The 248,144-nt window shown below is 40.7% G+C and overlaps 11 protein-coding genes across 22 annotated transcripts; 6 read left to right on the top strand and 5 right to left on the bottom strand.

The window, feature by feature from the left end:
* Positions 1 to 2,214: 2,214 nt before the first annotated feature.
* Positions 2,215 to 4,944, bottom strand: LOC117246093 (RING finger protein 227). 2 transcript variants are annotated; one of them, XM_033609809.2, is made up of 2 exons: positions 4,358 to 4,944; positions 2,215 to 2,624 (listed from the first exon to the last, which is right to left on the bottom strand). In XM_033609809.2, exons 1-2 carry the CDS (start codon positions 4,836 to 4,838, stop codon positions 2,566 to 2,568), a joined length of 540 nt encoding a protein of 179 aa, XP_033465700.1. In that variant the 5' UTR covers positions 4,839 to 4,944; the 3' UTR covers positions 2,215 to 2,565. The 2 variants fall into 2 exon arrangements, with proteins under 2 accessions (XP_033465700.1, XP_033465699.1); XM_033609808.2 differs by having other exon boundaries at positions 2,215 to 2,627; positions 4,358 to 4,940.
* On the top strand, positions 4,505 to 15,100 carry LOC117246092 (RING finger protein 228). Of its 4 annotated transcripts, none has more exons than XM_078163752.1 (4): positions 4,897 to 4,978; positions 6,959 to 7,040; positions 10,703 to 10,783; positions 14,055 to 15,100. In XM_078163752.1, the coding sequence occupies exon 4, from the start codon at positions 14,153 to 14,155 to the stop codon at positions 14,801 to 14,803; it is 651 nt and encodes a 216-aa protein (XP_078019878.1). In that variant the 5' UTR covers positions 4,897 to 4,978; positions 6,959 to 7,040; positions 10,703 to 10,783; positions 14,055 to 14,152; the 3' UTR covers positions 14,804 to 15,100. The 4 variants fall into 4 exon arrangements, with proteins under 4 accessions (XP_078019876.1, XP_078019878.1, XP_078019877.1 ...); XM_078163751.1 differs by lacking the exon at positions 4,897 to 4,978 and adding an exon at positions 5,028 to 6,818; XM_078163750.1 differs by lacking the exons at positions 6,959 to 7,040; positions 10,703 to 10,783 and having other exon boundaries at positions 4,505 to 4,978.
* A 2,174-nt stretch (positions 15,101 to 17,274) lies between these two features.
* dvl2 (dishevelled segment polarity protein 2) lies at positions 17,275 to 54,109 on the top strand. Its single transcript, XM_033609805.2, has 15 exons — positions 17,275 to 17,795; positions 29,284 to 29,353; positions 35,630 to 35,784; positions 43,065 to 43,174; positions 43,403 to 43,532; positions 43,631 to 43,721; positions 43,893 to 43,962; positions 44,110 to 44,249; positions 44,435 to 44,511; positions 44,611 to 44,678; positions 44,763 to 44,897; positions 46,388 to 46,519; positions 49,269 to 49,445; positions 50,153 to 50,377; positions 52,475 to 54,109. The coding sequence occupies exons 1-15, from the start codon at positions 17,635 to 17,637 to the stop codon at positions 53,035 to 53,037; spliced, it is 2,304 nt and encodes a 767-aa protein (XP_033465696.1). The 5' UTR covers positions 17,275 to 17,634; the 3' UTR covers positions 53,038 to 54,109.
* A 3,222-nt stretch (positions 54,110 to 57,331) lies between these two features.
* Positions 57,332 to 80,570, top strand: acadvl (acyl-CoA dehydrogenase very long chain). 2 transcript variants are annotated; one of them, XM_033609836.2, is made up of 21 exons: positions 57,332 to 57,453; positions 57,694 to 57,779; positions 57,875 to 57,944; positions 60,152 to 60,223; positions 61,666 to 61,738; positions 61,840 to 61,904; positions 61,996 to 62,130; positions 62,349 to 62,493; positions 64,419 to 64,548; positions 64,696 to 64,821; positions 64,915 to 65,113; positions 67,872 to 67,976; positions 68,325 to 68,411; positions 68,697 to 68,759; positions 71,507 to 71,608; positions 76,222 to 76,319; positions 77,556 to 77,628; positions 77,735 to 77,807; positions 78,008 to 78,080; positions 78,280 to 78,355; positions 80,385 to 80,570. In XM_033609836.2, exons 2-21 carry the CDS (start codon positions 57,709 to 57,711, stop codon positions 80,520 to 80,522), a joined length of 1,974 nt encoding a protein of 657 aa, XP_033465727.1. In that variant the 5' UTR covers positions 57,332 to 57,453; positions 57,694 to 57,708; the 3' UTR covers positions 80,523 to 80,570. The 2 variants fall into 2 exon arrangements, with proteins under 2 accessions (XP_033465727.1, XP_033465726.1); XM_033609835.2 differs by having other exon boundaries at positions 57,362 to 57,496.
* Positions 80,571 to 85,894: 5,324 nt separating this feature from the next.
* LOC117272909 (putative G-protein coupled receptor 148) lies at positions 85,895 to 94,970 on the bottom strand. The gene is made up of 2 exons (XM_033652061.2): positions 93,918 to 94,970; positions 85,895 to 86,175 (listed from the first exon to the last, which is right to left on the bottom strand). Exons 1-2 carry the CDS (start codon positions 94,874 to 94,876, stop codon positions 86,037 to 86,039), a joined length of 1,098 nt encoding a protein of 365 aa, XP_033507952.1. The 5' UTR covers positions 94,877 to 94,970; the 3' UTR covers positions 85,895 to 86,036.
* A 4,228-nt stretch (positions 94,971 to 99,198) lies between these two features.
* Positions 99,199 to 110,418, top strand: ponzr1 (plac8 onzin related protein 1). The gene is made up of 4 exons (XM_033610218.2): positions 99,199 to 99,357; positions 101,703 to 101,813; positions 102,750 to 102,895; positions 109,939 to 110,418. Exons 2-4 carry the CDS (start codon positions 101,705 to 101,707, stop codon positions 110,074 to 110,076), a joined length of 393 nt encoding a protein of 130 aa, XP_033466109.1. The 5' UTR covers positions 99,199 to 99,357; positions 101,703 to 101,704; the 3' UTR covers positions 110,077 to 110,418.
* Positions 110,419 to 125,538: 15,120 nt separating this feature from the next.
* Positions 125,539 to 155,114, top strand: LOC117246356 (active breakpoint cluster region-related protein). 5 transcript variants are annotated; one of them, XM_078163763.1, is made up of 24 exons: positions 125,559 to 125,884; positions 126,257 to 126,336; positions 127,090 to 127,226; positions 127,428 to 127,534; positions 129,549 to 129,653; positions 132,576 to 132,809; positions 139,415 to 139,522; positions 139,612 to 139,660; positions 139,743 to 139,795; positions 139,891 to 140,028; positions 140,125 to 140,246; positions 140,343 to 140,487; positions 141,931 to 142,044; positions 142,317 to 142,392; positions 144,005 to 144,100; positions 144,291 to 144,365; positions 144,478 to 144,575; positions 144,911 to 145,012; positions 149,499 to 149,665; positions 149,949 to 150,088; positions 152,326 to 152,460; positions 153,386 to 153,491; positions 153,632 to 153,773; positions 154,914 to 155,114. In XM_078163763.1, exons 3-24 carry the CDS (start codon positions 127,175 to 127,177, stop codon positions 155,013 to 155,015), a joined length of 2,466 nt encoding a protein of 821 aa, XP_078019889.1. In that variant the 5' UTR covers positions 125,559 to 125,884; positions 126,257 to 126,336; positions 127,090 to 127,174; the 3' UTR covers positions 155,016 to 155,114. The 5 variants fall into 5 exon arrangements, with proteins under 5 accessions (XP_078019890.1, XP_078019889.1, XP_033466105.1 ...); XM_033610214.2 differs by having other exon boundaries at positions 125,713 to 125,884; positions 127,422 to 127,534; XM_033610213.2 differs by lacking the exon at positions 126,257 to 126,336 and having other exon boundaries at positions 125,713 to 125,884; positions 127,422 to 127,534.
* An 8,798-nt stretch (positions 155,115 to 163,912) lies between these two features.
* Positions 163,913 to 200,691, bottom strand: ntn5 (netrin 5). The gene is made up of 8 exons (XM_033651931.2): positions 200,526 to 200,691; positions 197,349 to 197,528; positions 185,017 to 186,470; positions 179,366 to 179,554; positions 174,371 to 174,520; positions 170,295 to 170,345; positions 167,452 to 167,532; positions 163,913 to 167,272 (listed from the first exon to the last, which is right to left on the bottom strand). The coding sequence occupies exons 3-8, from the start codon at positions 186,458 to 186,460 to the stop codon at positions 166,692 to 166,694; spliced, it is 2,496 nt and encodes an 831-aa protein (XP_033507822.1). The 5' UTR covers positions 186,461 to 186,470; positions 197,349 to 197,528; positions 200,526 to 200,691; the 3' UTR covers positions 163,913 to 166,691.
* Positions 200,692 to 208,047: 7,356 nt separating this feature from the next.
* Positions 208,048 to 213,925, bottom strand: LOC117250803 (zona pellucida sperm-binding protein 3-like). Its single transcript, XM_033616780.2, has 8 exons — positions 213,405 to 213,925; positions 213,109 to 213,242; positions 209,335 to 209,438; positions 208,923 to 209,097; positions 208,634 to 208,751; positions 208,470 to 208,552; positions 208,269 to 208,375; positions 208,048 to 208,152 (listed from the first exon to the last, which is right to left on the bottom strand). Exons 1-8 carry the CDS (start codon positions 213,786 to 213,788, stop codon positions 208,076 to 208,078), a joined length of 1,182 nt encoding a protein of 393 aa, XP_033472671.2. The 5' UTR covers positions 213,789 to 213,925; the 3' UTR covers positions 208,048 to 208,075.
* An 8-nt stretch (positions 213,926 to 213,933) lies between these two features.
* cnpy4 (canopy FGF signaling regulator 4) lies at positions 213,934 to 221,878 on the bottom strand. Of its 2 annotated transcripts, XM_078164432.1 has the most exons (7): positions 221,694 to 221,878; positions 221,401 to 221,527; positions 221,119 to 221,215; positions 220,248 to 220,370; positions 219,917 to 220,034; positions 215,383 to 215,411; positions 214,315 to 214,438 (listed from the first exon to the last, which is right to left on the bottom strand). In XM_078164432.1, the coding sequence occupies exons 1-6, from the start codon at positions 221,776 to 221,778 to the stop codon at positions 215,395 to 215,397; spliced, it is 567 nt and encodes a 188-aa protein (XP_078020558.1). In that variant the 5' UTR covers positions 221,779 to 221,878; the 3' UTR covers positions 214,315 to 214,438; positions 215,383 to 215,394. The 2 variants fall into 2 exon arrangements, with proteins under 2 accessions (XP_033507917.2, XP_078020558.1); XM_033652026.2 differs by lacking the exon at positions 215,383 to 215,411 and having other exon boundaries at positions 213,934 to 214,438; positions 221,694 to 221,877.
* A 3,463-nt stretch (positions 221,879 to 225,341) lies between these two features.
* On the top strand, positions 225,342 to 245,894 carry LOC117272898 (calpain-5). Of its 2 annotated transcripts, XM_033652047.2 has the most exons (14): positions 225,370 to 225,467; positions 225,899 to 226,152; positions 232,447 to 232,630; positions 236,916 to 237,047; positions 237,141 to 237,352; positions 238,322 to 238,514; positions 238,622 to 238,815; positions 239,184 to 239,261; positions 241,141 to 241,573; positions 241,649 to 241,771; positions 241,854 to 242,050; positions 242,621 to 242,739; positions 242,848 to 242,984; positions 245,242 to 245,894. In XM_033652047.2, exons 3-14 carry the CDS (start codon positions 232,466 to 232,468, stop codon positions 245,416 to 245,418), a joined length of 2,160 nt encoding a protein of 719 aa, XP_033507938.1. In that variant the 5' UTR covers positions 225,370 to 225,467; positions 225,899 to 226,152; positions 232,447 to 232,465; the 3' UTR covers positions 245,419 to 245,894. The 2 variants fall into 2 exon arrangements, with proteins under 2 accessions (XP_078020683.1, XP_033507938.1); XM_078164557.1 differs by having other exon boundaries at positions 225,342 to 226,152.
* Positions 245,895 to 248,144: the final 2,250 nt, after the last annotated feature.

Genomic DNA, 248,144 nt, shown 5'->3' on the forward strand with positions numbered 1-248,144 from the left:
GTAGGATTGCGGAATGGAGGTGACAGAGTTGTCTCACCTTTAAGTAACAGCACCAAATCGACGTCTGTGGGTGGGACGGGCGGGACGCTCTGACAACGTCTTATGTGTGCGACCCACCGCAGGGAAATTTAAAAGGCAGCTGATAGCAGTCAGCAGCTAACTCAAAGGAGAAGAGGAACAGTGGCTGAAAATTTCCGCAAACTGGAAAAAACAATGAGGTCCAGGAGCTCCTTACCTTCCAAGCAGAGGAGGAGATTAACCGCCATATAACAGCGATGCTAAATGATTGTTATTGCCGTGTCACGCAGTTGTTATTGTTTAGAAAGTGCTGCTCGACATATGTTGAATCAACCCGGGCTCACTCAGAAGTCATCGAAATCTGGTGCTTGGGCAGTGACTTGCTGTGTCAGACACGGACGAAAAAGCTGTCCTATAACATTCAGCGTAACAGGATAAGCGGTTACATTCGTCACTTTATAAAACAGATGAACAGCGTGAGATGTCTTCAGAAAAATAAGTGTTATTTCAACAGTATGTTTCAGTTTTTCGACATTCAGTCAGTCAACTTCTCACTGTCATTACATGTGCATTTATCCAGACATTCCCTGATACAGATTCTTCTGAACTGAAGCTGCTGATTGACGATATTTTGCACAACATTCAATATCTTTAAACGTGGTCACAGTAAGTATTCATTATGACATCAGAGAGCTGTATCCTGGTCAAAGTAGAAAACCCTCTGAAGCAGAATTTTACAAGAATAGGCAACGCATCGTGAAACCTGACACCTCTTAGTCTAGTCATCTAGTGGGCCGGATTGGACTCTTTGGCGGGCCGATTCTGGCCCAAGAGCTGCATGTTTGACACCCCTAGTTTAGGGGGGTGTTACCTATGCTAATCGGTGACTTATGACTGAGTGGTATTCATAATTCAGAGCACCTGGGTAACAGCAGGTTTGAGTGGTTAAGAATGTTTGCTGCATCTGGAGCTCACTGTACATTTATGATGTTGATCTGTTCTGTATGACATCTATCGCACGTCTGTCCGTCCTGGAAGAGGGATCCCTCCTCAGTTGCTCTTCTTTGGGTTTCTACCATTTTTCCCCCTATTAAAAGGTTTTTTTGGGGAGTTTTTCCTTATCCGCTGCGAGAGTTCGAGGACAGAGGGATGTCGTATGCTGTAAAGCCCTCTGAGGCAAATTGCGATTTGTGATATTGGGCTTTATAAATAAAATTGAATTGAAAATTAAGAGAAATTTAAGAGACTGTTACCACACTTTGAGCACCACAAGCCGAGTGCCATCTAGTTCCATTATATTAGAGAGAAGGCAGACATCTCTACAGCTGATATCTCCAACACTCTGCAGCTCACACCAAAACAACCTAGACTGATAAACAGCACCACAGGTAAGAGGAGAAATATGTATTTTTGATTCTGGGGTGAACTGTCCCTTTAATCTCTGCTCAGTCTACACATGCCTACACATGCCAACACATGCCTCATGACATTATTCAGAGAGCCATTAAGAAAACTGCAGACTCCTGTTGGTGCTCACCTCTCGCAGCATCTGAACACATGATTAACGGCATGACAGCTGCACAGACCAGCACAAAGACGAACAAGAGTCTGCAGAAGGGAAAGAACAAGAGTATTGCTGTGATTTAACTGCAATAATCACCAAATATGTTCAACTTGTATGCGCAAGAAGCTTGTGAAAACCATATTTACCTGTAGAGAGCAGAGTTTCCTAACATGATGGACTGCTTTCTGGCCTTTAAAATAAAAAGTAGTGCTGATAATCCATGTGTTTTACTTGTCAGACAGGTGACTCACTGATCTCTGTCTGCTCTGCTGCTGGGTGTGAGTCTGATTGGGTGCAATGCTATTCACCTGGCCTCATGAGCTCACTTCCTGGAGCTGTCTGTGAAGGTTAGTTTCCCATTATGGCTCATTTCATGTGAAAATAACCACAATTTCTTCACATGTTCAGCCTCTTTCCCCCAGTTTGGTGTATCTATCTGTGAATACAAGGATACTTTTGCCTCCTACTTGAGTTCTACTTTGTAAATCTCCTTTTAGTGTGGCTTAAACTTGATACAATGTGTTATTTTTAACTGTATTTTAGCCTACACACAGGCCAAAGATAGCTGTTGCTTTATATTTCCATCATCCACACACTCACTCAAACAAACTCCCAACAAAAACGCCTCAAAGTGACTTAAAATAATTTATTTTCTACATAAATATATTACAAATATGTCAAAAGTAAAATACATTAATGAAAACAATAAATAAATATCACATATATCAGTGCATTAAAGGGCTTTAACTGGTCCAGTTTGGCAATTCACAAGTACTCAAGTTGTTTTTCTCATTTGAGTGCAACAGCAGCTGCGTAGTGGTCATTGTATAAAACAAGCGATCAGAAAGATGAAGAGCAGTGTTGACTATGTGCCAGCAAGTTTTCATCATCATCATCATCATCATCATCAAGTCCATGTTGCGAAGAGGAGCCGTTGAAAATATATATCACATCATCCAGGGTATCCGTAGTTGTAGACTCCTTTAAAACATGTTGCAGGACATCATTGCGAAGTTCCTCAGGTCATCGCTGTTCATAAAGTCTGCTGAAAAAAAAACACGACACATTAGTAAAAATATTTATTCACGAATTTTAAGCCATAGTGTTTTGTTAAGTGTATTTCAGATACTAAAATTACACATAAGGGCCAGTTGTGTTCTGCTCTAGACTATCTTAGGACTACCTAAAACAAGAAGTATAAATACTTTACGCATAATTAAACCTGAGACTAAAATCCTAAACTTTGAGCGACATCACTGAGCTAGATGTGACCTTTTGTGTCATTTTTATAGCCTTACATTAAAACAAAAACATTAACAGTCAACTGTTACAAGAAATTGAATATAACTAAGTACATTTACTCAAGTACTATTTATTCTTCCCCACAAAATGAGTAACAAATCTTTAAAATATGTTGTTAACTTGTTTATTTTATTGGGAAAATTCTTTATTCATAAACAGATTTTTTTTAGATCCATAACCTTGTTTTTTTTTTTTTAATTAAATTAAATGCTTACCTCTTTTGGAAACAATAAAAAACAACAGGTTATTATGTTATATGACAGAAATGTAATGTACTTTTTTTATATTGTTATCACCTCTCCTGTATTGTGTTGTGTACTTGTTTGTAGCTGACATTCTATTAAGTACTTTTATTTGCTGAATCAAGTTTTGTGCATCAAAACACAGTCCCGAAAAAATATGTATTATTATTATTATTTAGTTTTTTTAAAAAACCTTGTTTAGAATATTATTTAGGTTATCATTATTATTTTTTGCTGATTGAAAGTCTTGTGGGGAAAAAAAGTTATGAAACAAAACAGAGTCCAGAAAAAAATATTAATTATTATTATTTGATTTTATTTTTTTTAAAATGTATTTAGAATATAATTTAGGCTATTATTTGTCTCTCACTGCTTTTTTTAAAAAATTATTATTATTATCACTTCTCCTGTATTCTGTTGCGTACTTGTTTGTAGCTGATATTCCATCAGGTTTTGTTGTTTTGTTTTTTTGGCTAAATAAAATTTTGTGCCAAAAAAAAAAGGTGTGCAACAAAACAGTGTACAGAACAGAGTACCGAAAATTATTTATCATTATTTTTATTTTAATTTTATTTCAACTTATTTTGAATGTTATGTAGGCTATAATTTATCTCTCACTGCATTGCCTTATATTATAATTTTTTTAAAAACAATTACGTCCTTTTTTTCATATTGTGATCAGCTCTTTTGTATTGTGTTGTGTACTTGTTTGTGCCTGAAAGTGCATTTATTTTTATTTTTACTAAACAAAGTTTTGTGTTGTTTTTTTCTAAAGAGGACAGCCCCTTAAGTTTTAGTAAAAAAAATAGTTTTGGTTTTTTTTAATGTCTGCACACAACAATAACTTTTGTTATCTTTTGTGCCTAAGATACAAATAAAAAAACAACATATTTCCGCACTTTGGAGGCTCCATACAACACTCTGAAATGAGCCGTATTACATAGCAGGCTAAGTACTTTTACTTCAGATACTTTAAGTTCACTTTGCTGGTAATATTTATGTACTTTTAATTAAGTATAATATAAATTGTAGTATTTTACAATGGGGTGTGGTTGTAGTGAAAGGTCTCGTTCCATTACACGCTGACAGTAAGCCTTCCACCAAACCCCGTTCACAAACTGGTCACTTTAAGAACTCACGGATGTTTTGCCCCACTGACACATTTTACTTCACTAACAGTGTTATAAGTTGAAAAGGTAACTACGAACACTACAGGTAACTGTCTACTTACTTTCTCTGTCCCTCCGCCGTGAGTTTTTCCCGATAATCAGCCTCCAAACTTTCCAACAGGACCGCCGGAGCCTCCCGCCTCTGGAGCCCGAGGAGAAGTCGCTCTCCTCGGCTATGAGATCATACAGCTCCTCGGTGTCGTCACAGCTGTTCTGAACGTGACTCTTCGCCTCCTCTATGTCCTCCTCCTCCTCTTCCTCTCTGTCGAGGACTCCTGAGAGCAACAGCCCCTCCAGGACGCCCTCGTCCACCCTCAGCTCGGCTCTCACCTTCCTCTCCCCGGAGATGGTGGTAGTGTGTCGGCACAGCGGGCAGACGATGACTCGCTCCGCTCCCAGACGCTCCTGGTCGGCTGCCTGGGGTCGGGACAGGGCCAGGAGGCAGCTCTCACAGAAGCTGTGGTGGCAGTGGAGCTTCCGGGGACACCGCAGACCTGCGTTATAGGTCTGGTAACAAATTCCGCACTCATGCTCTGAGTACATATTTCTGTCTGACCCAGCTGTCTGTCTGTTAGGTATTAAGGATTGAATGAGGTGAGACTGGTGAGCTGTCCAGACTTATACCTCAGGCTGTGAGGAAGTGCGTGGGAGGAGAGAAACTTGTGCTGCAGCCAAATAAACATGTGAGTCATCGTCAAGCTCAAAATACTTGTGACGCAATAACACCTGAAGGACCAACATATGATCCATACATAGCTCCTCCTGTGGAGGAGTAAAGGGGTTTTCACACACAATGACTAACTGTGAAATACAGGACACAATCACAACAGGTGCAAGTTGATGCAAGACAACATGCTTCTGGGATCATCACTACTTGTTGGACTGGGAGTGTTTTAGTCTCAAACAGCTTTAATTAAAGGTCCAGTGTGTCGAATTTTTGAGGCACAAATGGCAGAAATACAAGTTATATATCGTAATAAGTATGTTTTCTGTAGTTTATAATCACCTGAATTGTGTTTTTCTGTTGGCCGACTCGGACGTTAGCATCGCGCCGATTCCCTCGTCAAAAACCCTATGTGATTTTTCCATTGGATTATTGCCGAAAATAAGTTTTGTGTGAAACGTTTATGATGCTTACATGTTTTGTTCAGCAAGGTAGCGAACTTCACTTTCATGACTATTGAAGCCAAAATGAAATCGCCAGAAGTAAAATGCTAACGTTAGGCTATAAATGAACTACATTATGGTCACCGTAACCAGGCTGTACAACTGTGTTCGGCACGGTTTGGCATGATGTTGTTCTGTAGTCTCATTTAGCAAATTGCTAGCAACCGTCTTTTTTAAGACACATCAAAGCTTCAGAGTTCATAAGTGGGATATTTACTGGAATATTTTATGTCGTAGAACGTAACGCACTTGTCTAGCACCTTTTTAGTCATCTGACCACTTAAAGCGGTTTTTATACTATGGGTCACATTCACACGTTTACACACTGGTGGCCGAGGCTACCATACAAGGTGCCACCTGCTACTTTTTTACCACACTCATACACCGATCGGGAGCAATTTGGGTTTCAGTATGTTGCCCAAGGATACTTTGACATGCTGACTGGAGGAGCTGGGGGCCAAACCATCGATCTTCCGATTAGTGACCAACCTGTTCTACCTCTGAACCACAGCCACCATGTTCGTCAACAGACGAATACGCAAAGTTATCACTACTTTTACTGAAAGATCTGTACTTCCTCCACCTCTGCGTTAGCTTAAAATCATGTGTCGACAGCCCCTATTTAAACCTGATTTCTCACCTGAAGAGACTATCTACAGAGCTGCGACTCGCCAGGTGATATCTGTTCGGCCATTGTTTTTACAATGACGAGATTGTCAAACCCCGTTCAAAAAACCCTTTGACTTTGATACGAAGGAATCGTGAAGTGCTAAAATGCTAACTCATTCCTGGGGCACTCTATATTTGCAGTAGTGTTTCTCCCTCTGGCCCCACGCACGAGTTCCTGCTCAGCTCATAGACCTTACATTATGATGACGCCAAGGATTTTTATAGCACTTTTCTTAGTTTGAGGAAATTTTTACAAATATAAAACCAACATGGCTCAAACATTAACAGTAGAAAGAGTCATAATAAACCTTGTTCGCAGTTTGTGGCATCCTGTCAACAGTTTTACAGACATCTCTTTTACAGTCATGGTTGATGAGGAAAATGCTTTTTGGGCCGCAGGGGATTTTTTTCACTGCAGTGCCTGAATCCGCCATGTTGCACTGCCATGTTTCTACAGTAGACGGACAAACCAAACACTGGCTCTAGACATCGTAGTTAGCAGCCCCTTTGCGATATAAATCTTGGAAAAACACCAATTTCTTTAACGCAAAACTGCTTTATTGATGTTTTTTAGCAGTTTTAAGCGCCATTTCCATTTGTCTTGGACATGAAGAGACCTCTGCAGATAATTCTGCCCCCGCTAAAAACCTCTTGAATGTCTGGATCTGAAATGATCAGAGAAAGAAGGTGAGCAGACATTAGCAGGTGCTCGGCAAATGGCTCGTTTCCAACATGCCAAACAGCATTGGAAAAACAATCATTTTTAATGTGGAACTGCTTTATTAAGTGTTTATACAGGTTTTAATCACTGTGTCCATTTCCTTTAGAGAGGAAGAGACCTCTGTGGATAATTCAGCTCATGGTAAAAACATCCTGAACATCGGGATCTTAAGTTATCAGAGAAAAAAGGTGAGCACACATTAGTAGGTGCTAGGCTAGCTGCCCTTCTCTTACATGCCAAACAGCATTAGAAAAACGCAGATTTGGAATGTGAAACAGCTTTATTCAGTGTTTTTAGCAGTTTACAACACCATGTCCATTTGTCTTGGAGAGGAAGAGGCCGCTTTAGATATTTCTGGTAATGGTAAAAACCTCCTGGATATCTGGATCTTAGATTATCAGTGAAAGAAGGTGAGCACAGGTTAGCGAGAGCTAGGCGAGCAGCCTGTTTCCGACATGCCAAACAGCATTGGAAAAACACTGACTTTTAACGTGAAACATCTCCATTCGGTGTTTTTACCAGGTTTGCAGAGGGAGAGATCTCTGTGGATAATTCGGCTCCCAGTAAAAACCTCCTGAACAATGAGCCCTGAAGGAATCCTAACCAGGAGAAGTTTTAGTTTGTTGTAATCTATAATCCTCACTGATAGACTCCACTAAATCCCTCTAAATCTCACACACTGCTCCTCTAACGTTCGGTCAGAAACAGTGTGAGGTCTGTTTCTCAGATTTCCCCTATTTAATCTCACGTAAGTTGAAGTATTACCTCACCTCCACACCCTCACTGACACTCCTGTGTGTGTGTGTGTTTGTGTGTGAAGTGACGTCAGCTGTACCATGGTAATCCCCAAACAGTTCTCCTATCAGCTGTCACAGGATAAAGTCCTTTCATGGAGACTTCCGCTGAAATCTCAGCCAACAATCACAGGGCTGTACAAGCTCTGTGTGTGTGTGTGTGTGTGTGTGTGTGTGTGTGTGTGTCATAGGGGGCCTGGCCAGCAACTGTACAATGACTAACAGAAAACATTTCCCAAAAACTGAGAATATGCAAAAAAAAAAAAAAAAAAAAATGTCTCCAGCATCAAAGAAACTCTAACAAAATACTTACTCGACCCTTAAGCAAGATCATCCTATGTGTTTTTAAGGACATTACTGTATTCTTTCTGTAGCTACAGCAGGATATTTATTTCATTACTGACACCAGATGAGCTCAGTCAGCTCTTCCACATTGAAAAATTGTTTTGGCTCTGAGCTACAATTTATTTTTTACTTGGATTAAAGGCAGCATGAGTGACAAATCTAGACTTCGATATGGATCGTCAACATTAAAGCTGTAACTTTAAAGAAAATAACTTCTTGTCATATTTGCTGAAACTGTCACTAAATCCTTAAAAAATCAGTCACAAAGTTTCCACCTGTCGACAGTATCAAGCTCTGGTGTGAAAGGGACTCAAGCTAAGCAAATCTCCTTTCTAAAGTATCCCATGAATCAGTTTTGGACGCTGCAGCGAAAGTCAACTTAATAACTGCTTTTATCACACAGTTCAGTCAGACTAAAAATAGCAGAGTAGGCATCTAACGTGTCCGTACAGGACGAGCTGCTTACGAGGAAATCAATCAGGGAGCAGCAAATGCAGTGCAACAGGTTGATGACTCATGTGACTAAATGTATCTGTCAATAATTCATCTGTTTACACAGCACGCTGAGCATACGCACATTAAAGGAAAATTTCGGTTTATTTCAACCTGTCTCTTATCGTCCTAAATTTGTTTCAAGTGACTAGTGACATAAAAATAATAGTTAGCATGTTAGCCGTTAGCCTAGATATAGCCGGGGCGCATAGTAGCGTCAGACCTGTTAAAACGTAAGTGAACGGGCAACCTTCAAGTGCAAAGTTAGTCCACTAAACAAACTTTTTTCCCACAAAGACCGCCTCATATCGTTAGGATAAATGTCAGAGAACATATAGAAAACGACATGTAAACGTGTAGCATGCAGCGATCTCATACCGTGTCTGAAATCTCGCGAGAACAAGCAGCAACAGCTGGAAGGCAGAACCGGACAGTAGCCTGAAAAGTTCATTCATTTATTTTAAGAAAGATTTATAGAATAATGGCTGACTTTTTGCCAGACTTCGACTTTGTGGAGGAGGAATTTGGTTTTGCAGAGTTTTATGGCCGCCCTTATTTATTTGAGCCAGAATACACTGACGAAGAGCTTTGTGAAATTGAAGAATGGAGGAGGAGAGAGAGAGGCACAACAGGTAGAGGACGAGAGAGGAGGAATGGCTGCTGCAAGGCTGCATAGCTCTGGAGATTGGTGGTGTACCTGTGAATGCTGTGCCCCAGTGCCCACAGAAGAGGAATGTCTCTGTTGCAAGGAATGGGACCGGTTGCGGCCTTATTTTCAAGGTCTGGATGTGACCGAGGACGAGACACCTCCACCTGGAGTAGTATCCAGCTGGGCTTTATCTAGAGCTCGCGAGATATATTTCAGCCTCGCTTTGGAAAGCAGAGCTAAATGGTAAACACACATGGCAGCACACTGGTAAGGTAAGACAACACGTTTACATGTCGTTTTCTATATGTTCTCTGACATTTATCCTAACGATATAAGGCAGTCTTTGTGGAAAAAAGCTTGTTCAGTGGACTAACTTTGCACTTGAAGGTTGCCCGTTCAATTACGTTTTAACAGGTCTGACGCTACTATGCGCCCCGGCTGTATCTAGGCTAACGGCTAACATGCTAACTATTATTTTTATGTCACTAGTCACTTGAAACAAATTTAGGACGATAGGAGACAGGTTGAAATAAACCAAAATTTCCCTTTAAGTGTCCCGTCCCTGCAAACTGACACCTCTTTAGCTACTAGTCCACACTCTGTATTTAGTCCGTAAAGGGACTTGAACCGACAACCCTCCGGATCCCATGTCCCTATGGACTGAGCCACTGCTGCTTCAATATGTTAATATACCAGCATATCCCAATTTGATACCATGGAATTAGCAATATTACCAGTACTAGTGTTATTTCCACGTATGTATTCTAGACAGTTCCCATTACAGTACTTTGAAAACATCTCAGAAATGGTGAAAAAATAAATATGTATCCTTATTTATGTCCTAAAAATTGTACATTTATTATCTTAGCATCACTTGTTTTGCCATAAAGTAACAATTCAACCATTTGAGCATGGCTTGAGACAGTAAAAAAACCTCATCAAATTATTTCACCATATATAAAATAGATAACATTAAGTATATCATTTAACAACAATGAATGACAGCATTAGACAACATTAGGTCAGCTTCACTACCTTTACCATAAAAGGCCGACTCATTTTTTGACAGAGCACGTTTTTAAAAATGTGTTTTGCCTTTTTTTATACTTTTATTTTTTCGTATAAATTTAGAAAAATCTGTTCATTAAGACCTCTGAAACTATAACATGTCAATTAAATGTGCCTACCACACAGAGCAATGATGTCTGGGGGTGAACTGGAAAGGCGATCTGTTTAAAGACACAGTGACATCTAGTGGATTTTTTTTGGTATAACACGCCGAAACCGAATGGTAGAGATAGCTCAATCAGTTTGGGTTAAATTCAACATCTTTTTCTTTAAGATATAGTGACTCAAAATGTGCTCCACCATATGGTTGAGCAGAACATTAAAATTATGTTTTAAGTATCAACTAAAATGTCAGGATGTTAATAATCACACCCTGATCCACACTCTGCTATTTTAAAACAGTCATGCTGACTGTGTGGAAGCGTAATAACATAACATGTAAGCAGACTAGAGTGAGCAGACTCTGTCATTTTCTGTGTCCTGGTTACCTTCACATCACCAGGGGTTTAATCACTGCTGAGCAAACCGCACAGAGATGCCTCATGGGGGACGAGACGGAGAGACGAGGGACGAGCAAAATCAGGTGAGACGGAGCGAAAACAGAAGGTTGCCAGTAAGACCAGCTCCAGCTGCAGCTGCAGGGTACTCAGAGTGGGTTTTATGTGCACACACAAGACGGAGGATGAGATCTGTACCGACATGAGAAGGAGTATGAGCTGTGAGAGGGGAAGTACCGGGGTCGGAGGCGGGAATCAAAGCGTGCTCTGATCAAAGGGGTGTGCGGTGGGTAAGTGGCTCTCTTATCTTCTTCTGAGGTGTGAGGATGGATCGCTGCCAGTTTCCCTCTGAGTAATCTCTCTAAATCTGGTGGCCTACATAGATACAAGAGATACTTGTTTGTCATCACATGTACTGTGATTTTTGAATACAGTAAAACACTTATTGTTGGTGTAAATTATATTTTGCTCTATAAATGTGTGGCAGACTTATGAAAGCAAAGGTTTCATGTGTTGCCACGGACAAATTCAAAGGAGACCCCACCTGCTAAGCAACAGTCCCCCATGAGTGTACTTGGGTTGCCTTGTGAGCAACAAACGAGTGTCAGTAAAGAAAATCGAATGTTCTGTTTCATAAAAAGCCAGCAATAAGTTTCAAAATGGAGAAAGTTATTCAATTGAAGTCATTGGGGTCCACGTTTAAAAGCCGTTTGCAAACTCTCACACAAGTCATACAATATAATCCATGTCTCATTTATCCAGTCGTATACGTAAGACCGAAAGACAGACCTTTCAACTGGGGGACTGAATGGAAAGTAAAACTTAATCGATGCCCTCTTGAAAGCCAGACACCACTGACAAAAACCACCACCTGGTCTACTGCTGCCTTGATCAGTCAGTTTGTTTGTCATATGCTGGGTTCAGACTACGCAACATCTTCGTCTGTTCCGACAGTCACGATGTCAGATAAGGCGATTGTCGAGTCATATTCATTGAGTCTTATCAGGAAATATCACAAAGGCTGGATTGTTGTTTTCATTCACTTGTTTCCACAGCAGCAGATCGCTCTGTGTTCCTGTTGGTCAAAGTGACGGCTGTGACGGGAGCAGTCGTGAACGACAGAAAGAAAATCAAACATGCCAGACTTTCTGTTGGGACTTCTTGAGGCGTCCCAGACGTGGTGTCGGTTGTCTTCTACCATGACACACTACATGAGATGAAACAATGGATTATAGCATACAACACTCATTGTGGTCAACGACCTGAGCCGACACTGTACGGTGCTGCATTGTGCTACAATCAGGCTGATATTGTGTAGTCTGAACCAGGTATTATTGTTTGATTTTGGTGTTTTAGTGGTTAGCTCAGATTCAACAAGTCATTTGTTTGGCGTTTCTGTTTCTCAACACCCTGTATCGTATGACAAATTATCATTATTATTATTATTAAATTATTAAATGACATCCTAAAATATGTCTGGAACCAACCATGGTGGAGTTTCAGTTCCTGTATGAGGCAATGAAATCGCCTTCGCTGACCACCCCTGGATGCAGACTTCTCCTATGGTCCTATGCTACGTCACTTGATTCCCTCTTTTGCTTCTGTCAAATTTACTATGAACACTAGAGGTCGCTGCGTAACAATCAACATGGCCGTTTAATGGGCTGATAAAGGCTTTATGTGTAGCAGGTCCCTTCTTACCCAAATCTATAGGCCTTTCAAGAATGGAGGAACCTTTTCGAAGAACCTTGCCTCCCTTTTTGTTGTGTCCACACCGCACAAACTAGAAACAGTTGTAGTTCTTAAAACGCTTTTTTGAGGGACTTTTTTTAGCTCCAGCTTCATCGTAGACACTCCCCCAACTCAAGAGGAACCATGGGTGACATAAGTGTACAGTGATTGGTCAAACAAGCCAATGCAGCATCAGCAACTGGCATTCTTAAAAACCTGTTAGGTGTGTAAATTACACACAACACAAAACATAAACAACAGCTCGTCATTACAGTTTTTTTTTTTAAAAAGACACGGACAAATGGACTGACAATAAAGTCCAGGCTTAACTGAGCATATATGTGATGGTCTAAATGCATCACGATCTCATCATGATGACTTGTCAAAACAAAAGTGTTGTTGCGATGCCAACTGTTGAAAGGCTTACAGTACGCAACTTTAATGTTCCTATTGGCAGTGCGAATGCAATCAGAATAAAAGCCCCGAAAGGGAGCACCCCAGAACTGTTTGCTCTGAAAGTACCTAATGAGGCTGATAACCGGGTCCGGTCTTATTCCAAAGTCATCGAAATCCGGCGCTTGGGCAGTGACGTGGCATCAGACACTGTCGGAAAAAGCCGTCCTTTAACATCGGCATGATACGCAGACAGTTGCTGTTACAGTTTAACTGTGCTCGGCAGCATCAAGGGGGAAGTGCGCCGGGACAAGAACAAATGTTAAGGTGGCGAAAGTCTGAGTAGGGTGGGTGGGAAGGGCGATGGATGGGTCCAGCAAACCCGGACTTTCACCTGGGAGAGCGTTGGTTGTGTCCCATAAGATTCTAAAGACAAACCCTGTTCTTTTTTCCTAAACCTAACCACGTGCATTTGTTGGTGGAGAAGAAAAAAACAACGTCAATTTGCATTGTTGCACAACGTGTCGCATGACTGTATGGGTAAAAGAAGACAATGCATGTAACCTTGTCCCAGAACATCAACAACCAACACACCCAGGGTACCTTGCGCGTATCTGGACGTGGAAAGTCCATGACCAAACGTTGATATGTGACGAAGTCGGAGTGAGCAGATGCTTTTATCTTTCAAACTCCATGCCATCAGTTTGTAACCCAAGCTTACCTTTTAAACTTTTCGCAGGTCTAAGCCAAGATAACCGAGAGATTACATCATCAGGGTTATTTTCTCAGAGCCGCCGAAGATACAACTGTTTTCACAGGCTGAGTAAAATCAGTTGAGTGGCCCTTTGAAATGCCTGAAATGAAACAGATCTGAATGGAGAAAAGTAGACGTGCACACTCACACATGTCCTCATGCAGAAAGTACCGTTACAATGACTTATGACTTCCTTTCACAGCTCTTCTGTTGATTTGCTTGTTTTGATTTCCTCACTTCCTGTACATGCTCTGAGTGTGCAGGCCAGCACACACAACATGGAGTCAGGGGTGATCATGAGTAGGTGGGGGGGAATGGCTGAGTGGTTAAATGGATGAATGCTATGACTCATGTGCTGAGGAATCTGTTCATAAAACTTCGAAGAAACCGAGCGGCATCCCAGGGAGAGCAGATCCTGGCATTTAAAGGCCACAGAAGCCTCTGGGGTTCTCTCAGCTCAAGTTGTTTTCTCTCCACAGATTTTACCATCCTCTGTAAAAGATTCATCCAGAAGTTGCATCTCGCCATCGCTGACTGAGCACCCGAGCCAATCCACTCACCCTCCCACCCTCCCCCTATGACAGGGGATGTTGTCCCAGCTCCCCAGCAGGGGGACCCAGCTGCTGCAGCACCCAGCCTCAGCACCACCCCTGGGGAGCCCATGGATGTGGAGTGTCCCATCTGCTACCAAGAGTACAACCAGTACAACAAATGTCCCCGGATGCTGGAGTGCCTCCATGTTTTCTGCACCGAGTGCCTCCAGAGGATCCAGCTCTGCCCCTGCGAGCCCCCGGACCCCCACAGCCCACCAGCCATCCCCTGCCCCCTCTGCCGCCACCTCACCCCTCTGGAGAGCGGCGACGCCCTCTCCTTACCCTGCAACTCCCGCATTCTGGCCAGGCTGCCCCCCGTGGCCTTCCGACTGCCCATAACCATGGCGACGCGCCTGACCACAGTCACCCAGAGAGTGGTGCTCTCTCTGGAGGGCGACAGCAGCGACGCCCGCTTCATCATCCTGCCCACCGTCAGCCTGCGGGTGCAGCAGATGCACCCGGACAGGCCGTACGGCGCGGCGCCCGGCCTGGTGGGTGAGGAGCAGGTCATCGAGCAGAGCAAGAAGACGCTGTTCTTTGTGCAGCTGCTGGCTGTCACCTTCTGGGTGCTGTTTGTCATCACCTGCGTGGTCGGGGTGGTGTTTGGGCCACATTTCTTAAACAGGAAATTTTAACAGAAACTAGATTTGTCTTTTTTTTTTTAATAATCATTGACATAATTGTAACAGGAAAACACTGTAAAAAGTAGGTTGACACATTACATTTTTAGATATTATAAAGCACAAATTGTTTTTCAATTATATTTTTTTGGAAATATTTTAATTAAATTCTACTTTTATTTATATAATAACACCACTTACACCAGTCCTCACTCACTGTCCTGCCCATTTGTTGTGTCATTCATGATACACTGATAAAGAGCTCCCTCTAGTGGTTCATTTGGAAATAGAATTAAATAAAAGCATTAAAAACTAAAGGTTTCATGAAGTTTTCTCTCTGTGTCTGTTTGATAATGTTATTGTACAGCTGATAAATGTCCTGCAGATTATTACTTATAATAATTTCTGTCTTTTGCCCCTTTTTAAAAATTAAATATTCTGTTATTCCAACAGAAAATATGTCCTGAGCCTTGGGGGCCTAATTTTTGTGGGTCCCTATTGAACACTGATTTGTTGTAATTGGGTGAAATGAAATTATTTTTAAATATTTACAGTGCAAATTTTGATACAGGGCCCAAAACCAAGATATGTCATAATGAATGACATGTCTTAAGGCCTTTATTATTTGATATTATGGGACATACATTGTGATATAGTGGTGCATTGTCTTGTACTCTTTATTCAATTGTTGTTAGTAGTTGTAGTTATAGATGTTTTAAAGATCTTAATAAAGTATGCTTCATTGTCAGATTGAGTTTAAACACCTAGTGAATAGTCAGATTAATACTTATCAGAGGTTATTGCGTTAATAATGTCACAGCCTGACAGAGTATTGCACTTTATTTTACTTTTATTAAATAGAATTTGAAAGCAGGGTGTGAAATATTCGTAATCATTTGCATTGTTCTCATGATTATTTAATTTTTTTCCACCTCAGTATTATATCTCAATGTATGAATCTATAAAATCATGGAAACATAAATGTCTTAATTCAATAAAACCATAGATAAAAACAACATAAAACTAGATTTCTCAAGCCTGAGGGTTTGTTTTAAGCAGAGCATGAGGAGCAGTTGTTGTAAGGCAGTCTAAAGGTGATTTTATCCAAATAACAAGTGGCCAATGAGCTGTAGCATTGTGTTGTATGGAAGAAAATGTAACGAGAATACGATGAATACCTTAAAACTTCAGTTAATAGCCTGGGCTATCTGAAAACATCAGGCCTATATTTGGAACAGGCGTCTATATGTGACAAAAATGAATTAACTACAAGCACACCTGATGTTTAATTGAGACAGGTGTTTATTAAAATGTATAAAATGTGTAGCCACACCGGGCAAGTAAAAGGGACTAGGCTTTGAACTGAGGTTTTATGGTGTAGTTTGTAATTAATTAACCACATAAACTACACGACCCAAAGTAGTTAGCTACTGAAAAAGCTACTGAATGTGGTTAATAATTTAATTACATGTATTTAACTACTGTCACTAATCATTTATGCATCAGTAATAATAATCCTGTGATATATATGATTGTGCATAATGTGTTCTGATAAGTTAAGATAAGACTTTATTAATCCCAGACCTGGGAAATTCAGCCTTTACAGCAGCTCAAGAATCAGAAGAAAATAATGATTTACTGAGTGATAAATATGAATTAAAATACAACAAAATTACAGATTAGATTTAAAAAAAATCTTTCATCTTTCATTTTTACGGATACTGGATGTGCATTATTGATAGTTGCACAGGATTGTTATACACGTGAATTATTTATAATGGGGAAAAATATAGATAGACAGATAGATAGAGAGCAAGATGGAGATAGAAAAGTTCTTACACAGTACAAGTATGTGTATTTATAATACATACTATCATTATGTGGCACTAATTCTACTTACAACAAGGAAAACAATAAAAATAAGAATACAGATATATAATAATTTACTTGGTTATTTACATTTTGTATTAATAACTGTATCTGCACAGGAGCTTATTACAAGAGCTTTTAAATAAATAAAAAGGAGAAAAAAGTACAGTGCGTAACAATGATAGTCTGTGTAACATAATTATGTATTATAATGTATAAATAGGATGTAGGATAAACGGGAAATCTTGTTCTAACTGAGTGTAAATATTGTCCTGTATTTCTATTTCTAGCGATCATATATTGCTAGTATTGTTTGTTGTTTTGTATGATTTTTATTATTATTTTTATTTTTTTAATTATTATTTGTTTGCTCAACTGATTTCCCGAGTTTTAAATAAAGCTTTGGTTTAATGACAATTATATATTATTAATGACGTATATTTACACTGTAGTTTTACTACTTTTAATTGAGTAAAATGTCGTCTTTTATTGTCTTTAAGTGATATTAAATATGTTGGGTGGGGGGGTGGAGGGTTGCTGGAAGAGTACGTAACAAAAGTGGGGGTGCGTGATGACGTCACACGCCGCGTTGGCTCGCAAAAAGTGGAGAAAAGTTTCAGACCCCCCCCCCCCCCCCCTCCGCTGTATGTTTTTGTTGGGGGAAAAGTTGTCGGTAGGTAGGTCGTGTGAATGTAGCGTGTCCGTCGTCTTTCGGCCCCGTCGGTAACAATGCGGGGGAGCGCGAGGTGTTATCGGTTTTAAAACTCCGACGTTAGTCTCCTTCTTGAGCGGCGGTAACGGCGCTTTAACGTCCTCCGGCTCCGGACCGAAAAAAAATCTCAGTGGCCATCATCGTTTCACCTCTGCCGTCTCGTTAGCCACCTAGCTAGCTAACCAAGCTAAGCTAACTCCCCAACAAAGTTAACGCTACCTCGCCTCGCAGCCTGTGTGGGGCAAAAAAAAACCCAACCGTTGAGATGGCGGAAACCAAAATAATTTATCACATCGACGAAGAGGAGACGCCGTATCTGGTGAAGATACCTATCGCTGCCGAAAATATCACTTTGCTGGATTTTAAGCAGGTCCTGAACAAGCCAAACTACAAATTCTTCTTCAAGTCTATGGACCAGGACTTCGGGTGAGCTTTTTTTTTCTGTAGTAGAAGAAGAGCTTTGTGGTTTGCATGCAAAATAAGGAGTGTTTAAAAGCTGCTTGAAGTTGTTACCAATTAGGGTATAGTTAAACTTAAAGTTAAAAAACACTCCGTTTAATGTGCTTTTATTTTCTGATTAACTTCCCATAGGATAACACTTTGTTAATTAATGCAGCCTGTAATGAAATGCATGCCTCCCCCGTGTCAAAAAGCCATGCAATCCTATCTTGTGACCGGCTGTCGTGTATTTGTCACAGGAAATAACTTATGGCACAGGCATGATAAACTTGAATGAAGGTCTCCATTGAAGGCAGCACATCCCCAATCAGAATCTGCACAAGTTATAATGACTTGTGATGAATATCCAAGTGGTTGTATATTGTTAATACTGAGGGTTTGTAGGCTGGGACATTTCTCAGAAAACATCATCATTACAATGGGAGGCATTCCCTGTCCCTGCTGCTTTTCTTTGCCCTAATCCTCATCCCTCCCTCCCTCCTTCCCTCCTTCAGTCCATCATCTTGTGAAATCCTCGCCTTTTCTTTCTTTCGGGACTGCAGCCAGGGTTTTGTCTCCCCTCTTTAACACTTTGGCCTGCCAGCCATCCTTTCATTCCCCTGGCTTCCTCGCTTCCTCTCCCCCCCTTTTCTCCCAATCCACTCCTCCAGAAAAGTCTCCTCTCCTCTATCAATTAATCTTTTTTTTTCTCTGTGTAGCTGCTGTGCATTTTTCTTGCAGAGGAATGCATGTTTGTGGTTTATTCACCCAGTGAGACCCTTAGGGCTTCTGTTAAATGCATTGTAGTCTTGGATGAGTATTAAAGCTGGGCTATTTGCCTCTTTTCCTCTTTGGATGGCACCGTCGGAGTCCGTGCCAAGGGAGCTGCAATATCAGCTCAAACACTAAGATGGGATGGATGAGATGGCTTTTCATTGGGCCGTCACAGCGCTGGCAGGCTCGAGCTGCCCCTCCAATGCAAATCATTTGAATATTAATAGCAGCGACATCAATAACTTGTAGAGAAAATCTGTCGTGAGCGCCCCTTTGAAAACACTCTGGTATTTGCTTGTTGAAATGATTAGTTGAGTAACCAACCACAAAAATGTGTTGATCACCATTTTGATAAGTTCAGCTATTTAAAGAGCTCCAACTAACGATTATTTCCATGGCAGATTCATCTGTTGGTTCATTTCTTAATTTATTAATGAGTTGTTTGGTCTATAAAATGTCAGAAAGTGTTTCCCAAAGCCCAAGATGACATCCTCATACTTCTTGTTTTGTCAACAGCTCAAAGATATTCAGCTTTCTGTCATGTCGGAGTAAAGAAACCAGAAAATATTCACATTTAAGAAGGTGGAGTCAAATAGTTTTTTTGCTGATTTGTCTCCTACTCAGTCTGATTCATTGATTATCAAATAGGTTTGTGGTTAATTCTATTAAATAGATTAAAATAGTTGACAACAAATCAATTACTCGTCGCAGCTCTAGTTATTTGTAAAGTAAAAATGCACTTTCCCAGACAAGTCGAGCTTCTTACAGTTAATTCTTGGTAACAGTATGTAAGCAAAGTTATCATATGACATCACTTTGGGCTCTGGGAGCTTGTGTTTGCCTTCTGCCATATTCCTGACAGTTTGTAGACTCTGTTTTTAACCATTTCATAACAACAAATACGCAGTAAATAATGAATATAATCATTAGTAGCCCTAAAGAGGACATCTCTGTAGCAGAGGCTGGGTGATCTGGAGAAAATGGAATATCCCAGTATTTTTGCGACAAAATTGTAGGGTCGACTTTTGGTGCTTTTTACAAGATGTTTACACATTTCGATAAGACAAATAAAACATCGATTTACTGTAATGCAGCCGTCCACACTGCCTCCATTTTAGCCTTCACTACAATGCAAAAACAATCCCAAACGCTCGCCAACATTAACTGTCTTCTGCAGTCTCCCCACATTACAAAGGTAGTAAAGTGTACAGGCTAACGTTACCTTTTCCAGAACACCTACAGGACATCTTGTCGCCTTTGATTCCTCGTTAATATAAGGACAACGGAGCAAAGATACAAGTGATGCTCTAGTCTAGACAGGCAACGTTCTCTTTCTACTCCTCGACAACAGTCCCATTTTGGAAGGTGACCCACTGTCTGTTTGTTCGAAAGGGTCCGATTTTGCGGACACATAGGTCAACCAACATTGGGTACCGCACATGGCTCCATTCATCCATTTAGTGGTCTGGATAGTTGAGGTTTTTTGAAGGGGGGGTTTGTATGAGGTACTTCTTCATAGTCAGTGTATCACCTATAGTAGATGTCAGTCAGTACGCACTCAGTTTGGAAAGGTGGCAAGAGTGCCGAATTTATCCACTTAAAAAAAGTCCTACCTAAAACAATCTTTAACACATTAAACGTACGCTAGATTGAGAGTATTTTCACCGCTTTACCTTTCCGTCAGATAGCCTTTTCTGACGAAGCAGCCGTTAACGCCTTCAGTTCCCCATCTATGCTCTCGTCAAGGCCACCAGACTCCAGTGGCAGCAATTTCACCTCGCTGAACACAGGAGCTGCTGGTCCACCGCTGTTTCCATTAGTTAGTTTTTGTTATTGTGTGACTTTGGTGAATCCGATCTAACCCGTCTAAACACCAAAGTCACACAATAACACAAGAAAAATACCAAATCGAGGCAGCAGTAGACGAGTCAACTCCAGTGTTCAGCGATATTAAATCACTGTTTTTCTCAATGGAGTCTGGCATTAAAGAAAGCAATGTAACAGCTTCAGTTACCAATCAGATATTGCAGTGTGCCGGCAATGTAAAGCAGTGGCAATACTCTCAATATAGCGTAAACTTAAACTTGTGTTGATTTTTTTTTTAGGTGGCTGAAAATGTGTTTCACTGCTGCCCCCTTCCACAGCAGTACACTGCTTAGCTTCTGTGTAGTACTCCTGCCTGCTTCTCCAAACTGGAGGCGTGTGTAATTCGCTGACTATGGATGTGTACTCCAGTAAAACCCCACTTTAAAAAACTGGAACTATCCCTTTGTGTGTAAAGTAGACATTAGTCCAAGCAGTGCAAAGAAACAAACCTCCAATTTAGTGACCTAGAACTCATTTGCTTGAGGACGAGAGGCCAAAACATTGAGGAAAATATCCACGTTAGGTGTTCCTAATAAACTGGCAACTGTGTGTGTGTGCACCTAATAACTGTGAAAAGCTATTACCTGCACTATTTATGGGCACAGTAATGCTGTAGAGCTCTTCTTTTTGTTTCCATTAATATTTTAAGCTTAACTAACCTCACCACAATCACCAGTGTGATTTCCAAGTTAGCTTTCACATTAAGAGCTTGTCTCTGCGTAACTGGACAAGCCATGTTTGACTCCGTGTGCTTGCAAGCGAGTACACAATTTGGGTGTTTTTCCAAAGGCAAAAAAAAAATCATCTCAATAAAAACCCCCAAAAACTCAAGCCACCCACGCCAAACTTTCCCAGCCGAGCGAGGAAAACTTTAAAAGCGAGTATCGCATAAAAAAATCTTAATTCAAATTGTGCAACCTGGCATCACGCTCGCTCATTTGAATAACTCCAACTGAGTTCAGATGAAATATTTCAAACCTAGCTCGGAGTCAGCTGTCCAATCAAAGCAGGGACTTTTTTTTTCTCCCCCCCTCTCTTTGGCGACCCAGGAGAGGAGTGTGTAATAGTGTGTGTTTTCATTTGCCCTGGTACGAGGCCAGCTGTCGAGCAGAGCTGTGTGTGTGGCAGTGGGGGAGATCCACGCAGCAGAGCAGGCCAGGGCCGGTGCTGGAAACCTGGGGCTGGACGCGGGCCATTTGCTGGGTGTCTGGGGAGAAGAAAGGGGAGGAAGCGCAGCGTGGTGTTCGCTCGGAGTTATTAGATATTCTTCTGTGTGTGCCTGCTGGTAAGGGCGATCAGGCGGCTGTGTAAGGAAGATTAATTGTAAGAAAGGCGATGCTGTGCCGGGCGTGAGGAATTTGATGGCAGCAAGGGACTGTGGGGGTGAAGACCTTCAGGTTGCATTAAACCCAACAGGACGCCGCATATTTCAGGGTTGTTTGTGCATCATTCGAGGCATTTTAGAGTGTGTGTGAAATAACTCTCAACTGTGGTCACTTGTTTGTTTGGAGGGTCGAGGAATGAAGACAATTACACTTTCAGGAGAAGAATGTTGCATCTGTTCATTTGCTGTCGATATGCAGTTTCTCGCAGCGTGAGGGGGAAACGTTAAAAGGTAACCTCACTGTTTTTCAACCTGGGCCCTATTCTCACATGAGACAAGACGGGTTGAAATTAGTCCACTCGGGGCATTTGTGCAACGTCTGTTTACATCCATTAAAAGTGCTTGTTTTTGCCACTGACAGGATCATATTGTTTCATGTGTCTGACACCATTACGGAAAGGATCCCTACAGAGACAGACCTTTAAATTCTTTTTGTTGAACCAAAAACAGCCCCCAAACCGCTATTGCCAGACCCACCAGGCTCCATTTAAATAAACATTCATTTTGTTTCCGTCCACTTTGAATGAAGTGTGTTTTACGATGATAAAATAACTGTTTATTTAAAGATAAATGCATTAAAATGTGTCATTTAGTTCCCTCACCTGTCAGTTGCATCATACCTCTTTGTGTTGTCTGTCAAAAAGTGACTTTTTATTCAGTTTTAAGCCACGTTTTTAAAATGCCGTGCCAAACAGTGTCACTGAAACACTGATTTTTAAACATAACGCTGTTTTTTTATTGAGTGTTTTCACCAGTGTAAGTCACCGGGTCTGTTTGTTTTGGAGAGGAGGAGACCTCTGTGGATAATTCAGCCAGAGAAATCTGTAATTCAAATCAAGGACACAGTCTGTGTTATTTAATTCACTCTCCAGTCAGTTGCATCATATCCCCTTTGTGTTGTCTGCCCAAAAACTGTCATAAATTGTTTTTGTTCAGTTTTAGGCCGCATTTTTATCATGCAGTTTTTTAGATTTTGGTCATTCCTCATTAAATGTTTTAACCAGATGAAGGGTTTTAGTCATCGGGCATCTGGATCTGAAGTTATTAGAGAAACAAGCAGCAGCTTGGCCTCAGCCCCTGCTGTGCCAAACAGTGTCAGTGAAACACCAATTTGAAACATAACACTCAGTACGTTTACATGCAGCTTGAGAAAATCGAATTATTGGCTTAGTCCGACTGAAACCGGACTTTTAAATGCATGTAAACAGCTTAGTCCGACTGTAAACAGCTTAGTCCGACTGAGACCGGACTTTTAAATGCATGTAAACTGCTTAGTCCGACTGAAACCAGACTTCTAAATGCATGTAAACAGCTTAGTCCGACTGTAAGCAGCTTAGTCCGATTGAAACTGGACTTTTAAATGCATGTAAACAGCTTTGTCCAACTGAAACTGGACATTTAAATGCAAGTAAACAGCTTTGTCCGACTGAAACCAGACTTCTAAATGCATGTAAACAGCTTAGTCCGACTGTAAGCAGCTTAGTCCGATTGAAACTGGACTTTTAAATGCATGTAAACAGCTTTGTCCAACTGAAACGGGATTTTCAAATGCATGTAAACGGCTTAGTCCGACTGAAACCGGACTTTTAAATGCATGTAAATATATTAGTCCGACTGAAACCGGATTTTCAAATGCATGTAAACAGCTTAGTCTGACTGTAAGCAACTTAGTCCGATTGAAACTGGACTTTCAAATGCATGTAAACAGCTTAGTCCGACTGAAACCTGACCTTTAAATGCATGTAAACAGCTTAGTCCGACTGAAACCGGACTTTTAAATGCATGTAAACAGCTTAGTCCGACTGAAACCGGACCTTTAAATGCATGTAAACAGCTTAGTCCGACTGAAACCGGACCTTTAAATGCATGTAAATAGCTTAGTCCGACTGAAACCGGATTTTCAAATACATGTAAACAGCTTAGTCCGACTCTAAACAGGACTTTTAAATGCATGTAAATAGCTTAGTCCGACTGAAACCGGACTTTCAAATGCATGTAAACAGCCTAGTCTGACTGTGAACGGCTTAGTCCGACTGAAACCGGACTTGTAAATGCATGTAAACAGCTTAGTCCGACTGAAACCGGACTTTTAAATGCATGTAAACAGCTTAGTCTGACTGAAACCGGACTTGTAAATGCATGTAAACAGCTTAGTCCGACTGAAACCGGACTTGTAAATGCATGTAAACTGCTTAGTCCGAATGAAACCGGGCTTTTAAATGCATGTAAACAGCTTAGTCCGATTAAAATTGGACTATCCATAGCTCGACTAACGCACCTAGATAATTCGTATATAATCAAACAAGACGAGAAGTCCAACTTGACTGATTAGCCGAGCTATGCGCATGTCAACGCACCGATTGCTTTTTTCAGTGTTTTGACTGGTTTTAGTCACCAGGTATGCCTGCTGTGGAGAGGAGAAGACCTCTGTGGATAATTCAACACTTGGAAAAAAACTCCTGGATGTCTGGATCTGAAATTATCAGAGAAAAACATGATATAACATGAAACATAGCACAAAACTGCTTTATTCAGCATGTAAACTGGTTTTAATCATTATTAGGGCTGCCCGATGAACGTTGGAGATTGGAATCGTCAGGGACATTTTGTTCCCCAGATTTTTCTGCAGAGTAGCTTGCTTGACTCTCACGCTACTCTGTCATACAGACAGTTGCGGACATGATGCAGCGGCACAGAGGAGGAGAAACTTTGCACCGTAAAGCTCTGAGATAACATTAACTTCTCTCTTCTGCTCGGAAGTGGTGAATTTACAGCTCACAGCAAGTAAATACGACACAGTCTCTGGCTTTTGTTTGATGTGATTTTGATTGCACGTTTCTGATCTGTCGTTAGCGTAGTTAGGTTACTATATCACAGGAATGCTGCTGTCACACTGAACATTGGGTCGGGTACAGTCCCGGTTTTAATCACCTGGTCTGTTTGTTTTGGGGAGGAAGAGACCTTTGCGGATAATTCAGCCTCCAGTAAAAATACAATGGGATAAGCTGTTACGGAAAATGGATGGATGAATGAATGAACGTTTAAATTAAGTCTGGTGGGTTTGGTGATAGTCATTTCGGGGCTGTTTCTTGTTAAACAAAATGATCTTACTCTTAAACAGAAAGGTCTGTCTTTGCAGGGATCCTTTAAATAATGTTGTCAGACACTTAAAAAAACAATCTGAGCCTGTCCGTGGCAAAAAAACACTTTTAATACACAACAAATATACAACATGGCAAAATAGAGTCCCCACTGAAAAACACCGAAGTCACCCTTTAAATAAATCAGATGGAGGAAGTACTTGTTAACGAACATTCAGTAGCCACACACACACACACACACACACACACACGGCTCCCAAAAGTCCTCCTGCAGCAGCTCCCCACCAGCGCCCACAACAATCCGGCCGTACGCTTACACTCACCCACAAAACCAGCTCTCAACAGCTGCTTACGACAGCCCCAGTGGAGCCTAACCAAGCCTCGCACACTGGCACATGAAGCTGGAAAACTTTTTCTGGAGGAGCTGGAGCAGTCAAGTGTCCTCTCTGTGGCACTTGTGCCCGGCCCCTGTCCCGGTAAACTACTGTAATAACACAGACTGCTGGGGGGGAAATTACACAGCTGAAGCCGAGTGTTTGTCTTTCTGACTAACATGGAGGAAGACTATGGAGAAGGGAAGAATAACCAGACGGATGTGTTGCCTTTAAGGAGCTTTGGCCATGTGGACACTAGGCTGTTACTGAGAGGTTATTATGTGTATTGGATTTTCACGCACATTTAATTGACCGGGTTGTGTAATTTGTCGAGGAGACACAAAGGCAGTTAGTGTGTGTTTTAGCTCATTGCTACGACGGAAGAAATTCCATAGCGTCTGTCACTTAGTGGTGGAAGCAAATTAAGGTTGTTTGTTCTTGTCTTTGATATCTGCTGAGCTAATTTATAGCCTCATGGTGTGGGTGGTGTTTTGGTAATGCGATTAGACCACAGTATAATCCCAGTTATAGCACTGTACGTTCACTAGGAGTGGATTTTGTTTCTGTGATGCAAATTTTAAAGCTAGATGTGTGAATGGTTGATTTTAAATGGTCAGTTAAACCGCTTACAACACTGCAAATTACATTAAATGGACCTAATGTGCTTATTTTCTGTCTTATATATAATATTACAATGTTGGATGTTCATATTAAACATGGTCACACTTTTAAATACTCAGGTAAAAGTAATCCATGTGAGCAAAAACCTCAAACCGTTCTGAATACTGTTACCAAAGCTGACATCAGCTCATGACAGATTTATGTATTTAGTCATCCGCTCCAGGCACGTTACCACAAGTGTTTATATTACATACGCCGCTACATGTAGCTACATGCTAACGCCAGGGAAGCGTAATATTGGATGCCGATGTTGTTAATGTATCCCCCATTTCAGATCATATTCCTGCTGCTACATGTCTGGTTGTAAAGATTTTGATTTAGACATTTTTATTGATAGTTCGTCACAGGGGTTAAAAAGACAGGCGCTAAAACAAAGCCTCTCAGACTGAGGGTGACAGATAGTATGAGGAAGACGTTAAGGCTCTTGTAGAAACCCAAACTACAAGCATGGGCCTGAAAATGAACATAGCAGGTCCCCTTTAAGATGAACTCCATTAATCCAACACAAGGTAATTGATCATAAAGAATAAAATACTTTTAAGACAAAAACAGTTTCCTCAAGTTAATACAAAAGAAGATAATGTGGTAAAACTTGGCAGTTTGTGTGGGTGACATCATGATATACACTCACTGTGTTCACATGACATTAGAGAAAATGTATTTGTTGTGTAAGTCCGACTAAAATCAGACTTATAAAAACACTTGTGAACATATTAGTCTGATTGAAATTGTATTAGGCTAAATCGTCGGACTAACACACCCAGAAGAGCTGGTCGATATAATGACTGTACGATATAACAATATATTTTCTAGGGCTGTAGTCAACCAAAGAAAATCTTGGTCGACTAAAGTCGCACATAATCTTCAACTAATCGATTAGTCGTGGGGAAAAAAAATCTGCCAATATTTTTACTTCTGCGGTGGTGTGTCTGTGTCACTCTGCAGTTACACCTCCAAAACACTAGTCGGCGGTGGAGGACTGTGTTAAGTGCTGTAAAGTTTAGTTCAAATCAAACTTTATTTATATAGTTGATTCAAAACACACATTAAACACACATTAAACATGGCTTAATAGAGACAGTTTCAAACACAAGTACGCAAACTGGCTTCACTATAACTCGCAGAACTGACAGACAAACACTTGTCTTTATCTGGACACATTTCCCCCACCAATACAACATGCTAACATTATTAGCACAAGTCTATGGCATTTTACATTGTATAAACTAGCCTAGCATCTAGCTATCTTTTCCTCCACTCATATAAAACCAGGGACAACAGCAACATTTAACAAAGGTAACGCTACAAAATTCAGCTCCGTTACAACTCACAAGGTTCACTGACAAAACAACTATCTTATACTAAACATGTTTCCAAGCAAATACAATATGCTAACATTATTAGCGCCAGCCTATGGCATTTTACATGGTATAAATTAGCCTAGCGACGAGCAGAGGTTTCCTCTGCTCATATGAAGCCAGGATAAATCCCGAAGTATAAATCACACACACGATTTAAAATGCTATTAGCGATTATTCGACTAATGAGAATTTGGTCGGACGAGAGCATAGTGACCAAATAATCGACTAGTCAACCAGGAGACTACAGCCCTAATATTTTCAAGCAAGATATAAATTTAGACAACACCCGCCCCACTCATTCATTCATAAGAGCTCCTTGTCCACCGCAGGAACTTCTGTCATTTACCCGGGCTTTTGAAAAGCCTTGGTGCGTTTCCACAAATTACTCTGGGAAAAAAGCACGCTACTTTTGCTGATAATGAATTATTACTAATAAGCTCTAATGACAGCTGTCTGTATGTAGACTAACTTAGTTTGACACTTATCTTAAAATACTTTTAAACTTAGCTGCTGACTGAGACAAACAGTCCCAACTCTCTACACCAGCATGTAACCAGCCAAGCTGATGGAGCCAAATACAGGACACATGCCAAATCATCTACGTCATCACGGTAATTTGAATAAATTTTCCGGAACTTTGAGGTGTGGTGGAAATGCAAACCACACAGATTACCAGGAATTATTTTACCCAGGTAGATAAATTCCTGGTAATAAAAGTTCCTGGAAATGTTGGTGGAAAAGGGGCTTAGTTCTCCATCAACACTCGGACACACAGAGCTGCTCCTCTGTTTAATCTAGTCTATATGTTGCACGTGTTATGCTAAATCAGTCTGTGAGATGGATGAAGTTACCGCAGCACACGTGCAGTTTGTGTATGAGGTGGATCATAGCATGTCGCTGTTCTTCTTGGTAGTTTTATTCTACTATGTGACATGGAGACAGCGCCTGGATGCAGGCGACAGGCAACAACATACATTTCATGTATGAGACGTGTGTAACGTGTACGAATGTCTCTCACTCCTTCCCTCTCTCAGCCTCTCTGTTGATGCTCTGTGCATAAATAAGATTAAAATATTTAAATCATTTTCCAGCACAAGATTCGAGAGGCCAACAGATGGAAAACGTCTTTTTAACTCCGCCCACAAAGATTTTTAATTGTGTCAAACCTACTTGATTCTTGGTATATATCAATGTAGTCATTTGAAATTACAATCAGTGTAATCGGATGTTTTCCTTTCCATCCTCCCCTGGCAGGCAGAGTGGATTCACTTACATGCTTTCTTTGTCATGTGCACAGATGATAGAGATGTCCTGAGCCGCTCTTAAGGATTAGTACTGGGGCTCCTAGTATTCTCCAGTTGTTATTTAAACTTGTCAGATACATATTTGATAAAGTATTGGACTGGACTCTGAATCACTGGATACTCAGATCAGGATCTTGGCTTAAAAAACAGATGTCCTTATAATAAAAAAAATCCCTTTCTGGTGAATTAAAGTTGAAATATTGAAGGAAATTTACGGCTGCTGTGTTGATGTGATATAAAGTTAAGTATAGCTCAGCTGGAGCTACTTCAGTCAGTTGTGTTAGCCCCAGACTGATGCATAAAACACCTGGTAACACATGTAGAAGGAATATGGCAAGCGAACAAGAACAACTTGTCAAAACATATTCTGGTCATATTTTAGAACTAAGCCCGGCGTGTGGTTTAGTTCGGCCGTGTTGTTGTCATAGCCTGATATATTTTATGTAATGTGTCAGTAATGTAAACCGTTTAATTCCCCCGCAGTTTCACTTTTTTTCTCTTTATGACTCGACTTTAACCTCGGTGTTGTGTTCGGCCCTCGTTCCTCCAGAGTCCACACATCATGCCACGGTGTTATGAAGGTAGAACAATTTATACGTGCTGAAGCTCACCGTGTCTCTCTGTTTTTCAGGGTGGTGAAGGAAGAGATTTCCGATGACAGCGCCAAGTTGCCATGTTTCAACGGCAGAGTGGTTTCATGGGTGAGAAACTGTAAACCTGTAGCATGTGTAAATGTGTGTGAGTGGTGGGTATCCAGATTTCACTGGTGACCATTGCTCTAAATATGTTAATGACCTAATTTAAGTAGTTTGCCACTGAGGCTTCTGTAGGGTTTGACGTTAACTATTGAAGGTGCTTGTTACTCAGAAAGGTAAATTTACAAATGTATAAAAATGACAATAATGTACTTGGAGTTTTTTTAAGTATCTGAACTGTGTCAATATATAAATTATTTAGTTTATGAATGTTATTAAAGTGGCTTTATGTGATGTTTCCACCTTTGGACTTGCTTTCCACGGGGAGAGAAGTGTGCGTGGTTAGCTGTCATGACAGGTCAGCAACGTTAAATCTCATTTCAGCGGTCAGCGAAAAAATAAACCAAAAACAAAATTTCAAAACCTATATGACTGGACCATGTGGGAATCTAATTTGAAAGGACAGACACAGGAAGTGTCCACGCTCAGCAGTCAGACAGGAGTCAGGTTAATTTCCAGGGCTGGTACCTGCGGTTATTCCACAGGCTAGTTAATAACATGTCGGGCAGGAAATCCAAAGTGTGGGATCATTTTGAGAAGGTGAAGGACGGACCCAAGGTGATATGTAAACTCATCTTCATTGGTCGACTACAAACATGACGTATTATCTGAAACATGGAAGTAGCTACATGCCCATTAGCCCACAGCGTCATTAACAGGCGGCTCGCTCAGTGTGTGACGTGCACTTGTAGATAAAATATAGGCCTATATTAATGAAGATTCATTAGTCCGGTTTCTCTCTAATGTAGCACAGTGTTAACAATGTTACTGATACTATTCTTTCTCACACCTTCAGCTCAAAAATAAAATATATAATTTATGATTAAATTAATATCATAAACATGCAAGCGACTAGTCGACTAATGGACCTAAATGACGACTATTGGTCAACTAGGAAAATTCTTAGTTGGAGGCAGCCCTACTTTTTAATGCTAATTACTTTTATAGTCACTTATAACAATCACGGTTCGAAATTTAGCGCCAAATGCAGGTAGATTTTCTGTTTGGCGAGCAAGTCTCAGAAGCTGCCACGCTGGATGGTAAATGTTTGTACTAAAATAGTCACGTAATATAAAAAGTATGTCGCTGCTTCTGTCGTCTGTGTCAGAGACTAGCTTCATACTCGCACAGTGACAGGGACTTCATGGTGCATTCAGGTACACCTTGTAAATTCTATAATCTACATTGCATTGTATGGCAAAGCCTGTGGATGGCAACCATGGTGCATTCAAGTGCACCTTGTAAACTCAGTAATCTACACTCAAATGTCCACGAAGGTCGTTTAAAAGTGAAAGTTTCTATTTTTTATTTATTTGTCATTACTTTCTTGTTTTGCTGCAGCATTTTTAATAATTAGATGCTAAATTCTATTTAAAAATCAAATTAAGCTGCTAACCCCATAATATTCTTGTTCAACAGTTCCCCTGGTACCTCTGTGATCATTTTGAAGTTGTTCTACTGCAGCGTTTTTAAATAATTAAATACAAAAGTCATTACCCATGTGCATACAATTTGGCCAGTAAAACGTTTTCATGTTAGAAATAAACTATCACTTGCTGCTGGTCTGGTGCTCCTGCTCGCGACAGTTATTTTAGTTTGTAGAAAAAATGCTTGGCCAGTGGATTCTTATCTACCAGGCTTGGTCGGTGAATCAGAAAGTTAACTTTGGACATTGACTAATGCAAAACAAATCCCCTGTTTTATTATTCTTAAAAAGCGCACCATGCATAAATCTCTCCTTGCTGACAACGAGTCAAGCAAGGTGTCTCATCTGCTGCCACTGTGGTGCCACTCATCTTGGCAGCTAGGTCGGTAATCACACTCTGTGTTCTGTAGTAGTGTAGTTCTGATTCATTGGAAGCAGGTCACACTTCTCCAGGTTGGTGCTTAGCTAACGTTACCTAGTGTGCTAACACAGCTGCTAATGCTAGCTCCCTTACATCACTCACATGTTTGACAAGTTGGTTTTGCCCCCTGCAAAAGCTGCAGAAATTTCCAACTCATCTCTCCAGCTGTTGATGAATCTTTGTTTTCCTTTCAACTCGGTGCAGTTGTTGTAAGGTTAGTTTTTCTTGGTGCGTTCCCTGACACTTGGCCGGAGGGAACATCGCTGCCACGAACACATGCCCTGATTGGGCAATTAAAGCAGTCTGGGTTGGACGTATCATGGGGGGAAAAGGCATATTTCAAGTCGAATATGGAGGAGTACATAGGGGTGTCCAACAGGGGAAGTAAATTTCTCTTCCACCTTCCCTACAAGAGAGGGAACGTGACACAGGATGAGCTGAGAAGCCTTACAGTCGAGCCCTGCTTCTGTAAAATCATCAGGACCTGGCTTTTCTCTCAAAAGACAGCCAACATCAGCAGGAGCCAGAGGCTGTTTTCAGTAACCATGTTTCCTTTTCCTGTGCCTTCCCCCAGACCTCCCACTGACTAATGATCTTGTCTAACGAGCAGCAGTAAAACCAAGTAATTAACTTTAAATTTGAGCCATCAGAGTTACAGCACTGTATATCATTTTGCAACATCTACGTCTACATCTACTTTGGGCTCGTGCTTTAGTGAGCGTTTGGCAAAAATCTCCTGCAAAGAGTGGGAAAGCTGCACCAGACTAACTGTCCAGCCAGGTCAAACAGGAGGAAACAGACTCACAAGATCCATGAGAGAAATCATCTCGGAGCTTTGGCCACAGCCTGAGTCACCGTGGCCAAAAACATGTTCTGGTTGCTGAGCTAGACTTTAAAAATGTTCTCCTTTTGCATCCATTAAACGTGTTGTCTGCTCTTTTTTTAGTTTAAATGATTCTGTATTTAAAATATTTACTTTGTTTTAAATGGTCTTCATACTAGTCTAATTTCATGACATATTATTCTTGCTTTTTATTCATAAGATTTAAGGATATTTCACAAAAAAAGCACAAGAGCCAAGTTAAACCATTGGCTGTTGGCTGCATCTATTTCCCCTCAATTTTATCCCCGTCATGAATATTTCCGGTATTACGTCCATCCGTTTTTAGTCCTGACGGGTTCCTTTTCACCCAGGTTACCACTTCTTTAGGCCTTACATTTTTGCAGGCAGTCGGCCATAATATTCTTTCAGTAAGAATCCTAAAAGAAGTAACAATAACTGGAAGGAAAGGACATATTTTCCGGTCTTCATGACAAGTTTTGACAGTTTTTATAGCTGCTGTGAGTCCTAAAAGACTCAAGTCAGGCCTGGATGGTCTGTAATGCTGTTAAAGCCATTTGAATGTCACTAAGTCTGCAGATACATGACATAATTGAACAAATCTGCACATTACAGTGGTTATGTGACCATGCAACATGTGGAGCCAAAAGGGCTTTCACTGTCTTACTGTGTTAATGGACGCTCAAGCAACACAGCTCGTCACCAGTTACAGTACAGCCAGTTGCCAGGTACAGTTTTCATACTTTCCATCTCTCCAGTACAAAGCCCAGTTGTTCGACCCCACCCTGCGAGCTTCATTTGAATAGAGACAAAACCGTCGGGACGTGGGGCCCAGATAAGCAGGTTTGAGGCCGGAGCATCTGTTAAGTGCATAAGAAGGAGGGACGGCATTAAAGGAGGGAGAACAAAGCTCGGAGACCAGAGGGACTGATATGTGATCTGCGGGCCAAGACGGATGGAGAGATCCCAGAAGACGAGTGTTTCATAGTCACATAGCCATTAGTGGGGAGGGGAACAGGGAGTGACTCAGTCTGCTCAGGCTGATAGACTCCATTTGGCTGAGTTATTCTGACGGGGAATGCAAAGCCTTTTTATCTGAACTTGCTCGCTGTGTTTACATGCACACTAATATTCTGATACTCTTCCAAACATGACGGTATTAGGAATTTGATCTGGGTCATGTGAACAACACATTCTGTGTGGCCTTATTCTGAATGTAGTATTCTCTGATTAAAACATGTGGGATATGCTGGTATTGTTCAGATTTAGGAGCATTCTTGGGGCATGCATACAGCTCAGTCTCAACTTTCATGGCCTCTCGCCTGTTCATAGTCAGCTCTGTGCGTTGTACACAAGGCTGGGGTAGAGATGCATGCCCAAAAGAAAAGCCCACTTTTCTGTACACACTGTTTATGAGGGTGAAGTGTTGTGACAATACTGGAATTTCTAGCTTCAATACAGTACCTTGAAAAATACTGACATTCGATACCATTTTTGACACCACAGGAGAAAAAAAATTACATTGAGGGCACAGCATTGCAGAAAATAAGTATTGAAACTATTTCAAATAGTCAGAATCTGTGCATCGGTGAATTTATATTTTTGACAACAGTATTAGGGCATGGGGGAATTTTACGTTAATTGGAGTCTGCACGGCTGCATGTAAACGGCAATGTAAACAGCATGGTAGGATTATTGTAGAAATAGGGGCAAAAACCGGAATACAGGGCTCCAGAGTGCAACCATTTTGGCAACCAAAAATCTGTCAAGCACAACTGAACATATTTATTGGTTGCACCGGCTCACCTGACCGTAATGTTCTGTATTGAAGAACCAAAGTTCATAAATGCAAGTACCACCCAGAGAAGCGTCTGCGCAGTTAGCAACAGGCTCTAAAGTTAGCACAACAAGCTAGCTAGCAAGTTTGGGAGTCAGTCACATTATGGCGAGCATAAATGAAATACTGGAGCTGGAAGACCTGCCTGGTTTCAACCTGTTCCTGGTTAGCGACAACAAGACTTGAGCTGGGTTAAAATAATCGATTCATCTGATTTAAATTGATCATTTCAGTGACCCGATATTGATTCATAAAATCCAAGGTTGATCTTTTAATATTCGCTTTGTGTGAAGCCTTAGTAAACAGGCCATGGTGCTAAATTATCAACGACCGTCGTGTTGAGAAGCTCCGACGTCACCTGTTCCTTTATCTGTAACTGTTGGCTTACTTTTTTTACGTATTGGTGCAATTTATAATCACGTTGCAGCCTCTCCTCCTGCTGTCTGTGCGCCGAGGCTTCTCAAGGAGGGCGCGCAATTCCTTGTCTCCCCAGTTGCTCATCTTTACAGTGTCTGTCAGGTTTGTGTTTCCCTCTGCTCGCTAATTCCTGCTATCAGCTGTTTCCTGTTAATCTACCACCAGCGTCATCAACAGCTCCTCCCATGGCGGAGAGACGCCTTGTTCTTTTTAAACCAAAAAGGTTCCGCCAATATGACTACCCTACGAGGCGGAAAATTGGGCACCTCAGATCAACTCGCCAATCCGGCTCTGTGTGTCTAAACGCTCGCAGCTTGCCTGCAAAACGGCCCAACATTCGCAGAAAATCTGGCAGTGTAAAAGGGGCTAGTGTCTGATGTCTGTGTTCTTTATTCTTTCTAAACTATACTCAGTATTGTGACGTCAGGAATATGTTTATTTTATTGACATTTTAGATTTGTTTCCAGTGAGATACTGAGTTTATATTGTCTTTTTGCTGTCCTGCTCTAGAAACATTTAGTCATAAAATACTCAGTTTTATTCCTGCTCTAAATTTAGTTATTTATTTTAATTAATTCCTTGCAAAATTTACAGTATCACTTCTCTGAAAATCTTTTTTCACACACTAGTAAAAATTGGTATTGTAACTGAAATATCCCCAGTCAAATCCAATCAGGAAATCACTGAATGCATCAAACTGCCAACAGCTATGGATTGAAAATATGTGTGTAGTTATTTCTAAGTGCTCTGGTGTCAAAGTGCATGGATCTGGAACATTCCCAGCATTAAATAGACTATATCTTCCTTATATTTTATCTAAATACGCCCAGATTATTTTTGTCTCACTCCATCTTCTTCCCTTCCTGTGTGTTTTTAATGTTCAGGTAATTGGATGCTGTTTGGCATTCATCCTAATTGTTGATGTGTGTTCCCTCTGTGTGTGTGTGTGTGTGTGTGTGTGTGTGTGTGTGCTTGTAGGCACTGTTGTTGTATAATGAAGAGAGACAGGTTAAGTGTGGGATAGCGTTTCACTATGCCCTTGAGACGTCCATCTGAAAAGAGTACAGTGTTTGTGTGTCAAAGTAATTGACATCTTACCCGCTTCTCCTCCCTCCTCCCTACCTCCTCCTTTCATTCCTCTCCTTTTCTCACCCTCTCGTCTCTCTGCCCTGTTCTCAATTTGTACCTTTTTGTTTGGTGCCAGTTTCTCTCCCTCTCACTCCACATCCTGTCTCTGCTGTTTTTGTGTCTTCATGTTTTTTTGTGTCTCTTTGTTCCAGCTGGTATCTTCAGACACTCCAACAGCAGAGCCTCCAGTGGCAGTGGTGCCCCCTGTGGAAACCACTACCCAGCCTTCGCCCCCTCCTCCACCCCTCCCACCCCCACCTGCAGAGAGGACCGGGGGCATCGGGGACTCCAGACCGCCCTCCTTCCAGTAAGCAAAGCACACTCACTCATTTTCACTATTTAAATCATTTATACGTTACAGATATATATTCACCTGAGGAGCGGCGTCACACAGCCAAACGCTGCACATTTATTTCTCTGGTACGTTAAAGCTCATCGTACACTTGTGCTTCTCCCGTTGCTGTAAAGCAGATACTCTATGTTTTCCTGAATATCACAAACACTCCCAGTATCACCTTACTACAAGAATAGCAGGAATACTACAGCTCATTTGAACCTGATCTTAGCTGGAGCCTCCCTTGTTATTAACATGTCCAGTACCAGGAGAAGCTCTCAGAACATTTAACAACCGACCTGGATTTCTAATGTTCTTACACACAGTCTGAAGATGTTTTTGGCTTTTGTTCTATACTGTAAGGGATAGTTTGGATTTTTCAAAGTTGGGTTGTATGAGGTTCTTACCCATAGATAGTGTGTTAGCTAGTAGATGGCTGTCAGGCTGTCTCCAGTTTGGAGAAGCAGACAGGAGTACAGCCAGGGAAGCTAAGAAATGTTCTTGTGTGAACAAGGACAACAAGAAAACATATTTAAGCAACTTAAAAGCATCAGCATCAAAGGTCCAGTGTGTAGGATTCAAGTGGATATATTGGCAGAAATGGAATATAAGAAAATAAGAATTGTTGTTAGCTACAATAGGGAGTTGGTCCTCCAAGTTCACCACGTTGTTTCTACAGTAGCCCAGATTGGACAAACCAAACACTGGCTCTGGACCGGGCCCTTAGGGTTTTCGTGTCGGCACACACAGGAGAAGTTTCAAGTAGTTGCAATCTGCAACCCCACTGCTAGATGCCACTAAGTCCTCCATACTAGACCTTAAAGTGTGCGCAATATTTAGACTATTTGCGCAGCTTTACCTTGCCCTTTGCTGTTGGAACGGGCCGTCTGACAGCAAGGTAAAGTGTTGAAAATACTCTTAATATAGCATACACTTAGTAGGGATGCAGCTGTCCTTGGTAAAATGCTGAACTGTTCGGTGCGCCCTGCACGGATCTATACGCCCTTGTGGTTTTCAGTTTTGCAATTAATTTTGCATTGATGCTTTACAGGCCACTGTGTGTGTGTGTGTGTGTGTGCCTGTCCACAGGCTTAGTCCATGGATGTATGAAGACAATGGCCAATCAGCCTGCTGCACAAAAGCTCTCCCCGCGTTAATGTCCAATCACTGTTGTGGCTCTGCATTTCGGTTTAGCTGTTGAATAAAACGAAGAAGTAGTGAAAACAGTTAACAGAAATTTCTCTGCCTGTAAACGTTGCTTGAAACATACCTAGTGTAGCCGCATTTTCCTGACCGACAGTTATAACTGAGCCCGGCCAGGACCCGCAACACGGCACTTAACACTGTCTATGGAGTGGAGCCTGTGTTGCGTTCAGGCGTTGTCATGTAAATAACACAGCAGCATGTCAAGTGCAAAGTCAAGCAAAATAAAGAGATAATTTTGGGGGGGGGGGGGGGGGGTTGTTCTCTTTACGCACCGAAACCGTGGCCCAAAAACTAAGATACTGACCGTACCATGTGCTACCTGTATCGTTGCACCCTAACACTTAGAATGATATTTTGGATATTTGGACTTTTTGGTCGCTAAAATACGCTTTGCTGCTGCCACCCTCCACAACACTGTTTACCTTCTGTAGCGATACTCCAAAGTGGGGCTGTGTTGGCCACCATCTCCTATACACTGACTGGTTAGATACCTCGCACAACTTCCAGTCAAAAATGTGAACTTTCCCTTTAAGAAGGCTTTGATTTTGGGTTGGAGTTGTTTTTCAGGCAACCTAACTAATGCAAATCCAATATATATATATATATATCACTCTCTTTCAGCTCTGTTTTTGGTCTCCACCAACTCCTGAGATAAAATTCGGTCTCTAAAGCTGCTAAATGCTCCACTATGTTTACCAACTAGTTGCTAACATAAGCCCTTATTACCGTGAGATTGCATTATGGGGCCACTACGGAGTTCCTTCCCTGACGTCGCCTTTGCTCTTTTGACTCAGGTACAAACAACAGCGGCAACATGCCAGCATCGCAGAAGTAAAAGAGGCATGACGGGCATGACATGTAACACAAAAGCTTGGCTTTTAGTGTGGCATTCAACACATGCATTGGCAGCACTTTTGAAACAGCACCGATGGCATAACATGGTAATATGAATCATTTTCTGTCCCTGTTATGTGGCGGCTGATCTCGTCTTGTCAGAGACCTCATTGTTTACCCAGTTTGTGGACATTGATGGCTGCTGTTCTTCTCTGAGTTAGCAGCTACTTGCTGCCAGCTGCTTTTTAAATCTTCCACTGTGGGTCACACACGAAACATGTCTTCAAAACGTCACACACTTCCCACCCATAGTCTTGTCTTTCCGCGGTTTCACAGCTGTTACTACTTCTGCTGCCGTCTGCAAGGCGAGAACAAGACCGTCCCACCATTCAGCTTTTCGGCGAGGTGGCATAAAGGTGCAATATTCCCGCCTTGAACAGGCAGTGTTAAAGTGGCTTTTGTCTGTCTGTTGCTAACTGATGGGCAGGTAGCATATGGTGGGGTTAACAGAGCTTTGACGCTAATGAGAACGTTTAGACTGAAGCAAAACTGTAATGTTGTGGACTATAAACCAAAAGAATAAACTGAAAGAGGCTACAAACTCATTGTTGAGCTTAAGGTAGCATGGAGGCAGGCGATAATTCTCTGTGGGTTTGTTACTACAATCTATCTCTTTCACATCACACACAGACACTTGATCCATTGTTAAAATAAAAATAGTGACTATGACAGCTTTAAAGAGTGTGAAACCACAAGGCAGGCTCCTCACGGGCATTTTCAGAATTAAATTAAGATCTTCTAAATGAAAGACTTTCCTTCATCCTTTAACATCCATATTATCCTGCTGAAATGTGGGGAAACCATTACTGCAATATGAAGAGGGCCTGCAGTCTCCAAAACAAACTAAGTATCTGTAATTTTAATGGCTTCTTACCATCGCTCTGAGCTGCTCGAGAAGTATGTTGTCTGGAGCTCTTTAAGTTTGGTTTCGGGGTCACATGGAGTTCACACCCGTCACTGCAGCCTCCCATTACGGCTGCAGAGCTCTCGTTCATTTCTTGTGTTTGGACGTCGTCCTGTCGGTCTCCTCTGGCTGCAGGAAGGTGGTCTGATGGTTTTTGAATTTCAAATTAAACACATATTCTTTTTAACTTCGCTAACTGTGCGGTTCTTGTAGCCAGAGGAGGATTAACCACGTTAGCTATGTTTTTTCCATGCTGTATTTGGAGCAGGATCAGCACCGTTGCTCACACTGGAAAATTAAATGTAATTCAGATTGTAGGGTCTCTCTGACTGTCTGATAAAGAAGTCTGTTTTTAAACTGTGCTTTCATCATGAACCACAAGCCGCGCTCTGTCTGCCTATGTAATCAGCATATTTGTCGGTGTGTGCATGGTACTGAAGCCTGCGGCCTCGTGGAGGCTTACGGGGGCATTTGCTTGTTGCTACATGTTTATTGGCCTGTTACCAGCTGTGGATGTGACGGCATGGTTTCTGGTTTCTGCTTGCTCCTCTCTCTGTACGATGTTAGTGGCATGTGGCTGTGACAAAAGTGACTTTACAGTAGTAATTAGAGCTACACTGACATATTCACTGATACTAGATTATTACAACACAGATTCCAAATTAGTTGGGACACTGTTTAAAATGTTTATAAAAGCAGACTGCAATTATTTGCAAATAATTTTTAACATATATCCAGCTGAATACAGCCCAAAGAAAAGATATTTAATGTTCAAACTAATAAACTTTGTTTTTTGTAAATATACACTCATTCTGAATTCGATGTCTGCAACACTTCCCAATAAAGCTGGTACAAAAGCTTGTTTACCACTGTGTTACATCACCGTTTCTCTTAACAACAGTCAGTAAACATTTGGGAACTGAGGACACTAATTGTTGAAGTTTTCTAAGTGAAATTCCCTTTTCAAGATTCACAAGCGAGCCCCAAAAACTTTCAAGATATTAAGTCACTCCAGGAGCTTGCGGCAAAGATAAATAAATTTGAATTTGCGGCCTATTTAACAAAAATTGTGATATGAATTGCAGCATTTTTACATGATTTTCTGCAGGAAATTGCGGCTAATGACAAAAGGAGAAAAAATGTGATTTTCTACTACCTCCAAAAAAATAAGTCATGTAATCACTTGCTATAATAATCATACTGAATATTACAAAAATAGCTGCAAATGTTTTTTATCGTTCTTTTCTTTAGTTTTACTTAATTAGTTTCAAAACATGGACTCCAGTAATGTTGCAAAAAATCCTGAGTGAATATTGTAGCTCTCAAACCAGACAGTGTGACTGTAAAACAACATGTCAGCTACATCTCCTGTAAACATAACATTTTAATACATTCAACACATATTGTCTGCATTTAAACAGTGCAAATTCTTATGTCAATACAGAGCATTTCTCCATACTGCAATGCCATTAGTGCATTTGATGACACGTCTGATGACGTTTCAAATGATGTCACATGCGTGATGACTTCCGGTCGGCCGGAAAAGGAGGGACTGATAAAGACTGTCTATGAAAGACGGGGCCCCAATACCATCTGAACACTGTGAGATATTAGTTTCTTCATACAGGAAGCGTCTTGACGCTGGCATTGCAAACAAAGGCTCCTCCATAGTATTTACTCTTAAATTAATTTTTTCTTGTCATTCCACTGTATTGCATGTAATTTTATGGAGTGAAATATTATGATTTCTTTATCAGGGTAGTCTCATTGAGCTAACACCAACATCTGGTCTAAATTTCATGTGAAATATGCTTTTTTTTTTTTTTACCATATTTTCTTTAAAAAAAAAACAACTATAAAATCAATCATTCTTTGTCTCCTTTGTGCAGCACTTTGCATCGAGCGCTTTGATTGGCTGTTAAACACTACAGGAAATAAAAATGTCACCACTAAAATAAGACGACAAATTACTGTCTCTGTCGCAGCCACACGTATAAATAAAACCGACACCGGGCCGTTTGAAGTAATTTAGATTCTTCATGTGTGATGACATATAATGATGTGTTTAATAGGAACCGACCGATTTATCGGCCGATTATAGCCATTAGAGAATAATCGGGGGGCGTCGGTGGCGTAGTGGACAGTTGCGGGTTCGAGTCCGGCCTGCGACCCTTTGCTGCACGTCAGTCCCTGCTCTCTCTCTCTCTCTCTCTCTCTCTCCCTCTCTCTGTCTCCCATTACACACACTGTCCTATCCATTAAAGGCAAAAGCCCACAAAAATAATCTTTAAAAAAAAAAAGAGAATAATCGGCAATCAGCCAATTTGCCGATTGACGCCGATGTTAACACTTACATTTTCATCACTAATAAAATGCAGGGAATATGGTGTTTTACTTAGAAATGATGTCCTTGTGTTACTTTTAATTAATTCATATAGACTTTGCATGATTATTTTATTTCCCAGAGGTTTACTGCCTTTTTGCACGTCATATTTTTGATTTATTTTGTGTTCAAATTGTTCATATGCTGCTTGTTCCGCACAATTTCTGATAATAAAATTATTTGAAAATAGTAAAATGTTCTTCCTTCAATTTATATCTTTGTAACGAGTGTTTGAACTATATTTAAGCCATCAAAAGCAGGTATTTCGGGATTTTTTAAATTGAAAAACGTAAAAATTTAATCGGCCAATGTATCAGTTATCGGATTTTTTTATTCCATAATATTGGAATCGGCATCGGCCCCAAAAAATCCATATTGGTCGGGCCCTAGTGTTAAAAACGTTTTTTCCCGACTGTATGTCAAAAACTATTTGTAAATCATTGCATTCTGTATATGTACCTTTTTACACAGCATCACAACTTTTATGGAAGCTGGGTTGTAGTAATCTAGTTTCAGTAGATATGTTGGTTTAGCTCTAATTAACTGCAAAGCCACTTTTGTCACTATCAAGTGTCACGAAAATCAAAAAGCGAAAGAAGCAAGAAGAAACAATAAACCATCGGGGGTTGTGTAAGTACCAAACAAGTAGAGTTGTGCAGGAATGAGTCCTAAAGCCTGGAAATAAGTTAGCATTTTAGCACCTCCGGTTCACTCGTCTTGAAGTCAATGGGTTTGTTGAATGGGTTTATGATTAGATGCCTGAAATAAGGTTTGTAGTAGCTGAAGAGACTTTCATGTTTTGTTCGATGACAATGTGAATTTTGAAGCTTTTATGTGTCTTTAAAAAGGCGGCTTAATGAGAGTGTCATTATGCCGAACACGGCTTTACAACCTCGTTGTGGTGGTGACATTAGTGGTGATAGTACAGCAAATGGGACATTAATGACAGCAGCGTTGCAATAATCATAATTTCCAGCGTGTTCTTGTGTTCCAGGTGGGAAGAAGTTGTCTCTAACATAGGTCAGCATATCAGAAGTGTCACAGGAGGCTCTTAACTGATCGGCTGCAAGTATTCTCTGATGGCAATTTGACGCCAAAAGTTAAAACTATCCCCAGCTTTTCTTTGGCCACACTTTGCCGCAGTATCAAACAATGTGTTTTCAGTGTAAAGTTTCAGTTTCAGACAGTTTCTTGATGCAGTGAAATCTCATGACATCAGATCGTAATCTCACATCAGATTGTCATTAAGTGTACGTTATACTTTTTGGCATTCTAACTTTTTATTGTGTACTTTATCCTGTTTTTATTTTGATATCTACATTTGTGCTCTTTATTTTTTATTCTTTATTCAGGATCCTCATTAGTTGTTACCGCAGTGACGACTACACTACACTACAGTTTACCAGTTTTCCTTAAAGCTCTGCTGCACATACTTTTTAATTGACGCTCTGTGGAACTGTGTTCATTAGAGTTCACAGTTTGTTAAGGTTAAAACACTTCTTACAACCTATTCCAAAACTGTGGAGCTGCCAAATAATCATGACTACCTCAGGACAGAGTTTTACGACTCACATTGTCAAATTCTGGCATCACCGAATAATTTGAAGGCTGTAAAAGTCCAGCAAAAGCTTAATGTGGATCTGCTGCATCGATTTTTCTGTCCATCCTGAGTCGGACACTGTTACTGCACTACGATGATAAATCTGTGCAGCACTCTCTGTTTTTAAAAGTTATAAAACATGTTTATTGGTTATTATTGCGAGCACCACGTCTGGAAAACCAGATGTCACTCTGGTAAAGTTATTACATTAAAACAGTTATGCTCTATTTCTGACTCTGCTCCTGCTTCTTCTTCCTCTTTTACAGCCCCAATGCAACAGGCAGCGTGGAGACGCTGGACGACCAGACTGAGACAGAGTCTGTAGTTTCCTTCAGGAGGGAGAGGCCTCGGCACAGAGAGAGCATGGAGCCGCACGGTGAGAAACTGCAGATCACTCTGCCGATGAGAAATTCTCTTTTGTGATGCCATCAAGATTTGGCGCGCCCCCAACATCCAAACAATGAATATACGATACGTGATATAATCAAGGAATGTGGAGAAGTGAGGAATGTTTGTAGTCTATAGGGAAAACAGGCAAACACTGACTTGAGTGAACATGAAAATTCAAGGTGAATATCTTCCCTCTTCTTCTGTGGTGTCCCAGGGCCTCGAATGAACGGTCAGAGTCGACTGGAGCGCCACCTGGCAGGGTATGAGAGCTCCAGCACAGTGATGAGCAGTGAGCTGGAAACCACCAGCTTCTGCGACTCCGAGGACGACGACACCATGAGCAGGTGGGTGTTAACAGAGGAAGGTTTGGGTGTCTTTTTTGTCTAGTAAAGTTTTGTTCCTCCCGTGACCTCTCACCTCTTGTTGACTCTTGAACTTGTAGGTTCAGCAGCGCGACAGAGCAGAGCACGGCCTCCAGGCTTCTTAAACGGCACCGCAGACGCAGGAAACAACGCCCCCCACGTTTGGAGAGGGTATGTACTACTTAAGCCCTGTTTTCTCATGCTGTTTTTATTCCTAACTGCTCATGCTCGCTGAATCAAGAATCTCGAGAGCCTCTGAGATGGTTTACTCAGAGAAAGCATTTTTGTCAGCGTTTGCAGTGTCAGCAAATCTCATGGTAATCTTGTGGTTTCCGACTCCAGGCCTCATCCTTCAGCAGTGTGACAGACTCCACCATGTCTCTGAACATCATCACCGTCACTCTCAACATGGGTCTGTAAACTGATGTCTTTGATCCTCAGAGCCAAACGTATAAATCAGTGCTGCAGCCAAGACTTAGAATACAAACACCGACTTAACTTTTTGTCTGAACAATTGCATGTGTGGTGTTAACACTGCTCTGATTTCTCCACAATACAGAGAAGTATAATTTCCTGGGCATCAGCATTGTGGGCCAGAGCAACGAAAGAGGGGACGGAGGCATCTACATCGGCTCCATCATGAAGGGAGGAGCTGTGGCTGCAGACGGACGCATCGAACCTGGTGACATGCTGCTGCAGGTGAGGAAGAAAAAAGACCTAATCATTAAATCAAACTGTTTTTCCTTTAAATGACTGTCTATATAAATATTTGACTGAAAACTGGTGTGTCTGAAAGTGTATGAAATTGATCAGCTGATTGTTTCAGCTGTACTCACGTGCCAGTCTAACTAAGATGTTTTTCTTCCTCTTCTAAACCGTCTCAGGTGAACGACATCAACTTTGAGAACATGAGTAACGACGATGCAGTGCGAGTGCTGAGGGAGATTGTACACAAGCCAGGGTGAGTCGCTGCTTTTCTCATTTCAGATACCAAGTTATGTCTGTTTACAAGTGATGAGCAGTGATTATAACGACTCCTTATTCTGCTGGTGTCTGCCAGGCCCATCATCCTCACAGTGGCTAAGTGCTGGGACCCCTCTCCTCAGGGCTACTTCACTCTGCCTCGCAGTACGTACAGGACTTCCTTCTCTGTTCCTTGTTGTGTTTGATAGCTCACTAATGTCAGGCTGAGTAACACTTATCTCTGTGCAGATGAACCAATCCGACCCATTGACCCGGCAGCGTGGGTGAGCCACTCTGTGGCGATGACCGGGGCCTACCCCGCCTTCCCAGGCAGCTCCTCCCTCAGCACCATCACCTCTTCCTCCTCCGTCACTGAGACTGAACGTGAGAGCCTCTTCCAGTGTCTTCATAATCATTCTTTCTTGTCTGTGTGCTGGGGCTGCACAGTATCTGTTTTTTATTGTCTGTTATTGTAAAGACTGTATAAAAAAATGGAGGAAACAAAATGCAAATGAACAGAGAACCTAAATATCCGACTCCTTAAAGATGTTTTTTGGCAACTGGAACACTCTGAAATAGCGACAACTACGACTATACCTATACTCTGTGAAGTACACATATACTCTCTGTCAAGTACACAAATCAGCTTCACTATAACTCGCAGCATTCACAGACAAACACTTGTCTTTATCTGGACACACTTGCCCCACATATATAACATGCTAACGTTATTAGCAGAAGTCTATGGCATTTTACATTGTATAAGTTAGCCTAGCAGCTAGCGGACTTTTCCTCTACTCATATGAAACCAGGGACAACAGCAATATTTAACAGAGGAATGGTACAAAATTCAGCTCCATTACAGCTCACAAGGTTCACTGACAAAACAACTGTCTTATACTAAACACGTTTTCCAAGCAAATACAAAATGCTAACGTTATTAGCACAAGCCTATGGCATTTTACATTGTATAAATTAGCCTAGCAACTGGCACAGATTTCCTCTGCTCATATGAAGCCAGGATAAATCACACACAAGACTTAAAATGCTATTTTTGTGGAGGCTTTATTGTCTTCACAATTTATTGTTTCTTATCTGTGAAATTAAAGTAAATAAAAGCTTTGTTTCCACTGAGGGAAATGGTTTCAGCTTACAAAAGTAGACAGGAGGTCTGCATCGCTGTGACGTCCATTTACATTTCTAGGGAGGTGCATGTCAACACAGAGCCTATGCCGTAGCTACGACATCGATTCAACACAGAAGTATAAATATGCATCGGCTTCATTTTTCAACCTCAGAGGGAAAACCACACTCTAAAAAGTAGCTTTCATTTAGTTTGTTCAGTAAAAGAATGTAGGAAAGTAACTTTTTTTATTGAACAAGTGTATTTTAGCAGCAGAACTGAGTACACTTTAATATCTGTTTATTTATCTCCAGTAATATTGAGATATTCAATGACATTGCATATTTTCCTCATACTGTGCAGCCCTACTGTGAGCTGTAAGTCACCTCTCCTCTCTATTCTGTTTCATATCCACACAATCCTCTCATTAAACTTCCCCTTTTAAACCTCTGTCGATATTTAAGGCCCGAGTGATGTTAAAATATCTTTTTCCTGTTGCTGTCTCCGTCCGTTTGTCTCTATGAAGGACACTGGCGCAGGATTCATCTTTCACATCTGTCTTTCTGCTTTTGTCTCTGTTGTTATATGATGTGATAAATGACGTCTGCTGCTTTCCTGCCTTTAATCTCCTGCTCAAAGTTACACTCCTGGCCTTCTCATGTTGACCCAGTTCAGATTTCACCTCTCTGTCGTCTTTCATTTGTCCTCTCATGTCTACACTTTGCTAAAGTGCTCCTCTGTCTCTCTGCAGGTTTCGATGACTTCAACTTATCACTGCACTCTGACATGGCGTCGGTCGCAAAGGCCATGGCCTCACCAGAGTCGGGTCTGGAGGTCAGGGACCGCATGTGGCTGAAAATCACCATCCCCAACGCTTTCCTGGGTAAGACCGAACAGTGGAAAAACCAAGAGTACATCAGTTACATGAACTGTGTGTGCCTCGCAGGACTTTACAGGGCAGGCATTATGTTCTCAGAATTAAAACCGTGTGACTTGTGGGAGGAAAAGAAAAAACTGAAGTGCCTGTTTTGACTGGAAACATCTGTTAAATTGGAATCACCTGCAACTGAATCACAAGGAGCAATTACATAAACTACACGTTTGTCCAGTTGGTGCTGACTGGAATGGAAAGCTCACTTTCTGATTTCAGTGATTTCATCATAACACAGTCACGATCCAGCAGGTTACAGTTCATCAGGCGTTCACACATACTTCAAATCACAAGCTGCCAATATTCCCCTGTGCTTATTTTTTTGAGCATGTCAGAGGTGTTTAACGGCATTTGATGCATTTTAACTGTCTTTAAATGTAAATGCTGCTAAACTCCCTCAGTAAATGGTCTGCACAGACTTCACTCACTCTCTGTTGGTGCAACATAATTAAAGTATTTAGTTGAAATCCTGTTCTGGGAACAGTCGTCCTAACTGTCACTCACTGCAAAGGAAAAGCTGGTTTAGGTACTTAAAACACAGCTTCCATGATCAAGCCGTGTTTTAAATTTGTCTTGTGTGATCCCACAGTTTTACACGTAATACTGATTTGAACTGAAACGTCTTGATCTAAATATTCAGAGTTAAAACTTACCAAAAAAAACGTTGTTTTCCTCACATGCCTTCACAGTGAACGGAGAATTCAAAGCTGGAGAAAATTATTAATGAATTGAAGTCATGGTTGTCCACGTTGAACAACAGCAAAACTATGTCAAAACACCTGTTTACAAACTCTCACACAACTCGCGCTGTATAATTAAAGTCTCATTTATCCAGTCGTACAGCATTGTTTAGAGATTTAGTTTCAATTTTCAATTTTATTTATAAAGCCCAGCATCACAAATCACAGCATACAACATCCCTCTGTCCTTGGACCCTCACAGCAGATAAGCAACCTGAATGAATTACTATAAGGGACTACTAGTCCATACCCATTGGTAGCTTTGTCACCTTCTACCTATGCCAGTCCTCAATGCCTATGTGCAGTTTCACATAGATTGACCACGTCAGTGAGTAGAAAAACGTGGGACAGACAGAATGACTGACTGACAGTTTCTGTGATTATGTACAGCATACCATACCATGACTTAGTCACACCAAAAATTAATAAAAAAAACAACAACATTGGTCCACAGGGGGAGCCACAGCGATCGGTCGCATTTTAGCCATGTTTAAGCATTTTTCTGTTGTTATAGCGCCACCCAGTTGCCAATTAGAGTTAAATTTCTCCAGTCACCTTGAGGCGTCCTGTTCTACATATCTACCAAGTTTAGTAAAAATCCATATGGCGGTTAGGCCTAGATAAGAAATTAGCTCTCTAGCGCCCCCATTTTGTTTGATGGGGTCAATAATGGAGGGGTCCCCTCAGATAATGTGTGGTCATATGCCTACAAAATTGGTGATGGGTGAAACCCTTGAGATGTTATACACCTTTATGTGATGAGCCATGCCCTCCGCAATATTCATTGCCTTATAGAAGCTCAGTTTTAGTAAGTTTTCCAACTTTTGCCAAGAGGGAACTTTAGATATTGGTCCCTAGATTATGTTCACCCAGTTTCATGCAGATCGCTCAAACTTCCTAGGAAGAGATCCATTTGAAGTGTTTTTCAAAAAATTCAAAATGGCGGAAAATCTATATAACCGGAAGTTATGGGTTCTTGAGGCAGATTTGTTCCTCATGAGGAGAGGCATCTCTGTGCAAAGTTTCATGTCTCTATGACATACAGGGCATGAGATATGCCCATTCAAAGTTTGCAATTTCAATCAGTTGCTATAGCGCCCCCCTTTGGCCAATTGATGTAATATTGCTTCATTCACATCCTCCCATGACCCTCTACCACTGTGCCAAATTTCACATGGATTGACCAAGTCAGTGAGGAGAAAAACGTGGAACATTATATAGTAAGATAACATACCAGAGGTTGACGGGGTAACGGGAAGTAAACCAAGAGCTAGGCCAGGGGTGTCAAACATGCAGCCCGTGGGCCAGAATTGTCCCGCCAAATGGTCCGATCCGGCCCACTAGATGTCTAAACTAAGAGATGCCAGGTTTCAGGCTGCACGTTAAACAATGTGTTACCTAATTCATTTAAAATTCTGCTTCAGAGGCTTTTCCACTCTGACCAGAATACAGTTCTTGATGTTATAATGAACACTTGCTGTGACCACGTTTATATTGAACATGGTGCAAAATATTGTCAACAGCAGCTTCAGATCAAAAGAATCTGTGTCAGGAAACGTGTGGATAAATGCTCATGTAATGACAGTGAGAAGTAGACTGACTGAATGTGGAGATTATTTTTCTGAAGACATCTCATGCTGCTCATCTGTTTTGTAAAGGATGAAAGCTGCAGAATGTACTTGTAACTCTTTACACGCAAAAATTGGTACAACCCATCTGAGATCAAATTGGGTTGTATGTGGCCCATGAACTAAAATGAGTTTGACACCCGAATACTTCTCACTTCTGCTCATGCTTTTCATCCTCTTCCCTTTGTTTTAAATGTGTTTATGTATTGTTTCCATTTGTATTTTATTATACTGTATGTACAAATTACATTTATTTCACTTGAATTAACTAAGTATATTGGGAAGTTTTGTTCCTCTGCTTCATCTCTTCTTAAATCGCTCCTCTGCCTCCAGGCTCCGACGTCGTGGAGTGGCTCTTCCACCACATCGAGGGATTCCAGGACCGCCGCGAGGCCAGGAAGTACGCCAGCAACCTGCTGAAGGCCGGCTTCATCCGACACACCGTCAACAAGATCACCTTCTCCGAACAGTGTTACTACGTCTTCGGAGATTTAAGCGACTGTGAGAACTGTGAGTGACTCGAGAACATGGGCTCAGTGTGTGTGAATGTTACGCTTAATCACATTTGCACACATGCCTTCTGCAGGGACAGTGGTGGTTACAAACATGTGACATTTCAGTTATGGAAGCATTTCTTTAATGTCATGCAATCGCTAAAATTAGAGTCTCCAGAAAACACTCGACAACAAGCAGAAAAGAAACAAACTGTCCACAAGCTTTGCATTTCTTTGTGTGTATATCAATATAAATGTGTTATTTCCGCCTGTTGTATTTGAATATTTCTGCATACTGGGGTCCTTGGACAGTATTGGGATTGCATAAACTGGGTCTGACTGGAAAGCTGAGACTCTTGTGGATTCAGTCAGCCCAGTTTTATTCATGTGTGATGATGTCAGTCCCCATAGCAGCCATTTCATAGTAGTGAGACCATTTTTTGAATCGGACATCACTGTATAAAATGACCTATTGTGACCTCTAGGATGATCACAGCCTCGTGAAACTTTACAGCCACAAACTACAGACTGTGAGCATTCAGAGGATGTATGGCTTTCATGGGTATATTCACAAAAAGAGGGGTTTCTGAGCAATTTCCAGAACAGAAGTACTCACCATCCAGCAGTTCTTACAGAAATCTTTGAATATCGAAAAAAAATGAAAGTTTTTTTTTTATTTTTCTGTGGTGTTGTTCATCTCCTTCCCTCCCATCTTCTACCCAGACATGGCCAACCTGTCCCTGAACGACAATGATGGCTCCAGTGGGGCCTCCGACCAGGACACCTTGGCCCCACTGCCCCTCCCTGGTGCCTCCCCGTGGCCCATGATGCACACCTTCCCCTATCAGCCCTACCCTACACATGCCTTCTCCAGCCAGCCACCTCCGTACCACGAGCTCACCAGCTACAGCTATGGCCCCGGCAGCACCGGCAGCCAGCACAGCGAAGGTGAGCACACACAGCAGTCATGTGTCACCCACCAGTTTCTCTGATTAAAGGGGGATTTACACTCAAAACACACATTAAACACACATTAAACATGGCTTAATAGAGACAGTTTCAAACACAAGTACACAAATCAGCTTCACTATAACTCGCAGCATTCACAGACAAACACTTGTCTTTATCTGGACACATTTTCCCCACAAATACAACATGCTAATGTTTTTAGCACAAGCTTATGGCATTTTACATTGTATAAATTAGCCTAGCAGCTAGCAGACTTTTCTTCTACTCATATGAAACCAGGGACAACAGCAACATTTAACAAAGGTAACGTTATAAAATTCAGCTCCATTACAGCTCACAAGGTTCACTGACAAAACAACTGTCTTATACTAAACACGTTTTCCCCACAGATAGAACATGCTAACGTTACTAGCACAAGCCTATGGCATTTTACATTGTATAAATTAGCCTAGTGGCTAGCGGTCTTTTCCTCTACTCATATGAAGCCAGGGACAACAGCAACATTTAACAAAGGCAACATCACAAAATTTGGCTCTATTACAACTCACAAGGTTCACTGACAAAACAACTGTCTTATACTAAACACGTTTTCCCCACAGATAGAACATGCTAACGTTACTAGCACAAGCCTATGGCATTTTACATTGTATAAATTAGCCTAGTGGCTAGCGGTCTTTTCCTCTACTCATATGAAGCCAGGGACCACAGCAACATTTAACAAAGGCAACATCACAAAATTTGGCTCTATTACAACTCACAAGGTTCACTGACAAAACAACTGTCTTATACTAAACACATTTTCCAAAAAGAAATACTGACATCTTGGCTTCTGTTGCTTTAGATTTGACGGTAAAAAAAATAAAATCTCCTCAGTCCTCAAGCTTTATAGAAGTACAGCAGAGAGCTGAAGTCGTGACGTCGTGTCCTGGCCAGCCTCTGCTCCACAACCTTCTGTAACTCAGTAGTTTGGATCACTTTACAAATAATCTTACCCAGATATATGAGGTGAGAGCCACTTGACACACTGTTGTGAACGTCTCTGCTCCAGGCTGTATTTTTAGTTCTTGGCATTGTTAAAAATGTCAGTGGAATAACCCTTTAGGGAAACTCCAACGTCTGAGATTTGAGAGTCAACTGCCAAAAGCTGTGAGTTTGTGGAAAGGATTATGTTCAGTATTTGGTTTCTTGCCTTTTAAAAAGAATGCTGTTTAGCATCTGTCTTTAAAGTGAAGCACTCTGTTATAAAATGTGTCTACCAGTGCTGTCAAAATGATTGAACTCTAAGCTGAACGACTTGGGGACTTTGTTGAATTTGAACTGGCACATTAAAGGCTCATTTACTCTCCCTTTACGTACGAAAATGGATACGTCCATGTCAAACGTCACTGCCTTCATACTTCCATGCGTCTGTTATGATGTCACAGATACAGCCTGCAGATGGCACTAGAGGGCGGAGTCAAGAGTTTAATACAACGACAAACAAAGTGACAGTGGAGGAGGTCGTAATATTGCACTTGTAAACAGAGGCAGCGTTGTGGAAGGTGGTGGTCTGTGCGGCCATTGTATACATCCTGACATGGAGAATTCATTTTACCGATTTGTTCTGTTTAACCGTTATTTAAATTTATTCGTTATCTCCTACAGTCTTGTCTTGCTTTAACTATGCTACACTTCGTCCACAATCTCTGGTGGTACAGCTCTGTTTCATCCGTGTCAGGAAGCTTTCAGAAAACAAATATGGACGACAGACAGTACAGACAGAAAGCTCCTGAGTTTTGTTGGAGCAGGAGATGGATGAAAGGCTGACACTTGAGGATCAGAGCGTACGAGGAGTGCAGGAGGAGATCGGAAATATAACTGTCTCTTCATCCTCAGAAAAATGTGTTCATTAAAGTCATTAAAGAAACAGTCTAATAAACGTGCTGTACAGTAGGTGAGTGGCACTAACGTAGCGTACAGTCTCCTTCAGGTCTGCTTGATGTTTGACTTCCCAGGATACAGGCTGTGGACAGAAACTGGTTTAACTGGTCCCACCTGTGTACATGTTACCTAACAGCCTTCTCTCTGCGCCCTCAGGGAGCCGAAGCAGCGGGTCGACGAGGAGCGAGGGTGAGCGACGTCGCAGCACCAAAGGTCCAGGCAGCACCGTGGGCGGAGGGGAGAAATCCCCCTCCGGCGGTGGCGGAGAAGGCGGCGGGGCCGACTCACGCTCCGGTAGCGGCAGCGAATCAGAATACTCCACCCGCAGCAGCCTGAGGCGCGGCCACGGCTCGGCCGCCCCCAGCGAGCACAGCCACGCCTCCTCCCAGCGCTCACATCACCACCGCATGCCCCAGCCGCCCCACATGTCGCCCTACCCGCCAGGTATCCTGCCGTACAACCCCATGATGGTGATGATGGTACCCCAGCACGCACACCCGGCCATGGCGACCGCTCACGCTCTTCCTCACGCGCAGCAGCTGGCCACAGCGCCCATGCACCCAGCTCTACCCCCGCCCCCGTCCTCCACTCCAGGAGGGCCTCCCGGCGCCCCGCCCACCCGTGACCTGGGCGCTGTTCCCCCAGAGCTGACTGCGTCGCGCCAGTCGTTCCACCTGGCCATGGGGAACCCCAGCGAGTTCTTCGTGGATGTCATGTAGTTTTTATTCTTCCTGTCTTGATGTTGAGTGACCATTCATGTGAAGTTAGTGTACGGTTCCCACTTGTCTTGGCGAGGATCTGGTGAAAGCTTTTCGAGCTCACAAGGGCCCATTGGAGCGAGGGCACTTGGTACAAATTTGGTGAGAACAGGGTTGACAAAGAAAAAACTTAATCATGTCCGCAACGTCAAATTTCTCTTTTTAAAATCCACTACATAACATATTTTTCAAAATCCTAACTCCAGAAAGACCAGTTCTTCTTTCTTATCTCAGTAGTGAGCTTGTTTTTCCTCAGAAAGCAAACTCCCTACAGGATTTTATCGCCTCTCAGAGCTGCTCAGCACTCTGAAATATATTTTAGGAGGGGAATCACCTTCCAGAAACCAGCTATGAATGTCAGAGCTGTCCATCCAGGAAGCGCACAGACCACAGTTTAACACTAGAGGGCGCCAGGTACACTGTGTACTTGAAAAGGATACAATCCTGATGACATATCTGGATCATCAAGCCAGATCCGTCGGCGGCGCAGGAGTATATCGAGTGCCTTAACATTTATAGAGACATTTAAACACTCCGGGTACATCATGTTCCAGCATTGTTTGACAATGAACTCCTCTGTATATATCTACTACTCCTATGTAAATGCAACCACACAGAACGACAAGCTCTAATGTGAAAAGAAAATAGGTCCAAAAATGTCAGGTGAGTGTGTGTTTAGTCATCACTGTGTAGGCCTAGTCTTCAGTAACTCGGGATGGGACTGTAGAGGCTTAACGGTACTAATAGGTGAGAAGACGAGATGCTGAAAGCGGTACTTTCTGATTACATTAAGTTACTGTGATCCAAACACCCCATGCTTATTTTTTATGTTACTGACTCGCATTATACACCCATTTCATTTTTGTATGAGTGACTATATAAAATCATGTATAACCGAACTATTAAGGTGCTAAATGAAGATTCAACATTTCAAAAAAAGAAAAAAAAGAATGACATTGACTGTGTCACGTTGTTTGATTTCATATCACCACCTTTGTTTGTGTACTTGAGAATAAATTTGATACTTACTTTCTGTTCAGACGTCGTTATTTTAAGAGGGGATTCAACAGTATGTTAAAAACATAAACCTTCTCATGCAAGGTGTTTCAAGGAGTTTATGGAAACCCATTTTCACGAGTGTGATAAAAAACAAAAGATCCTGTTGAGTTAAAATGAGAAACGTCACAATAATGACTTAGTAACTCAAAATAATGAGAAGCTTTCTCCAATGTAATGACTTGTCTCAGAATAATGACTTAATATCTAAAAAAAATGACAAACTTTAAATGAAAATAATCAGTGTCGTTTCTCATTTTGACATTAACATTTTTGAGGTATTATTTGAGATTTCAAGTCATTTTGAGATATTAGGATTTGTAGTAATTATTTTTTTAAAATATTAGATTATTTTTTAGATTGTTATTTTTGAAATATTAAGTCATTTTGTGATTTAAAGTCATTATTTTGAGATTTCTAGTCATTTTGAGATTTTTAGGCATTTTGTGATTTCAAGTCATTTTGAGATTTCTAGTCATTTTTGAAATATTAAGACATTTTGAGATCTCTAGTCATTATTTTCAGATTTTAGGTCATTATCTTTGAAATATTAAGTCATTATTTTGAGGTATTTACTTATTTTGAGATTTCAAGTCATTTTCAAATATATAGTCATTTTGAGATACTAAGTGATTACTTTGAGGTTTCAAGTCATTATTTTGAAATATTAAGTCATTACTTTGAGATACTAAGTCATTATTTTGAGATCCCTAGTCATTATTTTCAGATTTCATGTCATTATTATTTTTGAAATATTAAGTCATTATTTTTGAAATAAGTCATTATTTTCAGATTTCAAGTCATTAATTTGAAATATTAAGTCATTATTTTGAGATTTCATGTAGTCATTTTGAAATATTAAGTCTATTTTGAGGCATTAAGTTATTTTGATATTTCAAGTCATTATTTTTGAAATATTAAGTCATTTTGAGATACTAAGTCATTACATTGAGGTTTCAAGTCATTATTTTGAGATACTAAGTCATTTTCAGATTTCAAATCAGTAGTTTGAGATATTAAGTAATTATTTAAAAAAAATCATTATTTTGAGATTTTAGTCATTATTTTGAAATTTTGAGTCATTATTCTGAGATACTAAGACATTGTTTTGAGATCCCTAGTCATAATTTTCAGATGTCTAGTCATGATTTTGAGATTTCTAGTCATTATTTTCAGATTTCTAGTTGTGATTTTTGAAAAACTAGTAATTATTTTGAGATTTCAAGTCATCATTTTGAAATATTAAGTCATTATTTTTGAAATATTAAGTCATTTTGAAATATTAAGTCTATTTTGAGGCATTAAGTTATTTTGATATTTCAAGTCATTTTGGTATTTCAAGCCATTATTTTTTAAATATTAAGTCATAATTTAAGATACTAAGTCATTTTGAGATTTCAAGTCATTATTTGGGGGTATTACGTCATTATTTTTGCGATACTAAGTCATAACTGAAATTTTAACATTATTTTGAAATATTAGGTCATTATTTTCAGATTTCTAGTCATGTTGAAATATTATGTCATTATTTTCAGATTTACATTTATTTTTGAAATACAAAGTCATTTTGAGATAGTTATATTTTTGAGATATTGAGTTGTCATTTTTTTAATATTCAGTCAATTTAAGATATTAATTCATTATTTTGAGATTTCTGTTCATTGTTTTGTAGTATTCAGTCATTTTAAGGTATTTTATCATTATTTGGAGATTTCTATTTATTATTTTGTAGTATTCAGTCATTTTGAGGTATTTAATCGTTATTTGGAGATTTCAAATCATTATTGTGAAATATTAAGTCATTAGTTTTAGATACAAAGTCATTCATTTTGAGATTAACTCATTTTGTGATACCAAGTCATTATTTTGAAAAAGATTCTCATTATTCTGATATTATAAGCCATTATTTAGAGATACTGAGTCATATCAAGAAAGACTCTCATGATAATGACATAAGAAGATGACATAAGACATTTTTCTTTACATCACAGTGGGGAAATTTACTTAGCCTACATAATATGTAGACTTAAGTAACGGCTTTTGGTTTGTGTTCACTGTTTGTTTGTCTTACTCAGTGTTTGGTTTTCTCTGAATTACACCCGTTTCACAAACACTGATATTATTGACTCAGTGTAGTCACTAAAAGTAACGAACAGTCCTTCACAAACCAACTGAATCAACTGGTGTTAGCTGACGTGGTGCACATACATAAAGTATGTGTTCTTAATGTGCTGTAGCTGGACTCTGGTCAGCATAACATCGTGACGGAGCTTAAAGTTGATCAATTCATTATCACTCTGTGTTTCAGTCTTGTGGTGCACGCTGGTTAGTTCGTGGGAACAGTTTATTTTGGCCAAATTTTAATTAAATGACACGTAGAATAAAGTGACTTTGATTAATCATCACTCTTTTAAGCTCCAGTATGGTTATGTTTTCCTGACAGAAGCATTGATAATCCAACAATAATTTATTTTTTTTACAGTTTCTGGTGGTAAAATAAATACAAACTACAATCATTTAAATTTGTACACCCCTCCCCTAACCCCCCCTCCATAAATAACAAACAGTCCCTAACGTATGAATTGTAAAAATAGGTGTAGTTCCCCTTTGATGCCAGGGTTTGGGTGAAAATTGATATTGTATAATGTTGTGATATTTTGCATGCCAGTATTGTATCAATACACTGACGGCAATCATTTATTTCTTTGTTATAAATATAAAATCTTTATAAATATTAGTTAGTAATATAGAAACTACAAATTAGACTTTTAGAAGAAGTTTAGAAGTAAAATAAATTGATTATTCTGCTCATTAGAGACATTTTCCTGCAATAAAAATGACTAAAGTGAGATTAACTGACTGAAAACTGCACCTCATTAAATAAAAACAGATGTTGACAAAGTTTGACATCATTTACAGTTGAAAAAAGGTAATTAATCACAATATATTGCAGTATATATTATCAAAATACTCAGTATATCGCAAAACATTCAATATAATATTGTATCATGGGGCTTCTGGTGATTCCCAACCCTATTTAATACGAACTACTAGTGTAATATACTAATTATAATCATGTATTTTGATTTTGTTTTATTTTATTGTTCATATTTTTAACATTTATTCAATAATTTCCTACTATTGTCTTCATTCATATACCTTCTACAAAGAACTACATATCCCATGACGCACCGCGAATAGACAACTTCCGGTGTGCCTGTCTCGAAGAGGAGAATTCAGGCTAAACACCAACGGGTCATTTAGAGGAATAGACGGCCACTGGGCGGACGCAGGGGACGTGTCTTGGCTTAACTTGTATCGGTGTGTAATATAATCGATATTTTTGATTTTTATCAGAAGGAATGTAAGTATTTTAACCGCTTTTAGCTGTTTTCAGTCAAAAATAAGTTACAAAACACACCGACGTCGTTACGTAGCTGCTAGCTAGCTACGCGCCGCAGCTAACGTCACGTAGCTGTTAGCTAACCTCCGATGTTTCTGTCTGTGTTTGGTGATTTATTTGTGTGTCATTTATCTAATTACGGCTTTTTTTTCTTTAAGAACAAAAGAAGAAGAATGCTGCTTCGTAAAGTGGGTCAGTCCGCTCTGTGCGGCTCTATTCTCAGGATTCCTCCGGTGCTGTCAGGGTAGGTATTAAAGCTGTTATTGAGCCTGGTGAAGATGACAAAACATATTTGGATGTAAAGGTAAAATCGTCTTCTGTTTCTTGTGTGGACGACAGAGGTCAGCGACATGCCGGGGCTGTGATTGCTGTGCAAAACGCTCGTCTCTACGCAAGCCAAGCTGCAGAGGTAACGCTAGCCTACATTATAATATATATATATATATATATATATATATATATATATATATATATATGATATTACTGTCACTTTGTCAGTGTTGTTTAGTGCATGTTGTGATGTGACGGTATCTCGCAGTCTGTTTATTGTCCTTGTTTTGCCTGACTCCGGGGCTGGCTGACATAACGCTGGCATCCCCTCCCGCTGGAAGTGGGTGAAAGTTGACTGGTCACATGACTCGGTTATAAAGGTGACACCATCTATGTGGGTGACACTGCTCTTGTGCAGCCCAGGGTTCAGCCCAGGCAGCTGCAGGAGAGGCGTCATTCATGTTGAGCCTGTCACTGCCACTTATACTGATATCATTGTCAGAAAAAATATATGTATAACCCAGTCTAGTCAAGCTAAAGCTTATTATAGCTCAGTGACAGCAGTGCACAAAACAGAAACGTGAGAAACTCCACACAAAGCATCTACACTTATAGTACTCACAGTAAATCAGTAATGAGCAGCGTTACAAAACACACACAAAAATCCTTCTTATTTCATCCTTTGTCTTACAGTTAGCTTGTTTAGATGCTCTCCGGCTGTAATATGCTAATAATATGAATAGCAATATGATTTTTTTGCTCGGAGGACTCACTTTCCTGACACCAACATTTTGCCTGACACTGTCATGATCATAGAATAGTTTTTATGTGAAGCTCAGTAACATGGTATTTATAAACCAAAAATCAGATTATGTTTGTTTTGTTACGACAGCAGAAATAGGAAAGTATTTAAAAAGGTAGGAAGTACGTAACGCTGTATAGGTCTAATTCGGTATTGATTCCTTATCATGGTACGCTGCTGGCCGATGCTACCATACAAGGTGCCACCTGCTACTCAGTTTTTAACACACTCACACACTGATGGAAGCATCATCGGGAGCAATTTGAGGTTCAGTATCTCGCTCAAGGATGCTTCCACACGCAGACTGGAGGAGCCAACAATCGTACCACTGATCTTTCAATTAGTGGATGACCTGCTCTGCCTCTGTGCCACACTTTCCTATACACTTTACAGAGGTGTTCAGCAGTATTATAACAGGACATTCACGTTTGGTAACAGACGTGTTTCTTGGTCTGATAACAGTGGCACTTGTGCGCTGAGTCAAATACGTGTTGTTCCTGGAATTTAAACCCACGTTGGGTTAAAAAGTTGCTGGTGTTTCCACTCGTACTTGAAGTTATATTTTCACAGACATTACAAGCAGCCCTGTTGTCATCTTTTAAAGTGAAATGAAGCCAGAATCCGCCATGACTCCTCCTTGTTTCAAGCTCTCAGCAGCAGAGACACAATTTCAATGTCATTGTCATGCAACTGTTAGAAAAACATGCCGGTGTTGATATAAGAAATTGATAAATTCAGAGCCATACGATTCTGATAGTTTGGACAGTTTGAAACTGGTTCTCAGTTCCCATCCTGGTTATGAAAACAGTTTTGTTGTAGATACAGGCATGTGTATACTTTTATTTGCCTCATTTGTGACTGAAGTGATTCTGAATACTTTCAAAGTAATGAATCGTTTCTCAGTGGGCTCCATTTCTGTAAAGAGCAGCAACAGGTAGAGCTCAGAAATGGATTTGCAGCACTGATATAGTGAGAGAATACATTACAGCTGTGATGCTTTTTTTCCCCTGAGCACACATTTAATTTTGTTTGTGTTGCCCAGCTCCACTCACTCATTCACTCAGGTGTACTGTACTTACATAAACACAGTTATATTACAGGCTCAGTCCAGTTTATTATCTGTCTAACCAAACACAGTGCAATACAGCAGCCGTGTAATAAAGCCTATCATTCTCCCATTGTAAGATATGTACTGTATGCACAGTTCTCCTGCTGCTTGGTTACTCAGCTGACTGGTTGTGCCCTTGGCATCACCTCTCACCCATTTGGAGCTTGAGATCAGTCCTTTTGGCGTCACACTAAGCTGGTGACCTGGATAAACTTTCCCTCGTGTTTACTTTGGCTTCTAACACTGGATTATGGGCAATGAATGTAATAACAACACTGAGCAGCACGCCGACTTCCTCTGTATTACAATCACATCTCCTCTCCTCCAGCTTCAGTTTCTTCCAGAGACAGTTTGTGATCAGTCTCCTCTTTTTACTGAATTGATGCACATTTTATAAGCTTGTTCTCATCCGTCTCTTTTTGCTTTTTCTCTTCAGGCGGTTCTGGAGAAGCCAGCAGCAGTCGGCAGTGACACCGCCACTAAATTGGAAAAGAAGGCAGTGGCAACAGTACGTTAATTCTCTTTTACTGTTATTATGTAATTATAATATTCGAGATAATGTAGTTATTCTCCTAGTCAACAAGCCGTGGAGTTTTGACCACCTGTAGCACTGTGGAGCAGCTTTTTATGAATGTGTGTGGATGCACATGCTCATTAATGACGTAACCACAGTTTCAAATGTATTAATCCAGTGGCAGGGCGCAGCAATGCACCAACAAAGGCAGGAAAGGAGAAGTCTGCAAACTCATTAATATGCATGCAAACAGTGCAGGTAATAAAGTGCTTTACAAATGTTTGCATTCAAGACGTTTGTTAGACCTCAGGGACAAACAGAAGTTACACAACTACAGTTAATATTAACATAGCATTGTTGTCAACGGGTAAACTCCACAGGGTGTCTTTGCCCTGTTTACACCTGGTATTAAGATGCGTCATGGATGATTGGCCCACAGGTGGACGGTTCTAAGTACAGGTGTGAACGCACCAAAGTGTCCTCAATGTGTCTTGAGAGCCAGTTGCTTGGACCACATTCAGAATCAGAAGGTTTATCACCAAGTAGGTTTTCACTTTACATTACAGAGAAATACAAAACTGTACTAATGAACCTTCATTAATATAGGTCTATATTTTATCTACAAGTGCACGTCACACACTGAGCGAGCCGCCTGTTAATGACGCTGTGGGCTAATGGGCATGTAGCTACTTCCATGTTTCAGATGATACGTCATGTTTGTAGTCGACCAATGAAGATGAATTTACATATCACCTTGGGTTCGTCCTTCACCTTCTCAAAATGATCCCACACTTTGGATTTCCTGCCCGACATGTTATTAACTAGCCTGTGGAATAACCGCAGGTACCAGCCCTGGAGATTAACCTGACTCCTGTCTGACTACTGAGCGTCCTTTCAAATTAAATTCCCACATGGTCCAGCCATATAGGTTTTGATTTATTTTGACAAGGCGCAGCTCCTAATAGAGTTTCACTTTTGTTTGTGCGAATAAGCAACCAATGAAATCTTGCAGACTAGTGACCTTTCAGGTCGACTATTAGGGGCAGCCCTAGTGTATGCTAATGTGTCCTGGGCCACAGTGAAGGACGGCCTACTCAGCTGATGTCCTTGCTCATCTGACTCTCGAGCGTCTGTTGCTGCTGCCCCAGAGCCGTTGTTCTGCTAGAGAACAGCTAGTTCATTGTCTGCCCCGTTAGCACAAGCTGACACAGTAGCAGCTGTAAAATCGTCTCAATAAACTCTAAACGCTAATTTACATTGAGAGCAGGGAAGAGCAATCTGATCACAAGTAGTCAATCGAGACGTGGAGATAGACTTAGAGTTGTCCCCTTGTGGTCCGATTACCCAGGACGCGTGTTAACACCAGGTGGAAACAGCTCTTTAACTTTTGAATACTCCTATGTTTGTATAAACTTCCCTGTGTTTGACTTCCACAGGAATCCAAATCATTCGCCGTCAACATTTTCAAGGGGCAGATTGCAACCGCCCAAGTGTTCCCCTACCCCTCAGGTAAATCACAGGAGATTATGTTAATCCATGTTTGAAACACTGGCAACATTTCACAAAGGAGAAAAAACATAGTAGGTAAATAACTTCTATGTGTGCCGTAGTGATGAACGAGGAGCAGGAGCAGTTTCTTCAAGAGCTTGTGGGGCCTGTGTGCAAATTCTTTGAGGTAACTTCATTGCACATTTTTGAGCTCTTGGATAATTTGACGTCACGCGCACAACTTTCCCACTCACCCTCCATGTTTTTCCTATGGACAGGAGGTAAACGACCCTGCCAAGAACGATGCGTTGGAGAAGGTAGAAGATCACACCATGGAGGGCCTGAAGGAGATGGGTGCCTTCGGTCTGCAGGTGCCTGCTGACCTCGGTGGCCTCGGCCTCTCAAACACACAGGTACGTCTACTTGTTTACTGTGCATGTATCTCGTTGTGAAAGGGTAGGTTTGATGGTTTTCAACCTGGACCCTATTCTCTTATGTTTTTGTGTCTAAGTGACTAATACAGACAACAATCGTTGAAACTGGATAAGAAATACCAAACATACCCTTTAACTGTGTCAGATTGTGATGCAAACACGCCAGTGTAATGACGGTGGTAACCTCTATCTAACAGTATGCCCGGCTGGTTGAGATTGTTGGCAGTCACGACCTCGGTGTTGGAATCACTCTGGGTGCCCACCAGTCCATCGGCTTCAAGGGCATCCTGCTCTTTGGGAATCCAGCCCAGAAGGAGAAGTACCTGCCGAAGCTTGCCACAGGTAAAAAGACTTGATTTACAAGCACCTTCAGATTTTAATTGTAGCTTTGTATACAAAAGGAAACTCATTATAGGTAAGTCTTCACAATTTTGATTAATGTCTGCAAATTCCATGAAAAGACCAAAACAAAGAATGTGTCAGTCAGGGCTGGGTTATTCTGGAAAACAAGTGGTTTGTACGATTGGACATTAGTGATGAGAAGATTGGACCTTTTCAGTTACCTAGTTTGTGTCAGTAGCCACTGGTGAACCGACTCATGAACGACTTTGGTTCACCTACAAGCCCAACCTTGCTCTATGTGCTCTATACAGAATCCTTTGGCTTGCACTACCTGCTCACGCTCTGTTCACATGCTTCGTTGGATGTGCTTTCTGCTACCAGAGAAGCTTGCTGAACAAGAGCCTTTTCGTTGAGCAGTCGCTTTGACTTGTTCTTCGGCTCAGTCAGTACGTTTACATGGACAGTTTAATTCCACTTTTAATCGGAATGAAAGGCCATTCCGATTAAAAGGGGTCATGTAAATTCCGATTGAAAATTAAATCCGATTAAAGGGGGTGGTTTATTCCGTTTGTCATTCCGAATGAAAGAATTTTGTGTGCATGTATACACTCATTCCTCTCTAAGTTCAGAGAGATAGAGCAGTCGGACTCGTGGCACTCACTGGTTTCCATACGCCACAGCACGGTCTTCTATCTCCCTTCTTCGACCTTCTGCCTCCCTTCTCCTCCTCAACAGACGAAGCATTAGCAGAACAAGGTTGTTGTCGTACTGCTGCTTCAAGAATATAAGCAAAACAAGCCGGAAAAAGGCACTAAGAACGGCGTCGTCAAGTATCTTGTTATCCGGAGCGAGGACTACAGTGTTTTCTTCTGGTAAACGTAAACACGTAACATCCGCCCCGCCCCCTATCCAATCAGAAACCTTCCCTGCCCCAAACCTTGTGCAGACCCAAATAAAGGCGATTAAACTGATCTCCTGTGTAAACCCTCATTCGGAATGAATATTTCCCATGTAAACTACCTGGAAAGACTTAAATTCCGAATGATTTCATTCAGATTTATTTCAGTCTGAATGAGAAGCCCTCATGTAACCGTAGCCAGTGTATGTGCTTGTGAATGACTCGGGGTGTGTATGTGCGCGCGCGTCTGCTCGTCTCTCTCGCTCTCCGTTTAGACACAACTGACAAATATGTTAAGTAGGTCATTTTAAAAAAACACAATCACAAACAGCCGTGATAATGGCTGTTTTTAAAGTAAAATATAAAGAAAATAGACCAGATAGACTGAAACTATCGCCGCAGAGTTGATAGACTTCAGGCGCCTTGCAGCACTTCTGCCTCCTTTCTAAACCTGGCAAATCTGCTGAGGCCTGTTGTCTCTACCGCAAAAAAGTACCGAAGAGCACACCTGGGTGAGAATGCTGGGTTCAGACAGGAGTTGGAAGCAACACAAGGCGCCCTGAAGTTGAGAAGCTGTCCAAGGAATTCTGTGACTGGCTTTGGGACACTTCACTGTGCTTTAGCCTCCTTTCCGAACTCGCCATTTACACCCAGGTGTGCTCTTAGGTACCGAATTTGGCATCATTTGACAGAACAGGAATACGAGGAATCAAGGAATCGAGTTAACGTGTTCCTCCTTAAAAGTTGTTCAAAGAGAACTATTTGTTCTTGAATCTTACATCACTACCAGACATCGAAAGTGTGCAGTAGTTGAGTGAAGAGCCGCCTGTCAAAGCGAGGGGGAGACATGATCTTATTACACACATCCTTTAATGTATGCCTGCATCTTTTGTCTCATATTTATTTAGTTAACACATTTTCCGTTGTATTAAGAAGGAGCTAATCTAATGAGGGAAGAATGTAGAGCTGCTAAATCGTTTTCGTTGTGTGTGTATGTGTTTGACACTGCGCACATTTGTCCCTCTAGGTGAGAATATAGCCGCCTTCTGTTTGACTGAACCAGCCAGTGGCTCTGATGCCGCCTCAATCAAAACCGTAGCTGTCCAGTCCCCCTGCGGACAGTACTTCACCCTCAATGGAAGCAAGATCTGGATCAGGTGAGGACGCAGCAGCAGTATACATCATCAGAGTTATTTCATTGTTTCACCACAAGGTGGCAGCATTGTGCAGTGTGTCCATTAGTACAGCGTGATGGCTGGAAGTTGTGTCTTTAATTAATCTGATGCTCTTTTTGTTTTTGTCAGTAATGGCGGTCTGGCTGAGATCTTCACAGTGTTCGCCAAAACCCCCATGAAGGACCCCAAGACTGGAGAGATGAAGGACAAGATCTCAGCCTTCATCGTGGAGAGGAGCTTCGGAGGAGTGACACAGTGAGCGCACCACGTTATTGACTGTTCATCTATAAAGGTCATGATGCAGCCCGCGTTGTTTTCTCATGACATGTCTTTGCTTCTTAATCACAGTGGGCCTCCTGAGAAGAAGATGGGCATCAAGGCGTCCAACACAGCTGAGGTCTACTTCGACAATGTTCGCGTGCCAGCCGACTGCTTGCTTGGCGAGCTGGGCGGAGGTTTCAAGGTGGCCATGAACATTCTGAATAACGGACGCTTCGGCATGGCAGCCGCTCTCTCCGGCACTATGAAGGGAGTCATCACCAAAGCTGTGAGTATCTATAGCACCATAAACATAGTTCAGAAGGGAAGTGGTCATGAAGTGTGACAGCAGAGAATGAGCTTCTTTCATCATTTAGACACTGTAGGTTCCACTTACAGCTTTATGGCTCTGTATGTGTTGTGTTTCCCATCTGCTGCAGAGCTCTTCACCTGTATTGTCTGTGTTACACCCCCCTACTTCAGTCGTGTATTTCCTACATCGTGGGTTTGTGGGAATTTCCCCTCGTTGTAGTTCACTATGGCCTGTGTCTGCTCTGCAACTTCCTGCTGAGGTTACAAGCGCTGAAGATTCAAACGTGCTCTGGCTGCTTCTGTTGTTTTGCTCAGAGATGTTCAAGACAGATTATGTAACTGTACATTAACTAATTCTCACCTCTTCGTATTCAACCGATGCTGCTAAACAAGCAGTAGTTGAATGTGCGACACAGCAGGGACAGACGCTGCATCATCAGAAAAATAACATGTGACGTTAGTGCTGTGATCGCTGTGGCATTTTAAAGATTTTAACACTTGTGACTGTTTAAAAATATGTGAAAATAAGTAACCAACTGAAATGCAAACTTGGAAAACAATCGGTACATAAAGTTAATTTATATATGATTATTGGTGCAAGGACATTGCTATAGTGACCCTTAATGTTGTCAGACACTTGAGCGTTGTTTCCACCGTGCAGTACAGTACAGTTCAGTTCGGTACGCTTTTTTCCCGTCTCCCACTGTGAAAAGTTGTGGATGGCACCAATGCAACCGTTCCGTACCGTCCCCATGTTTGGTCCCCCCTCTGTTGGGGTACCTAGCACACAGATCTGGTACCAAAAGGTGGAGCTGTGAACACTGCAGTCTGATTGGTCAGTAGAGGACGGTCACTCTGCTCAGGGCTGAGTTGTGTCTGATTTTGAGGCTCATGTAACCGCACGTGGAGAGTTTATATGACAGGCACTTTTAGCAATGAGTGGATCAAGCGTTTAAAAATATATATTAATTTCAACTAGATTATGTGAGCTGCATATATTCTAATCCTCACTCAGAGGGGAAAAAAGCGTTGTTCCTGTGGGCTACAGCAACACTAAACCCCTGAGCTTGCCTGAGAAGGACTAAATGCACAAACCTGCTCTTTTTAAATATCCCATGGAGAGACTCGGCGTGCACCCTCGTTCTGTGGACGATAAATGAGGTGCAGACTTCCATAATTTAAGAGTACTGTTTGTGGTGGAAACGCTAGGGTGTAGGTACCATGTCTGAAGGGTTATTTTGGTTCCAAAGGTACCATACCGAAAGTGCTTGGTGGACACGGGGCTTTAGAGAAACAATCTGCGCCTGTTGGTGCAGAAAAGAAGCAGTTTTAGTGGACGTACATTGACAGTGTGAACAATAGGGCTGCAAGTAATGATTATTTTTATTGACGACTAATCTGACGATTATTTCTTCGAATAGTCGACTCATCATTTTATCGAAAACCAAAGGGTTTTAGTTCACCGTCATGGGAGAGTGTGTAAAGCTGCCAGTATCTGAACGTAACAAGCTGCACTAAGAGTATTTTGGGGTACTTTATAGTACTTTTCTATGAAAAGTGACTCAAACCGATTAGTCGACTACTACAATAGTCACTTATTATTTTAATAGTTGATTAGTCGACTAATCGTTGCAGCCCTAGTGAACAATACAAGACCAATTTCTAAAACTGTCGCTCCCATTAGTCACTTAGACCCAGACATGAGGAAACAGGATCCAGGCTGAAAAATACTGAAATTTCCCTTTCAGTCATAAAATGAAACATGGTGCAAATCACTCATTAACATTTCCCCTCAGCTGTAGGTAACAGCTTGTCTTTTGTCTTCAACCAGCAGCATGAAACTTAAAAATATTCAATTCACAATCATGTAAAACATAGAAAAGCAGCAAATTCTTACAACTGAGAAGCTGCAACCTCCAAATATGTCACTTTTTGTCTTGTCTTTTTTCTCTTCTCTCAACGAAGGGGTGAATCAGCTTCAATGTTTCAGCACTAAAAATGCGTAACCTCACGACAGCATGCACATTTAACACCACAAACTCAGTTGCCTTGTTCGATGCTGCTCCACTCACAGGAAATGTACGATGTATAGCCTCACAATTCTTAAATTAGATAGCTTGTAATGGCTTGTATGAATTTGTACAGCTGCGCAGTAGACTGTGGGGATTTCCATCTAAATGAAATGTAAAACACATGCTAGAAACTGGAAGAAAGTGATATTTACATTTTCCATCTGTGCTTTAGTGCAGTGCCATTGAATGAGTGATTGTTTCATTAGGTTAGTGGGAGAAGCACGTGCACAGGAGACACAATCTGTGTGTTAACGTGCTTTAAGAGTAATGCCTTGCTTAGAAACACACAGCATGTTTTTGGTACTGAAGGCGCTTTCACCTGTGTTTTATTTTTTTCACAACATGCGGCTTTGTCTTTGCAACCAGAGCAACGGTGTGGTCACGCTGAGTTGTTTCCTTGGTGCCAACAGCTTTGCAGCTCACCACAAGACTGATACTTGTGTGCTCGCTGGCAACCTTAACCAAACTTCCTCTTTGTGCACATGAGCTAGACAGCAACAACATTTCAACAGGGACCTCAAAATAAGCTGCTAGAATTTCAGTTCCAGTCTCGAAGTACGAGGAAGTGCAGAGGATTAGTTGCCCATTCCTCTGTTGAGAATTTACAGCATGTGCCTATGAGCGAAGGTGTGACAGTGACCGCCATTTTCCTCTCTCCAACAGGTGGATCATGCAGCCAACAGAACCCAGTTTGGGAACAAGATCCACAACTACGGAACCATCCAGGAGAAGATTGCCCGCATGACCATGCTACAATATGTCACCGAGGTCGGACAACTAACCCGTGAATTTAATCCTGATTCTCAAATGCTGTCGTTACTGCACAATATCAGCCCTTGATTGTCTCCGTGCGACAGCATTATCAACACTTCTAGCTTGTTTATTGTCTGGATTACATGTTGCTCAAAGCCTGTGATGAAGGAGTAGATTTTCAGGTTGATTCCCCGCCTATAAAACCCCTGTTAACTTTCCAAGCAAAGATGTTTTGAGCAGAAAGTCCCAGCGAATTAAACCACTGTCGCCCTTTCCATCATCGTGTGCTGTCGCTGAAAACCTCTAAATGAACACATTGCGATAAACTCATGCTGACTCTATTACGTCTGCGTGTTTTTGCAGTCAATGGCCTACATGATCAGCGGCAACATGGACAGTGGCGCATCTGAATTCCAGATAGAAGCAGCCATCAGCAAGATCTTCGCCTCTGTAAGATTTTTAAATTCACTTAACATGCAATTGTTTCTGCTTTTGTTGTTTGTCTCTGTGGTAATAATGTATTTCTTACACACATTAAAGCTCTATGGAACACAACACCTCTTTCAAAATATTTCCCATGTTCCTCTTTCTGCGGAAGACCGGAGACTCGAGGTGGTACATAGAGGAAGTAGACGTCTCTCGGCGCGTTTGCTGAGTTGAGATGAAATGTAATCGTGTAATTGTCACAGCGAAAGCTCATGAGCATCTCTGTGTTGTTTGTTTTTATTGTGACAGGAGGCGGCGTGGAGTGTGACTGATGAGTGTATCCAGGTTATGGGCGGCATGGGTTTCATGAAGGTGAGCGCTCAGTCCACATCCTGTGTCACACAAACCCTGAGACCACCGGGAAGCTGCAGTCGGTTGTAGCAGTTTTTTAGCTGTGATCACACCACACACAAACTGAATTTTTTGGCTTGCGTCACTTGAGTATAGGACAACTCACAAATATTCTCCCTTAAAAGGATACGTTGCCAATATTCAACCTGCTCTGTGTCATAGCAATGTGGGTAGTATGTGTAATAAACTAAGATAAAGTTACCTCCATCTTATCTCACTGCTCATCGCCCAGCCGGATGACCAAACTCTATTTCTCACTTAAATTGTCTTTAGAAACATGTTTTAGTGCACTGTTTAGCTGTAATACGAGAATTTGTGACCAAGAAGTGGGCGCCAGGCTGTTTTTTTGTATTATAAAAATGGCTAAAAAAACAGATCAAACAGTAAAACTAAGCAGAGCTGATCAAATATAAACTAAATATAGTGGCGGTTTCAACATGCCAAAGTTCCTAGGCCACTTTGTTTGTGAGGTTTCTCGGTTTTGACTCGTGTTTCTGTTCCTTTTCTGGAGATCCTCAATACTCACATGAGGCAGGGAAAAAGTTTAGTGAGGTTTATTGAAAATAAAAAAAAAAAGGAACAAACGACAGGCCAAGTCCATCCAAAATTCTCCAAAGTTCTCAAAACCGTACTAATGAACCTTCATTAATATAGGCCTATATTTTATCTACAAGTGCACGTCACACACTGAGCGAGCCGCCTGTTAATGACGCTGTGGGCTAATGGGCATGTAGCTACTGTCATGTTTGTAGTTGACCAATGAAGATGAGTTTATGTATCACCTTGGGTTCGTCCTTCACCTTCTCGAAATGATCCCACAGTTTGGATTTCCTGCCCGACATGTTATTAACTAGCCTGTGGAATAACCGCAGATACCAGCCCTGGAAATTAACCTGACTCCTGTCTGACTACTGAGCGTGGTCACTTCCTGTGTCTGTCCTTTCAAATTAAATCCCCACATGGTCCAGTCATATAGGTTTTGATTTATTTTGACAAGGCGCAGCTCCTAATAGAGATTCACTTTTGTTTCTGTGACTAAGCGACCAATGAAATCTTGCTGACTAATGACCTTTCAGGTCAACTTACGTTTGGTCGACAATAAGGGACCACCCCTACCACTACCATACACTTTTCAAAATACATAAAAACAGTTGTGCAAACTTAAATAATTGCAGAACCTATATGTTACATCAACACGTGCTTGCCTCAGTTGTTTTCAGAGTCATATTCTAACTCACTGTTTAACTGTAATACGTAAAGTTTGTGACCAGTCGGCCTCCATCTTGTTTCCTGTGTCAAAACAGCCAACGTCACATTACATCATCCACCAGCAGGAGCCTTTATTGGTCCAGTGTGGCGCAGTGCATCCTGGCAGTTGTAGGTTTTCTCCCTCTTAAGTAAAAGCGACAGCCACAGCTCTTTTCCTCTATTTTCTCTGGTCACATAGCACCAATTTTAAAAGCATTTTTTGTCTTTGTACAGTATAGACAGTCCAGTTTCATAAAAAGAACATCCTTCCAACAGTGACATACTTCATCAGACTATTTCTACATTAGTCAGCATTTTTTTTTATCACTTTTTTCACTGACAAGATAATCAGTCAGCAGTAGCAGCACTATTATCTCCAACAACCGCTGCACTTTTACTTGTGTAGCTATAGTGCAAGTCAGGTACATGTTGTGGTCTTGAGTCATATAGATGCTACACGTCGGAGCTCACGCTCAGAAAACGCAGATACCACATTGACGCTCTCTTCAGAGAAAAAAAAAAAGTCAACCAAGATGTTCACAAGAATAGACCGGTTAGAGCCAGCTGAAGACAGGGGGGCGTAGTGAAAGTGTGTAAACAACAATGCACACACATATACACGAAACAAAAACAAGACTATGCAGTAGGCCCCCTCTCTAACAGATGTGCCGCTGTGCCAGGCTCTCAGTGGAACGTTTGCTCAGTCATGGAACAACACTTAAAAGCACAAACTGCAGAGGTGGAAACTTTGGTGCAAATTGTACTTAAGCGCCGACATGGGATGGAGAAAATAACAAAAGTACATCTTAATGTAATTTTATTTTTATTTAGAATTTCAACATTACGTTTCAAAAATATACCTACCTCATACATATGCAGATATTTGAGTAATTTTGTCCACACCCTTTTTGGTTTCTACAATTTCATTGTGAAATCAGTCGTAGGATATGAGCAAGAGGGGAAAACCATTGATCGCCAGAGCCGGATCGGTCCTGCTCACAGTGCATATTTTGACTCAGTGCACTTGACCGAGGAAGTAAAGTCAAAAGTGTGCCTGGGATATTTCCATCTCTGCTCTTCTGGACAGATGAAATCATGTGCAGCCTAAAATATGACCAGTAGCTCACACATGCAGATTTTGAAAGCGCAGAAATGAATATAGCCGGTCTCTGTTCCTCTTTGCAGCTGGCGTTTTCACTACCTAATTTAAACTTTTGCGAGAAGCGGGGATTAAAATGTCTTGTATGTGTAATATATGTTAAATTACAGCCTGTTGCATCATGTTGGTCACCTAAAATGAGAATACAAACATGTGACTGACCAAATCTCAGTGCAGATTATTCTCAGGAAAGTTAAATTCCGTTAATAATGAATTATGAGTAATATGTGATTGTTGCAGCTTAATTCTGGGTAGCATTTATCTGAAAAACAAAACAGCCTCTCCTCTTTGTTTTTGACAGGACACTGGATTGGAGAGAGTGATGAGGGATCTGAGAATCTTCCGAATCTTTGAAGGCACCAACGACATCCTGAGGCTCTTCGTGGCGCTCAATGGCTTCCAGGTAAAGTGAAACCTCAGTTGTATTTTGTTTTTTTATTATTATTATCTCTGACTCAGCTGTGGTGATCTGATAATGTCAGCGTGGAAAAGTACAGATGTTTCTGTAGAGAGGAAGTGATTTCTGCTTTCTGAAACTCCAACAGTACTTCCTTTTGCAGCGTCTTGTTTGGTTAAAAATGAGTGATCAAGAAGCAACTTCCTTCTGCTTATTTTAAAACCAAAGATCTGTGTTTCCTTGAGTTGCCTTGTCCGTCTCTTCCTCATCTTGTGGAATGTTCACATTAAATATGGCCAAAGTTTCAAATAATGAGGTGAATGTATGTAACAGTAATCTCTGTTAACAAAACCTCAGGTTTCAGACCTTTCTGAATACTCTGTATCCAACAGTGTTTTCTACTTTTGCTACAAACTTCAGCCCATGACAGATTTCTTTATATGAGCATGCTGCTGCAAGTGTTCACATCACAAACACTGCTACATGTAGCTACATGCTAGCGTGAGGAAAACGTGCAATCTTTGTTACAAATGTTGTAAATTTCTCCCTGATTTTGGATCGTATTCCTGCTGTAACGTGTCTGGCTGTGAAGATTGTGATGTTAAAGTTTTTATTAGTGATTATTAATGGGAGAAAGTAGGGATGTTCCTGGCGACATCCACAACTCCCGCCTCCCTCCAAAGTCCCATTCCCCTCCTCCTGCAACTCCACCTCCCTCCAAAGGCCTACCCCCCCCTCCTCCATTACGTCCTCATTACGTCTATAATAGATGTAGGCGTTGGCAAGGTAACGTTAGATACACTAAAGAGGAGAGCGAGTGTAACGTTACAACCAAGACAGTCAAACGCAACCCCAGAGTTTTACAACGCAACCAGAGTCAGTGATGACTGATGAGTTTTAGAATAAAGTTACAGTGCTAACGTTAGATAGTAGCGTTAACGTTACTAGTAAGTGGAAACGCACAAGGCTAGCCATTAGCAACTGGATGCTGTGTTGTCATATAACGTTATATGTTATATTGGAAGCAAGCTAAACATAACGTTACCTGTCCTGCACAGTCAAACGCAACCCCAGAGTTTTGAAACTTATCCAGGGTCAGTGATGACTGATGAGTTTTATAATATAACGTAAACGCTAACATTAGATATAGTACTGGTGACTGGCAACAACTGGAAGATAATAATGCGGCTCAGGCAACGTTAGGCTTCATTACGCTAACCGTTACCAACTGGATGCTGTGTTGGGGGGGAGGGATGTTACGCGAGCGGTTACGTCAGTCCAGTCGGAGGGCTTCACGTGGGGAAGACAGACAGGACACTCGGCCAATCGTTGCATTTGGTCGGAGTTTTCTTAGAACCATATGAGAATGGTATAATTATGAGTTTTTATCTCTGGTGGAATTCACTTACATTTTAGTGTGCCATCAGCTTATTAATAGCATTTTAACCTAAACAAAGAAAAGTGTAAAATTTCCAGAAAGGTAAGTTTTGCTTTAATGAAAATTTTAATTAAGACTTGTTGACTAGTCTAAAAAAAAAAGGATAACACTCAAAACAAGCACAGTTTATTGTTCAGTATGTAACACATTGTCCCAGAAAATACCGTGTGCATTAAGAGCCCTTTGAAGCCTTTAATCACAATCTTCAACAACCATCTTGGAATTTAAATGTCGCTAAAGTACGAGACACTTTGTGCGGTATGAATGTGAACATGGCGGCAACTCAGTGAAAAGTTAACCACAAAAATATCAGGGAGAAATTAACAACATCTCCAACCAAGATTTCATGTTTCCCTGACGTTAGCATGTAGCTACAGGATTACACAAAGCATGTTCACAGCAGGTATTAAACTTAAAGTATAGCCATGATGGAGAACAAAGCTTGAAATCACAATCCTTCTCATACCCTAATCTCTAATACCAGCCGGAATATCGTCAGTAGGACGGTCCCCCACTCCTCAATAGTGGGGAAAAAAAGGCAGATGAGCTGAAAATCAGGCTCAATATAAAAAGAGAGGAGGAGGGATGTCTATGTAAAAGGCAGGCTCAGAATGATGGGGTGATTCATCAGAGTGTACACTGACGTAAAGCACCAAGAACAAGGAACAAACACAAAATCTTCAGTTTAACTGCCAACTCTGAAAGTGCTTCAGAAAGGGTTTTATTTGAGTTACGAATTGAGTAGTGAATCTTTCAAGATTTAGGGCCTGTCCCAATACCCACACTTCCCCTAGAAATACCCACTTGCACTTGGTTGTGCGCGTTCACGTTTAGGCTAGTGGTGTCTCAAAACAGAATTAAGGTAGTGGAAGTGGTTTCTAACACTTAGGCCCAATCCCAATACCCCCCCCCTGTCCACTACCCCTTGGCCCTCGAAATTAAGCAACGAGGGGTTGGGGTTGAAATCTTTCCCTAGGAAATGGGACACCACTCATTACGTCACTGCGTCGGTTACGTTCACGCATTTGTAATTATTTTAAGCAGGAAGCTGCCAGCCATCTACATTTCCAACAGGCATCTACAATGGAGTCTCATTCATCCTACTGATCGCGTTTGCCGCATTCGTCATGCTTCGTTTGATGAGCGACAAACGACAGGGGACTTCTGCTAGCTAGCTAACCAGCTAACATTAGGAGGCAGCATAGTTATACTAGCTGGCGTGTTGTCGCAATGGCAAGAGTCAGACAGTTTTGCAGAACAGGACAGATGACAGACGCCAGAAAGTGCGAGAAAGCTAGCTAGCTAACAGGCAACCTGACGACGGTATCGTTAGCTATGTATGAACTTTTTTCCCCGTCTCTTGCTCTGTGGTAGCCATGGTGACGTCTACCCCCCGCTGGCAAGTCAGCATCTGAAATCCCTCGCTCCGAAGGGCTAGTTTCATACCCACCACCCCTCGTTATGCCCCCTACCCCTTCACGCAAAAAGGAATTGGGACACCACTACCCCTCGTGGGAACGCGCAAATGTAGGGGTAGGGCTAAGGGAGGGTATTGGGACTGGCCCTTAAAACCCGCCCTAGATTCCAAGGGAGCCCTGACCCACACTTACAACTAAGTCAGCAACTTCGGCAAGTTTTGGAAAACAGTTTGTTACTGTACGATCGTAATGTAGGCTATACAAACAACAGATGGTTGGACTAGCGTAAACTCATCAGCAACTCGGTTGAACACAGCGTCAGAATATTTAAACAAATCGACTTACCCGAACAAAATGAATCAGAACTAGAAGACGTCGTAGGCGCCTCCTGTTTTCAGCATTTCTTCTCTGTTGATTCATCAGACGGAGAAGAATAAACATAGCACATGCCACAACACAAGTGCTGGAGCTGGCATTTTCATTGCGTCGCTACTACGCGTGGCGTATCCCTGTACGTCGGCCACGCCAATTTGCATGAAGTGGTGTTCCACTTCTTAGGGGAAAGATCTCTACCCTAATATTACTCACTTCCTTTATCAAGGGTTATCTCGCAAATGAGGGCACTCAATACCAAGTGGAAGATTTAAGGGGTAGAAATGGGACAGGCCCTAAGGTTAAGGATTGGAAAACATCCTTCCAGTATTTTTTACAGCTTGAACATGTCTAGTACATGTGAACAAGTGAAGCCTCACCTCCTGAACATTTGTCACATCAGGGTAAATGTGTGAGAGTGACTACAGACGAATGGGCTCTGTGCACAACCTTAAACTGTAATAGAAAGTGACAGGCACAGAGAGACATTATAGTTATAATATATTTATAAGACATGAAAAAAGGGAAAGCATAACAGGTTGCTTCTATGGCATCAGATAAGACAAGGAAATTAGATAGAAGAGCAAAGCAGTCAAAACCTCAGTTAATCATCGATCAGTTTGTCAGGACTGTTTCGGTTTCATCAGATGTGGCAGTGTCCAAACATCCACCAGCTGTCGTCACAATCCGATCACATCTGTTTGCTCATGTCTAACTGATGCCGTCTCACGCACGTCAAACCCCTGATAAGAGCACAGAGAAGCAAAGGAATACGGAGATCTGTCATGTAAAATAACCAGCAGTCTTCTAACTCTGGCAGATGCTCGCGTAGGATCCCTTCGCTCATAAAACACAGATTGATAAAGTATGTCTTCCTATCGTCTGAGACGGTCCAAAAATATTGGTACATATAAACAACTGTCTCCCAAATTCAGAATCTAGAGTGCTAAAACTCAAATTTGTGACATCACAGGATAAAGTCAAGACCTACTTCACAGACAATGAGTGGTGAAAGATGTCCTAGATCAGTGGTTCCCAGCATGGCTCCATTCTGAATGAACTGCAAGTGACTCACACGTGTCAAGTTTGTAGAAAACACACTTTATTTTTAAGTACAGCTGCTGTAGAGTGAGTGAGTAACGGACGGCTACGTGACAGAGACATAAAACTAGCTCAACGACATGGCCAAACACGAGTATGATTCTGAATATAATAAACTGTGTGGACCTTGAACTAAAGACTGCGGAGAAATCTGGACCCTGTGGCTGGAGTAGCTCATGTTCACGAATATTGATACAGCTTTCCTCAACCGTGGAAACAACACAGTGGAATTTTGTTATTGTGGTGTTGTTAGCAATAGTCACGCATGTCCCTCTCTGCTTCCCCTCCAGAATGCTGGTAACCAGCTGAAGAGCTTACAGAAGGCCTTGAAGAACCCTATCGGCAACGCTGGGCTGCTCGCAGGAGAAATCACAAAGAGAGCCAAAAGGTTGTGTCTCATACACACTTCACACACTTTCTGTTTCCTGTCTGGGGGACATGAAGTGCTAAAGTGCTGTAAGTGAAGGTGGGAGATGGGGACTCCCCCCCGCAGTTCACAGCACATGATGCAGTTTGTTGTTTTAAGAGTTGCATCTGAGCAGAAACGACTGTATCATTGTCACCTTAGTGGTTATCTTCACTGAGTCAAATTAACAGATGTATTTCATATCTGTTTCTTCATTTAAAGAACTGTGAAGTGAACATAGATCCCTTGCTGTGGAGTGTTGGAAACACACACACACACACACACACACACAGAGCTGCTGCACAATCACAATTTCCTGCTCTCTTCACTTTAAATTGAAACCTTTCAACAGTTCAGTCGTTACCTTCAGACGGCCTCTCGAGGCTCATCTCATCGTCTCTGTAATGCAGCTAATGTGTCCTTATGTTTGTATGTTGTTTCGTCTGTGACGTAACAGTCCAACCGGAAAAAGGTCCGATGCTAACAAACTGAAAGGAGGCATATCGCCACCTATCGTAGCGGAGTCGGGCATACTTCGGTCAATCAGTCGATTCGTCCAATTAAATGGCCTAGTCGAGCTGTAACTGTAGCTCGACTTAACTGTGCATGTAAACGTTCTGCGTGTGTCGCTCAAAGGCTGACACCGCCAGCTACATGAGTTGATGTCGTGAATCATTCAGCACACCTTAAATGTGTTGTGGCGAGTGTTAAAAAAAAGTATTAGTTTTAACCTTAACATGCGAATGGCAAATATTCTATTTCCTTTCTTGAAGGTAAAAAAGTGGCAGCGGGACTACACCCCTGCTCTGTTCTATGACACACCAGTCTGTCCTTTTGTGTTCTGGAAATGTTGCATACCTGTTACTTGGACGATCAGTAAGGTTCAGACATCATCAGTGGAGAGGAAATAAAGCTGGATGAGGCAGTGACGTGGCTGCTACCATCTGGAAACAACCCCCGCGACATGATAAGAATACTCTCTGTGGTGGAAACATACAACAGATCTATGGTTTACACACATGTCCTTAAAGGTTATGTACATTTCTAAAGGTGCTATACTGAAAGTGTTTGCACCTTAAATGCCTCTGCACAGCAGTAAGGTGGCAGAACTGATCCAGTGTAGACACACTGCACCACACGGCAGATATATTAAACATGGCGGAGGAAGTAAAGACACACCACTTTCTGTAACACCTTCTTCTTCTGTTGTGTTTGTAGGAAGGCAGGTTTGAGCACGGGTCTGACGCTGCAGGGAACTGTGCATCCTGAGCTGGCACACAGCGGAGAACTGGTGCGTTAAACCTTTACATAGTAGTTTGGACTGAGATCTTTCTGATAATGATATGATCTGGGATTTTGTTTCTCTCTGACCGCCATGTGTCTCCTCTCACTTGTAGACAACCAAAGCCATTGAACAGTTCGGCGCGGTCATTGAGGAGCTGCTGATCAAACACGGCAAGAAGATTATTGGTGAGTGTGTGTGTGTGTGTGTGTGTGTGTGTGCGTGCGTGTGTGTGTGTGTGAGAAGGTCAGAGGAAATCCTGTGGGTGTTCGAAAAAATCTGTTAAATAAAATCCCCAGCTGGTACAGGTATGGCATTTCGACGGGAGGGTAGTCATTTCAGAAGTTGGGAATGCTCCAAAATCTAATGTCAAATGTTTCTGTTGCAGATGAACAATTTGTCCTGAAGAGGGTCGCTGACGCTGCAATCGACCTCTACGCCATGGTGGTGGTCCTGTCCAGGTACACAGGCGTTCATACAAGAGAATAAAACCTCTGTCTTTTTTTTTTTAAAAAAAATACCAACCACTCTCTTTCTCTCTCCATCTGTCCTCCCACTCACTGTTTCTATGGTCTACTTTTATTCCACCTACAAACTCCTACGCAGACTAAAGTGACATTTTTTGTGTCGTTTCTTTCCCCTCTCTCTCTCTCTGTGCAGAGCATCACGCTCTCTGAGTCAGGGCAGCACCTCAGCTCAGCACGAGAAGATGCTGTGTGAGACCTGGTGTTCCGAGGTAAGACCCAAGTCAGATAAATTGACTTTGGTATTGTAAATGTAAAAGGAAAAAGTGTAAAGCTACGTAACTGGCTTATTCTGTTTGAAGGGGTTCCAGCTGCTTGATGTTTGGTACCATTATTAAGTCTAATACTTTACATCATTATATTTACACAGGGGGAAACTGATAATAATGGAGATAAAACTGCCAGACACACACTTATTTTGTCACTGAACTGTGCTGCTGTTGTCTTGGTGGGGGAGTTGTATCGCACAACTTCAAGTGACAGTACTAAGAAAAATAAGATGACCCAGTTTAGACGGAACAAAGCCAGCTGTTCAACCTGTTTCCAGCCTTTGTGCTGAGTTAGCTCATGGGGAGCAGTGTCAATGTTCTCATCGAACTCTTTGCAAGAAAGCAAGTTCAGAGTGCTCCCCAAAATGTTGAACCATTCTTTTTAAAGGCCTTTTTTTTCTCGTGGGATTGACACCTATCCCACGGGTACATGAGTATTTTCCTTTGTTATTAGGCGCGCCGAGTAGCTCACCTGGTAGAGCAGGCGTGCCACGTATAAAGGCTACGTCCTTGCCGCGGCCGGCCACATGTTTGATTCCAGCTTAAGGTCCTTGCCTGCATGTCATCCTCTTTCTATGTCCCCCTTTCATGCTAACACTGTCGTTTCGAACGAACGCTAAAAAGTTAAAAAAATAAACTTAGTCCAAATGAAAACGAAAAAAAACACAAAGTTATTTCAGGAGCATGGAAAACCAACGGGGAGTGACATATCTGTAACCCTAGAGCCATGCAAAGAAGAAGAAGATGTCAGCCAATCAGAAGGCTATTACCTGAAGGCATTCTGTTCCTCAGTGTAGAGGAAGAATGACGTGTTAACATGCAAAAAGTCCTGTTGGCAATGCTAGAGCCAGGACTATTTTGGCTACGCCTGCCATTGCACGAAATGTCACCTCATTTCTGACGCTTCAGGACGAAGACAACGATGCTCACTCACACATGACAAGACCAAAAACTGTTTTTCCTGGTCAAAAATGTCAAAGTTGAAAACAGGGGTTCGGAATATCTTGATAGATTTTTTACAAAAGGTTCATTTTCAATGACTTAAAACTCAGTTTGCATGTGGATGAAAGACAAAAGTGCATAGAAACAGGGGCGTCGGTGGATTAGTGGATAGAGCAGGCGCCCCATGTACAAGGCTGTTGCTGCAGCGGCCCGGGTTCGACTCCAGCCTGTGGCCCTTTGCTGCATGTCACTCCCTCTCTCTCTCCCCCCTTGACGCTTAACTGTCCTATCAATTACAGGCAAAATGGCCCAGAAAAATATCTTTTAAAAAAAAAGTGCATAGAAACAAGCTACGTTTGCAATTGTTCGTGTCGTTAAGTAGGCTGTAAAACAGCTGACCTCAGACAGATTCCCAGACGCTACCTCCCCACAAGACTCACTAGTAGGGCAGCAACTATGATTATTTTCATTGTCGAAAATCTTTTGGCTTTTTCCTTAATTAATCGACTAGTTGTTCAGCCTATAAAATGTCAGAAAATAGTGGAAATTTGTCCAAGATCACGTCCTCGAGGGTCTTGTTTTGTCCACAACCCAAATATATTCATTATACTGTCATATAGCAGTAATGACTAATCAAACAGACTAATCAATTATCAAAGTAATTGTTATTAATTTAATAGTGGACAACTACTTGATCATTGTTGCAGCTTTATTCACTAGCATCCCCAGAAGAACCTAAAACTGTGTGTTGCAACTTCCACATATTTGCCTCACTGCCACTATAAATACTTTTATTGCAAAATATTTGCAGGCAATTATTTTGCGTTTTCATGCAGTTTATTCAACAAACCCCGAGTGTGTAAAGGTCTTAAGAAATGCCTACCATATTAGTTCAGATTACTACTCACGCTAGTAACAAGTTGTCTAGCTTTACCTTTTGTCTGGTGTGATGTTATTCCACACTGTCATGTTCATCTCAAGCCTCACTGCCCTTGATCAACCTTGAGTTAACGCTCTCTTCACTCCCCAGGCCTACGAGAGGATCATGAGTGACATCAAGACTCTGCGCTCCAGCGAGTCCAGAAAGCTCTTCAAGAACATGCGGACCATCTCTGCAGCCGTGGTGGAGAATGGAGGAGTGGTGGCTCCTCACCCGCTGGGTTTCTAAACACACAACGCTCCCTATATCTTCATATGTTTTTGTTTGTTTTTTTCTCTCCCCCCACTCTTCAACATCTCCATCCGTGTTCAGGGTCATATATGACAACCCCTCTCAGACTAAAACAGCTCTGTTAGCATTAGCTCCATCACACATTGGTACGCTTATATGTGCTTTGTGTATTTAAGCTTTCATGGAGTGAGATGCACCTACGACTTTGGGCTGAATGATTCATGGCTTTTACACAGAAGGGTGAAGAAAACTGAAGCTAAAGCTATATCATGGTTAGCTTAGCCTAGCATGAAGACTGGTAACTGAAGAATGGCAAGTCTAACAAAGCTAGCTAATAAAATCATCTATCATTTAGCTTGAAGTTGAGTGAAACTTGAGCTAACTTGCCACACAAGTGTTTGGGAATGTGTTTATTTGCTGTAACGTCGAGAGTTAGCTTGATGAGCAGAACGTTATAACTCAATTAAATCTGAAGCTAAAGCTATGATATGGTTAGCTTAGCTTGGCATGAAGGCTGGTAACTAGAAATAGGCTAGCCTAACGAAGCTAGCTAATAAAAAATTAGCTCAAAATTGATTAAAACTTGAGCTAACTTGCTATAAAAGTGTTTGGGACTGTGTTTATTTGCTGTAACATTTAGAGTTAGCTAGATAAAAAGAACATAACTCAAAGTTGAAACTAAAGCTATGACATGGTTAGCCTAACCTGGCATAAAGAGTGGAAACTGGAAATCGGCAAGCCTAATAAAGTTAGCTAATAAAACTGGCTAATGTTGAGCTCAAAATTGAGTAAAACTGGAGCTAACTTGCTATAAACGTGTTTGGGAATGTGTTTATTTGCTGTAATGTTGAGAGTTAGCTACATGAGCAGAACATTATAACTCAATTAAAGCTGAAGCTAAAGCTATGACATGGTTAGCTTAATCTGGCATAAAGAATGGAAACAGGAAAACGTCTAGCCTAACAAAGCTAGCTAATGAAATTGGCTAATGTTTAGCTCAAAATTGAGTAAAACTTGAGCTAACTTGCCATAAATGTAAGTATTTGCTTTAATGTGGAGAGTTAGCAAGATGAGCAGATTGATTGATTTGAACATTTAAACTATTAAATTTGAAGCTAGAGCTATGATATGGTTATTTTAACCTAGCATAAAGACTGGAATAAAGCTAACAGAACAAAGCTAGCTCACAAAATTTGCTAACGTCTAGCTCAAAATTGAATAAACTTGAGCTAACTTGCCATTAAAGTAAACATTTTTTTTATTTATTCACAATTTTCACAAACAAAACTTCTTGTTCCGCTGTGCTGTTTAATCTGGACTGCAATTAATTTCAGTCTTTGTGAACCTGTTTTTCCTTCAATTATTTAGTTTCGACTCGAGACCTCAAGAATTTGAGCTGGAGTTTCAGTCTGCATGAATTAAGAACGTGTAAAATTGGTCTGATCGTTCAGCCCTGACTACCAGGTGCATCTCAACCAGCTGATGACTGAATGTCTCCAATGTGTGCATGGAGCTCTTAAACGCAGCCTTCACTCTGTATCTCAGCCTTCATGACTGTAGCCAATTGAATGATCTCATTTAATCTGTCGAAAGTTACGGTGTCATTTTTGCCTTTTGGTGGGAAAAAAATAAATACAACAATGCATCTTTAGGATAAAGAGGCCAGTTACTAGAAGAAGCTTTAAACTTACCTGTTTATAGCGATTTTAATTTATACACAAAAGTATTTTAACGACAGTTTTGTTTTTTTTTTCCTCCTTTGATTTATCTGCATTGTGTTCAAATGTATATAATGGTGTGGTGTTTATGTATGATATAAATGCCTTTCTGCATGTCAAGCTGACTCGGTGCTCATCACGGAAACATTAACATCCTTTGCCTTAGAATCCGGTCCACAGATGCTGTTCAAAGTTCCTTTTTTAAATACTGGTGCAGCTCAGCAACACTCTTCACTAAGGGCCATCACGTTAACTTCCAAAGTGCAGGTGTTTTATTTTCTTTGACTTAAGGTAGCAGGCATCATTTACTGTATTATAGAAAATAAGACCGCATACCGGTTGGTTTTTAGAAGCAATTTCTTGTACGATAAATGCACTTGGTGGTGTTTTAATCTGCTGTATCAAAGCTTTCATGAAACTTAAATTAGGTCTGCACATTCTCATACTGTGACGAACTATGCTGCTTATAAGTTTGGACACTTAGCGTGCATTGTGCCGGTTAAATACCAGATATGATCACATGCTTCTTGTGTTGCCAAAAAAAGAATGTTTTGGTGGAGTCTGAGTTTGTACAGATCTACTTTGAGATTGTGGGTTAACAGCGCATTTATTTGGATCGATAAATAAAGTATTCATCTGTCCATCCATTTACCTGTCTTGGTTTGCAAAGAATTACAAGATTCTTTAAATATTTTGTCACCATATCTGTGAATGTGGCCTCGAACAGGTCAAGCTATGCTAACTTTTTTTTGTTTTTTTCTTGTACAAGCTTTTGTAACCTGAAAAAGAAACAACAAATCTTGAAGCTCAGCATTAAATATAAAAATAAAAACAAACAAACAAACAAACATCGAAGCATTTTTGGTCCCGTTCCCGCCAGACTCACTTCCTGTTTCTGCTGTATATACATAACAACCTGCAACTAACTCTGCTTTCACTTCTGCAGCCCGGGCTCTTCCAGGGCATTCACACTTCACAGGAATGCCAGTAAATGCTCGCCACCGAAATAGCTGCCGCTGCTGCTTCAGTGCCGCTTTGAAATGATAACAGGAACCCCCTCCTGCCCATATATACACACATACACACACTGACTTGACAAGTGCTGTTGTTGTGGGTGCGAGACGGAGAGAAGAGGGCTGTGCCAGCGCTTCACGAGCCTTGTGGTTAAAACGTTGAGAATTTCCCCGTTATTTGTGTGGCGTCGTCTGACTAAAAACCACCTGACGAGCTCAGCAGCAACCCTGCATCAAGTCGACCAAACCAACAGTGTTACTTTGCCTCTAAATACTCGTCACTATATCATTTCCCTTTTTTTGTCGAGGTAAATATTTCGTAGCATTCAAAGGAAAATCAAAATGGAAGTCTGCTTTGTTTTGAGAAAATTAGATATAATATAATAATATAATTAGAAGTCAGTGGGTTTTTGGTTAGATGCCTGAAATAAGGTCTGTGGTTAACATATGCCTCTGACTTTCACGTCTTGTTATATGACAAAATATGTCAGTAAATACCCCACAAGTGAACTTCGAAGTTTACAGTCTTGTTATAGTGGTGACATGAAGGCCCTGCTGCGTCAGCCTACAGAAAAACATCATCCCTGGAACACTTTATAACAGTTAATCTGAAGCTAAAGCTATGATATGGTTAGCTTAGCCTAACAGAAAGATTAGCTTTATTAGACTAGCTGTTTTCCAGTTACCAGTGTTCATGCTAGGCTAAGCTAACCATATCATTGCCTTAGCTTCTGATTTAGTTGTTATAAAGTGTTCCATGGATGATGTTTTTCTGTAGGCTGACGCAGAAGTTAGCATTTTAACGATTACAGAAGCCTACATGGCATTGCCATAAATACAAAGCTAATGTTAGGCTAGCTCAAGTTTTACTCAACTTTGAGTTAAGCAGATTTTGTGGCTAGCCGTAACATCTTTTGTGTGTGTTTATTCACTTCAATGTAGAAAGTTACCTACATGAGTAGAACATTATAACTCACTAATTAAATTTGAAGCTAAAGATAGTATCTGGTTAGTTTAGCCTAGCATGAAGACTGGTAACTGGAAAACAACTAGCCTAACAAAGCTAGCTAACAAATTCTCATTCTTAGCTCAACATTGAGTAACACTTAAGCTAACTTGCCATAAAAGTAAACATTTTTTGGAAATGTGTTTATTAGCTTTAATGTCGAGAGTTAGCCAGATGAGCAGATAGGATAACATTATAACCATTGGAATGTGGTTAGCTTAGCCTAGCATAAAGACTGGAAACTGGAAAACGGCTAGCCTAATAAAGCTAGCAAATAAAATCGGGTAACAAATAGCCTGAAGTTGAGTAAAACTTGAGCTAACTTGCCATAAAAGTAAAAATGCTATGTTAATGTGTTTATTCACTTTAATATCGAGACTTAACTAGATGAGCAAACCATTATAACTCAGTTAAATTTGAAGCTAAAGCTATGATACAGTTATCTTAGCCTTGCATAAAGACTGGAAACTAGAAAACGGCTAGCCTGAACATTTTTTTAATGTGTTTATTCACTTTAATGTCGAGAGTTAGCTAGATGAGCAGATGGATAAGATTATAACTCTATTAGATTTGACAATAAAGCTATGATATGATTAGCTTAGCCTAGCATAATGACTGGAAACTGGAAAATGGTTAGCATAATCAAGATAGCTAACAAATCTCCCTACCAGCACCTGTAGAGTTCACTAATGAACACATATCTTTGGTGTTTACTCCATACATAAACTATGAAATGTACAAATTACAATTTGTGCGATATAAAAAGTAAATTTGTGAACTTTAGAAGCATTTTTGGCATTTGACATTGTCCTGACATAGAATTTTGGTCCCCTTACATCTAAGAAAAGTGTCATGATTTACCTACTTCTGAATATATATATAATCACCACCAAATAACTTAAACATCCTGTGTTTGTTTTTCCTTTTCTGTTTATTCTTTAATCACATGTATGTGAAAATGTGAAAAAGCCTTTAATGATAAATAACCAGCCCAGAGAGGTCGGCCGTGTACAGTCCACATATGTAGCAACAAAAGTGGGTAAGCCATTGTAGGTCATACCTTGATGTTTTCTTCACCTTAACCACATTTGTTTGTGCCAAAACCTAACCACCCGTTAACCTCAGTGTTGTCACAACACGAGGAAAAATAGCTCTCTATGTGCTACATGTGAAATACAAATGTAACATATCCATGGGGTGCAGTAATGTACAACATTTATTGTATTGAAATAAATTAACGGGATTGTGCGTTCACATGCCCAGAATGTGATCTAACATGAGATCAGTTGTTTCTGTGTCAATCTTATTATTGCTCATATTGATACTCGAAACGACACTGGGCGTCCATCCTGTCCCACAGTGGTATAACTTCTCATCTGTCTCAGCAAGAAAGGGAAGTGCTCCCTCCCTTTCCTTCATTTCAATATCCACACAGTTACATGGAAACACATTCACCAGAAGATATGTTTAAGTCCATCCCAGTCATTTTAGATCCAAAGGATGGAGGGCTGTTTGCAGCATAGAGGTCCAAGAGGTGGCCTGAACCAGCCAGGATATAGAATAAGAGAATTGCCCGCTTCTTCTGAAACCGCATTGTCTTCGGCTGTTGACCATTGATCAGCTCCACATGCGCTCTCCTGGCAAGAGGTCAAAAGAAACCTTCACGTATTCTTATGTCCACGCGGTTCCTTTATTTCCTTCCAGGCCTGAGTTGAGCCACATCCAAACGTCCCTGTGGCGGCCAGGATCCTGACATTGACCCGCTTTTTCCCCATCAGGCATTGTCCATATCGCCTTGACATGAGTCTGAGTCATGTGAGAAACTCCTGACTGGGATCGGCCTTGTTTCCTCCTCCTCTGGGGCTTGCGAGGCTTGTAGGGAGATGATCGTCTGTGCCGTCAGTGTCCGCTCCCTGAGGGGAAAAAGACAGTACAAAGAACTTTAAATAACACTACAGGTTTGGGGGTGGACTCATGAGTCCCCTTTCTGTTGTTGTGGTAAATGTGAAGCATGCTCAAATTTCCAAAACACACATAAGGGAGGTATTTTACTGCAGATTTATCCTCAAAATGTGCAGCAAATGTCAGTTTTAATTAGTCACAGTGGGGGCAGGAGTCATAATGATATTGAACCATATGCAAATCAAGTTTCACACATTCTCTTTATCAAGTCTTTTTCCTATGAATCACCCTTCTTCAAAGACTTCACTTTTACATTTTTGACTGTTGCATTCAGCACTTCTTTGCAGTGTTTTACATAAAGTTGTTACATCTTTCTCAAATGTTAGTTGGTTTTAGTGGGACAGAAGACACAAGATCTATCAGAGACCTTAACTGTGTGGATGAATCTTAATGTTGAAATGTGTTTTAGTTAGGGCTGTCAAAATAGCTTGTTAATTTCAATTAATCAGTCAAAATGACCGGGATGTCCTTTGACCTAGTGTGTCATTGAAGGCCACAGTGGCTTTGTCACATGATGGAGGCAGACGAGACGACGCTGCTCGGCCCTGTGAATGGAACATTTACATTTAAAAAACACCCAGATGGAACTGTTGATAGGAGCACCGTTCTCTGCAGTTTCTGCAGTCAGGAATTTTCGTACCATCGGAGGACTTAAAGTCTGAAATACGACCTCAACGCTAAGCATTTAGTAGCAAACCCAGAGGTCCGAGCAGTCAGCCTCGTCTAGCCACGCTCAGTATATACAATAAATCAATTGCCTATTTTCGACCTTTTGATGTTTGCTGTCCTCACTCATCTTGACGAAGAGGCAAATCCAGTCTCGGCAGCCTTGCACTGTTGAGGTATGCACAGGTTTCTAGGATTTAAGGACCATTGGGGATTAGCCCAGACCTTCCCAGAACCTCCACTGGCATTGTTTTGATAAATAAACTCTATTTTGATGCTTTTTTATGCACTCTGGCACCTTATTGACATTCAAAGTACAAAAAAAATCCCAGTGTGAGTCAATTTATTTTAATTGTGACATATGAAATGGTCAGCGGACTACCCAGTGCAACCTGGTCTCATTTGGAAGTCGTAGAAAGGATGTGCAGTGTCACCAACGCAAAGGCTGTCTTTTTACGTTGGCATAATACATGGCCAGCTGCCATTTTGATTTAACGGTGCCTGGCAGTGTCAGGGGGAAACGCGGCGGGACCAATCAACTGACTTTCACCCAGGAAGGCAGTGGTCGCTTCCTGCAAGGTGGTAAAGCCAAGCCCTGTTTTTTTTCCCTAAACCCAACCACATGTTGAAGCAAAAAAAACGCATTTTGAAAGAAGACAATGCATGTAACAGGCTGAAGTTGACATGGCATCCTAGAACGTCAAGAACCAACGCACCCAGGGTACCTTGCACGTCATATCGGGACGTGAAAAGTCAATGACCAAACGTCGATTTCTGACAAGGCTAGAGTGAGAATGTGTTACCCAGTAGGACTGCACATACTGCGATTATTTTGGCAGACACTGCAACGTGAGTTGTGATTTTAGTGGTCATTGTAATTTTTGCATTTAATTTACACTAAAAGAACATATAAAAATGATGATGATGTGATTTTTGCTGGGGTCTGAACCGGACAAGTGTGTTTCCTTATGTCCGGAATATGATTTTTAGGTTGGAGCATCTCTGTCACACCATGATGCCTGATTTCTAACAGTATGTTGTCATACATTTTTACCTTTATCAGAAAATTAAAGCTCCTGCAATTTAGATGTTGCACTTGGCCATACTATGATTTCAGTAATATTTCAATGAATTGGCAGCCCTATGATCCAGCATCCTATCACGGGCCAGATTTGGCCGTGAGTTGAGTATCACTGCTTTCAAGTATTCAACAGCATAATCGGTTTACTCAACTCAACTCAACTTTGTTTATAAAGTGCTTTAAAACAACCACAGCTGAAACAAAGTGCTGTACATAGGAGGTCATAAAAACAACAAAACAGTGAGATAATAAAAAGCAGTTAAAACAAAAAAACAATAAAAACAGCAACAAACAAATAAAAACAGAGCGAAGTCTCATGCTGGGTTAAAAGCCAGTGAGTAAAAGTGGGTTTTAAGGTTGGTTTTAAAAACAGACAGTGATTTGTGCAGAGGTAGATTGTTCCACATTTTTGGAGCAGCAACGGAGAATGCACGGCCTCCTCTAAGTGTTCGCTTGGACCTCGGTACCTCAAGGAGCAGCTGATCAGCTGACCTGAGGCACCGGGCAGGGGCGTAGGGGTGAAGAAGCTCAGAGAGGTAGGGCGGGGCGAGGCCATTTAAAGATTGAAAAACAAATAAAAGGATCTTAAAATGAACTCTACAGTGCACATGCAGCCAGTGGAGGGAGGCCAGGATGGGTGTAATGTGCTCACTCATTCGTACTCAAGTTAGCAGACGAGCGGCAGCATTCTGAACTAACTGGAGACGTGCAAGGGAGGACTGGCTAACTCCAAAATAAAGTGCATTGCAGTAATCCAGCCGAGATGTAATGAAGGCATGGATTACTGTTTCAAAGTGCTGATGTGCAACAAAATGCTTCACCTTCACAAGCTGCCTGAGGTGAAAGAAACTCGACTTTACTACTGGACTAATTTGGCGGTCCAATTTAAAATCACTGTCCATCTTAAAACCCAAGTTAGTAACAGTAGACTTCGCATAAACTGCCAAAGGACCCAGATCAACAGGGGAAGAAACACAGGAGCTGCTGGGGCCAAACACCATCACCTCTGTTTTTTTTTCCATTAAAATTTAAAAAGTTTAGGGCCATCCAGGCTTTGATGTCTTCAAGACACGACAGCAGGGGTTTGAGGGAAAAGGCATCGCTTTTACTCAGAGGGACATATATCTGGCTGTCATCAGCATAGCAATGAAAAGTGACACCATGCTTTCTGAGGATAGACCCTAGAGGAAGCATATACAGGGAGAAAAGCAGGGGTCCTAAAATTGAACCCTGTGGGACCCCATATATATAGCGGAGGAGGATTCACAGGCACCAAGACCAACACACATAGTCCTGTCGGCTAAGTAGGACCTAAACCAGTCCAGGGTGCTACCACCAATGCCCACTAGCTGCTGCAGACGTTTTAACACAATGTTGTGGTCTACAGTGTCAAAGGCAGCGGTCAAGTCGAGCAGGACAAGAACAACATAGTTGCCACTATCATTTGCCATTAAAATGTCATTAAAAGCTTTTAAAAGGGCAGTTTCCGTGCTATGTAAAGTTTTAAAACCAGACTGAAAAACCTCCATAACATTTTGAGATCATCAAGGAAAGTTTTTAGTTGTGCGTAGACAATTTTCTCCAGGATTTTAGAAACAAAAGGCAACTTGGAGATGGGCCTGAAATTTGCTAAAACAGTGCTTTCTAGGCCAGGCTTCTTCAGCAAAGGTTGTACTACTGCATGTTTGAAGCTTACTGGGACAACATCAGCTGTGTGCTGTCTCATATTGGCTTCTTCTAAAGTTATCGTTGATACTATGGGAAATATGTTCATTTCCTTTGTTGGGTAACATTCTTATATCTGTACGATATGAAGCGTCAGCCAGCTGCTGGTTTGCGGAGTTTAGACTCTAAACACGGGGAAGCAGCTAACCACTGGCTGGTGGTGGCTTCACATTTTCTATATGAGATTGGTATCAATCATCTTATCTGGCTCTCATCAAGAAACTGAATGAATGTAGTTCCCAAAATGTGGAACTATTCCTTTACTTTATCGGGATCTGTTCATAAAAGATAATAAGTACGATCAGCAGAGCACTCAGCGCTTTAATTTTGGACAGCAAAGTGTCATTTTCTCTGTAAATGAATGTGTTTGGATAGATAACAGACATGTAGGCTGATCAGACAGTAACTGAATATAATGGGCACAAGACAAAAGTGATATCTGTACCCCTATCTTATCCACTGGTTCCCAACCTGGGGGAGGTGTTGCCAAAGCTTTACAGGTGTTCAAACAGCCTTCTTGATTTAAAAGGGGGGTTATGAAACTTTAAAAAAAATATAGAGCAGATCTTTATCTCATCCTTTTACTCATTTCTGTAAAGAAAAAAAATAAAACTGCTCTTTTAAAGTTGATTTATCAACAACAAAAAGCCTCTTAAGTATGTATGATAGTTTAGTTTTTTAAAAATGCATTATACAGTCACAGAATTGTAAAAAAATAAAATAAAATGAAAAATATATAAAATATAAACAAATATATTGTATGATATATAAATAAAAAATATAAAATAAAAGTAAAACTGATCTTTGATGATTCACAGGAAACAATCTGCTCCAAATTCATCCAAATCGTTCATTCTACACAAACATCCTGCGGTCATTGCGTTCACTATTTGGGTTAATTTTACAGTTTATTAATAGTTTGTATTGTCATGCACTGAATATAATATAAAATATGTCACTTTCTCAGGGGTCATCAGTTTACTCAGTGACAGAAAATGGCTCCCTTACAGAAAAAGGCTGGGAACCACTCGTCTGCACTGCGTGGTTAACGGCTCACTTTCAGCTAGAAAACGAGATGTAGGCCACCCAGTGGAACCACACACACTGTGTCCAGTCATTTCATGTGACTTTGTGTGACAGTGTTTACTTAGAGAGTGGAAATGTCCTGGATGTTTTTTCCCACTGGTGTTGTTTCCATACGCAGATGTTCACATAGGCCCACATGTATGTTTATAAAAGACTGTTTTTAAATTCATCCCACTTTGTGACAACCTGTGGACGTTTAATGTGAGTGTTTTTTTTTAATTACATATAAGCCGGTAATCTCTCAGCTGATGACAATTAAGCTAATAAAGTATCGTCGTCATGTTTAGCTGACTGTGCATCTGCAGACTGGATGACTTATTAGAAAGTGACAGCAAACGATGCTCACATCAGTAAGTCATTAGTTACATGCAAGGGCGTAGGTAGGTTTCACTGGAAGAGGGTGGGACATTTAGAAAGGAGGGACTCAAGGATCCCCTATAGGAAAATTTGAGCATCAAAAACTTAATTTCCTGCATCCTGACGAATTTTTATGCACCAATGTGTCCCTGTAGTGCATTCATTTATGGTAGAATAGTGTTTTTGAGGGGTTGAGCTCAAATGCACATGTTCTACGTCTCCCCAGAAATCTGTGTCCATGGTAACCACTTATACTCTTTATAAACATGGATGTATTACTGAACAGGTCTGGCGGGCACAGGCCCAGGAGACAAAAATGTTGGGGGGTTGCAAAGGAACTGCAAACTGCAAGAAAAATACTACAAAAACAGGCAAAACTACTACAAAGAGACACAAAACAACTACAGAGAGACGCAAAATGACTACAAAGAGACACAAAACAAATACAGAGACACAAAATGACTGAGACATAAAACAACCACAAAGAGACACAAAGCAAAAACAAAGAGACACAAAACAACTACAAAGAAACACAAAACAACTACAGAGAGACGCAAAATGACTGAGACATAAAACAACCACAAAGAGACACAAAGCAAAAACAAAGAGACACAAAACTACTACAAAGAGACACAAAACAACTACAGAGAGACGCAAAATGACTACAAAGAGACACAAAACAAATACAGAGACACAAAATGACTGAGACATAAAACAACCACAAAGAGACACAAAACAACTACAAAGAAACACAAAACAACTACAGAGAGACACAAAACAACTACAGAGAGATGCAAAATGACTACAAAGAGACACAAAACAACCACAAAGAGACACAAAGCAAAAACAAAGAGACACAAAACAACTACAAAGAAACACAAAACAACTACAGAGAGACGCAAAATGACTGAGACATAAAACAACCACAAAGAGACACAAAGCAAAAACAAAGAGACACAAAACTACTACAAAGAGACACAAAACAACTACAGAGAGACGCAAAATGACTACAAAGAGACACAAAACAAATACAGAGACACAAAATGACTGAGACATAAAACAACCACAAAGAGACACAAAACAACTACAAAGAAACACAAAACAACTACAGAGAGACACAAAACAACTACAGAGAGATGCAAAATGACTACAAAGAGACACAAAACAACCACAAAGAGACACAAAGCAAAAACAAAGAGACACAAAACAACTACAAAGAAACACAAAACAACTACAGAGAGACGCAAAATGACTGAGACATAAAACAACCACAAAGAGACACAAAGCAAAAACAAAGAGACACAAAACTACTACAAAGAGACACAAAACAACTACAGAGAGACGCAAAATGACTACAAAGAGACACAAAACAAATACAGAGACACAAAATGACTGAGACATAAAACAACCACAAAGAGACACAAAACAACTACAAAGAAACACAAAACAACTACAGAGAGACACAAAACAACTACAGAGAGATGCAAAATGACTACAAAGAGACACAAAACAAATACAGAGACACAAAATGACTGAGACATAAAACAACCACAAAGAGACACAAAGCAAAAACAAAGAGACACAAAACAACTACAAAGAAACACAAAACAACTACAGAGAGATGCAAAATGACTACAAAGAGACACAAAACAACTACAAAGAAACACAAAACAACTACAGAGAGATGCAAAATGACTACAAAGAGACACAAAATAACCACAAAGAGACACAAAGCAGAAAACATAGACACAAAATGACTACGAGACACAAAACAACTACAAAGAGGCACAAAACAACTACAGAGAGATGCAAAATGACTACAAAGAGACACAAAACAACCACAAAGAGACACAAAGCAAAAACAGAGACACAAAATGACTACGAGACACAAAACAACTACAAGAGACACAAAGCAATAACAAGGAGACACAAAATAGCTACGAGACACAAAACAAATACAAAGAGACACAAAATGACTACAAAGAGACACAAAGCAAAAACAGAGACACAAAACAACTACAAAGAGACACAAAACAACCACAAAGAGACACAAAGCAGAAAACAGAGACACAAAATGACTACAAGACACAAAACACCTACAAAGAGACACAAAACAACTACAGAGAGACGCAAAATGACTACAAAGAGACACAAAACAACCACAAAGAGACACAAAGCAGTAAAAATAGAGACACAAAATGACTACGAGACACAAAACAACTACAAAGAGACATAAAACGTCTGCAAAGACACACAAAGCAACTACAAAGAGACACAGAATAACTACAAAGAGACGCAAGACAACCCAAAGAGACACAGAATAACTACAAAGAGACACAAGACAACCCAAAGAGACACAAAACAATTTAAAAGGACATAACACAACCAAAAAAGACAAACATACCTATAAGAGACACAAAATGACCTCAAACAGACCCAAACAACTACAAAAAACACATGGTAACCCATAACTACAAAGAGACACAAAACAACTACAAAGAGACACAAAACTACAGAGACACAAAATGACAACAAATGACCCAAAAAACAACTTCAAAGAGACAAAACAACCTCAATGAGACACAAAATGACCACAAAGAGACACCACATAATGGCTACAAAGAGACCTTAGCCTCTTGGGGCCCTGTGCATATCTGTGCCCAGGGCCCCAATGCCTCATAATCCGCCCCTGTTTACAAAGGGTCTCCTGTGAGAAAGTAGTACCCTGATTAATGATTTTAAAAACACACTGTAATGGTTGCATCAGTTGGGACATACCGTGTAATGTGTTGGGTGTGTGTCCAGTTGTTGCGCACGGTCCAGCCGAGGACACTCTTCAAGTACCGGGAACAGCAGGGGAACCTGTGACTCAACTGCTCCAGAAGTTCCTCTTTACGCAAACCGTAAACAACGGGCGCAACGCACTGCGCCAAGCTGAAGAAAGCGAAGATAACCACGGCGGACAGCTCTTTGGTCTCCCGCGTTATGAGCATCTTGTTGACCAACACCGTCAGCACATAGTTCACAAAGTTAGGGAGGATGTACACCGCCAGCTGGGTGCCGTGCAGGGCGATCGTCCTGCACCCGGCCCGGTTGCGCCGGTTCAGCACCCCTAACCGCCGCCCCTCCACCAGTATCCTCACATAGCTGTACAGTATGAGTATGGTGCACACACCGACGAACAGCACCTTCTGTAGCTGGAAGTTTTTCAGCTGCTCCCGGTCACACACTCCGTTATAAGCGGCCCTGGCGGCCTGGGAGTCCGGGCGGAGGAGCAGGCTGATGGGAATGACCAAAGCCACCAGCCAGGTGACGGCACCCATCAGCCAGGGCCAGCGCCCCGCCGTGCAGGTGGAGCTGTAGCGCATCGGGTGGCACACGGCGCAGTAACGGTCCAAAGCCATGACCGTGAGCGTCAGCAGGATGTTGGAGGCGCTGCTGATCAGGATGGTGATCATGGCCAGGCAGGCGGAGCGGCCCAGCCGTGCGTCCAGGTGGATCTGGTAGTAGAAGATGCTGCTCATGCCCAGGTAAACCAGGGCGGACACCAGCAGGTGGAAGACCAGCACGAAGCGGGCATGACTCCGGAGCTGCTCCACGCGCACGATGGTCCAGTTGATGATGAGGTTGAAGAAGAGCAGCACCGAGAAGGACACGGTGGACACGTAAAAACGCACGCAGGTGTATTCCTCTGTCACCTGTAGGCCTAATGACCCCGTGCTGTTGTTTACTGACATTATTCCTCAGCTGGGTTTGGTTGATGATGATGAAGATAATGATGATGCTGTGCGCCGCATGGTCCTCTCTCACTGCCGTCTGGCTGAAGACTGACTCAAAACGATCAACCGCTCACATCTCCCTCCCTCCCTCCCTCCCTCCCTCTGTGTGTGTGTGTGTGTGTGTGTGTGTGTGTGTGTGTGTGTGTGTGTCTCACCACATCCTTGAGACTTTATGTCTTGCGTAATTTTTTTATTCTTAATTTTTAAAAAATCATAGTCAACTAAAAACATTATTCTGTCTTCACACTGAAAAGACAATTGATTTTGAAAATGGAATTACAAAGTTATCGTACACTCTTAGAAATAAAGGTGCTAACTAAAACCATAGAGTATTCTTTCGCTGCTTATCCCCACAGGAGAACCCTTTTTGTTTCCTGGTAGAACCCTTTGTAAAGGTTCAATTTTAACCCTTTTTTTAGGCTTCTACCTTGAACCCAGCATAAAGGGCTATACCTAGAACCCACCCAGGAGGTTCTACTGTCCAAAAGTTTCATCTACAACCTGCCCAGGGGTTTTGATCGAGAACCCTTCTGTATGCCAAGGACTTAATCTAGAACCCAGCCAGGGGGTTCTACCAAAAACCCTTTTATATTCCAAAGGTTTAATCTAGAACTCATCCGTGGGGTTCTACAGAGATACCTTTTGAATGCCAATGATATCATCTAGAACCCACCCAGGGGGTTCTACCAAAAACCATTTTAAATTCCAAAGGTTAAATCTAGAACCCACTCAGGAGCTTCTACCGACATTCCAAAGGTTTCATTTAGAACCCAGCCAGTAGGTTCTACCAAAAACGGCTGTATATTCCAAAGGTTTCATCTACCCATGAGTTTCCACCAAAAAACCCTTTTATTTTCCAAGGATTTTATCTAGAACCCAATCAACATGCCAAGGTTTTCATCTGGAACCCAGCCAGGGGGTTCTACTGAGAACCCGTTTATATTCCAAAGGTTTTATCTAAAGCCCAGCCAGATGGTTCTGCCGAAAACCTCCTTATATTCCAATGGTTTCATCTAGAACCCAGCTGGTGGTTCTACCAAAAATCATTTTATATTCCAAATGTTTCATCTAGAACCCACCCAGGGGGTTCAAGCAAGATCCCTTTTATATGCCAAGGATTTTATCCAAGACACACACAGGAGGTCCTGAAAATGGCAATTCACTTCATTACTTTGGGCATTAGATTAATGCCCAAACAGGTTATCCAGGGGCCAAGGGAACCACATCCAGCAGCCTTGGGGTTCATTAGGTTCCTAAAGGGCCGGGGCTGATGTGATCCAACCCACAACAATCCTATTCTGCAGTCACGTTATAGGGGATGGAGACTTATTGAAATCACTACACTCTATTATTTCATTGGTGCAGAAGTGTTGGGAACTGAAACTCTACATTTAAAATTACCATTAGAAACATGGGTAAGCATTTGAATATGTCAAGGTAAGAATCTTTTAACACCCCATGCTTTCAACAATTATTGATTAACTCTCTTGAATCTTTAGTTTTACAAAGAACCCTTGAAGATCCCTTTCTTCAGCTCTTCAGGAAGAACCATTTGGAACCCTTGTTTCTAAGAGTGTTCCAAAGTGATGATTGTCTGAAGTTGATTTGTCTCCTGCCTTAATTTTTTATTTCATGGCTGGGACTCCCTTTATCTGAAACAGTGCAGTGTGCCACCTAAACTAACTGTTGGACATATGCTGCCACCTTCTGCCCAGAGCAGGTACAGCAGGCCGATCAGAGGTGCTCTGGGTTGCATGTACCTCAAGAGGAATCATTGGGAATCAAGAGGTGTCAGGACTCCATCTACCATTGAGAACTATGAAGGTGTGTTCACCCTGTTCCATCAGCTTCATCAAAGCTAACAGTAGAGGGAGACATCAGTTTAATATTAGCAGGAATGTTTGGACTGAATGTAATAGATATTTTGTCCACATTAAAGTTAAAGAAACTTATGTAAAAATTGTACACATGCCATGACTTCCTGTACAAATTTACACCTGATGTTTCCCTTTACGTTCCTTCAGCGCAAAGGAGGTTGAGTCATTTTCTCGCCTATTTAATGTCTGAACTCATTCAAGTAACTTTTTGACTTAAATGTCCCCTTTAATCACGGAGACTCTTGGTCCCAGATACAAAAAGCATAGTGTTATTTTTGAATGTAGAGTCTAGCAACAAGGGAATTGATGACTTGATAATTTTCAAAAGGTCTTATTTCTTCACTTTCTTCGGAACAAACACTTGTTTTATGCTGAACTTCAAATATTCTTTGAGTATTTTATGAGTATTTAGAAAATAAAAAGGGTTTCAAGGCATCTCATCTCTTGAGAAACATTGGACAACCCTGGCAGATGACTTCAGTTGGTTTGCAATGACTGTAGCTACATTCAGATCTCTGTTCAATCACAGTACAAATGTACAAAGGGAGTGTACCCAGTATGGCTTTATAAAGGTCGAAGCCTACTAAAGGGTCAAAGATGGCCAACTTGCCCTGGAATAAAGCGACAGTGATGAGTGAGGGCTTTACAATTTGTAACAAATCTCAGTGCCCTATGATGTGCAGTATCTAACATGCGCAACAAACCACAATAATCTGCTGTTAATAAAGTTTTGATTGGGAAAAAATGCCTACACTCTCCCAATGAGGCAAAAATAATTAAAACCACCTGTGTGGGGTTTTCTACAGGCGTGCAGTGAATTTAACAGAAGTCAGGCTGTGACTCAGGGACCATCCTGCCTGCACCTGATTGGTAACGTACCCACAGTTTATCATGGCTTAACTATATTTTTGTCCTACTTAAGAGCAGCAGTCAGTCCCTTGTGTAAGTATCACCACAGCCTCACAGGGTCGCTAAGGTAGCACCATAGTCTCAGGCCTGTTTGTATTGCTTCTCCACAATCCACAGACCTGCAGGTGGTGTCGTTACACTGCCCTCGTGAGCCCTCAGCTTCATATTTGTTTAAGTCATTTATCATTTTATTTGTACAGATATGCAAAATGCCTGTTCACGGATGAACAACACACATTTACTTTAGGAACCATACAGCCATAAGAGGGACTTTTATGGTGCAGAGGCAGAGTTAAATCTGTAACTGGTGTGTTTCTTCCTGTAATAATTTTGTACAGTTCCACTGACTGATCATAGTAAATCACCAGTGGACTATTTAATGATAATTCCATGTACTGAACTCCATTTGTCATAGCTATTTGATCTAACAATGAAAGAAAATGTAATCATTATCTATTTTTAGTGCACACGTTATAAATTGCATCCCCCGTAAAATCTACGCCTAGGGCCTCTCCAATATGTCATTATTTGATCCAGTGTGACCATAATGATTCTACTCATAGTGTATGGCAGCCATTCAGGAATAATATATTTTACTGTGTGCTATTTAATGACCTTCAGGTAATGTCCCAGTATCATTTTACACTGGGAGTAGTTTGTAGTGAATTGCAACTACTAACCACAATTTAATCGTATGTTGTACTAAACTGTTTTACTTTAAATTTTCTGGCTTTTGTTGGACAGTCTGCTGTAAATTAACCTACTTTGAACTAGATCATATAAAGTTTGATCATTGATAACTCTGGCCCAGTGGCGGATATTCCTACAAACAACGTGAGCCTGTTTTACAAAGAGATCGTGCTATAGGGCCACTACGAAGTCCCTTCTTTACACCGCCTTTGCTTTTTTACACAGAACCAAACAACGGTGGCCTCATGCTGCTCCTGTGTGTGATTTTTAGACAGTGGGACGGCATCGCAGAAGCTGTGATCTGGCAACACAACAGCGTCGGCCTCTACTGTGACATATACTATATGTGTTCGCAGCACTTTAGAAACAATAACAATGGCATAACATGCCAATGACAATCATTTCCTGTCCCTGTTATAGGACGACTTATCGCATCCCCTGATCGGAGGGTAAGAAGCTCCTGGACCTCACATTTTTGGCCACTGTCGTCTTCTTAGAGTTAGCTGCTAACTGCTATCCGCTACTTTTTAAATCTCCTGGGCGTGAGTAGAAAGCATGGCACGTCGTCAAAACGTTATGAGTCACCCATTATCCTGTTGTGTCAGTTGTGCCTTGTGTATATATTGCCCCAAGGCACTGCCCTGGCTCTGAAATCACTGTTGTTGAGTTTTAGTACATATCTTGCATGTTGTTGCTCATGCAAATTGTGAGTTTGCATCCTTGTGCACAAATGACTTGTAATGGGTTTGATGCAAAGTTCATCTGGCACCCCCAAGACATTTTATCAGTTTTCTGTGTGGGGTGTGATGGTGTGAGGGCCTGAATGTGGGCAGGCTTTACCCAGAAACGAAACCACTAGTGAAGCAGCAGAGCACATTTCATCACACACTTTGCTGCGTTCATGCTGACTGGATCAAACATTCCTCTTAGTCTTTCACATCTTACGGAAGAACTAGAGACAAGGTAAGGAGACGTTTTTACATTTGCCTTAATAGGACGTTTAGCAGTCTGTGGCTGATGTTAAGCCTGCAATGAGTTTATAATAATGTAATAATAATTTAGGTGTTGCTTATTTTAGCCAGCGGCATATTTTTGTTTTGGCTAATAAATGTACTTAATTGCAGTGATGAAACACTTGTAGATTAAAGTAGAAAGAACTTGTAACTCTCATTATAACCTCCAGTTACCAATATATCACCACATTTAACCATTTACTTTAGGAAAATGGAAAAAAGGAGACATTACAGATTACAACAAAGCAAAAAGTTATATTTATTTTACATCTATAGCCACATTACACTTGTTCCCATATGATGTCCGATAGAATTACAGTTAAGGTACACTTGGCTTTATTATCAAAAGTTTTGTCATGTCAGTTTAAGTCATGATACATTTTCACAATTTCCAGTGACCTACAACTTGAGGGAGTGAAACATTTAAGCTAACGTTGAAGTTAATTGATCCTAACATTAATTAGCTAGTTTAAATATACCAAACCTTTTTATTTTCTAGCTAATATAAAAATTGATGACTGGGTGCAGTCTGTGTTGGGAACGTGCTAAATAATATGCACATGACAATAAACAGCGTCCAAAAGAATGTAAAAGCATGAATCTAAAGTTTAATTAGCCAGCAGCTAATTGGGAAGCACAGCCGAGTTTGGTTCCAATGTTAGCAAGCTAGCTAGCATAAATCTATCTGATGCTGTTCGTACGACGATTTTGTGATTTCTATTCAATGGAATAAAGTAAGATAAACTTCGCGATGCTTAAAGAGACGTTAGGATTCGGAGTTATAAAAATGATATATTATCAAATATATATTAAAAATATCGAGCGAACTAGCCGGAGATAATGGTTAGTTAGCTCACGTTAGCTAGCTAATTCGGCGATGACTGTTAGTTAGCTAACGTTAGCTTGCTAATTCGGCGATGACTGTTAGTCAGCTAACGTTAGCTTGCTAATTAAGCTACTGCACTTTGCCTTGCCCGGTTTTAGATTTGGCTAAACTAATTGTGTGTGGACTGTCAAAGCAAAATTAATTATTAGTTGAAGCTGTAATTTAATACGTAACAACTAAATATAAGTATAATATGATTTGTGTACTAAAAAGTCACATTTACATTGTGTTTGAAGTTCAGTGTTATTCAACTGTATTCCAGGCGCATACGTATAGGCGACCATTTTATTTAACCTAATCTTACATTGTGGTAACATTACTGTAAGACATTTTAATGTATAGGCTTAAATAAGCTAGACAGCCAAAAGTACAAGGACACAAATATTAGGGGTTGGGGTGAAAAACATTATTATTATTATTATTATTATTATTATTATTATTATTGAAAATACAAATTAGACTTTCGGTAGCCTACAAGAATAATACAGTAAATTGGTTGTTCCGCCCGTGAGATACGTTTTCCTGCAATAAAAATGATGGAAATGAAATTAACATAGTGAAAACTTTACCTTGTTAGATAAAAACTGTCTTAAATTCAAATTTGTGAGGTCTTAATTGCCACAAACCTTTGATCTAATTTCATTTAAACATGTTTTGCTCTTAATTCTCATATCGTCTTTTACTTTACACTTGCACTTACGTGTCGGCAAAATGTAGATTAACCTGAGTCACTCTAAATGGCCATATTCCTACATAAAACATACCTTTGCTCTGGACAACAATAATGCGACTTGCCTTCATACTTACCTGCAGTGCTTGATTAAGAAAAACTGTTTTTTTCCAAAAGTCACTCTGAGATTTAAGTTCTTAAAACAACATTATATTTAGCTGCTGGATACCTGTAGACAAACTAATTTAGGCTTGCACACGTTTATATCAAGTTATCTGCAAATATTGAGAAATAAATCCATTGAGAAATTGCACATGGATAAGATAACCACACCAGACAGTATGTTATTGACCAATCCACCAAGATAAATACCATAAATACTTGAAAACAGGTCCCATCAGCACCTTAAGGCAGGAGTACTGTAAATTTCCTGTCGGCTTTCCTGTTTATTCGAAAGATGTTAATTGGGGTTTACTGGAGATTACTGTTCGAGCATACACTGCTTGAAATGCAGGGAAACACACTGTACAAGTTGCCAGTCCATCCAAAGGATAGCTTTAATACTAGCACATCTACAAGTACTCTGTTTAAAGTTCTTTCTTCAATATGATTACTCAACAAGATGTAGTCATAAACACATGGGGTATTCCTAGTTGTGTGTAAACTTGACTTTGTTATTGTTTACGTGAACCAGAAAACATCCCGAGAAGTTTATCAATATCTGTCTTGTATCCTTCAGACATGGCCGTCCAACAGCAGCCAACCCAGGTGGTGAGAGTGGTGACGACTTCCCACGGCCCTGGGACATGGAGCACCGGCCTCTGTGATTGCTGCAGCGATATGGCCACCTGTAAGTTCATCCAACACACCTCAGTAGTGTTGCTCACCAGTTTGTGTCACTCATCTCAGCAGACATTTTTTCCCAGCATACTGTATGCACATAAATGTCACCCCTATTGATGTAGAAACAGTAGCAGCTGTAATATTACTATCTGTGTGAAATGTAAACATGATGACGGCTATGTAACTACGCTCAGTGGTCCAGTCAAAACAACTTTCTGTGAGTGTCTCTCTGTTAGATAAACTATCTGCGAAGGAAATGAGCATCTGATCATTTCACACAGGGTTTGTCCAGTTGTCCAAATTTCCATTTTTCTCAGCACTTCAAGGACTTCTCGGTTATGTTGGCGTAACAGCAGAGGCTCAAAGTTCATCCTTGATCCTGCAAATAAATAAAAAATACAAAGTTGAAAACCGTACCTATGTTGGTTTTAACAAAATACTGGTACAAAATACTGATTTACATCTTTGAAAAAATATACCACACTTGAGGTTTTGCCTAAGACTAAGAAACAAAGACGTTCTCCAGCAGTTTAGTACTGCTGGACTCACAAGAGGCAACTTTAAAAACAGGAAGCAGCAGAGGCAGAGATATCCCAACTTTAATCCTGGTATGGTTCAGGCTCCAGATTTCTAAATACAATATCAAAGTCTCCATCATCCTCTGACTTCCCAGCCACCGTAGTCCAGATTAAAGAAGATCTGCTGGATTGATTTAATGTGTATAAATTAAGGGAATAAATGCCATATAGCCTCCCACACTTTTGAAACCAAACCTACGCCCTTGCTGAGACCTCAAGATTATTTTATGAGACCTGATAAAGCTCCCTCAGAGCCTCAGATAACAGTTTGCAGGAAACCAGCCTTTTACTGTAAGTGTGTTTAAAGGAACTGTCACAGGGAAAAATGTCAGTACAAAAACACACTCATCTCTCCTGCCCTCCAGGTTGCTGTGGTCTTTGGTGCTTCCCCTGCATGCAGTGTAAGGCTGCAAGTGACTATGGCTGGTGCTGCTGCATGCCACTGCTGGACTTCTGCTGTGTGGTGTCCTGCATCCTCCGTGCCGGCATTAGAGAGCGCCACGGCATCCCCGTAAGGCTGGCTTAGGGAGGGAGGGGGGGGTGTACATGGGGAGGGTGGTTGCAGGGTTAAATTTTTTTCTGATAAATTATGACTTTCAGGTGAATGATCTAGTAAGCACTGGCTTATTAACTATTTTTATTCAGTACATGTCGGCTGTCACACAGCCTAGTCCAGGTAGTTTGACCAGACACTTCTGTGGCCAGAGACGCTGAATGCAGAACTAGGTGTAAACCGAAAATTAATATTTCCGCAGCGGCAAAAGTAGCACTACCCAGTTACATTGTGCAACAAAATATGATAGTGTGCATGACATAACAAAATTCTCCAGGCGCATAAGGAGAAGTATTAAGCTATACTTTTCTGCTGAAAACATGTCATTACTGTAGAGCATCAAGTGTCGAGCACCCAACCATAAATGAGGCTCAAGCAGGAACGCAAAGAAACAGAAATTATCTAAGAGGATCATCTATGTGACATTATCATATCTTACTATATAATGACGAAAACTGTCTGTCTGTGTGTCTGTTCCACGTTTTTCTCCTCACTGACTTGGTCAGTCCATGTGAAATTTGGCACAGTGGTAGAGGGTCATGGGAGGATGCGAATGAAGCAATATTACATCAACTGGCCAAAGGGGGTCGCTATAGCAACTGATTGAAATTGCAAACTTTGAATGGGCATATCTCATGCCCCGTATGTCGTAGAGACATGAAACTTTGCACAGAGATGCCTCTCCTCATGAGGAACAAATTTGCCTCAAGAACCCATAACTTCCGCTTATATAGATTTTCCACCATTTTGAATTTTTTGAAAAACACTTCAAATGGATCTCTTCCCAGGAAGTTTGAGTGATCTGCATGAAACTGGGTGAACATAATCTAGGGACCAATATCTAAAGTTCCCTCTTGGCAAAAGTTGGAAAACTTACTAAAACTGAGCTTCTATGAGGCAATGAATATTGCGGAGGGTGTGGCTCATCACATGAAGGTGTATAACATCTCAAGGGTTTCACCCATCACCACGCAACTTTGTAGGCATATGACCACACTTTATCTGAGGGGACCCCTCCATTATTGACCCCATCAAACAAAATGGGGGTGCTAGAGAGCTAATTTCTTATCTAGGCCTAACCACCACATGGATTTTTACTAAACTTGGTAGATATGTAGAACAGGACGCCTCAAGGTGACTGGAGAAATTTAACCCTAATTGGCAACTGGGTGGCGCTATAACAACAGAAAAATGCTTAAAAATGGCTAAATGGCAATCGTACTATCAAATATTTAAAAACTGTCTGAATACATTGCTCTTCTTAATGGGTTCAGTTGATTATTTAATCTGCAATTTCCTATGACCTGTATCCCAAACACACACCACATGAAACTGTACGTGGGCAACACAATACATTGTTTTTAAGCTTGGTGTTAAAGGTCCAGTGTGTAGGATTTAGGGGCATAACTTGGCAGACATGGTATATAATATTCATAAATATGTTTTTATTAGTGTATGATCACCTTTAAAATAAGAATCGTTGTGTAGTAGCTACCTTAGAGTGAGCTGTTTATATCAACATACGGAGCAGGTCCTTGTCCACGAAGTCTGCCATGTTGTTCTACAGTCGCCCAGAATGGACAAATCAAACATTGGCTCTACGGGGACATTTGCGTTCACGCATTTTTGTATCAGCCATTGCTAGAGGCCACTCAATCCTAAACACTGGACTCTTCAAATAAAACTTCTGTATTTAAGTCTGACAAAGAAATTAGAGTTTTTTAGACACTTACAGTAACAATCTGAGCCTGTCAGTGGCAAAAAAAAGCAATGTAGTGGACACACATTGACAGTTTTGATTTCTGTCTAGCCTCTTTGTATGAGTACATGGTGAGACGAAAGGTTTTTACTCAAAGAAACATGGCACCGTATGGTAGATTAACGGCTGTAGTTGATTCACATCGTAACATAACTTGAGTAATTACAAGTAAGAAGCGTCCTGTGAAGGGTGTCCTGTAACAAAAGCAGTAGTTGTGGTTTCTCCTGGGCCAGTTAGTACAGAGTACAGTGGAGTTGCCACTGTGAAATACAACACCATCCTTCCTCATTTTTTTAGTTTTGAAATGCTGCAGTGAGAATACTTGTTTACAGTTACACAATAGTTTTCGCAATCTCACATCAATTGGTTTCGTTTTGAACATGCCATTGTAGAGAAACAAGTAAAGACGTGTTAGTGAAGCACTTTAAGCAAGAATAATCTATACCAAGGTTTAGGGTCAAATTCAGTCCCTCATTTTAAGCTTAGCGCTGGGAAGACCCTGAGTTACAATGTCGGCTCATTAATTTAGAAATGTGCACACTGTGTAGTGCGTGATAGGTAACAAAAACTGATGCCTATCGTATACTATAAGATTTTAAAATACTTTTAAATAACAAAAGTCTGACACGCTCTCACATCTCAAGACCGTGAGTTTACAGTCGCACACTAAGATGTTGCAAAGACTGGGGATCTTGTAGAGTCATTGTTTGCAAGACTACCACGAGATTGCATTTGAGATTATTTTCCATTCTGCTCCTGGCAGCAAATATAATGTCAGACTCCCTTTAAGAAATATGACATGTTAATTAATTCTCATGTGTCGGCAGAAATGCATTGTCACTGTGTTTTGGTTCCCAACCCTACACATCACTGGTTTTGGGAGGTCCTCTCTTTTGTTAATGAGGAACTATGTTTTGCAGGTCATTGTATTGGAACAAGATTGTCATGGCTTATTAGACAAACAAATTTAATTTTCCTCAACAGTTTATAGCTTTCCCCTCAAGCTCTCTGAGATCTTACCCATAATGAGAGCTTGGTCAGCAGCGGCCTGTGTGTGATCATTCAAAGCAGAAGTTGTGTATTGAATGCAAAGTCACCGCAAACAGGGGTATTAATGTCACGACACATACAGTGACCCAGTTTGCTCACAGTTGGCCTCTTTTTGATATACGATTCAGTAGATTTATAATTATGTTAATTTAAGGAAGTGTGTAAAAATTGTGCTTTCGTTTTCACAGTTTTCATGTGGAGCTCTGTTTGAAATGCAAATAATGCTGCTTTTTTGTTATGGTTCACTCACCACTGCTCATCGACCTCTGCACGCTATCTGCCCAGCACCAAACCACAGACAGACAAAATGAGAGCAAGTTGGTAAACATGGTGGCATATTTAGCAGCTAAAGAGACAGATGTTTTTGTCAGTGGTGGAGCTCAAAGCACAGCTAAAAGGAGACCTAATATTGAACGTACATTCACCAGTTGGACCTAAAGATGCTCATGTAGCTCTATGGGGGTATTTTTGTGTCTTTTTGTTGCAATCATATAAAACTGTTTTGAGAGCATATTTCTTGAACTGCAAAAATGAAGTTTGTAAGTAAAAACGTGTGATCATTTTGCTTATAAATCAGTCCTCTTTGCTTGCAAGTTAAAAAGTTTTGCTTTGGGGCATTGACGGTACTGACCGTTATGCCGTTGAATAGTTCTGCCCTGGCTAAACATAAGCAATTTACATGCACCAGTTCAAATAAAACATTCTTGCTATTATTAATAGGGCTGTAGTCAACCAAAGAAAATCTTGGTCGACTAAAGCCGCACACAGTCTTCAACTAATCGATTAGTCGTGGGGGGAAAAAAAATCTGCACGTTATTTTTACTTCTGCAGTGGTGTGTCTGTTACTCTGCAGTTACACCTCCAAAACACTAGTCGGCGGTGGAGGACTGTGTTAAGTGCTGTAAAGTTTAGTTCAAATCAAACTTTATTTATATAGTTCATTCAAAACACATTAAACACACATTAAACATGGCTTAATAGAGACAGTTTCAAACACAAGTACGCAAATCAGCTTCACTATAACTCGCAGCATTCACAGACAAACACTTGTCTTTATCTGGACACATTTCCCCACAAATACAACATGCTAATGTTTTTAGCACAAGCCTATGGCGTTTTACATTGTATAAATTAGCCTAGCAGCTAGCAGACTTCTCCACTTCTCATATAAAACCAGGGACAACAGCAACATTTAACAAAGGTAACGGTACATAATTTGGCTCCATTACCACTCACAGCATTCACCGACAAAACAACTGTCTTATACTAAACGCATTTTCCACACAACATGCTAACGTTATTAGCACAAGCCTATGGCATTTTACATGGTATAAATTAGCCTAGCGACAAGCAGAGATTTCCTCTGCTCACAGGAAGCCAGGATAAATCCCGAAGCATAAATCCCTGAAGGATAAATCACACACACGACTTAAAATGCTATTTTAGTGGAGGCTTTATTGTCTTCACAATTTATTGTTTCTTATCTGTGAAATTAAAGTAAATAAAAGCTCAGTTTCCACTGAGGGAAATGGTTTCAGCTTATAGAAACAGACAGGAGGTCTGCGTCACCACGTCGCTGAGCGTGAGGGTGGGCGAGTCCAACTCTCTGTCAACAATGGGGGTGTTTTCAAAACACCCCCATTTTCACAGGTGACTTAGCCTGTCCCCCCACTGCAGGAAATAATGGATTAATCCTGGAAAGTTGTTGATGTAGCACTTTTCTCCTTATGAAAGTAACACGGCGATTACTTGACTAGTGAGAATTTAGTCGGACGAGAGCATAGTGACCAAATAATCGACTAGTCACCCAGGAGACTACAGCCCTAATTATTAGGCCTAGTCCACACGGACCCGTGTACTTCTGAAACCGTGTATTATTCTATGCGATTTAGCTTTTTTCTAATAGTTTACTAACTACTAAAATCCCACAAGCTGTGTTAAATACAATGTATCTTAACTATATTTACAATGAAGCTTGATTCTGCACTCAGCCCGTATTTGAATGTTTACCATTGCTATGGCAACAAGTTACAGCTAACGTTAGCGTCACTTAGCTTAGCTCAATCGTCCGACAAACAATAACCCATAAAATTATAATTCAACATATTTAAACAAAATCAACAACAGCTACCAACAGTTACAGTCCTTACAACCTTAGCTAATGTGTTGCCACAGGTTAGATTGTCAAGATTAAAGTAATAACAGCTTAAATCCCTGAGGAACTACGCTAGCATTAGTGACGGTTGCATCAACTCGTATGCAGTTACCTTACGTTACAGTTCCCTCAAACAATATCACAAAGCACAATACAAACTATATAAACAAATGATCTATGAAGTAGATCAGTAGTAGTAGTAGTAGTAGTAGTAGTAGATCTACTAGTAGTAGTAGATCATCAGTAGGTACACTACTGATAATCTGAAGGTGCTTAGGTGACATTTACCCACCTGAAAGAATAAATGAAAACAAACAGTGATTTTGCTGGTCTTCAGTAGCTTTACTCTAGGTGTAACTGCCAACTGAAGAACCAACCGTTAATAAACCCAGATTTGCTCTCGTGCCTTTACTCAAAGCAGTTATGCTTTAAATTGATTGGGGAGCATCTGTATGGTACCTGTAAAGACACAAAATCGATATCACATGCATAAAATAGTGTCACAATTGAGTGGGCAGATACACATAAATACCCTATATGTCACACTAACTTAAGAAACAGGCTAAATGACATGATGTTGCACACTCTTGTACAGTAGGTGGCGGTATGTACCTTTAAATTGTTTGCAATCCACCAACCGAGAGAAGAAGAAAAAAAGGCTTTGCAAGCTGTCATTCCGATTGAGACTGGCCAATAGAGACGTGTTTTACAGCTTTCAATTTCGGCCCTGCCCACCAGGTTCAACTTTTTACTCGCAAAACTTTTTGACTTGCAAACGGGAAAAAAATGACTCGCAAACAAAACTTCAGGATTAGTAAACAAAACTTCAGGATTGCAAACAAAACTTCAGGATTAGTAAACAAAACTTCAGGATTGCAAACAAAACTTCAGGATTTGCAAACAAAACTTTAGGATTTGCAAACAAAACTTCAGGATTAGTAAACAAAACTTGAGGATTGCAAACAAAACTTGAGGATTTGCATTTTTTAATCATCATCATTTTTACTTGCAATAAAACATTTTTTGATTGCAATATTGATACTTTTGCTCTCAAATCCTTTTTTTGATTGCAAAACCTACTCTGTTTGATTGAATAATAAAGAAACAAATGTAGCTCCATATAGCTCCATATCCACCACCTCCAATTAAAAAAAAAAAATTAATAATAATAATTCTGCTTTGAATTAACTCAACGACAGCCAGGCTCATTCACATATTTAGTGTCCGTAAATAGCCTGCTAGATTAAACTGTTTTCAGTGGGCTTTAGAGTATGGATACCCGACCCGAGCCCGACGGCACCCGATGAGTCAGGCCGGGTTCGGATAGCAAATCAGAAATTTTGCTCGGGTTTGGCCCACCACTGTGTTGTGCTGTGGCCCATTCAAGTGCTGGACTTTGTCATTTATGTGACAACGCCTGAATGCAACACAGACTGCGCTGCTGTGCGTGCTGCGTGTTAAACTGCGCACAGCAGCCTTTTGATGGTCATTTACACACTGTCCATAACAGTAAATATGTCAGGTAGCAGTCTGCTGGGTATAGTTGTGTCTGACTCGAGTCGGGTTTGGTCAGGAAAATGCGGCCTGTAGCGTGACTGCTCAGGGTAATATGCACTGTCAGTTAACATCCACAAAAAGTGCTCCTTGTGACACTGACAGGTTCCCAACTGCCCACAAAAACCCACCAGACTCAGTAAAAACAGTAATTTTAGAGGCAGCATATTTTCACATCTAACTGGGTGAATTAAAGGTTTATTTCAACCAAATCAGAGTTGGTGGTATTTGTTTCTAAAGACTTTGAATGACGTGTGTTTTATGATGGTAAAATTACTGTTTATTTAAATGGAGTCTGGTGGGTTTGGCGATGGTGATTTTGGGGATCTAAGGATCTATGTCTTTTCCAACAAGGTCTATCACTGTAGGGATCCTTTCCATAAAGCATGACAGACCTCAAAAGATTTTTCCGCTAAAAAACACCAATTACCACTGTTGGATTCACCCCTTCTCTCTCTCGTCGTCCCTCTCTTTCTCCTGCAGGGCTCCTGCTGTGACGACTGCTGCAAATTATTTTGGTGTTACCCATGCGTGTGGTGCCAGATGAGCCGTGAGCTAAAGATAAGGGGCACACAGCCGGGCGCCACCTCAATGGTCACCACGCAGGTCATAAGTGGATAGGACGCTTATGTGTTGGTTGTGAGCTGAGGTCGTATGACGTGTTTGTTATGCATCTCACCAGCTGTCTTAATGTTTTAATGCATGCAGCTTTGTCGCATGACATGCTCCCCAACTTTCAGCAGTTAGCACTGAGCATTTTTACATTGTTTTGTAGTGATGTGCTGTTTGTAATGATTAGATGTAGCCGTTCTTCAGAAATAGCTTCAGCTTCACTGTTAAAGCCAAATGTTTCCAGCTGATTGTTAGCATGTCAGCACATTGGATGTTATGATACTGTCTGTCAGGTCAGGCTCCTGCCCGACCTTTGATCCACTCCGGCCAATAAAATATTTGACTTAACAAGCTCCGCTCCCAATCTGATTTTATTCATGCCACATGAGTGGAGTTAAACCTGTGTAAAAAAGGAAAATGATCTGTGTACACACCTCTATAAAGGTAATATATCATAACATGCAATGTTACTTTCATAGAGAAACAACCAACAGTAGGCTATGTGTTTGGATTCTGAATATTATTTAATGTCAGAAAATGAAGATGCAATATGCTTTCAGGTTGTCAACACAATGTTAAGATCAAGAGTACTTACACACGTGTGTCAATTACACACATACATATATATAAAATGTGTATTTCCATTGCAGGTATGGTCTTACATTTCATAAACGGTGGTATTAAAAAGGTCTAAACAGTCTTAAATTTAACTGTGTTATATCCATAGACACCCTGGTTTAGAATTTGGTGGTCAAAAGTCAAAGGTCACGGTCAGTGCGACCTCTCAAAACATGTTTTTGGCCGTAGCTCAAGAAATCTTTCACAGATTATATGAAAATTTCACAGAAGAGCAAATGTCTAACAGGATAAAATGATGAAGTGACATTTTATATCCAAATGTTTAAAGATCAGCTTCACTGTGACATCATAATGTTTAGCAGAAACTTTTCTGACCATTAGTCAACGTCATCTCAGGAGCTTGGTCAGATACTGAATCAGTGATGATAATCCCGGGTGTCGATCTCAAAACTGCTAATTACATAGATCTTCTGTGCTGCTGGGGGGAAGATGTGTGTGAAGCATGCATGTTCTCACGGTCGTGTATGTAATCGGTGAGCAACTTCACTCGGTTTCTGGAGGCATACAACCACGAAATGGTAATTCGCGATTTTTAAAGATATGTTGCATTAGCGAGGGGGTAATGCCAGACAAGGTTTCCATTATCAAGATTAAGAAGACAGTGTGGTCAGAACTGCTATGGTTGCTTGCCAAAGAAAAAGAAAGACCTGATTCAGGCTGATACCAGCCAGTGCATTAATTTAGACCCACTTCGGTAGGTGTCTCATATGAGGAATGAACAGGCACCCAGTTTTCACCCAGATCATGAGATAATGATATTTAAATATTGTTGTTACAGTTAGAACCAGACAACACTGTGCATGTGTTGGTGCATTTATTCTGTTTCAGAGACATTTGCTAAGCAAATTAAGTTGTGTGACTGTGTTGCGAAAAGTTCAACTAACCCCTTATTGATGTACTTTTTAAAAAAAACAAATTTGTTACTACAAGACAGTTCAAAACACTAACAAGTGTGTGTGTGGGTGTGTGGGTGTGTCTGCTCTGCAAGTTGACAGGTGGAAGGGTGAGGGAGGAAATAAACACATGTAAAAAAGGGGAAGGAAGTATATTAAAACTAATCCCATCTTTACCCTGATGCCACTAATAGCAATAGTTAAATAATAATATTAGTAATATATAATAAAGTCAGGGTGAGTGTCTCCCTGTCTGCGTTTATGTACTTTTTAATCAAGAACTTCCTTCAGGATGAATTAAGTTCTACTGAATTGAATTAACATCACAAACAAATCTGCAAATTGACCCATCTGACAAAGACCCAACAAATGAATAAGATCAGGAAAGTTATATGATTAGATAAAACACGATAAAACTACAAAGATTTTCTTTTTCAGCTACTGTAATAAAGTTTTTGTATGTCACGCTTTAATTACTGATCAGCCTGAATCAGCCTAATGATTGTTCCAGGTATTAGTCAAACCCTCAGGTGTTGTGGCTTGTGAAAAACTTTGGATTGCAAAAATATATATATAAATGTACAACAGTAAGTAGTATTAGGGCCATATTGAAGAAGAGATTTCGAGAATAAAGTCGTAATATTACAAGAAAAAACTCGTAATATTATGAGAATAAAGTCATAACTGAGAAAAAGTCATAATATTACGAGAATAAAGTCGTAACTGAGAAAAAGTCACACACGTTTCCCCCTGACAGCACAGAAGATCTATACAGTCAGCACAGTTTGAAGATGGACACCCAAGATGAGAGTCACCAATTCAGTCTCTGACCAAATGTCCCCCTTGCTGTTCCTTTCCTTAAAGTATAAAGTCATTAATGGTGACCGCATTTTCAGTTCCTCTCTTATAAAGTTAGTGTCATTTTTTTCGACAATGCCCATGTAAACGTGAGGTTAATGTCCAATAAAAAGGCACTGAAATAATATAATTATCTACATTTTGCAACCAAGGCACATCCACAGACTCTCCCATTACTTTCGTCCAGCAGCTGAAAAGCAACACACAAAAACTTCTTGGGTATTGAGGATCTTCAGCGTTTATTCACAAGCAAACTGTGAACTACACTGTACATTTACTGCACACTGCCGCTATTCTACTGCTTGGCACTTTGAAATCTTAAGACAAGACAAAACAAGTCGAACACAGTTGTTTAGCGTGAACGCTGCCATGACGTTTGCAGTCCAGACAGGGAGTTACTCTACCAACCAGCTAAAAGTCTGGTGTCTTATCATGGTGTCTTGATTACAAACATTTCACAGTTTCACTTCCCTCTTTTCTCGTGATGTGAAAGTTGCAGATACATAGAAGATGACAGGTTGGATTGTAACCGTCTGACTCGCTTCCTGGTTCCTGGTTAGACACCTGCATTCACACCACAGAGCAGACAGTTTGAGATCCAACACAGCACATCTATGCCAGTGAATCCACCATGGTGGATGAATGATTCAGTTGAATTCAACTCCCAAGACGATCCTCATCTAGCTGTCAAGTCGATTGAGACTGGCCAATAGGAACGTGGCCCCACCCATGACATTATTTTCACAGTGAGAGCAAAATCCTGACAAAGACTTGAAGAGCAAAGACTTTGAGAGAGAGAAGAAAAATGTTTTGAGAGAAACAGTTTTTTTTTTTGAGAGAGAGAGAAAATGTTTTCACACTGATAGCAAAAAAATAATATTTGAGAGTAAAAAAAGGTTTTTGAGAGAGTTTTTTTCTTGGAAATAATTTTTTAAATCTCAGATTATTATTTTTTATATTCTATGACAAAATACTTTCTCTCAAAACTTTTTTAGTCTCAAATATTATTTTTTGCTATCAGTGTGAAAACTTTTTCTCTCAAATATTTTTTTTTCTCTCAAACATTTTTTCCTCCTCTCATATCATTTATTTTCTCGCATGTAATAAAGACACAAATATAGCTCCATACCATCTGGGGGTCTGAGTGGGAGCCAAAGGGTTAGATTGATACCAAAATAGGAAAGAACAAAGGTAGATAGAAAGGTAAGAAAGAGCGTAGGGAAGGCAGAGCCAAGGAGAGATGTCTGTGCGGACTAAACTCTCCCCCGTGGAGATTAACTGGTTGAATGTTGCTGCACATAGTTGAGATTGTGGATTAGGGTTGGAGCCATGGGTAAAAGCTAGGGGAGGGCGAAAGCTTTATTGGGGTCATCAGGTGGGTACCATCCTTCACTGGTGTTTCAATGGTAGGCCCATGACATCTCCAGAGAGCTGTCATGAGTGGTATTTCGTGGGCCCAAGTGGCGTCTTCCCTCTCAATCCATAGCCACCAACTTACCTGGGGCTTTGATAGCCTGACTTTGGGTTCGGCCTCGAATTCCCATTTCTTTGAGCAGCCTGGTAGTTGACTTGCCTATGAAGCCTCTGCAGCCCACTTCGACTGGTCAAACCTTTGCTGTCCAGCTGCGTCGCTCAGTGTCAGCTCTTAAGGCTCTTGCACTTGTAGGCCTCATTTCCTTCATATATGGGACGCTCTACCCACTAAGCCATTGACTGCCCTAAATGGATACTGTATTTTAATCATGAAAAAATGTAGATCACCCTACCTCATTATCTATCCATTTACCTGCAACGCTTGAATCGAAAAAAGAGGATTCATCCATAAAATCTGTCTTAAATTTGGTGAAAAGCAATCTTGAGAAATCTTAAAACATTAAATTTAAGTGTCTAATACCTGTCGACACTCTGAGTCATTTGAATGGCAGGATTCAAGATTCAATACTTTATAGCCATGCCAACACAGTTGATAGGAATTTGCCTCAGGCAGCTCTCATAAACAGACAGGTAGTAGACACAAACACAGAAACATTTGTGCACGTGAATCTGCCACATAGAGAAACTGAAACTCAACACTTTGACAGAGTCCCAGTGGATCCTTAAAGCAGTGGTTCCCAACTGGTGGTTTGCAGTCTGAAAGTGGGTCTGAATGGACCACAAGTGACTTGTGAACGTGCCAAGTTTGTAGAAACACACTTTTTATTGTGAAGTGCAGTAAATTTTGAAGAGCCTTAATTTGAAGTGCCTTTTTCAATTGTAATTTGAGGGACAAACAGATAACTACTTGACAGAGACAGCAAACTAACTTGATGACATGGCCAAACATACAGAATGTTTTAAACTGTGTGGAGCTTTAACTAATGACTAAGAAGAAATCTGGACCCTGTGGCTGGACCAGTTAGGAACCACTGCCTTAAAAAGTCCTAAAAGTCATTGAGTTCAGTAGTCTAAAAAAGGCCTTAATTGGTATTAAAATGTCTTAAACCAATCTTTTAAAAGTCTTAAATTGCTAACATGTTGGAAGTAGGATTTTATGAATCGTGTTTTTCGGATGAGGCTTGGTTAATTTTTTTTTTTTTTTAGAACTCTTTTGATTGAGGTTTTCAAAGTTAAACAGACGGTGGCAGTAGTAAAAATGTGAAAACAGCGTTTTTATTATAAAAATATAGAAAATATTCAACAAGTCAAAAATTCAATTCTCAAACTCGATTTCTCAAGAACACCTCAAGGCAGTTTCTTCAAATTTGGCACAAATTTCCTTTTGGACTCAGTGATGAACGGATAAGAATTTGGTGGTCTTAGGTCAAAGGTCAAGGTCACTGTGACCTTGTATGTCTCATCCCTGTGAATGCAAAATCTCAAGAACACCTTTTATAGGATTTTTTCAAATTTGGCACAAACGTCCATTTGGATTCAAGAACAAACTGTTTAGATCTTGGTAGTCAACGGTCAAGGTCACCGTGACCTTGAATGCGATCAGGGCAGAGTGAGCAACACAAAATCACCAATAAAGCCTGCCAAAAAACAGCAGGTATTTCCAGGTTCTGTTTGACCGTTGTCTCCGTCACACCGAGAAAGTGTTACATTTCTTTTTCAACATTTTAAGTAGATCATCTGACTTTTTACTGAACCAAAAATGTAACAAAATTGTCCCTAACAATAAGAAATTGTTGTCTGGTTATGTTATTTTGTTTCTTCAGTTTTGGTTATTGTGAAATTGGTCTTCAGTTTCATTGTGAGTGGTATTAAAAAGGTCATCGAAATCTTAAATCTAAATGGTCTTAAGCTGTAGGAACCCTGCTTTGACATGTCAGTTATAAAAATATTTAAGATAGATTGATTATCATTTAATATTTTAAGGGGAACAGTCTTTATAATCATGATAGCGTAAGAGAGAATTGAAAATGAGGAACACGAGTTGGAAGAACCACACAGGGATGTGGTGACTACACAGTATGGTAAACAGAGTTTCACAAATAGCAGTCATGTTCCTTCATATGATCAGCCTTTGTAGTGAAGTGTTTACATTGGTTTATTAATCTCAAAGTAAATAAGTCTCTTGTGAAGTAATACGTCACACAAAACAAAGTCCACGCCCTCAGCCTTTTAGCTTACTTCCTTTTTTATGTATTATTATCATAATGTATTATTAGAGGACAAAAGTACACAGATGAGGATGACTAAAATACAAAGGACCAGGGGAACCAGAAGCCGACCATGAACAGGAATGTCCCCATTTAAATCTAGTTCCTTGATATCTCTCCACTATCGTTATCTAACAAAGGCTGAATCTGGGTGTGTGTGTGTGTGTGTGAGAGTAATAAAGCTGAGGGCGTGCAGTGCATTCATACCTTTTGATCTGTATGCTGAGGTCAAGTTCAAATAGTCTTACATCTTTACAACAGTTTGCATTCTGGAGCAATTATACTGCTGCGTGTACGATGTTACAGGAACTGAAGCGTCATTGTAGTTTTAGAGTAATTTATTAAACACCATACTTCATTTTTGTTCATCTTGCTTATTGGCTTTTAAAATATTTGGTATTTTTAGCCATGGTAGCAACAATTGCCCCAAGGATGGCAATGTTACTGGGTTCACCACTTAAATCCAGACTGAAATATCTTAACATTGTTTCATGCCATCAGTGGAGGAGTTTTCTATGTTTTGTGTCTAAGGGTGCTTTCACACCTGCCCTGTTTGGGTCACTTCAATCAAACTCAAGTTCGTTTGCCCTCTAAGTGCAGTTCGTTTGGGCAGGTGTGAACACAGCAATCACACTCAGGTGTGCACTAGAACAACCGGACCCAGACCTTCTTGAAGAGGTGGTCTCAGTCCGGTTACAAACGAACGAGGCTGGTGCAGTTCGTTTGTGGTGATAACGTGTTCCGACACGTGCTTGTTTTTGTCACTGACAGGCTCAAATTGTTGTTATAAGTGTCTGAAACATTTTGGAAAGGATCCCTACAGAGATAGACCTTTTAATTAAAGAGAAAGATCTTTTTTGTTTTACCAGAAATAGCCCCAAAATTGCCATCGCCAAACCAACAATCACCAACTCTGGTTTGGTTGAAATAAACCCTTAACTCACCCAGTGAGATGTTAAAACACGCGAGTCTGTTGGGTTTGACAGCTGAGATTTCGGGGCTGTTTCTGGTCAAACCAATGGGATCTTACTCTTTAACATAAAGGTCTATCTCTGTAGGGATCCTTTCCATAATGTGTCAGACTCTTTGAATAATAATCTGAGCCTGTCAGTGACAAAAACAAACACTTTAAGAGACATACATTAAGGGTACGAACATGCCCCAAGCAGTTACGTTACAGTCTGTTTTATTGCTCCCGACTGCAGTGTTCGCTCTCAATACTGGACCAGATTCAGAAGTTGTTGTCTCCATTAGTCACTTAGACACATGGGAAAATGAGGTCAAGCTAAAATAAACAGAACTTACCCTTTAATATTCATCTCTGATTTAGTTATGGTAGAGACACTGAGGAGAGTTCCAGCTGTAACTGAGGGGAGGAAATAAGGGGAAAGGGGAACATTTTTCTTTCACTGCGGTTCCAAACTAAACCTTTAAGACTTGAGTTTTTGGCTGAAAACACACATTCAGTCCAACGATCCTCCAACTCCAACAAAAACAGTTCACGGGGAGTTGAGTGTCATGAGTAAACCACATGATGGAAAGGAGGAACACTTAGATAAAACATTTCCTGTTTGCTTGTTTCCCTCTCAGTTCAGTTTTGTTTCACAGCCAACAAAAGAGAGTTCCAGATTTTCCTTGTAGTCATTTTTATAGTATTAGACTGTGAACACTTGGCTTCGGCCCCAAAAAATCTTTCCCATGAAGCCAAGAAAAACCGACAGTGTCTTCTGGCGTATGTAACTGTCACCCCCTGCGCAGCTGTGCAGAGGAGTTCTCATCAGAGGAGAATCATCAGATGCTCTGATATGATAAAATCTGCACAGATGGGGGGGCTCCAATGCAAACTGCAGAAGATGGCAGTAAAAATCTACACTAAAAGACTTTAGGTAACGCTTTCTGTGACGCCTGTGTCTGAAAGCAATGTGTCCTCATAGAATAGTTTGTATAATATCCTACAAATTAGCAGGTAATAGTGTATCATAATTGTCATTGTTGAAATACATTATAATCACGATATAATGCATTATATCGTGATTATAAGTTACTCTAAGTCAGTGGTTCTTAACCAGTGGTCCTTGAGGGAGTTCCAGAGGGTCCCCAGAAAAAAGAGGAATAATTTATTTCCACTTTTAAGTCACTAAAGAAGTGGAAATGAGAGTCATAAGACTGAGTATTGTGATCACAGGCTTCACTTCCTCCACAGTTATCTCCTAAAGTGACAAATAATATCTAAAGACCAAAATCTTTTCAGACGGAGGTCCCTGAAGCAAAATTTAATGGGGTCCGTAACCTAAAAAAGGTCAAGAGCCCCTGCTTTAGTGGCCATCAGGTGCTTAGAGTAGAAAAGATAAGTGGTTCCCAACTGGTGTGTCCATTCTGAATGGTTCACAAGTGACTCGCGAACATGTCAAGTTTGTAAAAAACACTTTATTTTGAAGGTCAGTGAATTTCCGACAAGAGCTTTTATTTTGAAGTGCTGTTTCCTGCTGTAGAGTGAGTGACTAGAGCCCCGTTCAGTTTGGTATGCTTTTTTTCCCCGTCTCCACTGTGAAAAGTTGTGGATGGTACCAATTGGACCATCCCATCCCCATGTTTGGTCCCCCCTCTGTTGGGGTACCTAGCACACAGATCTGGTACTAAAAGGTGGAGCTGTGAACACTGCAGTCTGTTGATTGGTCCGTAGCGGACGGTCACTCACTGCAGCCTGTTCTGTTTTGTTCTGAAAATGTCAGCGTGCAGCCTTGTTCTGCAGACTTCCATCTGTGTCACAGGTAATGAGGAAATATAGTGAGTGCTGGACGGAGCAGTGAGTGACAACAACCCCGCCCACATTTAAGAGAATTGTTTGCGGTGGAAACACTAGGGTCTAGGTACCATGTCTGAAGGGTTACTTTGGTTCCAAGGGTACCATACTGAAAGGGTTTGGTGTAAACAGAACTTTAGTCGAGCATTTAGCAGCTAAAGAGCCAGATATTTTTCTCAGGAGCTGGTGGAGACCCAAATTAGAGCTAAAAGAGAGCGACTATTGGACTGTGTTTGGTATTGCATAATCTCTCAAGACAGATTCTGCAATTTACATTGTAGAATCTGAAAAAAAATTTTTTTTCCAGTGGATGTCTTAGTTACAACATGATTGAGCTAACTGGAGTAGTTTCATGTCGTATCCGACAACGGGAGGCTTTTAACAGATGACGTCCTGATGTTAGCTTTGCTAACTGTCCCTCTATAAATACCACACATAGCAACACAAAACTGCTTTGCTAGCTCATGTTGTAACTAAGATATCCGCTGGAAAAAATATTTTTTTCACGGACCGTTTATTGAGTTATTACCTTATTTTTATACAGTCTATGGTTATTACAGACACCGCTAACAGCTAACGTTAACAGCTAACGGTTAGCCCAGCTAATCTACGATAACCATGTTATTAATTACAAAACGTGCACACAGAAATAGTAACGTTTGTTCAATCATTGTGTTTATAGACTTAACAAACATCAGATTAGTCTACACGGTGATATAGTGACGTGAAAAATGTGATGTATAGCTAAACTCTGCTGGTTTTCAACCCAAAGTATTTGTAAACAACATGGCGATTCCCTGGGGGCACCGCCGGAAGTGACGGGCGTGAGCGATCGCCAAGGCCCCTGCACTTCCGTTAGTCGAAAAATTCCGGGCTGTGCCTCCAGAGGTAAAGGAAGAAAAAAAAAAAGTTGTTTTTTTTTTTTTTTTACCGATGGATTTCCAGATTGGGTATTGCATACTAGCGCACTATTCACCATGCTGAAAGTGTTTGGTGGAAACGTGACTTAATGGACAGCTACTTGACAGAGACAGCAAACTAGCTTGACGACATGGCCAAACACAAGTATGACACTGAATATGTCAAACTGTGTGGACCTTGAACTAATGACTAAGGAGAAATCTGGACCCCGTGGCTGGACCAGTTGGAAACTTCACGTTCACAGTGTCCTGATTTCTACCCTCATTCAGAATCTTTGGGTAGTTAATAAACAATATAATTTTGGAAAGGTTAGTGTCTGACAAACCTCAAAGCCAATGTTTCCATTTCTGTCAAAGTCTCTGTGGAGGCCATCTTCTCTGATTTGAGGTATAGTGACAAATTTAGTGTAATTTTCAAGATATAAAGGTCAGCTTGGGCTCAAATTGAAGCTCATCAACTCTGGGAGTTTTCTTTATACAAGTGACGCAGTGATATTAAACACAAAGTAATGAAAAATAAACATTTTTATGAGAATTTGTCAAATGGACAGTCTTTTTTGTGTGCTTTTCAGGGGATGTTGTGTGTGATATTTTGAAATAGAATGTCAGCAAACCCCAGGATCTTATTCTGGTACTTTCCCCTTTGTGTCAGGATACTCCCTGCCAAATTTCATGCTCGTATGATCGATTAGTTAGTCAGTTTGTGTTGTTGTGTGAATCCAAACTAACTCTTTAACCCTTTGAAACCTGGAGTGACATCACTTTTCTTGTGCAACTTCCAGGCGCCTTTCGCAAGTATTTAAACTTTTGAACCCTGAGCTAATTGGTGCAGTTTCATTCAAAAACATGGGAAAAAAGGCAACGAGCAACTTGGAAAGGAATCTCCCATCCCATATGATTGAATGACTGTCTGCATGTTCTGTCTATTTTCACAACACTAGTAGTATTAGACCATGCAATTGTATGCAGAATGCAGTCCGGGTGATGTTTTGAATATGAGGTGCAAATGAGAGGGTGCTGTCCAGAATGACGCCGACGCTCTTGACTTGGGAGGAGAAGGGTACAAGGAATCTGTCAGTGATGATGGGTGGAGCTGGGGTGTGTTGTCGTTGCCGTTTAGCTTCAGGAAGATCCTGTTCATCCAGCTGCAGATGTCTTCAAGACAGGTGGTGAGCAAGGTGGGAGGGATGGCAGTGGTGGGTTTGGAGGAGATGTAGACCTGTGTGTCGTCGGTGTAGCAGTGAAAATGGACCCCATGGTGACGGAGGATTGTGCCCAGGGGGAGGAGGTAGATGACGAACAGAAATGGACCCAAGACTGACCCCACATTGCATTGTTACGTATCAATTTATTTTGTCTGTTAATTTATTTTTTTAAACGTTCGTAACGTAAAGTTGATGTTTGTGTACTGTCAATTTGTGACTGTATGCTTTGTATATTTTGAAAAGCTAAAATAAAATATACTAAAAAAAAAAGATCAACAACAGATTTAGAAAATTATTTTTTTAAAATAGGGAAAAACTATGTTTATTATTACGTTTTAAAATTATGTTACAGAATTATTAGGTCATTTCCTTCTTTGTTGTTCTTTTTTTAACTTTCTTTCTTTGTAAGTGTTTTTTTTTTTGTTTTTAATTTTCTCTTTTTACTAATTTCTTTCAAAAAATTTTGGGTCATTTCTTCTTTCGTTGCCTTCTTCCTGTGTTTTTAAAAGAAATCAAGCCAATTTGAGCGACAGCACTTGTCTTGTGGTGCTTTCAGATGTTGTTCGCAAGAATGAGCTTATCAGAGTGATTTCTTTCAGAAACATGGGAAACAAGACAATGAGCAAAAAAAAAAAAGGGAAAAAAGAAAAAAATCTCGGGAAAACTATATTTATAGTTAACATTTGTTTTTATATTTTAAAATCATGCTAAAAAAAATATTAAAATTTTTAAGCACTTAAAATGTCATTTTCTTGTTTGTTTTTTAACTTTCTTTTTTATTATTTTTTTTTTACTAATTTTCTTGTTTATAATTTTCTCGTAGGTATTTCTTGCTAATTCTTTTGGGTAATTTCTTCTTTCATTGCTCATTGCCTCTTCTCTTTTTAAAAGAAATGCCTCAGGTTTCAAAAGGTTAAAACAGTCACACAATAAACACTCTAGTTTTCAGCTCTTAGACCAATATAATGGCTTTATTTCCCCGTTGGAAATCACTGTCTGACAGCGAGGTAAAGTGGTGAAAATACTCCAAATATAGCGTACACGTAAGCTGATACTGACTTTTTTGTGTTTTGTGTTTAGCTGTCTGCTTCTCCAAACTGAGGCTGTTGACTATGGACATGTACCTCATATAACCCACTTTAAAAGATCCAAACTCTCCCTTTTATGCTTTTATACTTGTTCCTTTTATTTGTTTTTTTAGAATCTGCAGAACAAAACTGCACGTCTGGCATCACATGTAAAACTGGAAGCCAAAAAATGTGGGTGTGTTACTTTATTTTGACCTTCCGGTTCCTCAGTCGTGTGTCATTCAGCTGAGAAACATTTCCAAGTTACTGTATGTCCGCTCCTACCTAGCGATGACTTACATCATCTCGTTCATACATCATTCCTTCTCTTGGCTGCAGTATTGCTACTAGTTATATGTTTCCTGCCACAGATTGAAGTTTCTGTATTGCACCACATATTATGACTTGGCCGTCGCCCGTGTTTTATTCTCTCTGTCTGTACAGTACTTTATATTTTAACGACCTTCTTGTGTCACTGCTAATCTCACTTTATTGGTTTCCAGTTAGTCGTGGTATTCCCATTCAGCACTCCTCTCTTTGTGAAGAAGCGCTTATCACTGACTCAGAATTTGATATCTTCAGCTGCACACACAGGTGCTTTGAGTTCGTTATGACGTGTGGGGGCAAAGTGGCCTCGCGCTCAGCCAACTCCTCATTTCTGCTCCTCCAGTATCCCCTCAAGTTTCAGTTCCCTTTACCTGGAAAAGAGTGGAGAAAATGAGAGTCAGAAGACACAGGGCTGGGTGAGGAGGAGGAGGAGGAGGAGGGGTGTGTGTGTGTTTGATGGAGGAAGGCAGAGGCAGGTGTGTAGGTGGAGAGGCCACACACACTTCCTGTAGTAGTCAGTTATCAATGATAAAATGTGAACCTGATTTATTATGTGGATCAGATTTTTTACTTACTAATTTATAACAGTCATGACTGACTGAAGCAGCGCCTCCTGCTGGAGAAATCATCTGGTCATGTAATGTCACCTGTTACTGCTCTCAGGTATATTGAGGTACCGGTGTGACTCTTATTGCAGTGTTTTGTTGTGCATCTTACTGTATAATGACGAAAACTGTCTGTGTGTCTGTTCCACGTTTTTCTCCTCACTGACTTGGTCAATCCATGTGAAATTTGGCACAGTGGTAGAGGGTCATGGGAGGATGCGAATGAAGCAATATTACATCAATTGGCCAAAGGGGGGCGCTATAGCAACCGATTGAAATTGCAAACTTTGAATGGGCATATCTCATGCCCCATATGTCGTAGAGACATGAAACTTTGCACAGAGATGCCTCTCCTCATGAGGAACACATTTGCCTCAAGAACCCATAACTTCCGCTTATATAGATTTTCCACCATTTTGAATTTTTTGAAAAACACTTCAAATGGATCTCTTCCTAGGAAGTTTGAGTGATCTGCATGAAACTGGGTGAACATAATCTAGGGACCAATATCTAAAGTTCCCTCTTGGCAAAAGTTGGAAAACTTACTAAAACTGAGCTTCTATAAGGCAATGAATATTGCGGAGGGCGTGGCTCATCACATAAAGGTGTATAACATCTCAAGGGTTTCACCCATCACCACGCAACTTTGTAGGCACATGACCACACATAATCTGAGGGGACCCCTCCATTATTGACCCCATCAAACAAAATGGGGGCGCTAGAGAGCTCATTTCTTATCTAGGCCTAACCGCCATATGGATTTTTACTAAACTTGGTAGATATGTAGAACAGGACGCCTCAAGGTGACTGGAGAAATTTAACTCTAATTGGCAACTGGGTGGCGCTATAACAACAGAAAAATGCTTAAAAATGGCTAACATGCGACCGATCGCTGTGGCTCCCCCTGTGGACCAATGTTGTTTCTTCTTCTAATCTTTGGTATGACTAAGTCATGGTATGGTATGCTGTACATAATCACGGAAACTGTCAGTGTGTCATTCTGTCAGTCAGTCATTTGAACGTTTTTCTACTCACTGACGTGGTCAATCTATGTGAACCTGCACATAGGCATTGAGGACTGGCATAGGTAGAAGGTGACAAAGCTACCAATGGGTATGGACTAGTTATATTTTAATTTTTGCAAGCAGTATTTGGGATAGATATATTTCTAAATCTATATAATTTTGTGCTGGGATTAGATTCTACTTTTGATCATAGGTACAGGTATGTATGCTGCACGTCTCACAATATTATAAAAATGCCTGGACGAACTATACCTGATATTCCAGCATGGCATGGAAACGTCTTATGTATATTACCATTGGAGAGATTGTCACATGTGCTATGAGGCACTCTTGAAGAGAGGAATGGTCAAGAGGAATAAATATGCGGGCAACAAATATAACATAAGTATATATATTTTGTCACAAACTGACTGGGTTGAGACAACTGCTAGTGCTTAATTTATTCTTTTATTTTTATGTGTGTAAATATTGTTTGTTTTTTTATGATTGTGTTCATGTTTGGTGGTTCTCAGTGTGTTTTTTGACAAACTTATATTCATCACTTGGACACAAACATGACTCCAAATCCAGGGCGTAAGGGGGAAGCACATGAAATGGGAGATTTGGGGTTCCTCTGTGAGTAAATGTTGAGGAAATGTTTGCCCCACACAAATGCTAGTTTTGCTCCATAATTGCTTTATGAGTGAAGCAAGTGTTGGCTAAAAAGCTCAACCACACATCTGTGAGCTCATATTAACTTAAAAGGTAACCATATGTCAGTGTTGTGTTTGTATCTGCTGCCCCCAATTGGCCACAAAATTACTTACTGAAGGTTTAAAGCATCGTCCATCATCCAAATGTGGACCAAATCTTAAACTCAGCATCAAGTATGTAAATAAATCTCAAATTTAATTAGTTAAGGGGATGTTGGGGACAGATTTAAATAAGAATGAACGTATTCACAGTACCAAAAAGAAAACATAAATAAATAAAATCACATTCATTTATTTTCTTTAAGATTTCCTTTTATTGTTTTATCTCTTTGGTTTGTTCTGTATTCTTTTTTGAAACATTTCCTTTTTTAATTATTTGTTTTTTACTTTTTTCTTTTGTGTTTGTTTTCTTCGTTTTCTATTTTTTGTTATTTTTTGTTTTGTATCATTTGCTTTTTGTTTATTTTTGTTATTTTGTTTATTTTTTGTTATTTTGTTTGTTTTTGTGTTTTTTTTGTATTGTTTGCTTTTATTTATTTATTTTTTGTACTGTTTTCTTCTTTTTCTATTTTTTTGTTATTTTTTTGTTTTGTGTTTTTTTTTCTGCAGTCTTATTTTGTTTATTTTTGTGTTTTTTATAGTGTTTGGTTTTTGTTTATTTTTGTTATTTTGTTTTTGTATTGTTTGCTTTTTGTTTATTTTTTGTTATTTATTTATTTTTATAGCTTTTTCATTTCTTTATTTGTTTTGTTTTTGTGTTTTTTTGTGATGTTTCCTTTTTATTTATTTGTTTGTTGTTTTGTTTTAGTTTGTTTTAGTGTTCTTTTTGTATTGTTTTTTTAATGTATTTTTTGTTATTTTGTTTATTTTTTTGTGGTCCTTTTTGTATTGTGTGCTTTCTTATTTATTTTTTGTTTATTTTTGTGCTCTTTTTTGTATTGTATATTTTTTATTTATTGATTTATTTTGTTTGTTGGTGTGTTTTATTCAGTTTTCTTTCTTTCTTTCTTTCTTTCTTTCTTTCTTTCTTTCTTCTTATGCATTCTGATGTAGGGGCAGCTGCGGCTGGGTCACCCACCAATCAGAAGATCAGCAGGTTCATCCCTGGCTCCATCAGTCTGCATGTCGAAGTATCCGTATCCGTGAGTGAGAGTGTTAAAAAAAAACCTGAGTAGCAGGTGGCACCATGTGTGGTAGCCTCGGCCACCAGCAAGTGGATGTGTGTGTGTGAATGTGTGTATGTGACTCCTAGTGTAATGTTCAGATGACTAGAGAGGTGCTGTACAGGTGCAGGTGCATTTACAAACATATTTTTTAAAAACCCACTCTCGATAACCAACTAATGTTTGAAGATCTCAGATTTCTGTGGTCACACATTAAAGTATTGGGCAGTTAAACTGTGACACAATGCAAACATTTCTCACTGCTCTTGGAGCAGACTGTGAGCACACACTGCCTCAGTGACACCTCAAACCACAGCCAGCCCTAACGCTTCTGTTTCACCACCCCAACAGGAAATATCGCCTCAGTGGTGTGGCCATGCTGCATTTGTCACGTCAGTCCAGTCAGTCAGAAGAAAGAGCTCAGAGAGAAGGTGAAGTACAACAGATTAGACTCAAACACCAGAGTGAATGAAGCTGTGTTAACATCTCTATCACTGTAGGGGGCAGCGTTGGACCATGATAGAAGCTCTTAGCTCCATTTAAACAGTGATAAACAACCACGTTTAATGTAGAGAACATTATTTTTCTTTAGTAAGTTAACCATCCTGTTTCAGTCATAAATCATATAATTATTATGATTATAGAGCTGTTATTGACTTCTAACACTTTTATTGCTTTATATGATACTTACAGGTCCCCACAGGTTAATATCATATACTGGCTTTAATACAACTTATATTTGCTTACGATTAATGTGTTAATATGCAGTAGCTCCTTGTTAATGTTATTAACTGAGACTGACTGAGTATTCCACACTGCCATTGCTTATAAATTAACTATAATAATGTTGTATGTTTTACATTATTATTAGATATATATATATATATATATATATATATATATATATATATATATATATATATATGTACATTTTAAAAAGCTGTAAACTTGACATTGACATCCTGGACATAATGTAGGCTGAGGCCAAAATTAAAATATGCTATACAGCAGCTAGTTAACACAAGTAATTTCAGTAGTAGAACCGTGCAGCCACTGTGATGGCCACATTTACAGGAAGTGAAGTGTAACTGTGGGAATGGATTAAACGTTAGGTGCCAGTTCTCATTAGCGTTTACCGGACAGACAGGAAGCCGCATTTTCCCCTTTTTGTGCATCCTTAACAGAAAGAGGAAGCTTTCACTCAGTGCGTTCACATGCTGCGTCTGCAGAGCTCAGCCTGCAGCGTGAGGAGAGGACCTCCGAGCCCCGATGGACGTCTACCAGGAGGCTGTGAGTTATCTGGAGTCGCAGCATGTTCCAGGTGAGGGAAGGGGACTTTGTGTTTTGGTGTGTAAAGAATAAGTTATATTCTCTTCTCTGGAATCCAGCATTAGATGATCCTAAAAAACTGAAGGTGAACCGTCATGTACTCATCTTGAAGTGTAAAAGCTGCCCCAGTCTTTTCGTTTAGTATCTCACCACATGTGATTACATGCTGCTGTATGCACTGTGTCAGTTCTAGTCGTAGCAGAGGCTGATGTCCTGGAGGAGGATGTGTTCCAGGAGGAGGCAGTGTCCTGTTTGCTCTCTCCTCTCCACCCTGAGACCCTAGACTTCCCCGACACACCTGTGAGTTTACGATCCTTCACTTTACAGATGTGAGAAGTTTTTATTTTTAGGATACCAGTTGTGAAATGGAGAAGGGCAGGGTTTCCTGTGGTTTGCAGACAAAACGTTCTTACTCCCAAATACAGCAGCCTCAACAGTGGCCTCACACCTCAAACTATGGCGCGCTAGGTACCCCCGTGGTGTCTGTTTTGGACGTGTCCATTTCCACACCTTACATGCAAACAGTGTCTTATAAAGAAAATGTTCAGTGTTAACTCACAACATCGGTTTCTGCTTGTTACAGGCATTTTCAAAATAAGCTTTGGTGCTCAGAGGAAGCAATCAGTTTTCACTTGTTAGATGCATACAGTGTCTTTTCAGAATAATCTTCTGCATTCACTGTAAACATGCAGTTTTTGCTTGTTATACGCATACAGCTTCTTTTCAAAATAAACTTCCATGTTTACCGTAAACATGCATTTTTCGCTTGTCATATATATATACAGTGTCTTTTCAAAATAAACTTGCGTGTACACAGGAAGCATTCAGTGTCTACTCCTAACTACGTACAGCGTCTTTTCAAAATAAACTTCCATGTTCACTCAAAACATCAGTGTCAGCTTGTTACATGCATTCAGTATCTTTTCAAAATAAACTCATGTGTTCACAGCAAACATACAGTTTCTGCTCATGACAGGCATCCCGCACCTTTCAAAATAAACTTCTCTGTTCAGAGTAAAAATTAGAGTTTCCGCATGTGACGTGCGTACAGCGTCTTTTCAAAATAAACTTGTGTTTTCACGAAACATCAGTTTCCGCTTGTTTCATGCATTCAGTATCTTTTCAAAATAAACTCATATGTTCACAGGAAACATAGAGTTTATGCTCATTAAATGCAGACAATGTCTTTTCAAAATAAACTTGTGCGTACAAAGGACACATTCAGTTTCTGCTGATTACTACATACATTATCTTTTCAAAATAAACTTCCATGTTCCCTTGAAACATCAGTTACAGGCATTCTGTGTCTTTTCACAACAAACTCATGTGTTCACATGAACCATAGAGTTTCTGCCTGTTACTATATACAGTGTCTTTTCAAAATAAACTTCCAAGTTCACCATAAACATGCAGTTTTCGTTTGTTATATGCAAACAATGTCTTTCAAACTAAACTTGCGTGTACACACGAAAAATTCCAAGGTAGAGATGTAGAGGTGCTGTGTTCAGAGGAAACGTCTTCATTCTGCACCAGCTGCTCTGAGTGTCTAGTATTGCCATGGACGGGTTCACATTGGAGTTTGTTGAAAGCTTGGTGCGTCACAGACAGATGGCTGAGGGGTGTGACAAAGCATCTATATTATAATGTTTAAAGTATTTGGCGACCTGGGACTGAGATGCAACCAAAATTGTTTCAATACTATAAAAAAGCTACTAACAGGTCCTCAGGTTACACCTTATATTTGTGGAAAGGTCTGTTGGCTATTCATCCACCTATCAATTTTGAAGAATACCACATTATACAGAAAACAATACATGAAGCCATATCTGCCTCAATGTCCAGCCGACATCAGACCTTTAGTCTGTCAGAAAATGTTTGTCAGAAGGGACAGGGAATGAAAATGAAGAACAAAAATCAGTATATTTCACTGTTTTGTTGACAGTGGCTTCACTTCCTCGCTGTCTTCTGACTAGTAATTAGAAAGGTATTGAAGAAGGACCACATTTAAAGTAGATGGTAAAATACAGAAGTGAGTTTTATTATGTCAAATAGGGAAATATATAACATTTTATGAGCTTCATGGTGTGAGCAAATTTACTTTGTTTGCCAAGAAGTCACAAAAACAAATTCAATTCAGTTCTCTCCCTTGAAAATGATGACTTCACTTAGGTTTACTTCCGTTGTTGTGATGATAACTGTAACCATGTCAAAGGTCAGCTATAAGTTGCTCCATTTGCAGCGTCTCTGACTGAATGTATTGTCATGATTTTGAGACTGACTGTGGTGTATGTGTTGAATGCCTGTGTGATTTCAGACGTTATGCAGCCCGGAGGAGATGCTGGAGAGGAGGCTTGTGGTCCTGAAAGGCATCCTGGAGAGTGAGGAGGTTTATCTGAGGGAGCTGGAGACCCTGCTGATGGTAACATACACACACATATACATGGAAACAAGTTCTCTTATTTTAGCATCGAAACTCGTGTTACTCTCCGGGCTATTCCACAATGCAAAAAGGGGAAAAACACTGTTGACATAATTATTACTGTTAAACTTCCTCTTTGCTTTTCTGCTGCCACCATATAAAAATATGAAGTTTCTTTATCGTGTGGCCTGAAGGAGAATCAGGATGTGTTTAAATTAACTTTCCATGAACACACAGAAGAGGTCTTTCCTTCGTTTTGTATGTGTTAACTGTATGTGAGCAGCAGTCACGTGCATGGGAGATTGTGTCATACAAGATTTTGTCTTCATTAATCAGCTTCCGTGCTAAACCACAAATGGATTGTTCTTCATCAGACGAGGTTCCCCTTTTTTTTAATCAAAAGTTTGATGCCACTCACATCTGTACAGTTAAAATAAAGCTAAAGCTAGCAGCCAGTTAGCCGGGGCACTCTGTTATCCGGACAAGGATAAGCTAGCTAATGTCATGCTAATTGAATGCTAACAAAACAGCGGCTAATCATGATACTGGTATCTAGAAAAGTGGAGTCGGCCTGTGTTCAGTTGCAGCAATCAGGCTAAGTGCATTCTCCTCTCCTCTCCTCTCCTCTCCTTGTTACATGCATTCAGTATCTTTTCAAAAATTAATGCATATAATGTTGTTTCAAAATAAACTTCCATATTCCCTTGAAACATCGGTTGCAGGCATTCGGTGTCTTTTCACAACAAACTCACGTGTTCACAGGAAACACAAAGTTTCTGCTTGTTACTATATGCAGTGTTTTTTCAAAATAAACTTCCAAGTTCACAGTAAACATGCAGTTTTCACCTGCTATATACATACAGTGTCTTTCAAAATAAACTTGAGTGTTTACAGGAAGCGTTCCATTTCTGCTCGGTACTACATGCAATGTCTTTTCAAAATAAGCTACCGTTTTCACTCGATACATCAGTTTCTGCTTGTTACGGGCACTCTGTGTCTTTTCAAAATAAACTCCCATGTCCACTGTAAACATACAGTTTATGCTTGTTATATGCATACAGCGTCTTTTCAATATAAACCCCCATGTTCACGGGAAACTTGCAGTTTCCACTCATTATGCGCATTTAGCATCGTTTCAAAATAAAATTCTGTAGTTAAAGAAAACTTACACTTTCAGTTTGTGACATGCATACTGCATCTTTTCAGAATAATTTTCATACTGTTTCCCCTCATTAATAAACTTCCAAGTTCACAGTAAACATGCAGTTTTCACCTGCTATATACATACAGTGTCTTTCAAAATAAACTTGAGTGTTTACAGGAAGCGTTCCATTTCTGCTCGGTACTACATGCAATGTCTTTTCAAAATAAGCTACCGTTTTCACTCGATACATCAGTTTCTGCTTGTTACGGGCACTCTGTGTCTTTTCAAAATAAACTCCCATGTCCACTGTAAACATACAGTTTATGCTTGTTATATGCATACAGCGTCTTTTCAATATAAACCCCCATGTTCACGGGAAACTTGCAGTTTCCACTCATTATGCGCATTTAGCATCGTTTCAAAATAAAATTCTGTAGTTAAAGGAAACTTACACTTTCAGTTTGTTACATGCATACTGCATCTTTTCAGAATAATTTTCATACTGTTTCCCCTCATTAATAAACTTCCATGTCCACTGTAAACATACAGTTTACGCTTGTTACATGTTACTCTCCTCTCCTCTCCTCTTATCATAATTATCTTCTAAAGAAGCTTTAAATATTGTTTACGAATTCCAGAGAACAGAAACAAGCAGCTCCGCGCTCTTTACGCCCCAAACTACATGTAATTTTTGTGTAAATTAAGTATCAGAGATGCAACGTGGGAGATATAAACTTTATTTCAGGTTGAATTTTGGTTTAAAAAGATGTGCAGAAGTGGGGAAAGCAATTCGGCGTCTGTCTCCGCTCACATCTGGCGGAGAGTTGGAGGGAGACGGTGTGAATTTCCACCAGACTAGCTTGTTGGTAACGGTTGGTTATTGCTTAAATTAGCCTGTCTGTACTGAGTGGTTTCATTTCACAGCACAAACAAAGCTGAGGCTGAGGGCAAACACTGTGGTTACCTGGCTGTCCATGATGGCAGATAATGAAGACATGATGCTGCTCTGCAGGGCGCTTGATTTACGTGTGGCTGCCACCAGGGAGGCTGGAGAGGGAAGAAATAGGCTCAACTCAGATTCACACTTTTAACTACAAACTGATGCCATGGACCAAATTTAAAAACTAAAACATAAAATTATTGAAGGAAATTTTAAAAAAAATAGTCTTGCAATAAGCGCACTTAACTAGACCGAGGGCAAAAGTGCATGTGTGAACACCACCTGGGGGGCTATCTGTGCACGTGCCTGCTCCTGATAAGAGCAGACTTAGATTCAAAGCAGGAAGTTGGTGCAATAACGAGTGACTGAACGCTTTCTTTGTCAATTTCTTCTTTTTTTTCTGTTTGCTATTAACAGCAACAGCACACCCGGTGTTTCCTCATTCTTAGAAGATGTGACTCATTTAACCCCAACAAGAAATAAAGTGTGAATGTGCAAAATGACTCAGAAAGTTGATGTTTTGTCTGTGCTATTGTTGCTCAGCAGAGTGTGTGCGTGTGTGTGTGTGTATTTGCTTGCCGTTTGTCAGCAGTGGTTTGAGTGTATATGTCAAAGTTGACAGGCTGCTGGTGAGTGAAGCTTTGAGGTTTTGTAGGAAATGTGAACTGTGCACTCGACTCAGTGTGTTAAAACATTCTTCCTTTTCTCGCCGCACCACTGCCCATTTCTCTTTTTTATTTTATCCTCTACACACCAGCTTGTTCTCATCGCCTACGTTAGCTGGCCTTTAGCCTCTCTGCTTATAGCTCAGTTAAATATAATTTTTTCCTTCCTGTAGCCCATGAAGGCTCTGCGTGCTTCGGCCGGGACCTCTCAGCCCGTCCTGTCCAGTCAACAGGTCCAGACTGTTTTCTACCAGGTGCCTGAGCTCAGAGACATGCACCAAAGCTTCTACTCTGGCCTGAAGGACCGGCTGAGCTCACACTGCCCCACTGATCCCAGCACTGGTGAAGAAGCAAAGATGAGCTACACAGGCTTTGAGCTGATGGTGGGAGACCTGTTTCTGAAAATGGTACGTTCTCTTAACTATTAGTGCTCGTGTCCTGCGTCGCACTTTGATTAGGAATCCACAAAGAAACAGTGGAAAAGAAGGGGTCCCACACGGGTCAGTGACACAAAGAAAGAAAAATCTAATTTCCCTTTTTGTAAAGTAGCTCTGAAACAGTGGATCAAATGATCATGACCATGTGTTCTACAGAGCGTTTTAGCATCTTTCAGCCCGTTGTTTTGGTTTTATGGCCTGCAGCTTCACTGGTTTGGTCAGCTAAGATGTCAAAATAAAATGTTTGCATTGTACATTCCTGCACACCATGCATATGTTAGATTTTTATGTCTCATATGTGTCATATCACCGTCTCTAAAGCGGCATAGTTCAGATTACATACATGAGCTAAGTTTCTCATTAGGAGGAGGAGGGGATAGCACATGGTGTGACACCTTGGCAAGATGGCTGCCAAGCTTACCAACAAACAACAACAGCATGTATTTTCAACAAGACGTTGGGACATTTCTGGCTGTGTTTGCGGCAACAAAATTGCTCATTTTTTAGCAACACGTCAAGGCAATTCCAGGTGTGTTTATAGCAGCAAAACCAGGTATTTTTTAACAACACATCTCGACATTTCCAGCAGTGTTAGTTGGGACAAAATAGGGTATTTTTTAACGGCACATCAGGACATTTTCAGCCAGTTTTGTGAAGACAAAACTGTGTATTTTTTAATAAGATGTTGGGACATTTCTTTCTGTGTTTGTTGTAACAAAACCAGGTATTGTTTAACACCATGTCGGGACATTCCCAGCCAGGTTTGTTGCAACAAAACTGTGTATTTGTTAAATAGAATTCGGGACAATTCTGGCTGCGTTTGTTGCGACAAAACCAGGTATGTTTTACAACACAGTGGGACATTTTCAGCCAGTTTTGTTGCGATAAAACTGCCTATTCATTAACAAGGTGTCGGGACATTTCCAGCCAGGTTTGTTGCATGCAAACCAGGTATTTTTAATATCACATCAGAACATTTACAGCCCTGGTAATTGTGACAATACAGGGTATTCTTTAACGGCACGTCAGGACATTTCCAGCTGTGTTTGTCGTGACAAAATCAGGTATTTTTTAATGACACAGTGGGACATTTTCAGCCAGGTTTGTTCCATGCAAATTAGTTCTTTTAGTAACACATCTAGACATTTCCAGCATTGTTAGTTGGGACAAATCCAGGTATTTTTAAATGACATTTTCAACTGTGTTTGTCGCAACAAAATAGGTATTTTTTTAAAGACACATCAGGACGTTTTCAAGCCAGGTTTGTTGCGACATAACTGCATATTTATTAATGAATGTCGGGACATTTCAGGTATTTTTTAACAACATATCAGGACATTTTTAGCCGTGTTTATGGTGACAAATCTGGTTATTGGTTAACAAGGTGTTGGGACATTTCTGGCTGTGTTTGTTGCAACAAAACGAGGTATTTTTAATTACACATTTGGACAATTTCAGTCAACATTTATTCTGGTGATTTGGTTGGTTTTGTTCCATTCACAGGGCTCGCATCAACCTAATTATCACTGTTTTTAGCAATTTTACACTAGTTGCTCAACAGACAGACTCAGTTAGCGACAAGTCTGTGAAAATTTAAAGTATTTACTAAAGATCCAGATATTTATTTCTCAGGAATTGGGACCAAAACGGAGTAAAATGGAGACTGAATATTGCACATTTTAGTCATCAATTCCCAAAAACCCAACTCAAATTAACATTCACATTCACCAGAGCATCTTCACACAGTCATGTTATTATATTATATTATTTAAAAAAAAAAATTAGTTTGACCCACAGGCAGGTCAGTGTGGTTTAAATGTCTACTTTTGTGCACAAATTAATAACAATTTCTTGCTTTCTGTGCTTTACACAGCTCCCCTCATTTTGTCTTTGCTCTGAATTTTAATGCATAGCGTGTTTTTTAGGTTATTTATACGTTGTTTTATATCATTTAACCTTATTTTTATATGTTTGCATGGACAGTATGTTAAATATATACCATTTTGATATGAATAAAACCAAACCAACATTTCAAACTCGCCCAAGATGCACGGCTGACAACCAGGTCGCCCAAGTCGCTGGGCTCTCATTGAAAATGAATGACTTCCGCCGTTTTGGAAGCTCTGGTCACTAGCCATGTTTCCATCAGCCTGTGTAGATCTAGAAGTATCGCATCAGAAAATTATTATGGAAACGCCAAAATTCGAATTAAAATCCCCTGATTCACACAAACTAAAATACACTCGCTTTAGCCGGGTTTTGGTTGATTGGAAAAAATGTTGATTCGCAAAACGGGGGATGGAAACAGTTATGTTGGAATTAAGTCTGACGTAGTGCACCTCCCTCCATGGTGATATCCACACTCGGGTCGGGAAGGCGGTAATGCATTTACAAGCTGGTTGCCAACCGGCAGAAAACGTCGAAGAAGAACAATGCGAGACTTGTTTTGTTTCCGGTTCTGCAGAAAACTCGCGCGAGTTCGTAGTTTTCACCAAAGTCCGTACATTTGATGGAAACACACAGGATTCGTATTTGTTTTAATGCGCATTTCCCAATGATTCAAATCACTTTTGGATGGAAACATAGCTACTGTTGGTGTGAACGTACAGTAAAAGGGTTCAGGATCCTGTTCCTAGTACTGGCTTATCTTTAGCACTCATAACAGTTCTTAAACTAAATTTATATGCTTCTCGTTTATATGTTCTTTGAGTGTCCATGGTCCATCTAAACCATCTCTATTAAACCCCTGAAATCGGGAAAATCCAGAGGAATACAACGTCTGTTAACACTGGCATTCCTTTCTGTACCAAGAATCATTCTTATGAATGAGAAAGTACGGAAATAACTGGCTGAGGGATTTCATTAAGCTAATAATGACGGAGCGTGCAGCCTCCTCAGAAAATTAAAATCCCCCACGTTCCCAGAAAAAACAGGACATGATCTCAGGTGTCTGCAATGATAGCAAACCTGAATTACACCGGTCCCGAGTGAAAACTACAGATGTATTTATACGCACTTGTTTACAGACTCATGAAATTTAATCACGTTTTTATAATCTGAAGTTGTTTTGCGAGAAAAATGGTGCCAATACACAAACATGTAGGCCTACAGCATTAGTACAAGATTTAACCCTCGGGCAGATGATACAGGACGCACAGACAAGGAATGAATGAACAAACCTTTATTGGGGAGGTGGGGGCTCCCCAAGGAGACTTTTCCCCATTCACAGCAGCTATACGCAATTTTATTTTTCCAGCCATGTGAGATAATAAATGCCTAAAAATCTGTACATGATCTGGGAGAATAAAAGATGGTTGCCCAGCTTCTGCGCAGCCTTCATCTTATATTGTATCTAATTTTTCTCCAGCTGTCTTCATCATTCTGAAACCACAACATAACAGATGTCGAGGATGACTAATTTCACTCCTACCACATAAAAAGATGTGACTAATTTTAAACATAGCGTAGGAATTTGGTGTATAGATATTTTGCTCCATTGATATGCCGATCCAGTCAAGTGACACAAAATTTAAGGCATTTTAAAAACCTCATAGTTTCAGGGATTTAGGCCACCCCCCACATCTTCCCCCACAATACACACATGTGTTTTCACCATGGGATTCTTTGTAATTTGTTTCTCAATGTAATTTGTAACGGCCCCACACACCTGCACAGGTGTTTCCACTTATTTTGGCTGATTGAAAACATTTGTCATTTCTCATTTAAAATACTGGGGAGCCAGGTAGAGCTTTACTAAAACCACTTTATCTAGAACATGAAATAAAAAAAACTGCAAGACAAACTGCTTTTAGTTTAATTTCACACTTTCTCCTCACTGGTCACAAGTGCCTATGTAAAGTTTTGAGACTTAAATAAACAGGTTCAAGGTTTATTTATTGTCATTCTACAACACAGGGCTGCACAATAAAATGCAAATTGTAGACCCTTATGGTGGAGATCTGCAAACCCAAACCCAAACCCAGATTTCCTAATATTAAAGGGGACATGTTATGCTATTCTCTATTTTATGATATGCCCTAAAACTTCACATTTTGCAGGAGGCAATTGATGATTTTTGGGGACATAACGATCAGATGTCATTGAAAAGTAACCAAAAGGGCCTAAACTACGCATTGGAGGGATATATTCATCATTTTATTGGTGAGAAGGTCGATGAAAAGCTTAAATTACAAGCCAAAATTTACAGGTCACAGTGTACGCTTGTGAACCGCATCTCGTTGCCATCGCCATCAAAGACAACAAGTTAAAGTGCCACTGAAGTTAAGGTTTTTGGCTCAGAATATGAGAAAAGGATAACAGCCTTTTACCATCTTTACCAAGAGTGTCTCTCCGTTAGTTTGGTGCTACAGTATTTACACTGAATCATTCAGCATAACGTTTGCCAACCTTTGTTATCTCTGCCGTTACAGATAAGTTAATGAAGCTAAGCTCCAGAAGTTAACGTTAGCTTAACTAGAGCCCTTTGGACAACAGCTAACAATGATGTACGATCACCAAAGTACAAAACTAGAACAAAACAGGCTAATGAACTCCCAGCAAACAAGGTGACATGATGAACAACACAGCTAGGAGCTAACGTTGAGACAACTTTAGCTAACGTTAGCTAGAGATGTTAAAGATAACTTTATATTTCTTTCCAGCAAAGTGACAATATGTTGCCTCAAACACAATGTTGACTTACCTTAGAACAGATATAGACATAATTGTTAATCTTATTCACGTTGAGTTGATGTTGTGGTCTAACGTTACCACACAACTTTATCCAAAGGAGACACTTTTCTCGGTTGAGATGTGGTTTAAAGTGTAAAAAATACACCTCTCAGGATACCTTGTGTCGGAGTTGCATGTACCCCATGCACACAGTTTTACCATTTTTAAACTCAATGGACGTCCAGGCAGAGAATGTCCGAGTGTATGGGAATGGCCATACGCACTGTAGCCATGTTTCCATCAGCCTGTTTAGATGCGCATCTAGAAGTATCGCATCAGAAAATTATGATGGAAACGCCAAAATTCAAATTAAAATCCCCTGATTTGTACAAACTAAAATACGCTCACTTTAGCCGCGTTTGTTGATTCGAAAAAATGTTGATTTACGAAATCGGGGATGGAAACAGTTATGTTGGAATTAAGTCTGACGTAGCGCACCTCTCTCCATGGTGATATCCACACTCCGGGTCGGGAAGGCGGTAATGCATTTACAAGCTGGTTGCCAACCGGCAGAAAACGTCGAAGAAGAATGTGAGACTTGTTTTGTTTCTGGTTCTGCGGAAAACTTGCGCGAGTTCGTAGTTTTCACTAAAGTCCGTAAATTTAATGGAAACATACAGGATTCGTATTTGTTTTAATGCGCATTTCCCAGTGATTCGAATCACTTTTGGATGGAAACATAGCTTGTGATTGGCTCATCGCGTTTGAGGGTGGGACTTAGCCATAGGTCAATTAAACCCCCAAACCCCTTTACTAGCCCGGTGTGGCTACACATTTCGACAAAGGCCTGTCCTAATTCGACGCCTGGTCTGATTTGCAAACATTTGATTTTTTTTTTTTTTCTTAATCAAAAGGGTTTTTTGGTGTAGAAGCTTTTATTGGTGATTTTTTTCATTGTAGAAATTGCCAATATACTCTGTTACAGTCATTCCCTTGCTGCAAGTACACTGCTACATGTAGCTACATGCTAACATAAGGAAAACATGCACTTGGCTTGTTAGCCAGCTTCCACTGACCAAATAGCTAACCTCTGGTTTAGCGCTCCGCTAACTTGAATGGAGATAAAATAATTTTAGCATGCTTCTAGACTTACCCAATGTTATCAAACCAAATGTCACAGCCACTGTCTGTCATTGATTGTAATGCCAAACCCCGTTTCTTCCAAAACCCTACTACGTACGTGTGTTGGCTAAAATTAACCATGTGCAGTTGTTGAATGGAAAAAAGTCAATTTGCGTCATTGTACTGATGTAGTGTGTTTATTTTGAAAGAGACTGTGTGCAAACATAAAATTTCCTATGTATTTTGAAAGAAGACAATGCATGTTACAGACTGAAGTTGACAACCAACACACCCAGGGTACCTTGCACGTCATATCTGGACATGACCAAACATCTATGTGACGAGGTTGGAGTAAGAATATGTTGGTTGTGACACAAAAAATGTATCCACTGATTAGACGTCTCTCACAATCTAAGTCTACGGGAAAGTCTTTTTGGCCCCCATGGCATCACGAGACGGACCCAGATGGTGTAGTTCCACTTTTGACCACTATGTAGATTTGGCTTCAAAGCCTGGTGCTCTTGCTGGGGGCTTGGTCGGAGCAGACCAGGGTTTTTTGGGACGAGCTCAAAGACACAGGTGCCAAAACTGAGCGGTTTGGGCGGAGGGTGAATACAGGTATTCCAGCAAAGGTAGTATGGGAAATAAGTGTGGTTTTCATTAAAGCATGGCATCTCGTCACATGGATGGACAAAGGTCACATTGGTAATCACCAAACTTGAGTAATGCAGTGATTCACTTTTCCTCCACCCATTCATCCATCTGTTATTCTGCCTTTGTAGGTGAACCAGATCGGTGTGTACGGCGGTTTCATTGGAAACTATGAGGAAGCTGTGGAAGTTGTTCGCAAGTGCACACACTCGGACCCTCGCTTCCGAACTCTGGCCCAGGTACTACACACTCTGCCCCACCAGAGGAGCACCTTCTGTAACAAAATGTGTACAAAGTTATCCTCACCAGTCTCACTTTATCTCTGCAGAGCATGATGTCTCATAACGGCTCCGACAAAACCAAGTACACATTTGAAGGTACACACTCCTAAATTTGTTGTCGTTGTTTTTTAAAAACTAGTAGGCTGACAGTGTCTGATTGCTATCTTTGTTTCTACAGCTCTACTATACAAGCCTTTGGACCGAGTAACCAAGACCACACTTGTGCTGCGTGTGAGAAAACCCTGGATAATTAAACTCCACCATCATCTCCTACATTTCCCCCACGTGTCATTTCCTGACTTGGCAACCTCTCTGTGATCTTGTAGGACCTCCTGAAGACGACACCAGTGGAGCACGGAGATTACGCGCCCTTACAGGAAGCCCTGAGATTGTCTCGCAGCTTCCTGTCTGGTGTCAACGAGAGTTCACAGTGCAAACGAGAGGTCACACTCAGTCACGGCATGGTGAGGCTTAACACTACAAAATCTGGCCAAGATGTGCACCTGTCCTCTTTGACACCTGCACTTGTGACCACGTATGTGTTTGTGTGTCACTTCTAGAGGCGTCAGCTGATGCGTGACGGCTTTGTGGTGGATGCGAGCGAGGGGGACCGCAGCCTGCGTCACCTCTTCCTTTACACTGACCTCCTGTTGTGCACCAGATTCAAACATGCAACCAGAGGGTGAGAGCAGCAAGAGAATGCAAAGGGGCTTGAGGGAAATGTGGTCCTCATTTTTTCAGAGACCATTAGTTTAAAACGCTGCATGTATTCTTCCAGGAAGCAGGACCAGTACAGGTTCTGCTGGTATCTGCCCCTCGCTGGTCTCAAACTTCGCTGGGTTGCGGACCAGGCACGTTCACCAGACGCACACCATCGTTTACACACCATAAGAATCAAGATGCACCTCCTACGGCAACAAATGGTATGTTTGTTTGGTAGCCCGTTTCCACCAGTGTCATGGGAAAAAAAGATCCTGTAGGTAATTATAATGAGAAACATTCTCATGTGATGTGGTTCTGTTGGTTTCATCACACTGCGACCTCCAGCATGCACTGGGGCGGTGTGCAGCCGAGAGTGAAACGGCCGGGATGAGAGTCTGGATGGATGGATGGATGGGTGGATGGATGCATAGATGTGGATGGATGGGTGGATGGATGCATAGATGTGGGTGGATGGATGCATAGATGTGGGTGAATGGATGCATAGATGTGGGTGAATGGATGGATGGATGGATGGATGGATGGGTGCATAGATGTGGATGGATGGATGGATGGATGGATGGATGGGTGCATAGATGTGGGTGGATGGGTGGGTGGATGGATGGGTGCATAGATGTGGATGGATGGATGGGTGGGTGCATAGATGTGGATGGATGGGTACATGGATGGATGGATGTGGATGGATGGGTGCATAGATGTGGGTGGATGGATGGGTGGGTGCATAGATGTGGATGGATGGGTACATGGATGGATGGATGTGGATGGATGGGTGCATAGATGTGGGTGGATGGATGGATGGGTGCATAGATGTGGGTGGGTGGATGGATGGGTGCATAGATGTGGGTGGATGGATGGATGGGTGCATAGATGTGGGTGGGTGGATGGATGGGTGCATAGATGTGGGTGGATGGATGGATGGGTGCATAGATGTGGGTGGGTGGATGGATGGGTGCATAGATGTGGGTGGATGGATGGATGGGTGCATAGATGTGGGTGGGTGGATGGATGGATGGATGTGGATGGATGGGTGCATAGATGTGGGTGGGTGGATGGATGTGGATGGATGGGTGCATAGATGTGGATGGATGGATGAGTGGGTGGATGGATGGATGTGGGTGGGTGGGTGGATGTGGATGGATGGGTGCATAGATGTGGATGGGTGGATGGATGGATGTGGATGGATGGGTGCATAGATGTGGGTGGGTGGATGGATGTGGATGGATGTGGATGGATGGGTGCATAGATGTGGATGGATGGATGAGTGGGTGGATGGATGGATGTGGGTGGGTGGGTGGATGTGGATGGATGGGTGCATAGATGTGGATGGGTGGATGGGTGGATGGATGGATGTGGATGGATGGGTGCATAGATGTGGATGGATGGGTGGGTGGGTGGGTGGGTGGATGGATGGATGTGGATGAATGGGTGGATAGAAATGGGTGGATGGATGAAGATGGACGGATGACCTTTCTCATGCTCTACCTCAACACTGTAACTCACTGTATGGAGAGTTTCTCATGGTGACCACAGCACGTTTTCCTCATCACACCAGTGGAAACAGGCTCCTATATATTCATGTGTCAGATACAGAGAGACGAGAGTGACCAGTGTTTAACAGCCAGTGAAATATAAATGTTTGTGTACAGAGGGGGTCCAGGGGCTTTGCAGCTCGCAGCCGGAAGAAACTGGAGCAGATGGAGCTGATGCTGCTCACACACTCACCTGTTTACACACTGGAGCTGCACAGTCCAAGTGGCAAGGTACACACACATACACACACAGATACACACACATCATCATAGTGTCAGTAAAGTCATAGTTTTGACTAATACAATGACTGTAAGCTGAGTAGCAAAAGCATTTTAAACAAAAGCTTTGGTTAGGCACTTAGACGAGGCCTACAGCTAAGGCCTTTATTTTCTTTTACTTACAGTAGCAGACCTTCTAGAGGCAGAAACATGCTATATAACACACTAATGACGAGGGGAAAACCCCAAAAGCACAATAGGGCCAACCTGCTTTGTCTCTGCAGAGTCACACTCTCCTCTTCTCGTCCCTGTACGAGCTGGAAGAATGGAGGGAAGCCATTCACAAACTCACCACAGACAGTAAGTTCACAGCTTTGGGCCAATCTCATTACTATAGTTGAGTTGAGTTTGAATTCAAGACATCTGTAGGGCAGTACATACACAGAGGTGTCAACATCATGCTGGTTTTTGAGGAGTAGTAAGTGATGGTGTTGGGTGGGATGCAGGTGTGAATCAATCTGCATAGGTGTGAAACAAACTTGAAATGTCTTGTGGACCCTAAAACACCTTCCTCTGAGGTCACATGTGTCATTCCAGTGTCCAAAATGTTAATATAAACTAAATATTTTGGGTTTTGCTCTGATAGTCTGACCACAACATGTAATTTGATGGTATTACTTTGTGTTTTAGCAAACTTTGGTGATGGCCATTCGTTCATTCGTCTTCAGCCTGAATTTGTTTTTAACAAAGTTTATTCTGAAATTTTGTTAATACAATTGTGACACTTCACTGTATAAACGTGTGTGGACTTAACATATCCCCACCTCCCATCACCCATGACAACATTCAATGGGTTAACTACTTAGACAATTTAAGGAATATATAAATGGATAAATACATGAATAAATGAAACTAGAAAAATAGTGCAAAACAATTATAATTAAAATAAATAGAAATAGAATACAATAAATGAAATTATATAAAGAGGAAAAACAAACAAAAACAAAAAAATAAAAAAAATAAACAAATCAAAGAATAGAATAAAATAAAGAATAAAATAATAACTTAAATGATTGAAATAGAGCGTAAAATAAATAATAAATTATTTGAATAAAAAACAATTAAAAAATAATATGAATTAAAATACAGAATAAAATGAATAAAAGATGAATAATGAATGAATAAAATTTTAAAAACAATAAATAATATGAAATTAAAATACAGAATAAAATGAATAAAAAATAATCATTGAATAAATAAATAATAAAAAATGCATAAAATATAAAAAAATTAAAAATGATATGAAATTAAGATACAGAATTAAATGAATAAAAAATAAATAATGAATAAATAATAAAATGAATTAAATTTAAAAAACAATACAAAATAATATGAAATGAAAATACAGTATAAAATGAATAAAACTTGATAGATAAGAAAATGCATACAATTTAAAAAAATAATATGAACTTAAAATACAGAGTAGAATTAATAAAAAGTAAATAATGAATTAATGAATAAATAAATAAATAACACAATGAATTAAATTTAAAAAATAATATGAAATTTAAATACAGAATAAAATGAATAAAAATTAAATAATGAATAAATAATAAAATAATGAATTAAATTAAAAAAAACAATAAGAAAAATTATATGAAATTGAACTACAGAATAAAATGAGTAAAAGATAAATAAATTAAACACAATTAAGCGATAAGGTTTTTTTATGTAAAAAACTATAAACCGTTAAGAACACACTGATTTCATGAAGTCGCACTAAAGATGGTAACAATGAAAGTTTTTTTTTTTTTTTTTTTAAGGTCTGAGGCCTTCAGCTACTCTCCTCGATTTTAATCTATAAGTTGTACAATACCAGTTGGAGCACGAGCATCATAACTCAGTCTAATGTGGTGTTTCTGTGTTACTGTGAGCTGATCTGTGTCTATATTTGCTGTGTGTTGTTCATCAGACATAGAAACTGTCCCTCCAGACTTGCTCACCCTCACCAGTGCATGTGTGAAACTGAGAATGACCCAGCAGCCTCCGCTCCACAGCACAAACGCTGGTACAACCGCTGCCTCTCTGACCTCTGTCCTGTTTTCCTCACTTGCAGGATCACATCCTGTATCTGAAATAAGATACACAGACTCTGTGCTTTTGATCTGTTAATGCTGGCCTCAAACCTCTGACACTTTACAGTATGTCTCTGGCGTCTTGCTCAGCTCCAGGATATTAATGTCTTTGTCTCTAACCAGTGGAGGACGAGGCGTCTCTGTGTGGGACTCTGAGTGTGGCGATCCACTCCGCCTGCGGCCTGCAGCAGCCAGCCTGTATGTTTATGATATTTCTTTTTTAATCACCACAGAGATAGAAAGGCTGGTGAGCACATCCTCTATCTGAATGATGAGCTGGAGGTCATAGTTTTTGGTTCTTCTTTTTCAGGTGCGTATGTGTGTGTGGAAGTGGATGGTTACGAGTTTTACGATAAACAGGCCCAGACACACTCGTCAATCCACAGCCTCAACCCACACTGGGACCAGGTCAGAGTGCAGTTCTTCTTTTTACAAAATAAAAGTGACATAAAACTAATCTGAAAGGCAGATGATCCATCAGCCAGTGCAGGGTGGTAAATGACTTCTTCATGTCTAGACAGTATCCGACATGATGTCAGGCTTCAGCAGGATTTAAAAGTCGGCGCTGCGGCCAGACCGTGCCTCGCTTTAAACATGATCAGCGGCAGTAAAACCTACACTAAACCCAACTGGTAGCCAGGATCAAAAGGCTTAAATCTGACATGAATGCTCCTGTTGTAGCGTCAGGACACTGCTGTCGTTGCCAGTTTTTAACACCACCTTCTTTCTCTCTGTGAAAACAGGAGCTGTCGTTCCAGGTGGACGGAGCGCAGGAGCTGAGGGTGCTCTGCGTGAGTCAGTCTGATGGACGGGATGGTAGCGTCCTGGGGAAAGCTTCTGTGAAGGTATGAAGATGGACTGAGGGCCAGGTTTTAAGTCAGGTGTCATAAAAAAATTACCAGAATGCAGGAAAGTAAGTGTTTGATGCTCAATTTTCTGGTGGCAGATCCCCAACCTCCACCCCTCTTTTCATATGTATCCTGGCCAATGTTAAAACGAAACCTACGCTCTTGCTCAGGTGTCAGATTTGGAAGCTTGGTGGGTGGTTGTTGGTGTCTGATTCCAACACACATGGCAACTTTTAGTGTGTGTAAAAGACGCATCAGCATTTAAACTAACTCCAGTGTGAACTCATCCACGACAATGATGTAGAATGGAGAGTAAAAAAGTCTGCGTAGCATGGGATGAAGGGGTGGTAGATGAGTCAAACAAACACAGGACTTTCAACCAGAAGACTGCTGTTCATGTCCCATGTGAAAGCAAAAGTACTCTGTAACGTAGTTACTGTGCATAACTATGGCATATTTGTAACATACTCGTTGCCGTAAGTTATGTAAAAACGTAGTTATTTTAACCCAAATCATGATCTTTTCTCTCAATATAAACAAGTAGTTTTGTTGCCTAAAGCTAAAGAAGTTTTGGCAACCTGGTCTCACTCTGAAGTCATCAAAATACAGCGCTTGGGCAGTGACTTGACACCGACAAAAAAAAGCCATCCATTAAAGTGATAGTTCAGGTTTTTGGACACGAAGTTGTGTGAAACGCTGACCATCTGTACAGTGGTGGAAAAAAGTTTTCGGACACCCCATGCATTTGTGAAATATTGCATTAAGAATCACTCTTAGGTCTTCAAGTGCAATTTCTTTTAGTACAGTCACAGCCAAAATACTAAATAAATCCTAAAAAAGCCATTAAAAACTTAAAATTGATTGGTTCCATAAAAATACATAAGAAATTTTGAGTATTGGGTCATTTTGGTACCAGTGATGAAGGTCATTCTTTTTATTAAAAGATACAATTTTTGTTGCCAAGCTTCGTGTCTACATAAAGCCAGCACATTTGAAAGTTCTTCAGACGCAAAAATGGCTAAAACAAGGAACCTAACGCAGGAAACACGCCTGAAGATAAAGATTCTCAGCCAGGAAGGGTACAGCTGCCTCCAGATAGCCAGGAAGTGCAGATGCAGTCCTTCAGCAGTTGGATACACTCTGCAGAAATACAGACGAACCAACAGCTTGGGAGACAAACCAAGATCTGGGCGTCCAAGGGTTTCTTCAGCAAGAAATGACCGCATCCTGATCTGCATGTGCAGGCAAAACCGCCGAATGACATCACAGGAGCTTCAGCAGCAGTGGTCAAACCAAACTGGTGTCCAGTGTTCCACCCGCACTGTATGTGGCCGACTTTTAGATCATGGCTTAAGGTCCTACAAGGCTATCAAGAAGCCCCTGATCAATGAGAGACAGAGGTTAGCCCGGCGTCGTTGGGCCCAGGCACACAAGAACTGGACAGCCAGGAATTGGAAGAAGATTTTGTGGTCAGATGAGTCCAGTTTCCAGCTTTATCTTTCTCCTACTAATGTGAGCGTACGCAGAAGGCCAGGCGAAGCATTATCTCCAGCATGTACAGTACCTACTGTCAAGCATGGTGGAGGCAGTATCATGGTTTGGGGATTCATGAGTGCTGCTGGTGTTGGTCATCTCACTGTCTGTGATGGCACATTAAACTCTACCAAGTATTGTACCATTCTCGAAACCCACATGCTCCCTTCTGCGTGTGCACTGTTCGTCGAGGTAAAAACTGGATGTTTCAACAAGATAATGCCCCTTGCCACACATCCAAGGCCAGTAGAACTTGGCTGCAGGAGCACAGTATCCAGGTCTTAGAGTGGCCAGCTCAATCCCCAGACATGAGCCCCATTGAAAATCTGTGGTGGATTATCAAAAGGTCTGTTTCAAAGCATAAACCAAAGAATTTAGAAGAATTAAAAGCAGTAATTCAAGAAGAATGGGACAAGATTACCCCTCAACAGTGTGAAAGGCTCGTGGGGAACATGCCAGCCAGGATTAGAGCTCTACTACGTGCCGATGGCAGGACTACTAAATATTAATTTGATGATGTGATGGTTTATTTATTTTTTGTTCAGTTTTGAACACATTCTGTTATTTGTTGACTCTGATACCGACAATGTTGAGAACTGACATATTGAAACTGTCAAGAATTTAGTTTTGTTAGTTTTTCTTGTAAACAATAAACAAAAAAATATAATTTGTATTTGTTTGTATCTGACTAATGCAGCCACACCTTTTGAAACACAAAAAAGATTTTTCCACAAATATTTCATGATAATATTTGAGATTGTGTAAAATTTTAAGGGTGTCCGAAAACTTTTTTCCACCACTGTAGCTCTGATGTGACCGTGTCACTACTCTCAACGAGCCTCCTGCTCTGAGAAATGACCCGTAGCTTACCGGAGAAAAAGTAGCTCTGAAGATGTACGGGGGACACGTAACCAAAAGGTTTTAAGCTACAATAAAGTATGCATGTGTTTTGTTAGACTATTTCAATAATTTTAAAACATCCCCGCATTACGTCAGACCTTGCTATCATTTGGGACTATTTTCTGGCCAGTATCACTCCGCCGTGCTCAGGCTCACGACACAACTGCGATGTTTTTATTCCCACAGCTGGGGAAATGACATGTTCGCACCATTTTGGTATTCCTCTGTTTACCTACAGCAGCTGAGGGTGTGTCGTGAGCCTGAGCCGGTGTTTGCGCTGTAGTAGTAGGTATATATAGGGCTAGTACATCTTCTTCCTCACTAATAATAGCCTACTGGTTCTCTGTTGGAAACAGCTGATGAAGTTTTCATTAGCCGTTGCTATCCTGCGCACCTGCACGGCATGGTGATGAACTGTCTAATTGATTTCTGTTGGCATGTTGTCTTGCGGACCTGCACGGCGGAGTGATACTGGCCAGAAAATAGTCCCAAAATTATTGAAATAGTCTAACAAAACACATGCATACTTTTTTGTAGCTTAAACCCTTTTGGTTACGTGTCCCCCGTACATCTTCAGAACTACTTTTTCTCCGGTAAGCTACGGGCCATTTCTCAGAGCAGGAGGCTCGTTGAGAGTAGTGACACCGTCACATCAGAGCTACAGATGGTCACCGTTTCACACAACTTCATGTCCAAAAACCTGAACTATCACTTTAACGTCGGCATGTTACGTGGATGTTCACTGTTATAGTTAAACGGCACCCAGGGGGAAACGCGGTGGGACAAGAACAAAAGTTAAAGTGGCGCAAGTTTAAGTGAAGCAAGTGGGAGTGGTAATGGTGGGTCCAATAAACACCGACTTCCACCCGGAAGGCCGGTGTTCACTTCCTGTAAGATTGTAAAGCCAAAAACTAAACTGCAAGTTGCTGGCGTGGCTGGCAGAAGTCAGTTCAGAGGCATTGCCGATAATCAAAGTAATTTTGTACTTGGCCGAAGTCATCGAAAACCGGTGCTTGGGCATCAGAAATCATTGAAAAAAGTCGCCCTTTAATGTCGGCATGATACCGGGAGGCTGGTGCCTGACATCATGTCGGATACTGTCTGGTGCAAGATTATAAAGCCAAACCCTGTTCTGGTTTCCTAAACCTAACCACTTGCGTTAGTTGATGAAGGGAAAAAAACGTCAATTCACAGTGTTGTACCGATGTAGTGCTTTTATTTTGACAGATACTGTATGTAAACGGTAAATTTCCTGTGAAAACAGAAGTGTATTTTGAAAGAAGACAATGCATGTAACAGGCAGAAGTTGACACGGTGTCCATGAACGTCAACAACCAACGCACCCAGGGTACCTTGTCGTATGTGGACGTGGAAAGTCCATGACCAAACGTCGATATGTGACAAGATCAGAGTGAGAATGTGTTGTTTTTGGTGAGGAAACCCAAGTTTCCTGTATGCACGGCAGTTTATTTTGAGGACACTTTCTTTTTAAAGCCAGCTAAAGACACACCTGTTAAGACAAGCGGTATGTACTGTTCAAACGTAGTCACTTTATTGTCTATGTTTTCTTTCTTGTATGATGCATACTGCCCTTGCAAAACACCTTGTGACCTATGGCTGTGAAAAGCGCTGTATAAATAGATTTTACAAGCTGCCATATTTGACAAGTTGCAAGTGAGAATGCGTTTACCTCGGCTCTGCAGGGCTTTTTAGCGTCTTTCAGCTCATTGTTTTGGTCATCTTTTGGGTTCACTCCCACAGCTCCTATCACTGTTTCCAGCTGTTATTGGCAAGAAACGCTCAGATAAACTGACTGTATGTTACCAGCCCAGCACCAAACTGCTAACAGACACAGTTATATGCATATAACCACATACTGGAGCATTTTAGAGCCAGTTGGTAAAGAGAGTGAAACATGTTCATCATATGGCAATGTTGTCTTTTCAGCTTGTGTTGCTGCCCCCAGCTGGCCAGAAATCAATTAATGCTTAGATTCATAATATGAATATTTATTTCTCTGCTGTCTTTTTTCTTATATTTTGTTTGTCAGTTGGATTCTAAAACCTTGACTAAGAGATGGAGGAGACAGACTCTACACCTCGGCCAGGTGGAGGTGACTCTATCCCTGAAGTACTGTCCCCACCCTCTCGAACCCCCGAGCTCCACGCCTCAACAACAGCAACCTGTCTTCTGTGTCCCCATTCAAACTGTGGCTCAGTAAGTCTCTCCAGAACTGTCGCTGACCCTGCCAGGGCTCACGGGAGCGTCTTAAAGGCTTGAAACTGAAAGCAGCAGCTCAGTCTGCAGTTTTATTTCCCTCGTGTGCTGTTTTTTCTGCAGCTGGTTTTAAGAAGTGAGGCGGTGTGTTGTGTGGGAGAGTCGGGTGAAGAGAAGCAGAAGTGTGGCAATAATGGAATCTGACATGAAATGAAACAAGCGCATCGTATCAAACATCTGAGGTGCTTTTCCTTCTTTCTCAACACTTTCAATTCTCCGTCAGGCAGGAGGGAGTGCTCGTCCCACATGTGGTGCGCTGCTGCGTGGAGGAGGTGGAGAGGAGAGGCATGGACGAGGTGGGCATCTACAGGGTCTCAGGAACCACCAGTGACATCAACGCACTCAAGACTGCGTTCAACAGCAGTAAGAAAGCACACTGCAAGTTTTCTGTTGACATGCGAGTTATATGTTGCAAGAGTGTGCTTAGTTTTTTATCCAAAGTTCTGACTAGTTGTTTGTAAACTTGGTACTGGGTCACTATACCGAAGCAAAGAAGACCTCAGCTTCCTGGGGACTAAAACAAGACTCAGGGGGGAATTCACAAAAAGACTCTGCGGCTTTAGCAGCAGCGAAACTTGCAAGAATAAGACAAAAATAAACTGTAATTGTCAGTGCGTCTGCAAAGTGTGAAATGCACTGCTAATGGCAACGCTTAGCAAACAGCGCCTCAGTGTCCCTGTGCTATTTGCATGTATTCAGATTAGGTCATATCAGTAAATTTGTTGATAATTTGGCCCCTTTCTATGGAAATGAGCCTCACTGCAACAACAGTCCGACTCACAAAGATCAGCGCTTATAGCCACATGTAGTTAAAATAGAATTATAAGGGTCATTGGGGAGTTGGTGGTAAATCAAGCGCTATGTTGGGTTACCTCTACCCTTTGTTTCCGAGTGCCTCTTTGCCCTCTGGAGCTTTGGGGTAGTGGTTGAAATCTTCCCCTATAAAATGGGACGACCCTTCAGGACCAAGATTCGTTATGGGTAGTTGCTGATGTTTACGGAAACAGGTGCGACTCTGACAATAACGGTATTATCACAGTGATTTTACCATTTATCTGATGGGGATAGAAGAGCATGGACACTCTTCATTTGTTCACAACTTGAAGTTTTACGCTATCAAACATTCAAAAAAGTCACCAAATAAAAACACTCTTCACTACCAGCCAACTAGCTGGTGCGTTAGCCAACAATGCTCTGTAGGCTAAGGTTAGCAAACCATACCCCTACCATCACGGAAAAGTGCCCCACGTCATCTCCGCTTTTTTCTCCGTTGTCCAATCAGATGATTTGAGAGGCGGGCCTTCTGTAGTGGTCACAACAACAAGTTTACAGTTGGTAAACAATGGAGGAGAAACTGGTGGTAGTGGTTGCTGGATACCCAGAGCTATACGGCCAGACGATAGACAGCAGGTTGGCAGACTGCCCCCGAGTCATCCTAGAATATGCCTGTTAGTGGCCATCATGGAGGAGAAGCTCCTGGACCAACTGGTGGTACTCCCCATGATCCAGCCTCTTTTTTAGGATCTCATGTACCCACACAGATCTCCGTTTATCTGCTGACTGCCTCTCACCCTCAACCAGAGCTACAGAGAGTACCCTCTGCCTCAACATTTCAGGAACTAGATACTGATTACTGTCAAATAAATAAGCAGCAAGGTGAGGGTGAGGAGGTGATGGGGTGGTTGTCTGGCAACGATAAAAAGGCGCAGCAACAGTCTTTTACTTGTGCCATTTGATTTAAAAAACAACCTTGCGTTTTGCAACCTTCCAAATGCTTTCTGTGTGATCTGGGCTTGAAGAGAGCTGGATACAGCATTGAAGGCGGGGCCCCGTTCATTCCTAGTTCATTCATGATCGGCCCACAGAGCAAGCTAGGGACTCAACGGCAGTCAGGTGGTTTCATCTTCTGGCTTAGTGCTCCGCTAACTTGAATGCGGATAAAATTATTTAATTTTGCGGCACTTCTAGACTTTCCAAATGCCATGGGACGAAATGGATCAAAGCCTCAGAGTGAAACGAGTCATTTTGCGGGCGTTGTGACACTAAAAAACTATATTCACTGATTTACCGACTTCATTTTCGCCGTGCTAGTCAACTGGGAAAAGTCTTTAGGCCGTGAGGCATCATGTGACAGTGTAATTGCACTGTTTGGCCACAACAAAAAATTGTCTTCAAAGCCCGGGACACTTCCTGGGGGCCTGGTCTGCACTGCAGTAACAAGGGCAGCAACTTTGCCACTGTAGTTAAGGTAAATTTTGGGCGTCATGTGCCATCAAAGGCAGGAATGCAACTTAGAAATATGTCAAAATGCAGGACTGTCACACACAAATCACCAGTAACAATATATTGATAGCTAGCTGGTTAGTTTGCTACTGAAAGTCCATTCAACAGTTGAAAAATGACAATCATGTTGGATTTTTTTGATTCATGTTTGTCATGCCTGCAAATAAAGCCACATCACCACTGTAAAAGAACGTACACTGACTCATACAGTAAGATGCTGGCCTACATTCTCAGCACATGCCTCTAAAGAAGGAAGTGTACACCAATACAAGATGGTGTAATACTGATCACAGCCACCATGTGTCTGCCCCCCTCAGATCTGCGTGAAGCAGTAACCAGACTGAGAAGTGCTGAGGTCAACGCCGTCTCTGGTGTTCTCAAACTGTACCTCAGAGAGCTGCCGGAGTCTCTCATGCCCACTGAGCTGTTTCAGGGTCTGGCCAGGACGCTGGGTAAGACAAAAGATGTTCTTCACTGTGACTTGGAGGGATTCAACTGCTGTTTGTTCTATTACTATGCTGTTTTAAACTCTTTAGACCTGGTTTTTAAGTGTGTTTTCATATGTTCAGAACCCCTTTGGGGGCGCCAAAGAGCCATGGAGGGTCACGAAGCCCTCTTGATTTTAAAGGGTGTAATAATTTTAATGTGTAAAAATTAAAAGCTTATTCATTTATTTAAAAAAAGAATAAATAAATTTGTATAGAAAATTATTATTATATGGCTATATATTGCACGAGTTGCCTGCAGAGTTACAAATTGCCGCTGCCTAGTGCATATCATGCTGCCATGAAGGGTGCCTCTGTGCGTTGGTGTCTTACACCAATGTCACAGACAAAGCGGCAGATTTCAGTCAGGACCACTTCAGTCAAAGAAAACTTTATTTCCATTTGCAGAATTATATTTGCCGGCATGGCTCCATACTGGGGCCCCTCTGCCTTTCCTAGGGCCTACGCAGAAAGTCTAAGGTAGAGAGATCACACCTGTCTGCCCTTCCACACGCATACGAGGAAAGCCTGCAGCAGAGAGAGCAAACCCCTCTGCCCTTCCACGCACCTCCACCATATGATAATAAAACTGCACTTGGGTCTCACTTGATGGTGAGATGGCGAAGCGACAGAGCGGCACCTGTCAAAAAGAAAAAGAAGGGGTAACAAGAGATTTTTCTTGCATTTGGCTTCATTGAAGCAATTGACAAAATTAGAGCCGAATACATCTTCTGCGGTGAGAAACCGGCAAATAAAGGTTTAAAACCCTGCAAGCTAAACTAAAGGGAAGATAAAATAGCAGTTGAATACTGTAGTAGAATACAATCCCAAAGGAAATTAAATCTGCCCGATCCCTGAATGATGTGTCTGTATGTGTTTCTGTCCCTTGTAGACATCCAGGACATAAACTCTCGGCTTGTCTCCATGTTGTCCCTGCTGCACTCCTGTCCTGAACCCAACCGCCACACCTTCCTCTACCTCCTGCATCACCTCCAACGGTCTGACAACAATCAGACACACAGCATAACTCTCTCTTCCTGACTGAATTATCTGTCAGGAAATAATAATAGACACTGTAGATGTTTTGCTGCTGCCAGTTCACCGCACTAAATATTTCTTTTTTAATCATTTTCCCCAGGGTCTCTGAGAAGCAGGACGTCAACAAGATGACTCTGATGAACCTGGCCACAGTGTTCGGGCCCAGCCTCATACGCCCTCCTGTGGTTGGACTGGGACATGACGGCCCCACCATGGATATCTCTCAGGAGGTGGTGGTGCAGGTGGGCATGAAGCAGCGAAAAGTACTGCTTGGAGAAAATGATGATTTGTTTTGTCTTTGCTTTTGGAAAAACAGTATTTGTGAGGGTGAAGTTTTTTTTTTTTTATTTTATTATTTTAATTTATTTTAAAAGTAGTTTTAGAAAAAAACTGAGGTAATTACTCCAAAAATATTGTCTCATTTTTAAAATTATTTGTAGATGTTTTATATTTATTTAGTTAGTTGTGATTATTTTGCAACATGTAAAAATTTAAAAGCTGTTTTTATAAAGCCTTCTCCACACTGACAAGAACAGAAATAATTGTAAGGAAATATAGAGTAATTTTGACAAAAAGAAGTAAAAATTAAATGTAAAGTAAAATTTAAAAAATAATAGAGTCTGTTTATACGTTTACCAGTTAGTTTTTAATTGTAAACCGCTCCAGGTTGCTGAAGTCCCCAAAGTTCCATTAAAAAAATGAATAAATAAAATAAAATAGAATTTAAAAAAATATTAAATTAAAAATGAAATGAAATTAAATTAAATTAAATTAGTCCATGAATTTAAATGTCCACAAATTAATTTAATTGTCCACAAATTAGTTTTTAAGTGTAAATTGCTCCAGGTTGCTAAAATCCACAAATTTCCATAAAAATAAAATACAACAAAATAATAATAAAAAATAAAAAAATTTAAATAAAATACAATAAATACATAAAAAATAAAATTAAATAAAATAAAATTAATAAAAAATAAAGAGGACTTAAATATAGTGTCTTCAAAAGTAGCCACAGCACGGGACATAGATAAATTATTTACAAATAACTTTTTTGAAACAAAACCCTTTTGATACATGTTGTTAAAAGTTAAATGTAAATGTCTCCATATGATAAAGCCGAGACATTATGTATAATGTATGTTTGATGCCATTAGTATATAAAAATTGGCCTCCCCTTTAAAAAAGGTGTATCATGGTAGAAACTCATGTACAATAAGGTATAGACAACATGTAGAAAAAAATCACTTTACTGTAAAATAAGTTTGTCTTTTGAATGTTACTTAGGCAAAGACGAATATTAAAAAGTCTCTACTTTCATGAGAAACGGAGCCGCAGCGAACAGGTTAAATGACACTTCACAAACTTTTCTGCGTGTGTTTCAGGTCCAAGTGCTTTTCTGCTACCTGCAGTGCAACAACCTCCCTGAAGCCCAGACCTCTCTGCCATATGACACAGACCCTGAGGATGAGACCACCCACATGTGAGACCACCATCAGTGTCTCGACGGCCGGCAGGAAACTATGTAAATATATATGTATCTGCGTTTGAAAGGTGAGACAATAAAAGTATTTATTCAGAAGAAATATGGACTTTTTGTCACTTTTTGCAACTTCTAAAATCTCAGTTGTAACATTTTGTTTGAATTAAATCTGTTGCAGCATATTGAATTCAATGTACTTTATTTCAAAGATTTTTAAAAAATAAAATATAAATATAAAAAACAAACACACACACAAATCACTAATTAACAGTAAATAGACTCTCAATAAGCAACTTAAATTAACATTTCATGTCCAAAATGGAGCAACAAGCTTGTTTAGTCCTGCTCCAGTGTCCATCCCTGCATTAAAACTATTATGTTCATCCTCTTCATACATACTCAGCAACACCACCTAATCAAAAAAGAGAATTTTAGACTGACAAAATGCGACTGCACTAAATAAAGATATTTTAAAATGATTGCCGACAAACTTATTCCACACTTCTTCCATATACTAAATGAAAATCCAGTCAAACTTTTTATTTATATAGCGCCTTTCACACAATCATGCAGCCTACAGTGCTTCACAGAGCAAGAGTAAACAATAACAATAATAAATGCTCAAATATTTAAAGTTAATAACATTTAAAAGAACAAATAAATACTAAAAGACAAGTGTTAAAAACATTACATTAAAACATTACATTCATTCTCAAAGACCTGAAAATATGTCGGCCTTTAATAGCTGTTTGAATGTTTAAAACCTAATTACATGTGTGTTATAATAGCAGCTTTTTTTTGTTTGGACTTTTCCACATCAGTTTAAAAATTGAGTTTCAAAGTCCACTGAGCCGGAAAAAGCCGTGTTTGCATTTTTTTTTTTTTTTCAAGCTGTAATCTCAAGACCACACGTTAAAAATTTCATTATCTCGAGATAAGGGGTTAATTTATGTTGATTCTCAAAAAAAATGACGTCAGATTTTCCCGACAAGATAAATCTATCGCAAGAAAACAACTTTTATTTCCTTATCCTCCTTGCAGTGGTTCCCAATAGGTGGGTCCTGGTCGAAAAGTAAGTCACAGGTCCATTCTGAACGGACAGCAAGTGACTCGCAAACATGTCAAGTTTGTAAAAACACACTTTATTTTTAAGCACAGTGGATTTCCAGCTGTTTCCTGCTGTAGAGTGAGTGACTAACAATTACTTGACAGAGACAGCAGACTAGCTCGATGACATGGCCAAACGCAAGTATGACGCTGAGTGTATTAAACTGTGGGACCTTGAACTCTTGACTAAGGAGAAATCTGGACCAGTTGGGAACCACTGCGCTAAAGCAAGTTGTGATTTGTGATATTTGGCTGTATAAATAAAACTAATTCTTGATGATAGGTACCTAGCTACCTAGTACCTTGAGTGCATTATTTACAATTAAAGTAAATATAAAGGGATAAAAACTGAAATCTGGACACCAGTACAGCTGATTAACAGACTGTTCTGACTAATATATGTACCCAAGACTGCAAAGAAATTGGATCATCCTGGAAGAATAAAGCAAATGTAATTAAAAACAGTCCCTTTTCTCACCTTTACTGGAGGCATTTACTACTCTTGGTCCCCACAGGCTGTCGAATAGGCAAAAACTAAAGAAAAAAAAAATTGCATGAATTTTAAGTTGGATCAAAGTGGTGAGAACATCACTATATGTCTTTCGCGGTACAGTTGTGTTCTCTGTATTTGTACAGGCAGTAATGTGAAGTTAAAATGTGGCTGAGGAAAATTCAGAGGTGCAGATGTTGTAAAAAAAGGTCGGGGGTCACCTCCCCAAGCCTGAAAACCAATCGGTTACGGTTCAAATCCAACTAGACGGAGTTCACCACGAAGTGCACGCCCCATAAAAGTCATTCACACACACACACACGGCCCATGTTCGACCCATCCACACCACAGATGGGGAGTCTCTTTTCAACCACGCCACCTGGGCAGGCCGAGCTAGTGTTACCCCCCCTCAACCTCACTCTTTTGATCGCTAATCCCGGACCCCGACTCCAGCTCCCCAGCACTAATAGACTCTGCGTGGACGCCATAACAACATCCAGAAACAAACTGAAACACAAAATGGTGGCTCACCCCGCTGCCCTCGGCGCCATAAATCACCTGTCCCCTCTAACACGGTGGCTGCCAAAATAAAGTTCCGCTTGGCGACTACAAAGACAGAAAGAGGTTCAGGCTACAGACTACAAAGCCGAGGGTTGGCCTGAGACGTCCCAGACGCTGGTGACCAAAGACAGGACCAGACGACTGGTCGACACCTGGGGCTGGTGGGAACATTTTTACAGGAGAAGTCAGTTTCTGGACATGTGACAGCGCTTGTTCCACTCTGAGTTCGTACCAACTGTCCAGGCTACAAAGATTATACAGTCATGGCGTTTATGTGGAAATTATTCTCTACATATGGTGGCAGAGTATCGACCTGTTTGAAAGTAACAGACCAACATGGAACTCCAAATTTTTAAGGTTAGAAACTAAAAATCCGGCTTGTTTTAGATGACCACGTGCATTCTTGAGTCTCCAATGTTGAAAAAGTCACTTTTTTAGTCACTTTAATGCACCACCTGACCTGGCATATTGGGAACCTGAAGCAAGTGTGGAGCGTGGAAGACGCCACAGGGTTACAGATTTTTAACCGCTGCCTATTTGGGTTATCAGTGTTTTATTGTTTGATGAAGTCATTTAATACCCCATTGATTTGAAAGCCATGTTTGTTTGGGGATTTCTGTCAGTTCATGGCGTCATCCTGCAACTCTCTACACATCCTGCAAATCAGTCGACTCTTAAAACCAACCGAAGCACCTGGATCATCAATCAGTGCGTAAAACTGAACCAAACCGTCCTTTATTTACCTGCCTGTCGGCTTATTCCCTAGACCCTGAACCAGAGACTGTGTATGGGCTCTGAGCCCGAGGAATTACCCGTCTGCTCGTGTTCCTATGGCCTTGTGTATAATAAAGGTCATTACCAACTGTCTGCCTACCTCAGAGTGCTGCATTTGGGTTCAGTCACACCCGTTACACTTAGGCAACTTTTAGGTTTAGAAAAAATAACAGGGTTTGGCTTTACATTCATACAGGAAGTGCACATCGGCCTCCCGGTTGAAAGCTAGTGATTGTTGGAACCCTTCCACACACCCAACTCGGACTTTTCACCCCCTTAACTTCCGTTGTTGTCTGGCCCCATTTCCCATTTTCTCAGGCGCCGTTACATACTTACAGCAACCAACTGCGTATCATGCTGATGTGAAAGCATGCTCAAGCACTGGTATTCGACGAGAGAACTTTTTAGTTAAACAGTAAGATCCTTTTTATTTAATCAGAAACAGCCCTGCATATTCACGCTGTCAATTAACGTCCACTAAAAGTGTTTGTTTTTGCCACTGACAGGCTCAGATTGTTAATTTAGGTGTCTAAAAACATAATGGAGACGATCCCTACAGAGAGAGACGTTTTCGTTAAACATTAAGATCCTTTTTATTTAACCAGAAACAGCCCTGCAGATTCACACCGTCAATTAACATTGACTAAAAGTGTTTGTTTTTGCCACTGACAGGCTCAGATTGTTATTATCAGTGCCTGACAACATAATGGAGAGGATCCCTACAGAGAGACCTTTTCGTTAAACAGTAAGAATCTTTTTATTTAACAAGAAACAGCCCTGCATGTTCACATCGTCAATTAACATCCACTAAAAGTTCTTGTTTTTGCCACTGACAGGCTCAGATTGTTGTAGGTGTCTGACAACATTATGGAAAGGATCCCTACAGAGAAAGATCTTTTTGTTTAAGAGTAAGATCCTTTTTATTTAACCAGAAACAGCCCTGCATATTCACACCGTCAATTAACGTTGACTAAAAGTGTTTGTTTTTGCCACTGACAGGCTCAGATTGTTGTAGGTGTCTGACAACATAATGGAAAGGATCCCTACAGAAAAAGATCTTTTTGTTTAAGAGTAAGATCCTTTTTATTTAACCAGAAACAGCCCTGCATATTCACACTGTCAATTAACGTTGACTAAAAGTGTTTGTTTTTGCCACTGACAGGCTCAGATTGTTATTATCAGTGTCTGACAACAGTATGGAAAGGATCCCTACAGAGATAGACCTTTTCGTTAAACAGTAAGATGCTTTTTATTTAACCAGAAACAGCCCTGCATATTCATACCGTCAATCAACGTCGACTAAAAGTGTTTGTTTTTGCCACTGACAGGCTCAGATTGTTATTATCAGTGTCTGACAACATTATGGAAAGGATCCCTACAGAGATAGACCTTTTTTGTTTAACAAGAAACAGCCACAAAATCGCTATCGCCACAGCCACCAGACTCCATTTAAATAAACAGTAATTTTAGTGTGTATAGAGCCAGCATGTTTTCACATCTAACTGGGCGAATTAAGGGTTTATTTCAACCGAACCAGAGTTAAACCTGATTTATGGTCGGGTGCTCGACGCTTTTGATGAGTGTCGCTTGACAGAAGTGTACTTTTGACAAAAGCAGGTCCCGCTGCACACTTTCCATTTTATATTCACTCTCCTTTCTAAATGCCCAAATTGTTCTGGATTTTTAAAATCAAGCACATGTAAACAACCATTAATCTTACAGGCCCCCGTCAGGTGGAGCTGACTGTATACTTACAGTCTACAATTGAATCTACAATTTAGCAGACTTTTTGTGAATGCAAACATCCGAACACGGACTATGAAAGATCAATATGAACAAATAACTGAATTTTTTGCAAGATTACTATAAATAGTTTTTACTAAAACAATTTCATGATGCGTCAGAGTTTGAGGGCTTTTTAAAAGTGACATTTGGTCAACTGTTGTCACACTTGAAGGGTTGAAGATTGTGAATTTGACATGCATGATTTATCTCTGCAGGGTGGAGGTTCGTGTGAACGCAGAGAGACAGAAACATGGGTGATAACAGTGGGTGTCACTTTCTGTTTTGCTCGTGAAAACAACATTTCACTCTCCGTTACTTTCAGCAATGATGTGTAGGAAATGTAAAACACCCAGTGCTGCTGGTGTGCACATGTTTGTGGTGCAGTACAAACATGTGTGTGTCATGGTGTCGCTGCCCGGAGCTGTGCCATGCTTGATTAGTCCTAATCTAGCTGGGAGTCAGGTTGCTGTGTCGGCGGCGTGTCTGTATGGAAGGCATGCAGGCTGCGGATCACAGGGATTGACCCTCTGCCTCTCAGGTTAACAGAAGCCCTGTATGTGTGTGTGTGTGTGTGTGTGCTTTTGGGTGAGAAATGTTGGGTGTGTAAGGAGGAGATCCACAAACTGTCACAGTGAGTGTGTGTGAGAAAAAGGAAGTGAGAGGATAAAAATAATTGTTTGTGTGTTTGCATGAAGTCTAGTTGAACTTTGGCTCCGGCTGCAGCGCAGAAGGAGTCACCTCTCGTAAAACGTACCCTCAGCAGGTTGTAAACATAATGCCACACACACACACACACACACACACTGCTGCACAGGAGAAGAACCTGAGCTCCATTTTCCAAAACAGTTGGCCTCAGAAAAGTGTGTTGTCGGTTTAAACGTGACGCGTTCGCCCCCTGCAGCAGAACGAGCTGCGGGCTTAAGTTGTCTGTTAGTGTCTGTGTAAGTGTGTGTGTTTGGGGAGGTTCAGGATCAAACCCTCATGTCGACAGAGGCTGCACCGAGGAGACGACCGCTGACAGGTGCTTCCTGCAGCAACGCAGCAGGTGCTTTGCGATCACACACACACACACACACACACACACAGGGCCTCCAAGACATGATTTTGCATGTACTGACACACATACTTTGTCCATCCCTCCCCCCTCTCGTTCCCTCCAACACAAAGTTTGTATTATTAAACATGTGCTGATGTGAGCTGTAACCCTGCAGCACACTGTACATGTTACCGTTATAGCTGCTGTGCTTTCTAGTCTTGATTTGTAGCAAATTTCCAAACAGGAGATATTTGGATAAACTGACTAATTATTGGGAATCTGAATGGTTACTTTCTCGCCAGAAAAAAAACAAAAAAACAACTTAATAAAGTGACATTCTAACAACTTTTAGCCTGACTCAAAATCTCCTTGCTAGTCTGAAGAGAAGCAATGCATTGTGGGGCACTCTAGTATGTGCAGGACGCTTACGCTGCAGTGTATACAAAATCCACACACAATGCAGTTGGAATGCACTACATCCTCAATTTGATGTCATACATAGTATGAATAGTAGGTTAGTATGCAATATCAAACACAGTCCAATCGTCACTCTCTTTTAGCTCTAATTTTGGTCTCCACCAGCTCCTGAGAAAAAATGTCTAGCTGCTAAATTCTCGTGTAAAGCCCCGTTTCCACCAAACACTTTGGGAATGGTGCCGTTGGAATCAACAGTAACCCTCCAGACATGGTACCTAGACCCTAGCGTTTCCATGGCAAACAGTACTCTTCAATGTGGGCCAGTAGTAGCCACTCACTGCTCCGTCCAACACTCAGATGGAAGTCTGCGCCTCGTTTATCGTCCACAGAACGAGGCTGCATGCCAACATTTTCAGAACAAAATAAAACAGGCTGCAGTGAGAGTCTCTCTCCATGGGATATTTAAAAATAGCAGCTTTGTACATTTAGTCCTTCTCAGGCAAGCTCAGGGGTTTAGTGTTGCTGTAGCCCACAGGAACAACCCTCCACACTTTCTTCCAAGTGAGAATTCGAATATATGCAGTTATCATAACCCAGTCGCAATTAATATATGTATTTAAACACTTGAAGATCCACTCATTACTAAAAGTGTATGTCATATAAAAACTAAAGTAATGGTCAAAGTTGAATTAAGATATTTTTCATAGACTCCAGCTGCTGTGAGAGGCAGCAAAACATCCTTTCATTTTATAGTTACAGTTTACTAATAAAACTCTCCACAGTGTGAACAGTGGTTACATGAGCCTCAGAACCAGTCACAACTCAGCCCTGATAGTCTGGGGCCGTTAGTGGCCGTTTTGGTAAGGAAACGGAACCAGGGCGAGTGAGACAGGATCCGGAATTCGATGGATGTGCCTTTCCGTAAAAATAAAAGCACCAAGCTAATAAAAATGCGGTGAAACTTTTAATTTAAAGAACATAATTTACAAGAAAAGCCCCACGCCATTAAGTTAATCGATTTTCTTACACCCCTCATCACCCCAAATCAATGGTGCGCCAGAATTTAAAGTTTTACTATGGTGAACACTTTTAGTTTGGTGAATTTGGTGAATACCGCATCCACTCCCTAGACCGGAACCAAAATCCAGACAAAATTCAGAGTGAATAGACACCAGGCTCTTCGCTCTAAGAGCCTGGTGATGCGAGGCTACAGCCCTGAGCAGAGTGACCGTCCTCTACTGACCAATCAGACTGCAGTGTTCACAGCTCCACCTTTTAGTACCAGATCTGTGTGCTAGGTACCCCAACAGAGGGGGGACCAAACATGGGGACGGTACAGAACGGTTCCATTGGTACCATCCACAACTTTTCACAGTGGTAATGGAAAGACAAAAAGCGTACTGAACTGCTTGGTGGAAACAGGGCTTACATTCCCCAGCTAGTCTCCAACTCTGTTGTTTAAATCAGCTGCCACAATAAATGCCTGTGATTAGAGTGAACCAAAACAACAAGGTGAAAGACACTAAAGAACCCTGTAGACCTGAGGGGAACTGCAGGTATTTTCAGTGTAGTTTCTGCAGGGACCCCTCTGGATTGTGCTGGCCTAAGCTGCTGAGGAAGCTCATTAAGACATTTGGACCACATGAGTACCCCGCAGAGCCTCCCTCAGTGTGCCGTATGATCAGTCCCACTGAGCGTTCATCAGTCAGCGAGTCTATTTTTCTCTCTTTATTTTCAATCACAGGCTCCAACACGGTGGCGCAGCCAATCGCTGACGCAGCCGCAACCAAAACAACATGGCTGCTCAACAAATAGGAGCTCTTACATCTGTCTTAATATACCCTCCACCCCACCGCTTCTACCACTGCTGCCATTTCCCCTGGGCTATGATGCCATAGCTCCCAAATGGAAACAGAAGTCATGACTACAGGTCAGGCCGATGCTTTTTAGATCCATATCTGGGCTCCTAATGATCTATCTGAGGATTCCTTTACGGTTAGAAAATCAGGCTGAGGTTAGTTTGGTCTCTGCGTCAGCTGTTCAATGAGGGAGCAGATTGTAGATAGTGTCAGTTTACCCAAATAATGTAAACACAAGGTGACCTGTGTGTGTGTGTGTGTGTGTGTGTGACTGAGCTTGTGATATCCCAACTGAAAACACATGTGAAGAGGGCCAAAGTAGAAAAAGGCAAACCTGTATTAGAAAAACATGAATTGTGGAAATAATACAGATGCAAAATTGTTCCTATAATTAAAAACAAAATACATTTAACTGACATTATAGTTCGCAAATTGCCACAAAACCCGACTGCATTGTGACACTGCAACTTAAATGTAAGCCAAATAATTCAAGCTGTTTATTTTTGTTTTTGACTGATTTATTTCCAGTTTTAAGCTATTTTATTTAACACAAATAAATTTAATTATATATTTTAATTTTTTTTAAATTCATTTTATTTATTTTTAATTATTTATTTTTGTTTAATTATTTTTTATTATTTAATTATACCTTATTTTATATTCAATTATTTATTTATTTTTTAAATTATTATTTTTTTTAATTATTATCATTATTATTATTATTATTATTATGTTATTTATTTATTAATTAATTAATTTATTAATTAATTTATTTATTTATTTATTTTTAATTATTCTATTTATTTTTTATTGGCCCTCATTTGTAGTGACACTTATCAACACATTTAAAAAAAGCATTTATAGAACACGGCCACTCCTTTATTTTCTTAATTTATAAAAGGAAACATTTCTCAATAAGCTTCAATGCACATTCTGTACCTTATGTTATTTATTTATTTATTTATTTATTTATTTATTCAGTTTTTCTTGTTTGTATGTGGCTACATAACGTGAACCAAGAATAAATATGATTCAAACAATCTTTACAAAAAACTTTGACAAAAATACTGCGTGGCATTTCAGTCAGAGTTTAGTCAGACTTTAATTGTCAGAGATTCTTTTCGTAGAAAATATTTAAATTCTTACAGTTAATATTTCACATAGCACCAATTTTGTTGGTGGATTTTTTTTAATATATATTTTTCAATTATTGGCTGCAGGAAGTTGACCTTCACCTTTGAAAAAAACAAACAAAAAAACCAGCAGCTGTACATGAGGAAACTTTTAGAAAAGCATTTGAACATCACATAACAAGTGTATGTATGGAAGCTAATTTCTGCCAGCGTGATTTAAATCAGTTAAATTTGATTTATAAAACCCAATATCACAATCACTTTTTGTCTCAGAGGGATTTACAGCATACAACATCCCTCTGTCCCCGGACCCTCACAGCAGATATTGGAAAAACTTTCTTCAAAATAATGACTCCTGAGCTCTGAACATAGCCTAAAAACATTCAGTAAGGAGTCCTTAGCTTAGGAGTGATTAGGAACGTTTTCAGAGCAACTCTGAGCAAGGAAGAGACAGAAACTTTTACCTTGGTGTGGTTGACCCAGATGCTAGGTATGATGCATTCTATTAACAGGTGTGATTGGTTGTCACAGACACACCTTTTGTGAGCCTGCAAGGTGAGGACACCCAGTGGACATGAGATGAACTGCAGACTGTGAAAGTGTTGAGACAGACTCAAGTCATCACTGCTGCACCGTTGTGTTTGTACAGTTTCCCAAATATCTTATGCTGTGTCTCAAATTGCGTACTTCTGTACTTACACTTAAAATTTGGAGTGCATAAGTGCATTCACACTGACAAGTATGGAAAAATGCAGTGCACTATGAGTACCTGGATGGTGCACTCAAAACGGTCAAGAAGTTGAGTGTGGAACTATGGACATTTCTCGCCCTCAATGGTCACCATCTTGGCTACGTAGCAGAAGAAGAGGGGCCACTTTTCAAACTGGAAATGGCGGCCGAGGACTGTGCGACCGTGATCGTCCGGTTTTCTGCACTAAGCACCACTATACTGTTGTTGGGTATAAACCAGCAGTATGTTTATTGGGTTAATTTAGCAGTCTGTAATGATTTGGTACCGCTAGGCTGACCAAACGTCCTCTTTTGCCCGGACATGTCCACTTTTCACGTCCCGTCCGGGGGGGTTTTATAAACTGATGATAATGTCCGGTTTTCCGTGTGTTTGTGTGTGTGTCTGTGTGTGTTAGAGTGCGGCACGGGCAGCATATTTCTGTCTGAACCCGAACTGAGCCCGACATTATTTAATGACCAAAGCACTGACTTTGTGTCACACAGTTGTTACGGTTACAGGCTATTTAACAGGCCAGGCGTGCTCAGCGGAGAGGGAAACCTCCGTGTTTGAGACGGGAGCGGGAGGCGGGAGGTCCGACACTCAAGATGCAAGAGGAGAGGGAGACATAAAACAAAATAAGATAAAATAGGAAAAACCTGTCTCCCTCTTTTATTTTATTTTCAGCGTTTAATCAAGGCGGAGGCGGGCGGCTGGAGGTCCGAGACTTCCAGAGAGGAGAGAGGTAGAAACAAACAGCCAATGTGTGTCTGTGTGTGTTATGTTCAGGTGTTGTCACGTAAATAACAGTGCCCAAGCACTAAACAGGACAGACAATAGGATTTTATTTATTTTTACACTACATTTTCACTGAAAGCTGACCGAATCCGACCCGAGCCCGAATACAATTTATAGCTACATTTTTGACCAAACCCGGCCCGACCCGTCGGGTACCGTCGGGCTTGGATCGCCACACTCTAGTGTGTGTATGTGTCCCTAATGGGGCCTATCTGAATTTCTGTCTTTGAGAGATATTATTTTGTAATATAACTGAATTTTCTATCCATACATATAAAATATAAATATATTAAAATGATAAGGCATCTTTGAGTAAGCTGCGAGTATCATTTAAGTAGGCTATGTCTTGGCTGGCCGAATGTCCTCTTTTTTGGAAATCAAAATATGGTCACCCTAGGTACCGCGAATGCTAATGCTAGTTTGCTAACTAGCTAATTTGCGGTCGTCATCTCCAGTGAGTGCACAACGGCCGTATTTGGTTTGAGACAACACTACCCTGTCGAAAAGTTTGCGCACTACGCCAATAAGTACATAGTGCACATAGTATGCTACATGGAAGTGTACTAACAGAAGTATGTGATTTGAGACACAAGAAAATTTTAGTTAGTATGATGATGGGTGGCATGGTGGTACAGTGGTTAGCATTATCGGCTCACAGCAAGATGGTTCCTCTCACCAAAGCTTTTTTAAAAAAATAATGTGAAACTTCCTCAAAATGACGAGTAAGTGTCTGAAAAATATTCTCACTATCTCACACTATCTCGTGACTTTGGGAAAGTTTCTCATCATGACTTGTGGGATCTTACTTTAATAATCACACTGGCAGAAATGGGCTTCCATATTTATGTGTTTCTGTGTTTCTGGGGAAGCAAAGTCACGTCTGATTCTCCTGTAACGTTCAGGAAAAACTGTAAATGAAGAGTCTGAAAAGAAAGAGCTTTTTCCTCTGCTTGTAGTTCTTGCACCTCTGCAGAGGCATGTGGTTTCTGTCGTTCATCCAGGACCCGGAGTAGAGCACACCAGAGCAGGTGTAGCAGGCGAGGGGGTCGCCTCTGTGGGTGTGACCTCACTGTCTGTGTGAGAGTGTGTGTGCGGCATCACTGACGTTTGAGTGTCCTCCACTGTGTCCTCACTGTGAGGCTCCGTGTGCGTCTCAGTCCGCAGGTGAGGGGGGATGTACCCAGACTGGGGCTTTGTGTGCTCCCTGTGATGGTGCTGGTGGCTGTTGGGGGATTTTGCCGGGCAGCGGCCCCTCTTGTCCTGCCCCCGGAAGCCCCTCAGTTTGGGGCTCCAGTGTTCCCGCCACTGGAGGGCCAGAGTGGAGCGGTCCGCCACCAGCCGACTCTCCTCAGGGCCCCAGCCCCGCTCCCCCTCCTCCGCACCGATCAGGAGGAAGGTCCGGCCCACGTGGAGGGCGGGGCAGCCGCAGCTGAGGTCCCGGTCGGGGACCCAGAGGGACTGGGGGCCCCTGCGGACGCGGGAGGTGGATGCTGTGCGGAAGACGGTCTGGACGGAGATGGAGAACTGCCACCAGGGACCTGAACGCTCCATCCCTCTCACCTGCACCTTCAGCACTGAGAAACACAGACACACAATATAAATATAGTTTAAGTTTGGCTTCATTCTTCAGATTTACGGTAGCTTCGATTTTATTTCAGAGGCAAAAATAAGAAAAAGTGAAGAAGAACAAACAGTTTGTGGACTTTATTTTCCTTTTTTTGACAAGATAATAAATAAAAAACATGACACCAACCGAAGTCCTTGAGACAATAGGTCTCCAAGTTCATCCTGACTTTAACCTGAGAGGGCTGGCAGTATGAAACACACTCCTCCGCTACAACAGACACAGAGACAGAGAGGGGGAGGGGGAGAATGCATTAGATGAGAGGGTATCATTTCATAGCGGGCATATCAGCACATGTCTTTTCCCCTAATTACAATATGGCTGCTTCTATTTGTCATCACAGTATCCCGTGACTAACAGATGACCCCATCTGCAGCAGGTGGGACATTCCTCAAGCCGCCACTAGGAGGGAGTGGTTAGCTGCTGCATAAAGAGACAGAGATTCATGTATGTTTTACATATGATAAATATGTATGCTGTATCAACAAGGGAAGTTTAGCGTGAATTACTCTGTCATTATGGCAAAGACGTAATTTCCTTTCACTGAAAGTTACTGTAGACATTTTGATTTTTGAGTCTCAAACATTTATTGTCTGATTTAATTGCAATGTAGATTTTATTCCTCACACTAGTAGCTACAAGGTGTTTTATAAAATTATCACAATAATGTAAATAGATATTAAAAAAGACCAAACAGGAGCAGATGAACCCAAGTGGGACTGAAAGAAAACTAGACGGCGTGGGAGACCCTTAGGTTCAATTATCAATGAGCTGTAAGTATGTGAGAATCCTGGTTTTTCTACATATACTCAACTCTATGATTTATTTAACCTTTTTTAACCAGGAAGTCCCACTGAGATTGAAAATCTCTTTTACAACAGAGACCTGGTCAAGGTAGCAGCCAATCAGAGCACATTTAAAATGCAACAAATACAACATATGATACAAAAATCCACAATAAAACAACAACTAATCATTCATAGTGGCCTCTCTGGGAAACGAGCACATGTCTCTTTATGATGCCTTTAAATTCATCAATGGAAATAAGTGTTTCTATTTTAGATGTTTTTGAAGATTGGTCCATGTCCAAGGTGCAGAGAAGGCGTCCAACCCACCAAATCATAAAGAAAACAGTGATGAGTAAGTGACTTTGCATTTGTAATCCAACAATGATGCATGTGTGTCCCCTATATTGAAATATACTGCAGGGATATGGGGCTTAAAACAATCTAAAATTGCAGACAGGATACAGAATAGAGCCACACAATATTTTCTGGGGCTTCATAGATTTAGAGAGACTCCTTTCCCTGCGATTCAGGTAGACATGGGCTGGGTACCAGGAGCGGTGCAACGAAAATGTGAAATGATTTGATTGTGGAACCGTCTGATCAAAATGGCAGTAAATGAGAAAGTGTTTACGTGGAGTAAATTACAAAGTTCTTTATACAGTTCTGCATTGACTTTACATGTGATTCATGCCCACGAATTGTTTTAATTGCGCCCGGTGTTAAAACAACATAAAAAAGTAAAGTAAATGTTGACTTATTGTTTCACATGGGACATGAACTGTGGTCTCCTGGTCGAAAGTCCGGTGTTTGTTTGACCCATCCACCACCCCAACCTCCTACACACATTAACTTTCTCACTGTTTATACGACCTACGCCATAGCTAGTTCAAAGAGGGGTCGTAACACTAATCAGCGCCCATTGTGTGGCATCGAATTCATTTGTGGTTGTTTTGCCCCATTTTTTTTTTTGTGTCTCTGCTGTTCCTTTGCATCTTTCTTTTTTTTTTTTAGATATTTTTTGGAGCATTTTTAGCCTTTAATTGATAGAACAGACAAGTGTGAAAGGGGGAGAGAGAGAGGGAGTGACATGCAGCAAAGGGCCACGCTGGAGTCGAACCCGGGCCGCTGCGGCAACAGCCTTGTACATGGGGCGCCTGATCTGCCACTAAGCCACCGACGCCCCTCCTTTGCATCTTTCTGTGGTCACTTTGAATCTCTTCCTGGTCTGTGAGTGTTCATTTGAGTGACATGTTATAGATGAGGGGCAGCGGGCCCCCTTACATGCCCGGTAGGCCCAGGCATCATTCAGTAATCCCTCCATGGTTAGGTAACCCTTTATACTTTTCAGTCAAACTTACTGCGTTTGCTCTGTACGAAACAAAAGTATGTCATGTAATGTGACGTAATTACCTAAAGGATAATGTGTTCACACCAAATGCAATTCGAGTTTGAACGTTGGAATATTTTGTGTTGACTCACTTCATATTTGCGAATAACTTGCATCGTACGTGCGTGAAATCACTGAATCGATGAGTGAACTTCCACCAGTACGTCCTTGGTGTCAAACGTCCCCAGAGGATCTCATTGCTGGTTGGCTATGGCGGCACGGATTGGTCACTGAAGTTCAGATTTTTCAACTCTCATGAATAAGCATATGACGTAAAATCGTGCTACTTGCTTCATTCATGCCGCTTAATTTGCGTATTTCACGTCATTCGCGCTTGCCCATCGCGTCTTATCGTGTCTTTACATTGACTTTACATGTAATACACTTGCTCAAATTGTTTTGTTCATGCCTGGTGTGAACACAACATAACAACTTAAAGTTAAAAGAACTGACATTGACTTTTTGTTTCACATGGGACATGAGCGGTAGTTCTCCTGGTCGAAAGTCCCGTGTTTGTTTGACCCATGAACCACCCCAACCTCCTTCATACATCAGCTTTCTTGCTCTTTACACTACCTACGCCATGGGTGGTATAAAGAGGGGTCGTAACACTAACCAGTGCCCGTTGTGTGGCATTGAATTCATGGGTCCATGACGACAAAGGATCCTATGCAATGTTCCATTAGCATTGTTTATGTGGTGCCAGTTATGTGATTTTAAGTACAGATGTAACAGATGTATGTATTTATTGATAGTTAAAATATTTGTCACTGGTTTCTGCCAGCAGATCTACTCACCTATGCTGTACTGAGGTTGGTAAACTGGGGTCGGAGCAACCTCTTGAATTCCTGCAAACATAAGCACAGTTTCAGGCAGGAGCACGAACACAGAGAAGCTTCAGCATACCCACATGAGCTGTCAGGTTGTGTGTGTGTGTGTGTTATGTGTGTTATGCCTAAACGCCTCTTGGTGTGTGGGGCATGTCTGCACAGAAGATAAGCAAGTGTCAGAAACGTGTGTGTGGTCCTTTTATGGGCCAGAAAACTGAGGCTCACTCTAACACACACACACACACGGATACAAACTTGACTTTTAATAAGGTTGAACCATCACTTCTTGTATGGTTTTGTCTCAAACATTAAACACAGTATATTAAAGTTGCCCGTGTGTCCGTGAACCGGTGCGTACATACATTATCCAGGCCTCTTGTAAAAGTGTGTGACAGTGCTGCCATATTTCACCAAGTTCACACTCCGTCCCCCCGTCCGTGTGCTGTCCTCTCTGACACAACTGGGCCAGTGACACCCTACACCCCCCACTTTAAAAAGACAGGAGGGTGCTGTGTGTTTGTATGTATACGTACATACAGTATAGGTGACAGGTCAAAATTGGGTAAATGCATCTGTATTTTTAGATACTGTAGAATAGTTTTGTTACCGATACTAAGACAATATGTCTCTCTATCTGGCTGTGAAGAATATAAAACAGATTTTTCTGTATCTAAATACAAGCAGTCGTACACAGACTTTGTCTTTAAAAAAATAATATGAAAAATCAGACTTTGACTCCGAGGGACTCGGTTCGATTGGGCGGGGAATGCCGAAAAATTTCACACCTTCATTTGGTTCGGTTCACTTTCACACTGCACTTTTTAAAGTGGACCTGGACAACGTCACGCAGTTACAACAGCTGCTCGTTTGGGGGCTGTATTGCCCGAAACGACCTCTGACCAGGAAAAAAAAAAAGCACGGAAGAAGAAAATCCGGCCAGGACCGAAAAACAGAAATCCATCCCCTTCAGCGGGCTTGGTCACCACAAAAAATACGGCGAGCGATGTGCTCTACGTCACTTCCTGTGTTTGGTTCACTTCCTCTCTTTGGTCCATTTACATTTCCCACTGTAAGCGAACAGCACCAGGATTCACTTGCAAGTGAACCGAGACCCCGAGTTTTCAAGCGGACGAGGGTTCGCTCCTTTGGTCCTCACTAGAGTTCGAATGAGCGTTCACACCACTCCAAGCAAGCCGAACTATTCGTGGAAGCGGACCAGGGTTCATTTAAAGTGGACCAAATAGAGCCAGTATGAATACATCCTTCATCATGGTTTAGTCAAACCAGATAACGAGACGATATCCTGGGTACATTGAACTGGCTTTGTAGTACAGGCCTCTGGTCTCATTCTGAAGTCATCAAATACCGGCGCTTGGACAGTGACTTCCGGGTCAGACACCGACGCAAGAAGCTGCCCTTTGTCGTCGGTATGATAGGCGCCATCAGCGTGAAATGGCGCCCAATAGTGTCCAAGGGAAACATGGTCAGACAACCACTGTGTTGCCAAAAATCTGAGGATGCATGTTTGAAAGACGAACATCGGTGAGCAGTAGATGGTTGATTTTAATATACTGACCCAGAGAAACACTGAACATTTGACCATGGCCAAAACATTCCTTAGAAACCTTTTGAAAAGTCTCCTTTATGTGTCATGTTAAGAGGATATTGAGCTGGGGAACATACTGTAGCTACACTCCTGAGACATATACTTGATTCTCCAAACTTCCTGTGCCGTTCAAAGTGTGGATAAAAAGCTACAGTGGGAGCTAACTTTAAGTTTAGCCTGGCTGCTGCGTGCCTTTTGGTCTGTCTGATGAGAGGCGAGGTGTTAGAGGTGGTGGTAGGGGGTAAGAGATGCTATACATAGCCTGAGATGGTCTGGCAGTAAAAACAAACAAGGTTTTCTTTCACTCACTCCTTTCACTGGGAGAGTTATGGGTCTGGGCCCTGTGATGGGGGCCGTTTTGAGCTGCACAACAGGTGTGAAGCTCGCCGCCGCTGGCTCCCTATGTCACCTGATTGGGGCTTACCCAGCATCAGTGCCTGTGTGGTTGTCGGCACTCGCGCGATGAGCCGGGGAAGCGCACGTGGATTAGCGCTCGGGGCTGAGGTTCGGTGCTGGCCAGGCACACAGATACGAGTAGCAACAATCCACTTGATCTGACGCTGATCCCACATCAGCTGGAGATGAGGTTTCCCTGTAGCGGTCAGCTCATGTTAACGCTGCTATGGAAACCATCTCTAGGGATGATGAGAAGGGGACACGCTGGGAGATCGGGCCAAATTAGTCTGGACGGCAGCGGCCCCTTTTATATTGAGCTACTACTTGATAAAGGCTTAGAGAGCTTGATAGGAGGTTTAATCCATTTAGGCCGCGAGCAAATGAGGTTGAAGGAGAATTAAAGCGGTCACTTTGTTATGATTGACGACAAACTATTAAAAGTTTGATTTATTTAAGTGGGGTGGCATGCAGTGAATGCTGAGAGAAGTTAAGACCCATAATCCATATTAAAACAAGTCCTTGAGCATCTGATCTGAGCTTCATATGATTGTTTTCTGAGCTGCCCTCTTCATGATAAAGGTTTAGGAGACTCAAACTACTTGCACAAGGTTAGGGAAAGACTGTGGTAACTGTTATGACAAGCCAGCGTCGAGGGGAGCTTCTCTTTTAATGTTTTTTCGGCTCTAAAATATTGTGCTACCTTTTTCTTTTGCTCCTCAGAGACAACTTCCACTAGTTTTCCAGATTCTGATTAAACATTAATACTCAGCCCAATTGCCAGAATACATATTGGCATTGTACATTTATACAAACCACTGATATGTTTAATTTGTATGTTATTAACAGCAGATTTGTTGAAACTTTATGTTTCTTTCCATTTTAATAATGCTGTGGTTAATGTGGAGTCAAGTTTAGGCACAAATCCACTTGGTTATAGTTAGGAAAAGCTCATGTTTTGGCTTAAAATACTCACTTTTGGTGCTGGAAATGCAGCAATGTCTCAGTAAAAAATTAACATTTTAGTGGTGTTATCCAGGCAGGAAATGCAGGGATATCTTGGTAAATAAACAACCATTTTCGTGGCCCTATCCTGGCTAGAAATGAGGCAATGTCTCTGTAAAAACAACTGCTATTCAAGGCACTATCCCTGCAGGAAAGGCAACAATGTCAAGGTAAAAAATGACCCTTTTTGTGGCACTACTGGCAGCATTTTCAGACTACCAGAAAATACTACCTTGGCTGGAAGACATGGCAATATATCTGTAAAAACAACTGCTTTTTTGTGGCACTATCCTGGCGGGAAATGCAGCTGTCTTCGTAAAAAAATAGTCGCTTTTCAAGGCACTATCCCTGTAGGAAAGGCAAATGTCTTGGTAAACAGTGACACAAAACAGTGTTTTATGGCACTACCATGCTGGAAGACATGGCAATGTCTCTGTAAAAAACAACAGCTTTTCATGGCACTATCACTGCGGGAAAGGCAACAATGTCAAGGTAAAAAATGACGTTTTTTGTGGCACTATCCCAGCGTGCATACAGTGACATCTTGGTAAAAAAAAATAATGGCTTTTCGTGGCACTATCACTGCAGGAAACGCAGCAATGTATCTGTAAAAACAACAGCTTCTTGTGGCACTATCCCGGCTACAAATGCAGCAATGTCTTGGTAAAAAACAACAGTTTTTATGGTACTACCTTGGCTAGAAATGCAGTGATGCCTCTATAAAAAAAAAAAAAAAAAAACCCAAATCTTTTTCATGGCACTATCTCTGGTGAAAACACAGAGACAAGTTGCTGAAAAATACCTACATTTGGTAACTAAAAAGCTGTTGGAAATATAGTAATGACTCACCCAGGCCACTCCATCCACCATCCCCTCCACCTCCTGATGAATAGGTCAGCTCATATACTGTACCACATCGCTTTAGAAATGCTGACATGACATGTGTAACGTACAAAAGTAACGTATCTGTGGTTAACAAATCGTAAAAATACAACATTTTCTTCAAGTGGCTAGGCTGTAGTGTTGGTAGTTGACTTACGTATGCAGGGCCGCAGAGGGGACTTGCCCTGTTTGTATCCCGGGGCACAGCGGTTACACCTGAGGCCGGTCACCCCTTCACGACACAGACACTGACCTGATGTCTGGTTACACCAGCGACCCACTGCTCCCAAAGGATGGCACTGACACGCTGAAAAGGAGAACGAGAAGATTAAAGGGATGCTGATGTCTCATGTTTTTAAGCCTAGAGGTTAAAGCAGCCAGAATTGATGTTTGTTGTTGTTTTTTAGGCTCCTTGGGGGCAGTAAAACAAGCTGAAAATTCTACAGACATACTATTCACTGTACGAAGTTAACAGTGCGGCGTGTTAGCAAACATATGTAATGCTGTGTCTCTTTCCATCTAACATTTTCAGCCCTCTTTTATCTCTGTTTTGGTCTCCACCTGCTCCTGAAGGAAACATCTGGCTCTGGCTGCTAGATGCTCCAATGTGTTCATAGCTAATTGCTAAATTTGCCCACTGTTTGGTGCAGGGCAAGAAGTGTACAACGGTTTATCAAAGCTTTCAACCTAAAACAGCAGCCTGCTGGAAACGGCATTGAACATAGCTAGTTCCTAAAATGTTGAGGCAGATGGTGAGAGGCTGTCAGTAAATAGTTTGTTGGTCACAGGGAAACAGAGATCTGTGTGGGTACATGAGAGCCTAAAAAAGAGGGTGGGTCATGGGGAATACCACCAGTTGGTCCATCCAATTGGACAATGGAAAAAAAAAAGCAGAAATGATGGGGGTGCTTTTTTCCACTCTACGTTTTTTCAACTTGAGGAGTTCAGAGCGCTCTGGCAAAAATGCCAGATGCCTAGAGCGCAGAAACACGAGGCCTGTAGCGACGCAAAAACAGCAAGCAAAAAGCGTAATTCTCATGCTTCAATGCTTTCTGTGTGATCAGGCCTTAATGTGCATGTTAATATCGTCACTGATGAGAGTGGTGAGAGTGAAACAAAACAGAAAAGCTGCACGCTGTAAAACCAAAACATGGAGCTGAAAGATGCTAAAATGCTCCGTAGAAATGAGGGAAACTGTCACAGCTCAAGTTTCTCGGGTTATGTTTCTTATTTAATTCATTCACACATCTCTTGTTTCAGATCACTTCACTTCCTGCCCCTGCCTCGTTATCCTTCCCCTCATCAGAGTATTTAGTGAGGTCTTGTTTTCTCTCAGTGCCAGTTTGCTGGCTTGTGTGTCCAGTGTTCCAGCCTTTTGTTTCCCTGTGTCCTTTGCTTGTGTTTTTGGATTCAGCCTGTTGATTGACTCAACCTCTGCATCATGCCTCCACTGATTCAAACTGTCCTCAGAGTCATGGGTTTGACTCCAATCTCACCTGGTTCACCAGTTGTTACAGAAACTGCAAAGATGGGTGATCATGCTCTACGGGATTGTCACTACCAGTGATGCCTTTCACATTGCACTTGATCATTTGACACATTTTTTGACATATAAAAAAGTCCACAGTGCAGTTTTAAAGAAGTAGACTTATGACTGGTTGAGACTCCCAGTGAAGCTTTTCGGCTATCATGTCGTAGAAAACTGTGGTTGTGCTTGTACAACCCAGTCTCACTCCAGAGTCGTCGAAATGTGGTGCTTGGGCAGTGAATTGAAAGTTAGGCTGGCAAAAGTCCAAGAACAGTGGGTCGGAGGAGTGATGGATGGGTCAAACGACCACCAACTTTCACCCAGGAGAGCAGTGTTCGCGTCCCATAAGATTCTAAAGCCAAACCCTGTTCTGTTTTCCTAAACCCAACCACTTGCGTTTGTTGTTGAAGGAAAAAAAACAATCAACTCTTTGTGTTGTACCAATGTAGTGCTTGTATTTTGAAAGAGACTGTATGCAAACTGTAAATTTCCTGTATAAACAGAAGTGTATCTTGAAAGAAGACAATGCATGTAACAGGCAGAACTTGACACGGTGTCCAAGAACGTCAACAACCAACACACCCAGGGTACCTTGTATGTCGTAGAAAATCCTTGACCAAACGCCGATATGTGATGAGGTCGGAGTGACAATGTGTTGTATGAACAGAGCAATAGGCATGGAAACAAGTTATATTTGGCTGAGTTGTTCTGGATTTGTGGAGACGACCACATCGAGTTTAGACAACACGAAAGCAAGTTGAAGATATATGAAGCCAAACTTTTGTGACGGCTGCACAGAGGACAGTAAACAGGATTAAAGAGACCATCCATCAGTGACGGGACCCAGGTTTAATCCTGTTTGACAGCATCCGTCCTGAGGGAATGTCCTTGAGCAAAGACCTCTACTCTACCCCATAAAAGCTGGTCTGTAGCTGTCTTGTTGTGCAAACAAAGACAAATTCCCCTGTAGAGCTATCGCCTGAATGTCACATGATGGCGGTGATGATCGGAATTGGTTATTTGTCATGATTTCTCAGGAATAGGAAATAAGGTCCCGTTGTTATCCCTGGTGCTTTCAGCCCACCAAGACGTGACCAATCCTTTGTCTATTTTAATTCATTTCGTCTGTTTTTGTTCTGGTAATGTCGCTGTTGTGATGCTGTATAATGATTACTGCCTGGATTTGCCACGGTTTATACTGCAAAGCTTTTTATTTATCACCACTATCACAGCGTAAGCCCCGATGAGAGAAGACAGATAGGGAGAGGAAGCCGCACTTCAGCGACTCTGCTCACACTCTGGTAATATTTAAATAAATCCTTACAGTGAGTCCAAACAACCTGACTCGAGAGAATGAATAATTGGCCTCTGAAGAGTAACTATGAAATAAAGCATCGGTAAATTAAAGCCGGGACGTGAGACTGTGCGGTGGAGGATATGAATCTGCAGTTTGCTATGGTTTCATAAAAAGTGATAAAATACGGGGACGTTTAATCACAGCTGATATTTTTTGATCCCTGCGTGCATGTCAGACTCAAAGAGAGCCCATTATCTTTGGATATATTAGGCCCGTGGTCAAGCCTCCACATGCCTGAGTGTCACAGTCACTTAGGACATGTGACCAGTCAAAGGTCAGGGGTCACAGCAGATGCCAGCCAGTGGTAACGATGGGGATTCAGGTGGCAGCTCAGTGGGTGTTTTTGTGTGCGAATCGCTAACAGGAATAGCTGCCCGCTCTCACAATGTAACCACCCCATAAACACTTGTGTACGGAGACAGAGTGGGCATGTAAACACACAGAGAGACAGTGAGACATAAACACCGTCTCTCAAACTGTGTTTTGCTTTTCATCTTCCAGGAATGCACAGTTGGTTATTTGAGTTACTCGGCCATGCTTATGCGCAAATACACAAACAAGATATACACTTCCTTCATCCCCTTAAAGGAATCCTTCACCCCCCAGATGACCATTGTATATCAGTTTCTCGCCCTGTGCTACACTGAATTCGCGAAGACAACTTGGGTTTCTTGCGTGCCTCCACGGTGACGGAAGAATCCAGGAGGACACGAGAGCTGCTGGTGCACCACTGCCTCAATTGGTAGTCTGTTTGTTTTACTGTGTGACCTTGCCGAATCAAACACTAAAATGCCAAAGTCACACATCTACACAAAGAAACTAGAAAGCTTTACTCAGTGTAGTACAGATCTCTGCCAGGCCAAGCCAGTCTCACTCCGAAGTCATCGAATACTGGCGCTTGGTCAGTGACTTCTGGCGTCAGACACCAGCAAAAAAAGACCTTTCACATTAGCATGATACATGGCCAGATGCCGTTATTCTGTAACAACGAGCTTCCGCACGTCGCACAGAGCAGATTGATTTTTTTTTATTGCTAATAGGCACTGTATGTGAAATGTAGATTGCCTACAATGTAGCCTAATGGAGGATGAATGTATTTTTAATGGCTAAAACACAACCACAAATCTTTAATCCATGTAATTAATTAATAACTGGACTTTGAACAGCATTAACTTTGTCTGAGGGCTACGACACAGCAAAGTAGGAAATTACAACAATAAACACAATTAAAACAAACAAAAGAAACCATTTAACTACATACTCTGCTAATTTACTCATGTTAGAAGCACAAATATCAAAGAAGAATGTGCAAATCAACAAAATCTGCAAGTCTGACATAAGACTGGTTTGTAGCTGGACCGCAAAGAATTTAGGAAATTGTCCCTCCTGGCTCCCTTACGGTCAAAATGGTGGCAAAAATAACAAAAAATGAGGATTTATTCATCTCATATCGTGCCTGACTTTAGTGGATTGTAACATATTAGTTATGGGATTAATCCGCAGGTGCTACGGTACAAACTTTTCTATGGATGTCAGTTTTTGAGCCGTGATGAATGCCAAAATGTGGCGTGCAACAGATGGAAAGGCTTGTCATTTTTAGTCTCGATGATTCCCTGAAAACTTGCAGCCCCTACAGACTGGTTAAGCGGAGTGAGGAGTCAGCACTCAGTGATGGTATTAAACAGTCAATAGAACAGATTTTTCAATAACTGAATCACAGCAACCACGAGAAGTCCTTCATCATAGTCATACATGTGCACACGAAATATTCAGCTGACTGGTCCAGTAGTTTGTGAGCTTTGCTGCAGACAGACAGATACACACATTCTCACACACACAACTAAACACATAATTACACCTGGCGGGGATAACCGATAGATCAAGGCAGCAGTAGACCTGCAGCTCCTGTGTTCAGCAAGGTACAGTAAAATTACCGTTTTACTTTACGTTCAGCTCCTTGTTGGAAAGGCCTGCGTGTTTGGGAGGTACTGAGCATACGACTGGATAAATGAGACTTGAATTATGCTGCACAAGTTTGTAAACTGATGTTTTGATATAGTTTCGCTGTTGTTGAACATGGACCCCTATGACTTAAATTCACAAAGTATTTTCTCCATTTTTGGATTCTTCGTTCAACACGGAGGCATGCAAGAAAAACAAGGTTTTCGATACAAATTCAGCTTTCACAGGGTGAGTAATTGATATAGAAATGATCATTTGGAGCATTCCTTTAACCCTTTTAAACACACACACACATAGTGACTAACGTTGGCAGGCCTTGCGGTGGTTCAACGGCTTGCTGTGGTCGCGGGTGTACCCGTTCTGGCAGTACTGGCAGTGGCGTCCGGCCGTGTGGTGGCGACACTTCTGACACACACCTCCGCTGCGCCGGCCCGACTGCTGAAACACCTCCATGCTGAAGCGACACTTGTGGGAGTGGCCGTTACATTCACAGGCTGGACAAGGGAGAGAAATAATAAATATTAGCGATGGAAATGCTCATCACAAGACCTCACAACCAATGTGTTGGATTGGCTCCGTTTTAATAGGCAACTTTAGGGTCAGGGGTAAGGTAAGGGAAAAACTTTGTCCCAGAGGGGCAATTTGGGTACATACAGTAGTCATGGGTAAAACAAAACAGACAGTACAATACAGACACACAGAATCCAGAATTACACACTGTCAGGGGGGAATCATGGACAATTAGTGGTTAAGATAAGCGATAGCAGATGGAACAAAGGAAGATCCATGTAGGGTGGCAAAACCTCTGCCCTGATGGAAGCATCTGAATCTCTGAAACTTGGGAAAGGGGAAGTTCTTGCATAATTGTTGTGTTATGAAGACGCCACGACGCTGTGACATCTTTGGAGCTGCCGTCTGTTTATTTTCTTGTATACTTGGAACATTTACATTCTCAATCAAGAGCTGACAGCAGAAAGACGACAGGGCGAATTTGACATGCAATAGAAGAAGCCTCGTGCCAGACTCCAACCATGAACCACATGGCCACGACTCAGCAGTTCTTGGTCGGGGCCCCAAACCCTGAGGCAACCAGGGCTCCCTGATTTCGGTTTATCCTGACTTTGACAGATAAAAATGCAGAAGCTCCATGTAAGTAAAATGGCCCAAACCAACTCCTCTGCCACAGGGTAACGATACAGAGGTGGGGCCTGGTGTTATGGCAAACGGTGTGCATGGGGTACATGCAACTCTGACACAAGGTATCCTGAGAGGCTGGGCGACAAGGTGTATTTTTTACACTTTAAACCACATCTCAACCTAGAAAAGTGTCTCCTCTGGATAAAGTTTGGTGAAGTGTGGTAACGTTATATGGTAAATCATGGTAAATATAGGCTGACCAAACGTCCTCTTTTGCCCGGACATGTCCACTTTTCACGTCCTGTCCGGGGCGTCCGGGGGGTGTTTATAAATTGATGATAATGTCCGGTTTTCTGTGTGTGTGTGTGTGTGCGTGTGCATAATCCCCGAGAGGCTGCCTTATCGGCGGATTTCCAACACTCACAATGAGGAAGCAGCAGACACCCGCGGCGCAGCATTATTCTAAGCTTCCAAGATGCCGAAGCGCAAGTGCAGCTTCATAGATGAACTGCAGAAAAAATTCCTAACTTACCGTCCCGACCCGGTCGGGATATATGGAAGGCTGAGTGCACTGTGTGCAAAGCTGGCACATATGATTCTGTGTCTAATAAAGGTGCCGCGGACCTCAAAGTTGGATTTTCTAATACAGAAGAGGTATTATTTAGAACATTATGTCATATTATTTATTTATTTATTAGTCCAGTAAGACTTGAAAAGATAGCTAGTATTTTACAAGTTGATTTTTCTAATACAGAAGAGACATTATTTCTATCATTATTTAATTCCAGAGATTTTACATTTATATTTTTTGTACAATTGAAACTTGTAAAAAGATTATTATTTTAAGCATAATAACAGCAAGTTGAGTAACCTCTGAGAAGCCTATCTAAATTTCTGTCTTTGAGAGATATTATTTTGTAATATAACTGAATTTTCTATCCATACATATAAACTTTTTAAATATATTAAAATTATAAGGCATCTTATCTTAAGTAGGCTATCTCGTGGCCGGGGCGAGTGTCCTCTTTTTTGGAAATCAAAATATGGTCACCCAAGGTAAATATAAAGTTATCTTTAACATCTCTAGCTAACGTTAGCTAAAGTTAGCCTAACGTTAGCTCCTAGCTGCGTTGTTCATCATGTCACCTTGTTTGCTGGGAGTTCATTAGCCTATTTTGTTCTAGTTTTGTACTTTGGTGATTGTACATCATTGTTAGCTGTTGTCCAAAGGGCTCTAGTTAAGCTAACGTTAACTTCTGGAGCTTAGCTTCATTAATTTATCTGTAATTGCAGAGATAACAAAGGTTGGCAAACGTTATGCTGAATGATTCAGTGTAAATACTGTAGCACCAAACTAACGGAGAGACACTCTTGGTAAAGATGGTGAAAAGGTCATTATCCTTTTCTCATATTCTGAGCCAAAAACCTCAGTGGCACTTTAACTTGTTGTCTCTGATGGTGACGGCAACGAGATGCAGTTCACAAGCGTACACTGTGACCTGTAAATTTTGTCTTGTAATTTAAGCTTTTCATCGACCTTCTCAACAATAAAATGATGAATATATCCCTCCAATGCGTAGTTTAGGCACTTTTGGTTACTTCTCAATGACATCTGATCGTTATGTCCCCAAAAATCCTCAATTGCTTCCTGTGAAATGCCGTGTACTGTGACACCTGCCATAGCGCCGGTCACTGAATGTTGATAGTTCGTCCAAGTGAGTAGAGGGGGGCGTGGCTTAGCCATAGGTCAATTGACGACACGGCACAGACACCCCCAGTTACACACAGATACATTAAAAAGCCTGTCCATATTATCGCCACAAAGTCAAATTAATTGGAAAGTAACTAAATGCCGGCCAAAATTAAAATTCGTGACATGGTGCTTATATAGAAAAGTGTTTGTCAATGCTGAAAACAGCGTTAGCTTGGCTTGTGCTGGTTCAGTAACTCAGTATATTGATTTAAAGACATTAATTTTACACATACAGGCATACGCAAAGTTCAGTTTACTTGTCATGAGGAGTACTACTCAGCCTGTGAAAGCAGATATCATTTCTACTCTGACTCCGGGGGAGAAAATAACCCTGATGTCATCTCAACATCAACATAAGCCCTCCTCGTACAGGACTAATATTACCTGGGGACTTCTACTAATTTGTTGTAATTGCCGAGGTTGTCTGTGATCCTAATCCCCTGCGAGTCTGCCATGTCTGTAATTTGTCAAGTAAAAATTCCTCTGCAAATTACCCGCCATATTTTGCCAAACAGAGGTCATGTGATAACATTAGTCCCCTGCAACTCAGCATCTCTGTGATTTACGGTTGTATTTTTCGGCCTCTCTCCCAGTTCAGAGTTATGGAGGTTGCGTTGGCAGTTATAAAAGAAAGTTCTGACAGCATTTTGAATGCAGGAGGAGGATCATCTCTCTACACAGCATGGAGACACGTTACTGGAAAAAGCAAGCTCAAATCCATTAGAAGAGCGAAATCTCAGAAGATGATGAGATGGATGATGTGTGACAATATGAAACAGAACTGGTGCTGTTTGTTTGAAGCCCACGTTTAAAAGAAAAATGGAGGTGAACACCATACATCACCTCTATAAGTGCTTTGTGGTGTTTCTGTGTTGTGTAGCGTGGAGGTAGAAATGACTGTGAGCATCATATGGAAAGGATAATGTCAGGAAATTGGAATGAAATACAGACTTTGCTCATCCTGTGCAGTGTGTCACACAAAACACAGACGTGGGGGGTGAATTTTAAATCACTTGAGGTCTGCTGGTAAATGAATAGGGCTAAAGTTTGCATAACAAAATGTCAGAGTAGAGATTTAAAGAAATAGTGTTGAACAAAAGACACTATCCAGTTGCATTATGGGAAATGTAGGATCTGTTTCTTATACTCCGAACATTCAGGATATTGAGAAGGAGTATTAGTGCCAGGCATGAGATTTAAAAACAAAATTGCATAACAAGATTTGAAATGTTAGCATTACCTCATATGGTCACCTCACTTCAGAATTGGTTTAAGTAACAAGGAAGTTATTTATCTTTTTGCAAAGAGGCACAGCATGGTAAAAGTATTGGGATTTTGAAGAGATTGTGCCAAAAAATGCGTCTGATCAGAGGGAAGAAACTCACAAACTTGTAAGAGGTGACCTCATTCGTGCAGTCTGCAATAGCTTTCCATAGACAGATGCAAGGGAATTAATAGTTATACCTTTGTGCAATACAGAGAGGGTATGTTGTATGATAAGACACAATTTCATGTAACTTTATTCTTGATGTTTTGACTTCACTGAAATGCAAATTAGAAAATCTTCCTCCTGATTTATTTTTTTCTTATGCCTGGTACAAACACTTAAAGTCTGACTTTATTCTCAACATTTTGACTTAATTTTTGAAATGCTAAATAAAAAAAATCTTCCTCTCATTTCCCCTCCCATGCCTGGTCCTAATATTCCTCCATATAATATCTTTTATTGGAATAAGTTTGACCAATTTATGTAACCTTGTCTCACTCCGAAGTCGCCGGCAACAGACACCTTTAAGAAAAGCTGTCCTTTAACGCTAGCATGATATGCAGCCTGTCCTTTTTATAGTTTAACAGCGCTTGGCAGCGTCAGGGGGAAACGTGGATGGACAAGAATGAAAAGACTGCGAAAATGCAAGTAGGGCAGGCAACAGGGGTGGTGGATGGGTCAAACAAACATCGACTTTCACCCAGGAGGCTGGTGTTCACGTCCCTTAAGATGGCGTTGTCCTACTGACATAGTGCTTTCATTTTGAAAGAGACTGTATGTAAACTGTAAAGTTCCTGTGAAAACAGAAGTGTATTTTGAAAGAAGACAATGCATGTAACAGACAGAAGTTGACACAGTGTCCCAGAACGTCAACAACCAACACACCCAGGGTACCTTGCACGTCATATGTGGAGCAGGAAAGTCCACGACCAAATGTCAATATGTGGCAAGGTCGGAGTGAAAATGTGTTGGATTATGTGTCTCTGTGTTCCCCAGCTTGACGGGAGTGCTACAATAAATTGCTTTAGCACCACATAAATTGATTAGAAGTGCTTACAGTATACTGTGTAATATGTATAGATATTTTTTTCTATTGTTTGGAATTGAATATTTGATTGATTTTTTTTTGTGTGGTAGTGTTTGGGGAAAGAAAAAAATATACCTATAATGAATAAATATCTAAATAAATCAAACATGTCACATGTCACTTCCCCCACTCTGCCTTTTCTTTTAAGTTTGTGTGGTGTGTTTCATATGTTTATTCATCATCTTAAAATTTCAAGAAGTCCTCCTAGCCATGCAACCACATAAGTAATATTTTCATACCTCTGAATACGACCCACAGGAGCAATTTAAAACACGTGTAACATTACGAAACAGTCACAGTTGCATAAAGACTACATGGTTAGGTTTAGAAAGTACATCATGGTTTGGCTTAAAATAAATGTTTGTCACTAAGGTAACGTAACGTATCTCTTATGTTGACAGACTACATTGTATTGTTAAAATAACTTCATTGACTTTTGGTTTCACAGGGACACAAACACCAGTCTCATGAATTAAAGTCTGGTGCTTGTTTGACCCACCCACTGTCTGTAAGCAGACTCTGTTACTCCTTATACTATGTCGCTTGACTTCCTCCTTCACTATGGCCATTAGAGGTCGCCACGCAATAAAAAGTGTAAATAAACGGTGTAATTTCTGCCTGTAAAAACACCCTGTGTAGTCGCATTTTGGAGGACAGTCTCAAAAACATTTTCTTTTCATGATTTAATTCAGTGACAGGATGCAGAACTCACCAACACAAGGGTTTGGGTGCGTGGGTGTAGCTCGATGCCACGGCCTATCACAGAAGAAATCCTCGCACACATCACAGTCTGGCCCTGCTGTGTGATGCTCGCACACACACACAGCCTGGCCTGCGTCGTCACGGCGACACTTGGAAGCGTGTCCGTTACATTTACACCTGCCGCCGACTTGTATGTCCGAGAGAGCCAGGGCAGCTCGGAGGGCAGAGGGCGGGGCCGCCTGCAGATTCCTGGAGCTTTGTTTCGCATTGAGATTATTGTTCCTCCTCTTCCTCAGTTCCCGCCCCTTGTTGTTCCTGCTCCGCCCCTCAACCGTCCAATTACAACCTCCAACAGGGCAAGGCAGCCAGTGGTTGTTTTCCTTCTTGCGGCCACGCCCTCTGGCTCTCCCACCTTTCTTTGAGGAAGTGAGCATGCTGAAACTGTCCCCTCCTTCCTTGCTGGTCACATTGTGTCCATCTTCGTCTTGATCTGACCCTTTATAATGTCCCTTCCGTCCATGTTTGTCCACTTTGTGCCTCCCCCTTATGTCTGAGTTTTTAATCTCTCTCTCAAAAAATGCCAGTGTGTTTTCTGTGTTTAACTTGTCCTGACCTCCAGTGCGACCCTTGGAGCCCGATCTCCACCTCAGAAGTCCAGTCCCTCTATCTTCCTCTGCACTGTCACGCCATCGCACTTCCTCTTTCTTATCTGGTGTACCCACTTTGGCGTCTTTAGACACATGGTGGAAGACCACACGGATATCCGTGGCCGTCACCCAGTCCTGTAGGGTGTGGCTGTAGTCAAAATCAGGCGAGGATGGCCGTCCATCCAGGGTGGAGAAGGCCAACACCATGCCGCCTCTCTGCTTCTGCAGGGGTCGAGGGTCTGAGCAGAGCGGCTCTGTCTCTTGGTGTCTCGTCTGAGCCACCGTCTGCGAGGGCATCCCAAAGTTTCCCAAGCAGTCGCTGGAGTAGTGCTGCATCGGCCTCCAGGTGCGCCCATAGTCCATCGACTTGAGGATGGAGATCGAAATAGGGTCCGACGGCTCCCCCTGTTGGCAAAACTGCAAACTTATGTATGTGATCTCAAAGCGGCGGCCCAGAGGTAGCGTGATGATCCAGTCTCCAGCGTCCGCACCTCCACGAGCCATCCAGCAGGTGAGGTTGTGGGGGTTGTGGAGGTCCGTCAGGGTGGTGATGTTGCTGTCATAATCGGAGCCTTGTAGAGAGTGGCTGGCATTGGCCGGGATGCCATAGGCAGCGTTGATGAACTCTGACAGGCAGTGCCGCGGGCGGCCGTCTAGGTAGTAGCAGGGGTCGTGAGGCGAAGTCCAGCTCAATGGGGTGTGGGAGAGAGAAGAGGAGACGAGGGATGGAGGGAGGAAAAGGAGGAGTAGAAGGAAAATGGGGAAGAGAGAGGTGGACGGGGGAGGGGAGAAGGGCAGGAACATCATGTCATCGAGCCTGTGGAAGAAAAATAAGATGATGTTTAAAAGAAAACCATGGGAGTGAGATCATAAACGGAAAAAAAAAAACACAAACTGATTGATTTATATGACTTGCATCTGAAGCCAGAGCAGGAAATCTAAGATAGACCACCTGTGCCTTTATTGAAAACACACCATACCAGCTCACTGCATCACTTCAACTGCACCTTATTGGCTTGCAGTATATGCCAGTAAAGATCTCATCCCGTAAAAATGTAATCCCTGATCTTCACAGTAGTGTCAGCCACCGGTTTGAACCTGTGACCTTGACAGCCTTTAAGAACATATCTGTCTTAAAACTCCCCTCGACCCCGAGAAGAGTGGATGAAGAAGGGCGCGCACCCAGCGGGTCTGTCTGAAATGACAAAAAACATGCCCGACAGCTGGGGCTAAACCCCGAGCTGGACCACATCCATCACGTTTATGGCCCTCCTTTTCAAATCACTTTACCGTCGGTCAGTGCTGCAGGCGAGCGAGGGGCCTGAGCATGAGCGGTGTGAAGTGTTATCGAGCAGAATGAGAAAAAGAAATGAGGGGAAGGAGAGGAGCTGGAGATTAGTCTTGAGGATGGTAGGAGATGATTTATAGATCGAAATGTGTGTTCGGCTTGAGCCCCTACATGGAAACTTCCGTGGTAAAGACAAACACGGACTTGTGTACGTCCGCTGCGTGAACAAATCCCTTCCCGTCTCTTGCAACTGGTGATGAGTGTAATTTATTTCTCTTGTCAAGGTTCGATACCCGAGAGCGTTAATTTTGGCATGCGGACAAAATGAACAATGCATTCTCTGGAAGCAGTGATTTATTGTTTTCACCGCCTGGAGCACATTCCCAACAAGCACTTCTTTTATTTGTTCCTTCCTCAAAACACCTGCCACTTTTACTTTCCTTGTATCTTTCCTTCTCATCAATATTCCCTCCACATTTTCAAACAACTTTCCCTTCCTCATCTATCACCTGCCCCCTTCATTCTGTTCTGGGAATATTCTTAACTGCTGCGAGATTGATGATGCCCTAACAAGCGTTTGACACTGACAGCAAAGTCAGCAGGGCTGCATAAACCAAACCCGTAGGAGAGGACGGGGCTGAGAGCCTCTCCGGCCTCGTCATCCCGCTCAATTAGCCAACCACCGAAATATGAGGCTCCCCTCGGGGACCACACAGCTCCGAGGGGCCTGCGAGGAGGCCGTGGCACTACCTCGGACACGCTGCTCTGCTCCTGACACCGCTGTGGATCGGCCAGACCTGGGTTAGGACACAAGCCAAGATCAGGCCTGTTTGTGGTGTTGCTACAGGAAACAAGCACAGAGCGCAGCGATGAGCACCTGTCTGTGACCCCGGTGCCGCTTGGCCACATTCCTGAGGTCCAGAATGCCTCGGCTGGTCATTCCTGACGTGTCGAGACATGCCCCACGGGAACCTGAACGCACTGATAGAAAGCAGCACTTATAAGTTGATCGGATGATTAATTAGATCTCTGGTTTCATTCGGTGTCAGTGCTCCGGCTGCATACGAAGGGAAGCCAGTGTCAAAGGGATTATGTGCAGGGTAAAGGTTAGCAGAGGATTCAGGGAAGCGGTGGAGGAATTCACTCTGGATGAGGAGCGAGCGTAGGCGGACGGGGGGGGGGGGGGGGGGGTGGTTCAGGGTTGGGACGAGGCTACAAGAGGAAGGCGGCGCTTGTTTAACATTCCCATGACATGCACTTGCTCTTGTCTTTGTCACATTACATGACTAATTAAACATCGGCCCATTACAACCACTTTGATAAATGGATGCTCAGCGGAGCGAGGCCCCTGAGGTTTTTTAATTCGCCCCTCTAGGCCAAATCCAGACTCTCCCGAAACCAGATCATCTGTCTGGCACCGCCACCGTAACCCACCGGATATGGTTTCAACGGGTTTTCTCTGCTGCTTTCCATAAATTCACACAGCCGGGTGTCGGGAGAACATGTTGAAGACGAGCGGCATTCCTGCTAAAGTGACGTCTGATAACAGGAAAATGAGCGACTCACCAAGTCTCTTAATGTTTAAAAGACGCCGTCAACCCTTTTTCTGAGGTCTAACCCTCAATGAATACAAACTTCCATTTTGAAAAGTTTTGAAGCGACTTGGCAGCAATCTGTGTGTGTGTTCAAAAAGCTTATACAGCCAAATAGTGGTAAGATGAGATCAACATCTCCGGCGGGTGATCTTTAGAAGCAGCTATGCTTGGCTGGCAAGGGGCTGGAAAAATACTTGCTGACAACCTGGGGGCATGTTTACAGCATAGTCGAACAGAGGAGAGCGGGGAGAGCGACGCTCATGTTCGTGCTCTGCAGTCCCCGTTTGTTTCATAATGCCATTCTATATTTCATTATGCTGAAATGTGTCTGCTGGGTGAACAGAAACGAAGGCACTGTTATATGTGCAGGCTGAAGTCATTTGTCGAGCATATACATCGCCTAGATAAACTACTCACCCCCCTGTTGGAAGTTTACTCTATTGTCTTAGAACATTGAATTAAAGTGGATTTAGTGCGACTTAATATGTCAAAGTTGAGTTAGTGGCTTAAATTAATTAGTTTTCACCCTCTCAGAGTCAGTATTATACTGACTTGTAACAGAGGTGTGACTCGAGTCGGACTCCAGGTACAAATTCGATGACTTTAGACTCAACTTGATAAATGAAATTTAAATAAAAGACTTACAACTGAACTTGGACTTTAACACCAATGACTCGTGACTTCACTTGGACTTCACGTCTCCCCAATTTATTCCCTGAATTGATTAACTGACGCTATTAATTCCCAGCAAGTTGACACTTAATTTGTTTGCTTGAACCAATCTGACGGCATCAAATCAAGTCACAGGAGAAAATAACAAATGTTTAATTAGCATCCACCCCACCTTCTAAAAAAAAATCTATTATGTATCATATTTATCATATGCCAGTGCGGCTATACAGTATACTGTGTGAATATGCAATGAATAAAAGCTCCTACTGTCTATGTAAATTACACATGCAGCACAAAATAAATCACTGACACTTAACTCAGACTTCATGTGGGCTATTTTATCAATTAAACCAGTGGTGGAATGTAACAAAGTACATTTACTCAAGTACAAACATGAGATACTTGAGTATTTTCTTTTTATGCCACTTCATACTTTTACTCCATTACATTTCAGCTGGAAATGTTGCACTTTTTACTTCACCACATTTATCTGACGGCTTTAGTTACTAGTTACTTTACAATTAAACTTTTTGCAGAAAAATCTGAGTTTATAAAGTATGATGTTTTGTAACTTATTAATCTGCTCAACAGTTTATTAAAGTAACGCTGAAAATTAGCTGATTGACAGAAAATTAATTGCCGACTATTTTGATACACGTTTAAATTTTTAGAAGTAATTTTGCAGGGTTTTTTTTTTCTGCATTGGGTACTTTCACATTTTCCTGATTAGATTACACTTTTACTAAAGAATTTTATTTATTTATTTATTTTGGCATTTTGGTACTTTTACTTTTCATACTTAAAGTACATTGTCCTGATTATATTTACATAATTTTTCCTAAAGCAATTTATTTATTTATTTATTTACTTATTCATTTTTTTATGGTTCAAAATTAAAACAGTCATGACTTTAACGGTTCAAAATAAACTAAAAAAGTAGCATTAAGTGACGTTTTTCCTGCAGCACTTTTCACTTTTTAACTTTTAAGTGTGGTATTCATACTTTTACTAAAGTAAAGTGACTGAGTACTTCCTCCTCCACTGAATTTAAACACAAAAAATGACATTAATTTAAGCTGAATGCACCTATGAGCTGTGCTCTGCTAGGGTACGGCAACACCACTGGGACAAACCACACACAGAGCTTCGGCACACCACATTACACTACTGCAGTAATGCCAATTTGTTGATTATAGTTACATGATTATTTTTGACAGCGGTGTGTGTTTGCCTGTCGGAGAATAGTTTTTATTTACATTTTTTTAATCAATATATTGGAGTGGTCATTTTGAGTATATTTGAATAATGGGAGGAAAACACTCAAAAGTGTACAGTATGTCTTTATAGGGGGAATAATCTCACAGGAAATGTCTTACAAATTTAAGAAGAGAAAGCTATAAAAACAGTTCTCCAGTATGAGATGCAATGTCAACACTACTTTTTATGATAAAGTTTAGCTGCACTTGTTTTGCAAAACTTGATTTAACAAATAAATACAAATTTTAAAAAGCATTCATGACTTTTGTAAATGTAATGTATTACTCCTCTGTGATTACAATGACATTACATTTGGTGGAGAGCGCATTCTGACTCGTATAGAACTTGAAATTCAAAGTTGAGGACTTGGGACTTAAGTGCAAAGACTTACTTGTGACTTGCAAAACAATGACTTGCAGTGTATTTTTACGAGTACAGTGGTGTTAAACAGGACTAATAAAACAGAGAAAATGTTCTGAGATCAGAGACGACGTGAGATGGAGCATGAAGGAGCGTAGGTGTAGATTTCAGGGTGGACGCACGGGACACGTCCCCCTCAGTATTTAGAACGAATGCATTTGTCCCCCTCTATAAAACACGGGAGTAGCAGCAGACTTTTATTTTGACAAAATTAAACACATTTACACCATAAACTGATGCAGAAAAGTTAACCAGAGTGCACATGCATATCATATTTGTCCCCCCAGTATTGAAACAAAACCTACACCTATGCAAAGGAGATTTTTATTTGCATGTTTGCAGCAGTGTTGCACACATGTCTATTTGTTTTTAATTATTGCTTTTGTTTTCTGTCTATATTTCTTGTACAGCATGTCTTCTGTTGCCTTTTTTAAGAAGTGACAGTAAAATAAGATCACCAAGACGTAGCAACATGATCATTTATCAGTCTTTTACGCCACAAATGTACATGTTCACAGCTTTATTCTGCTGCAACAAACTAAACTGCTGTGACTTAAACAGGAAACGTTGAAGCTGAGACCGAGGGCCTTTCTCAAACCACCCCCTGCACCCTCATCCTCCCCGCTTCCCTCCTCTGTTCCTGCGGTCACACCGAGGGTCCTGCCGTCCCCAACCAACTAGCGGGGAGTGGAAGTGGCTCATAAAACCCTGCCGATTTACTGACCATGTGCGACGGCGTACTGTGTTCATCACGGAAGAAGCTCTGCACATATAAAGTTCAGTGTGACTGCTCTGTAACAGCTCTCCCACTTCACTGCTGTGTGTTTTTATATTTTTATCTTCTTTTTACCTATTTTCTGTTTCCCTATGTGTGCCTGTGTTTTTGTATGCCTTGTGTAATAAGCTCCTGGGTGCCTAAATGTCCCTCTGGCTCATTAATAACCTGTATCTATTCATTTATCTATCCTCCAAGAACTGGCACCTAAGAGTGTAATCAGAGGACTGTAGGACATCAGACTGTAGATGGTTTGTAAGGCAGGGGACGACTTCACCTGCGTCTTCAACAGCTTCAGCTTTAGTGGGAAATTACATACTACTGAATCTGCACATGATTTTTGTTTCTTCTTTGTTTGGCAAATGGATGAACGTTTGCAGACTGGAAGAAACACTTTTTATTTATAGTTTATTACGCAGTGGTTTCAGTGGTTCAGAGATCAAATTAGCTGGACTAAAATGAGTTTGACACCTCTGCCTTTGTATTTAGGATCAAACATATTCTTCTGTAGTGTCTAGAAAACAGCGGTCGTGTTCATTTGATTATAAAGTGTTGTATATTTATATATTTACAGGAACTGTTGCAAAAAACAAGCAGCTTATAAGCATTAAAAGTGAGCAGAGGTTTGCAGGAAAAAAAAGAAATGTCACAAAAGAAGAGCAGGAGAAAGGAAGCTTAGGGGTAATTTTAATTTCAATTTATTCATTTTTATTTTATTATGACTATTTCTTTTAATTTATTGAGTTATTTATTTCTTTTACTGACAAAAAAAATTCTGGTACATGGCAGCACGTAGCCTACAGATCAAATTTAAGTTCGACAAATACATAAAATTGAATTAAACTTTTTTTTCTTTTTTTTTTAATAGACTTAAATTTGAGTTTGGTGCAGAGTTACAGCTGACGTCTCCCACTCTGAGCCCTCCCTACTCTCCCTTCCAAGATCGACATATACACGCACATTAAACTACAGCAAAGACTGGACAAAAGTACTGTCTTCAATAGACTATATATGTTAATACAAAAAAGAAAAAGACGTGAGAGAGGTCAGATTGTAAATTCTCCTCTTCAATGTCTTGTTGCTATAATTATAGTCGTTAAAGGGGCACCAGTATGTTGTCATATTAATGTTTAACTCAAGCAAAGGACAGCGTATCTTGGTTGTATAAAACTTTGTCTGAGAATATTTTAAAGAGTGCTCATCATCTCTGATCCATGGCATAAATGAGGCTTTGTTGATTTCCAGTTGATATGGCCGGTTAAGTTCACCTCTGAAGCTTTATTTTACATGGTTACGAAACATTACGACATACGTTCTTTATCCACCACAGAGAGGGAAGTTTGTGTCAAAGCTTGCTGCTGTATTTATACCGTACACCAACGCTGGAGCCATATGTTTGATCACTGGTATCCCGCCACGCCGCTAGGTGGCTTACGTCACTGGCTGGTGTTTAAGTTTAAACGTATATAGCTGTATTTACCGGAAGTTACACAGACATTACGGACAGGAGTGGGAGTCATTTTCTGGGTACACGTCCAAACAATTCAGCCAATTAGCAACCAGTAGCGACTTAAGTATGGGTTCGTCACGACAACCAGTGGTTCTCGAATGGTGCGCTAACCACTAATTCATCTGGACCTAAACAAACGTTATGAATTAGTTTTTAACCGACTGTATCAGCGTGTTGTGCGTGCTCATGTCCCAATAAAGAGGCAAACAAACTCTGGCTAAAAATTGTTATTTAATTCAATTAAAAACCCTTTCACAGAGAAGCTATTTGTCGCCATTCGTGCATGGGAATTATTACTGTGTGACACACCAAAAGCGAAAACTACTTGTCTTGTTTTTATTGTCTTACATCGTGTTCTAGAAGCTAATGTGCACAGATTTAAATACAGTTGTGCCTCGAGATTTTGGCGTGCCCTACACCTTCATAAAGGGAGCTTCATTCGGCTGTGAAGGTGACTACAAATGAGCTGTGTCTCAATTCTTCGAAGGCTACATTTCAATTTGATTACGTCACATCGGCGCGACCAAGGCTGTCCCATTTCAAAGGCTCCTTCAAACGCGGCCGAGAAACTCAACATTCTTTCCCAGAATTTGGAGGATGCAGCGGATGAAGCCTTCGTGGACCAGCCTATCCCAAGATGTTAACTAGCTAACGGTTAACTGTTGTTAACATTTAGCTACTATTAGCTAAAAGCACACAGCTTAAAAAAAAAACGGTCCAACAGCCTGAAATATATCAAACGGCGGCGGTGAATCGCCTCCTCTAGTATTAAATAAAAAATATATATAATAAGAATCTCTGGGTCCATGATTTAGGGCGAACTAACTTACTAGCTTACTCCTTTTTTCGTCAGGCGCAGCTGGTTGCTAGGTAACGGGAACACCGGGGCGAGAACAACTGGTGACGCAACCAGGAAATTCTCAGAGACAGAGACCGTTCGGTTTGGCTGATGCAGTCTTCAAAGGACGCGGCCGACGTCGACTGCGAAGGCTGCGTCCTTTGAAAGCTGGGTTCGGTTCGGTTTTGGAAAGGCCCAGATAGTGTGTAAAATGAGTCGCATCCCTACGCTTACTCTGCTGCATTGTAGTGCATCTAATGGCCTTACCAGTAAGATAGTTTGTGACCCAGTCGCCATGTTGGAAACAATCGAGCTGAAACAAAACAGGCGGTGAGCAAGCGTTCTCATATTACAGCTAAACAGTACACTAAGGTGAGAAACAGGCAATGCAGTGACAGAAGCTTGATTCACATTTGATCAGTGCTGCCTTCATGAGCCGTGATTGACAGCTGTGTTAGAGAATCCTCTGCTCTGATTGGCTGCTTTTGGTGCGTCACAGCTGATTTTAATAAATGCTATCAGAGGCAGAAGGAAGAGGAGGAAGGACGTGAGTTTTTCCACAGATATCCTGTCAGCACGTCGTGACAGTTGCAGCAAATATGACAAGTTCTTTTCCCAAAAGCAGCTTTAAGCTCTGACAATAAAGCGTGGCAGCCCGGGGTGTGTGTGGTATTCTCTCTCGCTACCTGTTAACTCTCTTTGGCCTGTTCACACTTCGGAGCTGTGGGCCTGTCTGGCTTTATCGGAGCTGTTTCTGGTGAGCAGATGAGCTGGATTTGGCCCGTCTCACACGTTTTAACATTCCTCGTCATGGCCGAGCAGCGCTGGCCGGCGAGACGGAGGCAGATACGTTCGATTTCAAACTGTTTTGCTGCTCTGCGACGAGCTTCCAAAGACTAAACAACAAGGTTTGGGTAAATAAACACAGGTCAATAGTCGCTGGGAAGATTTCCCAGGGTTCACTGCAGCAGCTCTGCACGGAGCCTTTAAATAAATCTGATCAATTATATAAGCTCTCTGCGTCGTAGCCTACATGTTTGAAGCCGGACCAAAGCACCTGTTGGCGCATGTTACCACACTGACACCTTTGTTAATTTGCAATTGTCCTCAGTCGCTCAGAAATACAACACTGGGCTTTCGGGTACGTCTGTATTCTCAAACTGCATTCCTGCCGGCACAGTCGAAGCCCATCTGTGTGTTATTCCACACGGAGCAGATTCCACCCGTTCTGTTTTAGGTGTAATAATCTAATTTTAGTGGGGGCAGCCCGGGAGGCGAGAGCAACAGACAGCACAAAATGGATTATCACTGCTTGTATCTTTAGCTAAAGGCCTCTGTCCTTCACGTTTGCACCTCCAACAAAACGCCCAATCCGGTGCATGTGCACGGGGGGCCTCCAGGGGCCAACTGCACCTCTCTGTGCCTCTGCACTGACCCATACAGCCTGCTAACTTCATTTTTTAAATAAAAAAACACATGTTACCCACTTGATATTTAAAAGTTTCCTGTCAATCCCCCCCCAACCGCCACCTCCACCACCTCCTCCTCCACCCCTTCACAGCCACACACAAGTTGGCAAGCCGCTCTCCAGCAGCTCCGGCTTCACATGTTGATATTGAAAAACAGATGGAAATGAAATCATTGTGATTTCATGTTGCAGTCACGCCAAGGACAACCTCGGGCACGGTGGAAATAAAAGTAGAGCCTGTAGGCTGTAATTGCTTGTCAATTAAATCCAGAGAAAAATGTCTTACAGAGGAGGGGGGGGGGGTTAATAAACAGGAAAACACAGGAATACTCCGGGGCTGCAGCCTTTATGAGCACAACAACAAATAAAATGCACCCATAATTTTTCCGTTGGCTGATTTATTATTAAAATGATAAGAAGAAGGAAATAAACAGTCTGTTTTGAATAAGTCGCACCACCCAAAGGCTAGATGCATGACTGGGAGGTGTAGCTACGCCCCTGTAAAGTAAAGTAAAATAAATAAAACCCACCTTAAATGTCTATTAAAGTAAATACGGTAAAGTTTCTCTCTGCAGAGGGATTTTCACACAAACTAATCAACCACAGACCTTAAAAGGAAAACAGCCCGCAGTCACACGCACTTCAACTCTGCGGGCGTTGCATTTAATGAACCCGGGAATAATGATGCACTCACCCACGGTTCATTAAACATAAATGTTTATCATATTTAGTGTGATTACTTTGGCAAGAGTTAAACAGCGGAGCCCGGAGCCTAATTGCCTCCACTCTGCAGAGCTAATTGCACTTGTTAGGCACAAATTGGCTGCAGTCAATTGGCTTTATCTCACAGGAGAGGAAAAATAATATTTACAGAGGTGGGTTATCACAGTTTGATCTGAAAACTTCACTCAGAGGGTTTGAAAAAATCTTGATTATTAGTCATGTGTGTTTGGCTATACGAACTTTTATTTTTTCCAAATTTAAATCCAGTCAAACTAATTAAAGTAATGCAGTCTGAAGTGAAATTTTTTTTTTAAAAAAAATATAAATAAATAAATAAATCCTAAAAAAATCTTTCAATTATATTTGCTTGGTATATCTTATGGAGAAAAAATTACAAACATTTTTTTAAAACAACTGCCATCATAACGCGTACCATGGAAGGTTAAAACACGCATGTTTTCACGTTTTATTTTTTTTTAATTAGCTCGCAACAAAATGACAAAATCAAACATATATGCGTAAAATTACTCCTAATTAAATCATAATAACGGTGGGATTGTCCAAGAAGCATTTTCATGTTTATAACACTTCTTATAGTTAATTAATTTTAAGGAAATTCGGTTTTAGATTTTAAAATGAAAGCGTCAACTTTGGATTTATGAGCTGTAGGGAAAATAATTATATATCACAAATAAGATTAAGGCACACGTATCCATTTAGCCTACTGTCTAAATAAATTTCTGCACTAAAATCAGTCAAATAAAGTAGAATAAACTTAAATTACTAAATATTTATATATTGCAAAAATACAAAATTAAGTCTGATAGACGCACATCGGCTGGATTTCTAAGGATAAGTTGAGCAGCGATGCCATAAAAAAATACCAGGCTACTTAATCCGTTTAATTATTAGACCAATTACAAAGTAGTGATGAATGCGTGTCTTTTATGGCACATTTTGCAAATAAATTTCGATGATTTTCTGCCGTTTCTTTGCCCTCCGTGCCAAAAACACAAGCTCACTCTGTCCTGCCGTTCATTTCTTCTCTTTACGCGCGACTTCAGCGCCAGATGAAACCTCCCAAACACCCCACAGAGTCCACGCAGAGCCAATAAACTCTCAGAAAGAGGAAGAAATAAATCAACTCACCATGTGCCTCCCAGTGATTCTCCTTCTCCTCACTTCTCCTGCTCCTCCGGATCATTAAGAGAAGCGCAGCAGCAGCAGCAGCAGCAGCAGCAAGTGTCCACACATCCAGCTCCGGCGCGTCTGCTGCAGAGGAGCAGAGCAAGAAGACAAACCTACCGAGAGAGGGCAACACACCGGGTACTGGAGGAAGAGGAGGAGGAGGAGGAGGAGGGAGGGAGGGAGAGGGGAGGAAGATAAATTAACGGGATCAGCTGGGAAGTGCGTCTCTGCATATAGTAACTGAAGTGAGCCAAGTGCTCCCACCTCCAGGGGAGTCACATCCTGCTTGACGCGCAGCCAAACCAACTCACATGGCAAAATGTATCAAACTCAAACAAGCAGGGTGTTTTCTATTAAACAGAGTCTCACAGGTGGAGGTTCAGAGGGGGGGACGCAGGGGACACGTCCCCCCCTCAATATTAAGAACATGTGCATTTGTCCTCCCCAATAAGAGGATCATCATAAGAAGTCATTTGCACCATAAATGGCTCCAGAACAGCCACAAATTGAAGCATAAACATTCACCAGAACTCAAGAAAATTAAGTTTGATGCTCAGATTTTTTTTGGTGAAGGACCCCCCAAATTTTAAACGTCAAACATTTAATTTCCTGCATGCTGGTGAATTTTTATTCTCCAATTTGTGCCTTTTTCTGCATCAATTTATAGTGGAAATGTCCTTAATTTGTCAAAATAAAAGTCTGATTGACTTTACATACAGAACATGATCCACCTGTAGAGGCAATATCCTGCATTAAGTATACTATTATTTTTCATATTGTAAGTCACAGGTTGGACCAAGTCATTGTTTTGCAAGTCTTAAGTCTTAAACTTTGAGTTTCGAGTCCTAAACAAATCGTCATGTGCATTTCACCAAATGTAAAGCCTTTTTAACAAGACAGCAATGATATATTAAATTTGCAAAAAGTATAAATGCTTTGTTAAATTTAGATTTATTTGTTTAAAGAAGTGCAACTGAACTAAATCATAATAAAGTGGTGCTGACACTGCACTTTCATAGCATACAGAACTCTTAACCACAACAGAATAAATGTTATGTTTCCGTAACTGTCTCCTCAAATATTGTTCAATTGGTATATTGAAAAATGTCTATTTTTTTCCTGAATTTGAAAGACTTCTTCTATAAGACTATTCTTCATTTGAGGTTAAATTGTCAGCTATGTTGTTGCGTGTTTCATATTTTATGTTAAAATAAATGAAAAGATAAATGTTATTATTTTTCAAACTGGTGCTCAGTAATGTAACTTTACTCTTAACTTTTCATAGTTCTGCATACATGAAAGTACAAGGACAAAATACAGAAATACAGAATACAGATACAATACAGAAAAGGCACAAACCAACAATCAAAGTTAAGGTTTGAGGGGAAAACAGTCCTTATTTGTCATTTATTAAGTATTTAACTCATAGAAAAGTCACTTAATTAAGGGCTATAGATGACATTGCCATGACTGTAATCAAAACCAACCAAATAACCATTATGTTGTAGCGGTAGCTAGAAACTTCTTGTTTCTCAAAAATGCTGTAGGTGATGTCATGTTTAGGCACAAAAGCCACTTGGTTATGGGTTATGAAAAGATCATGGTTTGGCTTAAAACACCCATGTTCGGTGGTTGCACAAAAGTTGCAGCGACGGTCTGATAAAACACTAGAAAATGCTGTTGGTGACACAAACACCACTGGGAAACGGGTCACCAAAAAAGACAATCAGTGATTTTTGTTTGTCTTGAACAATGGTCGGCAGCTTGGCACCTATCCCACCCGGTCTCAATCTGAAGTTGCCCAAATCCGGCACTTGAGCAGTGACCTGAAGCAGACGCCATCGGACAAAGCCGTCCTTTCCTGTCAGCATGCTACGCGGCCGTCACCATTGTAGGTTAAAGATGCTTGGTAGCATCGGGGGAAATGTTGCGGAACAAGAACAAAAGTTAGGGTGGAAGAGGTGATGGATGGGTCCAAGAAAAACCAGGTAGAGTGGTGTTTGCGACAAACCCTGTTCTTTTTTCCTTAACCTAACCACATGCTTTTGTTGCCTAAACCCAATTACGTGCATTAGGAAAAAAATGTCAAATCTGTTGTACCAAGTCCGACTGCGGCGGGTGGGAAAAAACCTATATTCACGAAGTTGTACCAACGTAGTGTGTTTATTTTTGAAAGAAACTATACGTAAACATTAAATTTCCTGTGAAAACAGAAGTGAACTTTGAAGGAAGACAATGCATGTAATAGGCAGAACTTGACACGGTGTCCCAGAACATCAACAACCAATGCACCCAGGGTATCTTGCATGTCATCTCTGGACGTAAAAAGTTCATGACCGAACGTCGGTATGTGACAAGTTTGGAATGAGAATGTGTTGCACTCTACCTCTCAATGACAAAATCAACCCATATACTATGTCACTTTAGAAACGCTGATATTATACATATGAAACATACAAATCTAACATATTTGTAGTTTGCAAAAATGTACGGAGCAGACGTTTTCTACTGGTGACTGGGTTGTATATTGATTAAATGGTAAGGGGCCTAACACAGATCCTTGGGGTACTCCTATTGACTTGAATTACAATTTTCCTTGCATGGTTTTCAAAACGTACAATACAAACGCTTTCTTCTGGTGACTGGGCTGCAAACTTCTGTTCAAATATTGCCAAAATCTAATTGGTGCATGGAAATGTGTGGCGTTAGCTTGTTCCAACCAAGGCCCAAATGAAAAATCGCTCAGTTGAAATGACAAAAACTGTTTAAAATTTGGCAGAAAATCCTGTTTCCTGTTCTTGTAGGATCCTGTTGCTCACAATAAGAAGCTCATTGAAGAAATTCATTTTCAGGGTCTTAATGTATGAGTAAATACTTCTTCCACAACTGGTAACACATTAACGTCACTTGATGGCACGCTGAGTGTCATAATTTATCTGAAAACAAACCATTTCACTGTATTTGTTGTTACAAGCTCTGGAGAAAATCAGACAAACCAACGTCAACACACTTGAGGGGAAACAGTTCCTGAAACAGGTTGATCTGCCTCAGATACAACTTTCAAGGCAGTTTTTTCCTCTTTAAAACAAAACTGGAACTCAATTCAACATTTCACAGCTTGTTAAAGACATTTTTTACCTTGTGGAGATCCTCCACCCTCAGGTTTATTACCACTGGCGGGCAAATTGAGCACACAGAGGAAAGCCAGTTGTAATAGCCTTTATCTTGTACCGTCCAGGCAAAGATCTCACTCCCCAGTTTGCTCCAATTATCCCTCAGTGGAATAAAAAAATGGTTGAAGTTAATTGGCTGGAGTGGATCGTTCTCAGATGTGAACCAAAACTGATACAGATGGAAATATAAGAAAGAGGATCGAGGAGGGCGGAGGGAGGGAGGGAAGACGCTTGATTGGAGAGGAGGAAACTTTCCCAGAGAAAGCCATAAAACTGATTGATGACTTCCCTCGAGGAATGTTTCCCCAGGTGTGCTTTGTGTGTGTGTGTGTGTGTGTGTGTGTGTGTGTGTGTGTGTGTGTGTGTCTGAGTGTGTGTGCGGCAGTTACAGTGCAGTTAAGAAATGCTATCCTTGGACGCAGGACAAGTGCAATAAAGTAAATTGAGCTGTGAAATGGCACGTTTATGCGTCAATATTGCACTTTGGCAGCATAAACACAAAGACACAAGAGATTTCAGAGAGCTGAGGCGGAGGGGGGATTAAATTGATGCCATTTAAAGAATGATTTAAGTAACACAAATTGATAACAGAAATCATTGCTAAAAACGATATGAGGAAAAAGTTTAAAGGCTTAATAAAACACCTCAGGTGGTCCTTGACAGGTGCCGTGCGCTGCCAACGTTTGCACCCTGCAGCTAGGAGTGTGCTGAGAGACTCAAATCATAATAAACAAAATACCACAGAGGTGTAATTATAAGAGTCAACATTAAGCCACCATGACAGAATAAGAGCAGATTTCACAATACATGGGCGTCGTCTGTTTGATGGATTAGCTGTGCTTAAATATTCAACAAGTGCAACAATATGGCTTTGTACTCTGGTTTAATGATCAAATGTGAACGTGAAGATGCAATTTATATAAAACATATTCATTTGCACTCACAGCATACATTTATTTCTAATTACAGAAGCAAAGAAACACCATGAATGCTCTAAATGAACCTGAAATGCATCTTTTGGCACCACAAATGGGAATGATGTGTCATCGTCTGATTATCTGAAATATGGCTGTGGCACATTAACAAGTGGTATTAACTCTGCAAGGGAAAGATTTATTGTACAGGCAGACAGTAGTGATTCACCCCAGTCCAATAAATCTCTGCGGTGCAGATGGTATGTAGAATTAAAAAGACTTCAGAGACTGTGTTATTTTACAACTGAGGTTAGCTAAATCAGATTTTTATCTCAATATAATGAAGGGGGCAAAAGGTAACAGTAAATGAATGTGGAAGCATTTTCATAATCTTTTAAGGAGTGTCCCAAATTTACAACTTGGAGCACGAGAAATATTAATTGACGACAATGGGTGTACCCCGAGGATCTGTGTAAGGCCCCTTACCATTTAACTAATATACAACCTAGTTGCCAGAAGAAAATGTCAGCATTGTACATTTCAACATATTCTAACTCCGACCTCGTCACATATCGACGTTTGGTCATGGACCTTCCACGTCCACATACAATGTACAAGGTATCCTGGGTGTGTTGGTTGTTGGCATTCTGGGACATCATGTCAAGTTCTGCCTGTTACATGCATTGTCTTCTTTTAAGATACACTTCTGTTTTCGCTGGAAATTTAACATTTACATACGTCACGTTTCCCTATGACGCTTCCAGGCACTGTTAAACTATAACACCAACCAGCTGCGTACCATGCCGACGTTTAAGGACACCTTTTTTCACTGGTTTCTGGCGCCGCAAGTCACTGCTCAAGTGCTGCATTTTGAGTGTGACCGGGCTTAACGTATACCTTCCATATTACGATAACACAACCGAAAGTAATACTGGTCAGAGACTCTTCCTAAAATAAATTAAAATAGAATAAATAAATTAAAAAATAAAATAGAATAAAATTAAACAAAATAAAAAGTAAATGAAATAAAATAAAGTGAAATAAAATAAAGTAAAATAAAACAAAATAAATTAAAACAAGCAAAGCCTACCTGTAAATTAAAGTTAAAGTAAATTAAGTTGAAATGAAGATTCAAAAAGGAAATAAATAAAAATGAAATCAATGAAAAATACAATTATGTATGCTGACGACACTGTTGTATACACATGTCATACAAATAATCCAAAATTGCGGGTAAAAGGCAAATATAATACAATATATATAATTCCACAATAAAAGAGAAACATGATCTTCAAAGCTCTGAGAATTTTAGATCATATTCAAATTGGTCATAGATAGCAAAAAAAAACAACAACAACAAAGGGATAAAGAAATAACTGTGCCACAATAGTTACACCCATGCTGTGTTAAAGTTTTCAAGCTGATGTTTGGACCAAACTTTTAGCACAGGAGCATCTTCTGAAAAACTTAATCAGTTAGGGTAAAGAAATAAGCACAAATTACTGTGTGTTTTACTTCAAGATTTCAAGGTTCAGAAGTTGTAAGAAGATCCTTTACTAACGTGGAGGTGTATCTCACATGTCTCGTTCATTTCAGGGGTCGCCTCCCGTCATCTGAGTAGATTTTCAAGGAGATCATGTTGCCTCCCCTCTGACCTTCTCCAGTGTGCGCAGCAGCAGTGTGGAGAGGAAGGAAATGACGGACAGACTTTTAAAAATGAACTGTCCTGGACCCTGAAACAGACTTATTAACTTTGGTCCGGATGATGGTCACTTACATTTAGATGTTTTATTTATTTATTGTGACTCTTCAACAATCCACAGGGAGCATTTTGTTGCTGGTAACTATGATGTTTTTGTTTTAATGCAACAACGAGACAGATGTCTGTAAAACAAACCTTGACTGAAGGCTTTGGCTTTTAAACATGGTTGGCAAAAAGAGCAGACTGGAAAATTATCCTGGTTGCCATGAATCCAAATGTTTTTGTTTTTCCAAGCCTCCCTGACTTTGACGCGAGTGTTGACAGGTGCTGGATGGAGATGGGGAGCAGACAGTTGTTGTGCAGCGAAGGAAAACTCACCAATAAACCGCAACTTAACCTGCTTTGCTAAGGGATCGAAGATCAAGAGGAAGAAAAATCCGTCTAAAGCAAGCTAGAAATCCAGATATTCCAACAGGAATTCATCAGGCCACACACAATAGCAACCTACACACCAGAAAATATGTTGGCATTGTAAGTTTCTGCAAACCACAAATATGTGAAATATGTATCACATGTAGCAAATATGTTGAAACTTTACATTGAAACATTTCATTTTTCAGTTTTATGTTGTGACAACACTATGGTTAATATATGGTTATGTTTAGGCAAAAAAAACACTTGATTGGGGTTAGGAAATTATCTTTTTTTGGCTTAAAATAAGTGGTTTGGTCTCACAAAATGTCTGGAAATGTTTTAATGTGTTAATATAAATACCTGGTCTTGTTGCCACAAACACGGCTGTTAATCCCCCAACGTATCGTTTCCATATACCCCGTTTTCTCTGCATAAACATGACTGGAAATGTCCCAACAATTTCTTAAAAAAATACCCATTTTTGTTGGCACAGAATGGCTAGAAATGTCCTGAGGCATCACTGGAAAAATACCCAGTTTTGTTAGCACAAACATAGTTGTAAATGTCCCAGCATCTCATCAAAAATATCCAGTCATATCGTCACAAACATGGCTGGAAGCATTCTGACTTCTCGTTAAAATACTAATTTTTTGTAGCAACATGTGGCCAGAAATGACCCGACAACTGATTAAAAGATAATCGGCTTTGTTGCCACAAACAAAGCAGGAAATGTCCTGATATCTTAGAAAAAAAACTTAGCTTTGTCATCACAAACACAGCTGGAAATGCTCTGACATGTTGTTTAAAAAATACCTGGTTTTGTCCCCACAAACACAACAAAAAAATGTCACTAGGTCTTGTTTAAAAATACCAAGTTGTGTCATCACTAATATGGCTAAAAATGCTCCGACTTCTTGTGAAAAATTACTCAGTGTTATTACAGCAAATGTGTCCAGAAATGCCCTGGTGTCTCATGAAAAAAAATACCCAGTTCAGTGGCCACAAATGCAGCAGGAAATGCTCTGACATGTTGTTAAAAAATACCCGGTTGTGTTGCCATAAACAGGACTGGAAATGTCCCGACATCTCATGAAAAATATCTGGTTTTGGAGCCACAGACAGAGCTGGAAATGTCCCAACACCTCGTTAGGAAAAAAAAGTTTTCTCATCACAAACATGGCTGGAAATGCTCTGACATGTTAAAAAAAAATACCTGGTTTTGCTGGAAATGTCCCGATGTCTTGTTAAAAATACTAGGTTTTGTCGCCACAAACGCAACAAGAAATGTGCCTATTTGTTGTTTAAAAATACCTGGTTGTGTTGCCACAAACATGGCTGGAAATGCTCTGACATCTTTTTTCGAAAAAAGCCCCGTTTTGTCATCACAAACAGGGCTTGAAATGCTCTGACATGTTTAAAAAAAAAAATGGTTTTGTGGCCATAAATGTGGCTGGAAATGTTCTGATATCTTGTCAAAAATTCCTGGTTTTGTCACCACAAATACAGAAAGATTGTGTCGCCACAAACAGAGCTGGAAATGCCCCAGCATCTCATTTCAAACACTTGGTTTGGTCATAACAAACATGGCTGGAAACATCTCATTTAAAAAATGCCTGGTTTGTTGTTTGATGCTCTTGAACAGTGGCCTGCTGCTGTCTGTTGCTTGGCAGCCGTCTCGGCTCGTTGTCATGTCATCCACCATCCCCTCTTCCTTTAGAAACTCATCTATCACTGTGGGGCGTCCTGGTAGCGTTTGGGCCTAAGATGCAGACCAGGGACCTTTTTTAGCCAAGAGAAAGAGACACCACCTGTTTGTGCACAACATGTTGTATTTTTATCCACTACCCACCTTTACAAATTAAGTAAAAGCTCACGAATCAAAGAAGTTTTCTACTTTTCATTCTTATTAAGGTATCTGATTACAAAATCGTTCCCAGATCCCTTTTATTTTACAGTTGATCGAGAAACAAATTGAGGGGAGAGCAGCTCGTCCAATAAAAGCTCAAAAATGAAAGCTTCCACACGAACAACATCACCACCAATGTCAACACATAATAAGATAAAAATATTTATGTTTGCTTTTGTAGTTGAGTCTAGCTGGAGTTTTACCGTCAGAAGAAGTCGAGCGTCTAATACAGATGTGCTGACACATGTTGATATTTAAGGTTTTATCATGCACAGTTGAAAAAGAAACACAAACGGATAAAAATTTGAATTAGTGGTTACATATGTCAAACCTCTGACTGATCCCTCCAGCCAGACTGTGACTCCTGCAATAAAGTTATGGTTCAAGTGCATCTTGCAAAGATGAAAGCCTCGATGATGAAAACAATCAGACTGCAGACTGATCAATCAGATGTCTTTCATCAGCCAGCATGTGTCCAAACAGTGGCATGATTACCAGATAGTACGCATCATAAAACTGATGCGGGTGAGTGTGATGTCACATGATTTCTGGTAAAACCTTCAAACAGAAACTCATCAGACTATATTCACAACCATCTAAGGTTAAAAAGGCTCACAAAGTTACACATACAACACCCATAGAATTTCCGAAACTGCATCTGAAAACATGTTTTATTTTTTGGAGATTATCTTAGTTTAGTTTAGCATTTGATAATCATTACATTCTTGTGACTGTCTTTTATATTGTATACCCTGCTAAAACTAAGCTAAACTAAGCTACACTAAACTGAGCTAAATTAAGCTAAACTAAACTGAGCTAAACTAAGCTACACTTAACTGAGCTAAACTAAGCTAAGCTAAACTAAGCTACACTAAACTGAGCTCAACTGAGCTAAACTAAGCTACACTCAGCTGAGCTAAGCTAAAGTAAGCTAACTGAGATAAACTAAGCTAAGCTAAAATAAGCTACACTAAGCTACACTAAACTGAGCTAAACTAAGCTAAGCTAAACTAAGCTACACTAAGCTACACTAAACTGAGCTAAACTAAGCTAAACTAAACAAACCTACACTAAACTATGCTAAACTGAGCTAAACTAAACTCAACTAAGCAAAAATAAGCTCAGCTAAACTAAACAAAGCTAAACTAAGCTACACTAAACTGAGCTAAACTAAACTAAACTAAGCTAAACAAAGCTAAACTACACTAAGCTAAACAAAGCTAAGCTAAACTAAATTTAGCGAAACTAAGCTAAACCAAACTAAGCTAAGCTAAACAAAGCTAAACTACACTAAACAAAACAAAGCTAAACAAAGCTAAGTTAAACTAAATTAAACTAAACTAAACTGAGCTAGATTAAGCTACATTAATGAAACTGAGCAAAGCCAAACTAAACTAAGCTAAGCTAAGCTAAACTGAGCTAAGATAAGCTAAACTAAGGGTAAAAGCTCCAGCAACACGTGTAGTGTTAACAATTTTACAGTCACTTTAATTCATATTTTGTTTAATCTTGTGTAACTGTTGCGTATTTTATTCCATAATGGTTTTAAGTATTTGATTTGATTTGCCTCATTGCAGCCATGAAGTGTTTTAATCCTGGTGAAACCACTTAAAGCACTTAATCCTGTGTTAAGGTCATTATTATTTATTATGTTTATCATATAAATGGTAAAGTTGTGCCAGTTTACTCTGAACAAATTGAGCTAAACAGTACCCACAGTAACTGTTCAGCTCATCAGCACAGGGGAACCTGTTCAGGTGATGTGGTGTCACATGATCAAATAGAGACTTGACATTGGATAAAAAATACTGAAGACAGTCAGGAATCATTTGTTTATTCAAATAATCTTCAATACCTTATTCAGAGTTTAAGTAGAGTACGCATATATTTTAGATTTTATAACACCAAAACTGAAAAAGAAAAGGAAACCATGATGGAGATGGGTTTGCTTTTTCAAAGGTATATGACACCATTTTTAATTAAATGTGAGTTTTGCTTCAGGCATATTTTAAGGTGGTAATCTAAATTACTCACAAGGGCCTGTTTTCTGCCTGACATGTAGTTGAAGGGCCCACTCTCTATGGGCCCCCTCACCCAATGGGCCCCAGTGCAACTCCTCTGCCTGCACTATCTATATTTACGCCCCTGGTACCAAGATTTGTGGTCCAGAGTCGCAAACATGATGTTAATGTATACGGGAACAGTGGTTAACAATGTAAACATTAAACTATGATACCAGTTTTTGAGATTTTACAATGCAATGTCAGAAAAAAAATCTGTGTACATGGGACGAACATGCTTTAATGTGTTATCCTCTAGAAACACACTGTTTGCTGGCTATTTAGTGCAGTGTTTGTATTCCAGAGAACCTCTAAAGAACAATAAACAATACAGGGGCTTAAACAGTTCCTTGTGTTGCAGCGGTGCCATGTAGCACCTCATCCCACGCCAAAGAACTGCTCAGGGAACAACATTTGTGTGTGTGTGTGTGTGTGTGTGTGTGTGTGTGTGTGTGTGTACCACCCACTCCAGTCTGCACATAAAGACAATGTCACAGTGCTTAAACACCTTTATTAAACTCAGTCACTTTCATACAGATATGTGTGTTGTAAGGGGAGAAATATCACTGGACCCACGGTGGTTTCTCCGTGCAGCTCTGCAAGGACAGAAAAGCTGAGTTAATTAACCAGTCTGTAATTTTGTGACTCATAAACTGCCTGTGTTAATGCACAGTATTCAGTATCAGACACAGCATGAGCAGTGTTGCAGTACCAGTGTGTCTGGGCTCTGTTTTGCTCCGTATCGCCCTCCTGTGGTTGGATTTGGCACCACTGCTGCAGCTCTCACAGACACGGTCATCACCATCCACTGACCTCCACCTGACGGATTCAAAATATTTCATTAAATCTTTTAGATGCCACATGTTTTTGAGAATAGGTTCAACATTTAAGTTATGAGACTGGTGATGCTGACCTCCCACCCATGAAAGAACAGGCCCTTCTCACAGGCTCCTTGTTTGAGACGGGCTCTGCTTCCAGGTAACATGTTATATACATCTGCAGGAGACAGTGCGACACATGCTGAGGCATTTTTCTTTACACCGTCGATATATTAAAAACATGTGAAGTAGTGCTGACGGTGTGTCTGTGGTCCTGGTGGAAGAGGACAGGTTGGAGCTGAATGTGGAGGAGTTGGTCGCGGACTCTGGGCAGGAAACGGGAGCTGGAACCGTCCAGCTGTGAGTCTGTGAAACATCTGCGAAGAGCGGACATGTCCTTATCAGATTTAACCAGTAATTTGGGTGCATTTTATAAGAATGGGATACAGATTGATGTGGGCCACCGAAATGTGTTCAAAAGGAAGTCGTTTTCATTTGGAAAATTAATCGTAGGAACCAGTGGAGACGTTACAGACACAGTGACTCACCCCTGGTGGTCTATGAAGGCGTATCTGGGGTAAGAAGTCACATCAGAGGTCAGAGTGGCCACACAGCTGTCTGCATACAGACGAAGAGGAAGGTGAGGATGATCTAAAGAGGCCTCGATGTTCATGACGTCACCCAGGAAGTAAACAGATGACCTTCTCTTGCTGCTCCAGTCATCTGAGGAATCACAAGACACACCAAAAAAACAAAAATCACCTCTTTTCACAGCAGTTTCTTCAGTGAAATGAGCATTTTAGGGCAGGGCTATAACTTGGATTTTAAACAGGTCTTGTATTTGAATTTTATGACCTCACTGCCCTTAATAGTTGCAGCTTTGGCCCTGTTTGTGAGCCTTGGCACATTTTTCTAGTAGGTCATCTTCACAGTAAATGGGAGATAGTTTATCAGACTCACTTGTCATGAGTCTGAGGTGGAAGTCCAGGTCCAGATGTGCTGACTGGACGGAGATCGGGGGACTCCAGGTTGGTTTCAGGGCCTTGCTGCTCACTGTGTACCTCCTGCAAGGTCGACCCAATCACCAGAAGAAAATGTGGTCATTGTACATTTATGCAAAGCACAGATGACGTGACATTTGTACGTTATTATGTAGCAGATACTTTGAAACTTTGTGGTTATTGTGTGGTTACGCTTAGGCACAAAAAACATGTAGTTACGGTTAGAAAAAGATCATGTTTGGGCTTAAAACAAACAGTCGTGATGGCACAAACTCGGCAGGAAATGCAGGGATATCTTGGTAAGAGACAACTGCTTTTTTAACTATATTCCAGCAGGAAACACAGCAATGTCTCAGTAAAAAACAACCGCTTTAATAGCACCATCCTGGCAAGATCCGTAACAATGTCTCTGTAAAAAAACAACTGTTTTTGTGGCACCATCCTGGCTGGAAATGTAGTGATGTCCCTGTAAAAAAAAAGAAGTGTTTTTGTGGCACTATCATGGCTGGAAATACTGTGATATTTTGGTAAAAACAAAACAACCGCTTTTTTAACTATATTCCGGCAGGAAACAGCAATGTCTCAGTAAAAAACAACCGCTTTAATGGCACCATCCTGGCAGGAAACGCTGCTACGTATGTCTCTGTAAAGAACAACTGTTTTTTGTGGAACTATCATGGCTAGAAATACTGTGATAGTTTGGTAAAAAACAAAAAAACACTTTTCATGGCTCTATCCCGGCAGGAAATGCAGCTCTCTCTGTAAAGTACAACTGTTTTTCCTGACACTATTACAGCTGAAAATACTGATTTTGGTTAAAAACCAGCCGCTTTTCATGGCACTATCCCGATGTCTCAATTAAAAACCAACTGCCTTTCCTTGCACTATCCCAGCAGGAAATGCAGGGATATCTTGGTAAAAAAACAACAACCGCTTTTTAAACAATATTCGGGCAGGAAACACAACAATGTCTCAGTGAAAAACAACCGCTTCAATGGCACTATCCCATTTGGAAAAGTAGCGATATCTTGGTAAAAATACAACTGCTTGTCGTGACACTATCCTGTCAGGAAACGCAGTGATGTCTTGGTAAAAAACAAATGCCAAAAAGCCTCTGGAAACATAGCACACTCACTAAGAGGTTTGGCAGGTGAAAAGCCATCTACCATCCCCTCCTCCCGAAGACAAAGTCAGCTCATATTCTATGGCTCTTCAGAAACATTGATAAACTTATGAATGTAACATCCTCATGGTTTGCAGAATCATACAATGAATCATTGTCTTCTGGTGACTGAGCTGACAGTAGAGGAGTCTCAAACATGCACTTGTGTACATTTACTTTATAATTACACTATGCAACACTCTTGTGCAATATTTACATATTGACATTCCAATGCCACACACCATGTGTGTATCACAATTATCTTATGCAATCATCCATCATGCACATACTGTGTCGGTATAAGGGAAAGGCTTTTTTATTTTGCTATATTGCCAATTTATCCCCCTAAATCCTACACACTGGACCTTTTAAGGAGTTGTTTTGCCTTTTCTAAAAAGTGTGAATAAGGGCCAGTCCCAATACCCCCACTTAGCCCTACTCCTTGGCCCTACCCCTACATTTGTGCGTTCCCGCGAGGAGTAGTGGTGTCCCAATTACTTTTTGCGTGTAGGGGTAGGGGGCATAACGAGGGGTAGTGGGTGTGAAACTAGCCCTCTGGAGAGAGGGATTTCAGATGCTGACTTGCCAGCAAGGGATAGACGTCGCCATGGCTACCACCGAGCAAGAGACGGGGAAAAAAGTTCATACATAGCTAACGTTACCGTCAGGTTGCTTGTTAGCTAGCTAGCTAGCTCACACTATCTGTCATCTGTCCTGTTCTGCAAAATTGTCGGACTTTTCACATTACGTTAACACACCAGCTAGTACAACTATGCTGCCTCCTAATGTTAGCTGGTTAGCTAGCTAGCAGAAGTCCCCTGTCGTCTGTCGTTCATCAAACGAAGCATGATGAATGTGGCAAACACGATCAGTAGGATGAATGAGACTCCATTGTAGATGCTGGTTGGAAATGTAGATGACTCGCAGCTTCCTGTTTAAAATAATTACGTATGCGTGAATGTAACCGACGCGGTGATGTAGTGAGTGGTGTCCCAATTCCTACAGAAAGATTTCTACCCCAACCCCTCCTTGCTTCATTTTGAGGGCCGGGGGGGGGTATTGGGATTGGGCCTAAATCTTTTATGGCTTAAAACTTAAGGTAATGATCATCTTTCAACTGTTCTGTACCCACCGACTGTATTACCATACAAGAGGAAGCATGCATTTTTGTACTTTGTGTTGCTCCCACTGCTGTGAAATTAATTACCCCACTGGGGACAAATAAAGTGATAGATTGATTGATTGATTGATTGGTCTACTGCTAGCTCACCTAGCACCACTGAGCTAATTCAGCTGAGGAGGATTTCATTCGTGTTTACGAAGCTGGAACTTGAGCTGTTGCAAACACTAGCCTCTCGTCCATGAGTAGATGCACGCTTCCCTCTGCTTGGTGATTCAGCTGGTGGGCGTAGTCAGGGGCGGAAATTTATTTAAATCTTAAAAGATTTAGTTGCCCCCTCCTCCCATTCCTAGTAGTGGTATATCCCACACTCTTTCCAATGGGCGGGGCTGCTTGGCAGCAGTAGCAGCGTGTGGCTGGAACCGCTGCCCACATTGCGCATCACAGAGTAAGATGTTCACTCACACAGACACAGTTTAACTTACACAAGTTACAACACATCCCATTTACTGTTACAACAAGCCCCAGGCCCAGGCTGATAATATAAACTGTCTGCAACATTTCGCCTGCATTGTTCAAAAGCCTACTCAATTACGAGTGCTGCTAAGCTAAAAGCTAATGATTAGAGTTTAGTGATAGAGAGGACAGGAGAGAAAGAAGAGGGAGAGGACAGGACAATAGCAGACTATTACGCACGGTTGTGAGGTGCGCAGCGACAGATCTCACAGCACACTGTTTATAAACCAGTTTACCAGTTTAATTGCAGGAAATGATTAGTTTTAGTTTTAGTTAGTATAGACATTCACTCTGCCTGTTGGAGAGATAGAGAGAAGATTAAAGCGTCAAATTGTGGTAAAAGATGCTGTATAAAAGACAGGCTACAACTTTTTTTCCTTGTCCCCCCCCCCCTGGAATTATTCTCTAAAATTTTACTGTTTATTGTCTCCCCAACTATGAAATGGGATTTTTGCCCCTGGGCGTAGTTCAGTAGAAAGAAAATAGTTCCTACATGAAACTGCTCAAAACAAGGTCTGTGGATTATCTTGAGTAACTGGGCCATGATTTCTGGAAGGAGACATTGCTGTTGAATTTTTTAAATGCATTTTTTTGGCACCACAAGCCGAGTGCCATCTAGTTCCATTATGTTGGCGAGAAGGCAGACATCTCTACGGCTGATATCTCCAACACTCTGCAGCTCACACCAAAACTATCTAGACTGATAAACAGCACTACAAGTAAGAGGAGAAATATGTGTGTTTGATTTTAGGGTGAACTGTCCCTTTAAGAACTTTTACTTTAAGGTTTTGCACATAATTCCCTTCTATCATTTTCCTTTTGAAACACTTTCCAAAGGTGCTATATGAATAAGGCTTGCTTGCTCCTCTACCAACTGTAACACAGGAGCAGCAACACATATAAAGCTCAGGAGTCCATCTTGTGTGTAAATGCACCTGTCATATTCACACTGGACTGGAACAGCAGCTGCCACTGCTTGCATCACATCTCCAGGTGACGGAGGAGGAGGAGGAGGAGGAGGAGGAGAGTACAGCAGGAAGTTGTTGTACAGCACAGAGCTCCTGGTGAACTGCACACAACAGGACACACAGAGCACTATCAAAATAAAAGCACTAGGTGGCAGCAATAGGCAACTATAAGGATCCCTGGAGGTTGAGTGTGGTTTATATTATTATTTTGCTCTCTGCTGTAAAGTCAACACAATATTTAGATTATCAGGAGGCTCACTGACCATCACTCTGCTCCCACACTCGGTCAGAGCTGCTCTGATGACGAGCTCCCCGTTTCCAGACTCTTTGGCCGTGCAGTGATCTCCCGCAGCTCTGACGGGTCCAAGCCTCAAGTGCGTGGGCTCCACAGGCCGGCCGGGGTCAAACAGATAAGCTTTCACCACAACCTCCATGCTGTCCTCGTGACATTTCACCGCAAAGGTCTTGAGCCTGTGATCTGCGACAAAGTGAGGTTTGTTGGGCTGATGCAGGGAGTTTGCTTCGAGGGTGGCCAAGTCAGAGAAGGACAGAAAGAGAGGTTTGGTCTGGTAAGAGTAGGGGAAAACTGACACTAATTTAGACAGGAAGTAGAGAGAAAGTGTAAAGTACAAAGACGTAGGTGGCATTGTGGTGCTGCACTGAAAACAGCTCTGCAAAGTTTCTCACTGTGGCTGTCAACATGAGCAAAGGAACACCTGAAACTCATCATCCCTGATTGCCAACCTGACTTCTGTTTCAATTTAAAACTAAAAAACTAAATATCCAAAAGCATTTCCAAAAAAGGGATTTTATTCACAATGAAAAACTGTACATATTGCATTTAAAGGCTGTAATTTGGAGTAAAAAAACACTGATATGTACCATATAAAGTTTGCCCAAGGAGCCATGTAACAGCGTGTACACATAATATAACACTGGAGATTCTTCAAACCTCAAACGGCCCGAGTGTTTAAAAAGGTGCAACAGGTGCCATTCATGTGAAACTAAAGTCTATAAAGCATCTTCTCGCACTAATTTGGCACCAGAAATGTAAAAATATACGACTGATTGTATGTCACGTACAGTCAAAGGCTAAAATGGTGTCAGAAAACACAATCTCTTTGCAGCCCAAAATTGAGGTTATTCTGTTGTCTTCTGCATTTATCTTCTTGACATCTTTTGCCTCATAGCTCCGCAGCATCGTGTGTTTTTCCGTCCTCTTCTGTGCCGTCACTTTCCCCCTCCTTGGCTCCTCCTTTAGTCCCCGTGTCTCCCTTCAACATCTCTGTCATACATTCTGAGGAAGGGTGAGAGAAAATAACAGATTTGAGATGCAACGTTTCTGCAAGAGTAAAGAGAGGGCTGAGATAATGCTCACAGGAGTTTAAATATCTTGATTACACAGGTTTATTTATTCATCTTAGAAGTACTGTACATTGAAATTTAATGAGCATAGATGACACTTTTTTTGTTTTTCTTTTAAACAATCCCCTCCCACCCCACCGGTCCTAAAAAAAGAAAAAAGAAAATAAATAAATAAATAAAATTAAAGTAAATAAATACAATTAAATACAATTAAATTAAAATAATAATATAAAATTAATAATAATAATAATAATAAAGTTAAATAAAATAAAAGTACATAAATAAATACAATTAAATTGAATTAAAAAATGTAATTTAATTAAAACAATAATAAAAAAGTAAAACAAAATTAAAGAAATGAATAAAAACAATGAAATTAAAAAGATAAAAATAAAATGGTATGATAATAATAATACCAATAAAACTAATAAAATAAAGTTGAATAAAATAAAAGTAAATATATAAATACAGTTAAATTGAATTAAAAATAGAATTAAATTAAGAATAATAATAATAATAATAATAAAATAAAGTAAAATAAAAGAAATAAATACAATTAAATTATAAAGATAAAAATACAATAAAATACTAATAATAATAAAATAAAAACAAAATAAAAGTAAATAAATAAAAATAAATTAAATTAAAAAAACAATAATAATAAAATAAAGTAAAATAAAAGAAATAAACACAATTAAATTATAAAGATAAAAATACAATAAAATACTAATAATAATAAAATAAAAAACAAAATAAAAGTAAATAAATAAAAATAAATTAAATTAAAAAAACAATAATAATAAAATAAAGTAAAATAAAAGAAAAACACAATTAAATTTAATTATATTTAAAAAAAGAAAAGAAATAAAAACACACCTTCTTCCTTCTTCACATAATGGTTGAGTCTGTGACAATATAGAGGAAGATGTAAATGGACAGTGATGCAAAACAATCCCTAGTTAGATAAAATGTCAACATATATTGACAATGCTCTGAAATATCCTCTATTTGCTTATGTTGTCAATCACAGGGCCCCAGACAGTCTTAGACTACACTTGACTTTCTCCTGGGGTCCGTTTCACAAAGCAGGTTCAACAAACTCTGAGTCTAATTCTGAACTCTGAGTTGATCTACTCTGAGATAGGAAACTCTGAGTTTCCGGTTTCAGAACAGCTGATTTGAATCAGTTTAATCAACTCGGAGTAGTTTCACCTGGAGTTAAGCGCGTGCACCACAACTATAAAAAGCCAGCATCAATGGAGCCCCGATTCATCGAGTCACCATGGCAACGGGGACGGGGAGGGCTGCGTTTTTCACCCCACTAGAATTAGAAATCTTAATGCGCTCATACGGTGAGTTTGCACACGTTTTCAAAAAGAAGTGCAACACCGCTGCAGCTGCAAAAGAGAGGGAGACGGTGTGGGAGAACATTGCTGCTCGGGTCAATGCGTAAGTTTAAATTGAGTCCTTTGCAATCACAATAATATTACAGGGGAAAACTGCTTGAATGGTAGCCTATTAATTTATTTCATTTAGGTGCAATTCCGGGGGAGAAGCGCACTTGGCAGCAGTTTAGGATGAAATATAAAAACATTGTTCAAACAGGTAAGACCTCGGCATAATCTCATGGGGGTACCTCATTCTGATCATGTTTTACATTGTAAAGTAAATATTAAGTGGCTGTTTGACTGTGCAGTTGTTTTATCCCCAACATAATGCTGTTTTCACACACATAAATGTCTTCTCATCTATATCATGTTCTGTTAAATAATTAAGCCTATTTAAACTAACACAGACTTCTACTCAGCCAACAGAAAGAAGGCAGATGCCTGTAAAACGAGCACACTTTTCTGACCGCCCTGCATACAGTTGCCTTACTCAAGTGCTCAGCATCTCCGACACTGTACAAAAAACTTCCATTTGCAAAGAAACGCAGCGCAACACACAATATCTGCTGGGATGTGAGAGCATGACTACGATTGGTAATGTTGCAAATGTAAGGACGGATAAGGTTGTGTGTGTAGATGATGGACTGTGACGTGAAACGGTTCCGCTCAAAAAGATAATTGTGTGGAAATGCTAAAACATCTATGCGCGGTCTGATAACCATCTCCAGATGAATATTTAATTCTCGGCGCAGTAATGCTGCACCTTCATCCACGGGATCGTTATCAAAAGGACATGCCATGTTAGTGAAAAAAGTCGCCACCTACTGTGCCTAATGGACTTCTAATACACTGACTCTGATTTTTTTTTTTTAAAATGACAGACGGCAGAACTAGGCTACGCCAAAACTCGCCTGCTGACTGAATGAATGAGGAAATCAAATGGAGTGTGTGGCTCTGAAAGAGGGCGGAGACAGAGAGAAACTCGAGGTTCATTGAGAAAAATCTGGTCCCGACCAGGTTAGGTTCATAGAGTCTGTTACTACGGTAACTGACCGAGAGCTAAAGTTACCTCTTTCTCTGAAACAGGCTAGAGTTACTCCTCTTTCTCTGGTTTGAGTTACCTCCCTTTTAGAAACGGAAAACTCAGAGTTTCCCTCATTTCAGGGTTAACAGACTCTGAGTTTTCACTAAACCTGCTTTGTGAAACGGACCCCTGGTTTAAGAAAAGCACGAAGTCTTTAAGCCGTAGAGATGCTTTGGGGGCAAATGATGACCTCCATTCTAATAGTATTCTCCTACATGCTTTTTATTAAGAATAATTAAGACACTGTTTTATGAGAAATTGAAATGTAAAATGCACCAGCACAGGAAAGTCACCACAGGAACCACAGCTCCTAACTCCTAACATTTTCCCCTATTTATTTTAGCTGAATGCCACAGTTCCCCTGAGAGGCCGTTTACACGTACACGGTGATTTTGATAAACGGAGACATCTTCCTTCGTTTGTGCCCTTCGTTTACACGCAAACGGAGATTTCTCCTCTGAAAACGAGTCTTTCTAAAAACTCCGGCCAGAGTGGAGATTTTGGAAAACTCCGGTTGCGCGTTTGCATGTAAACTGAGATAAACGCAGATAAACGGAGTTATAGGCAGCCCATGTCACAGTATGCGCCGGAACTTGCGCCTGTGTAAAAAGTGCGACCTATGTGGATGGATACATGGAAGGCTTGAGCTTCTCATTACACTGCCACCTACAGGTTTGGCATGCGCTTGTGTATATATACACGGGTAAGTGTAAACGAAGATCTTTTTGAAAACGGAGACGGTGAAATGTCCGTTTATGAAAATAGCCGGCAACGTGTAAACGGCCTCTGAGTTGATGAGAGGGTGATTCAGATCACCTGTTGCACAGAGTGTGGGGACGGACTCCTAAGTAGGAATTGAGAGCAGCTTGGTGCATTTCCCCTCTGGGCCAATCAGGGTGTGACGACGTCCCTTCTGAGGGCTTAAGAGAGGTGAGGAAACGTACACTCAGGGCATTCTGATCCTTCCTCGACTTTATGCAGACCTCATATCTCAGCCAGAGGGCCTTTTGAGACATCTTTGCTGTCTTTAGCTGTTCTGTTTGAACTTTCCCTTTCTACTGAGGCACCTGCATTAGACGCGCAGGACTTTTTGCTTGTCTAACAATAACCCCACGCTCACGGGCTGTTTTTTGTGATTTTGTTAATTGGTTTACTTTAATTGAAACCCAACGTAACCCCACTACCCCCATTTATACACACTGTTTATTATCGAAGACGCATTTGTTTGTTATCAAATATGTCAAAGTCCTGCACTCCAGCTTTAAACTGTGGGATTTTGTGATTGGAAAAATACAATTTCAAAAAGACTCAACAAATAAATGTTTACAATAATGATGACACAGGTGGTGAATCCTGGAAGATGCATATTAAATTCATATCTTTTGCTGTAGTTAGGGAAGAACGCGCGACTACCCCATGGCCAGACACTTCAGTAAACTTCAACATTTTTCTCACAGTCTGTCATGTCATGATCTGGGTCATGTGATGGCCTCTGATTGGTTCCTGACACTATATAGGTGGGGCCATCTCTTTGTATGTTTTTAAAGCCCCGGCCATTTTATAAATAATTTTTTGGACATTTTATCAATATTTTCCGACATTTACTAATTATTATAATGCCATTTTATTAATAATTTTTCAGACATTTCATAAATATTTGTCAGACAGTTTATGAATTTTTTTCCAGAAATTTTATTAATAATTTTTCTGACATTTTCTCAATATTTGTTATTATTTAGAATATTCTGGACATTTTATTAATAATTTTTCTGACATTTTATGGATACATTTTTGGACTTTTTTTTCAATATTTTTCCGACATTTATTTATAATTTTTCAGACATTTTATCAATATTTTTCTGACATTTATTTAGAAATTTTCGGACATTTTATCAATATTTTTCCAACATTTACTGATAATTAGAAGGCCACTTTATTAATAATTTTTTCAGATATTTCATAAATATTTGTCAGACATTTTATGAATAATTTTTCAGACATTTTATCAACATTTTTCAGACATTTATTTATAATTTTTCGGACATTTTATCAATATTTTTCCGACATTTACTGACAATTAGAAGGCCATTTTATTAATAATTTTTCCGACATTTCATAAATATTTGTCAGACATTTTATTTAGAATATTCCGGACATTTTATTAATAATTTTTCTGACATTTTATCAATATTTGTCAGACATTTTATTATATTTTTCGGACATTTTATTACTAACATTTCGGACAATTATGACTAATTTTTTTGTTGTCTGACAAATCAGGGACAGACAAGTTTGTGCATTCCACCTGAGATTAGAATCTACATTTCTTTATTAAGAGTTCAATATATGAATATGTGGCACTAGAATTTCTGATGAGAGGTAAGCAAAAGCTCCCAAGCTAATGTGGCTTAAACACTCAAAGCAGGCTAAGGGTGTGTGTCCACATTTTTCTTTGGCAGAAAAGTTGTCGCTGGGGAGTGCTTCATAAAAAACAAACAAAAGCTCAATGGCTTTTTTTTCAAACACTATGCAGGGTTTTTTTCTATGACAAAAATATTTTGAAATTCATGTAAGCTAGGTGGTTACATTAGGGCATACGGTGATAAAATCACAACACTCACCAACAACATTTGGTGTCTGCTCCCACAAATGGGCTCTTCTGTCTATCATATCGCTCAGAACTGACAGCAGCTAAAGGAGCAGCAGTGATGATACCAGCGCCTTTTTTAAAAGTTCCAAGATTTTCTACTTAAAGCTCTTAAAACAGGCGCACCAAAAAGCCAGAGGGCACTAAAAGTAGATGCTGGGGCGCTGCACTTTTTTTCTAGGATGAAAAAAAAGATGCTGCCCCTAAGACAAAAATACTATGTGGACTCACACCATTAAAGTGTAGGTAGCTCGCTTGAACAAATTTCTTTGGGTCATGTGTCATCGTCACCTTGCTCTGACGGCATGAGGACGTGTTTCTGGCAGAGGAAGTTCTCCAGCCTCTGGTCCTGATGATGGAAGTACCAGTCCTCCACAACCTCCTCGTACTGCTCCAGCATCTTCTCACACTGAACAACACACATGAGTTTCAGTGGTCAAATGAGCTGCATTACTGTATACATTTTCAATGTTATGTAGTGTTTACATGGGGTGTTTATGGTTTCCAGTACAGCTTCCTCTGTTTTTAACTTACTCGTCTGAGATTTACTTTAGAACTGAAAAGTTTGATCTTGTTTCAGCATTTACAGCAAAGAGAGAGGTGCACACACACATCATCCTACCTGTTTCTTCATGTCTGACACCTCCACGGAGGGTTCGTCCCACAGCTCGTACGGCAGACCCAAATCCACTTTAACTCCTTTGTGGACCAGGTTCTTCAGAGTCGTCATGGTCTGACTGGCGCCCTGCACAACAAACAAACCAGCCAGATGTCAGTTTCGTGCACAATTAAGTGATATAAATGTTTGCAAATGGCAAGCGCACATCTCAGGGTATATACGTTTAAAGTCTATATTTTCTCTTTTACAGAAAGTGTCATAATTACATTTTTTTCCTCTTATCCTTAATTGTAAATATATTTTTTTTAATCAGTTTTTACTGAGAATTTTTTGTATTACTGTTACCATTTCTCAACTTAATTTAATTTAATCTTTATTATATTTTTCTATCTTTTTTTTAAAATTATTTTATTTATTTTTTCATAATTTATTAAGTATTATATATATATATTTTTGGTGGTATTACTGTCTTTCATTTATTTATTTTTCTTTAATTATTTGTTTCTATTTATTATAACTATTATATTTATTTTCTTAGATTTTTTTAAAATTATTTATCTATTTTAAATAAGTATTTTTACCTAATTTTTCATTATTACTATTACTATCTCTCTCTATATCTCAATGTGTAGAGGTATGTACCTATGTATATTATATGTCCTAAAAATGGGCATTGACATTTAGACACTGAACTACTGACCCATGTATTCCCTGAAATTTCTAATAAACAAAACTGCTGGGCACAAAATGAGCAAGGGTTTCGGGTAGATATGTCTACTATTATGAAACATAATAGTAAGTGAATCCTTAAACATCTGCAGAAAAACCTCCCAAAGACATTAACACCTGCAGGTCTAAGGCAGATTTACGTCACCTTGGCGTATCGGAGGCTGCCAGGCCTCTCTGCATGAACATTATACTGCAGGATGCGCTCACATATGTTGTCCACAGCCTCAGTCAGCCGAGTTTCACTGTGGGCAGAACACAGGTTGAAATACAGCTATTACACACACATACACAAACAAATGAAACAGGCTTCCTAGCAATTAATACAATGCAGAAACAATGTGTAAGGTAGCATTTACTTATATTTCATCTACTCCAGGATATCTTTCTCTTCATATTAAGGTGATATTCCTCCCAGAGTTCAACTCACGAGGTGTTGTATATGATCTTCCTCCTCCTCTTGCCTGTATCCAGCACCTCTCCCACCTCCAGCACCTCTTTGGAGCGACCCGTTTTCTCCAGAGCCTCCTGCAGCTCTACTGTCAGAAACTTACACACTGACAGCACATAGAATACATACAGGAATTAAACACTACATAAAAACCATTTTATATTCACGTGTATGCTGTAGAGTTTAAGCAGAGGACACAGAGCCATGTAAACCGCTGTAATAAAGTCACATTAATGACATCATAACTAGCTAATGTCGCTTCTTCGTCCTACCTTCGCATTTATTCGGCAGCCTCTCGTCTTCTTCTGCTGTGACAAAGCAGAAGACACAAAATAAAACCACTATAAAAAGTTTCATTGCAGCAGTTTGTACGTAAACTTCCAAGCTGAGTAAAAGTTTATTAACTCTACAGCCACATCCGCATTTCTGACGGAGGATTGCAACTGCGCATGCGTAGTGTCGCCAACAGACATGACCAGTCGAGCCGGATGGATGGATTTCAGGGAAGACTGATCGATAGAAGAAAACGCGAGAACTCTGTAGCGCCTCATATGAACAGTAATGTGATTTATTTCCTTATATTACACGGTTTAACTCCATCTGTCACGTATTATATAGATAGTGTGTTTTTAATTTGACTACATCTGCGTTTATTTTAGTTTAACTGTACTATTGTTCAACATTTTCATCAACTGTATTAACTTTCATTATTACTATCGAGTCATTTTACACGTTGGAGTCCACTTAAATAGAGACACATTTACTGGGCTCATACTATATGGCCATGTATGAAGGTGTATATAGCCTATTAATAATGACTACATAACCTTTATGGACATTTTTCATACAGTATAAAAACTTATGATATATGCTAGTGTGTAGCAGGAATACTTGTTTTGGTACATATACATATCTAGCAACATATATTCACCTTTAAAATATGACATGTTTAAAGTGTTTCTACTTAATGAGTGTAAAATATGGTTTTGCATTACTTAAAGGTTCGATAGTGGCATCTTGTAAAGAAATAAATGTGTCAATGAATAAATATGTAAATAAATAAGTAAATAAATAAATAAATGTGTAAATAGATAAATAAGTCAATAAATAAATAAATAAATGTGTAAATTTATTAATTTAAGCGTTTATTTGGAAGGGACAATGCATTTTGATGAACATCAGTATACAGTACAGGCCAAAAGTTTGGACACACCTTCTCATTCAATGCATTTTCTTTATTTTCATGACTATTTACATTGTAGATTCTCACTGAAGGCATCAAAACTATGAATGAACACATGTGGAGTTATGTACTTAACAAAAAAAGGTGAAATAACTGAAAACATGTTTTATATTCTAGTTTCTTCAAAATAGCCACCCTTTGCTCTGATTACTGCTTTGCACACTCTTGGCATTCTCTCGATGAGCTTCAAGAGGTAGTCACCTGAAATGGTTTTCCAACAGTCTTGAAGGAGTTCCCAGAGGTGTTTAGCACTTGTTGGCCCCTTTGCCTTCACTCTGCGGTCCAGCTCACCCCAAACCATCTCGATTGGGTTCAGGTCCGGTGACTGTGGAAGCCAGGTCATCTGCCGCAGCACTCCATCACTCTCCTTCTTGGTCAAATAGCCCTTACACAGCCTGGAGGTGTGTTTGGGGTCATTGTCCTGTTGAAAAATAAATGATCGTCCAACTAAACGCAAACCGGATGGGATGGCATGTCGCTGCAGGATGCTGTGGTAGCCATGCTGGTTCAGTGTGCCTTCAATTTTGAATAAATCCCCAACAGTGTCACCAGCAAAACACCCCCACACCATCACACCTCCTCCTCCATGCTTCACAGTGGGAACCAGGCATGTGGAATCCATCCGTTCACCTTTTCTGCGTCTCACAAAGACACGGCGGTTGGAACCAAAGATCTCAAATTTGGACTCATCAGACCAAAGCACAGATTTCCACTGGTCTAATGTCCATTCCTTGTGTTTCTTGGCCCAAACAAATCTCTTCTGCTTGTTGCCTCTCCTTAGCAGTGGTTTCGGCTGTGTATTAACCTGACTTCTGCACAACACAACTGATGGTCCCAACCCCATTGATAAAGCAAGAAATTCCACTAATTAACCCTGATAAGGCACACCTGTGAAGTGGAAACCATTTCAGGTGACTACCTCTTGAAGCTCATGGAGAGAATGCCAAGAGTGTGCAAAGCAGTAATCAGAGCAAAGGGTGGCTATTTTGAAGAAACTAGAATATAAAACATGTTTTCAGTTATTTCACCTTTTTTTGTTAAGTACATAATTCCACATGTGTTCATTCATAGTTTTGATGCCTTCAGTGAGAATCTACAATGTAAATAGTCATGAAAATAAAGAAAACGCATTGAATGAGAAGGTGTGTCCAAACTTTTGGCCTGTACTGTATATACATCTGTAAATATGCCGGAGTTAGCAGAACTGCCAATTTACATCCGTTGTCCCTTGGCAGGTCACATAGATAAATAAGTAAATAAATAAATGTGTAAATAAATGTGTAACGAAAGAAATGTGTAAATAAATAAATAAGTAAAGAAATAAATATGTCAATAAATAAGTAAAGAAATAAATGTGTAAATGAATAAGTAAAGAAATAAATAAATGTGTAAATAAATAAATAAGTGAAGAAATAAATATGTAAATGCCTAAATAAATAAATTTGTAAATGAATAAATAAGTAAAGAAATAAATGTGTAAATAAATATGTAAAGAAATAAATGTGTAAATGAATAAGTAAATAAATAAATAAATGTGTAAATAAATAAATAAGTGAAGAAATAAATATGTAAATGCCTAAATAAATAAATTTGTAAATGAATAAATAAGTAAAGAAATAAATGTGTAAATAAATAAGTAAAGAAATAAATGTGTAAATAAATAAATAACGAAATAAATGTGTAAATAAATAAATAAGTAAATAGATATATGTGTAAATAAATAAATGTGTAAATAAATAAATAAGTAACGAAATAAATGTGTAAATAAATAAATAAATAAATGTGTAAATAAATAGATAAATAAGTAAATAAATAAATATGTAAATAAATAAGTAAAGAAATAAATATGTAAATGCCTAAATAAATACATTTGTAAATGAATAAATAAGTAAATAAATAAATGTGTAAGTAAATAAGTAAAGAAATAAATGAATAAATAAATAAATTTGTAAATGAATAAATAAGTAAATAAATAAATGTGTAAATAAATAAGTAAAGAAATAAATGAATAAATAAATAAATAAGTAACGAAATAAATGTGTAAATAAATAAATAAGTAAATAGATATATGTGTAAATAAATAAATAAAAAAAGAAATAAGTGTGTAAATAAATAAATAAGTAACGAAATAAATGTGTAAATAAGTAAATAAGTAAAGAAATAAATGTGTAAATACATGTGTGTAAATAAATAGATAAATAAGTAAATAAATAAATGTGTAAATAAATAAATAAGTAAAGGAAATAAATATGTAAATATATACATAAATTAAACAAACGTAATTTATCAACAAAACATATTTTTGAAATATTCCTATGTATATTACTGAGAATATAATAAAAGCCATGTTTTGCTGGACAATAAAACGGCTGTATTCTAAGGTTTATTTAAGGTTTTTGCTTTTATTTACATGTTGCTATGGCAACAGCTTTTCAATGCTGTTGAATTATATCTTTTGCCTCTTTATCCCTCAAACAAGTGTATAGCTGAGACAGGTTTTCTATCAGCCCTGCTTCATGTTGATCACACACACACACACACACACACACACACACACACACACACACACACACAGGAATAAGGTAATAATAATTAGCTTGATATTTGGCAGTGAGGTGGTTAAAATAGAAGGCGCTTGACTCTGTTTCTCAGGTGTCAGGGGCAACACACTCGACAGCAACAGATACGTCAGGAGTCTGAGCGGGAGAAGATATGAGGGATGAGGAGAAGAGGCCAAGACGATAAGGCAGAAAATGAGAAGAGAGGGGAGCACAGGCCACGTTAGTATGAGGACCAACCAGAAGTGAGTGACACACACTCATGCACACACAAAACACACTTGTTTATGTCATCCAGCTGCAGCACAGTGTGCACACACTGAGGATAAAGTGTCTGTTTCAGAAGCTGAAGCGTAACCGCAGTGTTTCCCTGCTGTGCAGCTGTAATGGTGTGTTATGTCACTCAGCGAGGTGACTGTCTATCTATTGTCTGTGTGGAGGGAGGTAGAGTTACACAGGCACTCGGCTCCACTGGTGTGTCATCGTGCCCCTGTGTGTCATGGCTGTATGCACATGGACACACACGCTCATGCATCAGCTCCACAGGCTGTTACGTATACACACACACACACACACAAACACTCTTAAGAGATGGTGTCAGGGAACATGCAGCATCACTCGCAGTGTAGCTTTGCATTGTACTCTGACATGTTCCTGATTCTGTTTTCTCACGCAGGCCGAGTGAAACACATCTCCAACATGACACTGAGTTAAGCACTCGGTGGAAATGACTCACACACTCCTGACAGATTCAGACAGAAGAAGAAAGTGTCGGTCAGCATTTAACAGCTGATTCTGGGACGAAGAGGAGCAGGAGCAAGGAGATGACAGATGCTGGATATTTGTCGTAACAGAGGATCTGCTGCCTGAGCTCGAGGAATAGTTTCATCTCAGGGAAACAAGTGGATAAGCTTCAAGTCTGACTTCAAGGTAAGGGAACCGCCCTCCAGTTCACACACAACTCACTTGTGTACATCACAATCTAATGACTGACAGTTAAAATGGCTGCAGAATGAGGTCACTAATGAGTAAAATATAAACTCAAGGGCAGCTCAAAGCACAGGGCTGAACCAAGATATCACTCAGAGTGGTGACAGCTCTTTTAATACACTAGATAATAATATTGTTGACTGTCAAATGTTTTCTGATGCTGGCAGAGGACGAAAATGCCTCTTACTAAAGTACAGTCAATAAGTGAGTAAAAGCTTCTCAAACTGGAGCTTTTTGCAGGTTAAAAGATTTCTCTCTTCTTACACAAACAAGGCTGCCCACAAGGATGCTCTTTGTTTGTTGATGAAGATTCTGAGTCATCCAGGTCCTGGTAATCTTAAGCGCTACATCGTAGGCAACGGGCAACTCAAACAAGTCCAGTTGCCTACGATATAGCGCTTAAGATGTTCTTTGTTTTTCCAGCATATTTACATTTCGGTTAGGTCCAGTCTTTATTGTTCTTCATGGCGAATTTGCCTCGCAGCACAACAAAAACTGACACCTGAAAGCATCACACAGCAACACACTAAAAACTTTTCCATCCTTCTGTCAGAGAATCTCCTAAACAGAGGACATAAGGAGGGTGTAACATGAAAGACACTGTTGCATGTATTTAAACACACCTTATGTCTTATGTCTTTACTTCTGTTTTATCTGGCAGCTTTTATGTCCAAGACAAATTTCCCTCGGGACAAATAAAGTCATTTTGTATCCTGAATATTGAAAACAGAACTAAGATAATACCTATTTTAATAAAAAATAAATACATAGAATACATAACAAGTGCAAATTAAGTGAACTTTACTGCGCAAGAATCTAAACTTTTTTTAAAACCTTCATTTACATAGCTACTTTTATACAGACATGAGCCCAAATTCTTCACGTAGCAAAATTGAAACAACATAAAACAGAAAATAAAACAAAAATAAACAACGATAAAAATTACAATAAAAAACAAAAATTCTATAAATAAAAGTTAACAGAATAAAATTAAAAAAAAAAAAATTAATAATATACACCAGAGATAAAAATGATTTAAATACCAATACCAAAGTCTTAAATTTCCTTTTGAAAATACAGAGAACTTTAGAATTTTATTTTATTTTTGTCTCCAATGGGGCAATTCATTTGCAGGAGTGTGGACATGACATATAACATAACATGTAACATATAAAACAACAAAACACACATTATTTTATTATTAATTTTTATTGCAAGAAAAAACAAAACACCAACAAGAACAGTGACTACTAAAGTGAATACAGGCCAGTAGATTAAGTGCTGACAGGGGACAAGGCTGTGTTCGGCTGGGAAAAGGGGGAAGAAAGTAAATTAAAACTAATCCTACTTTTACCCTGTTACCACCAATACCAATAATTAAATAACAATTAATAATAATAAAGTTATGGGGATTGTCCCCCGTCTGCCGACAGTGAAGCAGTACAGGGGCACCATGGGAAAATACAGAACAGGTCATCAGGGAGAGTCTGGTGGGATCAACCAGGTTATTGACATGAAGTCTGGGCTAAAATTTTAGATGGATACAAGTGCATTTTCCATATTTTTGGGGGCATTTTTGCCTTTATAGATAGGACAGTTAAGCGTGAAGAGGAGAGAGAGAGAGAGAGAGAGAGAGAGAGAGAGAGAGAGAGAGAGAGAGGAGTGACATGCAGCAAAGGGCCACAGGCTGGAGTCAAAGGGCCGCTGCTGCAACAGCTGTGTACATGGTGCGCCTGCTCTATCCACTACGCCACCAACGCCCCCAGTTTCCATATTGTTTTGTCTACATGTGATTTATTTTTGTGATAATTATTATTATTATTATTGTTATTATTCCATGTTGGTTGTGTTTCTTTAATTTGTCCACACATTATTGAACTCTCTAATTCCCTCTGATTCCTTTTTTGGATTTGGTATCCAAAGCTGTCCTAGCTAAACTGAAGACAAGACACTGCTGTTTACGTTTGGCAAAATTTGGGGAAAAGGCGCCAGGCTGAAACATATTTTTGGTTGCCCAAATGTTAAAACATTTTTGTGTAGGCTTCACGTTTTTACAATTGACAATTGACCTATGGCTAAGCCACGCCCCCCTCACTCGGACAAACTATCAACATTCAGTGACCGGCGCTATGGCAGGTGTCACAGTACACGGCATTTCGCAGGAGGCACTTGATGATTTTTGGGGACATAACGATCAGATGTCATTGAGAAGTAACCAAAAGTGCCTAAACTACACATTGGAGGGATATATTCATCATTTTATTGTTGAGAAGCTCGATGAAAAGCTTAAATTACAAGACAAAATTTACAGGTCACAGTGTACGCTTGTGAACCGCATCTCGTTGCCGTCGCCATCAAAGACAACAAGTTAAAGTGCCACTGAAGTTAAGGTTTTTGGCTCAGAATATGAGAAAAGGATAACGGCCTTTTTACCATCTTTACCAAGAGTGTCTCTGCGTTAGTTTGGTGCTACAGTATTTACACTGAATCATTCAGCATAACGTTTGCCAACCTTTGTTATCTCTGCAATTACAGATAAATTAATGAAGCTAAGCTCCAGAAGTTAACATTAGCTTAACTAGAGCCCTTTGGACAACAGCTAACAATGATGTACGATCACCAAAGTACAAAACTAGAACAAAACAGGCTAATGAACTCCCAGCAAACAAGGTGACATGATGAACAACGCAGCTAGGAGCTAACGTTAGGCTAACTTTAGCTAACGTTAGCTAGAGATGTTAAAGATAACTTTATATTTCTTTCCAGCAAAGTGACAATATGTTGCCTCAAACACAATGTTGACTTACCTTAGAACAGATGTAGACATCATTGTTAATCTTATTCACGTTGAGTTGATGTTGTGGTCTAACGTTACCACACAACTTTATCCAGAGGAGACACTTTTCTCAGTTGAGATGTGGTTTAAAGTGTAAAAAATACACCTCGTCGCCCAGCCTCTCAGGATACCTTGTGTCGGAGTTGCATTTACCCCATGCACACCGTTTGACCATTTTTAAACTTCAAATCTCCAAAAATGCTCATAAAATTGAACAAAACTGCCTTTCTGTAATGCATTTCAATGGACGTCCAGGCAGAGAATGTCCGAGTGTATGGGAATGGCTATACGCACTGTGATTGGCTCATTGCGTTTGAGGGCGGGACTTAGCCATAGGTCAACATCTTGTGAAATCCATTCATCGACCAAGGCAGCTAGATGTGATCAAAATACATTAAAAGAGAATTTAAATTTGATTGAGCTGCGACGTCTCGTTCAGAATTGATGGTCTATTAGGTTCAAACTGATCAGATAATCATATCGTGATGTATTCGCTTGCTGCGATCATTAAAACATGATAAGCCATTAATTTGTTATGCGGTCATTAATCCTGGATTGTGACTGAGTTCATGTGTTTTTCACGTGTTTATTTGTCTCGCTGCATAAATCTGATACAAGGAAAACAAAACCTGGCTCATAATTAATGACGCTGACCTGATCGGTATCTGCAAACCCTGCACAGTTTCATCTCTGCTTTTCCTCTCCGCACAGCAAGACCCTGAGATGACCCCGCCATCAACACACACACACACACACACACACACACACCTGGCATACTCACCCTGACACAGAATCACACTGCACACACACTGGTTGATGCTCACACACACACACACGCTGCTGACCCCAGCAGGTCATATCACTGATGACTAAAACGGTACCATTACCTTATTGCTCTCCTCACCCTATCCCCCAACACACACGCACACACACACTGACCCTACAGGACCCTCAGCTAACTCTACCAGGAGCCTTGTAACCCTTTAGACGTCCATTGACGTTCATATTTGCAGTCGTATCGAACAAATTTTGGAAAAAAAAAAACCTTTTTATTTTATTTTATTTATTTTTATTTTATTTTATTTTGTTTTATTTTATTTTATTAAACCAGGAGCACCCCGTTAAGATAAAGAATCTCACATACATATTAAAAAAAAGCATAAAAAAACACATAGTTACAGGCAAAAAATACAAAAAGAAACTAAAAAGGAACTAAAAATCCAATCTAATCGGCAAAAAAATAAATAAATAAATGTTGGCATTGTACGTTACTGCAAACCAGAGGTGTGTTTCATTTGCACATTATTATGTAGCAGATACAGCGCAATGGAACTTTATGTTTCAGCAGTGCTCTGATTAATAATGTGTGGTTATGTTTAGGCACAAAAACCACTTATGATTAGAAACAGATTATGTTTTGGCTGAAAATATTTGGTTTAGGTGGCACAATTCCTGATGTCTCGGTAAAAACGTCCACTTCTCATGGCACTATGCTGGCTGGAAAAACAGCCAAGAGTCACTACAAAGCACCCACCATGTTTGGAGCCTAAAAAGCCCCTGGAAACACAGCAATGACTCGCTTAAAATTGAAGGTTTCAGAAGATTTGTGACAAAAATCTAAGTTAATGTTTTGGCTGAAAATGCTCAGTTTTCATGCACGTATGCTGCAGGAATGTCTTGGTAAGAAACAACTGCCTTTTGTAGCACTATTCCAGCTGGAATAACAGCGACTGGTCGCTAAAAAACACCATATTTGGTTCCTAAATCTTTAAATGCAGCAATGTCTTAACCACTTTTGTTGTCTGTTGGTCTTGAACAGTGGTCTGCAGCTTGGCAGGCGTCTTCCCCACCACCTCCCGATGACAAAGTCAGCTCACATAGTACATCACTTTAGAAACGTTGATATGACGTGTTTAAATTGTGCAAATACACTGTAAACCTCAATCAATAGCCCGGCTATTATTTGCTTAAATCACTGAAATCAACATTTCCTATATTTGGGACATGCCTTTAATTCCTTTCACACAAAACTGTTGCTCAGCAAAGATCAGGAAATACAATCAAATTGTTGATTTAAGCCAGTATAAATATTACTTGTGTAAGAATTAGGCTTCACATAATATATCAATTACAAAACATTTATCTGATCTAGCTCTGACAGATAGCGCATCAGAGAGAAAGTGAGTGATGGCATTTGAGGATTACAGCACCCAGCATACTGACACAACACCACTTTATCCTGTTAAAACAATCCTCACAACTTGGCTTAATTTTTATGAAAAACCCTTTTGATTCTTTTGATCTGAGGACCCTTACAGACTAAAGGAATATATATAGCTAACTTACATGGTAACTGAGGAATGGACACATACTTTTGATTATAGTCAACAACTGGGCTTTATACATCCAATGAACTTCTGTAAAAAAAATGAACTGCTTGGCAAACAGACCAGGCCTCTAATTGAGATTGAGATTATTTGTCAAAATGTGTAGCTACACCTGGTTAGTAATTAGGACTGAGCATTTAATTGAAGTTTCATGGTATTTAAAATTTTATGGTTTTCTGGTATTTTCCGGTATTTTCGGTATTTTCTAGTGTTTTACGGTGATTTACGGTGTTTTACGTATTTTACGGTGTTTTACAGTATTTTACAGGGTTTTACGGTGTTTTATGGTGTTTTACGGTGTTTTACGTATTTTACGGTGTTTTACAGTATTTTACAGGGTTTTACGGTATATTACGGTACGGTATAATTAAAGTATTACGGTTTTTCTGCGAGGTTCGCAGAAAAGTATGATGCCAATATTTTCTTCTTGGTGACTGGGCTGAAAAATCAGGCATTGGGAAAGAAAAATTTATAGAGTTAGTTTTGTAACCAGACAAATTAAAAACATTGTTATCTTAAGGAGAATACCCCAACATTTAATTTTGGATTTTGATTTCAAGTTGTTCCTCAGGGTATGGCAGGTCATGTTTTTGAACAAAGGAAGTTTTGTCATAGTATAAATGCTGTCTTGGTGTCTGATAACAGCAGCCTGTGACAGTAGTGGTTGTGCAACCTGAATGATCTACACAAAATGACTTATCATGAATTCTTTAGGTGTTTGGCTGACAAATGAGCCACTATGTCCCTCAGTAAGTCAACTGAAACTATGACAGATGTTGATACATGTTTTATGTCGCTCATAAAACATCAGCTCTGCTGTCTCTGGCTTCAGGTCACTGTGTTTCAATTTGAAACTGATATAAACGTATCATCAAGGTTTTGACCAGTGGGGATGTTTTTATAATTACACCCCACTCAATATGCTGTCAGTGTAACCCTATACTGCTTCATGTAGCATGGCCGAGCAATTCATCTGTCCCACTTCTCCTCTTCTGTCCACCTTTCCTAAAGCCTCTCCTCTCCAGCCGCAATGCCCGAACGAGTGCACAACTTCCAGGGCCAAAGCTTTCACAAGCTGAGGCGGGCCTGCTTGCGTCGAGGTGTGCTCTTCAAGGATCCCCTGTTCCCCGCCACCGCCCAGTCCCTCTTCTACAAGAGGGAGCCCCCGCCGGGACTGACCTGGAAGAGGCCGAGGGTGAGTGTGACACGGGGGGAGAAGCCGCCTAAAATTAGGCTATATCAAAATAGATATGATTTTTTTTACACATCTGCATTGCCAGAAGTACTCAGGTCAAATCAGTTCAAAGAACAACAGTTATTTTACAAATATATCTCCCCTGCTCCCACATCTAAATCAAGTGGTCAGATCATGTTATACTTCCATCAGATTGGGGTTAATTAAAGCACTTTCTATTATAGGAGACATGTTGGGCAGTGAAACCTTAGCTCTCAGGGAGCAAGTGACGCATGCTGCCGATGGACCACTCTGTTAGTGTGTGTGTACAGTTGAGTTTAGATAAAGCAGCAGTCAATTTAAATAGCCCAGGTGATTTTAGCACAGTGTTGAGAGGGGAGTAGATGTGTATAAGTGTAGGTGTTTATTGTGGCTATGGTAAGCTAAGAGGCCTTTAACGGTGGCAATGATATGGGAGGTTAAAGTCAAGGCTACATTATTTATTGACCGGTGTCGATAGCCAAAAACAAATTTATAGTGCAAGGACTTATTAGGAAATAGATTAGGCATGTTTAAACAAAAAAAAAAAGATTATACAGCCAAACATATACATGTTTTAGTGATATTTTAGCAGAAATGAATAATAGAGACGACAGAAACATTAGAAGCATTTTGTCACAAGAGATGACTGTTGTCTTTTGTTTCTGATGACCTGGACATTTTTTCAGTTTCGGGAAGAATTTTATATAACGTACACATTGGGGAGAAATGACGGATTGCAAGTCAAAACCCCAAACTTCTTTCCCTTAAACATGGAACAACTTCAGCTGATAACTGGTTTCCCTCATGTTAGCATGTAGCTACATGTAGCACGGTACTTGAAGCTGGGGAATGACTGTAGCGGAGAATGGTGGCACTTCGTACTTCGTGAAAAATCATAAATAAAAGCTCTAAACACAACCTGACAAGTTCTGGCAGGAATGTCATCCAAAATTGAGGAGAAATTAACAACATCAGCAATGAAAATTACTTTCTCTGATGTTAGCATGTAGCTACATGTAGCAGTGTAGTTGCAGCTGAGGAATGACTGTAACAGAGTATAGCAGTACTTTGTCCCATTAAAAATCACACATAAAAGCTTCTGAACCAAAATTTTCACAACCGGACATGTTCTAGCAGGAGTATGATCCAAAATCGGGGAGAACCTAACAACATTAGCAACCAAGATTACATGTTTCCCTAACATTAGCATATAGCTACATGTAGCAGTGTACTTGCGTTAATTGATTGTGTATGTCAGCACTTTCTCCACTTAAAAATCACCAATAAAAGCTTCTGAATCAAAATCTTCACAACTGGACACATTCCAGCAGGAATATGATCCAAAATTGGGGAGAACCTAACAACATTAGCAACCAAGATTACATGTTTCCCTGACATGTGTGTGAATTGATTGTGTATGACAGCACTTTCTCCCCTTACAAATCACCAATAAAAGCTTCTGAACCAAATTCTTGACAACTGGACACGTTCCAGCAGGAATATGATCTGAAATTTGGGAGAAATTACCAGCCAAGATTACATGATTCCCTGGTGTTAGCGTGTAGCTACATCTAGCAGTGTACTTGTGTGAATTGATTGTGTATATCAGCACTTTCTCCCCTTAAAAATCACCAATTAAAGCTTCTGAACCAAATTCTTCACAACCGGACATGTTCCAGCAGGAATATGATCCAAAATCGGGGAGAACCTAACAACATTAGCAACCAAGATTACATGTTTCCCTAACATTAGCATATAGCTACATGTAGCAGTGTACTTGTGTTAATTGATTGTGTATGTCAGCACTTTCTCCCCTTAAAAATCACCAATAAAAGCTTCTGAACCAAAATCTTCACAACTGGACATGTTCCAGCAGGAATATGATCTGAAATTTGGCAGAAATTAGCAGCCAAGAGTACATGATTCCCTGGTGTTAGCGTGTAGCTACATGTAGCAGTGTACTTGTCTTTAGCAGATGACCATGTAAGGAAATCTGTCATGAGCTGATGTCAGCTTGTCTCAAACTTGGAAAAAACTGTCAGACACACAGCATTAAAATGGTGACGCCTGAGGGTTTTGCACACATGCCTTACGTTTTATATAAGTTTACCTCGTTATTACCTCATTAAACTGGCCATGTTTGATATGAAAGGAAAATAAGGAAAAGCAGAAAAGGTCCCCTTTAATCACTGAACGTGACCTGAAAATTGATGGATGGATTAACCCTGATAAAAATTATGTGATAACTATGCAAGTAGGAAAAATGTGCAATAAAGCTTTGTAAATGATTTTTTTAAATAAACTCTATGGCCTTTTTTGAGGGGTTCAATGCTGTTTAAGACTTTTCAAGACGTACAGATGCCTTCAATTCATCAATGAATTGCACTGAACTCAATAAAAAAAATATATATAGACCATCATGCACTGAAAATGAATGTGGGCCAGGGGCATAAAGTGGAATTGCTAATGGCCTCTTTCCTACTTCCTGTCCCCCTACTTCCAAGAACTTGCTTGGACTGCACTCATCTTCAAACTCAGCCTTCACAGCTTTCACATCTCATGACTGCATCTTGCACGGTTGCACTCACAAGGTGAACACAATACCAGCTGTCACGACGTTGTCACGGCTGGTAAAAATCTGTCTTTTCTAGTTTAGCTTCAAATTGAGAAATGTCTGTCGTGTGATCAGTAGTTCATCAGGTTCATTCAGTATGTGGGCCAAACCTTTAGGGTTAATGTGAAACCCTGCTGCCACTTAATTTGCTGACTCAGAGCTGAAGAGAAAGGGTTAACGGTATTGTGTTGCTAATGCTCCACTCAGGTATTTTAAGCGTGTATCAACAGGGAGTCGGATGATAGGACGACATCTGTCACCTTCCTCTGCTGACACACACACAGAATCTGCAGTGACACACTCTGTAACTTCCCCTGAACTGTCACAATCCAGGTGGCCTCCTACTTGTTATGAAGCTGATATCATCACAAGGAAGGTACATATCTTGTCTGAAGTTACATCCAAAGAGGTTATGACCACCCAGTGTGTATTTTCCTGCCTGTGTGTGTGTGTGTGTCCGGCAGCACCTCTACTGTTACCTGACCCTGTCCAAAGTGAGATCAACAGATCTACACAGACAGGATCTGTCTCTTCAGCAGTGCTCTGACACTCTCAGGCCTCATAAAACACTGTGACACTGCTAACTGTTGCAGTCATTAATAAGAGTTTATTTAAAGGGCACCTATTATGCTCAATTTCAGGTTCATATTTGTATTTTGGGTCTCTACTAAAACAGGTTTACGTGCTTTAATGTATAAAAAACACTTTATTTTCCTCATACTGTCTGTGCTAAAGCACCTGTATTCACCCTCTGTCTGAAACGCTCCATTTTAGCTCTTGTCTTTTTAAGCCCCAGAGAAATGTGGCGCTTTTTAACCATTAAAAAATCTCCAATACAAACTTTAAAACACAAGCAGACATGTTTTAGCAGGAATATGATCTAAAATTGGGGAGAAATTACCAACATCAGCAACCATTAGCATGTAGCTACATGTAGCAGTGTTCTTGCAGCTGGAGACAGTAACGGGCCACTTTCTCACATTAAAAATCACCAATGAAAGCTTCAAAACCAAAATCTTTACAACCAGATATGTTCCAGCAGGAATATGATCCGAAATTGGGGAGACAGTCTCAAAATCAGCAGCCAAGATTACATGTTTCCCTGATGTAAGCATAAAGCTACATGTAGCTGTGTACTCGCAGCTATTGAATGACTGTATAGTATCACTGTCTCCTGTTACAAATCACAATATTAAGCTTCTAAACCAAATGTTCACAACCCAACATGTTCTAACAGAAATATAATCGGAAATTGGGTAGAAATTAACAACAGTAGCAACCAAGATTACATATTTCCCTGATGTTAGCATAAAGCTACATGTAGCAGTGTACTCACAGCCAGGGCATGACTGTAATGTGATCCAAAATTGGAGAGAAATTAACAACATCTGCAACCAAGATTACTTGTTTCCCTGATGTCAGCATGTAGCTACATGTAGCAGTGTAGGCTAAACTGATAGTGAATATTAGACTTACATTTGTCATGTAGGCAGAAACATGACTTCAAATTAATGCTAATGTTCCTCTTTGTCAGTTTAATATGTAAATAGCAACTGTTGCTGTCCCAAGTGGCCAAAATTCAAATAATGCAGGTTTAAAGCATCTTTTATTTAAGAAACTTAATCTCTTTTTCTTCTGATCCTGCACCAGGAGATATGTAAGGACCCGCGTCTGTTTGTGGATGGCATCAGCACTCGCGACTTGCATCAAGGCAGTCTGGGTAACTGCTGGATGGTGGCTGCGATTTCCTGCCTAGCATCTGAGCCATCTCTGTGGAAGAAGGTTGTGTCTTGGTCGTTCTTTCTTTCTTCCCTTCTTTTCTTCCTTCCTTCACGGCTTCATCTTATCGCCGTCCTCTTATCGTCCTCCTTCCAGGTAATCCCAGACCATGTGGACCAGGAGTGGAATCCAAAGCATCCTGACCTGTACGCAGGAATCTTCCATTTCCGGTTCTGGAGACTCGGCCGTTGGATGGATGTCGTCGTGGATGACCGCCTGCCGGTCAGCGCGGATGGAGTGCTGCTCTTCTGCCGCTCGGCCACACCACGAGAATTTTGGAGCGCCTTGTTGGAGAAGGCCTATGCTAAGTAAGGACCTTGCAGGACCTGGTCTACTATTGTTAACCCCTCTGGTTTCTAGTTTTCTATACAAACGTTTACGACGTCCTGACAAAACACCCATTCTCCTTTCGGTAATGGCACAGGGACTATTAGATATTTGTACGAAAGTGGGATTTTCTCATCTTTTACCAAGCTTTTATTAAGACATTGTGCCTTGATTGACATTCTTCTGACCTGGATTCTTGCTAAAGGATTGCTTGCGGGTCCATGGGTTTGGCCAATCCAAGTATCCCTATCTAAACCAAAAATGCCTGGGAACAGACCTATGTAATGAACAGTGGCACCATATTCCAGACTTGGTCCATTGCTCCTCCATATGTGCCCGTCATGGTATAATTCAATGCAAAAGCTGACAAAGAATCCACTATACTAATGCCAGACTGGACAAAATATATCCTTATGTAACTGACATAAGTTTCGGTCTTGTCCAGGGTTAATAACCTGTACTCAAATGGATCCACACTTCTCGCCTTGCACATGTTCGTTGGATTAAGGAAGTTCTACATAATATCAAACTGAAGAAACTTATATTCTCTCTTATGGGCTCGATAACATTCCAGAAAACCTGGAACCCTTTTGTGGAATAGACTGACCTGCTCAACATTTCGCCAGACACAGAAGAGACTAAAGTCCTACCAGCACCAAAATGCCATAGCAACCACATGGAAGTATCGATTAAAGCAACGCCCCACACCCTATCCATTTAATGAATACCCAGTATGCATCCCCTAACATTTAAGAAACTGCCTATATCTTCATAACCTCATAGGCAACCACTCTCATAATCAATCCACACTTATGGGACATGCACCAATTTTATTTTTAAAATGTCCCAGCTCTATAACAAACATACACCTGTGGAGTGGGACATGAAAAAGGGAGACAAGGGGCACAGCCATTAATCATTCATTCAGTCTATATCTGGTTACTCTGTAGGCTGAACGGCTGCTACGAGGCTCTGGAGGGAGGAAACACTACAGAGGCACTGATCGACTTCACTGGCGGGGTTTCAGAGCCCCTCAGCCTGGATCGTGAGGCCCTCAGCCTGCACAGTGACCAGAGGAGGGCGCTCTTCCAGACGTTAACTAAGGCTCATGAACGTAAAGCCCTCATCACCTGCTCCATTCGGGTACGGCCCAGCATCTTTGAGTATCTTCAAACAAAAGAGATGCATGATATGTTAGAAACATGGTGACTAAGATGAAATGAATTCATCATTTGTACAATATTTCCCAGCCAGCAGAGGGGGAGACAGTAGAGTCGGTGTTGGACTGCGGTCTGGTGCGAGGACACGCCTATGGGATCACAGCAGTGAGGAAGGTGAGGCTGGGGGAGAAGCTGCAGAAAACAGGCTGGATGTCCCGACTCTTCATGGTGCGCATGAGGAACCCATGGGGCACCACGGACTGGACAGGTGCCTGGAGTCAGAGGTAAGGGAACTCTGTACTCTGTACTGGCTTCATCTGCCACATTTCTGACTGCTGAGTACATCGCACATTTTGCTGGAGCTGTGGGGATTAAGCCTCTGCTGACATTTAACAGTGTCAGTCTGTTTTACAACATTTTTATAATTACAGTTTCTGACATTTTACAATCGTGTTGGAGTTGTTTTACAAGGGGACATCTGGCGTTTACATTATGGAAGTCTGAGAAACTCTGAAAATGGCCAAAATGGACCTATAAAGGTTTCCAGAAGTTGAAACGCTACTTGTACTTTTCACGTCATTTCCAGTGTGTTGGACCTTGCAGCTTTTTTTCTGCTGCCTTTCACATTGTTGTACTTTTGCACCCCCTGCAGGTCACAGCAGTGGCAACAGATGAGTCGTGCAGAGAGGGAGAAGATGGGCCTCATTGTTCGAGACGTCGGGGAGTTCTGGTAGATTTTCATTCTTTATCATTTGTTTGGATCCCCATTTCCCTCCAGTAATGTAGCTCCAATTTTCCAGATGTCCACATAAAATAATGAATAAACTAGAATTACCAAGTTGCGGTAATATGCCAATGAGAACCAATCAGCTTACAGTTACAGTTCACATCGATGTCTGTCCAGACTCATATGTAGCAATGACTGCAGACAGTGCTTATAATACAGATGTTCCTACAAAGGATTTGCATTTTCAAGATGAACACCCAAGATTAGTGTCACCAACTCAGTATCTGACCAAATGTCTCCCCTTCTGTTCCTGAGATATGACATTGAATAATGGCCAGAGAAGTGTTTTTGCAGGACTTTATGATGTCACAGTGAAGTTGACCTTTGACCTTTTGGATATAAAATGTCATCATTTTATCCACTTAGACATATGTGTGAAATTTTGTCATAATTAGCTTACGAATTCTTGAGGTATAGCCAAAATCATGTTTTATAAGGTCACCTATAAGGCAGCCTTTGACTACCAAATTCTAATTAGTTCATCCTTGAGTTCAAGTGGACAATTGTGCCAAATTTGAAGGATTAAGATATCGCGCATTCACAAGAATGAGACGGACGCAAGGTCATAAACTTTGACTTTTACCACTTAAATCAAATCAGTTAATCATTGAGTTTAACTAGACATTTGTGCCAAATTTGAGGAAATTCCCTCAAGGCGTTGTTGAAATATCTGTTCACAGGTGGACACAAGGTGACAGTGACCTTGACCTTTGACTTTTGAGCACCAAAATCAAATTAGTTAATTGTTGAGTCCAACCAGACATTTGTGCCAAATTTGAGAATTCTCTCAAGGCGTTTTTGTGATATTGTTTTCACAGAAAATGAGATGGATGCAAGGCCACAGTGACCTTGACCTTTGTCCACCAACTTCTAATCAGTTCATTGTTGAATCCAAGTTAAAGTGTGCCAAATTTGAGGAAATTCCCTCAAGGCATTCTTGAAATATCTGTTCACAAGAATAAGATGGACACAAGGTGTCAGCGGCCTTGACCTTTGACCAGCAAAATATAATTAGTGACTGGAGTCCAACCCGCCCTTTGTGCCAAATTTGAGAAAATGTCCTCAAGGTCTTCTTGAGAGATTATGTTCAGATGAAATGAGACGGATTCAAGGTCACAGTGACCTTGAACTTTGACCACCACCTTCTGATCACTTCATTGTTGAGTCCAAGTTAAAAATTTGTGCCAAATTTGAAAGAGGTCCCTCAGGGTCTTCTTGAGATATTGCATTCATGAGAATGAGACAGACCAGGTTACAGTGACCACCAAGATCTAATCAGTTCATTGTTAAGTGCAAGTGGACATTTGTGCCAAATTTGAGGAAATTCTTTCAGGGCGTTCTTGAGATGATATCGTGTTCACAAGAATGAGATGGACACAAGGCCACGGTGACCTTGACCTGTGACCACCAAGATCTAATGAGTTCATCGTTGCGTCCAATTTGACGTTTGTGCCATATTTGAAGAAATTCCCTCAGGACATTCTTGAGATAGTATGTTTATCAGAAAGAGAAAAATTAAGACCTTGACCTTTGGCCTATGATTACCAAAACTGAATCATTGTTGAGTTCAAGTGGACGTTTGTGCCAAATTTGAAAGAATTTTGCTCAAGGCATTCTTGAGATACTGTGTCCATGAGAATGGGCCAGAAGTAGGGACGGATGGACAACCCCAAAAATACAAGACCTCCAGCCATGTCTCTCAGGCACGGAGGCCTAAATTCAAAAAGTGGACATTTAGCATGATTTATATTTATTTATCTTGTTGATTCTTGATACAAATGTCCAGTCAATCTCATGTTAGTTTTTCCTTTCTGTTCCTCAGGATGGATTTCGAGGATTTCTGTCACTACTTCACAGACGTGGTGGTGTGCCGGCTGGTGGAGAGGGCTCTGCTGTGGCCGAGCTCTCACTGGAAGGAAGTGCGTGAGTATGGGGAGTGGGCTCCGGCTCCTGCTTCCCTGGGAACACGCCCGTCCACCATCCTCCACCAAAGCAACCACACACTGAACTTGGGCAAGAACAACAACGCCAAACCTGGAGGGACCAAGCAGCAGGGAAACCGGAAGGAGGCCAGACTTGGGGAGAGTCAACAGAAGGGAGAGAACGGAGGGAGGTGTGAGCGAGACAAGGCTGTCAAAAAAGCGACAAAAGAAGATGATGGTGGAGAGGTTGGAGAATGGGAGGAACAGATGGACAAGACAAGTCGATGTGGAGGATGCATCAACCACAGAGACACTTTCCTGCACAACCCACAGGTACAAGAAGTTGAACCTTTAATTATTTTGATAAGTGCATGAAGGTTTTAAACATTTTTCTGTCTGGCTTTCTAGTTCATGTTTGAGGTGAGACGCAAAGAGGAGGAGGTGCTTATCTGTCTGCAGCAGGAGGACAGGAGGATACGAAGGAAAGATGGAGGAGGGGAAAACCTGCCTATCGGTTTTGAGGTGCTGAAGGTGAGCAGTTCAGCGACCAAACTGTGACACCTTTTCAGTTCCTATACAAAGATAATTTACCTGCTGCCCTCTGCTGGCCCAGGTGGAGGTGAACCGCTGCACCCGGGTGCAGTGTGTGGTGGAGCAGGCAGCCAGCTCAGTGTACATGGACTCCCGCAGTGTGACGCTGAAGGGGACGCTGACTCCAGGTCGCTACGTTGTGCTGCCCACCACCTTCCTGCCGGGTGCCACAGGACGCTTCCTCCTACGTCTCTTCTCCCATTCCCACATCCGACTCAGGTGTGTCAGGAAGTTTGTGTGTGGAAAAAAAATGGTTTCTTATGCTTTTTAAAATCCGTTAAAATAATTTCAGCCAACATAATTTGTAAAAATGGAAATAGAGACTCCTGTATATGCTTTCCAGAGGATTACAACCAAATATTTAAAACAATGAATATAAATTCTCCATAATTCAATTCAGATTAAACAATTAAGTCGATATGAGTTTGCACAGATGCAGTACATGTATTTAAATATCTATATACTGCAATAATGTGGATTTTAAACTTGTTTACACATGATGATATTCATAATTCTACCATTCTTATGATATTTTTCATGGCGAAAGAGAAAACCAGGAAAGAAAATTGAATTAAGAAAGCACTAGGAAAAAGAAAAAAACGTATAAAGTGGAAAAAAAATACACAAAATAGAAAAATTTACAAAAATCCTCATGCAGAATTTCAGAATTTTTTTAAAGGATTTTTCTACAAAAATATTGCAGATAATTTCTTTCACTTTTACAGTAACAGTATGTTTCTTGTTCACAGATTTAACTTAATCTGTGTGTGCGTGTGTGTGTGTGTGTAGGGAACTGAGGGAGGATCTGCCATCTCCCTCTGTCTTCCAGTGCTTTCTACCTCAACCCACTGTGGTGACCACAGTCTACCTCCGCAGGGCGTCAGGACTCTGCCCTCCCAAACAGACAGGTGGCTCCTCACAGCACCACATCTCCTCTGGGTTTACACATAGAAGAGGGCAGAAAAAAAGCAAGAAAAACACACCATGACCAGCTTGTTGTGTGTTATGATCCACAGCTCCAGATGTTTACGCCATAGTGCGATGTGAGAATGACACCGTAAGGACGCGGGTTTTCAAGGCGGAGGGAAACCCTGAGTTCAACCTCAGAACCATCTTCTACAGGAGATACCCCAGCACACACATCTCTATCGAGGTTTGACACATTCATATTCCCTCCGTCTCACACCAACCCCATTGCCAGAATGAGTGTTGCATTGTACGCTTATTGCAAACCACAGATATGTCACATTTGTATGTTATTTCGTAGCAGCTATGTTGAAACATAGTCGCTGCTGGAAATTTTTGACCACCAACTTCTAATCAGTTCATTGAATCCAAGTTAAAGTGTGCCAAATTTGAGGAAATTCCCTCATGGTATTCTTGAAATATCCGTTCACAAGAAAAAGATGGACACAAGGTGACAGCGGCCTTGATCTTTGACCAGCAAAATCTAATTAGTGACTGGAGTCCGACTGGCCCTTTGTGCCAGATTTGAGAAAATGTCCTCAAGGTCTTCTTGAGAGATTATGTTCAGAAGAAATGAGACGGATTCAAGGTCACAGTGACCTTGAACTTTGACCACCAACTACCAAGTTTATTGTTGTTGCCAAATTTGAAAGAGGTCCCTTGGGGTGTTCTTGAGATATTGCATTCATGAGAATGAGACAGACCAGGTTACAGTGACCACAAGGATCTAATCAGTTCATTGTTAAGTGCAAGTGGACATTTGTGCCAAATTTGAGGAAATTCCTTCAGGGTGTTCTTGAGATGATATCGTGTTCACAAGAATGAGATGGACGCAAGGCCACATTGACCTTGACCTGTGACCACCAAGATCTAATCAGTTCATTGTTGCGTCCAATTTGACGTTTGTGCCATATTTGAAGAAATTCCCTAAGGACATTCTTGAGATAGTATGTTCATGAGAAAGAAAAAAACAGCACCTTGACCTTTGGCCTATGATTACCAAAATGTGATCAGTACATTGTTGAGTTCAAGAAGCACCCAATTTAGAAAGCACAATTGGTGCTGCAAATGTAGCAGATATCTCACTAAAAACAAGCACTTTTGGTGACGCTATTGCTGCTGGAAATGCCCCAGTATCTCACTCAAGAAAAGAAAAGTTTTAGTGGCAAAATCCCCACTTGGAATCCCGTCGATGTCTCACTTAAAAGCAACTAGCTTGGTGGCACATTCACGGCTGGGAATACAGAAATGTGTCCCTAATGGCCGGTATACACTGTGCGATTTTGGGCTGTCCCAGACGAAAGATGGCCATCGTGGGAGAAACGTGGCGATATCTTTGGTCGTGGCTCTAAAACGGTGGTCTTACGTCGCACTGTGAGACAGGTTCAAGGACGGCCGTTGTCAACGTCTTGCGACCAAAGATAACCTGAAATAAAATTCTGACGGTGTCAGAAATTAAGGATGACTATCTCACAGTTTGACAGCTGCTACGACCTACATCTACTAATCAACCAATAGAAATGCAGCACGAAATGACACAATGGTCACCGCGACACCAGCGCTAAACCCAAGCAAATGATCGCTTGCCATGGAGGTAAAACAAACAAAAAGAAGTCTGTGGAACTCCCAGAAAGAGGAAAGTTTGGTGGAGCTGTGGCAGCAGAAGCCTTGTTTATTTGATGTTTCCTCCAGCTGCTATCATGAGTGCGAGAAAAAGACGCTGCATAGAAGGAAATTGCGGAGGAACTGCAACTTCCAGGTGAGCAAGCTACCTACGGTGGCGCAGATGGATGCTGATGACGTTGCATATTGACGCACGTCGTAACCTGCGATTCAGTAGTAAACGGCCATCGTACAATCTGCACACATCAAACTTGACGTCGTACCAAAGTTTACTAGATCAACGTCTCACAGTGTGTCATGCAATGGTCTTATAAGATTGCTAAAATCGCACAGTGTATAGAGGGCATAAAAAACAGATTTGGTGGCACAATTGCTATTGGAAATGCCTCAATGTTTCACAAGAAAAAAAAAACAGTTTTGGTGGCATAGGTGCTGGAAATGCAGCAATGTGTACCTAAAAAAAACAGATTGGGTGGCACAATCGCGGCTGGAAATGCTGCTGAGTTCTCACTAAAAATATACACAGTTTTGGCTGCAAAAACTCTGCCGGAAATGCAGCCATTTGTCCCAAAAGAAAAACTGTATTTATGGCACAATTGCAGCTGGAAATGCAGTGACGTCTCGCTAAAAATAAACCAAGTAGTTTTAATGGCACAGTCACCACTGAAAATGCAGCAAATGTGTCCCTAAAACACAAGTAACAGAAACAGTTTGCAGTTGCAGAAACGTACAATGCCAACGTTATTTTCTGCTGACTGGGTTGCTCTCATACACACATGGATAGTACGCACACACAGTTAATCTTGTCTTGCTGTGTGCAGTTATGGAGCAGAGGTCGGCTGTGGGACTCCGTGCTCGGTGGGACTCGACTCCAGACGGCAGAGTCCGAGAGGAGTCGGAGCCATGTGATTGATCTGCGAGGCGGCCAGTCACATTCAGGATACCAAGGGTGCATCTACGTCGAGACGTCTTCCAGCGTCTGCCTCACAGACTTGTGACAGCATTGCCTGGTTGCCCCGGTAACCACATCAAGCCATGACACCTCAGTGTCCGTCCTCTCAGGTGGAAGCCGACGGACAAAGAGAAGTTTTGATGAACTAATAAGAAAACTTCACAGATAAAGACTGTTAAACAACAAAGGTGCTGTAGTTGTAGTTTAATGGTGCGTTTTGAATTTACAGGTGTTTTGTGTATTTTATTCTTCACTGTGTTTGTTCTGTGGTGCTCTGCTGGTCAGACGTGACGGTCTTCATGACTTCAGCAGTCTATCGAAACTCAATGGGAACTGCTGCCAAATCAAGTTCTGTGTTATTATATTTAATTTATTATCAGTAGTGTTGATGTCATATGTGTTTAATTGCTGTTGTTGCTCTCATATCATTTTTACAGTTATTTATGTTGGTAAAATGCTTCAATATTAATGTACAAAATCACATTTGCATTCGTGTTTTGAAAACATTTTATTATGATTAAAAAAAATCAACACTGAGTGAGTGTTTTCACAATTTATTTCACTGCTTGGAGGCTTTAGATTATTTAAATTATTATTATATTTTACAGGACATTAGACTTCACATTTTAAAAACCTATTCAAGAAACACTGTCACTTTCAGCCCAGAGAGATTCGTTGCTACAAACAGGTTTGCCCTCCTGCCAATATCTTTCCATTCACTTCTGCTGACCTCAGACGGCCTCATATCTTTACATGATTAGACAAGACTAAAATCAGTAGTGAGACAACATGCACTATTAAAGGGAACACTAGTGAGAGTGAATGTTTGAGCATAGATGGCAATGCAAACACAAAAGTTTCCTTTACATCATTAAAATTACACTTTACACTCGAGTTCTACTGCAACTTTCCTGCAGCTGATACCGCCTGGGGAAATCATACCTTTCTACCAGATCAGTCTGCTGTGACCACGCCTCTGTTCCAGTGCAAACACAGATTAAAGGCTCTTTTAACTTTTATCTGGTCTCATTTGACAGTATTTGTTTATCCTGAGGCAGAGTCTGACATATTCCAGTGCTGCTTCTTAAAGTGACCTTAACGTACCCAGTACCTGCATTTGTAAAAATAAAGTTTGCTTAATTTTGCTCTGAGATTTATTTTTTATAACAGCTTTATTACAGCTATTCAAAAAGTAAAAGCAAATTACAGTTTGCCTGCTAGTCAAATGTAGGTGATTTGTACAGGCGCCTCATGTACAAAGGTTTCATTCGTGTCTGCAGCAGCCCGGGTTCGATTCTGACCTGCGTCCCTTTGCTGCATGATGCTCCCTCTCTCTCCCCCGTTCACGCTTAGCTGTCTAATCAATAAAGGCAAAAACACCCCAAAAATAATCTTAACTACCACTACATCTTGTACTAGTACACTTCTTCTACTACTTCTACTGTGACTACTACAACTAGTAGCACTACTAGAACTACTTCTGCTATTACCACTATTTTTGCATTTTCAGCCATGTTTTTATTTTAATTTCAGCATTCAGCATCCACACGCAGTATATTGTCACCTATACCACCTGGACCTGCTACAATAATAATAGTGATGTAACGATATAGGTGGCAACTGAATCATTTCCGGACCTGATTCGTTCATCTCTCGGGTTCAGTTGAGCTCAGCAGCGAGCGTGCAGGTGTGGACCTGCCTATTCGATCCGTGCGAACGATGAATCAATCGCGAGTTGCAAGGCAGCCAGGGTGCAGGGCGGGACTGCCTACCGCGTGGCGAATCACTCGGTGAACGACATAACCCCGATCCCTGAGTGATTCAAATCATTTCTCCTCAGCGATACACTTTCATAGGGACCGTTTCCTCCAAGCTAACGGCTAATGTAGCCAGGAGTCAAGCCACATGAACATATCTCTTGACTTAGGGCCAGTCCCAATACTCCCCTTTAGTCCTACCCCTACATTTGCACATTCCCTCGAGGGGTAGTGGTGTCCCAATTCCTTTTTGCGTGTAGGGGTAGGGGGCATAACGAGGGGTGGTGGGTGTGAAACTAGCCCTTCGGAGCGAGGGATTTCAGATGCTGACTTGCTAGCGAAGGGTAGACTACCATGACTACCAGCGAGCAAGAGACTGGGAAAAAAGTTCATACATAGCTAACGTTACCATCGTCAGGTTGCTTGTTAGCTAGCTAGCTAGCTCGCACTATCTGTCATCTGTCATCTGTCCTGTTCTGCAAAATTGTCAGACTTTTCACATTACGATAACATGCCAGCTAGTACAACTATGCTGCCTCGTAATGTTAGCTGGTTAGCTAGCTAGCAGAAGTCCCCTGTAGTCTGTCGTTCATCAAACGAAGCATGATGAATACGGCACGCCATCAGTAGGATGAATGAGACTCCATTGTAGATGCCGGTTGGAAATGTAGATGACTCGCAGCTTCCTGTTTAAAATAGTTACGTATGCGAGAATGTAACCGACGCGGTGACGTAATGAGTGGTGTCCCAATTCCTAGGGAAAGAGTTCAACCCCTACCCCTTGTTGATTCATTTTGAGGGCCAAGGGGTAGTGGACAAGAGGGGGTATTGGGATTGGGCCTTAGTTTCCAGATAAACAAACTTAAAACATTAGGCTGGCCAGTAATGAGACTCACCAGTGCAGGGCAGACGCAGCACCAGCTCAGCCGTGTATCAGTTCAGTGAGTCTACGCACTACGCAGTACACAGTCAGGGCTCCTCCCGCCAAGCACTGAATAATTCGGTGAACAAATCT

This window comes from Epinephelus lanceolatus, chromosome 22 (assembly GCF_041903045.1).
Source record: "Epinephelus lanceolatus isolate andai-2023 chromosome 22, ASM4190304v1, whole genome shotgun sequence".
In the NCBI taxonomy this organism is placed as follows: Eukaryota; Metazoa; Chordata; class Actinopteri; order Perciformes; family Serranidae; genus Epinephelus; species Epinephelus lanceolatus.

Coding starts and splice junctions, on each gene's coding strand:
- LOC117246093 (XM_033609808.2), bottom strand. CDS start 4,838: ATGTACTCAGAGCATGAGTGCGGAATTTGTTACCAGACCTATAACGCA. Junction 2,628..4,357: donor ACGGCGGAGGGACAGAGAAA/GTAAGTAGACAG, acceptor TTTTTTTTTCAG/CAGACTTTATGAACAGCGAT.
- LOC117246092 (XM_078163750.1), top strand. CDS start 14,153: ATGACAGGGGATGTTGTCCCAGCTCCCCAGCAGGGGGACCCAGCTGCT.
- dvl2 (XM_033609805.2), top strand. CDS start 17,635: ATGGCGGAAACCAAAATAATTTATCACATCGACGAAGAGGAGACGCCG. Junction 43,533..43,630: donor GACGACGACACCATGAGCAG/GTGGGTGTTAAC, acceptor TTGAACTTGTAG/GTTCAGCAGCGCGACAGAGC. Junction 49,446..50,152: donor TTTAAGCGACTGTGAGAACT/GTGAGTGACTCG, acceptor TCTTCTACCCAG/ACATGGCCAACCTGTCCCTG.
- acadvl (XM_033609836.2), top strand. CDS start 57,709: ATGCTGCTTCGTAAAGTGGGTCAGTCCGCTCTGTGCGGCTCTATTCTC. Junction 57,780..57,874: donor ATTCCTCCGGTGCTGTCAGG/GTAGGTATTAAA, acceptor TGTGGACGACAG/AGGTCAGCGACATGCCGGGG. Junction 67,977..68,324: donor TGCTACAATATGTCACCGAG/GTCGGACAACTA, acceptor GTGTTTTTGCAG/TCAATGGCCTACATGATCAG.
- LOC117272909 (XM_033652061.2), bottom strand. CDS start 94,876: ATGTCAGTAAACAACAGCACGGGGTCATTAGGCCTACAGGTGACAGAG. Junction 86,176..93,917: donor CACACCCAACACATTACACG/GTATGTCCCAAC, acceptor TTTTCCCCTCAG/GGAGCGGACACTGACGGCAC.
- ponzr1 (XM_033610218.2), top strand. CDS start 101,705: ATGGCCGTCCAACAGCAGCCAACCCAGGTGGTGAGAGTGGTGACGACT. Junction 101,814..102,749: donor CTGCAGCGATATGGCCACCT/GTAAGTTCATCC, acceptor CCTGCCCTCCAG/GTTGCTGTGGTCTTTGGTGC. Junction 102,896..109,938: donor GAGAGCGCCACGGCATCCCC/GTAAGGCTGGCT, acceptor TTTCTCCTGCAG/GGCTCCTGCTGTGACGACTG.
- LOC117246356 (XM_033610214.2), top strand. CDS start 127,175: ATGGACGTCTACCAGGAGGCTGTGAGTTATCTGGAGTCGCAGCATGTT. Junction 139,523..139,611: donor GCTTCCGAACTCTGGCCCAG/GTACTACACACT, acceptor TTATCTCTGCAG/AGCATGATGTCTCATAACGG. Junction 144,366..144,477: donor CGGCCTGCAGCAGCCAGCCT/GTATGTTTATGA, acceptor CTTCTTTTTCAG/GTGCGTATGTGTGTGTGGAA.
- ntn5 (XM_033651931.2), bottom strand. CDS start 186,460: ATGATGTTCCTGCCCTTCTCCCCTCCCCCGTCCACCTCTCTCTTCCCC. Junction 179,555..185,016: donor GCACCCAAACCCTTGTGTTG/GTGAGTTCTGCA, acceptor TCCCTTGTCCAG/CCTGTGAATGTAACGGCCAC. Junction 167,273..167,451: donor CTATTGTCTCAAGGACTTCG/GTTGGTGTCATG, acceptor TGTGTTTCTCAG/TGCTGAAGGTGCAGGTGAGA.
- LOC117250803 (XM_033616780.2), bottom strand. CDS start 213,788: ATGCCACCTACGTCTTTGTACTTTACACTTTCTCTCTACTTCCTGTCT. Junction 209,098..209,334: donor CCACCTCAGACTCATGACAA/GTGAGTCTGATA, acceptor GTGATTCCTCAG/ATGACTGGAGCAGCAAGAGA. Junction 208,376..208,469: donor TGTTCTTTCATGGGTGGGAG/GTCAGCATCACC, acceptor TGAATCCGTCAG/GTGGAGGTCAGTGGATGGTG.
- cnpy4 (XM_033652026.2), bottom strand. CDS start 221,778: ATGAAACTTTTTATAGTGGTTTTATTTTGTGTCTTCTGCTTTGTCACA. Junction 221,216..221,400: donor AAGATCATATACAACACCTC/GTGAGTTGAACT, acceptor TTCTGCCCACAG/TGAAACTCGGCTGACTGAGG. Junction 220,035..220,247: donor TGTCAGACATGAAGAAACAG/GTAGGATGATGT, acceptor TGTGTTGTTCAG/TGTGAGAAGATGCTGGAGCA.
- LOC117272898 (XM_078164557.1), top strand. CDS start 232,466: ATGCCCGAACGAGTGCACAACTTCCAGGGCCAAAGCTTTCACAAGCTG. Junction 232,631..236,915: donor TGACCTGGAAGAGGCCGAGG/GTGAGTGTGACA, acceptor ATCCTGCACCAG/GAGATATGTAAGGACCCGCG. Junction 241,772..241,853: donor TCGGTTTTGAGGTGCTGAAG/GTGAGCAGTTCA, acceptor CTGCTGGCCCAG/GTGGAGGTGAACCGCTGCAC.